Source organism: Aquarana catesbeiana, linkage group LG09, assembly GCF_042186555.1.
Source record: "Aquarana catesbeiana isolate 2022-GZ linkage group LG09, ASM4218655v1, whole genome shotgun sequence".
Classification (NCBI taxonomy): domain Eukaryota; kingdom Metazoa; phylum Chordata; class Amphibia; order Anura; family Ranidae; genus Aquarana; species Aquarana catesbeiana.
The window spans coordinates 70637984-70926341 of NC_133332.1; the positions used below are offsets into that span (position 1 = coordinate 70637984).

At 43.1% G+C, this 288358-nt stretch overlaps 2 protein-coding genes across 4 annotated transcripts; both read right to left on the minus strand.

The window, feature by feature from the left end:
* Positions 1-5306: 5306 nt before the first annotated feature.
* On the minus strand, positions 5307-52852 carry SUPT5H (SPT5 homolog, DSIF elongation factor subunit). Of its 2 annotated transcripts, XM_073598774.1 has the most exons (30): positions 52696-52852; positions 39450-39543; positions 37080-37254; positions 36843-36908; positions 33006-33017; positions 30752-30821; positions 30584-30652; positions 30432-30497; positions 30068-30098; positions 29907-29975; positions 28878-29129; positions 27161-27250; positions 26315-26385; positions 26127-26232; positions 23059-23152; positions 20287-20423; positions 18483-18638; positions 16894-17040; positions 15131-15277; positions 14887-15012; positions 14700-14781; positions 14504-14617; positions 10726-10828; positions 10020-10147; positions 9824-9929; positions 9533-9694; positions 7511-7679; positions 6847-7050; positions 6471-6566; positions 5307-5778 (listed from the first exon to the last, which is right to left on the minus strand). In XM_073598774.1, the coding sequence occupies exons 2-30, from the start codon at positions 39525-39527 to the stop codon at positions 5638-5640; spliced, it is 3267 nt and encodes a 1088-aa protein (XP_073454875.1). In that variant the 5' UTR covers positions 39528-39543; positions 52696-52852; the 3' UTR covers positions 5307-5637. The 2 variants fall into 2 exon arrangements, with proteins under 2 accessions (XP_073454875.1, XP_073454876.1); XM_073598775.1 differs by lacking the exon at positions 33006-33017.
* A 16129-nt stretch (positions 52853-68981) lies between these two features.
* Positions 68982-217040, minus strand: PLEKHG2 (pleckstrin homology and RhoGEF domain containing G2). 2 transcript variants are annotated; one of them, XM_073598776.1, is made up of 20 exons: positions 216729-217040; positions 178755-178833; positions 156548-156622; positions 154170-154606; positions 118135-118235; positions 113793-113859; positions 109794-109840; positions 108521-108671; positions 107884-108015; positions 106126-106308; positions 103094-103186; positions 101827-101913; positions 96863-96896; positions 90033-90122; positions 87684-87785; positions 86487-86525; positions 85422-85438; positions 80444-80734; positions 78216-79536; positions 68982-76373 (listed from the first exon to the last, which is right to left on the minus strand). In XM_073598776.1, exons 3-20 carry the CDS (start codon positions 156594-156596, stop codon positions 73906-73908), a joined length of 5709 nt encoding a protein of 1902 aa, XP_073454877.1. In that variant the 5' UTR covers positions 156597-156622; positions 178755-178833; positions 216729-217040; the 3' UTR covers positions 68982-73905. The 2 variants fall into 2 exon arrangements, with proteins under 2 accessions (XP_073454877.1, XP_073454878.1); XM_073598777.1 differs by lacking the exon at positions 178755-178833.
* Between the last annotated feature and the right edge of the window lie 71318 nt (positions 217041-288358).

Below are 288358 nucleotides of genomic sequence, written 5' to 3' on the forward strand. Positions count from 1 at the left end.
AAGGATTTCCCCTTCTGCAGGTTTTCGGGTATGAGCCACCAATTGAGGCTCTGACGCACCGCATGCGACAGGTGCATCGGAAAGTCTAATGCCTGAACCTTCTTGTTCCAGGTCGACAGAATACTGTGTTGCAGCATTCTTGAGTGAAACTGAGCATAGGGAACTGCTTCGAATGAAGACACCATCTTCCCTAGTAGCCTCATACAAAGGCGGACTGAGGGACCCTTCTTGGTCCTTACTGTCAGAATCAGCTCTCTCAAAGCAGTGATCTTTGCCTGGGGTAGAAATATTTTCTCCTGGCTTGTATGTATAATCAGACCTAAATATTCCAGTCTTCTTACTGGTTTTAGGAAAGACTTTTCTAAGTTGAGGATCCAACCCAGGTGTTCTAGATACCTGACCGTGGTCCTCAAGTTTCCATTCAAAGAGGCTACCGACCGGTCTATCAAGAGCAGGTCGTCTAGGTATGCTATGACAGCTATACCCTGAGCCCTTAATCTGGCCAGAGGAGGAGCCAAGATCTTTGTGAACACTCGAGGTGCAGTGGCTATCCCAAAGGGCAGAGCCATAAACTGGAAATGGCGCCCTCCTACCTCGAAGCGCAGAAACTTCTGATGAGCAGGAAAAATGGGCACATGCAGATATGCATCTCTGATGTCTATTGATGCCAGAAATTCTCCTCCCTGCAGGGTGGGAACTACTGTTCGAATTGATTCCATGCGGAAGGATTGAATCCTTAGGAATCGGTTCAGATCCCTTAAGTCCAAAATGGGCCTGACATCCCCATTTGGCTTTTGGACCGTAAAAAGGTTGGAATAGAAGCCCAATCCCTGGTCCTTTGCGGGAACTATCATAATGACCTCCTGCGACAAAAGTCGCTCTAACGCTAGAAGGAGCGACTGCTTCTTCTCTGGGTCTCTGGGAACATTTGATCTGAGGAACCGAGGAGAAGGGAATTCCTGAAACTCCAGCTTGTACCCTAAGGTTACCGTGGAGACTACCCATCTGTCCTGGAAGTCCTCCTGCCAGAGCTCTGAGAATTGTCGCAGTCTTCCCCCCACTCGAGTGAGCGGGGGCGCCCCCTCATGCAGAGGTCTTAGTGTTTTGCCTAGTAGGCTTCTTTCCCCAGGACTTCTTTTGTCCCTGGGGTTGACTCTTGTCTCTGGACCCCGATGGAGGCGGCCGTCGAGACTGCCTGGAGGCTGAAGCCCCCGGCGCTGGGGAAAGAGTCCGTTTGAAAGAGGGACGCTTACTCTTCTTCTTGACAGGTAAGAGAGTGCTTTTCCCACAAGAGATTCTCTTGATATAGTTATCCAAGTCCTCTCCAAACAACCTTGCACCACGAAATGGAAACCCAGCCAGTAGCTTCTTACATGGTGCTTCGGCTGACCAATTTTTCAACCATAGGATTCTACGTATATGCACCAACCCCAGTGAAAGACGGGAGGTTTGCACGATAGAATCTCTAATGGCGTCAACCACAAAGCATAAGGCCGCTGGAAGGTTAGCAAACCCCTGGGCCTGCTGTTCAGGTAATACTTTGATGACCTGCTTAACATGGTCTCTTAAGTATTGACAGACTCCAATCGCTGCTATTGCAGGTTGGGCCACTGATCCTGCTAAGGAGAAAACATCCTTCAATAGGGATTCCATCCTTTTATCTACAGGATCCCTGAGCATCTGAGCATTGTCTACAGGACAAGTCAGGCTATTATTTATTGAGGAAATGGCGGCATCAATAGCCGGAATTCCCCACATTTTAATAAACTTTTCTTCCATCGGATAAAGTGTTGAAAACTTTCTCGGCGGAAAAAAACGTTTGTCTGGGTGATCCCACTCAGAATAAATAAGCTTTTCAAGTAAAGTATGAACAGGAAAAGCATGTGCTGCTTGGAAAGGTTTCAGTGACCCCAAAGCAGAAGAGGATTCTTTAGCAGTTTCAGGTATGGGCAACTTAAATGTGGAGCGGACCAATCCAGTGAGGATCTGCACTAAGACTTTCTCCTCTTGGGAAGTCGCAGAGGGTCCCTCTCCACCTGAATCCTCCGAAGAGGAATCATCCATCCCATCCCGATCCTCTGAAAGGGATTCATCTCCTTTATCCCAGAGCTCCTCTGTCTGAGGGTCTTGGGGAACAGAGGAAAGCCTAGTGCGTTTTCTTCCACTGAGTGAAGACGTAATCACGGCCATTAATCTTTCCTCTAGACCACTAATGGTTGAGGAAAAAACCTCTTGTGTAATATATACAGGGGCTGAAGTGCCAGAAGCAGGTGTAGCCCCTGACCCCAATGGCTCTCCCTGGCTAGCCGTCCCTGGCCCATCTTTAGGGGGGAAGGATGCTGCCGACAGGGGGCCCTCAGAACCTGAACGAGATCCCCTAGTGTCTCTGGTTCCTGGGGTGCTTGAACCTCTTCTACCCATAGTGCAAAGCAACAAGGTGTGAGGTATACAAATGAACACTGTCCGCTGAGCGATGTAGTCTGGCTAAAAGCCTTGCTACCCAATGCTCAGTCTGGTGTTACTTCAGTAAATGCTGCCTAGGAGAATGCCTGTGTCCCACCTTACATGCGACCGTCAGCTCTGTGTCTCTCAGAAGGCTGAGTGCACCTGTACAGAGTGCCTCTAATAGCCTGCAGCTGGCCTGAGTGGGAGTCTAAACACTCTGTGCTGACATCCCGCCCCCTCCTCTACCGCCCCCCCCCCCCCCCCCTCGAGTTTTGAAAAAAACGAGCGCTTCCCACACTGCCGACTCTCCTGTCATGCTCTGGAGAAAAGGCTGGGGATGGGGGGGGGGGGGGAAGGAGGGAGACGGGTAACAAGATTTGCCTGAACGGCTATCTTCAGAGTTGGTGGCCATTAGGCCACAGAGCCCGGGTGGTATAACCACTTTCTAGACCCCTGTGGCCCCTCTCTAGCCTGGGGGGGTAACATTCAAACATGAGAAATCCCCCCATCCACCTTACCTGCTTGCAGCCTGCTTGATACGCTGGGACATACACAGCGATTACAACACCTGAGACAGACATTCAGCATGTGTAGGTTTGTGCTCTTAGCAGCCCCCGGTGGTCACAATAGGCATAGCATGCATTTACCTTAAAGGAGAAAAGCCACTAGAACTCAAAAATTCTGTGGAATCTCCTCTTACCTTATCCAGCCGCAGGGTGCTGTTTACACAGACCCAATCTTCACCTCTCACGGTGGGCTCCGTTTGAAAAAAACCGTCAGAGACTGGGGCCCCCATCAGTAGGGGGATCCAACAGTTCTGGGACCGTAAAGCACCTCGCCAGAAATTAGGAAGTTTAAAGCCATTTTCTGATCTGCGGGGTCCAGCTCTCTAAAAAGAGAAGCATTACGGGTAAAACCTCGTTTCGTCGGACACGAGGCCCGGGTACCATTCAATTCGGCCATGAAAAGACACTTTGAATGGATCCGGTTCGCCTGGCTTGCCCCAGTATAGGATCTTAGGATATTCCCTTTGGAGCTCAGCACAGGACATCTTTACACGTCCATCACCTAAGACACTGGCGTAAAAACTGAGGTATCCCTGCAAGGGGGAGGGATTATATAGGGGGTTGAACTTCCTGATAGGGTGTGCCAGTGTCCAATCACCAGTGATACCTATATAACCATCAGTAATTACTGTGGCTCTGTGTCCCGTGATGTTCGAGAAAGAAAGAGGAATTATATTTTAATTAATACAGTCTAGCCTAGGATTCATCTCCAGCCTGCAATTGGACAGTAAAGGAGCAGTAGCACACTGGTGAGTGCATCCCTGTGCTCCATCCCTCCTGTAAGCACGTTCTCAGTGTTAGACAGCACTGTGTCATTCTGATTGGCTTAGAGACTGAGTGGGAAAGGGTTAAAACTTCTAACCTTTCATTGTGCCAAATCTGGTTTTCCAGATTGAGATAGCATGTGATAGGACAGGAAGTGAGAGGAAGTTTCCCTTCAATACTCCACTCGCTGACCTGGAAGAAGCATGCAGCAAGTGAAGTCAGAACTCCTGGTCAGCATACTTGTTTCTAGGTCACGGACACAATGTTCTGAAGTCTGAAGGTCAGTATGGCAGCTTCTGTATTTCCTTACAGATTTCTTGTGAAAACCTCTGCAGTCCCCATTTTATCCTGTATGCAGCAACTTTCTGGGATCGCCCATGCACTGGGCTTAGGTGTCCGTTTATGAAGCAGTGAAAAAATTCACTGCTCCATTCTCCGGCATTCACAGAGGAGATTGTTCTCCTCTGGATACCAGTTTATGAAGCTGTAGATCGCTTCTCCTTTGGAGTGAAACAATCTACAAACGCTTTGAACAGTGGAGAATGGCCTGATACTGGAATCTCGTGAGACTTTACGAGATTACAGTATCAGAAATTCACTGAAACACAGAGATGTCCATTTATTAATTAAGCAGTGATAAATTATCACTGCTCAGTACACGGACATTCCCAGAGGAGACCGCTCCACCAAGTAATAAAATATTTGTCCCCCTACACCAGGGATGTGCAATTAGCGGACCTCCAGCTGTTGCAAAACTACAAGTCCCATCATGACTCTCTGACTCTGGGAGTCATACTTGTGGCTGTCAAAGTCTTGCTATGCCTCATGGGACTTGTAGTTCTGCAACAGCTGGAGGTCCGGTAATTACATATCCCTGCCCTACAATATTATATATATATTACACACATATACACACGGCTACTGTCTTGGGGGATCTGAAAGAGGACCTCTGAGCTGGTGAATAGGGGAGGGTAAATTCTGACACAGATTGCCAGTGAAGTGCTGAGATCACAGCTTCATAAACTGGTGGTTTCTGTGTCAGTTAATGGACTGTGATCAGCAGTGATCCTAGGGATCACCGTTTCCTAAACGGACACCATAATCCCATTAGTATCCCCACCTGGGAATTTTTCAGGTAACTTTATGATCATTGTTTAGGGTACAACACCCCACAAAGGCACCTTTTTTCCACCTTCAAGGGGACCAGGGTGTTTGCTGCAAACTTTCTCATCAGGACCAGCACTGCCCCTTTTAAAAAGATATACGAGTACAGGACAATTGGTGCAGATGACCCACAATTACCGTCACTTGCTCCACTTTACCTGTTCAAGGCACATAAACGGTAGGTGACGTTGATTAATAGGTGGTGTGCCTTGGACTTGTACAATGTTGCAAGTCTGGTTTTGCTATTCCTGACAGCTATGTTCTCCCTTGATTGTGAGTCAATGCAGATGCAAGTTCCATCTTCTGACATACCTTTTTTAATTCTGGTTACAATATTATGGGTTGAGAGAAGAGAGGAGAAATACACACCTTTCCCTCTGGTTTATTGACTGCACTATATAAATATTACACAGTGGATAACCCACCTGAGATTACACATCATGATCTGATATACGAGAAAACAGGTGATATGGAAAATAAAAGCACAAACTGAAAATGACATACATGAAATAGATCTGCTGTAAGTGGATGTGAAGAAAGTGCAGACAGCGATAAAATCGGTCTGTTGTAACTCTCGTCCTGGATAAAAAGTTTATTTTCAGGGGGTGCACAGAGTCAAGTCTAAACTCTGCTTTTGTGGAATCTGCTGAGGTGAAGGGAGGCTCATTCTGTCAGGACAGGAGTAATGTTTGAGGCCTCAAGACTCCAGCTTCCCCAGGAAGCGCAAATTCAGAATCTTGAGTTGGTCATCCAGGTCCATACGTACAATGCCATCATCATTGTCTATACTTAGAAGAATACCCATTGCCTCGCGGTCCTCCCCTAAAATGACTTTCACCTGTAAGGAAGAGGGAGGGAGAGAGACTTTGTGAGATCTATTCTGATATCCAACAGCAAAATATTAGACCAGATCTAATTCTCAATATGCAAGCAGCCTTAACAGAGGTAACTTTTTTCTGTATTCTGCACTCAGATTCTGCCCAGTTAGGGCTATTAAAAGTTTAAGTTGCACTAAAATCCAGGCTTCCAGCTCACTGGTCAATATAGATACTATTTAAGGGCAGATCCTTCATAAAACCCTGTGACAAGAAAATCCACTGCAAATATATTAAGAAAGGAAAAGTCAAGTGAGGCAAGGAGAATCCCCCTTATAATATGGTATAGTATAGTTCATACCTATAGTATGAAATAACATAGAAAAGTAAAATAAAGTGCTGAGAAGCCAGCAGAAAATATTTTGTTATATGAAAGGCAGCACCCCCCCGCCCCCCCCCCCCCCTTGAAATAGAGCATATTAATTGGCTTAGTCCCACATGATGCCAATACATCAAAATACAGCAAAATAACTGTGTTCCAAAATAATGCATTCTCTAAATAATGTTTAACGTCTAACACAGTTATTGTGTAGACCATGTGACTTGGTTTAGCATGGTGTCAGAAAATGTTTCCACTCTATAGCAGCTAGCCTTAACATGGCAATGGTAAACAACAATACAAGATGCTCTGATGTGGCGGAGGCACTGAACTTACCCGGCTGTTCTTGGTGGGTGTCACTGGCTCCAGGTGATCACCAGAAAGACTGATCACCTTCTCACTGTCTTGTAGCAGAACAGAGCAAAGTCCGCCCTGAAAACCAGAAGAAAAATCAAAAGATATTACACCAGAGACCCTTCATCCATGACTTCACACCCTATCCATAAACTGCTCACACAAAGCACTGCAATATATACTGCAAACATACTGAGCATCTACGGAGTCATCTATTGAAGAATAACAAAAAGTTTCTGTATGACAGACTAAACAAGTACCAAGACTGGGACCCCAGGAGATGTGCTGCAGCACATTCACATCATTTTTAACAGAAAGTCATAATTCTACTTGTATTCTTCTGCCACAGATAACTTACACTGACACTGCGAATGATCCCCGCCTGTCCCACGACTTGGTTGTCCTGGAATGTGTCTCTCACTTTGACTTGAATGTCTGTGGTGACCCAGTCGCTGGAGACCTGCTCTATAGAGGAGCCAGGTGTGTGGGGATTGTACCCACCAGGAGAAGGTGCACCTGGGGTCATAGGGCTATAACCCATAGGACTAGGGCTAGGACTTGCCTAAAAGACAAAAGAGGAAATACCCAATGTCACCTTTAAACAACACAATAAATAAACAAACAGATAAATAAAAAGTATGCAACATGGACTGGCTGCACTTCAAGATATGTATCCCTTTCAATATAAGGTATTTTAAACCTTTATCCAAATTTGAAACGACACACCCTTGTTGGTTATAATTCTTTTATTCAGTTAATTTTAAGGAACTTAAGGTAAAAAAAAATCTTTATGCACAGTTTAAGGTTTCTGTGAGCTGCACTGTGCATGTATGCCAATGACAGGCAGTTTAGGGGGATTTTCAACAATCCTGTCTGAATAACCAGCAGGATTGGAACAAGTGAGCAGGACTCACAAAGAATTGTGAAAAAAGAAGAGGAAAGGTTAGGAGCAATTCAAAGATTTCCAAGCAAATAGGTTATAGATAAAACAAAGCAGCAACGAATATAGTGTTACAACTTACTTGATAAGCCATGGGTGATGGGGTTGGATGGTAGCTTGCTGGGGAGTGAGTATTCTGGTAGCCCACAGGGCTCGGGGCCACTTGGTGGTAACTCTGTGGACTGGGACTAGGCTGGTATGACCCTTGTGGTGAGGGAGCAGCATAGGGAGAGAACTGGTCCGTATTGTACCTGTTATGGAAGATAGGAGAGCAGTGATTAGCGATGGGGAGATAACAGATAATTCTTAACTATTGTTCTTTTCCAGACTAATAAAAGACATTGTGGTAGAGGAGATTCGATGCTATTTAACGAATACTCGCAATACAGATCTATAAGTATAAATTTTGTCATCTGGTTTTACAGTCCAAAAAAGCAAAAAAAGCATGTCCAAATTTCAGAATGTGGTCAACAGTAACTCTAAAGTAACATAAATGTAAAGTTTACTATCATCTTTCACTGGTCTGGCATCACCAAACTGCTGAATGCAGAGTGGTCCCTGGGATTATTGCATAGCACTGATTCTGGAGCAGAGATCCTTAAATTAATGTTGGTCAGAGTGTGCCTGACAACACATTCCATGGTGATTCAATATAAATGCTGGGGTATGGTTCTATTCATTATAACAACATGAAGTAGTGACTTAAAGTGGAGTTCCACACAAAAGTGGAACTTCCGCCTTAAGGACTCTTAACCCCCTTACATGCCACATTTGGCATGTCATTTTTTTTGGGGGGGGGGGGGGGGGGGGGTTGGGAGTGGGGATGGGTACCTAGCTTTGACAGGTACCCAGCTCCCACTGCTGCTCGTGTTGCCTGGGTGACTCCTTCTATTCTCTTCCTGCAATCTTCTGGGACAGGTCACAGGTCCCAGAAGATTGCTCAGCCATTCAGGACACGCAGCGTGACTCGCGCATGCGCGCCCAGCTGTGAAGCTGCAAGCATTCACAGCCGGGTGCCCACACTAGTGATGCTGGTGCCAGGGAGAGGCGGGGGAGAGAACCGAGGCTGCGGGCGGCCGCATCGCTGGACTGTGGGACAGGCGAGTGTGTGTTTATTAACCGCTTCAGCCCCGGAAGGATTTGCCCCCTTAATGAGCAGGTCATTTTTTGCGATAAGGTACTGCGTCGCTTTATCAATTGCGCGGTCATGCGACGCTGTACCCAAACAAAATTTACGTGTCCCCCCCCCCCCCAATAGAGCTTTCTTTTGGTGATATTTGATCACCTCTGCGGTTTTTATTTTTTGCGCTATAAACAAAAAAAAGACTGTCAATTCATCAATTTAGGCCGATATATATTCTTCTACATATTTTTGGTAAAAAAAAATAATAAAAAAATAAATTTGGCGTATATTGGGTGGTTTGTACAAAAGTTATAGTGTCTACAAAATAGGGGATAGATTTATGGCGTTTTTCTTATTTTTTTTTCTTACTAGATTTTTCATCGGAACTGCTACATTGCAGCGGACAGATCGGACACTTGACACTTATACAGCGATCACGGCTATAACAAAATGTACTTATTACATTATTGTAATTATTGTGTAAATGTCACTGGCAGGGAAGGGTTAATACTAGGGGGTGATCAAGGGGTTAAATGTTTTTCCTCCTAGGTGTTTCTAACTGTGGGGTGGATGGGACCGATCACTGTTCCTAATCTTTAGGTGCAGACGATCTGTCTCTCCTCCCCTGACAGAATCGGGATTTGTGTGTTTACACAGATCTCCGTTCTGGCTCTCGCGATCGGGGGTGGCCGGCAGCATTGCAACTGCTGGGCACGTGCCTGCTAATGCTCTTAAAGGAGCCGACGTACCTGTACGCTGGTTCCCGCAGGTCTGTCAACCTGCCGCAGTAGATCGGGAAGTGGTTAAAAGTCAGCAGCTACACTTTTTGTAGCTGCTGACTTTTAATAAAACAGAAAAACGAGTGGAACTCTGCTTTAAAGAAGATGGAAAATGCCTAACAATACAGGACAAGTCCAGTTGAATGTGACCAACAACTAAATAGAAACCTTCAAAAGGCATGTCATACTGAGCTTTACTTACATGGCAGGAGTCCCAGGTGTCTGTGGGTGGTAAGGGGCATTGACCTGCGGAGAGGGCACATCTGGGTAACCTGGAGTCTGTGGGTTGGGGGTTCCACCATAGGCTTGTGGAGAAGGAGATGGTTCATCATCGTACCTATAATCATATTCTTCATCCGCCCCCCTGTTAGTGAGAAAGAAGTTAACAGTTTTGTGTTAAATGCTAGTAAAGAAGGAACAGCTTGGTTTGTCAACTCCCCTAAGAAGAATCATGGCAGAAAATTAAAATAAGATAATCTTATAGCAGAAATACCTAGAGGGTGTATTGGGGTTATTTGGGTCCCAGGCCCCACTCTGCGCAGGGGTTCGGCTGCCATCATGTACAGGAGTTTGGGATCCATAGTAAGGTGTTCGGCTTCCTGTACAAAGACAATAAGAGGTATCACAGACAGAACAAATACACAGGTATACAGCAAGGACAGAGACAAAACTGGATGGCATCAACTTACCATCGTGCACTGGAGTCTGTGAACCATACATAGGTGTTCTGGAGCCAGTACCATACATAGGAGTCTGAGAACCGTAAATTGGAGTCCTGGCATGAGTAGAAGTCATTCCTCCTGCGCGACGAGCGCCACTAAAAAGAAAAGAGTTCATGTAAATATAAATTATGCCATTTTCATTTTATGAACAAGTCTGTGCTCCCTTCCAACAGCAAATCAAGTATACAAAAAAATGAAAAGGGGAAAAAAAAAAAAAAAAAAAAAAAAAAAAAAAACACGACCCATACAGTGGGAAAGATATTAAATTTACATCAAGATTTCCAACTTTACAACCTTTGTGCCAACACAGTTAAGAATTAAAGATGCAATAATTCTTTACAGCATACAAGAAAACCATATGGGCTTGTGTCAATGACATGAGCGTCAGACACTACTGAGATTATTCAGAATTAATTGACAATCGCATATGACCTCCTTCTGACCTGCTTCAATTGGGTTTTGTATTCTCATAGACTTGTATGGAAAAGCAAAACACATTTAAAAAAAAAAGAAAAGCCTAAACACAGGACCTTACTGGTTCTGCAAACAAAATCTCAAAATCTGACTGCAAAAAAATCGAAATGGTCTCTCATAAAAACTTCATCCTGACTAGCAAAACACACACATTCTCACTCTGACGCTACCATAAAATATCACAAAATGTGTTACTCACACTGTTGTGAGACGCTGTCTGTCCACTGAGATGGTCTGACAAGTGGAATGCAGCTCAACTCGAGCAGTGGATTCTGTCGCATCCTTCACCACACCAATATAGCCTTGGAAAAGAAGAAAGTGAGGTCAGCAGTGCATGGGCAGTATACTCATGCAGGGTTTAGCACTGTAGTCTTCCAACACAGTGTTAAAGTTTTTTTATATCAAGTTCTAATCTATTAGTTATCATTATATGATTACAATAATACAGTACAAAACAAAATAGACAAAACATACATGGTTCAACTAGCAACCGCTAACAACCTTAATATCTGCTAGTTTTATAAATCATAGAGAGGTCTGGATAATGACATATCATGCCAGAGAGGGACCCATAGCTTGCACAGCCCCAAATAATGTGTACAATACAGACAATAGCCCAAGATGTAATTTGATCACTAGATAACTCCAACTGAGGTAGATGAGAGTGAAGGCAGGGGACTTACTAGGTTTCTAGACAGACAGAATAAAGAACACTTACATATCCCACAGGCAGGTCTATAAAAGAATATTTAGAGACCAGACCTGGGTCTCTGTGTCAGAGTTCCTCACCCCGGGAGATCAGACTTTATCAAATTTAGTAAGGCAGCCTCTAGCTATTTAAATAGCCTTGTAAAGCAGAAGGGCATTGTTTATCAAGGACTTCCATTTATCAAGAGTTGGGGTAACCGGTGATCATCACTGAAGCACAATTGCTTTCCTGGCATAGTATGTCACACGGTATTTGCGCAGCTTTTTTTTTTTTTTTGAACCACTTCCCACCCGCCCACCGTCATACGACATCCTGGGCTTTGAGCGGGTATATCTGAATGATGCCTGTAGTTACAGACATCATTCAGATATTGCCGGTTTCAGCCGGGAATCTCTACACCATAGGAACGATCGTAGTGCCCATTCCGCCGCTTGATCGTTCTTACGGGAGGCGAGAGGGGACGTCCCCCACCTCCGATGCTTGTTCCGACTCACCGTTACGATCGGTGAGGCGGAGAGCGGATCCGCCGGCGCCGGATGTAGATCATAGAGATTTCCGGCGGACCAGATGGTCGCTGGAGTCTCTATGATCATCGGAGGCCGGGCGCGATGTTATGACGTCACGCCCGGCCTCTCCATTCAAAAAAACAGCGCCGCTTCGGCTAGGAAGTGGTGATCGTTTTATTTATTTTTTTTTATTTCAGGCTTCCCAGCCTAGTGGTGAGATGTGGGGTCTTATTAACTCTTATTTCACTATTAAGAGGACCTGTCATGTCATATTCCTATTACAAGGGATGTTTACATTGCTTGTAATAGGAATAAAAGTGATCAATTTTTTTTTTTTTTCAAAAAAAGTGTCAAAATAAAAAAAAGAAAATATAACAAAAAAAAAAAAAAAATTTTTAAAGCGCCGCTATCCCCATGTGCTCGCACGCAGAAGCGAACGCATACGCAAGTCCCGCCCACATATGAAAACGGTGTTCAAACCATACATGTGAGGTATCGCTGCAAACATTGGAGCGAGAGCAATCATTTTGTCCCTAGACCTCCTCTGTAACTCAAAACATGTAACCAGTAAAAAAATTTCAAGTGTCGTCTATGGGGATTTTTAAGTACCGAACATTGGCGCCATTCCACGAGCGTGTGAATTTTGAAGCGTGACATGTTAGGTATCTATTTACTCGGCGTAACTTCATCTTTCACAATATGCAAAAACATTGGGCTAAATTTACCATTTTGTTGTTTTTTTTTTAAACACAAAACAGTTTTTTTCCCCCCAAAAAAAACGCGTTCGAAAAATTCCTGCGCAAATACTGTGCGAGATAAAAAGTTGCAACAACCGCCATTGTATTCTCTAGGGTCTTTGCTAAAAAAACATATATAATGTTTGGGGGTTCTATGTAATTTTCTAGCAAAAAAATGATGATTTTTACATGTAGGAGAGAAATTTCAGAATTGGCCTGGTAGGGAAGTGGTTAAAACACAATATTTATGCAATAAAATTCATTAAGTGTATTTTTTTTTCCATAAATATTGTGTTTTAACCACTTCCCTACCAGGCCAATTCTGACATTTCTCTCCTATATGTAAAACCTCTGCGGATCAGGACACCCGCGATCCGCGGAGCGCTCTGTGGCCTCGGCCATAGGAAAGGCCGCGGCTTCGGCCTAGCTCCGGAGCGGCGGCCATCTTGGTACACCCAGCGGCCGTTTACCACGTGATCACTCCGTCAAATGACTTGTAACAAAAACGCCGGTTCCTCTCTCCCCTCTGTGTACTGATCTGTACAGTGGAGGGGAGAGTTCGGATGGCAGCAGTGCCAATACTCTGCAATGCCCTGCCAATACTCTGCAATGCCCTGCCAATACTCTGCCAATATACCCGCAATACTCTGCCATACCCTGCTAATATATTATTACAGTGAGGGAGATTGTGGATATTACAGTGGGGGAGATTTTTTTTTTTGTTGATCCGAAAATGATCCGAACTGTGACTTCTGATCCGAGGAATGATCTGAACCGTGAGTTTTTTGATCCGTTGTACCCCTATTAGATACCCAACATGTCACGCTTTAAAATTGCGCATGCTCGTGGAATGGCGAAAAACTATAACACTTAAAAATCTCTATAGGCGACACTTTAATTTTTTTTTTTACAGGTTATCAGTTTAGAGTTAATAAGGAAGTCTAGAGCTAGAATTATTGCTCTTGCTATAACATTCACAACAATACCTCACATGTGGTACGAACACAGTTTACATATGCATGCGTGACCTGCGTATGTGTTCGCACGCGAGCATTGGGGGACAGGGGCGCTTTAAAAAAATTAAACTTTAAAAAAAAAAAAAAAAAAAATTTTCACTGTCCCTTTAATTTTTTTTTTTTTTTTTAATATTTATTACTTGTATTTCTATCTCAAGAAATGTAAATGTCCCTTGTGATAACAACAAAACATGACAGGTCATTACTTCACTTCTGGACTCTGAGATTATAGAGGCGATCAGAGACAATCTGGTCTCTCTCCACCTCGTTTCCCCGGTGAGAACGTCAAGCCTGAGAAACACTGGTGAGCAATGGGAGGCGACCCCTCAAGCTGCTTCTAAAAGTGATCCAGTGGCTAATCAGCTGCTCCGATCGCTTTTAGCAGAAACAGAATCGCCGGCTGAGAAAAACAATACCGGGGTTATAGCTGACAGCTGCATATATACGTATTGCAGTCTTGAAGTAGTTAAAAACAATATGGCTCCTCCCACACAGCCACTTCATTCATTCACAGGGATCTGAACGAACTACAAGTCCCATCTGCCATCGCAACAGACAGCTTGTAGTTCTAAATGAACACATCAGCATCCTCATTGACTCTTCCTGTACTTCAGTAACTGTCTGCCCGTATGGAGATATGTATTGAGTTATTGAGTGTCTGCAGGAGTCTGACATTGCACCCACGCTACACTGACAGCAGGTGCGACGCTTTGAAGGATGCAGTGTAAAAAAATAATAAATGCACATTTTTTTACCTGCAAAATAAAGTAAATTTTTTTTTTTAAAGTGAACTTAGCTTTTAAATAACAATAACTGTGTCTACACAGAGTATGTATGGTTTCACATTTTTTTTCTTTACTTTTCTCCAAGTTCTCTGGTTTCTTCCCATAATATAAAAACATATTGGAAAGTGAACAGGCTTCTATGTAAAACTGGCTTCAGAATGTGAAGGCGTACTTGTGTGACTGTATTAAGTGATGTTACCTTGTACATGTCAGTTTATACACACCTTTATAAGGACCTTGAGAAATTCTGATAGTCTGGCCAATCAAATCATTGTCCCTTCGGCCTCTTCCTCTGCCAGGAGCTCCTGCTCCAGCTCCTGCCGCACCACCTCTCTGTGCTGCATAAGGTGATCGACAATGAATGAGTATGTATGCGGGGCTTACGCCAGACTCAACTATTTTTTTTAAAGAGATACATACCATCTCCAGCAGGGTGAGCTGGGCTGCTGATTCTTGGGCTCATTGGAGCAAATCCAAAGGTGAGGTTTGTGACATCCCGAGGCTATGAAGCAATAAGACGTATAAATATAAAGTAAAAAAAAAACAAAAAAACCCCCAAAAAAACAAAACAAAAACACCATCAGTCTTACTCTGTCAAATGTTTTACCTTTGAACCTCCAGCAAGGACCAAATAACGTGTTCTGCACACAAACATCCCTCCATTCTCTACCAGCTTCTTACAGTGAAGAAAAGCATAATTCCGGAACAAGTGGCGAATTTCACCTTCACGACCCTACAGCAAGGAATGAGTGATCAATATGTGTACTGATAAATCAAAGAGAGAATATATTTAGCCACAGTCAGATAATAACACTTTTGAAGGAGAGAGAATACTACTAAAGAGTTCTCACCGAATGGGGACCATCGATGACCTTGACAATGTCCTTGCAATGAATATTGTTCTCTTCAGAGTCTAAAGCAACAGCAAAGCGATTGTCCTTCTTCCGGTTGACTGCCTGATGTCTAACTGTAATTACTTTACCATGCATGTTAAGGACCTATAATGTGATAAGCAGACAAGAAAAAATGCAAAATAAATAAAATGTTGTAGGCAACAGAGTGAAATTTGTAAACTAAAGCAAGGAGGTAAAACAAAAGAGCAGAGCTGTGGGGGAGTTAGGATGAGACCATGGTATGATGAAACCAGAATAGACATCAGGAAGTGCAGATAGTGGGGGGGGGGGGGGAACAGGGTGTAGGTTCAGATACCGGAGACTCTCAATCCTTATGCTTCTAGCATTAGTAAATAGATAGAAGAGTAGATTGTATTTACTGGTTTTAACATTTTTGCCTCTGGCATGATGGGTCCATGACATCACAATGGAGGCCACCAGATGTCCACGCCCCAAAGTAATATAAGAATTGTCAGACATAGAAGCAGACAGAATGGCAGAAGCCAGAGAATCGCCCCCCCAGCAGTTCGGTGGCGGAAGACATTGTGATTGACGTTGGGGCTACCAGGGGGAACTTTAGTCATTTTTAATAAAGGACTTGTCAAAAACAGTCTCATGTTTTTATTACATTACACATTAATGGGTAGGTGTAGGCTAATTCACATAGGGGTGGCCAAGATCTGGGGGCCCCCTTGTGAAGGGAAAGGAGGCGATAAGCCCCCTAAACCGCAGACCCCCACAACCAGAGCCCAGGGTTGTGGTGGAAGAGGCCTTTGCCCCATCAACACCCTCCCCCACCTATGTTGAGGGCGTGTAGCCTGGTACGATTCAGGAGGGGGGGGCTTGCTGGCTCCCTCCCTTTCCTGACCGGCCAGGCTGCATGCTCAGATAAGCATTTGGTATGGCTTATGGCTTTTGGGGGGGACCCCACATCTTTTTTTTATTTTAGTGTGGGGTTTCCCCTCAAAATCCATACCTTTCGGTCTGGTATGGGTCTTGGGGGGAGACCCCACGTGGGTTTTCCCCTCAAGATCCATACCAGACCCAGATGGCTGGCCTGGTATGGATTTGTGGGGAGGGAACCCCGTGACGGGGTTTTCTTTTTATTATAAATTTGGCGTGAGGTTTCATCCATACCGGAACCAAAGGAATTGTTTTGTTTGGTCAAGGAACAAGTTGCACTCATCTCCAATGTGAACCAGGCCTAATAAAGAGTATTTGGTGGGACCTCCCTGGTGGAGCATGCTCTAAGCAGCTCAATTCCCACCTGGTGCGCAATTCCCTCCACACTAGAACCAGAAGTCGGAAAGTGGCTTTATACAATTTGGATAAGGGTTATGTTATGAGATGATCTGTCACAAAAATTGTGCTTAGTGCAACTAGTATAAACCAATATATAAAATATTGGAACAAGAGAGATAGATTTAGGAGTAAATGATGAACAAATGCAGAGATGGGGGGAACAAGACACAAAATAACCAGTGGACTAGACATGTACCAAACACGTTATGCGGTTCAACTTTGAGAAAAATTCTCCTAAAGATACAACCCACATCACTTTGAGCATATGCTCACTCTAATTCTGTAATTTTAAGCCAAGCTTGAAGAAGAGATGGTGAATTATAGCTCTGAGAATACAGATCTGTTCCTTCCAATATTGCAGTTTCCCTTTTTTTTTTTACTCTGGTCTCTGAAGAGCTTATTCTGCTCTGAACACTTACCTGAAAAGTCTCTCTTTCCAGGCGTACAATGACTCCCACTGTCTGAGGGTCAAGTTGCACCAGCTCTCCCCATTCATGTTGTCCCCCAACATCCACACCAGAGGCCGTCTCTGAGCACAGCTGCAAATCTCGGGGGAGGACCTTCAGCTACATGGAGAAGAGAATGCAATCACAGATGTTACAGGAGGACTGAAAATAACGCAATAAAAGTACAGAACAGAAACTTAAACTTAATCAGCCATCTTATACATCTAAAAGAGAAGTATGGCCAAAACAAAAACGTTTTGGCCAAACATCTCTTGTGGGTCACAGGAGTGCACTTACTTTTGCTCTTGTGACCCAGAGTAAGCTGAGAGCAGGCTATTTGCCCAGGATCCACTTGCTCTGCTTCATAAACATTCTATTTCCCACTTCCCACATCTCTGCAAAGTCAAAATCACACAGCTGCCACACTATCCTGTAGTTGGAGCAGAATGGCACATGCACATCATATAATGAGAGACGTGTACTGCCACTATTGCACTCGAATTTCTGGCATGCAATGTTTACTCTTAAGGACTTGATGCACTGTGATGGCACCTACTGTACCCAAGGGGACTACAGGAGGTGTGGCCATGACTGCCTATGCACTGTGATTACAGAGCGATGCAGTGGGGAGCAGAGGGTGAACTGTAGTGGTGCAACGGATCAAAAAAAACTCACGGTTCGGATCGTTCCTCGGATCAGGAGTCACTTTTCGGATCAAAACAAAAATCTCCCCCACTGTAATATCCACAATCTCCCCCACTGTAATAATATATTAGCAGGGTATGGCAGAGTATGGCGGGGTATTGGCAGGGTATGGCAGAGTATTGGCAGGGTATGGCAGAATATTGGCAGGGTATGGCAGAATATTGGCAGGGTATGGCAGAGTATTGGCAGGGTATGGCAGAGTATTGGCCGGGAATTGCAGAGTATTGGCACTGCTGCCATCCGAACTCTCCCCTCCACTGTACAGATCAGTAGACAGAGGGGAGAGATGAACCGTTACAAGTGATCGCTCCGTCATTTGACGGAGCGATCACGTGGTAAACGGCTGCCGGGTGTACCAAGATGGCCGCCGCTCCGGAGCTAGGCCGAAGCCGCGGTCTTTCTTATGGCCGAGGCCACAGAGCGCTCCGCGGATCGCGGGTGTCCCGATCCACGGAGGTTGATCCGTACGGATCATGGATCAATGACGATCCGTTGCACCCCTAGTGAACTGCCCACTGAAAGATTCTATTTATTGAATCCGCTTTGCTGAAAGACTGTGGTATAGTGGAAACGTGTGCAGGCGAGGTTTCAGGTGTGACAGCTCCTAACTTCATACATTGCTTTTCAGATGGATTGCACTTTATCATGGAGAGATAACATGCCATGACAGGTTTATTTCAAACAGACACCGCATGGAGGTAGAGAACATTCTGTTATTTAACTGAAAAGCAATTATACTCTAGGCAACACAAAGTACAAACATAGTAAAACAGAACAGTGTACAGAATGACATCAAAAAGCATTAGGCCTTCTGCACAACCTATTGCCATAGACTGTCTTTACTGTGAAGAACTCACCTCATGCATTGTGAGGTCAGAGAACAAGATGACAAAATTTTCTTCGACTCGCACAACAAGCCCAGTGTCCCCTTCGTAACGTCCAGCAATGACCTTGACGTGGTCCCCCATGCGAAAATACTTCCTCAACTCATTGGCTGGGAACTCCAGCATGTCCTGTTATGGAGAAGAAACAAAAAGGAATATGAATCCCACATAATACTAAATACATTTCAATGAGAAAAGATAGAGCTAACAGCAACTGAAAAAAAAAATTGTACTGCAAAAACCACAAATTCAAATCTGTTCTGGAAACAAATACATTAAGCCTGGGTTCACACTATAGCGAACACAGACATCGCATGAGATTCGCACCCGCACGCGACGTATGTGTAATGCGAGTTCAGCCATACAGTTGTATGGCTGAACTCGCATTGGATTCACACTAAAAAGTGCATGGACTTTTTTTCCCCTCCACAATGGAATCCGATTGCATGGGCGTTGTCACCCATGCGATCGGATTCCTGTGCTAATCCACAGTTCGCACAGCGATCTGTGAACCGTTCTGGGAGTAACATTGTATTGACACCCGCAGCGCTTCGCAAAGGACAGTGTGAACTGCCTGCGGGAGATGTGGTAACCAGTGCTGCAATCTCGCTGGTTCCCGCATCACTACAGTGTGAACCTAGGCTAAAGAAGCAAGATATTTTAGAGTAACTGTTCAGTGAAGGAAGGTTGAAAACTGGCTTGTTTTTGAAGGTGCAACCAAAGGTTGTGACCCTCATCCTTACCTCACTATTTAGTGAATCTGTAACCCGGAATAGGCAAGTCAGAATATTTAGCCATACTTTCAGGTAAGGAATTTGCTAAATCGCTATTAGCACCCATACTGCTTCCTTTGGGCCTTCATTCAGTATTAAATGAAGCCTTACTGTTTATTAGTCAATGAATCTACTTGTCTTGAAGACCTTTTGCACATGGGCAGCTAATCCCATTATAGCCTCCCATAGACATGAATGGCTGTGTGGTGCTGTACTCAGGTATACTCCAGTGCCATCATAAACATGTGTATAGTGTACAGGCATGTGAAAAATTTAAAACTTTCTTTTTGCATACGCTATACTTGTGTTTACAATATCACTTGCATATGCCAGAGTACAACAGCATACAGCCAATCATGTCTTTGAGAGACTGTACTCTGGCTTCCCAGTTAGCAGAAAGATGTTGGCATTTGCACTGAACAAGCTCAGCAGCCTGTATGCAAAAGCCCTAAAAAGGTCAAAAAATGTTGACCCTTTTTTGGAAGTTTGCAACTTGCAATAACCCAATACACAGTACAGAACTGCTGAGACAATACTGTTTTTTACCTCTTTAGTTAAATTGGAACATGCTAGGAGTAACAAAGAAAGGCTCAACCAATCAGAGTATGATTGAGCTGCCAATGGCAATCCACCCAAATATCAGATGTCATAACTAGTACCTTACACACATGCATATAAGCAAAGCCAAAAGTCCAAGTAAAATACACAAAGCATTGAAGCAAGAGGGTAAAGACAAGTAGGGAAAACAGCATTTGAGAACTGAAAGTAGCAATGGCCGTCTCCATGTCTCTCTCATGAAAAGAGTCCTTTAAAGTAGAACTAAAGGTAAAACCTTTTTTTCCGCTTGGATAGAGTAAGGTAAGGGTTATAAAAAAAACGTTCTGCCTTTAGTTATACTTTAAGTTTTAGATAAGACACCTGAAAAAAAAAGCTGTGGCTAGAATCCCACCAATTCTGCTAAATAAACAGGTCACAATATTCTCTGAAAAAAAAGTCAAAGTTACCTTAAGATCCTCATGTTTGGGCAGGATGGTGATCTTGTTTCCGTCCACACTGAGAATTTTACCCTGCAGGTTGATCAACTCTCCCTCGCAGACCTCCACATTGTCGCCAGGCTGAAGGCTGTGCTCACGTTCCTTTCCTGCACACAACAAGCAGTATTACTTGAGGAACATAAAAAAAAAAACAAAAACAAAAAACACTGCATTAACAAAAAATGCATGCAGCTCTTTTCAAGCATCAATAAATGGCCGTTGCCCATTTGTGGAATGTTGTCAGTTTCTTAGCAAGTCTTTCGATTATCTATGTTGCGGACTCACTAGTCTCTTTAAATTGATTGTGCAGCTGATGTGTGGGGAACTGGTGGCTGAATTACAAGAAAGGAGGGAGAAAGGCGGATCAGAAAGAGGAAGAAAGAAGGATAACAAGTCAAAACTGATGGAGGAATAGTAAAGGAACCGAAAACTAAAACAGAAGAACAGTGCTCTCTTTGATATGAAAGATGTGTGCACTTGTGTCACAAATTAACCACTTCAGCCCCGGAAGGTTTTACCCCCTTCCTGACCAAAGCACTTTTTACAATTTGGCACTGTGTCGCTTTAACTGATAATTGCACGGTCATGCAATGCTGTACCCAAACAAAATTTACGTTCTTTTTTTCCTCACAAATAGAGCTTTCTTTTGGTGGTATTTGATCACCTCTGTGGTTTTTATGTTTTGAAACAAAAACAATAAAACAAAACAGGACAATTTGGGGGAAAAAAAATTTTTTTTACTTTTTGCTATAATATCCCAAAAATAGTTTTTAACCACTTGCCGCCTGCTGTATAGCAAAAAGACGGCGGCAAAGTGGTTTCCATATCCTGACCGGATGTCATATGACATCGCCAGGATATTAAGCTGCTGCGCACCCCCAGGGGCGCGCATCGCGGCGATCGCTGTTGCGGTGTGTCAGTTTGACACACCGCAACACCGATCTAGGTAAAGAGTCTCTGACGGAGACTCTTTACCACGTGATCAGCCGTATCCAATCACGGCTGATCACAATGTAAACAGGAAGAGCAGTTGATTGGCTTTTCCTCACTCACGTCTGTCAGACGCGAGTAGAGGAGAGCCGATCGGCTGCTCCTCTGACAGGGGGGGTCTGTGCTGATCGATTATCAGCGCATCCCCCCCCCCCCCCGAGGATGCCCACACTGGACCACCAGGGATGCCACCAGGACCACCAGGGATGCCAATCAGTGCCCACAATGGGCATCACTGATTGGCAACCGTGCCACCTATCAGTGCCCATCCGTGCCACCTATGTGTGCCCATCCGTGCTGCATATCAGTGCCACCTATCAGTGCCCCATATTAGTGCCCATCAGTGCCTGTCAGTGCAGCCCCATCAGTGAAGGAGAAAAACTTATTTACAAAGTTTTGTAACAGAAAAAAAACAAAACAAACAAAAAAAAAACAAAAAAAAAACCCTTTTTTCAAAATTTACGGTCTTTTTTTAAAAATTTGTTTAGCAGAAAATAAAAATCCCAGAGGTGATCAAATACCACCAAAAGAAAACTCTATTTGTGAGAACAAAATGATAAACATTTAGTCTGGGTACAGTGTAGCATTACCGCGCAATTGTCAGTCAAACTGCGACAGCGCTGAAAGCTGAAAATTGGTCTGGGCAGGAAGATGTATAAGTGCCCAGTATTGAAGTGGTTAAAAAACAAAATTCCTTCATCAGTTTAGGCCAATATATATATATTCTACATATTTTTGGTAAAAAAAAAAAAAAATTTGCAATAAGCGTATATTGATTGGTTTGCGCAAAAGTTATAGCGTCTACAAACTATGGGGAAGATTTATGGCATTTTTATTATTTTTACTACTAATGGCGGTGATCTGCGATTTTTAGCGGTACTGCGACATTGCGACAGACGATCTGACACTTGACACATTTTTGAGACCACTGACATTTATACAGCGATCAGTGCTATAAATATGCACTGATTACTGTGCAAATGTCACTGATAGAAGAGAGGTTAACACTAGGGGGCGGTCAAGGGGTTAAATGTGTGTTCCCTCAGTGTGTTCTAACTGTATGGGGATAGGACTGACTAGGGGAGGAGACATATCGTTCCTACTTACTGGAACAAACGATATGTCTCCTCTCCCAACAGGACAGGTATTTGTGTGTTTACACACACAAATCCCCGTGCTGGCTCTCGTGCATGCAATCGCGCGTGGCCGGCGGCGACCGCTGGCCACTCGCATCAGGTCCTCCACTGTGCAGCAGGGACGCACGCGCCCTCTGGCGGCTCTTTAAAGGAATCTCATACATACACACATAATAAATAAATAAATATATATGGGGTTTTGCGCAGGGGTGCCATTCTGCCCCCGTAAAAAGACGTTAGCTGGTCGGGGACCAGTTAAAAGTAAACAGATATATTTCTTATATACAGCTGATTCAATGTCCTCAACAATAATTCTTCCACGCCATGAATGGAGCATCTGATAGCCTGTGCAAAAGCAAAATGTAGGTAGAAGGAGCTTATATAAAAATTAAAGGCATACCACCACCCCTATAGATGTGTATGTGCCCTGTCAGTCAACTGCAACTCAGTCTAGGGAGTATGCATTAATCAAGAAAGCTTTCTATAATATAACTTTGCAAGTTACTTTTTAATGAAATAGAAGAAAGTAAAAAATTGCAGGATGACAAGTGCAGTTCTCAAAAGCAAAGCAAAGGGGGGAAAAAAATAGTCTGGCAGATATATAACCCTGTAGTACCTGCTGATTCAGTTACCACCTCCAGGTCAACCCCTTCTGGTTGATCTTCAAATTTCTCTAATTCAGAAAGAGTTGGTTTCACTCCATCTGTAATCTGCAGATGCAAGAAAGAGAGTGAACATTTAAGAATTTTGTGCAGAACATATAAAAATTAGTGTAGATCTCATTAGGAGGAGCTGCTTGACCTGCTTTGCAAAGAATGTAAAAGCAAAGCAGGTCAAAATGCAGTCTTGGAAAGGTCATCTGCACCACACAATTAAAGTAAACTGAAACCTGCAGACTAGCTGTTAAAGCATGCTGCAAACTCAATTCAGGAAGCAAACCCCATCTATAAGAGCTCTTAAAATAGTAACAAGATGTGGTTCAGGGACTTGGATGATGTAAATCCACCTGAAATTATTCATTGTGTGAGGTGCCTGAAATCAGGGCCAGATTTACCATAAGGCATACGCCTACTGTATATGTGGCTTTCTATATATACAACACTTTTCAGTACTCGTAAGAAATACAATCACCTTTTTTAAGTTTACACTCTCACAACAGACGAAATCCTAACGCAATATTCAACTTCAATCAGAATCTGTTGTACACAGTGCACAAGATGTTCTCAGTCTCTCGAGTGAAAGATTAAGCACATCCTGTGAGCACAGGGTGACAGTGGTGTGAGAGGGCAGTGTACTGAAGTAGAGATCTCTGCATCAGTGAGGACAACCTAACACAGGAGAGAGCCAAAGAGGAAAGGGACCCTCTGATCAAAGTATTTTGCTGTGTGTCAAACAGTGTTAATTTTTGTCGACTAAAATATTTTCGTCAACTAAAGTAACACTATTTTAGTTAATTGAAATACGACAATCAATTCAGATGACTAAAAATACGACTAAAACTAAACGGGCAAGACCGAATGGGGTTCCCCTCTGACCCCATGCCCTCGACGATGCATACTAGGCCTCCTCCCTACCTCTGAGGAGGACAAATACTTGAATACCTTTTTACAGGAATGCAAATTGCTAGAACCTGGATTAAGTCACCTAGTACCTTCAAACAGTGGATCGGGGCTATAACTGCCACCCTCCTCTATAAGAAGGTATTACCCTGTTTCCCCCGAAAATAAGACCTAGCATGATTGTCAGTGATGGCTGCAATATAAGCCCTACCCCCCAAATAAGCCCTACCCTGTTTCCCCGAAAATAAGCCCTAGCCAGAAAATAAGACCTACAAGGACTTTAGGCTTATTTGGGGGGTAGGGCTTATATTGCAGCCATCACCGACAATCACGCTATGCATAGGGGCCATCCAAATAAATACCATATAATCTGGGACAGATGGTTGGAAGAGGCCTCCACCTGTATTGATGTGGAATGAATCATTAAGGCCCCTTTCACACTGGGGCGGTAGGGGGTATCGGCGGTAAAACAGCGCTATATTTAGTGCTGTTTTACCGCGGTATTCGGCCACTAGCTGTGCGGTTTTAACCCCCCCGCTGGCGGCTGAAAAAGGGTTAAAACCCCTCGTATAGCGCGGCTATAGCCGCGGTATAGCTGCGCTGTCCCATTGATTTCAATGGGCAGGAGCGGTGAATACACCGCTCCAAAGAAGCGGCTGACAGGAGATTTTTTCTTCTCCTGCCAGCGCACCGCTTCAGTGTGAAAGCCCTCGGGCTTTCACACTGAACAAACAGCGGAGGCTGTTTAGGGGCGGTTTGCAAGCGCTATTTTTAGCGCAATAACGCCTGCAAACCGCCCCAGTGTGAAAGGGGTCTAATTGAATTTAATGACATCATATTACTATATTAGCATTATGGTACAATTCTCTATCTGTACTCCCCACATAAGCCCTCACCTGGGTATAGATGGCCCTGTTTAAGTGTAAAGGAAATTTTGGTGCTCTCCTCACATTTGTCGAATATGCAACGTTACATTCAACTCGATATTTCGGTGTTAAGCAGCCCACTAAAATATTAAATTCTGTATGATCATGTCAAGGTTCACATTCTTTTTACTTGTACTGTTTGTATAAATTTATATATTTATATATATATATAAATTATTTATTTATTTTTAACGCATATATACACACACACACACACACACTAAAACCTTGTTCTTTGATTAAAAAAAAAACAAAACTGCTAATTTAGTCAAAAGACTAAAATACAAACTAAAACTGCATTTTAGTTAAAAGACTATGACTAAAACTAAACTGAAATTTGACCTCAAAATTAAAATTGCACAACCACATAAGAATAAGGAGGAGGCATCTACTAAGCTGCTGAAAGAAAAAAAAGGCAATTTTTTTTTTTTTTTTAATAAAAATAACCAACATGCTATACTTATCTGCTCTGTGCAATGGTTTTACACAGAGCAGCCCCAATCCTCCTTTTCTGGGGTCCCCCCACAGAAAGCAGTTTTCCCTGGGGGCACCTATCATAGAATGCATAAGGTGAAGAACCTTAAAGCTTTAGAACCACTTTAATATTTAATGTTGGTATTATCAGATAAATATGCGAAATGGCATTACAGCCAATAGAGTTTGCAGTTTTTTGGGTTTTTGTATATTTTGAACCTGCACTTCTGAAATTCAGAAGCAATATTTTTGTCCGTTTATCAAACTTGGCTTTATTTATAAAGACGTTATATATCACAACAGCATATTCAAACCTTAATACCATAAATAACAACACGTTATTAGATTTTTACTCCAGGAGTATATAATAAGTTTGGCAATTCTAGAGAAATGCTTAAATAATGCATTACAATTTAACTAAACCCATTTGATTTTAGTCAACTAAAATGTACAGATTTTAGTAAAAAACAAACAATTCAGATGACTAAAATACCATTTTACTAAAAAGATTATGACTAAAACCAAATTGAAATTTGACATCAAAATTAACACTGGTGTCAAAAGTGGAATGGTTTACAGGCTCCAGTAATGGAAAGCCAACAGTGTCTACCACGGGGCAGCAGTTTTTGCAATAGATCTGACAAACTGGGGGGCAGCAGTTTTTGCAATAGATCTGACAAACTGGGTAATCAAGATGGCTTATCAAAGTTAAACAAATAACCTACCACAGCAGACATTGCAAAGCTCTTGAAGAGAAAACCTTTACGACTGTAACGATTTCCCTCAAAAATAAGGAAATCTCCATCTGAGGAAACATCTCCTCCCAGGGATCTGCCAAACAAGCAATCAAGTATTAATGCTATTACAGATTAACAGTGCATAATCTCCCATCATAAAAAGGTAAGAGTCTCACCTGATCTTCTCTGGATCGAACAGTCTCTGCGGAGGCCTTCGGAACCTCCTCTTCTTAGCAAACCAATCTTTCTGTAAAGCAGGATGAATCAGTGACAAAGTGCCAGCCCCTCTAAGCAAGCAATAGAAAGTCTAGAACCTCAATTAGCCTTTCATTGCTGCCTCCCTACAGGAAATACCCACACACTTATTTCTACAGCAGCGGGAGAGAAAGCAAAAACAAAACCCCAAGAAAGGTTCAAACTGTCCCAAAAAGGTGCTACACTGTACTAAATTGTTTGATGCAGACTCTCTCGAAGGATGAATATAAGCAATAAATGTTAACGAACCACAAATGTCCACCTAACACGAATATTTTTAGTCATGGGTGAACATTTGTGGTGTTACGCTCTGCTATTTTCTTGGATCTCACTGGGGCTTCAGCAGCAAGATCTCCCAGAGTTATAAGGGAGCAGAATGTGAAATCTCAATGCTTTTTCAGCTTTCTCCATGACATCTGCTTATACAAGCTGCACCCAGTGGATGAAGTAGAAAATTGATGCAGAGATTTCACAGCTAGGCTCTAGAAAAAAAAACTAGATGTAATAAAATAATTTCTGGGTAGGTTAAATATGAAGAGTTTAAATGTAAACCATTATTACTATGAATTCACAATATTGCAAGCAAGCACTCCCTAATATCACAGAATAGGCATTTTATTCCAAATGACTATTTTTTAGGCCATTATCAGTTATAATTAAATCCTATGCAGAGCCATGCCAAACATCTAGAAACAAATATTTCAAAATAAAATACCTATTAGCTAAGAAAAGAAAAGTATCCACTTATAACATGCAACATATCTTACCAGACTCATACGTGCTTTAATGCGGTCATAGTCAATCCGAGGAATCATTTTCAGAGAAATTGTATTCTGGCTGGGCTCTACGTAATCAACCTGTAAAAACAAGACACAAAGTCCAGTCCCTTAGGGCCATGTCAAATGGGCAACTCTGCGGTTGACAATACACCGCCAGTAGCATAGTCACCAAAGTGAGGTTTGCACTTCCTCTAAATAAATAGCTCCCTTACCGGCCATGAACATTGCCAAATCTGACTCACAAGTCAGTAAGCAGAAAGAGTAACATCTTACTAGTCCAACTAGTGTGGAAGCAACTCGGTAGCGAAAGGTAAGTGGTCGGCTAAAAGGAAAAGTTTACCTTTGAAATAAATAAATGCACTTTTTTTCAGGTTAAAAAAAAAAATGTGCATTTAGTATTTTTTTTTCTAAGGAGCCTGCAGAGCATTGCACCCGCTATCAGCAGATTGTGGGTGCAACCTCAGGCTCCTGCAAACTCCTGGCATAGCGGTCTGCTCATACCTCGTACGGGTAGGCAGTAGCGTGAGAGCAGGAAGATTAAAGGACTATGAGAGTGCTCTCCAGCAGCCTTGTAGCTCATTGAGAACTACAAGCCATCAGCCGCAATGGTTGATCATAATTGTAGGCATTAATTCACAGGAAACTGAATGAATGACTGAGTTGTGTGGGCGGGGTCAAGAGGGGTTGTGGAGAGGTTGCAGATGCTGCAACATTTTATATGTTTCACCCTAAAAATGGGTGGAACATAGAGCTGCACGATTAATCGTCAAGAATCGCGTTGCGATCTTGACAAAAGTGTTTCACGATTCTGTCTATGCAAAGAATTCTCTCTGCTCTTCTGAAGCCACAGCCCTCAAAAGAAAGGAATAAAAAAAAACGGGCAGTCTGCCAAGAATCACAACAATCTTTAGCAGTGGAACTTAAGTATAAACTTTGTAACAATTTGCCAATGAAATAGACTTATGTGTAAAAGAAGAAAGTTTAACCACTTAAACGCTAAACCTTTTTCTGACATTTGTTGGTTTCAAGTTAAAATCTTTTTTTTTGCTAGAAAATTACTTAGAACCCCCAAACATTATATAGATTTTTTTAGTAGAGACCCTAGAGAATAAAATGGTGGTTGTTGCAATATTTCATGTCACACTGTATTTGCGCAGCGGTCTTTCAAATGCAATTTTTTTGGGGGAAAAAATTGCTTTAATGAATTAATGAATGAATTTAATGAAAAAAAAAAAAAAACTAACCAGTAAAGTTAGCCCAAATCTTTTTTTGTATAATGTGAAAGATTTTAGGTTGCGAGAATCGTGAGAGAATCGTGATCTTTTTATTCTAAGCAAAAAAAAAAAAAAACGTGATTCTCATTTTGGCCAGAATCGTGCAGCTCTAGTGGAACATGTAATATGTTCCAAAGGTGACCTTAGCCATTAAGCAATCCTGTGACTTAAAAGTCTTAATCAGGAAAGGATCGCTTATGGGACATGGGTATAAAAAAGGTGTCCAAAAGCAGGCAATGTTTAGGCATGAAGATCAAAAAGGTGTATAACTCTTGAAGGCGTGGTAAGAGGGTGGAGTCATCCAAATGGAAGTTCCCCATTTCTGGAGAAATCCACCCACAAGGGAATATAATACTTTGCAGTGCTGACATAGACATTTCCACAAATGTTCAGACTTTGGGATAGACATTAGGACACATTTTTATATTCACCTGGGCAATGTCATCCTTGTAGATGCCTCTTTTTAGCCGGACCCAAGATTTGGGCTTAAGATTTGTAACCTCTTTCACCACTTTTAAGACATCAGTCATTTCCTTGATAGGCACCATCTGCTGGTTCCAGAAGCCCATGCGCAGGTTACCAACTCCTTCAATGGCTTGCTTGACATGAGTTTGCTTGAAGGCCTCAATGTAGATGTAGCCTTTGACATGTTCTGGGGCAACCACAGATTTGATCTGAAGAGGCTGTTAAACAAAAAAAGACAGCAAAGATGGAATGAGAACAGAATCTGGACAGTAAACAGAGATAGATGACATGAAAGCTTAAACCAATAGTACAGAACACTATCAGAAAAATACAAAAAAGTTTAAGGGATAATTCACACTGCCCCTCCGTGAAATCGCTGAGCAACTGGAGCGATTGACCGCTCTGGTCACTCTGCATTTCCGCTATGCTAGGGGACAGTGTGGTGCTTTGTTAATTTCATTGCACTGCTTTTTTTCTTGTTTTGTACTAACTATATTTGAAGTGTACAAAACATACACTTCATTGACTGCAATGTCGGGCGGCGCGATTTAGGCCGGTGCGCTGCGATAAAATGCAGCATGTTTGCGCTGCAGTGGAGTGCTAGGCTATGTTGCAGTGCGAATGGGACACAAAAGAAGACAATTGTTGCCTGTGTGTCCCTGCCGTAACAGACATTTACAATGTGGGGGGATAAATGGGTGGACACAGCACCGATTCCCAAAAGTAGTTCCTGTACTACTTTTGGCGACATCGGGGGGGCAATTTGTATAGACATCTGTGCAGGAACCCGCACAGATGTCTGTCAGATCGCCCCTGAAGTCGGACTGCATTGCCGGTTTAAAATCGTGTGTGTTCAGCTGAACTCTCACGATTTCTAACCCACAGTGTGAACCTAGGCTTAAAGGTGGAAAGCGAATACCAAGATAACAGGAGTTGGGATATAGGAGGCTGGAAAGATGATACAAACATGAATTGAAAAAGAGTCAACTGCTTACTGCATCTGTGAACTGGTATGCAATGTATTTCCTCATCAGGGCAATTGCTGTGGCACGCTCTTCTCCGATCTATAGTGACAAAAAAAAAAATTCTAATGAATAAAAGCACCTGGTCACTTCCTCTGCTCTTTCCTATCTGAACATTGTGATGTGACACTGACCTTACATTTCACTGTCCACAGATTCGGATCTCTACAAAAAGCAAACAAGTGTACGATTGTGAGAAAATACTTGACTATGGGTAAAATGTAAAAAAAAAAAAAAAGAAGATCACTAAAGCATTGAAGGGAGACATAAGAAAAAGGGACCCCGAGCAGATCTGATGTCTATCTTCGGCAAATCTGAGTTTTTGGGGTTTTTTGAACATATGGTTTGGCATTTCGATTTATTTTTTTAATTTGTGTGTTGCTGTGGATTGGGGTAATGTGTGGGAAAAAGTGCAAGTTACCACAACAAATATGTGAAGCCAGCCTAAGGCTCTGGTAGGTAAACTGCAAATCAGAAGTTTGCAGAAATGGTCCTTACTTGACTCCAGGAAGCAGTTGTTGCTGAGTGATGTCATCTGACAGCTCATCAGACCCTCCGTATATACTAAGATGACAAAAAAAAAAGTGTTAGACGTTCAGCAGAGGCAGAGACCTAATACGGCCAATAGAAAACAAAAGTATTGTACTTACTGCTCGCCGACAGATGACTTGGCGTATTTCTTCATGTAATATTCCCCCAGCTCCTCCTCTCTCTGGTCTCTGCGAAAATAAAAAAGTGATGTCTTATCTGCAGCAAAGAGGGTGAGGGACACCATCATTCAGCACTAAACCTCTAAGCTTACATCACAAACCACTTACCGCCACAAATTCTGCAGGCGCCTGGCCCCCGAGCGATCCTCATCGAGTACAACATTGTCGATATTTGATGCTATGGGAAAAACATAATGTCATATAACCCTACTGAAACTGATCTATTCTTTATCTGAGCATGCGTCTAGTAAGCTGACGGGGAGAGGTCAGACAGGCCTAGCTTAAATTTCTAATAAACCGTTTCATCTGGTCAGTACCAGATAAAAACGACATAAGAAACAATGCCAAGGACATATAAATTCAAATTTTTTTTCTTTTTATAGTTGTGGGTGGAGTATGGCATGGTTCAATATGCCACTGGTCTTTAGCAGTCTGCTTTCTGCTCAGTTTTAACTTGGCCACTGTGGAGAACTCACTATTGCAGTCTTTAAGACCTTTTTCTAGATTGTAAGCTCTAACGAGTAGGGCTCTCTGATTCTTCCTGTATTGAATTGTATTGTAACTGTACTGTCTGCCCTCATGTTGTAAAGCGCTGTGCAAACTGTTGGCGCTATATAAATCCTGTATAATAACAATAATGTCAAGCTTTACTACAAACAGAATGTTATCATTGGGTCACTTTTAAAGAGTTCCAAACCCAAGTACAAAAACGGTATATAATGTAGCCTATCAGTCCTTATTGTGGTGGCTGCATTAGCTTCCTTTTTAAACTTTTTTCACCTTGTGATCCTGCCATGAACACACTTCTTATCCTAGGGTGACTCTACTGTTTCTATGAAAAAGAAGTGTTGTCATCCTGATCCTAGAACAGAAGTGTTAGGACTACAGGACACATCCCATCTCCTCCATAACATAAGGTGGGGATTTGATAACATTGTTTTAAAGCTCAGTTCAGTGCACAGAAAGCTACAAGGACACTGAATTTCTCGTAGAGCAACAGGTGCTTTTTTGCATTTGCAAAAAGAGGACTTGAAAAAGAAAATAAAGCTGCCACCACAGAATGATTGGCAGGCTGCAAAACATTACATTTTTGTTCTTGTGTTTAAATACACTTTAAAGTAGTGAACACGTGCCCAGACTATGCACATTATAATAATTACTGTTCATATTCTGAATAATCATTAAAAGCACTTTAAAACAAGCCCTAATTCACATCAGTAGCCAGAGACATTGTGAAACTATTCATCTTCCAAGTTCATGAAAGAAGCAGTAAAATCGTAGTTAAGGTTTCCAAATACGTTCATATTGTGCCAGGGATTTTGCAGGCTGTTGGTTCTTTAATGTAAACACACTGCAGATGTTTCTAAGCAGACAAAAACTGACTTTAGAGTCTTTGTTGTTATCTCTGAGGATCTTATTAGAATGAATTATTTCACATTACAAGCAGCTAGGGGAGTCAACGATAGCTTGTTTTAATGGCTCTTATGGCTTATTAGGAATATCTAAATCGAAAATCCATAGTGTGGGCACACTTGTACTTTAACTACATAATGCAATACATGATTTGGTTCCCTCCTTCCTCTAAACCTTTATTTATCCAGCACAATTTGGGGCAATGAGGCACCTCATGAAGCAGGCTTCATAACTACATATAAAAAAGGGACTGCCCTATACCCTTCGGAGCTATTCTATTTCTTTTTCAGGAAAACAGTCTGTTGCCAAAGAGGAAGACTGTTCCCTTCACCTCTAACAGCAGATAACATGCTCATCTGCCAGAGTTATGTAGTAGAACATAGAAGATCATGTCTGGCAAGTGCATGGCAGTCCGGATCACAAAAGAAGAATACACAGAAGTGAACCCAAAAATTCAGTATTGGGGTTTTTTTTTAAACCTTTATATGGTCTGCAAAGTGTGTGATGCCAGAATTCTACCTTGCACTTTGAAGTTTTCAACAAAAAAAAAAATTGGCCAAATGATCACATTGTTTAGAATTTATTAAGCAAAAAAAAAAAAAAAAAAAAAACTAAACGCATAAAAACCCACTCTATGAGTCTTGTCTCTTAAGTCCTTCCCTTGTGATCTCAGATCAAAAAACTGATTACTGCTTGGTGCTTTTATATTATAGCAGGACTCTACAACTTAGCAGCTGTCCAAGTTCTCATTAAGAGAATCAATACTGTATATGCCGACCCAGGAAGGGCAGCTCACTTACGGCAGATGGCACATAATCCAGATTTTGAAAGGAATGAGCAACCATCTACACAACCTATATTAATAATCTATTGGTAAAAAGATAACTTCTTGAACCTAACAATTATATTTCACCTAAGACGGGTTGGTGCACATAGCATGATAACTTACCTTCTATCTCTTCTGTGTGTGCGATGGTGAAGCCAAGACACAATGGCGCAAAACATAGCGGCAAAAATCAACCACGAGGCGTAGATGAGGGACCGGAAATGGGGAAAGGGAGAAATTATAATATATGGCACAAAAAGCAGCATGAATCAAGGAGCCAGGTAGACTGCAGAGGGTGGATAAAATGGAACAAGTGGGTAAACAAAGGAGCGGTGCTGGGGTGTATGGGGGAATAGGAAAAATTAAGGGCTCACACTGATCTCTGTGATATGAAAGACAAGGGTATTGATAACATAAGGGAGACAGCCAATAGGATTGTTTGACAAAGTCCACTTATAATTTTTAAAGACTGTACTGAGGAAAGTAGACATACAGTATTAAGAATGCTGGTATTATAATGCATCCATAAGATACTATGGCTGAGCTTTGTGAGTTTCGGTAACTGCATTTCAACCTGCAGAGACCTATAAGCAGTAGAAAGAGTATCTACTACACAGATGTGTCCCAAAAAGACAGTAATGCCATCTAAACTAGAAATCCCATTTCAAGTGGACTTATCTTAAAGCAACATCCAACACCTCTGACAATCCTACTGTGTATTTTACACTCAATAATGAAAGACATTTGTGAAACACTTGCCTTTCCTGAAGAAATCAGTGCTCCAAGATCCTCTAGCAGTCAGTCACGTGAATAATGCCTTATGATTTCTACTAAAGGGAAGGATCAGTGCTGATGCACAGCCACTGACTGGCTAGCTCTGCCTGAACCTCGGTACCCTAAAGCATTTTGGCAGACCATGTGACTAATTCAGCAAAGATCACATGACCAGCCACTTGAGGGACCCTGCAACCGCAGTTTCTGCAGGAACGTTTGGCACTGCACAACAGCTTTTAACCATTTGCAGGTCAGTGGTACTCTAAATTTGATAATATTTTATTTTAAATTTTGCAATATGGTGAAGGATTAAAACATCAAGTTTTTATTGCTTTGTGTTCCCAGTTGGGACATTCCTCCTATAGTCTGACTTAGTAACCACGGTCACTAGGAATTAAAGTGAGAAATTCCATTGTTGACAGTTTCCAGCAGAACAGATAGAAAGAGGAAATCTCCCAAAAAGAGTCCATGTGTCCTGCTGGCAAATGGCAAAAATGTGAGATTTCATCTGACTTCACTGAGTCTTGAAGTGGAAACATGAACAAGAAAAACTTGATAGAGGTTCTAACCCTTCCTTACTTTACAAACAAAAAGTTGTGACTGGAGTAAGATTGTCAGGACAGTGAGTGGGGACTGCAATTTGAGGACAGGTAAGTTTGAAGGGGTTTGATGCTCAGCATCTTACAATGCCTGCAGATACAGGGAACACACAAAGGTCATTGCACAAAATTGCACAACACAGACCCATTTATTGCAGTTCATGTGTTAGGTCAGAGCTCTCTTTTTACACCATTACAATGAACCAAAACTAACTTGTTACAGGAGCAAAAAAACCAAAATAAAATGACACTTAATATACGTACATGTTTCCCAGACAGCGGTCAGTCGTGTATCACAGGGGCCGTCTAATTTTTCACCTGAGCCACTATCTTACACTGTGTCCCACCCATTCACATTGTTACAGCACTGCTTTATACACTGAATAATCATAATGAGCTTAGACCAGAATCTTGCTCACAAAATCATGTACCTTCCCGAATTCTGAAGATTCCTCATCTTTCCTGCATCTCCAATCCAAAACTGCCCTTAAAGAGAGCTGATAACCAAACGGCCCTAAAGGCTAAAGACTAAAGAAGAGAACAAAAACTTGTCTCCTCCTACTCACTCTTTACCAAAATGGATGGATTTTAACCCCACATATAATTTTTCCCCCCCATCTCTTTCCAGTGGCAAATAATAGACTATACAAATACTCCCATTAGGCCTCACTCACTGTACAGAAATCCTAATTTCTAGTGTGTACAATGCTGCTGAGAACCACCAGTGGTGCGTGTCAAACAAGTTGACAAAAAAAAAAAAAAAAAAAAAACAAACAACCGTGCAATCATATTAGCAATGCAATACCTTAAAAATTAAAAAAAAAAAACAAAAAAAAACAAAAAAAAAAATAAACACCCTCGACAGACTTCTATTAATGTGAAAAATTGCAGGCTGTGGTAGCGATGTGAAATGACTTGGGGACATGCACAGGAAACTATTCAAAAGGTGACCACCCACAACCCCACATTTTCCACTTGGAGCAATACTATATCTCTGCAAAAGACACATACAGTGTATGGTAGAGAGCTATGAACCATCACATGATGTAATAAACGGATAAACCATGAAAATATGATACAAACTGTGTATCCTATGTATGGCCTGCATCAGGTTTGAAAAGGAAATTCCTTTTCGCAAACAATAGTTATGAATAAATAAACAGGATATGAAATCAACACAACAACTAAAGCATCACACACAAGAAGAAAGATTCATTACCAGACACTAAAAGGAAAGCATGCAGCAGATTAAAGAGATAAACCAAGTCAATGTCTAGCATAACGGATGTCAAACAACTTCAATATTGCAATTCAAGAGCCCCACATACAAACTACAAAAGTGTGTCACAGATAAGGTGTACCTAATGTGTAGGCTCAGATATTTACATACAATATACAAGCCCAAACAGGCATCAGTAACTTCCAGTGCCGATAAGACAAGTACATGTCATCCAAACCTCACGATTAGATAATTACAAGAATAAACAAAACATAGAATTTAGGAGCCCATCAAACTTTTTGCTGACTTTTCCTGATCATGCCAATAAACATGCCTGCTACTATCAATATAGTCCTGGTGGACCTTAAAGGATATGTCCACCTTTGGGAACGTTACATGTTCCCACTGTTGCAACATCTCCCTGATGAGCTGCCTTTAGTGACAGCGAGTTAGGGATCTTCTGCCCGATCTCTCTGTCATAACTTTAAATGGCCATGGGGGCTCCAGCCACATCATTCATTCACAGAGTTCTGTGAATGGGGGAACTATAATTACCGACAGTCTTTGTAGTTCTCACTGAACTACCAGGGCATTGTTGATCGTTCTAGGTAGTGCATTGATGCTTCCTGTCAGTGTGTAACTGCCCACCCATATGAGGTACGGGCAGACAGCTTACACAGATGGAGCCAGCAAAGCAATGCAGACTTAGTAAAAAAAATAATAAAATGCACATTTTTTTATCTGCAAAAAGATATATGCATTTTATTTTGAACTTAAAACTTGAAGCCTGGATTCTGCATTGACTTGTCCACCTCTGCCTAGGACCAGGTAGTGAACAAAGCATCCAAAGTAAGAACTAGAGCATCATAAATCTGTCACCAGACAACACATCATTTAATGCCTTAAACTAGACATGGAGACACACCATAAGTGGACTATAAGACATACAGTAGTATAAAGAGTCTATGAAAGTACAAAGGTGCACAAATTCCAGGCTTTGTAGCCACTGAAGAGCATCCAGTTTTTAACACTAGACTGGACACAGAATGAGATTCTAAAAAACACATAGGTAACAGAACATGAGAGAGAAGCACACATACAGTAGCCGAGTATCAGAGTAGTTTTTTTTCTATACAAACAATATCCCCTCAGCCTTCCAGCACCTATCAGACCTAAGGCACCCAAAGTCTAAATAAAACACCACAACAAGATATGACCCAGACAAAAATTCCTTATTATATCAATAGTTTCTTGGTGTGCTCATGTGTCAAGTGTGGAAAACTATTTAAGTCTAAGGATACAAGAAGAACTTTGCAAACCAAAGAAAGCATGCAAGCCAGAAGGACCCAGATCAAACCATAAGACTACCTTTCTCCAGAATGTCTTCTGCTCCGTCCTCCCACTGATCTTCATCTTCATACTCATCGTCCACATCTGTGGGGAGACAAGACAGCGGATTAATGCTTGTGAGAAACAAACATTCCAGCACACCACAAAGAGGTAGAATGCCATTAAACATAAACAACATTATGGGGGAAAAAAAATAAAAACAAAAAAAAAAAAATATCAGTGTTTAGTCTGCAGATCGGGGTCAAAGGCTCTTACCGGCTTCATCTAAAATAAATCCTCCATGTCTGGGTTTTTTTCTAGGACGGTCATCATCATCCTCTTCTTCTTCTTCATCATATTCCTCCTCATCTTCCTCCTCCACCTCTTCATCCTCCTCCACCTCTTCAGCCTTCTCGCTGCCAGCAGCACTGGCCTTTTCCTCTTCTACTTCCTGTGATCCAACACAAATACCATGTACAGACTGCAGATTAAAGCAAACCAACCACACTTGGGCTTATAAGGGAATGGATTTACATTTTTTAAATCATTGTCCTTCTAGGCTAGGGAGGAGGCTAGGGGGGAAAGTATGCACAGCGCTTCACTTTTTTCATACTTTATGTTACAGCCTTATTCCAAAATGGATTAAATTCATTATTTTCTTCAAAATTCTACAAACAATACCCCATAATGACAATGTCAAATAAGTTTGTTTGAAATCTTTGCAAATTCATTAAAAATAAAAAACAAAGAAAAATCCCATGTACATCAGTATTCACAGCCTTTGCTCAATACTTTGTTGAAGTACCTTTGGCCCCAATTACAGCCTGAAGTCTTTTTGAGTATTATCCTACAAGCTTGCACCCTATTTTTGGGCAGTTTATCCCATTCTTCTTTGCAGGACCTCTCAAGCTCCACCAGGCTGGATGGGGAGCATCGGTGCACAGCCATTTTCAGATCTCTCCAGAGATGTTCAATCGGGTTCAAATCTGGGCTCTGGCTGGGCCACTCAAGAACATTCACAGAGTTGTCCCGTAGCCACTCCTTTGTTATCTTGTCTGTGTGGTTAGGGTCATTGTCCTGTCGGAAGATGAGCCTTCGCCACAGTCTGAGGTCCAGAGCGCTCTGGAGCAGGTTTTGATCAAGGATGTCTCTGTACATTGCTGCATTCATCTTTCCCTCGATCCCGATTAGTCTCCCAGTTCCTGCCACTGAAAAACATCCACACAGCATGATGCTGCCACCACCATGCTTCACTGTAGGGATGGTATTGGCCAGATGATGAGCGGTGCCTTGTTTCCTCCAAGACATGACGCTTGCTATTCAGGCCAAAGAGTTCAATCTGTATTTAATCAGACCAGAGAATTTTGTTTCTCGTGGTCTGAGAGTCCTTCAGGTGCCTTTTACCAAACTCCAGGCAAGATGTCATGTGCCTTTTACTGAGGAGTGGCTTCCCTCTGGTCACTCTACTGCAGAGACGGTTGTTCTTCTGGAAGGTTCTACTCTCTCCACAGAGAAACTCTGGAGCTCAGTCAGAGTGACCAACAGGTTCTTGGTCACCTCCCTGACTAAGGCCCCTCTCGCCTGATCGCTCAGTTTGGACAGGCGGCCCGCTCTAGAAAAAGTCCTGGTGGTTTGAAACTTCTATTTACGGATGATGGAGGCCACTGTGCTCTTTGGACTTTCAATGCTGCAGAAATGTTTCTGTACCCTTCCCCACATCTGTGCCTTGATACAATCCTTCCTTAGGAGGTTTCAGACAATTCCTTGGACTTCATGGCATGGTTTGTGCTCTGACATGCACTGTTAACAGCGGGACATTATATAGACAGGTGTGTGCCTTTTCAAATCAACTGAATTTACCACAGGTGGACTCCAATTAAGTTATATAAACATCTCAAGGGTGATCAGTGGAAACAGGATGCACCTGAGCTAAATTTTGAGTGTCATGGCAAAGGGTGGGAATATTTGTGTACATGTGATTTTTTTATAAATTTGAAAAGATTTCATACTTCTTTCACATTATTTCAAACTTCTTTCACATTATCATTATGGGGTATTGTTTGTAGAATTTTGAGTAATGAATTTATTCCATTTTGGAATAAGGCTGTAACATAACAAAATGTGGAAAAAGTGAAGTGCTGTGAATACTTTCCAGATGTACTGTATAGAAGAAAGGCAGATTACATCTTCTCACACTTTAATTTGCAATAATTAAAAAAAAAAAAGTCTCAAAACATGAACGGACAACTGGTTAGGCTAGGTTCAAACTGTAGCGTGTGGTGCAGGTGCAGGAACAGGAATGCAGACGATTTACACGCATTCCTGCACCCTCAATAGAGTGGACCTCTCCTAAGCCATCAGCTGTACAGAAAGTTACAAACACTAAACTTGGCCAGTCAGCAGCAGGAAGGCTGCCAGAAATAGCAGTGTATTTTCTTTATTACAAAGAGATAAGAGGTGCAGTATCTCGGTTGAGAGGAATGAAAAAATTAGCTGCAAAGAGGAAACTAATTGCACAACGCTACATGAAAAGTTGTGTGAATTTATGCTACCACTTTTAGAAGAATCCAATCAGAATAGAATAAACTAGAAATAAAAAAATTTAAATATACCAAATAATAAATGCAGTAAAAGACAACCACTCACCTCATTATCCTCTGCTTCAGCCTCACTGCTCCTCTCACTCTCCTCCTCAGAGAAATTGCTGTCTTCGCTGTCAGACATTTTCTTCCACTAAATACTGAAACAAGAACAAAACTGCATGAACATTATATGCAGGTAATCTACATGCAGATAAAATTTGGTTGTGAGCAGTACAAAAAATACTGGAAACTAAGAATGTTTTCTAAAAATAATTAAATTAACCTGGAAGGTTTTACCCCTTTCATAACCAGGGCATTTTTGCTATTCAGCACTGTACGACTTTAACTGGCAATTGCACGGTCATGCAACACTGTACACATTTCTTATATCTTTTTTTTCACACAAATAGAGATTTCTTTTGGTGGTATCTGATCACTACTGGGTTTTTATGTAAACAATAAATAAATACAGAAAAAAATTAAAATAAAAAAACCCCCCATCCAAAAACGATATTTTCTACTTTGTTATAAAACATCCAATAAAGTTAAATTGCTTCATAAACTTAGGAAAAAATGTGTTTGGCTACATGTATATAAACCATGGTGTATATATACTGGAATTTAGGCAATATGAGGCAATCAAGGGGTTCACCGTGTGCCCAGCAAGTTAACGTGTTGTGCTGCTTTTACAAAGAGATCTGGCTGCTTTGCAGGGAGAAGAAAACAGCCAAATCATTGCTCTGTGTAAAAACTCCTGTGTGTTTGTAAACACAGGACTCAGCTGCAACTGGACACAGCTGATCAGCAGGTCTCAGCCATATATCATTGGCTGACAGAATCATGCTGTGTCGACCACAGCGTGGGTCACAAAGGGGTATGCGCCCCAAACCTAGAAACCAGCCGGCAATGGTTAATTTACATTGCTGAGCCTGCAGCTGCCACACGTTCACTGTAAATCTATTTTAGTATTTATTTTCTTAAAAGATAACGAAACTCCAGAACAAAATGCAATACATTGCAGCTTACAGTTCTTAGATGTGGTAATGCTCTATTGGAGCCCTGATGTCCCTTTAATCACTTCAGCCCCGGAAGGTTTTACCCCTTTAATGACCAGGCCATTTTTTGCGATACGGCACTGCGTTACTTTAACTGACAATTGCGCGGCCGTGCGACGCTGTACCCAAATAAAATTGACGTCCTTTTTCCCCACAAATAGAGCTTTCTGTTGGTGGTATTTAATCACCTCTGCGGTTTTTATTTTTTGCACTAAAAAACAAAAAAGCAAGACAATTTTTTTTCAAAAAACACAATATTTTTTACTTTCTGCTATAATACATATCAAGTAAAATGAATGTCAAAAAATCTAAATTTCTTCATCAGTTTAGGCCAATATGTATTCTGCTACATATTTTTGGATTAAAAAAATCCCAATAAGCGCATATTGATTGGTTTGCGCAAAAGTTATAGCGTCTACAAAATTAGGGATATTTTTATGGAATTTTTTTTTTTTTTTTTACGAGTAATGGCAGTGATCAGCTATTTTTAGCGGGACTGCAACATTGTGGCGGACAGATTGGACAACTTGCTGACACTTCTGACACCTTTTGGGAACCAGTGACCATATTACAGTGATCAGTGCTAAAAATATACACTGACACTATAAATGACACTGGCAAAGAAGGGGTTAACATCAGGGGCCATCAAAGGGTTAACTGTGTTCCCTCAGTGTGTTTCTAACCGTGTGGGGGGAAGGGCTCACTACATGGACACTCTGATCCATGTTCCTGATTAGCAGGAACACTAGATCAGAGTGTCCATGCCTGGCAGCACGGCGGTCTGCATGTTTACATATACAGACACTTGCCTGTCCAGGGATCCCGCAATGTCGGCACCCAAAGCCGATCCATCAGCTCCGGGTGCAGGCGCCGGCATCTTCACTAAGGGAAACAGGAAGTGAAGCTTTGCGGCTTCACAGTCTGTTTCCTACTGTGCATGCAGTATTAGTTCCACTCAATATTTTACTGCTGTTCAGGGGCTCTGGGCTTCAGCAAAATGGCAGCCTCCAGCAAGAAGAAACAGGAGCAAAGCTGGAGGCAATTTACAGCACACACAAATATTGGTAGCATAATTATTAATGTGGAATCTATGTTTCTTGCTAAAGAACATTATTATTTATCAAGCTGTTGTGGGTAAAGTACCTTCTGCTCTTAGCCTCCTCCAAATCTCCATTTATTTTTTTTCACGGCTGTGATTGACTTCCCGGTATATAGGAATGTAGCCAACTGCTCTTGCTCGCTCCTGAGATGGACTATGGAATTTTTAGTTCATAGAGCAGTGCACATGACTAAAAAAAACATTCACCGTTCATTCCAAACAACAAGAGTAAGAGGGAAAAGGAGAGGTTTGGGAGCTCACAGAGGACATTACAAGGAGGCAGAAAAATACAGTAAGAAGCAATTTTCATAAAAAAAAAAAAAAAAAAAAAAAAAAAAGAGAGAATAAAGATATCGTTAAGGGCACTTTCACACTGGGGCAGGGGGGCATCGGCGGTAAACTCCCCGCTAGCGGCTGAAAAACGCGGATGCCGAAGCACTTTTGCAGTGCTGGCCATTGATTTCAATGGCAGGGGCGTTCTAGGAGTGGTGTATTCACGGCTCCCACAATGCCCCTGCTGCTTGCAGGACTTTTTTTCTCATCCTGCAAGCGCACCGCTCCAGTGTGAAAGAAGATGGGCTTTCACACTGGGGTGGCAGGGGAGGTGTTTATCAGGCGCCATTTTTAGCCCTTTAGTGCCCGAAAAACGCCTCAGTGTGAAAGTAGCCTTAGTCATCAGAATCATACTTTGTCCAAATAAAAAAAGTAGCCTTAGTGTCACTCTAATGTTAAAAAAGCCTGATTGACTTTCCATACCCCCTGTCTCCAGACACCTGTGTGGTCCCTTCTGGCTCTAATCCTTGCCATTCCGAGAACTGTTGTATACAAGAGACTAAAGCCAGGTACACACTGAACACAATGGGCTCAACAAGAAAAATAAACCCCTCAGATTCTCACATCCACACAAGAGATGTGGCTACAGGGATCTCTTCCCCTTTACTATTGTATTCTGAAAGGGGGACTCCCACCCCCACTTCAGAATACACTGATCAGCACTGCAGCCCTTGGCTCTAGCAGCTGATCGATTGCCGGTTTTCCAGCAGGACGGTTCAACATAAGCCAGTCTAATGATCAACTTCTGTGGAACAGAGAGATTGGATGGATCAAAATTCAGATGGTCCCTTTTAAATCAGCTAAATTTTAACCCGTATACCCAAATTTAGGGGAGAGGAATGAGGGGCCCCTGCCGCTGTCACTCAAATGGCTGTAAAGAGGGAGCAGGGGCATGGCTGAGTATTTCAATGGATGCATACAGCCCCAGCCAGGAGCACACAAGTGTGTCCTTAGCAGCCAGCATGCTAAGGTTGCACTCACATCTTCCTGTAGCGGGAACTTATGTTCCCAGTTTCTTGCACGTTTCTGTTCATTTGCGCATAAGGCAGCTTATTCACTTGAATGGGCTGTCCTACATGCAACAAACGCACCAAAGAAGCTCCAGAACCTTTCTGATCATGGTGCATTTTGTTGCATGTCTGCTACCTGAGCTTAGGGTGCCATTAGAAAATTAATGGTACTGCAACGCGCTCTTGCAGCACTTTTACTGTGCGCTTTATCACTCATTATGGAAACACCAGGTGTGAATTGAGTCTAGGGGAGACACCAGCAAAAAAAGGGCAGTTTGGGGACCGAGTTAAAATATAACTAAAGGCAAAACTTTTTTTTTTTACATTTTGGATAGAGTGGAGATGGATTGGGCTGTGCTCCCGTTAAGGAGATTCATTTTCTCCATTTGCCTTGTTTACTATTATCATTGAAAGTAAAAGAAAATTCCAAATGTTGGGTTGTCCCCAGAAAAGTAAGAAGAAAAAGCTTCCAATGGGGACACTAGTTCTGGTGACCTGGGGGCAGGGTGGATATAAATCAATGAAAAAAAAAAAATTAAAAAAAATCGGATTTTTATCAAATTTATTTTAACCACTTCCCACCCGGCCACTGCACAGAAACGGCTGGGTGGGAGCTTCCTCCTTCTGAAAGGACGTTCCCGAACGTCCCTCAGAAGGAGCGGGGGTGCACCCGTGCGATCCCGATGCGCACTTGTCCCCCAGACACGCCACATCTTGGAAAAGGCAGGAGGGCACTGTGATTTGCCCTACTGATCCACACGATGGCTGTGTCTAATCACAGCCATCGTGATATAAACAGCGGGGGAGGGGTTACATTTGACAGGGGATCGCGCAGCGGCGCAAATCGTGATCTTCCTGTGCCCCCCAGAGACAGGAGAGTTGTACATGAGAGGAGGGCTCTGTGATTGGCCCTCCTGATCACATGACGACCGTGTCCAATCACAGTCGTCATGTAATGTAAATAGAGAGCGGTTGTAACTGCCCTCATCTCTTCCTCTCCTCACACAGAGCCCGTCAGTGAGGAGAGGAAGAGAGATCTGTGCTGCAGCCGGGAGATCAGTGAGTTTTTTGCTGTTTGTCTGTTTACCCACTGATCACCCAGCTAGTGTCCCCAAAACAGTGAAAACACCTGTCATACAGCGGTCCCAGTGAACATTGGCCCGCCAACAGCTGGCACATTGGCCGCCCACACATCTGTCACATCTGCCATCATCAGGCACATCTGCCCGCCAACATGGCTAAAAGATTCTACAGCGCCGAGGAGGCTCTCCAGATACTCCAGAGTATGTTGGAAGAGAGTAGCAGGGAACTCTCTCCGTCAGACTCGGATAGCGACTATGAGCCAGTGGAAAGCAGTGGCTCCGAAAAGAAAACTGAGGATAGAATCCTAACAAGGAGAATCGGGAGATATGAGCAGGTGCAGACATCCACCAACAGTGCAGCAGTCCAGGATGATATGCAGGCATCCACCAGCAGCGCAGCACTCCAGGGCATCCACCAGCAGCGCAGCACTCCAGGGCATCCACCAGCAGCGCAGCACTCCAGGATGTTATGCTGGCATCCACCAGCAGCGCTGCACTCCAGGGCATCCACCAGCAGTGATGCAACCTTCCTAGAGCATAGGCCAGATGCTAGCAACGGAGCATCCCATTAACAATGAGGCAGGGCCCATACTAGCCTCCCAGATGTTCTACTGTATCCAATATGGCTGTCCGATACGTTAGTAGAACTTGTAATTCCCCTTTTTACAGCCCAGCCAGGCCCTTAGATACAGTCGGAAAATGTAACCCCAATTTATTATTTTCACTTATTTTTTACAGATGATCTCCTGAATTACATTGTGGAGCAATGTAATCTATACGCCAGCCAACATATAGCAAACAATCCAAATTCTTCATATGCCCGTCCTTTTGTTTGGAAACCCCTCACCGTTGAAGAATTTAAGATTTTCCTTGGCCTAACCCTCAACATGGGGCTGACAAAAAAAAAAAAAAAAAAAATTAACTCCATGCCTACTGGTCGACCCAACCTATCCAACACATGTCAGTCTATTCGTCACTGATGCCCAGAACCCGTTACGACATGATTATGAGGTTTTTACATTTTAACAACAATGCCTCCCTCAAAATCATCCCAATTATGATAAATTATTCAAAATTCAAACCCCTAATCAATTTTTCTGTGCCAGCTTTAAGCAGATGTTTACCCCTGATATAAATATTTGTGTAGATGAATCCCTAGTACACTTCACTGGAAGACTTGGAATAAAGCAATACCTCCCCAGTAAAGAGCCAGACGTGGGGTAAAATTTTATAAGGCGTGTGACAGGGCCACGGGTTACACATATGACTATCATTTAAGAGGGAAAAGACAGACAGCTATACCCCTCTGGATGCCCTGCCTACATGGGAACAAGTGGCAAAATTGTTTGGCAGCTGATCGAACCATTGCTTGGGTAAGGTTACCACCTATATGCAGACAATATCTACACGAGTCTCCCACTTTTCCGCCATTTGTACCAAAAGAAGACTGTGGCCTGTGGGATAGCACGGACCAACCGCAAAGGCTTCCCACAGAGATTGGTCACCAAGCAATTGAAACAGGGTGAAATGGACAGTATGTGAACTGAAGAGGTACTAGCGGTGAAGTGGAGATAAAAGAAGAGATGTCTACATCCTTTCCACAATGCATGATGACACCTTGGTGGAACTGCAGAGAAGAATAGGCCCCGTTCTGCAGCCAAAATGTGTGCATGAGTATAACCTATACATGGGGGGGGGGGGGGGGATATGAACGACTAGCTGATGCAGCCCTTGGCCATCAGGAGATCACTGTTTTGGTACAAAAAAGTCCCCATTTATTTGATGCAACTACCCTGTTCAATTTGTATATTATTTTTTCTAAGTGCACCCAAAGTTCCCTAACCTATCTAAAATTCCAACAAGACGTTATCATAGCCCTTCTCTATCCCCATGGCCAAGCCCCTCAACTAATTCACTCCGATACATTAGCCAGACTCCATGAAAGGCACTTTCCCGAAATCCTCCCTCTTACCCAAACAGGTCGCAAACCCCCCCAAAAAATGGTGTGTGTGTTCAAGTAGACGAATTCGCCGTGACATCCGATACTACTGTCCCCAATGTCCCTCCCAGCCAGGCCTCTATTGGAGAGTGCTATCGGAGCTATCATACTTCACTACACTATTAGTAAAGTGAAGATGATTTTTTTCCAGTTTCCACTATCTGCCATTTCTGTGAATGACCCGGACTGTTAACGACTATGCCTCTGCCAAATAGGTTTCTGTCTTCAATGTGAATTGACCTCAGCCTGTTAAATGACCATGCTTTTTGCCTGCCTCCTGAACTGATCATTTGCCCTGCCACTGTACAGCACAGGGGTCTCACATATGTGAGGGCCCCCTGAAAAGGTTTTCCGAGTGGAGAAAACGTTTTTCTCTGGGTTTTTAGTTTTCTCGAATTAGGGTCTGGAGACTCGGGGGGTTCATGATGATTTGGGTGGGAAGAAGCCTCTACCCCTGTCCTCAGGTCTTACCTGACCAAGGCCCAATGTTATAGTGCTGCCATCTGAACTGGCCATGCCTCTGCCTGCCACCTGAACTGGCCATGCCTCTGCCTGCCACCTGGACTGCCTGCTAAACCATGGACTGTACTGAATCATGTTCATACTTTTCCACATCTGCCTGGACAATTCCTGGACATTTCCTTTGGCTGTCTGGACAAAAGCTTTGACTGCTCTGGAACGGTCTTCCTGCCTGCTAACACCACAGGTGAGCCTTTTTTTTTTACCCTTTGCTCAGTAGAATGTATTTTGAGGTGTAATTCTTGGTGTGTACATGCTATGTGTTAGAAGCCTGAAGGTGCTACTGAAGGTGCTACTTGCATGTTGGGCCTATGTATGTGTCCAAGTAGTGGAAAAGTCTCACACATGGGGTATCGCCATACTCAGGACGAGTAGCAGAATGTATTTTGGGGTGTCATTTTGGCTATGTACATGCTATGTGTTAGAAAGATCTTCTAAATTGACAACTTTGTGAGAAAAGAAAATAGGTTTTCATTTTCTTTCCACATTTTCCAAAAACTTGTGGAAAGAAATAACATGTTCAAAAAACTCATTATGCCTCATAGAATATACATTGGGTTGTTTTCTTTCCAAAATGGGTTTATTTAGTGGGTAATTCCATTGTCCTGGTGCTCCAGGGCATTCAAAAATGTGATAGGTACTCAGGAAATGTGTAATTTATGCCTTTAGAACACCTGATGGTGCTACTTGGATGTTGGGCCTCTGTATGTGTCCAGACTGTGGAAAAGTCTCACACATGGGGTATTGCCATACTCAGGACGAATAGCAGAATGTATTTTAGGGTGTAACTGCAATTATGCCTGCACCGTGTGTGAGAAATAACTTGTAAATTTGACAATTTTGTGAAGAGAAAAAATTTATATATATATATATATATATATATATATATATATATATATATATATATATATATATATATATATATATATATATATATATACATACATACATATACACACACACACACACATATACACACACAGTGGGGACAGAAAGTATTCAGACCCCCTTAAATTTTTCACTCTGTTATATTGCAGCCATTTGCTAAAATAATTTAAGTTCATTTTTTTCCTCATTAATGTACACACAGCACCCCATATTGATAGAAAAACACAGAATTGTCGACATTTTTGCACATTTATTAAAAAGATGCAGCGATGCAGTCGGGAGATGAAAGCCTGCATAGAGTTTGCTAAAAAACACCTGAAGGACTCCAAGATGGTGAGAAATAGATTCTTTGGTCTGATTAGACCAAGATAGAACTTTTTGGCCTTAATTCTAAGTGGTATGTGTGGAGAAAACCAGGCACTGCTCATCACCTGTCCAATACAGTCCCAACAGTGAAGCATGGTGGTGGCAGCATCATGCTGTGGGGGCGATTTTCAGCTGCAGGGACAGGACGACTGGTTGCAATCGAGGGAAAGATGAATGCAGCCAAGTATAGGGATATCCTGGACGAAAACCTTCTCCAGAGTGCTCAGGACCTCAGACTGGGCCGAAGGTTTACCTTCCAAGACAATGACCCTAAACACACAGCTAAAATAATGAAGGAGTGGCTTCACAACAACTCCGTGACTGTTCTTGAATGGCCCAGCCAGAGCCCTGACTTAAACCCAATGGAGCATCTCTAGAGAGACCTAAAAATGGCTGTCCACCAACGTTTACCATCCAACCTGACAGAACTGGAGAGGATCTGGAAGGAGGAATGGCAGAGGATCCCCAAATCCAGGTGTGAACTTATTGCATCTTTCCCAAAAAGACTCATGGCTGTATTAGATGAAAAGGGTGCTTCTACTAAATACTGAGCAAAGGGTCTGAATACTTAGGACCATGTGATATTTCAGTTTTTCTTTTTTAATAAATCTGCAAAAATGTCAACAATTCTGTATTTTTCTGTTAATATGGGGTGCAGTGTGTACATTAATGAGGAAAAAATGAACTTAAATGATTTTAGCAAATGGCTGCAATATAACAAAGAGTGGAAAATTTAAGGGGACCGAATACTTTTCGTCCCCACTGTATATTTCTTAAGCATTGTGGGGAAAAAATTGCAACTTCAAAAAATTCACTATGCCTCTTACTAAATACCTCAGACTGTCTTCTTTCCAAAAAGGGGTCATTTGGGGGGTAGTTGTACTGTCCTGACATTTTAGGGCCTCAAGAAATGAGATAGGCCATCAGTGCATTAGGATTGATACATTTTCAATAATGCGTAGCATAGCTTGTAGACTTTATAACTTTCACATAAACCAATGATCATACACTTATCAGGATTTTTTTTTACCAAAGACATGTAGCAGAATACATTTTCAACAAAATTTGATTTCTTTGGTTTCTTTTAAAACAGAAAGTAGAATATTTTGTTTTTGTTTTTTTTTCAAATTATTCGCTCAATTTTTTCGCTTACATCACCAAAAATTTAAAATGACGTGGTGAATAAATACCACCAAAAGAAAGCTCTATTTGTGTGAGCAAAATGATAAAAATTTCATTTGGGTACAGTGTAGCATGACTGAATATTGGTCTGGGAAGGAAGGGGGTGAAAGTGGCCAGTATTGAGCTGGTTAATAAAATGCTTTTGAAGTAAAAATCTATCCAAAGATAGTTTTCTATTTAAGATACATTAATAATTTAGTTTATTCAGCATGAAATGGAGCTTAGTTATGTAGCATGAGGCTGTATATTCTGCTATATTTACATTTTTGGTAAACTTATTCAATGAATCCAAGCTCTGCAAGCAGAGATAACATGCACTGCATTGATGCATTCACACAATTTTACAGTAACCATGAGATAAACCAAAGTTCAGGAATATTCCTTTATCCCATTGTTTTGCAAATGTATGTAAACTAAAAACTTTATGATTGAATTGGCTCTGATATCGCTGTTTTACTAACCCGACAGCTTATTATTCTAAATAGAAAACCTTCATTTTGTTTGCAAATATTAAAGATTCTAACTTCCAGCAACAATAAGGCCTTACATTTAAAGAGCACCTGTCATTTCATATCCATCATGGCAGCACCTGTTAGCGGCATCCACTCACCTACTGCCGCTACGTCCCTCACCTTGTTGTGCCACTGCCACATCACCAGCCGTCCCATTAAAGTAAATAGGACTGTCGGTGAGTCAACAGCGAGTCAGAGGAGGAGGAGCCACTGCGGGACAGAGATGATAGTTACACTTTAAAAATCATGATTTAAATCAACTTGATTTAAATCAAATCCACCCTGCATGGGGGCCCCCAAGGAATTCCTCTTAGACCCCTTTCACACTGGGGCGGTTTGCAGGCGTTATTGCGGTAAAAATACCGCCTGCAAACCGCCCCAAAACAGCCTCCGCTGTTTGTTCAGTGTGAAAGCCCGAGGGCTTTCACACTGAAGCGTTGCACTGGCAGGAGAAAAAAAAATCTCCTGCAAGCCGCATCTTTGGAGCGGTGTATTCACCGCTCCTAAACCGCTCCTGCCCATTGAAATCAATGGGACAGCGCGGCTATACCGCGGCTATAGCCGCGCTATACGAGTGGTTTTAACCCTTTTTCGGCCGCCAGCGGGGGGGTTAAAACCGCACCGCTAGCGGCCGAATACCGCGGTAAAACATCGCTAAAAATAGCACTGTTTTACCGCCGACGCCCCCTACCGCCCCAGTGTGAAAGCAGCCTTAAGGATAAGTTCACCTTTTGTAACATGTTACAAATCCACTGGTCCCCGAACCTCCCCGATGTGACAGGTGGTCTTCTTCCCCCACTTTGTCATTCTCTGCAAATAACGTGACCACACGGTTCTCTGAACAGGAAACGACAAGGTCCGCCAGCCTTTGCAGTTGTCGGCTTGTATTTCTCAATGAACTACCACGGTGCTGTTGACCACTCTGGTAGTTCATTGTGTTATGTTTGTGTGTAACTGCTTGGCTGTACAATGAACAGCCAATGCACAGAGTCTGCAAGAGCCCTGCATTGCACCCATTTGCTGGTTGTGGGTGCAATACTTTCCACGCTACCAACAAAAAATAAATAAATGCACATTTTTATACCTGCAAATATCTGTGCATTTATTTCTTTTTAAAGGTGAACTTATGCTTTAAAGTAATATTAAAGTCTTTGTTATTTTTTTTTTGTTAAAAATAACAAACATGTTATACTTACCTTCTCTGTGTGCTGCTAAAACCTTCTGCCTTAAAACCCCTTTAACCGCCTGCCGACCAGTGCACAATGATATACGTCGGCACAATTGCACTGCTGCGTACCTGTACATCCCCTTTAAGACACGGCATTGTGGGCGCGCGCCTTCCGCGTACTCGGGGACCGTGCCAGCGGGTCCCGTGGACTCGATGTCCGTCGGTGTCCCACGATCATGTCACGGAGTGGCAGAACGGGGAGATGCCCATGTAAACAAGGCATTTCCCCGTTCTGCCTAGTGACATGACAGGGATCTCTTATTATACGCGATTTATATAGCGTCAACAGTTTACACAGCGCTTTACAATGTATAGGGGAGACAACACAATTACAGTACAGTTCAATACAAAAGGTACAGGAGGGCCCTGCTCGTAGAGCTTACATTCTAAAGGGAGGGGGGTGGGGGTACAAAAGGTAATCCTGTCATCGGGAACTGTGATCGCTGTCATGTCAGTGGTAGCCCACCCCCCCCCATCAATTAGAATCACTCCCTAGGACACACTTAACCCCTTGATCGCCCCCTAGTGTTTAACCCCTTCCCTGCCAGTGACATTTATACAGTAATCAGTGCATTTTTATAGCACTGATCGCTGTATAAATGACAATGGTGCCAAAATGGTGTCAAAAGTGTCCGATCTGTCCGCCATAATGTCGCAGTCACGATAAAAATTGCAGATCGCCACCATTACTAATAAATAAAAATAATAATAAAAATGCCATAAATCTATCCCCTATTTTATAGACGCTATAACTTTTGCGCAAACCAATCAATATACGTTTATTGCGATTTTTTTTTTACCAAAAATATGTAGAAAAATACATATCGGTCTAAACTGAGAAAAATGTGTTCTTTTATATACTTTTGGGGGATATTATAGCAAAAGGAAAAAAATATTGCTTTTTTTCAAAATTGTCGCTTTTTTTTTTGTTTATCGATCAAACAAAAAGCGCAGAGGTGATCAAATACCACCAAAAGAAAGCTCTATATGTGGGGGGAAAAAATGACGTCAATTTTGTTTTGGTGCAACGTCGCACGACCGCGCAATTGTCAGCTAAAGCGACGTAGTGCTGAATTGCAAAAAGTGCTCTGGTCAGGAAGGAGGTAAATCCTTCTGGGGGGGGGGGGGGCTGAAGTGGTTAATTTGCAGAAATTTCATCTCACTTCCTGTTTTGGCTCTGAGACAGGAAGTGAAAGGAAATCTCTCCAATGGGGCTCAGATGGCAAAAAATAAACAAGCAGGGGTTATAACCCTCCCTTACCCTATCCAAAATAAAGACAAAATGGCCTAAAGTTCTACTTTAAAACAGAACTTTATCTGAAAAGGGAAGGTCCACATACCCTCCTCTATCTCTCTCTGCTTGTAGAGGAGAAGTCCCCCCCCCCCCCCCCCCCAAACCTCCTAACACACATCAGACCTCGCAGGGCGCTGCGGGTCCATTCAGAGAGCGCATGCACAGCGGGAAAATGTGAAAATGTGAAAGTCACCGCCGACTTCCCATATCTACAATGGTGGGGCCACCACAGAGCCGGCCCGGGTGAGGACAGAGCGGGATCCCTGGGCAGGGAAGTGTCCTTTTACTCAGTCAGCAGCTGCAGGATTTGTACAGGATTTCTAGCTGCTGACTTTTAATTTTTTTTATTTATAACTGACTAGGACTCTGTAACTAAAAGTAATGAGACCTTCCTGAGGTAAAATCAGATGATATGAGGGGGGGAGGGGAGGCTCATCATGGAGAAGTATCAGCTTTATTATCACTTCCATTGGAAAGCACAGCTGCTCTCCTCATTACAATACAAAGACTGAACACCTCCACACATGGGGCCCCCGGAGCACACAGAGGCGGGGGATGAGGAGTCCTGCCTTGTCCCGGCTCAGTCATTGAGGAAGTTCGTAGAGGCCTGGGGCCCGGCCAGCACCCTCAGGTGGAGCCCCTCACTTCTCCCGGTATAGGTGTCAGTGGAAGGAGGAGGCCCGACATTCCCCGGCTGTACGGACAAAACGCACGGATAATAACCGTCTACACGGAACACTCACCGCCCGCACACCGGAGACGGACGCCACAGAAAGCCGCAGTCCCAAACGGAGAAGCGCCGTCCGCGCCGGAAGTGACGTGGACCACAGGCCTGAGCCTGGGACCCTTACGGAAACACGTCGCGCCGGAAATGGCGTCCTCTAGTCTGGGGAGCCCAGCAACTGGAACCAAATGAGTAGAGTAGAAGACGGTGTGTTTGTGTGAGCATTAGAGACATTCATAGAGGAGGAAGGGGGTGAGGGGCTGGACACACCGCCCATTGTTCTGTACAGGCAGACAGACCTACCACCGGCTTCGAGGGGGACACTAAATTTAATGAGCAGTATGGGGGGCGGGGAGCCTCGTATGGGGTCGTGGGGACTCATTGTATGGGGCCGGGAAACTCGTATGCGGCCGGGGGGGACTCGTATGGGGGGCCAGGAGACTCATTGTATTGGGGGGCCGGGAGACTCATTGTATGGGGCTGGGGGACCATAGTTGCCAACATTGTAAAAAAAAAATGTGGGACGCTTTTGTGGCTGTAGGCGGAGCTGTCCAATAATTAGGGGGCGGGGCATTCGTCAGCAGGCGTGGCCTGGCAAAAACAGACAAGTGCGGCGCGCGCCGCGCCAAAAAATGGGCGTGGTTTACGCGAAATTGTGGCCGTGGCTTAAATGGGCGTGGCTCTAGAGGGTGTGGTTAGAGTCTGAAATGAATGAGGGATGGAGAGGGGGAGAGAGAGGGAAATGACGGGACAGCAGGCCCAGATCCTACACAATAGAAATATGTGTATTCTAGAAAGTTTAACAATCAGCAGATAAAGATACTCCAAACACCTGGTGTTAATGCTTCAATCATCCCGGCACCATGGTTGTTATGGTGTCAGGATGATTGAAGCGCATTATTTCTATTATTACATTGTAATATAAAATGAAATCATTCAACTCACCATAATGCAGAATCAGTGGGATCCCTGAGCGTGTCACCAGCCACGTCGCCTGCCACCAGCCGTCCGTCCTTGCTTCAGATGTCCGAGCAGAGTCCGTCCTTGCATCAGGTGCCCCCAGCGGAGCCCCCCTCACACCAGGAGTCCCCGGCGGAGCCCCCCTCACATCAGAAGTCCCCGGCGGAGCCCCCCTCACACCAGGAGTCCCCGGCGGAGCCCCCCCTCACATCAGGAGTCCCCGGCAGAGCCCCCCCTCACATCAGGAGTCCCCGGCGGAGCCCCCCCTCACATCAGGAGTCCCCGGCGGAGCCCCCCCTCACATCAGGTGTCCCCGGCGGAGCTCCCCCTCACATCAGGTGTCCCCGGCGGAGCCCCCCTCACATCAGGTGTCCCCGGCGGAGCCCCCCTCACATTAGGTGTCCCCGGCGGAGCCCCCCTCACATCAGGTGTCCCCGGCGGAGCTCCCCCTCACATCAGGTGTCCCCGGCGGAGCTCCCCCTCACATCAGGTGTCCCCGGCGGAGCCCCCCTCACATCAGGTGTCCCCGGCGGAGCCCCCCTCACATCAGGTGTCCCCGGCGGAGCCCCCCTCACATCAGGAGTCCCCAAGGGAGCCCCCCTCACACCAGGAGTCCCCGGCAGAGCCCCCCCCTCACATCAGGTGTCCCCAAGGGAGCCCCCCTCACACCAGGAGTCCCCGGCAGAGCCCCCCCTCACATCAGGTGTCCCCAGTGCCCCCCCCTCACATCAGGTGTCCCCAGTGCCCCCCCTCACATCAGGTGTCCCCAGTGCCCCCCCCACTCACATCAGGTGTCCCCAGTGCCCCCCCACTCACATCAGGTGTCCCCAGTGCCCCCCCCACTCACATCAGGTGTCCCCAGTGCCCCCCCACTCACATCAGGTGTCCCCAGTGCCCCCCCACTCACATCAGGTGTCCCCAGTGCCCCCCCACTCACATCAGGTGTCCCCAGTGCCCCCCCCACTCACATCAGGTGTCCCCAGTGCCCCCCCCCACTCACATCAGGTGTCCCCAGTGCCCCCCCACTCACATCAGGTGTCCCCAGTGCCCCCCCCACTCACATCAGGTGTCCCCAGTGCCCCCCCCACTCACATCAGGTGTCCCCAGTGCCCCCCCCCACTCACATCAGGTGTCCCCAGTGCCCCCCCTCACTCACATCGTGTCCCACAGCGGTGCGCGCGCTCACCCCCCACCTAGAACCCCCGCCCCTTTCCATATCAGACTGGCGGGGGGTAGGCGGGCCGAGGCGGAGCGGGGCGAGGCGGAGCGGGGCGGGCGGAGCGGGGCAGGGGGTGGGCGGCGACGCAGAAGCTTCGTCTAGCCTCCCCCCAGCCGTCTTCTTGAACTTCAACAAAATGGCGGCCGGCGGAGACAATGTCTCCGCCGGCCGCCGACCTCTAGCGGCGGCGGCGGTTTCAAAAACCGGAACCGAATTTTTCGGGATATTTCCCGGGACACCACAAATCCGGGAATGAAGTCCAAGTCCCGGGAATGTCCCGGGAAATTCGGGACAGTTGGCAGCTATGGGGGACTCATTGTATGGAGCTGGGGGACTCATTGTATGGGGGGGCCGGGAGACTCATTGTATGGGGGGGCCGGGAGACCCATTGTATGGGGGGGGCCGGGAGACTCATTGTATGGGGGGGGCCGGGGGGACTCGTATTGGGGGGCCGGGAGACTCATTGTATTGGGGGGCCGGGGGGACTCATTGTATGGGGGGACTCGTATTGGGGGGACGGGGAGACTCGTATTGGGGGGACGGGGAGACTCGTATTGGGGGGGCCGGGGAGACTCGTATTGGGGGGCCAGCACCCTCAGGTGGAGCCGCTCACTTCTCCCAGTATAGTTGTCAGTGGGGGAGGAGGCCCGACATTCCCTGGCTGTACGGACACCCGCGATCGCTCCTGACAGAGACAGAATGGAGGTCTGTCAATGTAAACAGACAGATCTCCGTTCTGTCAGGGGAGGAGAGACAGACCTACTGCTCCTAAAGATTAGGAACAGCGATCGGTCTCCAAGCAGTCCCATGATCCCCACAGTTAGAACACACATGAGGGAACACATTTAACCCCTTGATCACCCCCTGGTATTAACCCCTTCCCTGCCAGTGACATTTATACAGTAATCAGTGGCTATTTTTAGCTCTGATTGCTGTATAAATGTCAATGGTCCCAAAAAGTGTCCGATCTGTCCGCTGCAATGTCGCAGTGTGCAAAAAATCGCTGATCGCCGCCATTACTAGTAAAGAAATAAATAATAAAAATGCCATAAATCTATCCCCTATTTTGTAGACGCTACAACTTTTGCGCAAACCAATCAATATACACTTGCGATTTTTTTTTTTTTATTGTTAACCAAAAATATGTAGAAGAATATATATCGGCCTAAACTGATGAAAAAATTTGTGGGTTTTTTTGGGATATTTATTATAGCAAAAAGTAAAAAATAGTTTTTTTTTTTCCAAAATTGTCACTCTTTTTTTTGTTTATAGCGAGGAAAAAAAAAACAAAACGCAGGGGTGATCAAATACCACCAAAAGAAATCTTTATTTGTGTTAATTTTGTGAGATAACGAGGGAGTGAATGAGGAGCTTGGTGGTTTCATTACATACAAAGGGGCGAATGTAATGCCGCGTACACACGGTCGGACTTTTCGTCTACAAAAGTCCAACGGACGCTGACGGACTAAAGCTGGCTGGTAATCCGATCGTGTGTGGGCTTCTCCGGACTTTCAACGGACTTTTTCAGCCTCAAATCCGACGGACTTTAGATTTGAAACATGCTTCAAATCTTTCCGACGGACTCGAGTCCGGTCGAAAAATCCGCTCGTCTGTATGCTAGTCTGACGGACAAAAACCCACGCTAGGGCAGCTATTGGCTACTGGCTATCAACTTCCTTATTTTAGTCCGGTGTACGTCATCACGTAAGAATTCGACGGACTTTTGTGTGATCGTGTGTAGGCAAGTCTGTTCATTAGAAAGTCCGCCGCAAGTCCGTCGAAAGTCTGTCGGACAGGCTGTCGGACTTTTGTAGCTGAAAAGTCCGACCGTGTGTACGCCCCATTAGAGTTGTTACGGAGGTGAAGGCTACAAGCTTTTGACAGCAATTGGATTTGGGGCTGAAAGGACAGGTCAGAGTCTAGGCTTACACCTAGTACCCTGGGGGAGGGGAGGAACTGATAGTTGCAACTGGCACAGAGGGTGCAAAAAACAAAAACCACATTGGTTTTAACCATTACTGAGTGCATTCAAAATGATAGTAGAACTAAAGGCAAATTTTTTTTTTTCATTTGGATAGAGATTTCCCTTCACTTCCTGCCCATAGCCAAAACAGGAAGAGAGGGAATCCCTGGTTGTCACCAGAATTTGTGTTCCCATTGGAAGGTTTTCCCTTCCTTTCCTGTTCTGGTGACAGCCCAACAATTGTGATTTTCTTTCAATTTCACTTTTGGTGATAATGGTCAACAGGACAAATAGAGAGAGTGAATCTCCTTAATAAGGGAGCAGACAGTAATAAAAACCTGACAGGCATTCTAACCCCTCTCCACTCTATCCAAAACGAAACCAAAAACATTTAGTTAAAGTTTTGGCTGCAAGGCCTAGCTAATGCACTTGCCCTGGCACTTTTTTATTTTTGTATATTTATTTTTCTCTCCGTGTATGCCATTCTGCCCTTATATATATATATATATATGTTTGTTTCTTTTTCATTCAGAATGGAAGGGTTTTTTCAGGCCTAGCTTGAAGTCTAAGGGGTGGATGTGTGGCCATTAGATTTCTTCTTCCCGTCTCTCTTCAGGCGAGCCCCCTGCCTAGTACTTATTGGTCAGATCTTCGGTTGATTGTGAGGGGAGCGGTCCACTTGGCCATTTGACTGGGTGGACCTGAGCGTGCTTACCCCTGGCAGGAGTCTTGTGCCCTGGGGGGCCAGGGAGAGTCCCTTTCTCTTTGAGAGGGGACCAAAGACACACCCTAAGTGCACTTTTTTTTTGTTAATTTCAGGTGTTAAGTTTTTTGTGCACCATGGGCTTGAAAAAAAAACTATATATATGTTATGCTAAAACCAACAGCCAGTACTCCATACTCCTACTACTTGACCTCTCTGCGGCCTTTGATACTGTTGACCACCCGCTCCTTCTCAATAAACTACATTCCCTTGGCCTCCGAGATTCTGCTCTATCCTGGTTCTCTGCCTATTTATCACAGCGCTCCTTCAATGTCACCTACAACTCTGTCTCCTCCTCTCTATTGCCCCTTTCTGTGGGGGTCCCCCAAGGCTCTGTTCTTGGACCCCTTCTCTTCTCTATCTACACCTCCTCCCTCGGCCACTTAATAACTGCCCACGGCTTCCAATACCACTTATACGCCGATGACACCCAAATCTATCTGTCTACTCCTCACCTCACTCCTTCAGTCTCCTCCCGCATTACTAACTTACTAACTGACATATCAGCATGGATGTCGCACCACTTCCTTAAATTAAATCTCTCTAAAACTGAGCTATTAATATTCCCCCCCGCCCGTGCCCCCCTCCATGACTTTTCCATCAAAATCAACAATGCAACCATCAATCCCTCCCCTCACACCAGGGTACTAGGTGTAATCCTAGACTCTGACTTGTCATTTCAGCCCCAAATCCAATCGTTGTCAAAAGTTTGTAGAATTCACCTCCGTAACATCTCTAAAATTCGCCCCTTTTTAACAAATGAAACCACCAAGCTCCTCATTCACTCCCTTGTTATCTCTCGCCTTGACTATTGTAACTCCCTTCTCATGGCTTACCTCTCCATAGGCTCCTCCCCTCTTCAGTCTATCATGAATGCTGCTGCCAGACTTATCCACCTTACCAACCGCTCAGTGTCTGCCAGCCCTCTCCTCCAATCCCTACACTGGCTCCCAATCACCCAGCGAATTAAATTCAAAATACTAACCATAACATACAAAGCCATTCACAACTCTGCCCCGAGCTACATCACCAATCTTGTCTCCAAATATCCAAATCGACCTCTCCGCTCCTCTCAAGACCTCCTGCTTTCAAGCTTTCTCATCTCCTCCTCCCATGCTCGTCTCCAGGATTTCTCCAGAGCCTCTCCCATCCTCTGGAGAGGCTACCTCCATCTATCCGGCTATCCCCTACTCTTGCTACCTTCAGGCGATCCCTGAAAACTCATCTCTTCAGGAAAGCCTATCACGTCTCCAACTAATCTCCTACCACTTCCACCAGCTCATTCCCCACAGTTACAACCTTTTGTACCACCTGCCCCACCCTATTAGATTGTAAGCTCTTCTGAGCAGGGCCCTCTTAATCCTATTGTATTGTATTGTATTATAACTGTATTGTCTCCCTTTTATATTGTAAAGCGCTGCGTAAACTGTTTGCGCTATATAAATCCTGAATAATAATAATATATATATATATATATATATATATATATATATATATATATATTTATAAAAGTATTGGGTTTATATGCACTGTATTATACACTAGTAGAATCCCAGCCCTGTTAAAGAAACCTAGCCATACTTATTACCTTTAGGTTTTGTTCACACCTATGCGAATTGGATGCGGGTTTCACCGCATCCAATTCGGATAGCAGGAGAATGTGACCAGCTCTCTATGAAGCCGGTTCACATATCTCTGGGGCGGCTGCGGAGTGCACTGCACAGAAACGCTGTGTGTCTTTGGCTCAGTTTCCGGGCCGAATTCAGGCAAAGATTCGGCCCTGATTCGGCCCTGGAACAGAGAACAGGGACGCACAGCGTTCCTGCGCGATCCGCCGGCAGTTTAGGTGTGAACCGAGCCTTAAGGTTGCCTGTGCCTTGAAATGCCACTGCTTTGCTGCTGCAAGAATTCAACCTGTTCATGGGTCAAATACAGTACCTGCTCCCCCTGCAACATGCAGTGGTACCTCCCACTGTCTTGTATATCTTGTAGCCATGTAGATCCAATGGGAGGAACCTCTGTGTGCAGCCGAAGGAGCGGTTATTCACACACATTAGTCTGGAGTACCTGCAGTGGCCAGGAAACAGATAAGTGGCTGAGACATGGAACATTGGAAGGGTAAGTATAGATGGGTTTCATTTGTAGGGGACCTAGGACCCTCTGGTGACACGGTCACTTCAAAGTACATCTAAAGCCAAACTTTTATTTTCATGTTGGATGAAGCTGGGAATGGATAACATCCCTGTCCCACTGTATTTATTTTTTGCCATCCGAGTGCCATTTGAGATATTTAACTTAAAGTGATTGAAACAATCACCCTGTAAAACAACCCACTCAGCAAAACAACCCACTCAGCTTAAAATAGAAATGAAAGACAAAACATTTTTGCATAAATATAAAAAAACAATATCAATACCTTTTTTTCATAAGTGATCACATTCCCTCTGTTCTCAGCTGCATAAGAGCTGGGGGGAGGAGAAGCAGCAGCACACTGAGCTTCCCAGTGAATGGTTGTGCAGCGGGGCCATGTCAGGACAAGTCTGATCATTGGAGGAGAGCAAACTGAGTTCCCAGCATAGCAAGAGAACTGACAATGGTATGTCCCCCTGCTTAGTGTGGTCAGTTTTTAATAGGAAAGCAGAGGGACTGGCAGGAACACCAGGGATTTCACACAAAGGAAGCAATACAAAGAGAACAGGATACTATCTCGTACAAGTACATGGTACAGCAGGCACATATCAGGAATATGACGTTTTGAGGTAAAAAATGCTTTAAAAGGTTAGTTTATTTTTTCAGAAAAAATGAAAGAGTGGAGTAACACTGTAATGTTCTAGCCCCCTGGTCCCCGCTGTATTTCCATGGGTGATGAGCTGTCAGTGCCCATGCAGCCAGTGCAGAAGTCTAGGGATTTGAATTCCCCGCTCTTCTCCCTCTTCTTTCTGCAGCACTTTCGGGACAGATCAGAGCAATGCACAGTACCAACCAATCATAATCACTCTAATTGTGCCAGAAGTGCTGCATAAAGGAGGGAGAAGTGCTGAATTTTCAAATCTCCAGAGTGCTGGACTGAGTGTACAGTGTTAATACACCTTTACATTTTTTCTGTAAAGGTGAATTAACATTTTAACTTCCTTTCCTGTAGGCACAACAGGAAGTGAGAGAAAATCTCTCCAAGGTGAGGGGACAAGGTATACCCATTACAAGGTTTCTTTTTTCTGGTGACAAAGTGTTTGGATTTTTCATCACCTTCAGTCCTAGTGATAATGGTCACCAGGACAAAAAGAGGGGCTGAATTTACCCAAAGGAGAAACAAACAGTGGTAAAATCATGACAGAGGTTCTAATGACTCATCCAAAAAAAATTGCCTTTATGCCCAGGTTCACACTGAGCTGCAGGAATGAAGCCGTGCGAGTTCAGATGAACTCACACAATTTCAGTCCCGCATGTCAGTCCCGATTTCGGCCGCGGTTTCAGAGACATCTGTACGGGCTTCTGCACAATGTAAATCGCAGCACGAAATCGCAAAAAGTAGTACAGAAACGACTTTTTGAAATCGGTGCAGCACCGCAGATGTGGCATCACACCGATTAGGACAGTTCTATTGACGGCAATTGCTGCCGATTTGACATGTCAAATCGCATGTCAAAATGCACCAGTGTGAACCAGGGCTTAGACATATGTAAATGTAAGTAGTTACTGACATGGAATGTGCTTGTCGCTATGTGTCCCAACACCCTTGGCATGGGTTAGTGACTCGCCAAGAATAAAATGTCGTCAGCTCCTATATTTTTCTCTTTTCAGTCAGTCAGATTATTTTTTCAGTGAGCTCTGATTAATTGTTGCACTAGCAAAAGCATTATTGTTCATTAAAAAAATCTTTAAAGGGGTCATGTGCTTTGTCCATGCAGGACAAAGCAATGGGTTCACTTTTTATTGGCGTCTTCTGCAGCAACCCATATCTTCCACTTGCTCTCCCAAAACTGTGTTCAGCCATCAGGACTGAGGAAAAATATACAAAACCTCAATGTGCGGGGAAGAATGTGTCTTTTTCCACTTCCTCCCATATGACAGCACTGGTGCTTGCCAATTGGCCATTTAGGTACCCAGCACTGCAACAAGGATTTTGGAGGAGAGGACTCAACCCCCCTGTAGGCTTCAATTTGAAGCTTATACAGGACTAATGGTGGCCATGCACAGTGGGGAAGATTTGCTAAAACTGGAGCACTCAGAATCTGGTGCAGCTGTGCATGGTAACAAATCAGCTTCTAACTTCAGCTTGTTCAATTAAAGGAGAAGTCCAGCCTGAGCTTTTTAGGCTGGGCTTCTCCTCTGAGTCACATGAGTGTAATTCGTTTTGCACTCCTGTGACCCGTTTTCAGCTGAGAGCGGACTGAAGTCTGTTCTCTGCTCACATCACTGCCATCAGTCGAGGCAGTACATCATCCGACTTCCCAAGTCTGGATCCACCAGCTGCTTTGATTGATGGCAGTCTCAGCGAGCCGCTGAGAAGTCCTCTCCTTCCCCCTCCACAGCTCTGCTCCAGTGAGCGTGGAGGAGCAGAGAGGAGAGACGCTGACTGACAGTCAGCAGCACTCTTTTCAGGGATCTGTGCAAACTGAGCCATCGGCGATGTTTGGTGGCTCGGTTCTCAGAGCAGAAATGGCAGGGGACAGCTGCAGCATCGGTCTGATGCTGCATCCACATAGGTAAGTATGAATCAAAAAAAAAAAACCCATACTTCTCTTTTAAGCTTTGACAATAAATCTTGGAAGCCGATTGGTTTCTGTGCAGAGCTGCACCAGATTTTGCACCGTCCAGTTTTATTAAATCTCCTCCAATGTGATAAAACTGAATGATTGATGTCCAATTCAACAATTGAATTAGAACATTGATTGAGCAAGACAAAAATGGCATGGCCAAGCGATGAGCGACAGTTGGTGAAGATTGATCAACCCAAGCCAATCAGTTGTGGTCGAAAAAAAAAATTGATTGTATAGGTCTAGGATCATTCAACTGCATTTTTCTCATTGTTGTGAATCACCTCAATCTTCATGTAAGGGTGTGAGAAAATGCTAACGATTGACCCTCTTAGATCAGTTTTCTTCTGCCACAACCGATTGACATGGTTCGCTGTTCCATGCAGATACTTGGTTGCATGGACCAACACTTGTTGGTCTCAAGACATCAATAACACCTAGTGCATTAATCATGTAGGACTTTGTGTACAGTACAATGTTGTAGGGAATGGCACCAGTGTCTTAACATCAGCACCACTCACTGCTGGAGATACCCGGTCATTACGGGACCAAACAAAAGACAGCTACAAAACTGTATATGGGGCGTGAAATGCACTGCCCAAAATCATTGGATCAGTATGATAGCCAATGAACTAATATTTCCTGAAAGAGATGTCAACAATATTAGCCTTCATAACAACAATTTGATAATTCAACTATAGGTGGAGTAATTTCAACGACTTTTGTTATGTCTCGGCTACTCCAACAGTGAGATTCAGATTCAGAATACTTTATTGATCCCAAAGGGAAATTATTGGCAAGATCTCCCTTCTTCAAGATTACCCCTCAGCCTCTGTGTCCAAATTATTTTGCAATGGAATTGTTAAAAAAAATTAAAAAAGAGGGGGATTTGCTAAGACTGTAGCAGCTGTACATGGTAACCAATCAACTTCTACTGTAGCTTTTATTTTCAATGCGTAACTGAACAAGTTGAAGCTAGAAGTTGATTGGTTACTATGCACAACAGCTCCAGATTTTGTCAGCACCAGTTTTAGTAAATTCCCCCTAAAATGTCGTCATGACAATCATCATTGCCCCCAGTACCAGCCTGGGAATATGTACTTCTCTGGACTTAAAAGTTAATGAGCTAAAAGTGTCTGAGGACTCCAGGGGAAAAAGTTTTACAGTTTATTTGCAGTATTCTTCACTGAAGAGTAAAGAGGTTCTTCGCCTTGTGAATTAAAAGTCAGCAGCTACTGTACAATATTGTAGCTGCTGACTTTTAATAAAAGGACACTTACCTGTCTGGGGATCCAGCACTGTCCCCACCCAGGCCGGTTCTTTGCAGGCATGTTAACTGTGGAAAGCCGACTGTGACTCTTTGCGGCTTCACAACTGGCTTACCACTAGGCATGCGCAAGCCATGTTGCACTTTGTGAATGGTCACGCATCCTCTTGGGACCTGTGAACATTGTGGGTGAGGGAGGGGAACTGCCAGTGGAATTGCCTAGGCGATCCGATTGAAAGTGGGAGCGGGTATCTGTCAAAACCAGGTACCCGCTGACCAACCCCCCCCCCCCCCCCCAAAAAAAAAAAAATGCCAAAAGAAGATGAGGAAGGGAGAGGAGGTCATAAAATGGAACTTTCCCTTTAGGGTGAAGTTCTGTTTAAGTTTCCGTTTACAGCTGGAGAATATGAAAAAAAATGTAGATTGAATGCTTGTGCTATATATACATACAGTGAGGGAAAAGGGCATTTGATCCCCTACTGATTTTGTATGTTTGCCCACTGGCAAAGAAATGATCAGTCTATAATTTTAAAGGTAGGTTTATTTTAACAGTGAGAGACAGAATAACAACAAAAATAACCATAAAAATGCATTTTAAAAAAGCTATAAATTGATTTGCATTTTAATGAGTGAAATAAGTATTTGATCCCCTATCAATCAGCAAGATTTCTGGCTCCCAGGTGTCTTCTGTACAGGTAAGGAGCTGAGATTAGGAGCACTCTGTTAAAGGGAGTGCTCCTAACCTCAGCTTGTTACCTGAATATAAGACACCTGTCCACAGAAGCAATCAGATTCCAATCTCTCCACCATGTCCAAGACCATAGAGCTGTCCAAGGATGTCAGACTAGATTGTAGACCTACACAAGGCTGGAATGGGCTACAAGACCATCACCAAGCAGCTTGGTGAGAGGATGACAACAGTTGGTGCGATTATTCGCAAATGGAAGAAACACAAAATAACTGTCAATCTCCCTAGGCCTTGGGCTCAATGCAAGATCTCACCTTGTGGAGTTTCAATGATCATGAAAACAGTGAGGAATCAGCCCAGAACTACACGGGAGAATCTTGTCAATGATCTCAAGGTAGCTGAGACTATAGTGATCAAGGAAACAATTGGTAACACACTATGATGATTCAGAGGAGAACTGAGTTAAAGTGTTGTGGTCAGAGCTCTTTGGAATCAACTCAACTCGCCGTGTTTGGAGGAGGAGGAATGCTGCCTATGACCTCAAGCACACCATCCCTATTATCAAACATGGCGGTGGAAACATTATGCTTTGGAGGTATTTTTCTGCTAAGGGGACAGGACAACTTCACTGCATCAAAGGGACGATGGAAGGGGCCATGTACCATCAAATCTTGGGTGAGAACCTCCTTCCCTCAGCCAGGGCATTGAAAATGGGTCGTGCATGGGTATTCCAGCATAACAATGAACCAAAACACAAGGCCAAGACAACAAAGGAGTGGCTCAAGAAGAAGCACATTAAGGTCCTGAAGTGGCCTAGCCAGTCCCCAGACCTTACTCCCATAGAAAATATGTGGAGGGAGCTGAAGATTCGAAATACCAAATGTCAGCCTCGAAACCTTAATGACTTGGTGAGGATCTGCAAAGAAGAGTGGGACAAAATCCCTCCTGAGATGTGTGCAAACCTGGTGGCCAACTACAAGAAACATCTGACCTCTGTGATTGCCAACAAGGGTTTTGCCACCAAATACTAAGTCAAGTTTTGCAAAGGGGTAACATACTTATTTCACTAATTAAAATGCAAATAAATGTATATCTTTTTTGAAATGCGTTTTTCTGGATATTTTTGTTTTTACTCTGTCTCTCACTGTTAAAATAAACCTACTGTTAAAATTATAGACTGATCATTTCTTTGTCAGTGTGTAAACGTACAAAATAAGCAGGGGATCAAATACTTTTTTCCCTCACTGTATATGCCTAATGTATACCTAAAGCCCAAACTTTTCTTTCCATTTTGAATTAAAAAAAAAAAAAAAACTATTGTCAGGAATTTTTTTATCATCTGTGTTGCACTTATCCCTTCTCTTCCTCTCCTATAGACACACCAGGAAATCTCTTCCAAATGTTGAACTAAAACACTAAATCCCTACAACACCACATCCCCCCCCCCCCCCCAGAAAATTGTATTCAACTTGTAGTCTTTATTGTAGGCGTGCAGGGAACTGCCATGTAGACCCAGCCAGTCAATCAGCGACTCCGTCACAGGAGTGATCCTCTCACCAGAAAACTGCCATGTGACCCCCTGCCAGGGCAAGCCTGGAGACCTGTTTGCATGAGTAAAGGTAAGTTTTTCAAAAACTTATATTTCATTTATACCTATACTGGTGTAGAAGCACAAATTCAGTTTTTGACTTTAGGCCCACTTAAAGAAAGATGGAAGGGCCCATTCACAATGCGTGGTCTGGTGCATTGCATTAACACACATACATTAGACTCCTTTCACACTGAGGCGCTTTGCAGGCGCTAAAGTGCTAAAAATAGCGCCTGCAAAGCGCCCCGAAAGAGCCGCTCAATGCACTCATGTGTGAATGTCCCGAGGGCTTTCACACTGAAGCGGTGCGCTTGCAGGGTGGTCAAAAAAGTCCTGCAAGCCGCATCTTTGGAGCGCTGTAGGAGCGGTGTATTTACCGCTCTTAAAGCGCCTCTTCCCGTTGAAAACAATGGTTCAGCGCTGCAAACCCGCCCGCAAAGCGCCGCTCTAGCGGCGCTTTGCGGGCGGTTTTATCCCTCTATCGACCGCTAGCGGGGGGTTAAAACTGCCCCGCTAGCGCCGCTAAAACGACGGTAAAGCGGCGCTATATTTAGTGCCGCTGTACCGCCAGCGCCCGCACGCCTCAGTGTAAAAGTAGCCTTAACACATGTTCTGCGCTGCGCTAAGGCAGTCCATAAATTATAATTTATTTGCAACACAGGTGTGTTGGGGTGCTGTTAGGAATAAATGGCACCACAACACACCAACACACATAACACACATTACTGTGTAATGGGTCCCACTGCAAACAATGTTTTGAAATAAATAGAAACCACATTCTAGTTTTTTTTTTTTTTTTTTATTGACAATACAAAAGATTACATAAAATTATTGTACAGGTATAGAAAATGAGCCACAGGTTATTAGGATTAATAATTGCTCAAATCTATATACACAACTGATTTACCTCCCAAGTTTATATTACACCGCCCAGTATAAATATCATGGGGTGCCAACGTGTTCTGTGACCTCAGTGCACCCTAAATGTAGATTCCGATAGCACAGTATATCTACACCACCCTTAGGAATGGGTGAGGGAATCGTGCTACGTACCATTCTGTGTTGAGTTTCTTTGTGATTTGTAAGATGAAAACAGACTACGGTAATATATGCCCAAATAAAAATGTAGGTTTTTACAGACAGATTGGGAAATCTATGACACTGACTGAAGAACAGTGGGAAAAATATGGAATACATTGTACTTGGGTAACTGTAGTGTATCTAGCCAATATTAAAACTGGCAGGGTTAAAGACAGGGTTATAGTAGTGTATTTTAACCTTTTGAGCAAAAACATACTTAGTCATAAATATGAACTTCATCAATGAACGTATATACTAAACTCTATTTTCTAGAGTATCTTTTTACCAACGGTGGATCAAATATCCTGTTAATTAAATGGCAGCTTTAAACAAAGGTCTTGTACATAGGAAAATAACATCATACCTGTGCTGAGAGATGAGCCATCAACAAGGGAAATGGGTTTGCTATGATAAGGGTTTGCTGCTTGATAAACTATCAGGCTTCATGCACACTGGCCTACATTTACCACGGCCGCGGGAAAACACAAAACGCAGCAAAATCGCACAGCGTGCTTTCCCTCGACCAGCAGTCAAAACGTTCCTATCCTGAACGTGATTCTTGTGCGTTCAGGAGAGGGAGGTTGAAGCTCACCTAAACACAGCAGCTCCTAAACTCTGCTAAAAGTGAAATGTGTGCATTGACACATAGGCTTTTATGGAGTTGAGTTTAGGAGCTTTGGCAAAAAAAAGCCAAAAGTTTAGGAGTTGCCAGTGTAGGCTGGTGTACATAAAGTCTAAGGGCTCATGTATACACAGACTATGTTGACCACCGGCCGTGGGAAAATGCAAAATGAGGCAAAATCGTGCCGCGTTTTGCGGCCAGCAGTCAAAACGTTTCTATCTCGAACGCAATTCCGCGTTCAGGAGAGGGTGGTTGAACCTCCCCTAACCGCAGCAGCTTCTAAACTCTTGTAAAAGCTTATGTGTACATGGACACATAGGCTTTTATGGAGTTAAGTTTGGGAGCTTTGGTAAAAAAAAATGCCAAAAGCTCCTTAAAGGGGTTGTAAAGGTAAAAGTTTTTTCACCTTAATGCATTCTATGCATTAAGGTGAAAAAACATCCGACAATACCGCCCCCCCCCAGTTTTACTTACCTGACCCCTGAAAAATGCCGCGCTCACTCCCGACATCCTCTTCGCTGCTCAGCCTGGCCGTTGATTGGCTAGAGTGGATGGATTGAAAGCAGCGCAGCCATTGGCTCGGGGGGCAGGGCCGAATGATACAGTGAGCGGCTATGGCCACCGGCTGTATCATGGGAGCGCACCCGCAAGCACTCAACACCATGCGAGGGAGCTCGCATGAAAGTGTAGAGTCCTTGCTGGGGGGAGCCGAGACAGCCGCCGAGGGACCCCAGAAGACCAGGTTCGGGGCCACTCTGTGCAAAACGAGCTGCACAGTGGAGGTAAGTATAACATGTTGTAGTGTACATGAGCCCTAACAGTAATGAGCTATAAGTTTCAGAAGTCCATCATCTTGCAAGATAGTAAAGAGAAAAACATCTTGCAAGATTGTGTTTTCTCCATCCAACACATCACCAACAAACTGAGAGTACTAAATGATGATAGGGCACCACCACTGTTTTCCAACAATAAGAGACAATATAAATATGTTGAAGAGGATATTGCTGTAACTCTTAGCAGTCAATCAGTTATCATCTACTGTTCTAGCTACAGCAAGCTGAACTCTGATTGGTAGCAATATGTAACTTTGCACATTATATATGGACTGCCTGCTTTTAGAAGCTTTTTTATGAAGGTATATTATTGTTATAACAGGAGGAAAGGTGGGACATTAATCTTTGAATTCACATTCTGCAACCAAATCACAGTATGGCTCACATACATAAATCCCACAAACATCTCCAATCTCCTGACTTTCAAACAGCTTTCTAATCTTCACCTCATTGAAAACACTTTTATTCACACAATCTTATTACAGCCATAGATGGAGACAACTATCAAAATGTTTCCAAGTTTTATGAAAAAATGGAAATGAAAAAAATCCTTTTAAACGTAGTATATGGCATCTGTGAAATGTTGAAAATTTAAAGATGTCTATAGGCATGACATTACCTTTATGTCTATGAACATTAGCAGAAGATCACAGGTGACCAGTTGACCGATCTCAACTGAATTAGCAGCTGGCTATATTGGATATTTTAAGCCATTCAGGACAGTTTTCCCCCTTAAATTAAGCTAGCTTGGAGGTGTATTGCAGCACTCCTCCCTTTTGGTGCCATGGCATAATCTTTCACTATATGGCCAGAAGTATAAGGTCAGCTGACCATCATAGCTATATGAGCTTGTTAGATATCACATTCCAATACCATGGGCATTAATATAGAGTTGCCCCATAACCCTTTGCATCTATAACAGCCTTCACTCTTCTGGGAAGATTCTCTGCAAGTTTTTGGAGTGCGTCTGTGGGAGTATGTGCCCATTCAACCATAGGAGCATTTGTAAGGTCAGGTATTAATGTTGAATGAGAAAATTGGGCTCACGATTGGCATTCCAATTCATCCCAGCGTTGTTCAGGAAGTTAGAGGCCAGGGCTCTGTGAAAGTAATTCAAGTTCCTCCATACCAAACTCATGAAATCATGTCTTCATGGAGCTAGCCTTGTGTACAGTGGCCTAGTTATGCTGGAACAGTAAAGGACCTTCCCCAAACTGTTGCTACAAGCCTGGAAGCGCAGAATTGTCTAAAGTATCTTTGTTGTAGAATTAATAGTATCCTTTACTGGAAATACTTGAACACATTCGTTTTGAATGGTGTATACATACTTTTAGCCCTATAACGTGCCTGTCCAATCAAATCTGATCATTTGTGTTTATGCACTATCCTATGAAGAAAATTGTAGAAAGTTGGATCATGCCTTTACATTTAAGGCTACCTTTATTCTGACCTCGACAGCTGCTTACATTTACTTTTGTTTTGGTCCCTCTGTTCTTGCTTGAATAGGGCGTACCAATACTGTAGGGGTGGTATCTGTCAACTTGCTCTTTAAGTGCTTGTAATAGAGAATATGGTCACAAAGTGTCCGAGTATGCCAGGAAAGTGTAGTCCCAACATGATCAAAAGCCACAGGCCTCCAAACTTTGTATGAGGTTTAAATTGTTTGTTTTAGTATTGATAATCAAAGTTTCTCCTTTAAAGGAGGGATCCTAAAATCCTGGATAAAATTACTGTGATGAACTATAACCATTATTAATTAAAAACATAGATTTTTTTTCATGTAGCCTTCCAAATGCAACCTGCCCCCCCACCAATACCCTTTACACCTCAACCCCCCTCTCATTAACCTCTGGGTAAGAAAAGCTGCTTAAAGCCCCTTTTACTTACCCAAACCTGTGGTCACATAAGGCACCAGGTGCTATGTGTTCTACATTCCTCACTGCAGAATGGAAAGGTTTTTCTTGGGGTGTTCATGTCACTGCCAGGGTGAGCTGGATACTTCCCATTGGCTGTCCAGTAATGGGGTTCTCTTAGGCTCCAGAAGACTGCAGCGGTGAAATGAAGTTATCTGGGGGGAACCAGTCAATGTAGGGCACACGCTGCAGCACTGGATCATTGGTCCCCACACCCAGAAGATGTACCAGGGAGGGACATGTTGCAGCAGATTCAGTTAAAGGATAAGTTCACCTTTCATAACATGTTACATGTTACACATTCAGGGTGTAACATATAATGTTATGAAAGGACTGGTCCCTGTTCCCTCCCGCTCCCCTGCTGTGACAGCTGGGGGGGGGGGTCTTCTCCCCCTGCTAGCTGTCAAAAAAAAAATGAGGACAAAGTCCCAACAGCCTTAGTGGATGTTGTGAATGCTGTGGTAGTTCATTGATTTTTTCTGTTAGTGTGTATCGGCTTGCTCATACGAGGTGCAAGTACACAGGTACACTTATGCCCCGTACACACGGTCGGATTTTCCGATGGAAAATGTCCGATCGGAGCGTGTTGTCGGAAATTCCGACCGTGTGTGGGCTCCATCGGACATTTTCCATCGGATTTTCCGACACACAAAGTTGGAGAGCAGGAGATAAAATTTTCCGACAACAAAATCCGTTTTCAGAAATTCCGATCGTGTGTACACAAATCCGACGGACAAAGTGCCACGCATGCTCAGAATAAATAAAGAGATGAAAGCTATTGGCCACTGCCCCGTTTATAGTCCCGACGTACGTGTTTTACGTCACCGCGTTTAGAACGATCGGATTTTCCGACAACTTTGTGTGACCGTGTGTATGCAAGACAAGTTTGAGCCAACATCCGTCGGAAAAAATCCTAGGATTTTGTTGTCGGAATGTCCGAACAAAGTCCGACCGTGTGTACGGGGCATTACAGATTTGCAGGTAATCTGCATGGCATCAACAATCTGCTGATCACTGGTGCAATGCTTTACAGGCTCCTGAAAAAAAAAATAGTAGATGCAAATTTTTTTACCTGCAAACAAATTGTGCATTTATTATTTTTTTGTCAAAAGGTGAACTTATCTTTTAAGTTAAAAGCGTGAATGAGTGGGAGGGGAGAGGGAAAAAGGAAGGACACAATATTTGCCTGGAGATGGGCTTTAAGTTTATTTACCCTCTGACTGGATTGTTGAAATGAGCAAGAAGTAGTATAAGAAAGAAGTAGTGCTCAAAGTACTCTAGCTCTTAGCAGCTAATTAGATTGCGCCTTTAACTAACCCAAAGTGAAGTAAAAATGGTATTGAGCTGCTTGCAGTTTGCATACCATCACTGCTCTTTCACCATCTTCTTTAATATAGGTTCTGTTATGTTCCTTAATAAGTGCTACATGCATTCAGTAAATATAAGATGGGTTTTTATTGATACTCATTAGAATTACTGCCAAAGTGCTTTCGAGTATTTGTCAAGCTTTTACTGATATTTGTTTCCCTGCTGGGGAGATTTACCCTGGTGACAGAAAGGGATGAGAAATTCAACATTTTACAGTTGTATTAAGAACAGTAGAGAAGAATTTATCTTCCAATGGGGACTCTTGTCTTAGTAACAACTGTCTAAGAGGGTTTACCTTATATCCTGTTGCATCCTCATAACAGGAACAGAAAAATAAAAGGAAATTTCCTTGACAGGACAAAAACAGCAATAAAATTGATTTTTTTTAACCTTTCCCTAGTCTAACCAAAACTAAAAAGAAAAGTTTTAACTATACATACACTTTAAACTCAGAAGTTTGCATTACGTCAAATAGGCACTAATAAAGTACACACATTTGTTTGCAAACATTTTTTTTCTTTTTTGCCAAAAGGAGGTACCAAGGATAACTTGCTATAAATTTGTGGCAGTTTTGAATTGTAAGTCTATTAACTTGCTGCACATTTTCACTGGGAAGTTATACACTTGCAGAGCACTTGAAGCACAAATTCTAGATGACACTTTTCCAATTTGTAGCAAATTTGTGTGGCAAATCTCTAGTAAGAGCAAAGTTACACTGGTGAGTCTACAGCAAGAGCTCTGCAAGTCTTCAGCATGCAAATTCAGCCACATTGACCCCTGTGGTGGGATGATTATTGCACAACATAAATTAACTAGAATTTGCAGCAGACTTGCAGAATGTTTGCAAAGAAAGTTGATCTGGAGTCATGCAATGCAGACTTGCTGCAATTGTGCAACAAATTGGTGAAGCTTGGCGAGTCTAGCAATAGCTTAGTAAGTCATTTTCAAACTTGCAGCACAATTGCTTGCTATCTGGGAACTAATAGTTTCCTTCATTTGGAAACAGTGTGATCAAAAATGTCACTCTCTGCTATGCCACTTTCATTCTGGTGTGATAAGTCCCAAACTTTACACATCTATCTGGGAATTTTACCAACATCTCTTCTATCCCAGAAGCTTGTAACTTGTCTTTAATGGCCATTTAAGCTTCATTCTAATGAGAAATATGGGAAACGGCTCTGACTGGCAAAAAGGACAACTGCCAGTCAGATAATGATCAGATAGAGGAGAGCTGTCACTAAGGAGGAGCCATTCGCTTCAATGAATCAGATCAATTATATCTTTAAAATACAAGTGGAAATTTTAGCAGTATTGGTGTAGTAGGCTAACCTCTAGGAGTTCTTTCCAAGGGTAAGTACAGGCACCTTGGGGTCACCAGAGGGGACTGTACTTCTGGTGGTATATTTCCATACTCAGGTTGGTACACGGTAGGGGTTTTGCCATTTAAAAGGAAGAGTTCAAAGGACAGACTACTTCTGATCCACAGTTTTAATAACAATCAAATAAGAGAGCCCTCAAACTCTAGTGATAACAGTGCACTAGAAGAAATCATGGCCAATTTGGAGAGGCTAGCGCCTTGATTTGTTGCTGAATCCTTCAGGGCAGGGTGTGCTTGACATTGGGGATTAATATAAGAGACAGGAAGAGAGTGGCAAAGGTTGTGATGGCAGTACACGACCAACTAAATTTCATCAAACACTGTTCTGCAAAAGTTGCCTATCATATCATTGTCCTGTATGGCAACACAAATGTGGTAAAGCCCAAGCCTATTTCATCATGGCCTCAATCTGAAGCATTAAGTCCTCAACTGAAGCGGACGGAGGTTTTTTGTATTGTATTTTTTTTTTTTTTTTTTTTTTTTTTTTTTTTTACAGTTGATCAAACTATGTTTTTTATTCAGTATATCTTACATTAAAAATACATTGACTGTTGTGTCTTTGGTGCAAATTGTTCATGGTAAGTGCAATATCAATGAACCTATAACTACTGAAATTTTGGCTAACAATCATGATGTTGGCCATATTGGCACATTGTCATTAAGTTCTACATAGAAAAAAGTGCACTTGGACATACTGCTCTGTCTTATCTTTGGCATATATTATTGTTCTGTTCTGAGAATTCATTTTTCAACTTTAAATTCTCAGTTTACAGCATAGTTTGGAAAGGTGGCATTGACATATGCATCTCGCCCGTATTTTGTCCTTCAATTCACAGATTTGTTTTATTTTCTAAGGTGCTTCCATTAATGTTGATCTTCCGTGAGGTGGGATATTCTGGTGCTTGCAACAAGGGGTGTGTAAGACTCACCTGAGCATTGCTGAAAGAGGCTATTCTACCACTACCACCAATCTGTATGTTAACAGTGGTGGAGTAACTTGCCTTTAAAGTGGTTTTGTCCTTTGTGTCAGCACAGTCCCATTTCTCCATGCTCTCACATGGTTTTACTGTTTCATTATGTTCTGTGGTTGTAGAATGTGAGGGTGCTAACATTAATGGAGATGCAATTTTGAAGAATAAATTTGGTGCTTCATCCAGAGACTGGCATTGTCTAAATGGAATTGGGGACCTCAGATCATACTTCTTTTCATGAGTGATCGATTTCTGCGTCTTGAAGGGTCCATACTTTGTGCGCAGCTCCCGAACATCAGGCCAGTGGATGCTGGTTAGCTCATGAGTACTAATCCCAGGGCTAAGTGGACCCCCTTCTAAAGCCGGACATGGGGGTGATTTGTTTGCGCACCAGAATTTGCTTTCTTCGCTTGGTGCAGTTGTTGGACTAAATGCACTTGGGCTGACAGGATGGTCTGCACCAGTGGGTACATTGTTTCCACAAGGTTTTCTAGTATGGAATGAGAATCCAGGTGACCATGGTCGAGCAGGGGGACTTGTGCAAGTTGGAGTAGAACTGGCTGAGGAAGAAGAAGACCTCTCCAGGCTACTAAATGAAAGCGGAGTGAATGCACAAGCTCTGCTGCCAGAGAAAGAGGGTATGCGGGAAGGCTTTGGACCCGTTGTATTTTGATTAGGGGGTGGAGAAAACATTCTAGAACGTAGTGTTAGTGGTGATTGGACCCGTGAATTTGGTTCAGAAGCTGTGGATGTTGGAGTATGTTTCATTGATGTAGGACAAGGGACTGCTATAAGGACAGCAGAACCTGGGTATATACAGGCCGGCCCATCTAATACTTTATTTCCGTGGATTGCCTTTTGAGTGGCGGAATGACGAAGAAATGGCTTGGGAGCACCTTCTTGTGTCATTTTGGAGTCACACTGATTCATGTCTCCCTCCTTCTTGCTATCCACCCATGCTTTGCTTGTGGTGCCTCTAGGTTTGGTATCACTAAAAGGGAGCCCAGAATATAATGAATTCCTATATGGTGATGGACTACGAACAGAACATTGAAACTTTGTAAGTGAAGGCTGTGTTTCTGTGTCTGCACTTCTAGCTTTTGTCATTGGACTTCTCTTGGTAAATGATGGTTGAGACTGTGGAACATTCTTGGACAAGGCAACTGCTCTTGATAATTTTCTTTGCAAAGTTGTTGGGGAGAAGAGGCCAGGATTTGACACAATTTTCTGCTGTTTTTTAACATGTGGCTGCAGCATCCCTTGGAATTCTTTGGCAGTTGAAGTATTACTTTTAAAGGATGAGGATCGAGTTGCCATACTTAATTTCTTTGTACTGTTTGCATTTTGTTGAGATGGAATAGAAATTGTAGAGTCAAGCTGAAGTCTTTGCATGACATCCATAACAGCTGGAGAGATACCTCTGCTTCTAGGAACCCCTGATTCAGATGGTTTGCTATCATATGTATCATGGGAGCCAACAAAATTGTCATCAGAGCTTGAATGGGAGCCGTTTTCCAGAACTTCTATGGGTGACTGGAATTTGGTAATTTCTTTTCTTATACAATGTGGCACAGTCACACATTTACTATTTATTGGCTCAGGTAAACTTGATTCTTGTAGCTTATCATGGGCAATGACTTCTGGTACATCAGGAAGATGTGTTATGTTTGAGACCTCAACATTCTTCTGGTACATATCACAGCTTTCTCCTAATATTCTCACTGTAGTGGGTTCCTTAGGAGATATCTCACAATTAATTGATGTTATTAATTCAAGTTCCCCCACTCCACCTAATTTCTGATCTTCGGTGGTATCACTTTCTGGTTCACCATGAATTGTCTTTTGGCCTTCTGACAACCTAAGTTTTTCTGATTCATTCATTTCTAAAATACTGGTTTCTTTGTGGTCTGTACATTCAACACAAGTTTCAGTGAATTTTTCAAGTTCTGAAGGACATGATTTCAATTCAGAAACTTCATTTTCTGTGGCATGCTCTAGCAGACAAACAGATGCTGGCACCAGTTCAGGAACAAAATCATCAATGACTAATGATCCCTCTATAGGTCTGAATGCATTAACAGAATGCTCTTCCATTTCCTTAGTTTCTTTAGGTAATGTTTCTTCTAGTTCAATGACCGCTAGATGTATATCTGGTGACTTTGAGAGCGGCACCTGTTCCTTTAATGGTAGCTGAACCATTAGAGACTCCATTTTGTTCAGATCTGAAGAATTCTCACGAACTGCAGGAAGGAAAAGGCCATTTTCTTGAATACAATTAATCTGAAGTAAAGTTTCTCGGATCGTTAGATGCCCATATATCTGAGGTTCTAGGTGACAAAAACAAAACAACATATTCAGATTGGTGAAATATTACAGCTGGGAAAAAGACCCTTGCGAAGAAGCTAAAATCAATTGCAATGTGTTCCCAAAGTGTATGTAAACTCATATTGATTTTGTTTTGGATAGAGTATGGAAATATTAAATCCCCTATCAGAATTTTATCCAGAATTTCAGAGTTGTCACTAGAACAGGAGGTGAGGGGAAATCTTCTAAGGTGGATACCTATTCCAGTGACAACTGTCTAAGAGGGAATATTTCCTGACATAGAGAGATTTCTTCTCTCTTTCTGTTTTGTTTCTTGGGCAGGAAGAACATGGAAAGTGCCCCCACATTTACAACATGTCACTTTCTAACCAAATGCTTGTGTATAAATTATCATCTTAGCGTCTCATTTTTGCTTGTATGATGGCACTCTGTGGTTTGGGCTTTTAACCTTTTTTAGCCAAAGGGAGATCCTGCCCCAGAAATCATGGCTGTTCCTCCAGTCTTCCCCACATATTTAGCTGGGCTTTATACCAAGCAGAGCTGTAAGCTGGCCTATGTTGTTTTTCCAGTATATTCCTATTGAGAATCAATTAGGGATCGCAAAAACACCACAGCTAAGCCCAATATGCCATAGCATTGGAAAGGGGAGTGTGTGAAGCCTTCCATTTATTATCCCATTAAAATTTAATGTCAAACTTCTAGTATTTTAGGAGCTGCAACTTGAGTGCTAGAATGTTGCAACACTGTTATATGCGGGTGCTGGTACTTTTTCAAGGTTAGTATTAGCATAATAGTTTCAGTGCAAGTAAATTTTTCATGGTTATATGTTATGAGGTAAGTTAGTCTAAGTGTCAAGGTTTTGACTAGTTTTGACTAGAATATTGCAACACTGTTATATGCAGGTGCTGATTCTTTCTGTTCATAAAGTTAGTATTGGCATGATAATTTAGGTGAAAATCCATTTTTAACAGTTACATATTAAGAGTAAAGTTAGTCTAATGCCGCGTACACACGATCGGAAATTCCGCCAGCAAAACTCCGATGAGAGCTTTTTGTCGGAAAATGCGACTGTGTGTATGCTCCATCGGTCTTTTGCTGGCGGAATTCCAGCCAGCAAAAAATTGAGAGCATGTTCTCTGTTTTTTGGTCGGGAAAAGTTCCTATACGAAAAAGCGATCGTCTGTACAAATTCCGATGCGCAAAATTCCTACGCATGCTCGGAAACAATTCAAAGCATGTTTGGAAGCATTGAACTTAATTTTCTCGGCTCGTTGTTGTGTTGTACGTCACTGCGTTCTTGTCGGTCAAAAGTTCAGAGAACTTTTGTGTGACCGTGTGTATGCAAGGCAAGCTTGAGCGGAATTCCGTCGGAAAAACCATCCAAGTTTTTTCTGACGTAAAATCCGCTCGTGTGTACGGGGCATAAGGGTCAAGGTTTTGGAAGTAAGAGTTAGGCTTAGGTAATTAATGTGAATAAAGTTAGGTGTTAGGGTTAGGTTAACTGTATGGGGATCATTTTCAGGGTTGAATACATCAAGTGGCAGCTGGGTGGGAGCTGTACCAAAAGTCAGGGAAAAGCATACGCCTGTAACATAGGAACATTTTTACATTATTAACATTATTTCAGTCTAAATCTTAGCATCACAAAGCAGTTATACCTGTAACCTTTTTGAAGGGGCATTAAGGTCCTGCTGTATGGAGCTGTTTCCTACACTCTGTCCTTTATATATTAACTTTGAATTGTGTATAATATTCACAAAGATAAAACTATGGTTTTAATTAGCTATACATAAGATTGTCTTTTCTCTATAGAAAATGTAACAAGAGCCCTATGCAGTTCTCACCTGTTTTGTGTCTTTCACCCGTTTGCTCTTCTACAACCTGAGGAAGGGTCTTCATGGTTGCCCTGTTCTGTGCTGTTGTTCTTTTGTTTTCTCCATTCTTCTTCTGCGTCTTCATCCTGCCAATTTTTTCACTGTACATTTTCGCAAGCAGCTGCACCTTATTAATTATTTTCTCTGAGTTCTCAATTAGGTATAAGTCATCTGTCTCATATAAGCTTATGCCCGGAGGGCAGCAAGTGGCTTTATTGGTGTCACTTGTGAAGCTGGCAAGTTCTGTTTTAATATGACCCTCCTGATTGCCTATATTTTCTTCAACATTATTTTTCTGCTTCTCTTTCCCGGTTTCCTTCTTTAAAGAAACCTCTTTTGGCAGTTGACCTGCATGCTCTAGATCAGACTCCTCGACGATAACCAATTCTCCGCCTTTTTCTATCAGCTGTTTCCTCTGAGACTTAGTTCTTTTCAAGACCTGTCCAGTATCTGGCATATTTGGTTTTTCCTTTTCTTTCCAAGCTTTACGTATTTCAGCACAGGACTTGTACTCCAATTCTTGCTCTGTGGAAAACATGTTTTTTTCTTGATCAGCTGTGGTTTCTTTAGCCGTAAGACATGGGGGCCTCCTATGACAACTTACTTGTCTGCCCTCTGGGATAAGGCCATTGGTCCTGCAGATGACCTTTTCTCGATCCTTCTTTACCTCCTGCTGCATTATATAATTAAATCTTAAGATTGAGTCTTTTACTACACCAGTGGGAATGTAGGAAATGCTGTCCTCTTTGCTGAGGTATGATGCCCCGGCATCTGCTGTTTCATAGTAGTTTTTGATCCTTTCAATCAGCAACCGGTCATCTGGGGTCAGAGTTGAGTCTCTCTTAGCTTTTGTGCCTTTTTTTTCTGGTGCTTGCTCATGGTTCTCTGTATCATTTTTGTCAGTCACCTCCCATTCTTCAACCTTCTCCTTGAGTACAGGAGATACACATGTTCCTTCTCCGGGACACTCAGAATCCTGTTCTTTTTTACAGGCATCCTTTTTACTGGTATTGTGGCCAGTCTCCTCTTTCTTTTGCTCTTCCAATATGTCATTTGATTCACTATTTTCTTTCCCCTGCAAGTCTTCGTCTGAAGAACCAATGCATGAGGGAACTTCAGGGACCTCTGGACATGGTTCTTGGTTCCCGAGCTCATCCACTGAGTCAGAGACTGGCAAGTCACCACTGGAAAAAACACGCTGAGTATCATCAAGGGAAGTAGAACCAGTCCTCTCAGTCTCACCAAGGCTCTCTACAGACTCCAGCTGACTGATTTCACAGACTGTAGACTCCTAGCAGAAAGTAGACAAAAATGTTGTCAAGATTTACAAAGCCTCTTTAATATAGAAGGTACCTTAATATTTACTAAACTATAAAAGCATTATACACATGGGCACCAAAAAGGGCATCTAGTACAGGACCTGATTACCAGCAGAAGGCTATCCCTACAAATTGTATTGAGCTAAACAACTGCTCTGCAAAGAATCTACTTGTTCAATTCCAGACAAATGTTATTTTTTTAGTTTGGGATAGAATGAGGATTGTGGGGGAAAAAGGAACAGAGGTAAATTAGGTTGCGTGTCATTTTTAAATTGCTGTCTGTGTTTCCATATATATATTCCCACTTCCTATTTGATGGGTGTCAGTCAGGGGAGTAGGGAGGAATTCCCCAACAGGGACATAATTGGCAAACAAAAAAAATTCTAGTAGTGTAAGAAAGGATTTTATTTCTGTCTGTGTCTGCATAGGGAAAAGTTTCCCTCACTTCCTCTCCATGTTATAGATTTCAGAACAGGTTGAAGAATCTCCCTTATACAGACAGCATTTCAAATCTGAATTTACAGTGTGATGCGTTTTCTTTAAAGGATCTCATACAATAGAGCACTGAATGAGAATATTGTGCAGAGAATTGTATAAAAAGGGTGGCATATACACTTTTCCTTATTATCCTTCGCTAAATCTTCACAGGTTGAGAGTTGTTTAAATACAATTAGATGGTTTATACATAAAGCAAAAAAAGTGTTGAAATCAGACTCTCTTCATATTCTAAGCCTGTTGTAGGAAAATTACACCTATAATTTGATTAGTTGCTATGAGGAGCAGATTCAGTTTTCCTTTTCTCCAGTTTGTATTTATTCAGCTAATGAGTAACTATACATGATATAACAATTAACAAAAAATTCTACTAAACAAATGTACCTCCTCCCTATCCTCTTTAGTTGCCTTTTCTGAGGCTGTAGATGTAGGCTCAATGCTTGTAGGATCAGCCCGGAGACCTCTCTGATTGAGTAGCTCCATTATCTCATCAGTGATGGAGAGGCTTCCAGATAGAGCATCGTCCGGCAAGCAAAAGGATGAGTCTTCCAAACTTTCCTCACAACCTTCACCTTCACCTGTATCTTCCAGGATACAGGACTCCAGAGTGCATATACTGTCAGCAGACTGCAGAGAGGTGGTGGATTGAAAAAGCTCTCCTTCGCTACCTGCATGCTGTAAAATAAAAGACAATCTCAATGGAGTTTCATATATAAACTGTAACTTTTATCCAATCCCTTCTGCAACCTTTGGTTAATTAAAGTGGTTGTAAACCATAGATATGAAACATGAACAAAGCATATCCCTCTATAGTGTGTACTTGTCTCAATTAAGAGCACTAAGAGCCCTTTCACACTAAAAGCCCGGGGACGTCGGCGGTAAATTGCCGCTAGTTTTAGTGGCACTTTACCGTCGTTTTAGAGGCGCTTTTCGTCTGCTAGCGGAGCGCTTTTAACCCCAGCTAGCGGCTGAATAAAGGGTTAAAAGCACCCGCAAAGCACCGTTTTGGCGGAGCTGCCCATTGATTTCAATGGGCAGGGGTGCTTTAGGAGCGGTGTATACACCGCTCCTAAAGTGCCTCAAAGAAGCTGCTTGCAGGACTTCTTTTGATGTCCTGCCAGCGCAGCGGCCCAGTGTGAAAGCACTCAGGCTTTCACACTGGGATTGCAGAAGAGGCATTTTTCAGGCACTTTACAGGCGCTATTTTTAGCACTAAAGCACCTAAAAAACGCCTCCAGTGTCTAAGGGGTCTTAGTGTCAATTCTATCTGCTTCTTTGTTCCTCTGCTATCAGCATGAATCACTTGTGACAAGTTTTCCTGACACCAAAAGAAAAAAGGTGACGGGGGAGGAACCTCTGTCAGATTGACAGCCTCAGGTCTGTTCCTGTGTGAAGGGGAGTGTGTCTCTTCCCTCCAATCAGCTATCAGAACTCTCCTCACTGAGCTCTGCGGAGTGTAGCTTCAGCTCTCCGTCCCCTTTTTTTTTAACCACTTCCCGCCCGGCCTATAGCAGAATGACGGTCGGACTGTGGTTCAGTTATCCTGACTGGGCGTCATATGACGTCCAGCATAATAACTGCCGGCGCATGCCCCCACATTGCGTTGATCGGTGGTGCAGCGTGTCAGTCTGATACACTGCTACACCGATCTAGGGTTGCCACCTTTTCGTCAAGCCAAACCCAAACACGCCAATTTTTTACATTTTTTTTGTAGTACATTAAATGCATTACCTCTGTACAAAGCAATGCACAGCATTTTTTTATGTAGTATACACTATACATATATGTTTGTGATTAAATAACATTTCTAATCATATAGAGTTAATTACAAGTGCCCCTCTTTACATCAGAGTCAACATAGTTCCGCTTCTACATCTGAATGCACAGGGTTTGTTCCCATTTACCCCTTAATCCTGCAGTTTTCCCTTACATCTGAATCCACAGAGTTTCCCTTTATATCTAAATCTGCAGGAGAGGAGTGCGGAGGGTATGATGGGGGCAGTACGTACAGGAGAGGAGTGTGATGGGTATGATGAGGGCAGTACGTACAGGAGAGGAGTGTGGTGGGTATGATGGGGGCAGTACGTACAGGAGAGGAGTGCGGTGGGTATGATGGGGGAGAGTACGTACAGGAGAGGAGTGCGGAGGGTATGATGGGGGCAGTACGTACAGGAGAGGAGTGTGGAGGGTATGATGTGGGCAGTATGTACAGGCAGGAGAGGAGTGTGGTGGGTATGATGGGGGCAAGTACGTACAGGAGAGGAGTGTGGTGGGTATGATGGGGGCAGTACATACAGGAGAGGAGTGCAGAGGGTATGATGGGGACAGTACGTACAGGAGAGGAGTGTGGTGGGTATGATGGGGGCAGTATGTGCAGGAGAGGAGTGTGGAGGGTATGATGGGGGCAGTATGTACAGGAGAGGACTGTGGTGGATATGATGGGGGCAGTATGTACAGGAGAGGAGTGTGGTGGGTATGATGGGGCAGTACGTACAGGAGAGGAGTGTAGTGGGTATGATGGGGGCAGTATGTACAGGGGAGGAGTGTGATGGGTATGATGGGGGCAGTATGTACAGGAGAGGAGTGTGGTGGGTATGATGGGGGCAGTATGTACAGGGGAGGAGTGTGATGGGTATGATGGGGGCAGTATGTACAGGAGAGGAGTGTGGTGGGTATGATGGGGGAAGTATGTACAGGGGAGGAGTGTGATGGGTATGATGGGGGCAGTATGTACAGGAGAGGAGTGTGGAGGGTAAGATGGGGGCAGTATGTACAGGAGAGGACTGTGGTGGGTATGATGGGGGCAGTATGTATAGGAGAGGAGTGTGGAGGGTATGATGGGGGCAGTATGTACAGGAGAGGAGTGTGGTGGGTATGATGGGGCAGTATGAACAGGAGAGGACTGTGGTGGGTATGATGGGGGCAGTATTTACAGGAGAGGAGTGTGGTGGGTATGATGGGGGCAGTATGTACAGAAGAGGAGTGTGGAGGGTATGATGGGGGCAGTACATACAGGAGAGGACTGTGGTGTGGGTATGATGGGGGCAGTATGTAGAGAAGAGGAGTGTGGAGGGGTTGACGGTGGCAGTATGGGGAAGGATTTCTTGCAGTGTCTATGGGGTGACCAGTGAGCGATGTTGGGAAGGAAAGTGACCATGGAATGATGTCCCTCAACTGGGGGGTAGGAAGCAGCTCTGAGTAATGTGTGTATGAAGTGGTCTGGGGGTGATACACCTGGGGGGAGTGGGGGGCTGAGAAGTGGTCAGATGGTGAAGTCTATAATCAAAAAAAGCTCATTCACTACTATATACAACAATACTGCTCAATGAAAACAATCTGGTATAAGAAGCACATATCTATATACTGTAAGCCAGCTCCTAGCACTCTGTATACCCAGATGATGTGACGTTAATGGATGACCATTCATGTAACCCTGTGTTATCCAAGCTCTGAGTCTGTACAATCAGAAGTTACACTTAACCACATACACACAAGGTTACATGAATGGTCATAAATGACTTCACAATATCTGGACTGAGCATTTGGGGATCTTTGTACAGACAAGTGTCCAGGCTTAGGAGGTATCTCTGTCAGCTGTGATAGGGCTGCAGACTCCCCCCCCCCCACACACACACTATCTCTTCCGATTCTCCTGTCGCCTTAACCCTTCACTGCATCAGTAAAACAAATCCTCCTGAAAGTTTACAGCTTTCCACCCATGGAGACATTTGTCACAAAAAACTCAGCTCACCTCTCCCTGCATGTAGTGTGAGCAGCAGCCAGCCCGACAGTAGTTACAGTGAACTCCGCCTCCCGATTCTCTCAGCACACGGCACTGGTGATTGGGGGGGGGTTTCAGTCAGAGATCAGAGAGACCCTGCAGGTGACTGAAGGGGGGGGGGAGAGACAGAATGGAGCTTCGGTTTCTCAACACACACCACAGGTGTATTTAGAAGAAATGCCTCTTCTGCTGTCTCCACAGGGGTAGGTGTTCCCCTGTCCCCCCCGCCTGAATGGTCTGTCCCTGGTCTGCGCTGAGTAATGTGCTCGAGTGTCAAGCAGTACAAAACCCGGGCACATGATTCAAGACCCGTACTGTGACAAGCAACCCTACACCGATCTCGGTAAAGAGCCTCTGACGGAGGCTCTTTACCACGTAATCAGCCGTGTCCAATCACGGATGATCATGATGTAAACAGGAAGAGCCTTTGTGCGACTATTACTCATTCGCATCTGACAGATACGAGTAGAGGAGAGCCAATCGGCTCTCATACCCCAAAAGGTATGCCACCCTGAACCACCAGGGAGATGGAAATCAGTGCCCATAAGCAATGCCTGCCAGTGCCATCAGTGATGCCTATCAGTGCCATGGATCAGTGCCACCCATAAGTACCCATCAGTGCAGCCTTTCAGTGCCCATCAGCGTCGCCTATCAGTGCCCATCAGTGCCACCCACGAGTGCCCATCAGTGCTGCATATCAGTGCCACCTCATCGGTGCCACCTTATCAGTGCCACCTATCAATGCCCATCAGTGCTGCATATCAGTGCCGCCTATCAGTGTCCATCGTCAGTGCCACCTCATCGGTGCCACCTTTTCAGTGCATGTCAGTGCCACCTATCAATGCCCATCAGTGCCACCCATCAGTGCTGCATATCAGTGCCACCCTTCAGTGACGCCTATCAGTGCCACCTCATCAGTGTCACCTATCGATGTCCATCAGTGCTGCATATCAGTGCCGCCTATCAGTGCCCATCGTCGGTGCTGTCTTATCAGTGCCCGTCAGTGTCGCCTTATCAGTGCCCATCAGTGAAGGAGAAAACGTACTTATTTACAAAAATTTTTAAAAGAAAAGAAAAAACTTTTTTTTTTCAAAATTTTCGGTATATTTTTATTTGCTTAGTAGAAAATAAAAATGGCAGAGGTGATTGAATACCACCAAAAGAAAGCTCTATTTGTGGGAACAAAGTGATAAAAATTTTGTTTGGGTACAGTGTTGTATGACCGCGCAATTGTCATTTAAAAATGAAAGCTGAAAATTGCCTTGGGCAGGAAGAGGGGTAAGTGGCTGGTATTGAAATGGTTAAACTCTCTATAGATGTTGAACTTTGAACAGCTGTAGAGATCACAACACTGCAGGTAGACAGATACAATTTATGTATGAGGATTTGTTTCTTCTATGTGCATCACCTGAGGTCATTCACTTCACTGTGTATATGTAAGGGTCTACAACCATAGTGGAACCTTTTGTAATCTGCTCCATAAACAATAAAAAAGTTTGGGGTATTGATATACTATAAGCGCCTTTTTTTTAGAATGTGTTGTCTGACATCCTTATTTCCATTATAAAAGAAAATACTAACCTTCATCTGTGACAAACCTAAAAGAAACAGATAAGCAGACTGTTAAAACTTGCAAACCAAGATGCCAAGCACTATAGCCAATTCATGAAAGTATTGTGCTGGTTGTTACATTCTAAAGAGAGATGAAATGGTGCCAGAGCTATATAAGCTAAAGAAATATTTATGTATATAAAATATATTTATACTAATCTTCCCAATACAGGCGGTCCCCAGGTTACAAACAAGATAGGGACTGTAGGTTTGTTCTTAAGTTGAATTTGTTTGTGAGTTGGAACAGGTACATTTTTTAAGTGTAGCTCCAGCCAAAAAATCTATTTTTAAGCTTTTTGGATAAAATAGGGAAGGATTATCACCCCTGTAACATTTGTTTTGCTGCCTGTGCCCCTGTTCAGAAGATTTCACCTCACTTTCTGTCCCAATGACAATTGGATTTGGAAAATTTGGGGTTTTTAGGGAAACATGGGCTGGTGATAAAGCCTCAGTGGAGACATCTTGTTCCCATGATAATGCTTACAGGAGTGAATTTCCCTTCCTAGGGGTAGATTTCCTCGCACTTCCTGTTGTATCCCTCTTTTTGGAAGTAGGAGTCGTTTGTAAGTCGGATGTTTGTAACTAGGGGACCGCCTGTAATTCCACTACTAACCTTCTGAGTAACCCTCAGTCACACCATACTTCCAAGTAACTGTACCACTAACCTTCAAAAACACCCTCACGCCAACCCTCCCAACACACAGTATCCCTCAAACTATCCAGCCCTAAAGCATTCTTAACTCTTTTAATAATGAGATGCATTCTTAACTCATTGTTTGTGTACTCAAATTTTCTGTGCCAAGATTCTCTGCCATCAACAGATACCAGTTCCAGGAACCCTGCAAAATTGTCTATTGTTCCGATATGTATAGATACCCGCTGGTGAATATTTAGAAAGTCCATTTACTGGTCAAATTTACTATATTTATAAGGCAGGAAATGTGCACTCAGTAAAGGTGACAGCTGGAAAATATCAGACAACTGTTGAAAGGGCAGTAGTTAACCTGTAGAGCTATGTGCCATCATACTACTTACCACTGTGTTCAAACTGAGCCTGGAGTTCTTTGGCCGGCTCTGCAAAAGGACAGGGCAATAAGTAAGGGCTAAATAAACGTGGCGGTGCTAAGTGCTAGTATTTTTATGACACCTGAAGAAGCTCCATGGAGCAGTGCAGTGCTGTGCAAATGTTTTAGACATTTGTGAAAAAATGTTGCATAGTGAGGATGCTTTCAAAAATAGTACAATAAATAGTTATTTATTTATCAATTAACAGCCTATAACGTGCACAAAGCAAAAAAACCTAAATCAAATTAATATTTACTGTGTCTTTTGCCTTTCAAACAGCATCAATTCTCCCAGGTACACTTACACGCAGTTAAACCCCATTCATACCCGAGTGTTTTTAGCTCTAAGATCCAAAACATTCCACATCCAAAATCCCATTTATTTCAATGGCGTTTGTTCACATATGAGCACTCAAGTGCCTGTAGCTTGATGACTGCGCAAATCAGGCATTTGCAAAAATTATTTTAGGCGTTTTTCAGGCATGTTTTAGCTTGTAAGAACTAGTCTCTACCCCTAGTGCTTTCCATTGGCTAAAACATAACACCTGAAGCTTGAATATACAGTTAAAATGCTTGAAATATGCTTCTAGAATGCTTGTATACATGTGCAAAAGTGTGCAAACAATGGTAAACATGGCTCTGCTCAGATGTCAGTGCAGCCTTGAGGATTTTGGATTAGACCAAACATGTGCTAATGATCAAGAAGATAACATGTAGGTTAAAATACAAATATTACATCAAACAGAATCAGCTGTGACCAAGGACCTATGCAAGGAAAAGCCATGCTCTACTAACAAGTTGGGGTCGCTGATGACAGTTTACTGTAAAAAAAAAAAAATCTATAATCTACACATATACACAATGTATATTACAAAGCCATCCAATGACACAGTGCACAGTAGAGAATATTTAGAACAGAAGTTTATAATATTAGTTTTTATCTGTGCTATACACCTGCAGTTCTGTATGTACAGCCAATGATGTGTAAAGGAATGATTTGCATGGCTCCATCCATTACCCTGAAAAAAAAGTTAACTCTATTTTTTTTTTTTAATTATATATGTGATGGGTTTTTGGGGGATGTGGTGGAAGGTTATAGGGTTTTATTTATATGTGGTATTCCCCTTAAATTATTATATCTATATATCCAGCAACCCACACTACTTACCAGACAATCTGCGGCCTCGTCTTGGTTGGGAGCTGCTGCCAAGACTCTGGAGAGTGAATGATTTCTTGATTTTTCCTGGGCTACACATGTATTGAGGAGATTCTGAAAAAAAAGAAACACACCAGTAGATGAACACAAACTAATAGTATGCTTTAGTCATCAGAATCATACTTTTTTCTCCAAATAAAAAAAAAGTAACCAATAATAATACCTTTAATGACTACCTGCGGTGTAAGTCATAGCAGGCACAATGCATCTTCTTCTAACTGATAACCAACATCATTATCTTACCAGATCTAGATTCATCTTTGGGGAAATTCGGCAAATGCCTATAGGCACTTTTTCTGCCACCTATTCCACTCCTGCAAGAGGATCCAACATTGTCGTGTTGAGATCCTCTTGTTCTCTATCATCACCTCTCAGTCCTGCTCATCATATTGATGATTCAATATAATCATCAAGAGACCCAAGTGGCACACCCCATTCCCCCTTTCTGAATGGGGTGCTTTGCCGTCTAGGATATGTGATGTGCATATCCCAAGAGGCAAAGGGAGAACAGACAACCCTAGTCTGCTAGCAGAAGAGATAGGGTAGTTAGGCTGAAAGTGTTTCCAGAGTGAGCGAGAGATTTGCTTCATTGAAATACTGGATAAAATAAATATATAAATTATTTTATTAGCACATGTTTTAAGGCAACCTCTTGGTACGTTGAAAATTCTGTATTTGTAGCTTAAAGCGGATGTAAACCCGAATCATGAAATTTGAGCTGGGCTCATATATCTGCAGTGTTTTCTTATCTCTCTTCAAAGCACTGTGTCCCATAGCTTTCTCCTGCTCAGTTCCTCTGTTATCAGCCTGCTAACTCCTAGAGTTAGTTCTCCTAGACAGCAGCCTGAAGTGTGTGTCGTGGGAGGTTTCTATAAATAGATTAGCACGCAGCTTGCCGGTGTTCTATCGAGAAGTGCCTGGGACGAACGGCGCATGCGCCATACGGTACAGCACAACAGCTGAGTTTACGATCAGCTGTTGTGTTGGAGAGACGGCGCCTGTGCACAATAGCCGATGGAAGGCGTGTTCATGTCGGTGAGGTGCGGATTAGTACAAGATGGGGGGCGGATTATTTAATGATGGGCAGTGCTGCAAAACACATATTTTTCTGCTATTCTTCCTGGATGCTAGCGGGGCGTGTTTAGTCAACTGAAGGGTGGATTTTTCTATCTGATTGGCAGCTGGCTCAACCTCTCAATGTGCCGGCGAGAGCCTGAGCTAGCCACTTCCGCCTCCTCTCCTGCTTGGCGCTTCAGTGAGCACTGGAGGAGCAGAGCAGAGAGCAGTGACTGACAGTCACTGCTCTCTGCTCAGATTGGACCAAGAACTGAGCGATCAGTGGTCGTGTGATCATTTTCAGTTCTCAGGGTTAGAGGTGGCCGAGCACAGCTGCACCATCACAGCAATGATGCAGCCAGCATGGAGATGAATGTGGATGTTTTTTTGTTTTTTTATAATCACATAAATGTTCTTTAACTTTAAAAATACAAATCTGTTGCGCTTGAACGATATAAACTCAAAGAAAGCAGCTGACACTATATTGCTGGATGCAATGATACAAAATATAAGAAGAGGTGTAGCGCTAAAAAATAAAACAAATAAATAAATGAACTTTTTATTTATTTGTTTTATTTTTTTAGCACTACACCTCTTCTTATATGTTCTTTATCTTCCACAAATCTGAGAAACTACTACACTAGTGGACCTGTGCATCATTTATGATCAATGCTACCTTATGATCTACATCCTTTAAGGCAGGTGAAATATCAGGGTATCTGAAGTCTACTCGATATGAATTAATAGTTGAAGTGACTTTCCTGGAAAATGACAAAAGGATGCAAGTGACATTGAACATTGCTATGAGACACAGTTTCTACCTCCTACTGCAGGGTGATGCAGATAGGAGACACAGATGCACGTTTATGTATACTGTATTTATTTATTTCAGGTACTTATATAGCGCCGTCAATTAATGCAGCGCTTTACATATACATTGTACATTCACATTAGTCCCTACCCTCAAGGAGCTTACAATCTAAGGTCCCTAACTCACATTCATACATACCAGGGACAATTTTGACAGGATCCAATTAACCTACCAGCATGTCTTTGGAGTGTGGGAGGAAACTGGAGTACCCGGAGGAAACCCACGCAGGCACAGGGAGAACATGCAAACTCCAGGCAGGTAGTGTCATTGTTGGGATTCGAACCAGTGACCCTTCTTACTGCTAGGCGAGAGTGCTACCCACTACACCACTGTGCCGCCCATACTGTATAACATTAGGCCTATATAATTCTTACCAGACTGTCTCCTGTTTCGGTGAAATGTCCAAAGGTCCTCCATCCAGGGGGATTTAGGGCTGTCTGAAGTAACTGGGACATCTGCACAATCTGTAACAAAGAAACTGAATGTTATCACTTTCTTTTGAGACCACCAGACTGTGAGTTATACACTTTACTTGCAAATACCTCAATACTCAAACAGACTAAACTGGAAACCTAATCGTATAAACCTTTTTCTGATTTGGATAGAGTGGAAAGAGGGGTTAGAACACCTATCAGGTTATTGTTGCTGTCTGTGTCCCCTTTAGGGAAAGATCACCCTTTCTATGTGTCCTGATGACTGTAATCACCTAGAGTGAAGGTTAAGGAAAATTCTAAATTTATCCATAATCACCAGAACAAGGATAGAGGGGAAATGATCCAATAGTGACACTATTTCTGATGACCCTGGTGACAACCAGGGATTTCCCTCAGTTTGCAAAGATTTCCTCTCACTTCCTATTGTGGTTATAAGTCAGGAAGTGAAGAGTAATCTCCCTTGTGGGACACAGATGGAAAAAAAAACTCATGGGTTATAACCCTCCCTAAAATCCCATACACACTATTAGATTTTCTGCAGATTTTTGTCTTCAGATTTACCAAAACCATGCAGTGCAAGGGCCTGCCCAATTGAATACAAATTGAAATTCCGAAGGTTTGACCTCATATTATATGGTTTTGGTAAATCTGAAGACAAAAATCTGCAGAAAATCTTATAGTGTGCTTTACACTATCCAAAATAAAAGAAAACATTTTGGCTTGAGTTCTACATTAAGAATTACACCGTGTAGTCTAAGATGTTTGCAATCACACTAAGGACAATCTCTTAATGACGGTCTTTTTTTATTAGAGGCCAGCAAAGTTTCTTAGAATGTTAGAAGGACGATGTTGTTTTTTTGATGACCTGATTTGGACCTACCATTACAATTCACAATTCATGTGAATCAAAAGGACTCATGTAAGCATTACTATATTCACATTAAATGGTTCCTCTTGGCACATTACCTTTTCTGACCTACAGTCCAGGTTTTACTTCAACAACACATGTATCTTTACTACCCGCAGCTGCAGCATGCTGTAAATGCACAAGGTAGTACTAACATATGGTGTCGGTCCCCCACACCACTTTTTAAATGAATGCAAACCACTCTAAGGCTGGACATACATTATACAATCCTCTTGTACAATTTTCCTTTAGATTTACCAAAACCATATAATATGAGGTTAAACCTAAACACTTTTCATTTGTATGCAATCAGGCAGGCCCTTGCACTACATAGTTGAATGTAAATCTAAAGGAAATTGAATAAGAAAATTGTATAATGTATGGCCAGCTTAAGGGCTTTATTTCTTTTTTGAGGATTATGCCATTAACCACCTCAATATAGGGCACTTACACCCCCTTCCTGCCCAGACCAATTTTCAGCTTTCAGCGCTCTCACACTTTGAATGACAATTACTCAGTCATGCAACACTGTATCCATATGAAATTTGCATCATTTTTTTCACACAAATAGAGATTTCTTTTGGTGGTATTTAATCACTAGTAGGTTTTTTATTTTTTGTGCTATAAATAAAAAAAAAAACGTACAGTTTATGAAAAAAATGCCTTTTTTCTTTGTTTCTGTCATAAAATTTTGCAAATGAGTAATTTTTCCTTCATAAATTTTGGCCAAAATTTATACTGCTACATAGCTTTGGTAAAGTCTACAAACTATGGTGCCAATCACTGAAAATTGATCACATCTGATCAGGCCTTCAGTACATCAGGTTATCTCATTTCTTGAGACACTAACAAGTCAGGAAAGTACAAATACCCCCAAATGACCCCTTTTTGGAAAGAAGACATTCCAATGTATTAAGTAAGTAGCATTGTGAGTTTTTTAAGTTGTATTTTTTTCCCACAATTCTTTGCAAAATGAAGATTTTTTTTTTAAATTGTCATATTATCAGGGTATTTCTCACACACAACATATGCATACAACAAATTACACCCTAAAATACATTCTGCTACTCTTCCTGAGTATGGCAATGCCACATACAAAGGCCCAACATTGAAGTAGCACCTTCAAGCGTTCTACGAGCATAAATGACACATCTCATTTCTCAACCAACTATTACACTTTTGAAGGCCCTGGAGCACCAGGACAATGGAATTGCCCATAAAATGACCCCATTTTGGAACGCAAACACCCCAACGTATAATGTATAAGGCATAATGAGTCTTTTGAACAGTTCATTTTTTTCCAGAAGTTTTTGGAAAATGTGGGGGAAAAAAAATGAAAACGCATTTTTTTTTACACAAAGTTGTCAATTTATAAGATATTTCTAACACATAGCACGTATATAGCAAAAATGACACCCCAAAATACATGCTGCTACTCTTCCCGAGTATGGCGATACCACATGTGTGAGACTTTTACACAGCCTGGCCACATACAGAGGCCCAACATTGAAGTAGTACCTTCAGGGATTCTAGGAGCATAAATTACACATCTCATTTCATTCCTACCTATCACACCTTTGAAGGTCCTTGAGCACCAAGACAGTGGATTTACCCACAAAATTACCCTATTTTGGAAAACAAACACCCCAACGTATATTCTATGAGGCATGGGCTGCAGATACCCTGTTTCCCCGAAAATAAGACCTAGCGTGATTGTCGGTGATGGCTGCAATATAAGCCCTATCCCGCAAATAAACCCTAGTTAAAGTCCTTGTAGGTCTTATTTTCAGGGTAGGGCTTATTTTCGGGGAAACAGGGTAGGGCTTATTTGGGGGGTAGAACTTATATTGCAGCCATCACCGACAATCACGCTAGGTCTTATTTTCGGGGAAACAGGGTAGGTACTCGGGTAACTTGATGAGCTGCAGAAAGGTACTCGGGTACTCTGATGGGCTGGTGACAGGTACTCGGGTACTCTGATGGCCTGGTGACAGGTACTCGGGTACTCTGATGGCCTGGTGACAGGTACTCTGATGGCCTGGTGACCGGTACTCGGGTACTCTGATGGGCTACAGATAGGTACTCGGGGACTCTGATGGGCTGCTGACTGGTATTTGGGTACTCTGAAGGGCGGTGACAGGTATTCAGGTACTCGGTACTCATATGAACTGTGACAGGTACTCAGATGGACTGTGACGGGTACTTGGGTACTCAGATGAACTGTGACAGGTACTCGGGTACTCAGATGTACTGTGACAGGTACTCGGGTACTCAGATGTACTGTGACAGGTACTCAGATGGACTGTGACAGGTACTCTGGTACTCATATGGACTGTGACAGGTACTCATATGGACTGTGACAGGTACTCTGGTACTCATATGGACTGTGACAGGTACTCGGGTACTCAGATGAACTGTGACAGGTACTCAGATGGACTGTGATAGGTACTCGGGTACTCAGATAAACTGTGACAGGTACTCGGATAATCAGATGGACTGTGACAGGTACTCGGGTACTCAGATGAACTGTGACAGGTACTTTGATGGGTGGTTACAGGTACTTTGATGGGTGGTGACAGGTCCTGTTTATTGGGGGGGGCAATCAGTGTGTGTTGGTGTACACTGTAAGCGGTAACAAGATGTTACCACAATCTCCTTCTCACACACGATTGGTGTGTGAGGAGGAGAACCCGGTAACATCTCGTTACCGCTTTGTATTTACATTTAATGATTGGCTGTGAAAGGATCACAGCCGATCATGTGGTAAACAGCCGTCGGCCAATGGCTGTTTACCAGCGTTGGTGACGAGCAGTGTTCCTGGGAACACGCCGCCACCGACGTGATCGCGTGCATGCGCTGTGCAAAGTGGGGCGGCACCATCTGTGATCGGCCGTGATTTTGTCACGGCCGATCACGTGGTAAACAGCCATGCCCAATGACTGTTCACCCCCCTCGGGGCGAGCGGTGTCTCCGTGACACGCCGCCACCGAAGGTACAGGGCTGCGCGCACACGATCGCGTGCATGCCCTGTTTAAATGAACAGATGTCATATGAAGCCCGCCCAGAACAAGAGCCGTGCCGCCTGGCCGTCATATGATGGCCGGCGGGCGGCAAGCGGTTAAAGTAGTTGGGCACTGGGTAACAGATGTTGGGCCCTTTGTGGAGAATCAATGGGAGGTAGCTCTGCAAGCGGTTAAAGTATGCTCGCCTAATGTGTCCCAAAACGTATGCGATTGTATATTGTACTACATGTTCACTACATCCCACTGGGACTCTTTAACCACTTGACCTCCAGGCCTTTTTCTGACACTTTTGTTTACATGTAAAAATTTGTATTTTTTGCTAGAAAATTAGTTAGAACCCCCAAACATTATATATACAGTAAAACCTTGGATTGTGAGCATAATTAGTTCCCGAAACATGCTTGTAAACTAAAGCACTCTTATATCAAAGCGAATTACCCCATAAGAAATAATGGAATCTCAGATGTTTCTAGAATGTAAACTCTTAACAGCAGGGCCCTCTGATCCCTCCTGTATTGAATTGTATTGTAACTGCATTGTCTGCCCCCATGTTGTAAGGCACTGCGCAAACTGTTGGCGCTATATAAATCCTGAATAATAATAATAATAATAATGATTTGTTCCACAACCATTTATTCATAAATCCTTCAGATTATAATCTATATAAAAACATTATAGCAATGTGATAGATTGTGTAACCATAAAATGTCCATCCACAAATGGCAGCCTCCACAAGGGTATTAGAAGCAAAATCCAGCAGGAACTACAGAGTATAAAAAAGAAGAGAGGCGCCTCTAAGTGTAGCAATATGGTTACATTTAATGAAGGTACAACATTTTACAACTCACATGGTTGATTATTAAAACAGGCACATCTAAGTATGCAGACATCTGGGGTAAAGCTGTTCACATAGACCATCCTCCGCATTGCCGGCTCTCACCGCTGTCAGTCTGCAATCGTGACCGGGAAGACTATCCTGCAGAAGAGCGATCTGAAAGCGAGGCTTGAGGCACTCGTGAAGTGCAGCGTGGAAGGGATGACATTGATGGCGGTGCAGAGGACGGTCTATGTGGACAGCTTTACCCCGGATGCCTGCATACTTAGACGTGCCTCTTTTAATAATAAACCATGTGAGTTGCTAAATGTTGTGCCTTCATTAAATGTAACCATATTGCTACACTTAGAGGCGCCTCTCTTCTCTTTTATATTCTGTTGTGACATGTGACATTATGCAACTTGTACATCAAGACAAAATGTATTTAAAAATTTTGCTTGTCCTGCAAAACGCTCTCAAACCAAGTTACTCTCAATCCAATGTTTTACTGTATATAAATAAATATATATATATATATATATATATATATATATATATATATATATATATATATATATATATTTTTTTTTTTTTTTTAAAGCAGAGGCCCTACAGCATGGGTGCTCAACCTGTGGCCCTCCAGTTGTTGTGGAACTACAAGTCCCATGAGGCATTACAAGGCTGACAGTTACAAGCATGACTCCCAAAGGCATGAAGGGGCTTGTAGTTCCGCAACAGCTGGAGGGCCACAGGTTGAGCACCCACTCCCTAGAGAATAAAATGGTGGGTTTTGGAATTTTTGATGTTACCTGGTATTTGCGTTGCAGTTTTTCAAACACATTTTTGGGGGGTGGGGGGAATACACTTCTTTTAATTCTAATGCAAAAAAACGAAATACATAACCCATTTTTTAGTAAAATATAAAAGATGATGGTATGCCGAGTAAATAGATACTAAACATGTCACGCTTTAAAATTGGTGAAAACGGTGAAATTTTTACTATCCATAGACGACACTTTGAAAGCCTTTACAGGTTACCACTTTAGATTTACACAGGAGGTCTGGTGCTAGAATTACTGCCCATTAACTGACGTTTGGGATGCGGGGCTGATGCTTGTGTTCACCTTTTCACTTGAGCATGGTGGGACAGGGGCACTTTAAAACAACCATTCCCGCTGCTTGTAAAAGCAATCCAGCGGCTTGTTAGCCGCTAGGATTGCTTTTACAAGAGAGCCAATGGCTGCTAGTAATTTTATCTGTAAAGAAAACGAATTTACACACACTATTGATATCCACAGAGAGCAACAGAGAAGAAACACTGCTGTAGAGTGATGCTTTTCAAACTCAAACATTATAGGATTATCCATGCCATATACTGGGAAGACCCAAAATTACCCTTTTTAATAATGTCAATGTTAAACACTACAAACCAGTTACACCAACTGTCAAGACCATCAGATTCACACACTGTATAGCAGAAACGTAAAAAAAAAAAAAAAAAAATCACACACTTTAGATTGCAATCTTCTAGATCTACAAACTAGACCGGAAAACTTTATAGTACACCACATGTTCTAGACTGGGAACTGACTATTTGTAAAGTCATACACAGAGTCACAAAATCATCATTAAGGATGTCCTTTCAACTATCGCAGACCTGTTCTTCAGAAAAAAGATCCCTCATTTTATATTTTTTTTTCAATTTGAAAAATACAAAACTTAAAGCGAACATTACAGAAATAATAATCAAATATACAATAAAGAAAAGGAAAAGAACACAAAACTAAATAAACTAAACTACTATTAATATCTACCCCAAAAAACACCAACCTTTAAATAAAGTAAAAAAAAGAAAAAGTAGACCTTTTTTCCAGTAAATTTTGCCTAAGCGGCCCAATGAGCAAAATTGAAAGTTTCTGCTTCAATGACATTTTGCAACTAAATCAATTTTGTGGAAATGTCTTTGCTTATCCCCATTCCTCAGTGACTGACATTCCCTGCTATTCTCCCATGAAATACAACTTACTTTGGAATGTGTTTTCCAGCAGGACTTGCTTAGCCTGAAAAAATAAGAAAATAATAATTATTATTATTATTATTATTATTATTATACAGGATTTATATAGCGCCAACAGTTTACGCAGCACTTTACAATATAAAAGGGAGACAATACAGTTATAATACAGATACAGGAGGATTAAGAGGGCCCTGCTCAGAAGAACTTACAATCTAATAGGATGGGGCAGGTGGTACAAATGGTTGTAACTGTGGGGAATGAGCTGATGGAAGTGGTAAAAGATTAGTTAGAGATATTATAGGCTTTCCTGAAGCGATGTGTTTTCAGGGATCGCCTGAAGGTAGCAAGAGTAGGAAATAGCCGGACAGGTGGAGGTAGCGAGTTCCAGAGGATGGGAGAGCCTCTGGAGAAATCCTGGAGACGAGCATGAGAGGAGGAGACGAGAGAGCTTGAGAGTAGGAGGTCTTGAGAATAAAAGGAAAGCTATATTGGTTTTGGATCAATCATTATTTATGTTTATAAATTTTGAGCTAATGTTTTATTTTTATTTTACTGTTAAAGTGTATGTAAACCCTAACCTTACATTTCTCTTACTTACTCCCTTTTGGTGTGTTAAATACACCATTGAAAGCATTTTGTTATTATTGTTAGATAAATGCAAAAATACCTGTTGATCCAACCAGAAATGCAGTGAGCTGATAACTTCCTGTGCTCTCTACCTCTGCTTCACTGTTATCAGTTACATTGTTACCATTTCTTTCCACAGACTACAGAACACCTCCTCTCTGTGTAATGAAGAAAAGGGAAGGGGGTGTTAGCAGGCTTGTCCTATGATCACAACACTGCTCCACCATAGATACCAAATGGTGAGTGAGCATTGGGACCTTGGTAAAGCATGTTACTTGCAGGATCACCAGGTGAAAATAAAGAAAAAGAGCCCTAAAAGAAAGAAAATGCAGCCACCACATCCATGAACTGGCAGGCTGCAATAAAATTATTTTTTATCTTTGATGTTAATGACAGGTTCTGCTTGCAGCTTCACAGATGCTGTATAGTAGTGTCAGCGCTCTTCTTAAGGTGCTGGAGCTGAAAGTTCCACCTACCATACAGTGCAGACATCGTGTCACGTGTCATGTAGCTGCTCCCTCCCTTCCCTTTCTCCATTTGCATAAAGCTTTGTATTCTGTTCACAAGGGGGAGGGGTGAGGAGGGACAGATAAATTACATGATCTCAAATTTTCCTTGCGATCACATGTTATACTTACCGGCTCTGTGTAATGGTTTTGCACAGAGCATCCCCAATCCTTCTCTTCTTGGGTCCCCCGCCGGCGCTCTGGGCTCCCCCCTCCCTGAGTGGCCCCATAGCAAGCCATTTGCTATGGAGGCACTCATGCGTGCTCGATCCCGAGCCCCACTCTGTGTGTCTATTGACACACAAACCGGGGCCAGTCCCGTATTAGGGGGGCTGCAGGGGAAGCTGCATACTGAAGGTTGCATGAAGGTAAAAAAAAACCTTCAGCCTTTGGAACCACTTTAACCACTTGCCGACCGCTTACCCCACATGTACTGCAGCAGTTCGGCTCTATTGCGCGAAATGGCATACCTGTGCATCATTTTTTGCGATAGGTACTGGGGGCGCGCGCGTGCTGCTGGAGCCGCAATCACGCACTGATTGGACACAGGGGATGGCAATAAGCTGGTCCAGCAGACCCAATGTATGCCGGCCACCCGTGATCGTTCCCGGGAAAGGCAGAACGGTGATCTGCCCATGTAAACAGGGACACCAATCTCTGTCTTCACCCAGTCAGAGCAACCCCCACACAGTCAGCAAGAACCCCCTAGGGACACACTTAACCCTTTGATCGCCCCTGATGTTAACCCCTCCCCTGCCAGTGTCATTAGTACAGTAACAGTGCATATTTTGTAGCACTGATCAGTGTAATAATGTCACTGGTCCCCAAAAAAGTGTCAAAAATGTCAGTTAGGTGTCCGATTTGTCCATTGCAATTCGCAGTCCTGCTAAAAATCACTGATCACCGCCATTACTAGTAAGAAAAAAAATTATAAATACAAATGCCATAAAAATATCCCATAGTTGTAGACACTATATCCTTTGCACAAACCAATCAATATAAGCTTATTGGGATTTTTTTTTTACCAAAAATATGTAGCTGAATACATATTGGCCTAAATTGATGATGAAATTTCAATTTTTTAATTGGATATGTATTATAGCAAAAAATAAAACGGGGTAAAACCTTCCGGGGCTGAAGTGGTTAGGTACAGAGTGCACCGAAGTGTGTGCTAGCCTAAAAAAGAAAATGAATGCAGCTACCACATTTAAGGATGGTAAGCTGCAATATATTGCATTTTGGGTTTTGGGTTTTGGGCTCCTGCTTCTGTCAATCAAAGTTAGTGAGCCAATGAGGAAGGGGGGGAGGGCAAGCCGTGGCTCCACATCTGAATGGACACACAGAGCAGAGGCTCATCTCGGGTGCCCCCATAGCAAGCTGCTTGCTGTGGGGGCAGGAGGGAGGGGCCAGGAGCGCTGGCAAGGGACCCAAGAAGAGGAGGATCTGGGGTGCTCTGTGCAAAACCACTGCACAGAGCATGTAAGTATAACATGTTTGTTATTTTTAAACAAAAAAACAAGACTTTAATATCACTTTAAGGATGCATACTGAAGCTGCAAAATCTTGTGTGGGCTTCTAGGCTTCAGATTACTAAAGGGTTAAAGTAATCTATAGAGTTAGCCATTGAATGGTACTTTTTTTTAACTTTTATTGATGTCTTACACAGCGGAACAATGTGTTGCTACATCATAACACACCAATAAACATTGACGGGTTGGTAGTTTTGCTCCCTCTGACCGGGAGGAACTGAGCAGTTTGTGGAACATCTTGCTGATTGCTTTGTATGCTCGCCTCAGTGAATTTTATTGTTTTCACATCAAAAACAGCTGGAAGACCTTCATTGATTTAGGTGTGCATTTAAGAGTTTTTTTTTAAATTCTTTTCCCAAGGTAACATTTGTCTGCAAACCCTTTCCACACCTGCAAAAAAAGCTTTTACAAGTCCCTGGGGTTGTGGGAATTGAACGTCTGCCGACACTCTCAGCGGATACCATATGTATCCTTCCAGGATCATTAAATGTGGGAAACTACACTTCTATGTAAAAAAAAAAATAAAAAGTCAGTATAATAAAAAAAATACTTAAGCAGGCCTATCTGGGTCTAACAAAGACCATGCTAATACACTCTTGCTATTATCATTTATGATTATGATTTAATGTGTATGTCTGGGCAAAATAAAAAATAAAATATCCAGTTCATCTCTGCAAGACATATACATTCCCCAGGTTTTTTTCCCCTTTGAAATGCTGTAGCTGTTGATCTGCTAGAAATGTATTGTGCTTCTTACTTCCTGTATGGTCTGACAACACAGTGCGTTTGCTGCAATTAAAGCGTTTCTTAACCCCCAAAAAAAGGATCCTGCTTCTTTGAAGCATGTTATATGACACAGTGCTTGTCTTGTGTCATTTGGCCCCCTGTAACGCCTAAAAAACCTGGCTGATCCTGCCAGTTTCTCCCCACCCTTCTGTAAACTGACCACGGTGTAAAATGGCTGCTGATCCCTGACACCGTGGTCAGTTTACGTGCCTCTGTCATCAGCAGCCTGCTATCTGCTCTCCTTTCTGCTCCTGTGTCCTCCTCCCCCCTGCCCTCTCTGTCTGTATGTGAGCCGCCCCTCCTCCTTCCTGCTGCTCTCATAACACTAACCTGTATACACCATCAGCACTGCCTCCTATTGCAGTGTCCCCCTCTGTAAATGATTTATAAATATAAATGCTGTAAATACCTAATTTTAAAAGCTGAGATTGCAATTACATGACCAGCCAGCTCTCTCCTCCTCTCCTCCAGATTGACATCAGCAGAGGAATCTCAGCCCCTCCTGCTGCATCTCTCAGAGGAGGAAAGGAAAGGAAAAAGCTGGCCAGTCATGTGATCGCAATCTCTGCAGTGAAATTAGGTATTTGCAGGATTTATTTTTATAAATCACACACAGAGGGGGATACTACAATAGGAGGCAGTGCTGATGGTGTATACAGGTTAGAGTGACTTAACAACCACTTTAAATCCCAAGTGGCTTTGTCAGCCCGGTCTGCTTAAAGAGGAACTGCAGTCTGCTCACATAATTTGTAATAAAAACATCTTTGCCATTCTGAAGCTTTCCTCCAACCACTTTGCATATTATTTTATATACACTTTGATTCTGTTCACTTCCTGGATTTACACAGACATACAGAGGCACACCTCCAGCTCTGCAGCTTTCATTGCCTCTCTTATGACTCATCCCCCTTCCCATCCTGGCAAACTCTCACGAGAGTGAGAGAGAGAGAGCTGTGCATGATGTCATAAGCCTAGGCTAATGACCAGACAAGAAACAGGAAGTGGGCTGTATAAGGTATTTACTTACTGGCAGAAAAAAAATGCTTTACTATCCAAAGTTAAAACAACAAGGGCAGAAGATTTAATAGATGGAAAGTTGAAAAAATTACTGAGGCTGGGTTTACACCATTGCGAATTGTATGCGCATTCTCCACATCGCATTCGCAATAGCAGGAGATTTTGACCGGCTCTCTATGGAGCCGGTTCACATATCTCTGCTGCGGTTCCGGTACGAATTTGCACAGGAGCCCTGTACGTCTTTTTTGGCCAAAAATTTGGGGTGACATCGAACCTGAAACGGTGGATGGACACACCGGACCCCTGCTGGGAGTCGCATGCGGCGATGGTGTGAACCCAGCCTGAAGGTCCACTTTAACTCTGCCTATTCTCCACTGTTCTTTGTATGTCTCTAATAAATTGGATTCTTATAGCTGTTTGAAGTTCAGCTTCAATAATCATTTCTTAGCTATAAAAAAGATTAACTTTTTTATGCAGAAAGCCCCTTTTGTCCTATGCAAAATGTTACCTTCTGAGGGATGGATGCTGGGTGGTTTTCTACAATAAGACGCTTTATATAATAGATCCAAAGTCTTTTCTCCTCCTGATTTCTAGCCTGAGGAAGAGAAAAGGAAAAACATAATGTAAAACAGCAAGGGGAGCTCTTACAACATCATGTAAAATTGTTAGTCTTTTGGCCTAATAAGGGATGGCAGAGAGGCTTTTCTCCTGGTTTAGATAGTATTTTTCAGCCAGATTTAACCAGACTTCTCATGCGAGTGGCTTCTTCAGTTCTAATCAGTGGCAGGAACATACCCTAGCATTTATTTCTCAGTCACCTACCAGCTAGACTACATTGGTTATCTTTTACTAAGGCCAATGAACCAATAATATTGTCAATATGAAATAGTTCTGTACTTCAGTGTGTTTTAGTGGTGGTCAATTTGGTTTCTATAGTCTATCTTGCCTTAAAGTAAAGCTAAAGATGAAAGGTTTTATGTTTATATTGGAGGGAGTAGGCAATGACTCTAAACCCTTGTTAGTTTTTTTTTGCCATCAGTGTCTCATTGGCAAGGTTTCCCTCCACTTGCTGTCCTGTACACAACAGGAAGGAAATATCTCCAAATTTAATGCAATCTCCTCTTAGATAGCTGTCAACAGGGCTGGACTGGGATAAAAATTTGGCCCTGGACTTCATCCAGACCGTCCCACTTTATTTGTGCAAACAAGCACAAAAACAGTATATAAACTATACGCAATTGTGCAAAAAAACATAAGTAGCATAACATAAGGAGTCCTCACTAACCTCTTTTACTATTTCACTTATTCTCCTCTGTATTTTTCTCATCTTTCTCACATCACTGTGTAAAGTTGAGGGCGAACCAAGAAAGCCATTACTTTGACAGGCTGTCACTGAAACCAGCCCACTGAGCCATCGGCCCACCGGGAAACTCCCTGTAGTCCCGATGGCCAGTACAGGCCTGGCTGTCAAAGGAAGTTCCCCTACTGGATGATTTTCCCCTCTATTCCTGATTTGGTGACTGTTCAAAATTTTTTAATTTTTCTCTCTTTCTGTCCTATTAACAGCAGTAATTAGGACAAACGGGAGAGGGTGGATCTCCTCAAAAAGTTCACAGACAGCAATTTAATAGGGGTTCTAACCCTTTCCCACTCTATCCAAAACCAAAAAAAATAAAATGTTGCCTTTAGACAATCTTAAACCTCATTGGTTGCAATGTCTTATCTCGAAAAGAATAAGAATCATGTGGTTCAATAAAATGTCAGTTATCACTGACCTGGATGATTTGCTGGTGCTTCGGGATGGTCAAGTCTGAGACTCGAAAGCTTAAACTATCCTTCAGATGCTCTGTCAGGGCCAGGCTGCAGCACTGGAGAAAAAAAAAAGATAAAAGGCAACTCATTTAATATAGAAATCATCAAGGTTTCTTTGACCACCATCACTGGAGAAAAATGTATTTGCATGTGCAAAATATATTTTTAAAGATTTTGTATTCACATTTTCCATATTTATGTAGGTTACCTTAGTCAGATTTAGAGATATGTGTCACTAATAAACCTTCACATATGTTTGAGCTCTTCTACTGCAGATAAACCTAGCCTATTAAAACTCTGCTATGTTGCAGATTTCTGGCTGCCGCAGTATCCTGAAACTTCCAGGTGTGTCGACTACGTGGTACCTGAAAGAAGGAACCACAGGGTACAGTGGGGGAGATTTGCAACAAAGTGTATCTATAATCCCTAGCAGTGAGTTTTAATGGGACTTCAGAACACCGCCAACGCTCCTCTACCCCATAACAGAAAGGGAAGGTATACACAAGAGAAAGGTACCAGCCTTTACTCTAGAATAAAGGAAAAGTAACATCTTGATCATTTGAAACCTCACCTGTACACCTCACCACTAACTTAATATGGTGTTTCTTCTTAATGCACTAGGTGAAGAAAGCGACAATAGTCAAGTGAAGCGGGAACCAGTAAAGAACACCATCTTTGGTCCACACCCTAGGCTCCATAGCAGCTGTAAAATCAATGGTAAGTAGTGGCATTTATATGGTTTGATTCATGTATGGGTTTATATATATATATATATATATATATATATATATATATATATATACCCTGTTTCCCCAAAAATAAGACCTAGCGTGATTGTCGGTGATGGTTGCAATATAAGCCCTACCCCCCAAATAAGCCTTACCCTGTTTCCCAAAAAATAAGCCCTACCCTGAAAATAAGACCTACAAGGACTTTAACTAGGGCTTATTTGGGGGGTAGGGCTTATATTGCAGCCATCACCGACAATCACGCTAGGTCTTATTTTCGGGGAAACAGGGTATATATATATATATATATATATATATATATATATATATATATAATTTTATTTTTATCACGGTTTTAATTTGCTGTTGTCGGCTAGAAATTAAACTATAAAAATGGGTGCAGTAGTTGATATGTTGCCATGAGCAATATAACTACTTTTCCATTTTTTCTGAAATTTTTAAATAGGAACAAAAACGCTTAAAATTGTTTTTCTATATTAGGGGTACACTATGATAACTAACACATAACACTATGTGCCTTTAAGGAGGGGTGGGCCCCCTCCAGACATACCTGCCCTCAATGCAGATAATAACGGGGTGCCTTTTCACGGCCTCTGCAGTTTACACATGTGTTTGCAAACATGTGCAAACTAAACCCCTGTTTTTAACATGAACTGTAATGCCCCGTACACATGGTAGGACATTGATCGGACATTCCGACAACAAAATCCTAGGATTTTTTCCGACGGATGTTGGCTCAAACTTGTCTTACTTGGCATACACACGGTCACACAAAGTTGTCGGAAAATCTGATCATTCTGAACACAGTGACGTAAAACACGTACGTCGGGACTATAAACGGGGCAGTAGCCAATAGCTTTCATCTCTTTATTTATTCTGAGCATGCATGGCACTTTGTGCGTCAGATTTGTGTACACACGATCGGAAATTCCGACAACGGATTTTGTTGTCGGAAAATTTTATATCCTGCTCTCAAACTTTGTGTGTCGGAAAATCCAATGGAAAATGTGTGATGGAGCCTACACACGGTCGGAATTTCTAACAACAAGGTCCTATCACACATTTTCCGTCGGAAAATCCGACCGTGTGTACGGGGCATTAGACTGGATAATTTGATTTGTTACAGGCTGGCTGGTACGTTGAGCTGGGAATTTTTCTTTGTTTTTGTTTGTACACTATGATAAACCTTTCTGGAGTTCTATTGGAAAAGTAATGGCAAACAATTTGGCATTTCACTAGGGCATCTGTTTATACAAGTCCATCCTTCAGTATAACTGCATAACTACAGATATAAGCAGCACAAGCAGCTGCTATGCGGACTGGAGCAAGAAGGGACCCCATCCATGTCTAAAAAAGGACTGTATAAAAAAAGTTTTACTCACTGCAGTCATCATCTTTCCCCTCTATGTGAAAGATCACTGCGGTTGCTGGCTCAGTTGTTGAGAAGTGCAGACTACCTTTTTGTGCATCAATCTAACACCAAAGCCAGCTTAGTATTGCACAGCTCTCTCTCTCACTCTTGTGAGAGTTTGCCTGGAAGAGAGGGGGGATGAGTCATAAAAGGGCCAATGAGAGCTGCAGAACTGGAAGTGTGCCTCTGTGTAAATCCAGTAAGTGAACAGGCAGCAGCTTCCGCTGCCCACAGTTACAATGGATGCAGCCAGACTTAGTGGAGGGAGATTTCTACAGCAGTATATATAAAAAAATATGTAAAGTGGTTGGAGGGAAGCTTCAGAATGGCAAAGATGTTTTTTATTACAAATTATGTGAACAGACTGCAGTTCCTCTTTATGGTGAGGCTCCTCTTTGGTTTCTACCACAGACTAAACATAGCATGGCTCAGGGGAAAGCTGAGGTTCTAAGTAGCTATCAACCTGCAGAGTGTGAGTGTGGGTTGATCCATGCCGAATGCCTAGACACAAGGTGTGTACCTGTTCATTTACAGGGGGATGGGGTTTAAAAAGTAGTCCACTTCTTAACACCAATGTTGAGGGGGGTTAATAGGGATGCATTATATGTCAGTTGCCCCATCCAAATTTTGTTGAGGTACCTTATGATATTTAGTTATACCACTACTTGAGAAAAAGGAGAGAGGATCAATTGGAAGTTACTGTTACCTTACACCAAAGTTATATAAAAAAGAAATGCAAATATTCTGATAATATTGCAAAACACTAGAAACAATAGCAAAGCAAAATAAAACTAAAAAAAAAAAAGTGTAATCTTCACAGGATTACATGACTTACAAAGATATGCATTTTATAGATGTAAAGGTCCATTCTTTTCTTGGTGATCAGCAACATTTTGCTAAACAAGAAAAAAGCTCGCTCTTTCTTGACTCGCTGAACTCGGAATGTCCCTTCCAGAACAAGTTCTCCAAACCCACTCAGGTCTGGACCCTGCCAGTTCACCAGCTTGCTTTGGATTTCCTGGAATGATCAGAGAGGATACTGTAAGGACATTGCACCAGAAAAGGAGGGAGGTAAGAGCTAAATTCATTCTTTAAAGCAAGTTTTTATGCCTTGAAGCAAGATCGTAGTGTTGTCGATAAAAGCAAAACTATATTGCAATCAATGACATTGCTGAGTAAACTATAGTGGACTAAGTAAACTAAAGTGAAAATCAGCAATTTTGGTATTTTCAGCTGTCCCATTGGCTTTCCTCTTTTTAAAGCTGAGAATTTAAAATGACGGGTCTGTGTACCCACTTTCTGGGTTATTTGCTGCTAGCTTTAATTCTGTACTTGTGAATTTTTAACAAAACTTGCAGCTTGTGATATATAAGCTAAATATAGCAGCACAACTTTAAAGTGAAAATCAAGCCATGTTTTTTATTTTTCTTAGTTTTGGATATGGCAGGAAAGGGTTAGTCTGGCCATATATGGAGCAGCATTTTCCATCCATGTATGCTCATTCCCATTCATGAGAAATTGATTTATCGGTTGACTTCTCATGAGCCAATCAGCTGCAATGCTGATCAGTGTATTCTGATGGCAGGGGAGTCCCGCTGTCAGAATACAATGACACAGTAGGGAAGCTTCCTGCAAGTGTGTGGAAGGGGGAATCGGTTCCATTTTTTTTTTTTTCGTTCAGACGGCTAGCAGAATGAAAAAAAAGAACTATGTATGGACAGCTTTAGACCCTCATTTTTTTTATTGCTGTTTGTGTCCCTATTGAAAAGATGTGCCCTTCATTTTCTATCCAGAGACTACTGCTGCAAGTATTGGAAGTAAGGGAAATCTCCCCAAAGGGGGCATAGACAGCAATTAAAACTCGAAGAGGCTCTCACTCTTCTTTACTTTGCTAAAAAGTGTTTGTACTGGTGTCTGCTTAGAGAGATTTAACTTTACTTTCTGTCCTTGAGACAAGGAAATCTCCCAAACCAGAATGCAAACAGCAATACAAAAAAAAAAATTAAAAAAATGATTGTTTTAAATGCTTTTTCTGAAGTAAACAAATATATTAGGCTGTCAGTCAATCTTCAGACTTTATTGCTACTGGTGATCACTGTTACAAAAAGGAAAGTGGGAGAAATCCAAAATTTTAGAGATGTCCCCGAACAAGAGCTAACAGGCAATTTTCCAGTGGGGACACCTGTTCCTGAGACAACCTTATAAAAAGGGAATTCCTCTCACTTTGGTTGATCTCTATCTTTCTGTTGCGTCTCTTGGACAGGAAGTGAAGGGAAATCTCTCCAATGATATACAGACAGCAAAAAATAAACTGGCAGGGGTTTTAAGCCTTCTTATCCAAAAAAAAAAAAAAGTTTGGCTATATGTACTCTTCAACGCATAAGAAGAAGGGGGACAGCATAGTTATTCTCAAATGAAGCAATCGTAAATGAAGTTAACCAGCACAAAATTAAAATTACAACAATTAGAGCTACCAGGCACATTAATATATAGAGTAAGTTGGTTTGTTAATAAACGTCTCTCATTCAAATGATGATCAACTTTGGTTCTGGAACTTTACCCATCATGCTTTGCATGGTGCAATTCTCAGTACCTGAAGTCTAACAGCATGTTCTTGCTTCCTCTTCATATCATTGATGTACCAGGCAACAGCAGTCATTGTGATAATGGCTTCCTCCACCACCTCGTAGCCAGGGGCATTTTTATCAAAGTGCTTAGCCAGCTCCTGTGACAAATTAGACTAGACATCAGAATAATTGGACAAAACAATACTAAAAAACACATGGCACCCAGCTGAAAATTTTTAGGGATATTGCCATGTGTTACACAGACTGACAAGTTTTATTCAGAGCTTTGATCTGAAATACTAAAAATGATGTGGACCCGATCACTAAATTATTGTATAAGTTTTAACTGGATAATGTGATTTCAAAATTAATTTTCAAAATTTATAAAATCTGAAGCTTTCATAAAAATAATTCCTGATAATTCTACCATGAAAGTCCTTGTTCATGAACTTCCTGTTAATGCTTTGTCCCTGTCTCCCAATTTGGTTCTTGCATTGTCACTCTGTTTTAGGGCTTCTGATGGAGACTACAAGTGGCCATTTCAACACAGATTATGCTTGCATGGTCACAGTTGTCACCACCAGGAAACCCGCCTTGAGGGTACGTCTGATGGCCAAGACTACACAACCCCTTAGGTAAATAGTGTACATGCCCCTGCCTCACCTGCAGGAGAAGATGGTATTTCATAATACGCTGTACAGGTTTCAGGAGATATGTCTCCAAGGGCAGGGAGTGCGATAACACCGCCTGCCGCTCTCTGAAAAACTGAACAAGTTCCTCATTCTTCATGCACTCCCGAAGGACGGAGACTGAGCTGGGGGGAGAAGAAAAGGTTAAGAAAAGGGAAAAGGAATAACACAGATAAAGAGACTGGCAAAGAGAATCTTAACTGAAAGTGAACCTGTCAAATCTTTATCTCAACTTTGAATTCTGCATGTCCGCCCCCCCCCCCCAGCATCACACAATGCTGAAAATATAGTTTGATTGGACAGATCATTTGTGGGAGGCTAACAGGAAACACCCAAAGTTAAAAGTCGGAGGAAGGATTTAGGAAACCCTGAAGCATATGCTTGGTCAGGGGAGCTGCCTAGGCACTCACATACTACGTTGTGGTTGTAGAATTTCTTGGATAGATAAAAAAGGAATGAATTACCATTCCTGGAGAAAATGCTGCTACAGTGCTGGTCATAGGATCAAACGCTTGGGCAGTTGGTCATGTGATCACTGCTAAAACATAAGTCCCTTTAGCATTGTTCGCGTGACAAAACACATACCTTTGTATAGCCTTGTCGGGAGCCCAGAAAAGCATTTTCTCCCCAAAAAAGTAATATTTTAACTTTTCTGTTTCTTTTTGTGCAGCACATAGTATTACCCAACATTGGAGCATAGCTATTAGATTCATTACACAACAGAGACCAATGTTTTCTAGTTATCTGCTGTCTTTAGGCTGGCTTTCCGCCTGGTTACCTCCTGCTGTTCTTCTTCCATCTTCATATGGTATACATCTATAAAGTCACTCCTGTTGATCTGAAACTAGCATGTGAGTGAGCTCACATCACGTTGCAGTATATGCTTTACTTTTTTGCTATATAGAAGCTGTCCAAGCTCTCTGATAGCAGGGGGAAATAGGTCTCCCAAGGGCCTTCTCCTTGAGGTGCTTGATCATGCTACTCAACCTCTACCAATATAAGCACACTGCAAACTGGGCATGAATTAAATAGAACCATTCTTTAATTTTACACTACAATCTTTCTTTAATTATGTCTCAATTACAGCCTCAATCTCACACTATTGGTTTCAGTTTTCCCCAAGGCTGGAGATCTTTTGGTTGTAACAGTCTGCTGACTGACTAAAGAGAAAAACATTTAAACACATCTTAGCAGACACTTCCCCTAGCACTGTAGAAAGTATTGTAGAAACAGAGAGAGACGGTTACCTGGGATAATTCATACAATACACTGTATAGATGTCAAACTCTTCACTCTGCAGAGGAAATGTGAAATCATCATTATACACGCACACACAATCTGGATTTTACATTAAGCCACACTACTTTCTTACAGGAAGCATAAATTAAAAGTGGATCGCAGCTTCTGGTACTTTACTATACAATGTAAAGATCCCACCTTCCAATGTGGTTTTGGAATTTGTCTTTAGGACCATCAGCAGCTGAGAGCGGATATTTAGGTACCACCAATCAGATAAAACAGCTCTATGTCAACAACCATGTCTTTCGCCATCAAGTCACAGAGGTGTCATCAGTAGCTGTCCAAATATGGTTTATAAAGGAATGCAAAAAACACTTTGCAATTACTGTCAGCAATGGATATGCTGATTACAAAAGTGGTGGTTGTTTTGTAACTATAGCATACAGGGATGAAACCCAATGCAGCTAAGAAGGAGGCAACTGTATTGATAGCCGGAACTTGTCTCTGACTCCAAGCGCTTTCCTGAAACAAGGGCTGGCAAGAAGAATTCACAAGAGGCTAACACGACTTCCACCACATTCCTCTTGCCAGAGCTTTCTCCTGCAAGTGCTCGGAGCCGGAGACAAGCGCCGGCGATAAATGCAGGCATCTCTTTGCTAGCTGTGTTGTTGGATGACCACGGAGGAAGGTCAGTGGGAGGGTGCCCTGTCTGACCATGTAGCTAGCCTTCCACAGTTTGTAAGAAGATGAGACAAGGTACTACATGTACTTTGTTCCCTGGGGGACATAGAACTGTAATAAAAAAAGGAATAAGACTTCTTCTATTAGAAAATTGTCACTACATTCCCGAGTTCTCACATCATCCATCAAAGAGCCAAGATTGTAGACCTGCACAAGGCTGGAATGGGCTACGAGACCCTCAGCAAGAAGCTTGGTGAGAAGTAGACAACTGTTGGAGCGATTATTCGCAAATGTAAGAAATACAAAATAACCATCATTTGCCCTCGGTCTGGAGCTCCATGAAAGATTTTGCCTCATGGTGTAAGGATGATCATGAGAAAAGTGAGGGATCACGGGAGGAGCTTGTGAATGATCTCAAGGCAGTTGGGACCACAGTCACCAAACCATTGGTAACACAATACGCCGCCATGGATTGAAAACCTGCAGCGCCCGCAAGATTCCCCCCCTCAAGAAGGCACATCATACAGGCCCATCTGAAGTTTGCCAATGAACGTATAAATGATACAGAGAGGGATTGGGAGAAAGTGCTGTGGTCAGATGAGTCCAAAATTGAGCTCTTTGGCATTAACTTGACTCCCCGTGTTTGGAGGAAGAAAAATGCTAGCTATGACTCTAGAACACCATCCCTACAGTCAAGCACGGAGGTGGAAACAATATGATTGGGGTTATTTCTATGCTAAAGGTACAGGACGACTTTGCCACATTCAGGGGCCAATGGACGGGGCCATGTATTGTAAAATCTTAGATGAGAACCTTCTTCTCTCAGCCAGAACACTGAAGATGGGTCTTCCAGAATGACAATGACCCAAAACATACTGCCAAGGCAACAGAGGGGTGGATCAAGAAGAAGCACATTAAGATCATTGAGTGGCTTAGCCAGTCTCCAGACCTTAATCCCATAGAAAATGTATGGAGGAAGCTGAAAGTTCCAGCCATTTCTGTGTTTATTAAAATTCAGCAGCTACAAAAAGTGTAGTTGCTCACTTTTAATAAACATGCACTCACCTGTCCCACGATCCATCGATGCAGCCACCCGAAGCCTCGGTTCTCTCCCCCCACCTCTCCTCGGCGCCGGCATCACTAGTGTGGGCACCCTGATGTGACAGCTTGCAGCTTCACAGCCGGGTGCGCACTGTACATGCACAAGTCGCGCTGCGCGTCCTGAATGACAGAGCAATCTTCTGGGACCTGTGACGTGTCCTAGAAGATTGCAGGGAGGGAGGGGGAGAGGAGAACTTCCGCTCGAGTCGCCTAGGCGGCTGGAGCGGAAGTGGGAGCTGGGTACCTGTCAAAACTAGGTACCCACTTCCCCCCCCTAAAAAATGACATGCCAAATGTGGCATATCAGTGGGATAGGATTCCTTAAAGCGGAAGTCCCACTTTTGGGTGGAACTCCGCTTTAAGGATTTAGAGAAGATCTGTAAAGAAGAGTGGATGAAAATCCCTCCTGAGATGTGTGCAAACCTGGTAACCAACTACAAGAAAAATCTTACCTCTGTGCTTGCCAACAAGGGCTTCTTCACCAAGTCCTAAGTCATGTTTTGCTTGGGGATGAAATACTTATTTTACTCACTGTACTGCAACTCAATTTATAACATTTGTATCATGTTTTTTCTGGGTTTTTGGTTAATATTCTGTCTCTATCATTTAAAATACATCTATGATAAAAGTAATAGACCCTTTATTTCTTTGTAAGTGGGAAAACTTACAAAATCTGCATGGGATCAAAGAATAATTTTCCCCACTGTACATATTTTCAGTGTGTTCAGGTCTGGTCACATGAACCGGCTTCCCTCTGTCAGTCAGCAGAGGTGGAAGGGGAGAGGAGGGAGCACCGACAATGAATGGGCCATAGGCACCTATGGGTGATGTCACCACCCCAGGCTATACCAGACCCTTGAGGAGTGTTTTCTCCTCTTTTCCCCTGCAGCCACTGCTGGCTGACACAGGGGATTACATGGTGGGACTGGAGTGGACTGAAAATAGGTAAATGTATACATTTTTTCTTACACGGGTTAGTCAGCATAGAGGGGGAAGAGAGCATTTTTAAGACTAGTTAGGCCTATCCTGGAATTTTACTTGCCAGTATGTTATATCCCTCAGGGATTCTTCTGGTGGATCTCTACATTTGAGTTCCTAGGTCTGCACATCTGCTGTTGTAGTAATAGTCTTCTTGGCTCTGAGGAAGAGGTTGAACGTCAAAACGCGTTAGCCTATTGGATCTTCACCTCCTGTTTTGCAGATTGTTGGACTATGGACTGAACAATAGGGTACCATGCAATGCATCTTGATGCTGTACCTTATGATCAGCTTTTACTCAATTGTAAATTTGTGAGTATAATACTTACCATTTTTTAATAATAAAATATGGTTTTAGGACAATGCACTAGGTCGGTGCATCATTTCTTTCTATTTCTTGTGGTTCCAGAGTATCAGACTTCTCCAGTCTTTAGAGGGCAGCAAGAAATGGCTTATCCTTTATAGAACCAAGAGGGAGATGTAGCACATCCTTCCCGAGCGAGCCCACTCAGGAGAAGTTGTGTTTGTGACTATAAGTCTATGAACCTTGCCTGGGCATGGTTCACATCCAAAGTTCAGCCTATTTATGTAGTGTGATTGATCCGTAATGTGCCCAGCACCACTTGGAAGAGGTGGTCTGTGGTATGGTTTAGTTCAGATACCCGTGCCTGAGTACAGAACACTCATAGATCACTGAGCACTAACAGAGCACAGAAGCAGGGATCACTGTGTTCAGGCTTGTAGAGATTGCGTAAGTGTGCTTGGTCTCAGTACAATGTGAGATCAGGCTAGTGGGAAAGTGAGGACAGTCATACTCAGGCATGGTACAAGGCAGTGTACACTTTTTTTGGTGGTTGCAGAAGTTCCATTTCACTTACTTACAGTACAGCTCATCTGTTAGCAACGTATGAGTCTACCTTGATATGTCTAGTGTGAGTACACCCTAGGAAGCAAAAGAACTGTCAACTGTGGAAGGGAGTTCTCGTTGTGTCAACCCACAAACCTGCAACTAAAACATGACTTTTGGATAGGCTGAACCTTTAACATTTAGCGTTGCATGTCATTTTACACATTGGTTGTTCATCAAGCCTTATTTAATCTGCAATCCTGAGAAATAATTACATATGGAATATTGCTCAGTCTACGGATTTTTTTTTTATAAGTCACAGGAGTGAATGCTTAGCTGCCTTCTTTCAAATATTTTGCTCTTGTGCAGAAATAAGTTTTTCCAGCAGGGGGAGCCTTACCCTCATAACAAAGCACTCGGCGATCATGTGTGCAGAAGTGCAGTTCTCCAGCTCCTCCAGCAGCTCACTGTAAAAGAATAGACTGTTAATATCATGGCTCTATGCTTTCTCCCATACCTTCGGATTGCTATTTCTTCTTTCCACTTCAAATCTCATATTTTTTATTGACAGTTGGAATTTGCTAGGTAAATGTTGACTCCTTATTTTTATCACTGATGAATTAACGATGTATAGTTCTGCCATTTATAAGTCACTTGCTGCTGTAGTATGGGCCCTTTAGTTTTTAGCTAGTAATAAAGATGTACAAATTTACCTATTTTCAAGTAATTCTGGTCCGGTTACCCGATTTCCCCTGTGTCAGCCAGTCGCAGCTGAAGTGGAGAATAGAGAGTGCATTGACAATGGCTAGTAAAGCCTGGAGCGTTGATGTTACCCATAGGCTTCAATGGCCCATCTGTTGTCAGCACTCCCTTCTCTCCCCTGAAGCCACCCTGGCTGACACAGGGGAGCTGGATCACTTGACCGAACTGGAGAGGCCTGAAAAGTATAAGGGAGAAATGGCGTTCCTTTGTTGTAATTATTTGCCTTTTGGACACCACTTTGTGGTATCTTTGATTGGGGAGGCTGCAGCTATACTTTTACCTAAGCACGGAATTTTGTGTTTAATACTGAAAAGTATAAGTGTTTTCATCTTTCCTACACAGGTTAATTAGCATAGGTGTTAGGAAGGGGGAGGGGACAGTTTTAAGGCTGGTTAGGGGTATAGCCGGAAGTCCACTTTAAAGTAGAACTTTTTATTTTTATTTTGAATAGAGTAGGGTAGGGTTATGACCCGTCAGGTTTGTTTTTGCCATCTGTGCCCTATTGGAGGATTTCCCTTCACTTCCTATCCCATAGCCAAAACAGGAAGTGAAGGGGAATCCCCCTAAAGTGAGGGAACCCCTGGTTGCTACAAGCATCCCCATTGGAAGATTTCCCCTTTATACTTGTTCTGGTGACAACCCAAAATTTGGAATTTTCTTTCACTTTCACACTCGGTTAATAACGATAAACAGGACACATAGAGAGGGTAAATCACCCTAAAAGGGACACAGACAACAACAAAAACCTGACAGATGTTCCAATCCCTCTCCACTCTATCCAAAATTAAAAAATGTTTTGCCTTTATTTATACTTTAAAAATAATCAGACACTTTGGTGATTCAGGTCATCCCCCGCACCCACTTATATTTTTCTTTGCCAAGGTCCCCAACGCTCTGTTTATCCATCAGAGTCTAGTACTTGAGTAAGCTCCCTGTCGGCCAATATCAGAGCTTACACAAGGTTATTGACCTTCTCCTCTCCCCCATGGAACATTGTAAAAGCCTGGTGATTGGCCTAAGCACTGTTTTCTAAGAGGATGGGCAGGAGGCCAATGTTTCCCTATAGACAGAAGTACCGGCCATTTCTGAAGGCTCCACTAGACCAGCGTAGCAGCAGGAGAGTACAGCAGGGATGAGTATTGGAGGGGGGGTGTGCTTTCAAGAGACCTTGTCACTTTGCAAAGTGACAGATCCTCTTTAAAAAGAAATAGAAATGTATTATCTTATTAATAGACAAATTGGGTTAAAAATGACATAATGTGTAGAAGCTTTGCAGAATTCAGTTCCATATTCAAAACACGTCCCAGTGACATTCCAGCGGCACAGCTACTGCGCTCCAGATTTTTCTATCATCATGGCTGACATCCTAGAGATACAGCTCTGCCTATACACATGAAAGGAGACAGCACATGTGCTATTCACATTGTGCATATGGTGTTCACATACTGGACTTTCCATCAATAATCATTTGGGTGACAAGAAAAGCTCAACGAAAAAACAATCTAGGAGTTTTACTATGTATGATCAAAGAGTATTTGATACATTGGAAGCATGCTGTGCATTCTGTTGTTTCAATACAAGCTGTGACATTTTCTTAACTTAAATGTATAAAAAAAAAATCTAAATCTAAAATAATTTTTGGTTTTGAGTAAAGAGTACAGGGTTTAGAACATTTATCAGGTTTTTACTGCTGTCTGTTTCTTGGCTGGGAGGATTTCCTATCTCTGTGACAGGACAAGTGGTGAGCGCAAATCTTGCACACACGGACAGCATTACATTTTTGGTACCTTGGCTATTCTAGCTAATCACCCCCGCACCTATCAGTGTGATGCATGTGTACTTTGGCATGCCCCATGTGCTTGTTCAAATGCACATACACACTGGCGGTAGTTTACACAACGTATGTGCTCCGAAAGTGGACCTAACATCAGATATACATTTTCTGTTAAGGGGTATCAAAGCCCAAAAATTGAATATATTGTGGCCTACCAGTCCTCAGATGTGGTGACTGCATCAATTTTTTTCCAGGTTAAAAACATTTTCATTAAGTACAGAAAATACTAGAGGTGCATAGAGATGATGTTTGAAGGCCAGCCTGGGATACAATTATGACCCCCCATAGATATAGTGTAGGAGTGAGCCACCAGGGACAGAAAGCATGTTATTCCCAGAATTACCAGGTAAAAGTAATAAGTTTTTGGGTTTAGATACATGTTAAATGTCTGCATGCTAAGGAGAGCACCATATTTGTTCAGGAATTATTCAGGTCCAGCATCTACTTCCTGGACTGAGATAGTGGCTAAGAGATGACAGTCATGTAAATCGTGGTGCCTGTGCAATTGTTGGCAATTTTTAAGAAATGTCTGACACAGATCAGCCCCATCACTGTGGAGAGGAGACAGTGGAAATGCTTCCAGCTGCCTGAAGCAGACTGATGATCATTTTTAAGAAATGTCTGATGATATCATCTCTCCTTATCCAAAATAACTAAAATGAACGTCAAGGAAAGCTTTTTTAATGAAAAAAGGTAGAGATATTGAATGGGGTGAACATGAAAGTGCACGCTGGTACAATGGCAAGGACAGTAGGGTAGTAAGTTGATGCTGTATATTGTGAAATATAATGGCTTCATGCATAGGTGTGCGCAGCCTCTTGCATTAGGGTGTGCACCCCAAAGCTCAAATACATATGCATGTGTATATGTACTGATGGTGTCAGTAGGGCAGTGGACAGTGTCAGTAGTTTTATTTATATTCTTTAAAAAAAAAATTTTTTTGTAACATTTTTTTTTTTTGGAATGAAATATCAGTGGTCTAAACGGGGGGGGGGGGGAATATGCACCACACAAGGCGATTAGGGTGTGCCCAGGCACACCTGGCACACCCTGTTGCTTCATGCATCGTAATGTTACTGAACAGTTCACTTTAACATGTACATGAATGTTTACTGTAAGCTTGCGGTGACCAGGTTTTTGCTAACTGCTACAGTCACAGCAAAGCTGCCAGAAGAAAAACTTACTCCAAGTGCTGCATAATAATAGTCAAATTCTTACTTCCTCATTACTATCAAGGCAGATTACTGTACTGTCTGCAAGCACTTTGCATCATTCAGAAAGAAATCGAAAAAAAGACATTAGGGCTGAGTTCACACCCATACTTTGTGGTAGGGCATGGTAAAATACGCATTTTGCAATGCATCTTCATAATGCATGGCACTCTGTGCGTTGAATTGCAGTGCCATCAATTTAAAATGGCCCACCAACACACAATGCCATATGTGCCACACAATGCCATATTGGCCAACAGACCCACATAGCACCATGCCAAAACACACCTATTTTTTTTTCTTTATTGTTGTTGCGCATCAGCATCCCATTCATAATGAATGGCCTGCCTTACCACTGCAAGCAAACAGCGCATTGTTTGGTGCTTTTTTTCACTCTACTAGTGATAAAGGCACCAAACACTCGTTATCAATAAGTGGTTAAGCAAATCACTTTTGTGTTTATCTACAAAAACATTAAAAAGGCTATAATGTTCCTATTAAATGTAAAAGCTTTTGGGCTTTTGCACACAGGCTGTTTAGCCCAGGTATGATGTACAGCTTCTCATTGACATGAATGGCTTTGTGCACCTGTACAGTATATAGTGGTGCTATCGTAAACATGAGTACAGTGAACAGGCATTTGCAGAAAGATGGAAAAATTTCTATTTTTTTGCATACGCTCATGTTTATGGTAGCAGTGACGTATAGACAAGTACAGCAGCACACAGCTATTCATGTCAATGAGAGGCTGTGTACGCTGCACCTGGGCTGTGTTGGCTGAGAAAAGAAAGCTACAATTACATTGAATGGACTGAACTGGCCTGTGTCCAAGGCCCCTTATAAGAAAATGTATACTTTAAGCTAACCAATAGGCATTATTTGACCAATATCTCACATGGATGGCTACTAAGAAAGAAAGAAACTTTTCATCTTACCTGTTAAATTCATAAATATCTTCAATGTTGCAGAATAAAGTGCTGACTTGCTCAGGTTTGAGGGGGAGCTGACCACAGTCTATAATGCAGCCCAAATAATCCTGTTGAGAAGAGACACAATTGTTAAACTGCATGCTAACACAATGTAGTTCAGATGATTTAATAATAATGACACTGAGAACTGCAGACCATAACAAAACAGAAATATCTAGCAATATACATTATATGGTAAATGTGTTTAGACACCCCTCCTTGTGATTGAGTTTTAGGTATTTCCAGCGAATAGTACTGTTAATGCTCCAGCATACAAAGACATCCTGTACAATTATGTGCTTCCAACTTTTTGGCAAGAGTTTTGGGAAGGACCTTTTCTGATCCAGTCTGACTGTAACCCTGCACAAAAATCCAGATCCAAAAAGACATGGTTTGATCGGTTTGGTGTGGAGGAACTCAAGTGGTCTGCACAAAGCCCTGACCTCAACCCTACTAAACATCTTGAGATTAACTAAAATGACAGGTATTTTCGTCCACCATACCTGACCCGACGAATGTTCTTTTGGCTGAATGGAAACTCATTCCCAGAGAGACACACCAGAATCTTGTGGAAAGCCTTCCCATAAAGAGAAGAGACTGACAGTTACAGAAGGAGAGGCATCTCCCATATAATGCCCATGGTTTTGGAACAAATTGTCCAAACAAGCTTATATAGGAGTGAGAGTCAAGTATCCACATTTTTAGCTATATCTTTTGTTAATTTTAGAGACCCAATAAAGAAAAGAACCATCTTTTACCTAAAGAACAGTTTTAGTCCTTCTTTGCGTGCCATTTTTCAGAAAAGCCTCCAGTTATTGGAGAGGTGAAGGAGATGAATTTTTTTTTTATGTATATCAAGGCAAAAAAAATAAAATAATGCAGCATCTTTGAATTACATGCACATTTCCTCATGTTTTGTCCCTTTAAAGACCCTTTAAAGAAAAATAATCTGCCAGAAATGCACCCAGCTACTAACTCCTGTTGTTGGCTGACAACACACATCATTTTGTTGTTAGGCCTTGCCAAGTTTTCCTATGCCAAACTACTCAGACCCACCCACTCTTCCATCTCCACAACAAAGGTCAATCATTCTGTAGTGCATTGATAAGGAGCGGTGGTGGGCTAATTACGCTCCTTGAGATAACACAGGAAGTAAGTACTGGACACAGAACAGCACTAAAATTCTGACATGACCAACAGGTAATTTTTGCGCTAATTAAACAGATATATAAAAACACTATAGTGGTGTATATACCAGACCAAAGGGGAGCAAACAAGAGAAACTCATTGTTAGGGTTTACAAAAGGCTAAAGCATGGGATCTAGTAACTGGATGTGCCATGGAATCACCATACTATCCATGAAGCAACATTATCATGGGAACATCATTATGTTTGCAATGCTTGCACTATATGGTGCACCTGGTCCGATTAAATATTGTATATATATATACATGGCCACATTATAAAACCTCATAATAACTTCCGGCTTTTAGTTGGATTACTTTCACTAAAAAGCTTAAAATAAACATAGCCAAGCATATGAATCTATGGAGTGCAGAGCAGCACTTTCCGAAGTCTTTAGCCTTAGGGCAGTAGGATCATTCCTGCACGTGTAACCACCTTCTGAAATGTCCAGCCTAAAGTAAATATACTAAAGTACAAAATAAATCACGAGAAAGGAATTTATTTCTGGTAAGTTTAAGTGGTGGTTTCAGTGTATTATCCTTTCCAGTCTGCCTTTTTTTTTTTTAGATACATATACTCACATAATGTTACACACAGATATAAGACAGTGGTTGGAATATATTGCATGGTCCAGTAGTCCAAGGGATGCAGCTCATGTGATCAGGATTCAACACGTACTGCTCCAGATCCAGACTGGAGGTTTGGGGATATTCTGGGCTAGAAAAACTACACCATTAGAAAAAAAGATCTTTATAGTCAAGGAGTTTTCATCCATCAGAACTGGCTATGTATCATTCTGTGTGAATGCGGCAAAATCTAATTTTCTCAGGCTATATTCTCTGCAGATCCCTTTATGGCTACTAAATGAAACTGGGGAGCATACTTACTTTTTATGATAGTCAGCGCCATCCAGTGATCATAATGGGATATTTTTTACGTTCACACATTCTCGATCTGCAGAGACTATAGCCTAAGAACATTCGATTTTTAGCCCATTCGCCAGAACAAAGGTTCAATTCTACTGTAAGCCAAAGAGTGAAAAACACTGCTAACAACCCTGAAGAGTCCCTTATTACAACCCATTATCATCCACTCAGAACTAAACCAGACTAACCTTTTCAGTTTTATTATTTGCCAGAGGCAGCTCCTTTACTCTTTCCAGTTTTCATAATAAGGTGATTATTTAGTAGAAAAGCACATAATGTGGTGATTTTTTTAAGCAGGAAAGCACAGGGGTCAATAGTCCCTGTATACAATGAACATAATAATACCAAGAAAGGCATTAACACTGTATACAGCAGTTAATCTGCATTAGGGTTCAGGGAAAAAAATGACCTCCGCACTAAAAAAACGACGCTGCCGGATGTCATTGCAAGGCGATTTCTGACAAGAGTCCCTCATTTTCCTGAACTTTACTCCAGTACCCTTTGTGGCACCTAACAATCATTTTATTAGACACAGATGTTTTTTTTTCTTTTGGTTTAGAGTCTCAGATGCTGTCTGGTGCACAGCTATTTTTATTAATGCACAGAATGAAGTAATTACAGGTTAACCCATAGCCAGTATGTAGTCATTTTAAGGGAATGTAGCATCTTTTCCATTTATATATGTAAAGGAGATCAGCTTGATGTAAAGACCGCCATACATGGCTTGAAAATCAAGCCATGGATGCCCCTGCTGGCACCACCCGGCTCCTTCGACAAAAGTCAATTGTTCAAATTTGTCGACCGAACAGCATCTGCATTCAATCTGATGCTAGCAAAGTCTGGGAATTCTAACAGCTGATAGAACCAGCAGGGGTGATTCATCCATCCGCTCAGTTTATCGTAGATGGAGGAATCAGTTAGAAGTGTATGACCAGCTTTAGTAATCTTATCAATGTTTGGTCATCTTAAAAAAATACTTTGTTGATGTGTAGTTTGTAAATATATATGCACAGGGAGCAGCTATATTTCCTCATCACATAGTCAGACTAAGGGCTCATGCACACTGCAGCTCAAAGAAGCTGCTCCTACAGGTTTTTGAGATTTTTTTTGAGCTCTCATTTTTCTGTCTGAAAACTCACCTCCATGTTAGCCAATGTGTCCATGCACACTATGGCTTTTTCAGGAGCATACAGGCATATGCTCTTACGGGCAGAAGGAACACCCCCCCACCGAAACTCGTGTTTTTGAGAGCAGCTTTCAAGCAGAAAAGACACCTAAGTACCCGAAAATGCATGAAAAAGTGCGAAAGAGCATGAAAAAGCTCAAGACACAAAAAATAGTAAAAATGAGCTGAGGGGAGAGTTTGTGAAAAAAAAATATTTTTGCTCAAAGAAACTTAAAGGAGCTCAAAGAAGCTCAATAAAATTGTGCAAATGAGCCCAAAAAAGTACAAGCTTCTTCAAGCTGATATAAAAGCTCAAATGCCTGTAAAAGCAGCTTTTGTTTGAGCTGCAGTGTGCATGAGCCCTCTGCTACATAATAGGGTTGAGTTACTAAAACTGGAGAGTGCAAAATTTGGTATAACTGTGCATGGTAACCAATCAACTTCTAACTTCAGCTTGAAAAAAAAACTGGAAGCTGATTGGTTTCTATGCAGAGATGCAGCAGATTTTGCTCTCTCCAGTTTTAGTAAATCAACCCCAATGTTTGTCCTTTACTGGTCCTTCCAGGAATGCAAGTCTATGAATTGACCGAATCACTGAAAACAATGCCCTCCCTGCATGGCTGATCTTATATGTAGTATGAGGCGAGTAGAGCTCCCGGTGATCATCCACTTCACGCAAATTGCTAACTGCCAAACCCCAGTATTTTTTGGAACAGCGTGCATTTCTCTTTAAGATAAAAGTGGTCTCCACAGCGGATTCACCGCAAAATCACTTTTATCAGCGGCGGGAATGGTGCCCACCCCTCTCCCACCACGCTCCGGTCATCTCCGCTGCTTACCGGACCCGCCAGTAGCGGCGCACGCGATCGCGTCCTCTCCCGTGGATGCCTGGCTGCCGACCGAGGGGAAGATGGCCTCTGCTCGGCTCCATGGCATGGGAGGGCGGAAGCGACGTCAAACTTAAAAGGAGACATTTTTATTTATTTATTATCGCATTTTAGTGTAAATATGAGATCTGAGGTCTTTTTGACCCCTGATCTCATATTTAAGAGGTCCTGTCATGCTTTTTTTCTATTACAAGGGATGTTTACATTCCTTGTAATAGGAATAAAAGTGACCCAAAATGTATTTAAAAAAAAAACTGTGTCAAAATAAAAAATTTAAAGTAAAATAAATAAGAAACTTTTTTTTTTTTTTTTTAAAGTGCCCCGTTCCGACGAGCTCGCGCGCAGAAGCAAATGCATACGTGAGTAGCACCCGCATATGAAAACGGTGTTCAAACCACACATGTGATGTATTGCTGCAATCGTTAGAGTGAGAGCAATAATTCTAGCCCTAGACCTCCTCTGTAACTCAAAACTGGTAACCTTTATTTTTTTAAGGGTAAAGGTTTGTCGCCATGAGCAGTCGCAATTTTGAAGCGTGACATGTTGGGTATCAATTTACTCGGCGTAACATTATCTTTTAGAATATGTCACAAAAATCGAGCTAACTTTACTGTTGTCTTATTTTTTAATTCAAAAAAGTGTATTTTTTCCAAAAAAAGTGCGCTAGTAAGACCGCTGCGCAAATACGGTGTGACAGAACATATTGCAACGACTGCCATTTTATTCTCTAGGGTGTTAGAAAAGAAATATATATAATGTTTGGGGGTTCTAAGTAATTTTCCAGCAAAAAAAAAATGATTTTAACTTGTAAACAACAATTGTAAAAAAGAGGCTAGGTCCTTAAGTGGTCATACGGGCACTGCTCACCAGTTATCTGGAACCAGCGATGTCAAGGCCTGCGGGTAAGACAAGAACTAGAACAATGAAAACAACATTTATAAAGCTCATTCAAGGGTAAGAAACATGGGGTGGTGGTTACTGTTTTCTTAACTAAGCTTTAGTGGCACTTCAAGTTCATCCTTGTTTTAAACCTTATTTTCTTCTAAAGCCACTTCAAAATACTTAATCTGATGATAACAGTGCATGAAAACATTCAGAAATTTTGGAAGGATCCATAAGGAGTTATCATTGCTTCTTCTAGACTGCTGGTAAGTATCTTTATGCTCTGTTGCAATACTTTACAGCATAGCGGCTCCATCGAGAACCCCCCCCCGAGATGTTTTGTGAGCCACTCGCTCTCCCTCTTGTGTAATTGAGGAATTGAACCCCTGTGGATTTACAGCGGAAAATCTGTTTACTAATAGGGTATTTCTCTCAAACCAGATGAGGGGTTAGATGTTGGGCCCTGGAACGACACATGAGGCCTCACTAACGTCAGGGAGGCTGAATACAATCAGTAAAGAGGAAGGGAGAGGAGACAGGGGAAAGACACACAGAGGAGACAGGAATATCCATAGAAAGAATGACTCTATAATAGTGTTCATTATGGCATTGACCATGTTTATGGGCCTACTGACTGAAGGAGTCATAAGTAGAAGGTTTTGCATTTATTAGATGACGTTTTCCAAAAAAATGTATACTAAGTACCTTCTGATGTGCATCACCCTATCCCAAATGCCATTATACAGTAAAACGTTGGTTTGAGAGTAACTTGGTTTGAGAGCATTTTGCAAGACAAGCTAAATTTTTAAATAAATGTTGACTTGATACACAAGCGATGTCTTGATATACAAGTGGCGTCACGTCACAACTGAGTATAAAAGAGAAGAGAGGTGCCTCTAAGTGTAGCAATATGGTTACATTTAATGAAGGTACAACATTTAGCGACATATTGCTACACTTAGAGGCGTCTCTCTTCTCTTTTATACTCTGGAGCTCCTGCTGGATTTTGCTTCTAATCCCCTTGTGAAGGCTGCCATTTGTTAATGGACATTTTATGGTTACACAACCTGGTCACATACTATAATCTTTTTATATGGACTATAAACTGAAGGACTTATGAATAAATGGTTGTGGAAGAATTATTTGAGTTTCCACTATTTCTTATGGGGAAATTCGCTTTGATATACAAGTGCTTTGGATTACAAGCATTTTTTCAGAACCAATTATGCTCGCAAATCAAGGTTTTACTCTTAATGTGTATTTGATATAGAGTGCAAGTGATAGTGTTGAAATCTTCAAAAATTTGGTGTGAAATTAGTTATGTGCAGGTCCATGTCCAGGTATATACATTTGCAGATAGGAGAAGGTTTACAAACTTCAGCAATAGTTAAACAGTCAAAAGTGTGCAGAAGCAATTTTCTAGGATGCAGTCAAACAATTGCAATGTTATAACTGTTGCCAGAAGAGCAATGAATAGGCTAGGTTCCGCCAACTCACTTGTCACAGGTACAGTGGGGACATCAACCTATTGATCAGTCTTTCAAAGCTGATTGGGAGGTCCACAGGAAGAGCACATGTGGTGCAACTACAGAATCCTATGCTACCCAATATTCTGGATCAGCAATGCTGATCTTCGCACAGAGAATATCAGCACAGGAGAGGAGAATACACAAACGGTTTATATTAGAGGCGGTTAATAATACAGACAGGGTTAGTGTTGGGGTTAAAAGGAAGGTTAGTATAAGTGTTACAGAGAGGGTTATTATGCCCATACACTAGTATAATTTCTTGAAAATTTTTCATTGTAAGAATGTTTGTGGGGTCAAATAAACGCTTGTTTTTGACCATAGTGATGAGAAAATTCAAAGCAGGATGGAAATTTGTTCTTTAACGAAAACATTTCTATCAGTGTATGTCATTTTCGTTCAGGGAATTAAATTCATTCCAAAATCGAGAAAATTGAGTACTGTCCGTGATACTTTTTTTATTTGCACTAACATACAATTTTTCAGGACAAGCTTTCGGGGTATGTCCCCTTCTTCAAGGTCCAAGCAGTACTGATTCACAAATTTTTAAGCAGAATGTTAAAGAAAAAGAAGAAAAAAAAACAACTACTACAACAAATCAAGTATTCCAAAATCGAAAAGTGACATTAAAGCCCCGGTGCTCCTGGCTCCCCCTATTCAGCCAGTGCCCTCAATAGAAAGGTTCTCTAACAAACCTCTGAGGGCTTCACAGAACAGCTGTATTTATACTGAGATTAAATTACACATAGGTGGACTCAATTTACCAATTACGTGACTTCTGAAGGCAATTAGTTCCACTAGATTTTAGTTAGGGGTATCAGAGTAAAGGGGGCTGAATACAAATGCACGCCACACTTTTCAGATGTTTATTTGTAAAAAAAAATTAAAATCATTTATCATTTTCCCTCCACTTCACAATTATGTGCCACTTTGTGTTGGTCTATCACATAAAATCCCAATAAAATACATTTACCTTTTTGGTTGTAACATAACAAAATGTGGAACATTTCAAGGGGTGTGAATACTTTTTCAAGGCACTGTATACCAGATTTTGCACTTTCCAGTTTTAGTAAAGTAACCCAAATGTTTAATAGCACCCCTCTGTGTATGCTGCAAAAGCCTTCAAGGAAGATCCATCTCAGAGTTGCCAGGTTGTTATTAAGCAGGAGAGGAAACTAAGGCTCCATGCACACTGGCTTAAAAAAACATTGCTTCTACAGGAGTTTTGTGTTCTTCCTGTAGAAGCAGCTCAATGTTATCCTATGTGTCCATACATATTCGGACATTACGAGGCATATTTTGAGTTTAAAGTGGAGTTCCACTCAAAAATGGAACTTCCGCTTTAAGGGAAGGTGACCCCCTGACATGCCACATTTGGCATGCAATTTTTTTTTTCCTTGGGGGGGGGGGTGGGGGGGTGGATACCTTCTTTTTAGAGGTTTCCAGCTCCCAGTTCCTCCCGGGGCACCGTGGCGCCGGAAGGGAGATCACCTCTCCCCCCTCCCTCTCGGCAATTATCTGGGACACGTCACAGGTCGCAGATGATTGCCCGGCCATTGAGGAAGTGCAGCACGGCTCGACATGTGCAGTGCGTGCCCAGCTGTGAGGCCACAAATGGGCGCCCACAGTGACAATGCCGGCGCCGCAGAGAGAAGGGGGAGATGAGCGGTTCTTCGTTCCTCCGCATCGCTGGACCCTGGGACAGGTAAGTGTCCGATTATTAAAAGTCAGCAGCTGCAGTATTTGTAGCTGTTGACTTTTAAATTTTTTTTTTCTTTAAACGGAACTCCGCTTTAACATTTAGAGGCAGAAAAAAAAATCTTCTGGTTCGCGTTTCTGATTGGAGCTCACTGGCAAAAAAAAAAAAACGTAAAACTCGTCTAAACTGTACAAAAAATGCTCTATATGAGCGTTTTTTTACTCCCAAGAGAACAGACATTTTTTAAGCCCCATGTGCATGGAGCCTAAGAAGTGGAAAGGTGCTGAATTGTAGTATGTTGAGTGTGATTGTGGTGTTGGCACAGATCACTCGATCAGACTATAAACATAAGAGATTCTCCAAATTTTAAAATGTTCTTCAGGCTATAGCTGAGCTAAATAAATATAAAAAAAATCAGCTAAAGCAAGGACAGATATAAATGCTATTATGTACTCTGTAATATCTCAGGGCTAATAACATATTACAGAAATAAAAAAAATAATAATAACAAAAACAACCATAACTACTACTAATAGAAAAAAAAATAGCCTTTGTAAATATTTCCATGTTTCCATCCATACCGAATTGCTCATTTCCTACTGTAAACTAAGAAAAGAAAATATTTTGCGTAAAAAGAACCCTTTTGGTCATGAAGCTGAAGCATGTGACATATGTGACTGACCCCATACATGAGATTGATGTGAGAGGGGAGAGAACGACCAAACATTGCCCAGCAGGACACACAAGCCATACACACTGCACACAGAGCAGCAGAGGGGCCATACAGACACTCCATACTGCATCTGAGTGTGGTCTGCTCTCACTCACACAGTGACCCCTGCCCAGTGGGAATGTGTCAGAGAGACGCTGGGTCTCAGCAATCTCTGGCATTCCAGAAATACTAACTGGCCACCAGTTTATCCTGTTTAAATAATGTCTCAGGCTGAACATTCATCACAATGCAGATGTGGAGCTATAAACCATGAGGCGCAGACAGCATCCATCTTGTGCGACTTCTAGGAAGCAAGCTTGGACAATGTGTTTGACTTTTTATTGTGTGTTTCACTCTTTAGTGGGAGTAACCAGGGCTAACTACATTGTGACAAATAACGGAACACAAAAAATTAAATAAAAAATGAAGGCATTCACAAAGCAAGCTTTCAGATAGTTGCATAGCTTAGTAGAGCATGCCTAATGCCCAACTCAAGCCTTTAAAAAATAAGAAATCCCCAGTCTAGCACTTTGTAAAAGAAAATAAAAAAATAATAGTTCTCTTTGCAATGTTATTATTATAATCATACAGGATTTATATAGCGCCAACAGTTTGTGCAGTGCTTTACGACATGAGGGCAGACAGCACAGGAGGAATTAGATATTCATTGGGGTTGATTTACTAAAGGTAAATAGACCAGTGGCAGCCTGGTCATAGGGGGCGCACGGGCACCGCCCCCTATCCATGTGTCCGGCCCCCTGATCTACATGCAGGGCGCCGGACACATGGATTCCAATCGAGTGCTTTTTTTTTTGAAGCACGTGATTAGAACCATAGGCTCTAATAGGCTTCAAAAAAGGGTGGGCTCGGGGCACAGAGCACTGCGCCCGAATCCCACCCAGTTCTGTGACAAGAGCCAATTAATATTCGCTCTTGTAACACTGGTTCTCCTCCCGGCCAATCAGTAAGCTTGTCCTGAGACCGGTCACCCAATTGGCCAAAAGGAGATTGGATTGGCCATAGGAGGAGTAGGGAGGAGACGCAGGGGAAGCGAGGAAGCAGCCGCCCACAGTGCGGAGAGAAGCTGTCCGCTACCCGGAGCGCTGCCCATGATATGGGGTACGTGTGAGGCCCCAACTACTGACCGACCTGGGGGGGCGCCGCCCGTGACCCCTGTGACCTGCCAGCCCAGGGGGGTGGGGGGGGGTGGTAGAGCGGTGAATGCCCTCCGTGACCCGACCGGGGGGGGGGGTGTCGGTGGGTGGATTGTTTGCCGCCCCCCCCCCAAAAGAACACCAGCTGCCACTGAAATAGACTTTCTGGAGCAACTACACAGTCTATTTGCCTTTCATAGATTAACCCTACACTGTCTCGAGTGCTGTCCCCTGAAGACTCCTTATTTTGCAATTTAGCAACAGTCTTCCTCTGGGCTGAATGACACTCAGTGCTATCCAATACACTCCCTGTGAACCCAGGGAGTCAAGAACCCACCCCCCGGGTACACCGGTAAGCTGCCCTGGATCACAGGAAAATGGTACAGAGGCAATAAAACCTACAATAAGCAGACAATTAACCTACAGCTGATCCAAAGAAAGGGAGACTATCCTTACAAAGAGTGCTCTAATTTTCTCTAAAAGGGGGAAAAATCCTTGCTGATCCCTAAATTAATAAACAATGAGCAACATTATTTATCTATAGAGACCCCCCCCCAAAAAAAAACAAAAAATATGGTAAAATGAATTTAATCCTTCCATACTCTATTAAAAAAACATAAAAATAGTCGTATGCCCTGTACACACGGGTGGACTTTTCGGCAACAAAGGTCCGACAGGCTTTATAACGGACTTCCAACAGACTTTCGAACGAACGGACTTGCCTACACACGATCACACCAAAGTCCGACTGATCCGTACGTGATGATGTATGACCGGACTAAAATAAGGAAGTTCATAGCCAGTAGCCAATAGTTTCCCTAGCGTCGGTTTTGGTCCGTCGGACTAGTATACAGACAAGCGGATTTTTCTATAGGAACTGGGTCCGGCGGAGTTCCAACGTAAAGATTTGAAACATGTTCCAAATCTAAAGTCCGTCAGATTTTCGACAGAAACAGTCCGCTGAAGGTCCGATGAAGCCCACACACGGTCAGATTGTCCGCCGGATTCGGTCCATCGGACCAGTCCAGTCAAAAAGTCTGCTCGTGTGTACAGGGCATAAGTCTTACTTTTTTATATTCCGTACTTTAAATATCTAAGATACACTGAACTGGAAACGAGATGAAGCCCCCCTAAAGCTGGTCATAGACTGAACAAACTTTGTCATGTTCCTAATAAACTGAAATGCAATCATTGAGTGGCCACATCAATACTGTAACACTCTGCCTGACATCTTTTGAAGGAGCCACGCAAAAAATTGTAAGCCATACAAATGCAGACACTATTTAGGAATTCTGGCAGCTGGCAGCATCGGCTGTCAAAATATGATGCAGGAGATTCGTCCATCCACAATGTTTATTGAGGGTGGAGGAATCTGTTAAATTTGCTCAACCTATGGGTGCCAGCTTAAAGTGTTGCTAAACCCAGGACCCTGCATTCCCTATATGCACATTCCTTATATTGTCAAAAGTATTGGGATGCCTGCCTTTACATGCATATGAACATTAAAGTGTTGCTAAATCCAGGCCCCTGCATTCACTATATCTGGTCTCCCACAGTACACAGAACTTGGAAATGAAAATATTTTAGTAAATATAAACTGCTAAATACATATTAGTGAATGGTTAAAGCTTATAGGAGGAGTTTTCATTCTGCTCTGACTGTCCTTTGAGGCTGCAGGACCCCTGACCCTCTGTCTGGACAGCACAGATTGGCCCTGTGCTGATCACATGCACTCTCCCCAGAAAAAAAAAACTCTCTAGCAATACACACCAAACTGAGCATGTGCAGAGTGCCCCCAAGGCTCTGTACTATCAGGAGATGGATCGGGGACTGTGGAAGAAGGGGAGGATCAGATAAGACAGGATCAAACAGCCTTTTTATACAATGCAGAGGATTAACCCCTTAGGTTCCACAGTGAGTATACCAAGCATGCTTTACTGCATATACACACTGATTTTACTGTTGTGGGTTTAGTAACACTTTAGGCTGGGTTCACAACGCAGCACGCTCCGGCTCACAGAGGAGTCCTGTGCGTATCCTTTCACCGTTTCAGGTCTGATTTCAGCCTGAATTTTGGGATGAATTCGACCCTTAAATGGACCAAAAGACCCACAGGGTTTCTGTGCAATTCACACCGGAGCCGCTGCGGAGATGTGTAGAGAGAACCGGTCACTATCTCCTGCTATGCAAATTGGCTGCGGGGAAACCCCCATCCAATTCGCAGTAGTGTGAACCCAGCCTTAAAAAAGAAATACAACTTTTTTTTTTTTACATTATTCAGTTGCTGAAGGGACAAAGTACATTTAGTACTTTTCCCATCTTTCTTGGTGTCCTATAACACTAGCTGCAATATTGAACCGGGTGTCCCACCCCTTTGGCGCACGGCTGTCTTGCTATCACAACTAGCAAGGGGTTGGCTGCTTTGATAAGCATGGTCCCTCTTTTTTAACAAAATCCCCCTTGTCCCTTATTTCTCCTCAAACATCCCTCTTTTAGTTCTGAGGCATACACCTCTATAAACTGTTTAACAAGCAAAACTGTTAATATTATCCTAACATTTTAATTAAAACCCTTTCAGTTATAACATTGCTTATTTTAAAATGCTAGGATAAAACTGCTTGCATTATATAAATCCTGTATAATAATAATATAAATAAAAAAAAATAAAAAATGTATGTTTATCTGATGGTTTTTGAGCATTTATTCACTATAGTCTTTGTGAGCAGGGGTGTGGCAAAGGTATGTCCTTTGTTTACCAATTCCTGCCCGGCCTATAGCAGAATGATGGCTGGGCGGTGGTTGCGTTATCCTGACTGGACGTCATATGACGTCCAGCAGGATAAGCCGCGATCAGTGGAGTGGTGTGCCACTCTGACACATCGCAACTCCGATCATGGTAAAGAGCCTATTACGTAGACTCTTTACCACGTGATCAGCTGTGACTGATCACAGCGTGTAACCAGGAAGTGCCAGTAAACGGCTTTCCTCGGTTCGCGCTGACAGGGAGAGCCGACTGGAGGCTCTCCTGTCAGAGGGGGGGGTCTGCGAGGATAATCAGCGCATCCCCCATCAGAGGTGCCCACAACAGCTGCAAATCAGTGCCCATAAAAATGCCAGTTAGTGCCCATCAGTAACGCCTATCAGTGCCCTAAACAGATGCCAATCAGTGCCCATCAGTAATGACTGTCAGTACCTCATCATCAGTGCCATCTATTAGTGTCACCTATCGGTGCCCATCAGTGCTGCATATCAGTGCCCATCAATTCTACATATTAGTGCCTCCTCATCAGTGCCTCCTCATCAGTGCCGCCTCATCAGTGCCTGTCAGTGCAGCCTCATCAATGCCCGTCAGGGAAGGAGATAACATAAAAGAAGAAAATCTTTTTTTTTCAAAAATATCAGTCTTTTTTTAGTTTGTTTAGCAAAAAATTAAAACCCCAGAGGTGATCAAATACCACCAAAAGAAAGCTCTATTTGTGGGAAGAAAATGATACAATTTTAATTTGGGTACAGTGTTGCATGACCGCGCAATTGTCATTCAAAGTGTGACAGTGCTGAAAGCTGAAAATTGTCCTGGGCAGGAAGGGGGGAAAGTGCCCGGTATTGAAGTGGTTAAAATGTATTCCTCTCTGTCATCTCAGAAAGTCGGGAGGTATGCCATAACCAAGAACTGTTGTTCGCTCACTGCATGTGAGTTAATAAGCCTAGCTAGAGACTGTTGTCTGCAGGATCCTCAGCAACTGTTACCAAATGGTATCCTTCTTACCCACATTAATCACACTCCCATGTGTCTCTTCACACAATGAACGATGCTGCTTCTTGGGTAAGGGATGAAGTACAATACCTTCCATAGCTCATGAGTGTTAGCATCACAACTGACATTGTTAAAGTCTAAAGGCCCATACACATGCTTTGATTTTCGGACGTCAATTGTGTTACCACGATTGATCGTCCTCAAATCTTACCGTTAGTACGGTGCTTTCGACAGCAGATTTCACTTTTTCATCAGACAAAAGCTGGATGTGCAGGCTATAAAATTTTTGTCGGATGTGAACTCAACGTCTGATTTTCGTTTCATTAATACGGTTTTCGTACAAATAAAATCGTAAGAGCAAGACTACGCATGCTCAGAAACAAAAGAATACATACTAAACTATTCAACACGTTTTGTCACTTCTGATGTTGTATTATGTCAAATGAAAATTCTCGTATTGTTATTAACCTTTTCACTTTCGAAATGAGACTAGCATTCCACAAAAATCGGACGTTCCGTCGTCTGAAAAACAAAGCGTGTGTATGAAGGCTTAACAATGAACATCTCTTTTTTTTTCCATTTTGGTCTGATAAATATACATTAAAGCATTTTGTAATATCTTTTATAAGCACTTGCACTTTTCAGAAATTCTAAACTGTCCTGTGCTCCCTTCCCATGTTATCTCAAAGAGTCCATTTATTTATTATTTATTTATTTATTTCAGGTATTTATATAGCGCCATCAGTTTACGCAGCGCTTTACATATACATTCTACATTCACATCAGTCCTTACCCTCAAGGAGCTTACAATCTAAGGTCCATAACTCACATTCATACATACTAGGGACAATTTAGACAGGATCCAATTAACTTACCAGCATGTCTTTGGAGTATGGGAGGAAACCCACACAGACACAGGAAGAACATGCAAACTCCAGGCAGGTAGTATCGTTGTTGGGATTCAAACCAGCGACCCTTTTTACTGCTAGGTGAAAGTTCTATCCACTACACTACTGTGCCGCCTATTTAGCCCTCCTAGTTCTTATTTTAGAACTAAAACTCATCAGTGCCTATGCTTTGGATATAAAAACAGTAGGAGTTGTTTGCGTAGTTTAGTAAAAGACGAACAACTAACATACAAATATGTGGTATCACTGTGATCATCAAGAGCAGGAGCATTTAATTTGGGTCGTTCTTTGGTGGATGGTTATGGTAATAGCGAGAAATATAAAGCTACATTTAAAAAGAAATACCGTATTTATTGGCGTATAACACGCACTTTTTTCCCCTGAAAATAGGGGGCAAATCACGGGTGCGTGTTATACGCCAACAGTGAACCTCGGAGGGGAAGGAGGGGGAAGAACGCCGCCGGAATTCAAGAGCCGCCATCTCCTGTTTACTCGGCTCTCACTCAGCTCCCACGTCACACACAGTCCCGCCTCCGCCACTGGCATTGGACCAGAGTTCTGTCTATCACAGGAGGTGGTCCAATGCCAATGGCGGAGGCGGGACTGTGTGTGTGAGAGTCAAGTAAACAGGAGATGACGGCTCAGTGATTTCCTGCACTGTCCAGGCTGCATCGATAGTGAGGCTGCAGATGAGCATTGAGGCTAAAAAAGGGGCATTGATCAGGCTGCATTGATGAGATGTGCTGCAGATGGATGGGCATTGATCAGGCTGAATTGATGAGATATGCTGCAGATGCTCGTTGGATTGTTACCACTGCTTCTCAATTTTTATGTGAGTACCTGTAATTTTACAATAAAGAGTGTTACTTTTAATCAAAACTGGATTACACTATTGGCTTCTCTTCTGCCGATTACCCCCTATGAATACAACCCCCCTGCATCACACCTGAGGGAACTCCCACCCAGGATCCAGGATAGAGAGGGACGCGCTGGAATCCATAGGCGGACGTCCTAAACAGCTCTCTTGTTACCTGCTTTTGCCCCATTACCTGAAGGTAAGGGGCTATTACCCACCAAAGTGGTCTAGAACACGAAGAAAACACTTGATGTGATTCACCCCAGCACTCTAACTGCAACGTGTGCATGCCAGGACGTTGCTGTCACAATCATACACAAGGACTGTTCCTGTGCATCATATGGATGCGTGTCCCAGCACTTTAATTGCAACGTGTGCATGCTAGCACGGTGCTGTCACATTTTATTTAAAGGACTTTTCTTCTTATGTTGTTTATGCAAAATAATATTTTTTCCTCATTTTAAAAAAACTTTTTACCTTCTTTCATTATTTGATGTCAGCATGCACAATATGCACCTTATATAGAAATAGTTAGCTACCACTCCTCCAATTTTGAGTTGCACCTAGCACCTTTTGTCTGCACTATATACTTTGCTGGTTCAACTATAGATGTACGTTTACTATGCACCTTATTCTTTTTTAAACTTAGAGCAAGTCACTGGTGCTTTGGCAGCCCCACCACCACGTTTTTGTATTGTAAATATGTGGATTTTATTTTAGGTGATTGAAGTGACATTTTATTTGAATATACTTATGCCATTCTCTATGCATTATTGAAGATATTGAACATTTACAATTTCTTTTAATCTTTGTCATACACAATATCCTTCACGTTTATGTTATTTCACCACTTTTTTACCTAGCGCATTTATTATCTTATGTTCACTTGTTTCTACACTTAGGATCAGCGCAACACCACCCACTCATATACATTTATCTAAAAAGGTTAGGTGTTAACCTATAGGTGTATGCGGCTTTTCCACCCTTAGCCTCTTCCATAACAGATAGCGCGGGAATAATTCCCCTTATTTATTATGCTGCAGATGGGCATTGATCAGGCTGAATTGATGAGATGTGCTGCAGTTGGGCATTGATCAGGCTGAATTGATGAGATGTGCTGCAGTTGGGCATTGATCAGGCTGCATTGATGAGATGTGCTGCAGATGGGCATTGATCAGGCTGCATTGATGAGATGTGCTGCAGATGGGCATTGATCAGGCTGCATTGATGAGATGTGCTGCAGATGGATGGGCATTGATCAGGCTGCATTGAGCGGAGATGAGGAGGCTGCAGATGGGCACTAAACAGGCTGCATTATGGGGGGGGACTGACCCTTATTTTAATTCAAATTTGTTTATTTAAAAAATTGTTTTTTTCTGAAACTTCCCTCTTAAAATTAGGGTGAGTGTCATACGCCGATAAATACGGTATTTCTATTTATTATTTTGGGACAGTTTTCCTTTGATAATAATAAAAAAATCAGAAGATATCCATTACCAGTTACCACCAAAAAAAGCCCAATTTGTCCTGAAAAAAATACCTGGATGTACAAAGTAGTCGTAGTGATATGTACGGTTTTACTAACACATGTCAAAGTTACAAAATTGTGCTTAAGCATTTAGATTTGTTTTACCCTTAGTTATAAAGAGATTAAAGTAGTTGTAAACCCTTACACACCACTTTTACCAATAATAAGGCTTACCTGTAGGTACCATGAATATCTCCTAAACTTGCACTATTTAGGCGATATTCACTGTATCAGCATGTGCTGACGTCAGCGGCACATGCGCACTGAAGAATCGGCTCGCTCATGCCGTTTCTACAGCTATTGTGCCGTTACCAGCAGTTCCTGCGCGCATGCGCGGGAGTGATGTCATCGTGGCTCCGGCCAATCACAGTGCTGGAGCCCGCAATACCCAGAACTAACCCCGGGAGACATGTCGCCGGCCACAGCGGTGTGCTGGGACCGCTGCAGGAGCTTCAATCTAAGGTATGTATTTCATAATGACCTAGTATGCAATGCATACCAGCTTATTATGCCTTTGTCTTGCAGGTTTTTTTTTTTTTCGTGGGTTTACAACCACTTTAAAAGGATAAAACATGAGGATATGTGCATATATTGCTGTTTGTGTCCCCACTGGTGCACTGGCTGACCAGTGCCTTTGGCACAGAAAGTAATGGGAAACCCAACATTTTCTAGCTGTCATAAGAATAAAGGGCAAGGAGAATTCTTCCAGCGTATAAACCTGTTAGGAATTTTTTTGTTTTTTTTGTTTTTTCGTACACTTTTAATGCCTTTTTACATTGTGGTATGTAGTTTTTCCTTTAAAGCGGAGGTCCGCCCACTGCTGCAAAAATTAAAAGCCAGCAGCTGCACATACTGCATTTGCTAACTTCTAATAATTGGACACTTACCTGTCCTGGAGTCCAGTGATGTCGGCACCGCAGCTGATGTTTCCATCAGCTGTCGGGTGCATGCCGCCTCCATTGCAAGTAAAGGAACCCAGCAGTGAAGCCTTATGGCTTCACGCTGGGAACCCTACAGTGCAGGCGTGAGACCCCACTCCTCCTGACAGCCAGGGAAGGTGGAGGGAGCCCGGGGCGTTGACATCAATACCCGCGGCTGAGGCTCCCGGAAGTGGGAACAGGATACCTGTGAAAGACAGGTATCCTGTCCCCCCCCGAAAGGTGGCACCAAGGGGGGGAGTTCCACTTTTGGGTGGAACTTCGCTTTAACATCAGATAGTTCTATAACCAAAAAGAACGATAACACCATCTGCTCATACTGCCCCATATGTTGGAGAATTCCATCTTTAAATCGTTACATCAGCAGATAGCTTGAGTGCTGAGTATCCCAGAATCCTCACTGGAGACCACAAAACCATCGCACCGCTTCCTCATAGAGAAATGACAGTTATGGAGAAAATGAGCGCACAGCTGCCTCTGAGCTAATAATAAAGCTCTATGGCATGGACAGCTGGACTTTCATCCATCATACGATGGCATGTTCCTAGCCTAACACTGGAATTGGCTCCCACGTGTCACGTTGAATTGTTGTTTTGATCTGTAGATTGTAAATTATACAGTGCATATAGCACAAGGCTTCCCTGCTGTGAAAAAAGATATTAGACTCTGTTAGAACTATTACTATACAGGCTCTAGCATGTGGTAAGAGGGCAGCAGAAGGGGGTGGTAGACCGTCTCATTTCCTTATCTCAGTACATAACCTTCTTATGCAAGAAATTCAGAAAAAAAAAGTTAAGCAACTGAGGAAAGCAGAGAGAAAGGACTCAAGAATAGCAGTTAAAGGGACAGTCCACCCAAAAATTATATTCTAGCTCATCGGTCTCCAAACTTTACAAGCAAGTGGGCAGTTTATTGTCCTCCAGACTCTAGGAGGGCCGAACTTTGGCCAGCGGGAGTGGAAATTTTTCTGGCATTAGTGGGAGTAAACATCTGGTATTAGGGGGAGGAATAGTGCCCCATCGTTGATATCATAGGGAGGAATAGTGCCCCATTAGTGGTGTCAGTGGGAGAAATGGTGCTCCATTGTCGGTGTCAAATGGCAGAATAGTGTCTCGTATCAGTGGGAGGGATAGTGCCCCAAGGGCCGAATAAAGACAAGCAAAGGACTGCATCAGGCCCTCGGACCACAGTTTGGAGACCACTGTTCTAGCTGAAAGGGGTCTTTTGGAGTAAAATGCACACTGCCTTTTCTTCTTCTCTTGGGATCACCAGCAGCATACCTCTACCATGGTCCCTGCCCTGACTCTGTCCATCTTGAAGTGTTCCTACTCTTCCTGATGCATACTTTATATTGTAAAAAAAAATTACTGCTGAAATCCAGGCAAACAGCTAAATATACAATTGAAATGCATATATGGGAGTTTTTTTTATCTGTCAGCTGGTTTGTATTTCTGTCTATCTAGTTCGGAGTATACACAACTCTTCCAGACAGTAAAGTCAAGTTGGTGACTTGACTCTTCTCTACTGCAGTTTAGTGATACAGCCTGGTCACCTCTCTGTCCATAGCCTGTGATTGGACAATGAAGAAGCAGCAGCAGACCAATAAGCTTATCTCTCTACTCTCCCTTTCTGTCATCATGCCTCTTGCCAGCTGTATGGGAGAAACTGATACCAAGTCAAATTCAGGTACTTAAAGTGGAAAGAGCGGACCATGGCAGCAGAGGGGAAGAGCGTGAGGGGGCAAACAAGTGGAGCTTCCCCTTTTGGGTGAAGCTCCGCTTTAAGCTTTGACAATAAAACCTGGAAGCTGATTGGTTACTATACAGAGCTGCACCAGATTCTATGTGCACCACCAGTCTTAGTAAATCCCTCCTCTGCATCCAGGGCTGATCATTCTCAGGTAATGCAAGCAGCTAGGAATATCTGTGGAAGCGGTCAGCCTCCCATTGCTTTCAGTGGGGCTGCCTCTTACAGCTAACCCCTGCTGGGTCTCCTGCATGTAAATTACTAATGGCCCCATTCGCAAGTGGGCATGCGGCCTAAAAGTGCACCACTAAATGTATTTGTGTCAGTCCAGTTCTGAGATTTACACAGCTCTGCTACACAGTCCTCCTTGGCATGGGAGGGGGCTTGATCTTTTCCTGCTGCTATTTCACTTACAGGTCTTGAACCCCACCCTGTGACTGGACAGTGAAAGGAGAAGCAGCACGCTGATGAGTTAATCTCTCTGTCACACTGCTCTCCCCCCACAATCGGCATGCTCCTGCAGCACAGCTGATTATCAAATTGTGCTGCTTCTCCCTCTCTTAGGCTGAGCTCCAGTAGATTACAAAAGGTTAATATCAAGTCAAATCATAGTATTTACACCTTTTGCATTAAAAATTACCTTTAATAATATGTTTATTTTTACATAGCCATATTAATGGGTGCCTTTAATATCTGACTGCAGTTTAGCTTTGGAATACAGGGATATATCAGATTTAGTAATAGTAAAAAGATAGGCAACTAATGTCCATCTTTGCCTTACATATAACTAGAAGTTAAAGTGTTACTAAACCCAGGAGCTTGCATTCAATATATCTGGTCTCCTACAGTACACAGAACATGGAAATACATACCTCCCAACTTTTTGAGATGGGAATGAGGGACACCTATTAGCAAATCTATGTCAGCATAGAACACACCCCCTACCACACCCCCTTAGAATTATAAAAAAAAAAAAGAAGAAGATTTAGTTAAACCCACAAGTGTGTTTTTTAACACTGCTACTCCTTTATACTGGCTATTGACATTTACAAATGCAGCAATTTAGAAATCGGATAAAAGATTTAGCACTGAGAAACACTTTTTGAAAGATAAAAAGTGCATTTTATATACAACTATATAGATCAGACCAAAATGAAGGACAAATGAGGAGGAAAGAGGAACAGAGGGACTTTGTTCCAAATCAGGGACAGTTGGGAGCTATGGAAATTGAATTGTTTTAATAAATATAAACTGTTAAATAACAGTTAAAGCAGTCGTGACTTCTATCAGTGTCTGGTTAAAGCTTTTAGGAGGAGTTTTCATACTGCACTGGCTGACCTATCAGGATGCAGGACCCCTGACTCTCTGTCTGGACAGTGCAGATTGGCCCTGTGCTGATCACATGCACTCTCCCAAGAAAAGAAAAAACCTCTCTAGCAATACACACAAAACTGAGCATGTGCAGCTTGCCTCCAGTAACTCTATCTTATCTGGACATGTTTTGGAGTCAGTGGAAGAATAGGAGGATCTGTGCATACAGGATCAAAAAACCTTTTTAAACAATGCAGAGGTTTAACCCCTTAGGTTCCACAGTGAGTATAACAAGCATGCTTTACTGCATATACATACTGATTTTACTGTTGTGGGTTTAGTAACACTTTAAGTAAATTGTACTTGTTTAGTTTGTGAAAAATAAAATTTATAGGTCATCTAAATCACATGCAGTATATCCAATACAAAATATCCTGTTTACAGGATATCCATATGAAGGAAAGATGTTTTTAACAATAGTCTATGAAAGATTATTTGAAACAGGAGAGTTTACAGAATATGTGCAATTATGAATAAAACAATCCCATATGTCCTCCTTGACCCTGGCCATCAAATGCATATATGAAAACACAGATCCCAGATCAGATATTAAAGACTTCTCACTGCTCCAGCCAAAACAAGGCTATAGAATATCTTTATTATTTTAGTAGTGGGCTGTTCAGTACTGGTGTCCTCACATCCCTGTGCCTAGCATCAGTGGGCAGCGCTGGTAGAAAGACAACATGCATGTGCTGATGTGGTCCTTCAGAAACTGCATTTTCCATCCCTGCTGACTCATTTAACTACTTGCAGAAACGGGCCTTTTCTGTCATTTTTGTTCACATGTAACAAAGTATTTTTTGCTAGAAAATGACTTTGAACCCCCAAACATTATATATATTTTTTAGGTAATTTTTATTAACAAGCAAGGCTGGGTATTCTGATGGGTAAAACATGGAACTTTTGAATTCAGCCATGACTGGAAGTGACGTCACCCTAAGGGAGGAGCCGGGTGACGTCACTTCCGATCACGGGCAAAACCAGAAGTTCCATGTTTTGATGTTATTGGAATATCCATCTTTGCTTGCTATTATTTGTAAATGTGATTTGCTACTTTGTTAAATAAATTATATACATATAAATACTACACTATGAGGATTTATCTTGTTACATAATGACACCACTTACTGTAGGAGAGTGCATAGTGAGAGGAATCACTCACATCCAAAAACTCTGTCAGATTCTTATGGTCTCAATGTGTGTCACTATTAATCAGAGGAGAAGATGGGACACAGTGACCCACAGAGAAAAATCCTTTACATCTTAAATGTTGTTAGACCTATATGGTCTAAGGCAGGGATCCTCAAACTACTGCCCGCCAGGGTGATTTACCCAGCCCGTGGGTTGCCCCTTCTATAACATCGCAGTCCTCCCCTCTGCTACCTTAATCACAAAAGACAAGAAACATGACAGGTCCAGATAAATGGTGGGACTTTTTGAGTTAAGAAGCGGATGATTGGTTACTAGGCAGCGGGGCAGGTTCCAGCAATCAATCACCTGCCTTTCACTTGAAAAGTCCCGCCCTTTGTTCGGACCTGTCATGCTTCGCATCTTGTGTGAATAAGGGAGCAGAAGGGAGGGGAAGTGCTGCAATCCCAGGGAGGGGTGGTGTAATATCGCTGGAGGGCTCTGTGATGGGGGGCTTTGTGATTGGAGGGATCTGTGATGGGGGCTTTGTGTTGGGGGAGTCTCTGATGGGGAAGATCTGTGATGGGGGGCTTTGTGATGGGGGATATGTTATGGGGGGATCTGTGATGGGGGGGCTTTGTGATTGGAGGGATCTGTGATGGGGGGTTTTGTGTTGGGGGAGTCTCTGATGGGGGGCTTTGTGATGGGGCTCTGTGATTGGGGGGATCTGTTATGGGGGCTTTGTGATGGGGGGAGTCTGTGATGGGGAGGCTTTGTGATGGGGGATATGTGATGGAGGGAATCTGTGATGGGGGGAGTCTGTGATGGGGGGGCTTTGTGATGGGGGATATGTGATGGAGGGAATCTGTGATGGGGGGAGTCTGTGATGGGGGGCTTTGTGATGGGGGATATGTTATGGGGGGCTTTGTGATGGGGGAATCTGGGATGGGGGGGCTTTGTGATTGGGGAGCTCTGTGATAGGGGATCTGTTATGGGGGGGATCTGTGATGGAGAGGAGTCTGAAGGGGGATCTGTGATAGAGAGGAGTCTGTGATGGGAGGCTCTGTATTGGAGAGGAGTCTGTGATAGGGGCCCTGTGATGGGGGTATTTGTGATAGAGAGGAGTCTGTGAGGGGGGACTCTGTGATGGAGAGGAGTCTGTAATGGGGGGGGGGGAGTCTGTGATAGAAGGGAGTCTGTTATTGGGGGGATCTGTTATGGAAGGGAATCTGTGATGGGGGGGGGGGGGTCTGTGATGAGGGGATTCTGTGAAATACTAATACATTTATGTTGATTAACTTGGTCTTTATTTTAAATATTGTATTGTTTTTTTCTGTTTTTTTGCACTACTAATGATTTCTTAAAAAAAAAAGGGGGGAAAAAAAGATATTGATAAAGTATTTTTATAGCTATACAAAATGTTTTGCCTTTCATTTCTATTTTAAACTGAATAGGTTGTTTTACAAGTACTTTGAAAGTACTTTCAAAGGTAACAAATATTATCTTATTTTGTTTTCACGTCAGACCCTTATAAATGTACTACTGTATATTAAATAAATAAAATACATTAGGTTAATCCCATTAGGCAAGCACATTTTTGGGGTCTTTAAAAGCATTCTATGAAGCAAGCATCTCCAGCTGTGTGACTGATTCCATGGAAGGCCATGGGTGATGATCTACAAACAAATCCTTCCACTGGGACCTCTGCATACCAACTCATGACATAATTCTGTATACTTCTGGTCTTATATAAATAAAAATACAAGAGCAATTTATCTATCTCTCCCATTTATCATGTCCTGTACATATACCATATTGTGTACACAATGATTTTATACAAGTTTCTATAAATTCTGTGTTCTACTTTTTTCTTTATATACTGTTCAAAAAAATAATGAAATCTGTTCTACAAATTCCTCCTTATTTTTTCCAACTGTATTTCTCAAATTCAGTATATAAATATGCAGGATATTAATGCAGTCTTAAAGAATATGTGAACCCAACATTTCAAATTCCTGATATGTGCTTGTTGTACCATGTATGTATGAAAAAGTATCCTGTTCTCTTTGTATTGCTTCCTTTGTGTGAAATCCCTGGTGTTCCTACTAGTCCCTCTTCTTTCCCTTTAAAAACTGGCCACACTAAGCATGAGAGCTCAGCGTGGTCAGTTTTCTAGCTGTGCTGAGAACGCAGCTTGCTGTCCTCCAATGATCAGACTTGGGTTGACACCCCCATTCACTGGGAAGTTCAGTGTGCTGCTAGAGGCTAGACTAGAGGTTATGTAATCCCTTTAGAAAAGGGGAAAATAAGGTATTTATAATGTTTTGTATATGTGTACACAAATGTTTTGCCTTTAATTTCTATTTTAAACTGAATGGGTTGTTTTACAAGGTGGAGGGTTTATATATACTTGAAAATATATTTTCTACTTCCAGTTTGAAAGACTAACCCATATACCCCCTTATACCCCCTTCCAGCAGACAATTGTTGGATTTTCCACGGACAAATGTTGGATTGCAGGCTTTAAAATTTTACACGGACAAATGTCTGTTGTCGGATTTTCCGAGCGTGTGTACACAAGTCCGTCAGACAAAAGTCCAAAGTACAAACACGCATGTTCGGAAGCAAGGACAAGCTGGAGGCGATCGGTCCTGTAAACTAGCGTTAGTAATGGAGAATTAACATTTGTGACACGGCAAATTATGAAATTTCGAAATGCAGCACACATTCTCTTCTTCTTTAATTAGATAATAATGAAGCTGCTTTGCTGGTGATACTGATGGAGTTATTGCAAACGAATTTTTAAAGGCTTTTTATTTCTAGTGATAATCAAGAATATTATTATTATGTTTTTTTTTTGGGCAAATTACCACAACACCATTATCCCGTAGTTTTTAAGATCAAAGATACAACTACAACCCCTGGCAAAAATTATGGAATCGCCAGTCCCGAGGATGTTCCTTCCATTGTTTATTGTTGTAGAAAAAAAGCAGATCACAGACATGGCCAAAAACTAAAGGCATTTCAAATGGCAACTTTCTGGCTTTAAGAAACACTAAAAGAAATCAAGAAAAAGAATTGTGGTGGCCAGTAACAGTTAGATTTATAGAACAAGCACAGGGAAAAAAATTATGGAATCACTCAATTCTGAGGAAAAAATTATGGAATCACCCTGTAAATTTTCATTACAAACACTAACACCCGCATCAGATTAAATCTGCATGTTAGTATGTAGGTAAAAAGGAGTGATCACACCTTGGAGAGCTGTTGCAACAAGTGGACTGACATGAAGCATGGCTCCAACACCAGAGATGTCAATTGAAAAAAAGGAGAGGATTATCAAACTCCTTAAAGACGGTAAATAATCACGCAGTGTTGCACAAGATGTTGCTTGTTCACAGTCGGCTGTGTCTAAAACATGGACCAAATACAAACAACATGGGAAGGTGGTTAAAAGCAAGCATACTGGTAGACCAAGGAAGACATCAAAGCGTCAAGACAGAAAACTTAAAGCAATATGCTTTGAAAACAGAAAATGTACAACAAAACAAATGAGGAACAAATGGGAGGACACTGGAGTCAACATCTGTGACCGAACTGTAAGAAACCGCCTAAAGGAAATGGGATTTACATACAGAGAAGCTAAAAGAAAGCCATCTCTAACACCTAAACACAAAAAAACAAGGTTACAATGGGCTAAGGAAAGGCAATCATGGACTGTGGATGATTGGATGAAAGTCATATTCAGTGATGAATCTCGAATCTGCATTGGGCAAGGTGATGATGCTGGAACTTTTGTTATGTGCCGTTCCAATGAGATTTATGCAGACGACTGTCTGAAGAAAACATGCAAATTTCCACAGTCAATTATGATATGGGGCTGCATGTCAGGTAAAGGCACTGGGGAGATGGCTGTCATTAAATCTTCAATAAATGCACAGGTTTACATTGAAATTTTGGACACTTTTCTTATCCCATCTATTGAAAGGATGTTTGGGGATGATGAAATAATTTATCAAGATGATAATGCATCTTGCCATAGAGCAAAAACTGTGAAAAAAATTCCTTGAAGAAAGACACATAAGGTCAATGTCATGGCCTGCAAACAGTCCGGATCTCAATCCAATTGAAAATCTGTGGTGGAAGTTAAAGAAAATGGTCCATGACAAGGCTCCAACCTGCAAAGATGATTTGGCAACAGCAATCAGAGAAGCCGGAGCCAGATTGATGAAGAGTACTGTTTATCACTCATGAAGTCAATGCCTCAGAGACTGCAAGCAGTTATAAAAGCCAGAGGTGGTGCAACAAAGTACTAGTGATGTGTTGGAGTGTTTTGTTTGTTTTTCAAGATTCCATATTTTTTTCCTCAGAGTTGAGTGATTCCATAATTTATTCCCTGTGCTTGTTCAATAAATCTAACTGTTACTGGCCACCACAATTATTTTTCTTGATTTCTTTTAGTGTTTCTTAAAGCCAGAAAGTTGCCATTTGAAATGCCTTTAGTTTTTGGCCATGTCTGTGATCTGCTTTTTTTCTTCAACAATAAACAACTGAAGGAACATCCTCAGGGACTGGTGATTCCATAATTTTTACCAGGGGTTGTATGTTTGTGCCCCTTGTCAATTTTACATTGTATTTTTTTTAATGTAACTGCCTACTCCCAAACTGTCATTTGAGGTAAAACACATAGCCAAGTATTATTCTACACAATTTTTTTTATTGTGAATTAAAAAAAGAAAACAAATAAAAATAGACATGCTATCTGCCAATAGAACTTAACCAAAAAGTGCATTCTATGCATCCAAAAATATAGAAAATATAACAAATCAAATCATTATTATTTAACCAAAAAATAAAATAAAAGCCTCATGCATGTGTCCTGCTTCTTAATATAGGGGGTCAACAATGCCAAGAGTTGATGAAAGCAGGGGTCCGTCATCCGGAGATAATTCCGAAAAACATCTGGATGATTCTCCTGGAGCTCCCGCAGCAAAGGCATATGACATAATTGGTCACGATTAATAAAGCAACCAATTTTTGGTCCATGAAATCCTCCTCCTCCGGTTCCTGGACTTGACTTTGGTCAAAGCAATAACTCTGCAACATGTCTGGTTGATGAATGGCCATTCAGAAATGAACTGAAGAGCACGAAATGAAAAATGCAAACCAAAAAGCGCTAAATGAAAAGCGTGAATCAACACTCACCAAACTTCTACTAACACGAAATTAGCAGAAGGAGCCTAAAGGGTGGCGCTAAAGAGCTAAAAAACCACATAGTACATCACTACGTTCGTGTTTGTTGGCCGACAATTCCTTGCCGTTTGTATGTAAGACAAAATCCAGGCATACACCTTCGGACAAAAGTCCGAGGTTTTGTCTGCGGAAAATCCGATCGCGTGTACGAGGCTTTAGATTTCAACCTGCTTGGAATCCCAGTCAGATGTTTCATTAGTGCCACCAACTCTAAGCTTCTACCTCTTTGAGCAGATTGGGCTTTCTTTAGCAAAGTTTTGGAAATCCACTGCTGTTCAATAGACTTCAGAGCTTGGGCTGCATCCTGTGTTGTAAAGCATTGACCATTTCATGGTGGGCTGTGTGCTTTTGATGAAAGTCAAGCAGCTCCTCGACAATGGTATCCTCAGAGCTGATTGGGAGGGGCGTTAATGCATCTGACTGTATTCCACTTTTTCATTCAGAAAGTAAAAATGGTAAAGGGTACCAGCCACCTACAATAAACCTGTGGTATCTTTAAATATTGTAAACTGTCCACTGAAATGCAATACAAATACATCTATGTGTCTGCACCCACATTGAGTTCTGAAAATATTCTAAAGATTTTTAAAAGTTCCACAATTTAGTGTGCTCTCTTTCAAAAATACCTCCCCATAGGCCAGTAACTTGGCATATCTAAGTTGGCAGTAGCTAGTGAAGCAAGAAGAGGCACTCTCTGGTCAGTCTTTACAAAATCAATCATCCAGATTTTGGGAACCTGGATCTCTCTGGCAATAAGAAGAAAAATAATTGTGGGGACAACCAAGTGTGCCTACTGTTTTTTATTCCAGTAAAGTACAGTGTGCAGTATACCTGTTGTACACTCTAGCAGCCAATTTAAAAAAAAAAAAAAAGGTTTGCTACCCTTGTATTTCATTAATGTTTCTGATTACAGGTTACTAGAAGCTTTCATACCATTATGAGGGCTCATTTATATATATATAATTATTATTATACAGGATTTATATATCGCCAACAGTTTGCGCAGTGCTTTACAACATGAGGGCAGACAGTACACTTACAATACAAATCAATACAGGGGGGATCAGAGGGCCCTACTCGTTATATATATATATATATATATATATATATATATATATATATATATATATATATATATTATTTATTTATTAGGGTGAAGAAAACCAGGGCTGAATTGGCTATGTTGTTTTTTTATATGCAGAGAAAAAGCTGAAATATTAGGGCTCATGTGGACCACCTTGCCTCCTCCCAGTTATTTTTCCTCTTCTTCACCCAATTTCCTACAATAACAGACCTTCCATCGTAACTTACTCTTAGGCCCCTTTCACACTGGGGAGGTGGGGGCGTCGGCGGTACAACAGCGCTATTTTTAGCGCTGCTGTACCGTCGTTCTTGCAGCGGTATTCGGCCGCTAGCGGTGCGGTTTTAACCCCCGCTGGTGGCCGAAAAGGGGTTAAAATCCCTCGTACAGCGCGGCTATAGCCGCGGCATTGCCGCGGTATAGCCGCGCTGTCCCATTGATTTCAGTGGGCAGGAGCGGTGAAGGAGCGGAGTGGATTGAATACACCGCTCCTTCACCGCTCCAAAAAAGCGGTTTGCAGGACTTTTTTCACCGTCCTGCCTGCGCACCGCTTCAGTGTGAAAGCCCTCCGGCTTTCACACTGAACAAACAGTGGAGGCTGTTTAGGGGCGGTTTGCAGGTGGTATTTTTAGCGCAATACCGCCTGCAAACCGCCCCAGTGTGAAAGGGGTCTTAGGGTCCTTTCACACTGGGGCGGTTTGCAGGCGCTATTGCGCTAATAATAGCGCCTGCAAACCGACCCGAAAGTGCCGCTGCTTTCATTCCAGTGTGAAAGCCCCGAGGGCCTTCATACTGGAGCGATGCGCTGGCAGGACGGTAAAAAAAGTCCTGCTAGCAGCATCTTCGGAGCGGTGAAGGAGCGGAGTGTATACCGCTCCTTCACCGCTCCTGCCCATTGAAATCAATGGGACGGCGCGGCTATACCGCCGGCAAAGCGCCTCAGCAGAGGCGCTTTGCGGTGGTTTTTAACCATTTCTCGCCCGCTAGCGGGGGGTAAAACCGCCCCGCTAGCGGCCGCATACCGACGGTAAAGCGCCACTTACAATAGCGGCGCTTTACCGCCGACGCCCGCCCCAGTGTGAAAGGGCTCTTATGCCCCGTACACACGGTCGGACTTTGTTGACAACAAAATCCTAGGATTTTTTCCGACGGATGTTGGCTCAAACTTGTCTTGCATACACACGGTCACACAAAGTTGTCGGAAAATCCGATCATTCTGAACGCAGTGACGTAAAACACGTATGTCGGGACTATAAACGGGGCGGTGGCCAATAGCTTTCATCTCCTTATTTATTCTGAGCATGCGTGGCACTTTGTCCGTCGGATTTGTGTACACACGATCGGAATTTCCAACAACGGATTTTGTTGTCGGAAAATTTTATATCCTGCTCTCAAACTTTGTGTGTCGGAAAATCCGATGGAAAATGTGTGATGGAGCCTACACACGGTCGGAATTTCCGACAACAAGGTCCTATCACACATTTTCCGTCGGAAAATCCGACCGTGTGTATGGGGCATTAGAGGTACAATGCCCTGAGCACTACTCTTGAACTCTTAGACATCGTTCACACTGGCAATGACCTCCACCTTAGTTCGTAGGATTTAATTTTGAATTGGCCCACCCTTTGCATCTATAACAGCTTCAACTCTTCTGGGAAGACTTTTCACAAAGAGTGTGTCTATGGGAATGTTTGACCATTGTTTCAGAAGCACATTTGTGCGGTCAGGCACTGATGTTGGACGAGAAGGCCTGTCTCGCAGTCTCCTCTCTTATTCAGCCCAAAGGTGTTCTATTGGGTTGAGGCCAGGACTCTGTGCAGGCCAGTCAAGTTCCTCCACCCCAAATTCGCTCATCCATGTCTTTATGGACCTTGCTTTGTGCACTGATACGCAGTCATGTTGGAACAGGAAGGGGCCATCCCCAAACTGTTCCCACAAAGTTGGGAGCATGAAATTGTCCAAAATGTCTTGGTATGCTGACACCAGGGCTGTGTTTTGGCCTAGGCCGACTAGGCCTAGGCCTAGGGCGGCACTTTGCGGGGGGCGGCAAAAAGGGCCGCCCCCCCCCGCATGAGAGAAAGCCCCCCCACCCGTCTTGCTGATTCCCGGCTCCCGCTGCCACCTCCCGCACACATGCAGCGCACGGCGGCCGGCTTTCTGTAGCGGTGCCGTGGTGTATGGGCGTGCTTGTCAGAGTAGGGGGGCGTGAGATACACGCCTCCACGCCCATACACCACGGCGCCGCTACAGAAAGCCGGCCGCCGTGCGCTGCATGTGTGCGGGAGGTGGCAGCGGGAGCCGGGAATCAGCAAGACGGGTGGGGGGGGCTTCCTCTCATGCGGGGGGGCGCCGTGTGTCAATCGCGCTCCCATAACCAACAGGTGACAGGTGGAGCCTTAAGCTCCGCCTACCCTCCCCTGCACTGCTTTGCTGCAGTGAATCTTCTCCTCGGCCCTGGGGCTGTGAGGTCAGGAGAGAGAGGAGCATGAGGGAAACCCCCAGGACAGCAGGTACAATGATTTTAAAAAGTATATCAGTGTTATGGGCACTGGCAGCATTTGATGGGCACAGTGGCAGAATTTGATGGGCACAGTGGCTGCATTTGATGGCGCGGTGGCTGCGTTTGATGGCGCGGTGGCTGCGTTTGATGGGCACAGTGGCTGCGTTTGAGGGCACAGTGGCTGCGTTTGAGGGCACAGTGGCTGCGTTTGATGGGCACAGTGGCTGCGTTTGATGGGCACAGTGGCTGCGTTTGATGGGCACAGTGGCTGCGTTTGAGGGCACAGTGGCTGCAATTGATGGGGCACAGTGGCTGCAATTGATGGGGCACAGTGGCTGCAATTGATGGGCACAGTGGCTGCAATTGATGGGCACAGTGGCTACGTTTGATGGGCACAGTGGCTGCAATTGATGGGCACAGTGGCTACGTTTGATGGGCACAGTGGCTACGTTTGATGGGCACAGTGGCTACGTTTGATGGGGCACAGTGGCTGCGTTTGATGGGCACAGTGGCTGCAATTGATGGGCACAGTGGCTGCGATTGATGGGCACAGTGGCTGCGATTGATGGGCACAGTGGCAGCATTTGATGGCGCGGTGGCTGCATTTGATGGGCGCGGTGGCTGCATTTGATGGGCACGGTGGCTGCATTTGATGGGCACGGTGGCTACGTTTGATGGCACAGTGGCTGCGTTTGATGGGGCACAGTGGCTGCGTTTGATGGGGCACAGTGGCTGCGTTTGATGGGGCACAGTGGCTGCGTTTGATGGGGCACAGTGGCTGCGTTTGATGGGGCACAGTGGCTGCAATTGATGGGCACAGTGGCTGCGTTTGATGGCACAGTGGCTACGTTTGATAGCACAGTGGCAGCATTTGATGGGCACAGTGGCTGCGTTTGATGGGTACAGTGGCTGCGTTTGATGGGCACAGTAGCTGCATTTGATAGCACAGTGGCAGCATTTGATGGGCACAGTGGCTGCGTTTGATAGCACAGTGGCAGCGTTTGATGGGTACAGTGGCTGCATTTGATGGGCACAGTGGCTGCATTTGATGGGCACAGTGAGACCCCCCCCCCCCGTGATAGCATTAAAACTCAGCAGCTAAAAATACTGTAGCTACTGACTTTTAATATTAGGACACTTACCTGTCCAGGGATTCAGCGATGTCGACACCTCAGCCGATTTTCGGATTGGCTCTCGTTTTTTGCCACTATCATTCATGGTAAGGGAAACCGACCGGTTCCCTACTGCACATGTGCGAAGCGCGTTGCACTTTCTGAATGGCCCAGTGGAGGAAGGAGGAGGGGGGGCAAACTTCAGAGGGGACAGCGCAGTTTTCCAGAAGTGGGGAAGGGTACCTGTCAGAAACAGGTACCCGTTCCCCCCTGAAAGGTGCCAAATGAGCCTAAAGAGGAAGGGGTGTGGTTTACAGATGATAGGGTGGGTCTTAAACAGGAAGGGGTGTGGCCTCGGCAGGATGGGGTGGGTCGTATTTAAATTAGGGGGGTGCATGCGTTTAGTCAGGCCTAGGGCAGCACAAAACCTAAATACACCACTGGCTGACACCCTAAGAGTTCCCTTCACTGGAACTAAGAGTCCAAGCTCAACCCCTGAAAAACAACCCCACACCATAATCCCCCCTCCACCAAGTGATTTGGAGGGGTGGCCCAATACTTTTGGCAATATAGTGTGGATGAGCGAGTTTGGGCTGGAGGAACTTGACTGGCCTGCACAGAGTCCTGACCTCAACCCCATAGAACACCTTTAGGATGAATTAGCGCAGAGAGTGCAAGCCAGGCCTTCTCCTCTAACATCACAAATGCAATTCTGGAAGAATGGTCAAACATTCCCATAGACACACTCCTAAACCTTTTGTCCAGGGGCAGATGGACACTCTGAAGGCACCTAAATGCATGTAAACACAAGTAGATTGAAAGGCAGAAGAACTTTATCTGTGAAGCATAAAGTCTGTCTTTACTTCCCAGATAATTTCTTAAATCATCCAAAAACCATGAGGCTTGTGTGAATGCAGCCTTATACAGCGTACACATGGGCGGACTTTTCGACCGGACTGGCCCGACGGTCTATCCGACGGACTTCCGACGGACTTTCCCAACGAATGGACTTGCCTACACACGATTACACCAAAGTCCGACGGATTAGTATGTGATGACATACGACTGGACTAAAATAAGGAAGTTCATAGCCAGTAGCCAATAGCTGCCCTAGCGTCGGTTTTTGTCCGTCGGACTAGCATACAGAGGAGCTGACTTTTCGACCGGACTCAAGCCCGTCGGAAAGATTTGAAACATGTTTCAAATCTAAAGTCTGTCAGATTTTTGACCGAAAAAGTCCGCTGCAGGTCCGATGAAGCCCACACGCGTTTGGATTGTCCGCTGGATTTGGTCCGTCGGACCAGTCTGGTCAAAAAGTCCGCCCGTGTGTACGCGGCATTACAGTCTGTTTAAATGTCTGGTTATAAATCAGAAAGGTGATGTGTGGGGCCTGAAATAGTCAACACAATTGAAATGGCCTATATTACAATAAGAATTTTAATAGGTATAAGTACCATCATCCCAGAATATCATAATCAAAGAAAGTAAGAGGGTAGAGTGGTAGCTGCAGTTGCTGCTACTGTCAGCTAGCGTCTCGACCCCCAAAAGGAGGAAGAAGTGGGACTATTACGGTACCCAAAATCAGTATACAATAATGGGTATGGAACCAAGAAATAGAATTTATTTATAAAAAATCACTTTTAATAGAAAAAATATTGATAAAAATGCAATTACACTTACAATTGTGATCATAAACAACAACACTACATATAAACATAAAAGAGGAGATACCACATAGTCTAAGCCAGTGGATTCCGCACAATTTTAGATGAAAAGTGTATGTAAAGCTTTAATTTTCGACCGGTTTCGCGGTTAGCACCGCTTCTTCAGGAGAACCATATCTACAATATGACATAAAGTAGCTTTAACATATACAAGTATATATATATATATATATATAGAGTATTGCAGCAAAATTATTTACAAAATATCAAAACACTCCATACAAATAAGGTAAAAATAAGGACAAGCTCACCCACTCAGGCGATTTCTGTGGGCATGCAGTACCCCATATAAATCCCCCCGCGGCGGATACAGGGGATGACAGACAGCCTCTGATGGATAAATATTTAATTAACTGATTCTGAACATCACCATACTGTGATATCATAAGAAGGTGTGCCATTCCCATGCAAATACGATAAACCCGAGGTGGTGGTATAGGAAAGAACATTGTAAGGGGGAACCAGTGGGGGAAGGGAAGGGGGAAAGAGAAACAGGAAGGGGAATAAAGGATTAGGGGGGACCGGAATGGAGGGGAATACGGGAAATAATGAGGACAGGTAGGGAGGGAGGGGGGAGGGGAAGGAATGGGGAGGGAGGAAGGGGAAGGGGGGGGGGGAGGGGGGAGAGGAAAGGTTCCCCCTTACAATGTTCTTCCCTATACCACCACCTCGGGTTTATCGTATTTACATGGGAATGGCACACCTTCTTATGATATCACAGTATGGTGATGTTCATAATCAGTTAATTAAATATTTATCCATCAGAGGCTGTCTGTCATCCCCTGTGTCCGCCGCGGGGGGATTTATATGGGGTCCTGCATGCCCACAGAAATCGCCTGAGTGGGTGAGCTTGTCCTTATTTTTACCTTATTTGTATGGAGTGTTTTGATATTTTGTAAATGATTTTGCTGCAATACTCTATATATATATATATATATATATATATATATATATATATATATATATATACTTGTATATGTTAAAGCTACTTTATGTCATATTGTAGATATGGTTCTCCTGAAGAAGCGGTGCTAACCGCGAAACCGGTCGAGAATTAAAGCTTTACATACACTTTTCATCTAAAATTGTGCGGAATCCACTGGCTTAGACTATGTGGTATCTCCTCTTTTATGTTTATATGTAGTGTTGTTGTTTATGATCACAATTGTAAGTGTAATTGCATTTTTATCAATATTTTTTCTATTAAAAGTGATTTTTTATAAATAAATTCTATTTCTTGGTTCCATACCCATTATTGTATACTGATTTTGAGTACCGTAATAGTCCCACTTCTTCCTCCTTTTGGGGGTCGAGATGCTAGCTGACAGTAGCAGCAACTGCAGCTACCGCTCTACCCTGAAATAGTCAAGTGCAATACATACTGTAGACAACATGAAAATCTTACTAGGCATTTTCAGGATGCAGCAGGCATCAATATGGCTTCACTGAAAGGGTCTAACTACTCATTTTGGGAGGGGCTCGTCTTAGGAAAGTCTGATTGTAAGAACGAAGGCTTTGCAGAACAGGTTCCCTACTGCATCCGATCTGGTCAAAGTTTTGACTTCACTAGCTTTACTTATATATTACTTTTTATAAAAAATGAGTTGCCATGGTAATTACATTGATTTTCCAGTCCTATCACAGTTCACAGGCTCCTAGTAAATACAGGCTACAGTCCAATGAAGTTCACAAGCAACCTTGATTAGGTGTAGGCGAAACATCAATAGCAATCTATAGACATCAGAGTGTGAGGTTGTATTGCAGCACTGTTCTCACAATAAAAAACATAACTCAACTATCAAGCTTTGTCTGGATACCGATTAAATAAAAGTAACAAAAACATGGACTTTGCCGAACATATGTCCACCATCTGCTTTGGATGAAGAAACACAACTCATCGGGACGTTAGCACACAAACTGTTATACATACAAATACTTCAGCCACAATAAATCCAAAGTGTCATACCTCTACAATGCTTTTGAGGTCTCTGACATAAGCCTGCTCTGTTTCCAGGATCTCCAGCACCACTCTGTCCAGATGGGAAAGCTTGGCCTTTGGATCCTTGGCTTTTCGTAGAATTGGAGACCATGTACTGCCCAGGAAGGCTCTTTCATTGGGCAGTCCCTTGTGTTCACACTCCAGCTGGGCCACCGGGGTAAGATCAAGGCTAATGTCACTGCCATTCTGCTGGGGATATGGGGGGCTGCAGTACTGTGAAGAGCCAAGAGTCCCGCTGCTTCCAAAGGAACTATGGCTGTCTTGCAAGGAGGCAGATGAGGTGGAGGAACTGAGGCTAACCGGACGATCGCTGTCCGAACAAACGGTATTCACGGAGGTACAGCTGCCAGACATCCCGGCTACTATTCCGTTCAGAGAACTAACAGATGAAGGCCTGGGGGCAGCTAGGAGAGAGATGGATACGTTACAAGACTAAAGTTCAGGGTTATGGACAGTGATGGTTTGCTAACATTGATATTGGCTAAATAACTAGGGTCGAGTTACAGTTACCTACACCCCAAGCCCTCTGTGGTTATGCATTTCTACAAACCTAATACAAGTGGTCCCCTAGTTACAAACATCCGACTTACAAATGGAGGAAGACAACAGGAAGTGAGAGGAAATCTACCCCTAGGAAGGAAAATTCACTACTGTAAGAGTTATTATGGGAAAAAGGTGTCTCCACTGATGCCAATCAGTGGAGACATCACCAAGGCTTGACTATCACCAAGAGTTGTTTCCACAACAATCCAAAATTTTCAAAATCCAATTGTCATTGGGACAGAAAGTGAGGTGAAATCTTCTGATCAGGGGGACAGACAGCAAAACAACCGTTACAGGGGTGTTAACCCTTCCCTATGCTATCCAAAAAGCGTAAAAATGTTTTTTTTTTGGCCGGAGCTACACTTAAAAAATGTACCTGTTCCGACTTACAAACAGATTCAACTTAAGAACAAACCTACAGACCCTATCTTGTTTGTAACCCTGGGACCGCCTGTATATAATAAATAAATTGAGCACTAAAGGAGTTGTTGCCTATACAGACCAGACCATATATGTGTTAATTTTTCCATAACATTAATTTTTTCAAAGGGAAAAGGGGTTGACCCCTGTTGCCGCACATCTGAAAGATAGTTACATAGTTACATAGTTAGGTTGAAAAAAGACACAAGTCCATCCAGTTCAACCTTAAAAACAATAAATAAATAAAATAAAAAAGATCGTACAATCCAATATACCCAATTTTATACCCACAGTTGATCCAAAGGAAGGCAAAAAACCCCAGCAGAGCATGCTCCAATTTGCTGCAGCAGGGGAAAAAATTCCTTCCTGATCCCCGAAGAGGCAATCGGATTTTCCCTGGATCAACTTATATAAATATAAATATCAGTACCCAGTTATAGTTACATAGGATCCTAAGAAGGTAAGTGGAGTGGCAACCTCAGCCTGGACTCCGACCAGGCCACGCCCCAACATGTTTCGTTCCGCCCCCTGGAGCTCCAGGGGCGGAGCAAAACACGTTGAGGGCATGGCCTGGTCAGATTCCAGGCTGAAGTTGCCACTCCACTCACCTACCTAGAATCATTCAAATGTGCAGCAACAGGGGTCCCCCCTTTTCCCTCTGAGCTCCATCCCCTGTCGGCACTCTTATCAGCAGATGTGGAGGCACCCACTTATACATCCCCCGTTCATGGAGCCTGAGTGGCACACACTTGTCACATTAATTTTCTCAAGTAATAATGAATCAATCTGTCAATGTCTGTCAAACACAAGGCATCTCATTCTTCTGAAATGCCTGAACCATTTCGCCTAGTAATTGGCTGCCCATGTTAAAGTGAGAGTAAACTTCCATTGGTGATTTTTACCTCTAGGTAAGCTTATAATAAGGCTTACCTAGAGGTACAATAAATATCTCCTAAACGTGCACCGTTTAGGAGATACTTGTGAAGCCTCCAGTGACGTGAACGGCATACCGATGCCGTTCCTTCATAGCCCTGAGCCGTTCCTTCAGAGCCCTGTCCAGTGAACAGCAGCTCCCATGTGCAATGAAAGGCTTGTCCAATCAAAGGACCGGAGCCCGCCAACCCGGAAAGGAAGACGTGAAGATGGAAGCCCTGTCGGTGACAGCGTGCCGCTGGAGGGCTTCGTTTTAAGGTAAGTTTCACACAATGTGCCAGTATGTGATGCACACTAGCACATTATAACTTTGCCTTGCAGGTTTTAAAACAAAAAACAGTGGTTTACTACCGCTTTTAGGGCCAGACAGGTATCCATTTACCCCTCATTAAAGCAAAGTGAGGCGTAAATGATCAGAGCAGATCAGAGGCAAATCACATAAAACTTACCTTGTTCACCTGGTCGCTCTCTGCTTCCTTTCAGGGCTCCTTCCGGCATGTTGATATGATGGGGGTCTCCCCGTCCTGCAGGGTAAAGAAAATGCAACAGTTCAAAAAACAAATAAAAGATCTGGTAAACTGTATTATACAGAAATAAAAGATAAATTTACCCATAGCAGCATTTTTAGTGAAATATATTGTGTTTTCAGTGAGCACATATTTTGAGATGTTATTAAAGCTGAAAGTATATCAAAAGTCATTTTTTTCATTTTGGATAAAGTAGAGAATAATTACAAAACTTGTCAGCTTATTATTTATGTGTTTATTTTGCTTTCTGTGTCCCTTTGGGAAGAATTCTCTTTACTTCCCATCCTGCAGACACTAAAGGAAGTGAGAGGCAATCTCTCCAAAGTGAAGGAAATGCTCAATTTTCCCAATGCTCACACCATATTTGTGCAGTTTTGTCCCATGGGGGGCAGTGGACAGAGAGAGGGCCCAGGAGTGCCGGGGGGGACCCGAGAAGAGGAGATTTGTGGCCGTTTTTTCATTGCACAGAGCAGGTAAGTATAGTTATGTTTGTTATATTTAAAAAAAAATACCTTTACAATCTCTTTCATGTGCATTGTAGTACCGGATTTAAGTGGGAGTAAACTCCCATGGACAATTTTTTATTTGTTTATATATTAATTTTTTTTTATCCTCATGCATTCCCATTAATTAATTTTTATTTAGTCTTGTATGTACCCTAGATTTCCTTATAACCTGAAAAGGCAAGTTGAAGGCATGTTTGCTCAGCCCTGCATAATAGATTAGATATAGACCTCCAAGGGGGAGACTCCACACTCAGCTGGAATCAGTAAGGAGAGTAAACAATATATATCCCAGGGATCTATTCAGATAGTGATCAATGCAGGCCTCAGATGCTTGAATTCTGTTTTCACTATATGGATATGGAGGACAGATTGCTCTGTGAACTGCCTGCGGTATGTACTGCTATCCCAACATTATTATTACTGGTTTATATTCAGCCAATCTGCAATTAAATAAAACCCATCGTCCCCCATAAAACCACCCTGGTGAATCAGGAGAAACCAAACTGTAAGTCAATGTCATTTCTTATTACTACTAATAATAAAAGGAGTAAAAATTACTCTTGTGGCATCCAGATGATTGCCGACTGGAGGAGGCCAGGAGTGCAGGTGTCACCGTCAGCCTAAACGCTCATTAGAAAACCTTTGTATTATTCTGGCATCCAAATACAGTAAAACCTTGGTTTGAGAGTAACTTGGTTTGAGAGCATTTTGCAAGACAAGCAAAATGTTTTAATAAATTTTGCCTTGATATACAAGCAATGTCTTGATATAAGAGTAGCGTCATGTCACAACTGAGTATAAAAAAGAAGAGAGGATCCTCTAAGTGTAGCAATATGGTTACATTTAATGAAGGTACAACATTTAGCAACTTATTGCTACACTCAGAGGTGCCTTTCTTCTCTTTTAGGCCTCATTCACACGAGGCGGACTCCCGTTTCCACGGAGCCCGCCTCGGTCCGCCGGCTCAGCGGGAGATCTCTCTGTTGATCTCTGCTGAGCCGGCCGATGACAGGTCCCTCTCTGCTCACTGAGCAGGGAGGGGCTTGTCAGGCGCCGCTCCCGCCTATGGAGGGATCGGATGAAAACGGACAGCATGTCCGTTTTCATCAGATCTCACCCGATCCAATCCGCCAGCGACGGATCTGGACGTAGGGCCATCCGTCTGACTTTTGCGGATCAGACCGGGTCAGATGTCAGGAGGGGACATGTCTCCGCTGACATCCGTCGCTCCATAGGCTAACATGGAGCGCCCGTTCAGGTCCGCCGTCAAAACTGACAGGCGGACCTGAACGGTCCGATCGTGTGAAAGGGGCCTTATACCCTGTAAAAAAAATGCTTTGATATACAAGTGCTTTGGATTACAAGCATGTTTCTGGAACGAATTATGCTCGCAAACCAAGGTTTTACTGTAGGAGATGGGACCTTGAAAAGGGAACTGTCTGTTTGAAACAGGATTATGGTGTTCTGTGGACAATGTCAAATTTTCTTTCGCTTTTTAAAAGCACATCACCATTGATTGATGAGGAAATGTAGAAGTTTTGTTACCTTATATTTACAATAGACAATTTACAAAGTGACAGGTCTTCTTTGCTGTATAGAGCATAAGGTACACATACTTATCGTCCACTGTTTTCCCAAATGTTCTGATGGCTGTTAGCACACCTGAAATTCCAGTGTAGGTTTCAACTTGCTGAAAAAAGTTAAAACTTACACAACAGCTGTGTGTATTTTCTGTGTCTCTACATGACCACACTCCAGCCTAAGATTGGGTGCCCAGGCATCAAGGGTTCATATTGTGGAGAAGTTGGGCAGTGACTTGGGAACTCCCATACCTGGAAGTGTTGGGTACTTTCCTGCCTGGCTGATGATGCATTAGAGTGGAGAGGGTGTGATTAGAAAAACACAATTGATCCAATTTAGGCTCGGTTTCCACTATTGCGGCCCCAAAGTCATGTGATTTACAGTGAGACTTTGCAATGGGATTTTTGATGCAATGTCATGTGACTGGTGAGAGCCATGGGAGAACAAGTTGCACCGAAGTCGCAACAAAGTAGTACAAAAACCTTTTTTGGAGTCGCTGCGACTTGAGTCACACTAATTAGAACGGGGACCATTGAAATACATGTATTTTGACTTGTTATGCGACTTCACATGTGTCAAGTCACACAACAACTAGCAGTAGTGGAAACAGAGCCTTACACAACAAGATGAACTTGTCAGTTTGCTCAAGAGACCCTGTCACCGACTCTCCCGCTGCCATTGGCTGCAGTCATTAATGAAGTGGCTCTAGGTTCACACATATGCAGAATGGAAAACGCAGCGATCCCTGGGTGTTTCCCACACCACAGTGCAATCCGCTGCAGGTGTCAATACATATTTAAGGGAACCCCAAATGTATGGCAAATGCAGTGTGGTTTGTCTGCACTTGATCACATGGTGCAAAACAACCATGCGATCTGGTTGCGGTGCGGCTCCAAAAAAGGTGCTTGCACTTCTTTGGTGCGATTTGAGCCCATTCAAAATGAATGGGCTCAAATCGCACCACAGTAAATCGTATATGAATTGCACAGGAATGCGATGTGGTTTCTGTGTGAATTAAATGCGGGTTACAGTATAGTGTGTACCGTGGCTTATCCAACAAGGTTGTTGATTTATCAATCAACTTCTGTTCAACTGCAGTGGCCACACATGGATCGAATTTCGGACAGTCCCTGCTGAATCAAATGAATTGCAGCCCACCTATGGCCATCATTCATTGGCCATTGGGCTGCCTATTGGACAGACCTAATAAGCAACCCAGTGACCAATATTGAACTTAAAGCGGAGGTTTGCTGAAAAAAGCTACTACTGCAGCTACTGACTTTTAATATATGGACACTTACCTGTCCAGGGAGTCCGCGGTGTCGGCAGCCGAAGCCGATCCGTCCTTTGGCTCTCGGCTGCTGCCGCCGCCATCCTCGGTGAGGGAATAAGGAAGTGAAGCCGTGCGGCTTCACTTCCTGGCTCCCTACTGCGCATGCGTGAGCCGCGCTGTACATCCTCACAGGTCCCTGCTGTATTCTGTGTCTCACGGGGTAGGCGGCGGAAGTGGCGTAGGTCACTGCAATCACCGCAGTGATCTATGCCAGGAAGTGGGAGCAAATACCTGTATTAGACAGGTATCTGCTCCCTCCTCCCCCCTGAAAGGTTCCAAATGTGACACCGGAGGGGGGAGGATTCCAAAAAGTGGAAGTTCCATTTTTGGGTGGAACTCCACTTTAAAGAGCACTCACCACAGCCTGACAATACTGATGCTGATTGTGTGGCAGTGGCTTTGTGTTGCCAGCCTGCAGCAGGAAATGGTGTTATTGACATGCTCTACAGGTAAGGCCCCTTTCACATGGGCTTGTCTTCTTGCTCAGCCGGGGATTGATCCGCTGATCTCTGCTGAGCAGGAGGATGACAGGACCGTCTCCACTCACTGTCCTGAGACGGACCTGTCAGAGTCCAGCGATGGGGAGATTGGATGAAAACGGACCGCCCGTCCATTTTCATCCGATCCTCAAGATGGATGGAAAATATTGTTACCATCCATCTGGATTTCCATCTGGATTTCACAGACAGGATCAGATGGGATAGCAGCAGGTGTCAGCAGACATGTCACTGCTGACATCCGCTGTTCCATAGAAGTGAATGGAGCGTCCGATCAGGTCTGCCTAAAAAACTGACAGGTGGACCTGATCGGAAAGCCTGTGTGAAAGGGGCCTAAGTCTTTGCAATAAATTCACAAAAAATGATTTGCCTAAAAGAACTGTATACAGCAAGACATGAAGAAAAACATACTGATAACGGATTTTGAGTTTACATATACTTTAAAGTGGTAAACCCTTACAGACCACTTTGACCTACAGATAAGTCTAGATTAAGGCTTACCTGTAGGTCCAAGAAATATCTCCTAAACCTACACGGTTTAGGAGATATTTGCAAAAAAGAGAGGCACCGCTGTCTACGGTGCATGCGCCATAGACAGCGGCGCACAGGCGCACTGAGAATGCCGCTGCTAACGGCGATATGCCTTTAGTGACGTCATTGCGGCTCCGGCAAATCACAGCGCCGGAGCCACAATACCCGGAAAGAAGATGGACGCTCCGTAGCAGAGGGGACATCGGTGACATCGCAGGCTTCTGTGTCATAGTAGCCCATTATGCTTTACCGGGAAACAAAGAGGAAGTAAACCCATCAGGGTTTACTTCCTCTTTAATTTTATGATGTGTGCATACTATTTGTTATATGTCTAAGTCTTATTGTAATAAAGTCCACAATTCAATGCATTATAATTATCCTTCTTGAAAATAAATAGACCATTATACAATCAGATACTTCCTTTTTTGACACTACACAATGTTTTATTTTATTTCGCTTACCCCTAAATTAAAATAGCACACAACATATTTTACAGGACATATTTTATTTTTGCATGCCAAAAAAATACCACTGTTCCTGGGAAGCAGTTCAATGGAAAATAACCATTCTCCATGTGGCTATGTTGGGATAGTTTTAGATGTGGCAAAGGATGCTTGTCCTAGACTATGTGAGTAAACTTCATAGACATTAATCCCAATTAATCCCACCAAAAGTCATTCACACTGGGCTTTTGAACACAAGCTACGGATGTTGTGGTCACCGGTCAAGATGCGATCAGGTTTTCAAAAATCTGCACAGCATTTGGCTTCAAGTGTTTGAAAACCTTAAGAATTAACTTTTTTTTTTCCTCCCTTTTAATCTTTTTAATAGCACAATTGAAAATGTTTTGCAGTATCTGTTTAATAAGTGCACAAAATACATGTTAAATTCTTCTCATTTTGTGAGTGGTCAACTTTCTCTGCCTGTGCTGACTGTTATCAGTTACATTATTCCCAGCTATTTCTGTGCACTACAGAACGCCTTCCCCATGTTAAAGAAATGAGAAGAAGGATTTTGTATACTGAACATACACATACTTTCAGTCATCAGAACTGTACACTTAAAGCGGGGTTCCACCCAAATTTTGAACAATATCTGTATGTATTCTCTTCCTTGCCTTGATGCTGACATGCCGTTTAAAAAATTTTAAATCGCCGTAATTACCTTTTATTTTTCTATTCTTCTTTGCACTTCCTGGTTCTCCTCCCGTGGGAGTAGGCGTGTTTCTAGCCTCTCCCAGACTCCTGGGAGCTAGTCTCAGGCTTCCCAGGATGCCACTGAGCATGTGCGGGAATGAGCAGTGAATGCTGGGAGCACAGCATTCACCACATCCAGGAAATAAATGCTTGTGGGCTTCAAATGCCCACAATGAAGATGGAAATCGCCTGCAGTGAATAATATAAGTTATTCTTTCCGACGAAATCTGACACAGGCGGACATATTACACACAATATGTGAGTATGTAATGCTGAGAAGAAAAGTTTGTGAATGAACTCAAAAAAAAAAAAACGATAGATAGGTGGACCCCCGCTTTAAGCTGGCCATTGATGGGTCGGTTTTTTCATTTTAACCAGGTTGAACAAGAAAAAAACTGGCCTGTTTCCCCCATCCACCTCGGGTTTCTTCCGCTGTGTCATTAAAGTCTGACAGTTGGGAAACTTCCCCACCCTCAAAATAAACAGAGGTGCTGATCGTAAAGAAATTTTTCAGCAGGGTGGTTGTACAGAATTCAATTGAAAAATCAGTTCCTGCTGAACCAGCCAACTTTTGATCCATCTATGAGCAGCTTTATAAATTATTAATCTTGAAGTTGTTCATTTTGCTCACATCAACCATTTTTCTTTTTTTAGGATTAACCTGATTGGTTGCTACAGGCATGCATTCTGTCTATATATACATATTTTCAATAAAACAGTAGTGGATATAAATGTACGGAAAATTGTGTAGAGAGACAAGCCTCTTGAGATTCTGCCTGCTTTTGATTCCATCTTGGAACCCTCTTCCATTTTAATTGCTTCCTTTACATGTGATTCTGATCTAATGTGATTTTGTTCTAAGAACCATGTCTGTCTTCAAGTTCATTCTGGTTGACATATGAAGTGTTTCCGTTCAGAATCCATGAATTGGATTACAGCAGTCCTAATTTCACATATTGTACTATTCATGACTGACTCAGCCATGCCAGAGACTTGTATGGACCAGTGGTGCTCGACTCCGGTCTTCAAAACTTCCTCCCCAGCAGTGAACGTCTTTCAGTTTGGATTCGTTTTTATTAAAAACGTATAAGACAAATAAGGCCAGTTTTTTTTTCTATGTTAAACATGGGCTTCACAAAAACTTTGGGAGTGAATGGCCTAGAAAAGACTAATACACAAATTTTGACTCTGATCTCACACCTATAGGCACCAGATGCCACCCCAACTGGTCTCTGGGAAATAGCAATCAGACCTGTTGAAGTACCTTGCCTGACCACTATTATTCTCTCTATAAATGGGTTATCTCAAGCTATTCAACAGAAGAAGAAATAAAAAAGGGGGATACTTGTGGTATAAAAGGAAAAAAACCCATAAACATCAATATACAATAAAAGTTTTATTCTACATATCCAGTTTTCCAATTTTTCCATAGGACATTTAGTAAAGAAAAAAGTACATCCAAAAGATACACAGTGGGGAAAATAATTATTTGCTCCCCTGCAGATTTTGTATGTTTTCCCACTTACAAAGAAATGAAGGGTCTATCATTTTTATCATAGGTGACAATGACCCAAACCATACCACCAATGCAACAAAGGAGTGGCTCAAGAAGAAGCACATTAAAGAGGGAGCAAACTCAGCTTTTTATTTTCTTCTTTTTTCTTACCTGCAAAGTAAAGGCATTATGTGCTAGTATGCATCGCATACTGGCCGAGACCATCCAAGTGCCTGCTACAGTGTGTTTGGGCAGCTATAGAGGCGGTGCCTGAGCGTGTAATGTCATGGTGCAAGGGAGCCAAGCAGAGCGGCCAGAGCCTCATGTGTGGCTCTGCAGGAAAGGAGCAGGGCAGGTCAGGAGTGCTGTGGGACTGTCAGTGCTGTTTAGACTGGAGTGGACTGAAGGGACCACCTAGCTTGGAGAGAGACTGTCACTGTGACTCAGGAGAGGACATGTCATGCTAGGGAGAAGTCAGCATCATCTGTGCTGCTGCACACTTCTGTCATTGTCACTGTGAGAGTCAACTTCATGTGTGTATGTGTGCCTTCCTATTCTAATTTCTTACCCTCCTGTCCCTAAGCTACTTACTTACTATATCGAAAATAAAATAAGAAATATGTTTTTTGCCCTAATATCTACCTTAAATCACATTGCTAATTGCATACTGTACTTGTTTGTAGCCTAAATTCTAAAATTTGCACTTAAAACTGTAATTTAGTAAGTTTTGGGAATGCCAGTAAAAACGTGGCTGTGCCAGGAAATTTGGGGTGTTGTGTCAGTAAATTTCAATCTGGTAGGTTGGCAACACTGGGTCAAACCTAAACACTTTAAATTTGTAGGCAATCAGGAATGCCCTTGCACTACATTGTTGAAGGTAAATCTAAAGGAAATTGAATAAGAAGATTGTATAATGCATGGCAAGCTTTAGAGAGCCTGTGATGTTATCTTCTTTCTCCCACAATGCAGTGCTGGGGCTTGAGCAGCCAATGATCAGACTCAAGTGTATCACATGGGGGCATGGATATTATTCAATTCCGAATCCTAAGCTTCAATCAGATCAACTTGGAGCTTACAAAGGGGTTCTATATATAATGAGATTAAAAAGCGTACCTTTCCCCTCTCCAACCACTTTCTGCTATCTCACCCCACCATCTCCCACAACTAAAAAAGTGCTTTTGTAATCAACTTTTTTTGGAAACTTTCCCTTCACTTCCTATGTGCTTTTCTAGGTGAGAATGACATGTTGCTACCCACAGCCTCCCGGGATGCCCACGGTCACATCCCAAGAGGGCATGGGGTATTCTACTGCACCATCAGAAGGTCGCGAGCAATTCTACTTCATGCACTGTTACACATCATCAGGGGGTTGATTGTCTATTACTGGTACTTAAAGCCAGCCCCCTGATGATACACCACAGTGTGTCATCAGGGGATTGGCTGGAAGGACCAAGAAGAGACAGCCAGTCTCCTGATGATTTTTTTTTTTTTTACTGAAAAGCCAGTGGCGTGCAAAACACACCTCAAAAACTTCCACCCGGTGCCAAAAAAAAGTGCCCACACATAGAGAGTGAAACACAAAAACGTGCAACGGGTGTACAGAGTCCTCCACTAGGGAAGGACCTTACCCTGATCCCCCGGGGCGTTAGGCTCCAGACAGGGACTGAGGTACTCAGACAAAGGGTCCATCCGGCCGAAACCAGGCGGACCCCCACAACTGGAAGGACTGCCGAAGCAGACCAACCCAAGTACAGTGGGGCTCTCCCGAAGAGAGACCCCTCAAAGGAGAGGGCGAACCAAGCCAAAAGGCCTATGTCCACCCCCTCCCAAGACTTTCAGAGTAGGCCCGAGGACCCACACCCTACTCGCCACACAGTGACAAAACGTGTATACAAAGACAACCAAAAAAAAGACAAAAAGGTGACAAACAGGGGTAAAAGAAAGAGTGGGGAAGATAGTGAGATGGGAGAGTGAAAGTGGCCATTGTGCTATACAATGGCCGGCCCTCCGGCCAGGCATAAAAATTTCCCCTGGTCCTGGCCAAAAGGCCCGGCCCAAGAGGCAGGTGCGAAAAACATGTGTTGTGGTGAAGTGACCATGGTGCCATAAAATCAAGTGCTTTCACACCGTGACTATACGGCACCCCTGAACTGCCACTTCAGGGGCACATTCACCACTGGCTTTTCGAAAAAGCCCTGACCACGCAGCCCAGACCACAGCAGACCCCACCACCCCCGCCAGTCTCCTGATGATGTCATGCATGAAGATGGCGGCACAGGTCCTGGTATGCAGTAGCAGCGCAGCTGATCCCTACAGAACACAGCTGGATCGCTGGCTGTGTGATTATGTATTGTGGATTACCTGGAAAAAAGAGGAGCAATAGGGGTGGAGTGAGGTTCCTCTGTTTTACCCCACATTTGAAAACATGTGGTCACTTGAAAAACTGAGCAAATAAGATTTGAAAGAAGAGCAGTTGGCAGTGAATTGGCAACCAGGGGATTGTGGGAAGTGTCCAGATATCAAAGTACCATGCAGAGTCTTATCAGTGTTAGAGCTTTTCCAGCCAGCGAACAGTTAATCTTCCCTGGGAAAGCAGGAAAGCAGAGTGCACTCAACCATGGTTCAGTTAGAGAGCTAATTTGTGTCTCTTTTCCCCCAACATCTGGTCATTATGGAAGCCTATAGGCAGATTTTTTTTGAGCTCATGTGTCTTCTGTAAACAGTCAACTAATCTCCCTCTTCCTCACATCCTGCTTCTGTGATGAAGGCCTTTGCTGATCTCTGCTCTCCTTCTGACACCCTGGGGGAGATTTACTAAAGTTGGTGTGCACAGAATCTGGTACAGCTGTGCATAGTAACCAATCAGCTTCTAGGTCTTATGTGCCAATTAAAAAAAAAAATTAGCACATAAGACATGCCACTCCAGATCAGTGACCCCCTACAGCAGACTGAGTACTTAAAGTACTATGATCTGGGCCAGTTGCTACATAAAGAACCTTCCAAAGTGATGTAGTAGAAGCTGACAGGTTATAGTTTACTCCAACATGGTCCCAGGCTTATGGGGTGGGTGGCATGACTTTACTAATGACCATAGGTGTGCACAGCCTATTACTCTAGGGTGTGCACCCCAGAGCTCAAACACACATGCATGTGTGTATATTATCAGTAGGGCAGAGGACAGTGTCAGTAGTTTTTTATTTTTATTATTTTTACTATTTTTTTTCACCATTTTTTTTATTAGCGCTGTTGGGGGGCTTTCACAAAATATCAGGGGTCTAAACAGACCCCTGATGTCTCACTTTTGAGACAGAGAAAGGGACTGAGGACAGAGAATCCTCAGTCCCTCTCTCCGCAGCCTCAGTTACACTGGACAATGATTGAATGGGAAGTGCTCTGTGCTGAGTGACTTCCTGTACTTCACAAACTGAAGCATAGTAAACACAGCACCTGGCTGGAGAGTAGAGGATGGAAGCTGGCAGTGCTGTGGGGGTTGGCACAAGGAGGCTGGGCAGTAGAGGGAATCAGTGCTGTATGCAGCCAAGGCACACCCTGTGCGCAAGCCTATGCTAATAGCCAGGTGAAAGGGTTAATTTTCCATGCTATAGCTGGTACAAGTTCTCCAAAGATATACTGCTATTTGATAGCCATATCTTCCAAATTTCTGAGATTAGGAACGGAAAACCTTTTAGCACAAATTGGAGTAGAATACAAAATGCAGTTTTTAGGCGATTATTTCATTTATTAACCTCCTCCCACCCGTGTTATAGCCGAATGACGGCGACAGCGCAGGCCTTAATTGTCGGGAGGCCATCAATAGATGTCCTCCCATGCATGAACTGTCTACATGCTCCCTGCGGGGCGTGTATGGCGCGCTCTGTGATCACTGAATCAATGAGACCGATGCCGGCTCCTTACCATGTGATCAGCTGTCAGCCAATGACAGCTGATCACATAATGTAAACAGAAAATCGGTAATCAGCTTTTTTGTTTCCCCTCTAGCTGATAGCGTGAGTGGAAAAAAAAAGCCGACAGAGGGATATCGGTACTGAACAGGGAGAGGAACAGGGAGAGGCATTGCTGCTATGCAGTGCCCTCCAGTGCCACCTGCCAGTGCCACCTACAGGTGCATATCAGTGCTGGCTACCAGTGCCACCTACCAGTGCCCACCAGTGCCACCTATCAATGCCTACCAGTGCCACCTATCAATGCCCATCAGTGCTGCCAACCAGTGCCCATCAGTGCCTCATCATTAGTGTCACTTATCAGTGCTGCCTACCAGTGCCCATCAGTGCCACCCATCAGTGCCCTTCAGTGACGCTTATCAGTGCCACCTATCAGTGCCGCCTCATCAGTGCCCACCAGTGCAGCCTATCAGTGCCCATCAGTGCTGCCTCATCAGCACACATCGATGTAGGAGAAAAATGACCTGCTTTCAAAATTTTATAACGAACTATGAAACTGTTTATTTATTTTTTTTTTTTTAGTTCCTGGTCTTTTTTTTAGCAAAAAAGAAAAAACCCAGCAATGTTTAAATACCAACAAAAGAAAGCTCTATTTGTGTAGCATGACCACGCAATTGTCATTCAAAATGTGACAGTGCTGAAAGCTGAGAATTGGCCTGGGCAGGAGGGGGGTTTAAGTGCCCGGTAATGGAAGTGGTTAGGGGAAAAAAGCTGTCCAAACCTGCCTGACCCTATGTGAAAATGTATTTGCCCCCTTCTTAATGTTTTTATTTTGTTGCATGCTTGTCACACTTAAATGACTCAGATCACAATAAGTGGTTACTGTATTTATTGGCGTATAACACTCACTTTTTTACCATAAAAATCGGGTGCAAATAGCATGTGCGTGTTATACGCCAATACTTCAATTTTAGCTGCCTCAGAGGGGACAGGGAGCGGGGTGGGATGAGCGCCGTCAGATTACATTCAGTGAGAATCTCCTGTTTACTTGGCGGCCTCTGTAATAGGAAGCCCCGTCTCCTGGGCCGCCATTGGACCACTGTTCTGTTCGATCAGGCTGCACTGTGGCAATGGTGAGGCTGCTGCATTAAAGGCAATGGTGAGGCTGCTGCATTGATGGCAATGGTGAGGCTGCTGCATTGATGACAATGGTGAGGCTGCTGCATTGATGACAATGGTGAGGCTGCTGCATTGATGGCAATGGTGGAGCTATCCGAACCTACTCGGCTAGGTTCGGATAGCTCCGCTCGGGACTACGAGTGGAGCCGAAAATGAATGAGAGCCGCCGGAAAGAGCCGAGGACCGGCTCTGTGTATTTCGGCGCCGGCGGCGCCATTTTCAAATCGCGGTCGGCGATTTTGAAGCCCAATATGGCAGGGACAGGGGATCGACGGCTGCAATGGGGCAAGGCTGCACTGGGGAAGGCTGCACTGGGGAAGGCTGCACTGACAAGGCTGCACTGGGGAAGGCTGCACTGACATGGCTGCACTGACATGGCTGCACTGACAAGGCTGCACTGACAAGGCTGCACTGACAAGGCTGCACTGACATGGCTGCACTGGGGCAAGGCTGCACTGAGAAGGCTGCAATGATGGGCATTTAAATGTAAGTTTTTTTCCCTTCAACTTCCCTCCTAAAAGTTTTTTTTCCTTAAAATTCCCTCCTAAATTGGGGTGCGTGTTATACGCTGGCGCGTGTTATACGCCGATAAATACGGTACTTTCCTAGGGGAGCATTCCCAACAATGCTGTAGTCCCATCACTGCATTCACAGATCTTTCTGGTCATGAGGAACGTGACATCCAACTGACACAACAGGGACCCCAAACTACCTACTCAGAGTTCCCTCTCTCCTTCATCCCTTATCTGTTTCATCCATTTAAATTCTCTGCAAAAACAGAAAAATACCTGTTGATCTGTGAGAAACAAACAGCTCTGGGGTCTGCACAGGGCTGAGCACCCATGTGAATGAGCCCTAACAATAAGCTTATATGCTCCCTCCTTGTGGGTCATTTCAGAAATGTAGAGTTGTTCTGTGTCCAGTGCTCTCTTCCTGTGTTATCTCAAGGAAAGTATTCATCCATCCCAGTCCATTTTGGGTCTGCAGAATGATTAGTCCTTATTTTGTGGAGATCTGAGAGTTGTTGGGCCTAAGTAGTTTAGCAAAAGAAAACTGGGCAGGGCTGACACCACTCAGTCCACAATAGGTATTAGAAGGTGCGTGGATTTCTGGGAGATCAACAGGTATTTTTCTCTACTTGTAGCTCCTGTAAAGGGATGAAACATGGAGAAATGTTCATGTACCGAGTGGACCTATGCTTTTAGGGACAAATGCCTGGAACGCAGAAGACCTGAATGCATGGGGCCCTAAATGTGAGTACTACTTGGTACAGCGTTCAGCCCCTTCCAGCCTCAGTCTGTCATAGGATTTGACAGGCTGCAGACAGCTGGGCTGGCCGCTGCACCTGTCCCTCCCAGGCACACAAAAATGCCGGGAGGAACACAAAGCTATTAAGTCAAAGAAGTAATCCTATGTGCTTTGCAACACAGGACAAAATATATTGTAGCACCTATCTCTGCTTTGAGCATAGGTCTGTGCGCATGCTTATAGCCGCCTCCAGCGCAAAACCATGTACAGCCGCACCTTCTCATTGATGCCTATGGGCAGTTATAACCCGAGTAAGGTTTTGCGGAGGTTCTGGATGCTGTATGGCCCTTTACAGCCATGTGCATGAGCCCATAGCATCTGTTTAAATTACAGCTACATTTTTTGTTTGGAAATACATAGCATTTATGACATGAAACTATTTTTTTCTGGAGGTTGTTTGCAGGAATAAATCTTTCAGTGATGCACATAATGCTCAGAGAAGGTAAATAAGAACACAGCAATGCACAGGTTTAATTGTCAGGACATACTGATCCCCGGGAGATTTGGATTTCATGCTAACCTAATTCAGAGTAGACAGAACAATGTAATATAACTACTGAGTGGTTGATATACGTTACTTACACGTTGCTCTTTGTCTATGGCAAGTTGCACACAGACGTAATAATTTACTGATCCTGTAAAATACTAATAATTTACAGGATCTTGTTGACAGAAAGATCCTGAGTAAAATGTTCTGCAAAGAACTTGTATAAATGCGCATTAATGCGCTATATAAGAAATGTCAGATGGCGGAGCAGGCAGACGGCGGGAGCCTTTGACGAGGCCGGGGCTTTTTTTTTCTTTTCTTTTTTTCAGGTCCATCGGTTCGGAAGATGGCCTGATTGACGATAGATCTACACCAAAGGACATTGTTCTTTATTTTTTAATAAAGGAATTGTAAAAAACCTGTGTAGTGTCTTTATTCACTTTTTGGGTGAGGGGGGAGATCTGGGGACCCCCTAAGCCCCCCGCCCGCAAACCCTACAATCACAGCCCAGGGTTGTGGGAAAGAGGCCCTTGTCCCCATCAACATGGTGCCCCAAAGCAACCCCCCCATGTTGAGGGCATGTGGCCTGGTATAGTTTGTGGGGGGCACGCGCTCGTCCCCCTCCTTTCCTGGCCTGCCGGGCTGCATGCTTGGATAAGGGTCTGTTATGGACTGGTAACTGTATTTTTGTTTTTCATTTTGGCCTGAGGTTCCCCTTAAAACCCATAGCAGACCTAAAGGGTCTGGTATGGATTGGCAGAACCCCATGCTGTTTTTTTTTCCTGAATTTTCTATTTCCGGCATTCTTTTGTTTACATTTCAGCTCTCGGCGGGGAAGCCCGCTGACAGCTAATGAGTCATCGGTTTTTAAGAGTGCGGCATCCGGCTTACCGGCCTGCTCCTTAACAACCAGCTATTCCTCACACAGGTTTCAGTTGATCATTTTTCGGTCGATCCAAATTCGAATCGTTAGATATTAAACAAAACTAAACAAATTCTGAAACTAATTAACAAAATTAGTAACCTTAATGAATCTATCTGAAACAAAACACATTTTTCCATTGTGCACATGTCTGGTGTTGCAATATACGTGCCTGTAGGTGCTTAAATATGCGTATGCGCTTAAATTACTGCACTCAAATGTAACTTTCTATTTTTGTTTTACTGCTCTGTACTTTGTGCCTCTGCAGAGCAGTGGCGGCCGCTCCATAAGGGGCGCCCCCCTTCCCCCATCCATGCTCCAGGCCACTGATCTACATACAGGGCGCCAGACACATGGATTCCAATGGCGGGGGTGTGCTTTTTTGAAGCATGTGATTAGAGCCAGAGGCTCTAATAGGCTTCAAACAGGGTGGGCTCGGGGCGCAGAGCACTGTGCCCTGATCCCACTCAGTTGTGTGGCACTAGCGAATGAATATTCGCTATTCTTCCTCATTCTCCTCGCGGACAATCAGGAAGCCCTTATTGGGCAGAGAGTCTTAGGACTTCTCCATGCCTCCATAATGTTAGGCAGCTTCTTGGGTGACCGCCGTCGTCGTCCCCGTGTCCCGTGGGGGGGGGTGTGATCGCTGCCACCGCCCGACTGCTGGGTGTTGGGTGCCCCACCGCCTGTCTCCCGTGGCGGGGGGGGGGGGGAGTGTTGGGTGTGCCGGCCCCCAAAATAGTGAGCACCAGCCGCCACTGCTGCAGAGATCTGGGTTTTTCTAGTGCAGAAAAACGCACGTGTTCACACAAGTATGAAGGAGCCCTAAAAGGAGATCAGTACACTGATGAGCTCATGTCTCTGTCACTCTGTTCTCTCCACTTATACCTTACACTACAGCACACCTAAGAGGCTTCTTGTGCTGCTTCTCTCTTCCCTTCCCTGAGCTCTGCTGTACATTAGACTGCAAGTCAGGTACAAGTAATGATGTATTAATGATTACGGAGCTGCATTGATTTGTGATTTTAATGCTCAGAGTTCAGCTTTAAGCTGTCCACATTTTTAAGTATCGCTAAACTCTTCTAAAAGATTAGAAATAAAGTCCTGTGTACCAGAGCACAAGTGCAGAAGGAAAGTGCATACATACCAGAAGGAAGATGCAAAGCTCTCTAACATTTCCAGTACAATGAGCTCTTTGTCAAGGGGAGATAATAAAGAAATCGCTAATTGTGAAGGGAGTGATCTAAACAAGGATGGGCCTGGTCACCCCTGACCAGGTCTGGTTGGAAGAATTAGGGTCAGTAATGTGGTTTACACTTGTTCATGTGGGACATTACACTAGAACTTTGCAACATTCCATTGGAATTTTGTGGTGAACAACGTTTTATATTATGAAATCTTTAGCTGCTCTATTATAACGTTTCCTACTGTTTAATGGAAAACAGAGTGAAAAATAAAACCTGAAAAAATAAAGTTGCCCATGATGACCAATTATATTTCATTTTTTTTCTGCAGAATAAAATAAAGTATCTGACCATTTATCATGGGTGACTTTTTTCAAATTTTTTTCTTTTTTTAGCTCTCAAATAATCTATTTTTTACAATGAACATATCTAAAGGTGGCCACACACCTAGCAATTTGTGATCAATTTAGATAAAAGCAATCACAGACACGGTTTCCTACTATCAAATAATATATTGATTTATGCAACGTACAAGGTGTTGTTCTTCATTTTGTGAGCAACTGAAAATATAGATAGAAAATACGATCTTTCAGTTACAATTGTAAACAATTTATTAAAAATGGTGTAATCCCCAAACGTGCAGATATTTGATCAGCTTGAAGCAATCAACAAAATTCTGCCACACCGATCGCCTTGGCAGAGTCAAAATCTATGAAGTGTCTACTAAGTTGTTCTCATGGAGTTTTTAATCACACTGAATGATCAATTATATGATCATATATCAATTATATGACCATATCGCTATATGTGTGTGGTCATTGTAATTGGCACCAATGGCGGTAACAAGCTAACTACAAAGAAGACTAGTAACCGAAAAATTCTAGGTTGTAAGTTAAAGAATTATTAAAGTCTTGTTTTTTTTTTCTAAAATACCTTGCAGGCGTGCTTCCGAGCCCGGCTCTGTGTGTCTATTCACACACGGAGCCGCGGCTTGGCCAAACCCCTCCATCACCTGGTTGGCTCACTAGCTGTGATTGACAGCAGCTGCCAAAAGCCAACCAGGAGTGCGAGCCCCCGGAGAGCCAAGGCACTCGTGAACATCGCTGGATCGAGAGGGGGCTCAGGTAAGTATTGGAGGGGTGGAGCTGAGGAGGCTGCTGCACACAGAAGGTTTTTAAAGTATGCCTTTACAACCACTTTAGACCTGTCCGTTCTGTTCCGCATTAAGGAAGATTTTAGATGAACTTTTTAAACGATTTACTGGACTTTTACTCTGATGTTGCGTTCTCACAAATGATCTCATGCCGCTAATGAATTGTGTTATTATTAGTTAATGAATTTATTATCCACTACCCATTCTTATATTTTACATTCCACATCATTTTGAACCATAATTTGCACATATATATATATATTTATTAATTCTTATATAATTGGTTGTATATTAATTGAAATTTCATAGCACTGCACTTTAGAGGGTGTGGTTACCCCTTCTTATATTTAAATCACTTGTATTCTATTTCCAGCAGAGGCTGGAACACTTAATTGGACCGCACTTGACATTTTGGCACCTAGTTATGCACATTATATAACACCTTAATCAGCGGTTATTGGGTACGGGATGAAGGTTAAACTGTACATCTATTTGTAAATTATACCTATCCCATTAACATTCACCGATCCCCATGTGGGATACATATTTAATTTCTCCACATTTTTATGTTTTTTCCTCAATATGATTTATAGACACTAAAACTATAACCGTTAGACAATTATTTATGCCAATTATTCCCTCATGCACAGCGCCACTCCCTATATATATATATTGTTTAGATCTACTCTCTGAGGGTACAAGTGGGTACCCTCTGCCTACATAGGGGGGCTGCAGTTGCAAGCATATCCTGTAGCGCGGATCTTCTGCCTATAATATCTGTTCCGCATTATGTTAACGCATATTAATGTGCTTTGCCTTGATGCAGCCTACTCACATTAATAGGCTACCAACACACTAAAACAGACAAGAATTAGACATGTACCATATTTTTTGACATTAGGGTTCCATTAAAAATAAATGGCAAATTATGAGCTAACACACAGATAAGGTGCACTGTGTGTTGCGGTAAAGAATGTTTTCCACGATGCAGCACACCATGTTTTCCACGATGCAGCACACCAGAGAAGTGTGAATGGGAGAAGTAAGAATAAACCTGTGTCTCTAGCTCTGTACACCAGCCATACACTAGTGGTAGTCAGATTTATACAGAGGGCATATAATGTTCAGAGTATGTTATACAGAAAACAGTCAGACTGGACCACGGGCATGCTACTAGACATGTGCAGAACGGAAAAATTTGTTTTGTTTCGTTTCGGATAGATTTGTTATGTTACTAATTTTGTTTTGTTATGGATTTCGTTTAGTTTGGGTTTCGGAAGTAGTTTAGTTTTGTTTTCGTAAAATTTTGTTTGTTTTTTGTTAAAATTTGTTTAATTCATGTGTTCTAATGAATTCCAACTTTTCAGAACCATTAGAAATTGGATCGGTCGAAAAACAATTGAATGATCCGAAAAAACAGGTGATTGTTAAGCAGCAGTCTGGAAAGCCGCCCTCCCACGTCCTTAACTACCACGAGTCATCGGCAAGAATATCGGCATTTCCCTGCAATAGAAAAATGTTAAAAAATACGGCATAGGGCCCCCCCAGTCCATACCAGGCCCTTTGGGTCTGGTATGGATTTTAAGGGGAACCCCACATAAATTTTTTTTTAAAACCGGCATTGGGTCCCCCTCAAAATACCAGACCCTTATCTGGGCATGCAGCCCAGCAGATCAGGAAAGGGGAGGGGACAAGCACGTGCCCCCCCTACTCCTAAACTATACCAGGCCACATGCCCTCAACATGGGGGGGTGGATGCTTTGGGGCCGGGGGGGCTCTGCGCCCCCCATCCCAAAGCACCTTGTTCCCGTGTTGATGGGGACAAGGGCCTCTTCCAAACAACCCTGGGCTGTAGTTGTTGGGGTCTGCGGGTGGGAGGCTTATTGTAATCTGGAAGCCCCCTTTAACAGATTGCCCCCTATGTGAATGGGTATAGGGTACACATTCACCAAAAAAGGGCCAAAAAGCAAAAACCATAAGAAACTGTTTGTGTCAAGTATATCCATCGTCAATCACGACGGCTGCTGGACCAGAAAATAGAAAGAAATTAAAACGCCCCGCCTTCTGGGAGGCTACCAGCCATCTGCCCGCTCTGTGCTTTGACAGTTCTTATATAAGTAAGGGGCGGGGCCACCTGGCTATGTCCCCAGAAGGTATCGCCCCCTTGGAATGCGTTAGAAAACGAATAAACGAAATTTAACGGTTTTCAACTAAATTCGTTACTATTCGTTATTATTTCATTCAGATCCGAATCTCCGAATAATCCCACATTCTTCCGAATTTGTATTGAGACCAAAACGAATTGCACATGTCTACATGCTACAAGGGTAGCTATAGACTGGGGCATGCTGCAGGAGGCTGTCAGTGACTGGGGACACATTACAAGAGACTTGCAGAGCTCAATGCCACTACAGTCCTTTTAAATGTACTGGCACCACAACAGAGATTTCTCTGAGCAAGATTATGAAATATAAAAAAAAAATACACAAAAAGAGAAAAAAAGAATGGCCATCACAGACATTGGGGGGGGGGGCGGTGGAGTTATTCAATTCTGCCCATTTGTAGGGTTAAAAAAAGCTATTATTACACAAAAGGCATATTAAGCCAGGCACTGCCAAGGGGGCATGCACCAATACTAAAATAGTTTATAGTTTAAAAAAATTTAAAGAAACAGTGTCTCTCCTTTTACAAAATTGTCAGTACACACGGAACAATATGGCTGCTGTGAACCCCACCCTTTTAAAGAAAGAAGGTTGGCTTATCCATTTCTTCAAGTTATTGCTTTCTGGTGCAAAACCTGTGTACTTTTTGGCCAAAAGTTCAACTTTTGAGCTTCACAAATCCCGGAGTGGCAGCAAACCTGAACCTCATCTGCAGAAAGCTGTTTATTGATTTTTTTTCCCCTCACTGTTTCCGAAGGAAGCACCTATGCAGGAAGAACATTAACTACTCTCTGATGGGACCCATGGGTCTCAATAAAAGCCATAGGGCCACAAGTTGAGCACCAGGGCCATATGCCTTAAAATCTCTTTACAGAATCTTCTTTAGATCTACCAAAAATAATGTTGGTAGATCTAACAACAAAGATGTTTTAGTTAGTACCCATGTTCCTTTGGAGAAATTTCCCCTAACTTCATGTTCTATGTCCACCATTAGCTACAAAAAAGACATCAGCAAATCAGTAAAAACTCTAAAAAAGTGTTTTTTAGCTATCCACATACTATTTACAATTTAAAGAAAATGTACCTGAAGTTTGAGTATACCTCCACCTTTAAACAGCACAAAATACTTTTCTGTTTTTCCAGATGAGCTTTGTTACTGCTGTAATCCAAATTTCGGCAAGGTGAAGAGCAGCTCTACAGAAGTACTTCTCACTCCATCTAAATGTCAGCTAACAAATCTGAGTGTCAAAAGACATCTCCTACATCTGCCTGTGTTAGGCAGATGTACCATGAAGGGTAAGTGCACTTTCAGACAATATACACTTGACTAATCCTGCCTGTTTAGATGCTGTGACCTGAACATAGAGGTGATTGGGTAAAACAGAGAACATCCAAGAGAAGGCCATTCCAGTGCCCTGGTGAGCTGTGAGAACAATGCTTGCTACCCTTAACATTTGGTGCTACTGTATAGTGTGAATAAGCCCTAGGGGGTATATTTAAACTTCACCTAATGGAAATGTAAGCAAGGACCTTAGGGGGTGACTGAACAGAAACAGATAACATAATAGGTTAGGTTTATTACGTCCTTTAGTGTAGTAAGGAGTAGAGGAAAACAGTTGTAGAATTGCAGCCATAATTTTAGCCAATAAGCAAAGTTGTGGCAGGTGTGAAAATCAAAGAACTTTATAAATAAAAAGTGAAACTAACAACCAATCAGATGACTACTCAATTAGGTTATTATTTATTATTTAATTAAAGGTATTTAATTAATTTAATTAAAATTATTATTTAATTCACGTTATTAATTATTATAATAAAGTTATGAAAAAAACTAAGTTTATTATGCCTTGCAGTAAGGTGTTTTAATATGTACAACACATTGTAATGCCCAGCACTTTGTGAGGTGCCATTTACTTAGAATGGCACCCCAATGCCCAAGTTAAGTAGATGCCATTGGATGGTATGTATATTGTGGTGCATGAGTTAAAAAAAAGCTACAGGTCCAGTTTTTTGTCTGTTGCTGTGCATTGGTAGCCCATTAATAATGAATGGACGCCTTAAAGTAACGTAGATTAGCACATAAAATACTCCATGTTAATGAGTGTGGTAATGCAATGGAATGTGCACATGTGAAGGGGCCCTATACAGGACTAATATCAGCAATCTCCAGGAGCAGATGGCACTCTAGTGATCAGTATCACAGCAGCAGCAATACCAGAGAAAATAGTGTATATACTATATAACAGGCCCCTGAGAGTAATCATCCTGCTCCCAAGGCACAGCCATCAGGTCTGGCACAGCTTTGTTTATCTACAAAGCCATGTCAAACAACGCCAGGGTCTTATAGCCAGGCACTGGTAAGTACCATTCTAACTGCTTTGGGGTCAGTTGGGTTTACCATATGTTCGTTAGGACTTTGGGAATTTAGGGCGAGGGCGAGCATAATGTAAATGCACTATTCATTTTCTGACCTGAGCCCTAAATTGGTAGCTGAAATCCGATTGGTTGCTATGAATAAATAGGCCAACTCTCTTTAAAAAAACTTTGCACATGAAAACCAAAGTTTTTGGTGAATGTGTAGTTCATGCAATCGTTGATTAAGTGGGAAAAAAGGGAGTTAAACGTTTGTGCTGAAATCCAAGGGCTTGTGGTAGGTGAAGGAGCTTTACAGAAACCAGGCATTAAGAACTCACCAGAGATGGCCAGCTATCTTCATCCCATTGTGAGAAGATGTAAACGTTGATGTGGAGCAAGACCCTAGTAGCTCAGAGGCTGGAAAAATATGAAAATATTAGATAGGCGAGGACAAGAAATGATTAGTGTTTGAAACCTTTTAATATGAGGTAACAATAAAAAAAATCAATGGGGGGGGGGGGGGAGGGTTGTTGTGTAACACTAGTGGTGCCGAGGAATCATACCGCAGAATAAAATAAAAAAAAAAAAAAAAATTTGAGTTCCAGGACAAGGACCATTTTAAAACATCATGCTGCCCTAGGCACGCCTTTCTTAATGGCCCTTCCATTGAAGCACATATATGGGGGTTGCATTACCAATAATCTGAATGTGTGTTTGTCCAGTTTTTTGCTTTACGCAGCACAGCCCAGGCATTGCAGGATATCTGTGTTTTTTTTTAGGCTGCAGTTATAGCAGACTTTCACTTTCCCAGATCTAATTTAGCTCCCTCCCACAATATAAAATGACTTTTTTCTTTTGTTTGATTAATTAAAAAAAAAAAAAATTGTGTCCTCTTCCATGGCCATTCTTGCTTAGGTGACAGTGACATGTCCCAGTTCCCACAGCCTCCTGGGATATTCTCATACAAAAATCACAGGAGGTTGCAGGAGCTGGGACTTACATTGGCTGGTGGTTGGACCCAGCCATGTGTCACTGGGGGTCAGCTGCAGAACCCCTGGAAAAGATAGCCAGCCCCGATGACCTTAGAGAAGAAAATGGCGGTGAGGGAACCAGGTTGTGGCAGCAGATGAGCAGGTCACAGCAGGATTCGCTGGCCAGGGCAGTAAGTTTTCTCATGAGAACAAAGCATTATGGGTAAGTGGAAGAAGAAAAAAAAATCAGGAAGGGGGTTTGAAGTCCCTCTTTAAGTAACAGGCAGGCCATAGATGGTGCAAAATTCTTTCCTGCAATCACGGGTTGCAGGAAAAAAATTTGCATGATCCCCCCATCAACACAGACAGCGGACATCCCTCCTGCTGAGCAATTGTCTTCTCCCAACCCCATCCGGGAGAAGACAGTGATTATCACTAGTGGCTATAGCAGTCGCTTGTGATAATCGCAAGCCAATCCGGCAGGCTGGTTGTACCCAAGTTGATCGATCAATCACATTCAGCCTGCCCACTAATGGTTCAGCAGCAACGGAATGAGATTCGAACTGTGTATAGCCGGCCTTACAGGTTTTGTCTCTCCCCAGCCTGTGACTGGACAATGAAAGAACAAGCAGTAGCAAACTGATGAGCTCATCTCTTCTCCCTTCTTCTCTTATCAAGTTCTTTGTTAGCATATGAGTACTGTGGCTGAGTACTGTTTCTCCCTTATCTAGTTTGAGATCTGCTGTACAGGGGATTCCAAGAGGGTGATACCAGGTCAGATCAAGTAGGCAGTGTATTGCTGTCTCCCAGGGGCACGCTGGATTATTTGTATCCTGAAAATGCAGCAATGGGATTGTATTGAGCCTTCAGCATTGCTGATACTAAATCCAGGATCTAAGTGGTGCATCCGATGTTGGCCCTCCTGCCTCTAATGGCTGCTCCCATAATTAGGAATATTGTTTACATGCCCCTGCTGCGATATTTAGCTATATCTAATATACTTTCTTACTGCTGATTGAACTTTCTCATTCTACCGTGACTTGCATGATTTTGCATTCCAATTTAAGATAGAGAGACATATTCCCTTCTCTGTCTCATCTGTGAACCTTGGGCGTGTCCTGAGGAAGCCTAACGGCGAAACGCGTAGACATACAAGGGCTCACTGCACAATAATCATAGATGCTATATGTTACAATTGTCATTGTTTTTTAGATATTTGTATTTTTTCAATAAATTTATATTTTTTATACTGCTATATCTTCTCCACTGTTTTTTAGCCTAAAAAGTCCGCCTCCCTGGTAATACTCAGTACTACCTTATTTTGTATTCTCAGGTCAGATAAAGGTACTAACACTGCTTATATTTGAAAAAAATAAATTCAGGTTGTAATACTGAGCAGCATTAATCTGTGTAATCTATACATCTGCCTGGAGTTCATCTTTAATACTATTCTCAACTGTACAAAGTACCCAACGAGAGAAGGGAGAGCTGGTTTCATTATTTCTGAACTATAACAAAATTATCTGACAGCCTCAATATCCCCTGCACCCCCTTCTCTCTGAAAATATCTTGGTGAATTTAGCCACAAATGTCCAAATGTAGACAGAGAAAAGGAAACAAAAATGGGAAAGGTTGCATTTTGTAATATTTAAGGCTTTGTGCTGTCCTACATTGTTGACCTAAACCTGTGAGTGTCATTATGTTAAATACAGCCCTGCGCATTACCAACATTAAAGCGGAGTTCCGACTAAAAAAAAAAACAATTCAAGTCAGCAGCTACAAATACTGCAGCTGCTGACTTTTAATAATTGGACACTTACCTGGCCCAGGGTCCAGCGATGCGGGGGAACGCAGCCCTGCTTGTCTTCCCCTCCTCTCTGTGGTGCAGGCATTGTCACTGTGGGCGCCCAGCTGTGGCTTCACAGCCAGGCACTCACTGCGCATGCTGTGGCTGGCTGGGCAATCATCTGTAACCAGTGACGTGACCCAGATGATTTCCGACAGGGAGGTGGGAGAGGTGAACTTACTTCCGGCGCCGCAGTGCCCCGGGAGGAAGTGGGAGCTGGATGCCTATAAAAAGAGGGTTTCCGCCCCCTCCCTCCCAAAAAAATGAAATGCCGTATGTGGCATGTCAGGGGGTCACCTTCCCTTAAAGCCGAAGTTCAATTTTTGGGTGGAAAAATTTCCGCTAAGAGTAAAGTCAGAAATAATACAAATAACAGACCAACCCCACCATTCTTGCTTAGGCTAGACTGACGTGTCCATGCTCCTGCATCCTCCTGGGATATACTTGTCACAAATCACAGGAGACTGTAGGAGCTGGGACTCACAGCAGCTGGTGGGCAGATCCAATACAAAGGTTCCCAGTCCTAACTCAAAAACAGAGGAGGTCTAGGAACCTTTGGCCTGGGAGGTAAACCTAACCAACTGGACCTTTCATGGTAGGCACAGATTTAGGTGGGCTAAAGAAAGTGGGCCATGCATTTTGTGCCATGATGTCTGATTGGTTGATGGGCCTGGTGAAAGGACATGGTTTATTGTGACACACCTTTTTATATCTTTTACCATCTTCATTTGAGGCCCATGGCAATAAGTCACATGACATCTCAGAGCTGCAAAGGAAATCACTGTTGGAAGACTTCCCTCTGGCAAATCCTGTGATCCCAGGTCTGACTGGGTGAAGGTACTTATATTGCTCAGCGTGTGTCATTAACTGCAGGTGTTGTTCTGATTGATACCTGAATATGGAAGTATCTCTGCTCATGGTCATCACTCCAGCATATCTTAGCTTTGATTTGGGAGGGAAATGCCCTCTAGCCCGGTCCTCTTCTGCTTACTCTTCTTTTGGAAAAATATCAGTTTTTGAACTACCAAAGTTATGCATGTGAGAAAACAGCCACAACTATGATGATGAACCATCATGGCTGTTTTCAATGTTTCTTTCCCATAAGGCCTGGTTCACAATGATGCGATTTCAGATGCGACTTGTCATGCGATTCAGTGCAACCCAATGGGTATACCATTTCTTCCAATAGTGCTTGTTCACATCAATGCAGCACAACTGTGATGTGGTTTGGGAAAGGGTCCTGTGCTTTGGTGTGATTTATAGTGCAATTTGGCTCCATAGAATATGCAAACCATATCCAAAATGCACCCAAAGTCGCACTACATAATCAAACTGCAAATCGTGTCAAAATCGCATTGCAGGAGTGTGAACCGAGCCTTATTCACAGCTATTTTCAATGCAGAGTTTGTGCTGGAGTTTTATAGGTTCATTAGCTGCGATTGCCCACCTGAACCAAAAGTAGAAAGTTTTCTTCTGCTTGCTATGCACATTCTCTGCCTGTCCTTCAACAAATGCATGTCCTTGGAAGACGCAGACAGACTAGACAAGATATGTTTTTTGGGAAGATAAAAGTGACGGCAGCTGTGACTGTTATTCTGCTACAAAAAAAAACAACTTGCCTGTTCATTTATTAAAGAACAAACTGCTGTTTTGTGACATTTAGAATTGAAGGCGCTTGTAAACAGTAATGTTGGTTCACATAAAATTTAATTAATGACATTAAAAATTAATATTTGTGGAGGGTTTGACAGAACTTAAGAATATTTACATTACTGGGCACATTTCTTCAATTAGTATTCCTTTACAGAGAAAAACCTTGATAATTAATTTTGAACAAAAATAGTATTGTGGAAGGGAAAGCTGTATAATATTCTAGCAGTGACAGGGCTTTTAGGCCGGGTTCACACTATTGCAAATTGGATGCGGGATTCCAGCATCCAATTCGCAGTAGCAGGAGATTGTGACCAGCTCTCTATGGGGTCAGTTCACTTATCTCCGATGTGGTTCAGCTGCAAATTTGCACAGGAGCCCTGTGCATCTTTTGATCCGTTTCAGGTCCAAATTAAGCCCAAATTTTGGTCTGAAATCGGACCTGAAACTGTGAACCAGGACGCACAGCACCCCTGCTGTGAGCTGCATCAGGATGCAGTGTGAACCGAGCCTAAAGAAGGTACAAAGCCTATTTTTCACCACCCAGCTCACCAAAGTCAATTTAAAAATTGATTGATCCAGGTGGAAAATTGCCAGCTGAACATTGACATCCTTTTAGATACACTCACTGTTTGGGTATTCAGACAGCTGCGAACAATAGCTGGTAGTGGGAGCAGCGGCGGCCGTCCATATGGGGTGCAGGGGCACCACCCCCTAATTCATGTGCCCTGCCTCTAATCTACATGCAGGACGCCGGACGCATGCCAATGGGGTTTTTCTTTAGAAGCACGTAATGGAAGCTGGAGGCTCTAATTGGCTTCAAAAAAGGGTGGGCTTGGGGCGCAGTACCCAGTTGTGTGACAATACCGAAATAATATTCGCTGTTGTCATCCTGGTTCTCCTCCCGGCCAATCCTCAGGAAGCGGGTCCTGAGACCCGATTGGCCGAGAGGAGAAACTATCCCATTGGCCGCCGAGGAGGGAGGAGACGCTGGGGAAGCCGCGCAAGGAGGAGACGCAGGGTGAACCTGCTGTCTGGAGGAAGCCCGCAAACCTAGATGGGGTAGGTGTGGGTAGGGTTGCCACCTCATCCCTTTAAACCCAAACACATATGAATTACACAGGTTGTGTGGTTGATTAAGGTGGTAATTAAACTAACTTGGTGTCTTATCTGAATTAAATTAGCCTCAGAACTTGTGTAATTCATATGTGTTCGGGTTTAAAGGGATGAGGTGGCAACCCTAAGTGTGGGAGACCCGACCGCCCGCCGGGCGCTCCCCCTCCCAAAATATACCACTAGACGCCACTGCAGTTGGGGATTCCTCCATGCATGTTGTTTAGCCATGTATAGCTAGCCTGAAGCCTAGTACACACTATCAGTTGTTTGGATTGAATGAAAAAACTGACCGCTCCAGTCGGAGCCACTGTACTAATGATCTCACATTAGTACAGCGATCTCCCCCGCTAAGCTGTTGTGTTCTTACATAGGGGACGGCCCCCACCACAACACTCCAGTCAGCGCCCTCAGCCATTGGCCGTACATTCGGCTCGTGTGTACTAGGCTTTAGTTTGCTAAAACATTCTATTTCATAAACAATTGTGAAGATTTTTTTTTTCTTTTAAAAATACTATTTTCACATTTTTATTTTTTTTTATTCTTATTGCATCTCACTGCTGCTGATGCTCTGCCCCTGAACACCTTGGAACCTTTAGTTCGCCATACACTATGCAAATTTCATCCAGTTCCTGATGAACCAACTGAAATTTGATCTGTGGATGGCCCTGTAACCACCCTTCTCCCAACACCATGAAGGAACTAGAGGGCAAATTGCCAATCAGATGCAGCTACTATTCCGGTATTCCAAAAGCGTCTGGCACCAGCTGCCAAAGAACCATAGCCATACAATGCAGATTCATCCATCTGCATTGTATAGCATAGATGGAGGGACCGGCTAGATTTTTTTTCATTCGGCCTACAGGCTGAATGAAAAAAATGTAATTGTGCATGTCCAGCTTTACTTACGTAAAGGGTGTTCCCAGCTGTTTCCACCACCTCTCTCTAGATAAATGAACCCACAGTAAAATTGCATTGAGAATCTAACAGGGAAAATATGACCTCTTTGTAATGGGCACATCAGGAAAGAAGATCATGGTACTCAAGGTCAGAGATCTGACAACCAGAGACCTTAAAGAGGAGCTCCAGGCTCTCCCCCAAAAATTCAAAGTCAGCAGCTACAAATACTCTAGCTGCTGACTTTTAATATTAGGGCTCTTACCTGTCCAGGGCTCTTACCTGTCCAATCCTTGAATTGACTATCGGGTGCTGGCTCCGTCATCTTGACTAAGGGAAACCGGCAGAGAAGCTTTGCGGCTTCAAAGCCAGTTTCCTACTGTGCATGTGTGAAGTGCGCTGTTCTTTGTGAATGGGCCGCAGTCTTCTGGGACCTGTGAAGTGTCATAGAAGACAGGATGGGGGGCTAAATTCCAGCTCAGTTCGCTGTGGCGAACTGAGGCGGAAGTGGGAGTGGGTACCTGTTACAACCATGTACCCGCTCCCCCCCCAAAGGTGGCAAATGTAGCAGCGGAGGAGGGGAGGAGGCAGACAAGCGGAGCTTCTCTTTTGGGTGGAGCTCTGCTTTAAGAGACAATTTGAAATCATTAGTTGATTTAAAGCTGAACTCCAGGCAGATTTAAACCCAACAAATTAAAGCAGTCTTTTCTCTCATAAACCCTTCTGTTAGCGTTTGTGTACAGTGAGCCGCATATGTGTAGATAAGCATACATTTACAATGTGACTCCCGTGTACATGCACAGGAGAGATTGTCATCGCAGCATAGCCATCCAAGTGGTAAAAACCTGGAAGGAAGTCCCAGGAGAAGATGGCAGTGTCCAAACCAGGTAAGTCTGCCATAATGTGCTACTATGCTGTGCATAGTAGCACATTATGGCTAAAAGCTCCTGGGCCTATTTTTTTGTTCTTGTTGAGGTAGAATTCCACTTTATTTCAGATATGTATTCATCATTAGAAAATGAATCGTTATTTTTCTTTCTTTTCTTAAATTACAAGCAGTGTAAGCGCCTAAATTTGGCTTGGCATCAGCCTCTTGCAATCCCCTTTAAAGCAGAGCTTAGACTGGGAAGAGAAGAAGCAGCACAAAGGGGACAATCAGTTGTGCTGCAGTGTTCGCACTTGTTAACAAGAAACATGCTGATAAGAGGCAGCAGAGGGACAGAGAGATGAGCTCATCAGTCTGCTGCTTATCCTTCTGCCGCCCACTTAGGCTTGGTTCACCTAAACCGGCCGCGGATCGCAAAGCAAATCTGTCCGTCCCTGTTCTCCGTTTCAGGGATGAATCATGGCAGAATCTTTGCCTGAATTCGTCCCTGAAACAGAGCCAGAGACGCACAGCGTTTCTGTGCAGTGCGCTCTGCAGCGGATATATGTGAACCGGCTCCATAGGGAGCCAGTCACATTTTCCTGCTATGCGAATTAGATGCGGGGAAACCCACATCTAATTCGCATAGGTGTGAACCCGGCCTCAAAGTCTGGCGGAAGGATAAGACCTGTAATGCCGCATACACACGACCGTTCTTTCCATTGGAATGAGCTCTGACGTTTTTTTCGGCGGAGTTCCGACAGAGTTCCGCTGAAACGGACTTGCCTACACACGATCACACCAAAATCAGATCGTTTAGAACGTGATGATGTACGACGGAACTAGAAAAAGGAAGTTCAATAGCCAGTAGCCAATAGCTGCCCTTGTGTCGTTTTTGGTCCGTTGGAATAGCATACAGACGAGCGGTTTTCCTGATAGGAACTGATTCCGTCGGAAAGATTTAAAACATGTTCTATTTCTAGGTCCGTCAGAATTTTTGAAAGAAAAAGTCAGATGAAGCCCACACACAATCGGAATGTCCGACGGAATGATTCCGTCGGACCTTTTCTGCCGGAAAGTCCGGTCGTGTGTACGCAACATAAGAATTACTTAACTGTAGCAAACAACAATCAGGTCTCCTGCCCTGCCAGACTGGGCTGTGTTGTGTGGCTATGTAAATATCAGGACTGGCTAGATCGAAATACATATCAGTTGGCAAGTAAATTAGCTCCCATCTATTTTGTTTAGCTGTTTGCCTGGAATCAGCTTTAGATCTCCCTCATTTACCATAAACAGGTAAATCAGCTTTGGGCAAATTGAAATTTGGCCAGCTTGTAATGTTCTACCCCGTTCTTATATTTTCTTGCAGTGGTCTGACCAGTGGCATGTTTCAGATGTTGTACCCCAGCCAAATTGCACGCTGGCTAGCTTCCATAGTTAATGAGACATAAAAAACCATGTACAAGCCAAGCTACTCCCGGATTCTGGATTATGAAGTGACCTTCCTTCCTGACATAGATATTAACACACCTTCAGCCATAAAGCAGTAGCCTGGTGCCAAGAAAGTCCAGCTTCCCAGGATTCATTAATATAATATAAAACAATTATATGCCATTTCCTTACAGAGTGGAGCTGGTGTGAAACACTCACACCCATGGCTGTCCATAGAGATAACACTGCCCCAGATTCGATTAAACAATGGACCCTAAATACAAAAACTGGACTACGGGACACTGTCTTTGTTGACCTGGCAACCAATCCAAAACCCAAAATGAAATTACAGATCATTGCATTTTAGTGCAGGTTTTTTAGAGCTGATAGCTTAACACGTTGTAAAAAACCTAAACTGTATTGTCAAAAGTATTAGGACACCTGCCTTTACATGCACATGAACCACTGCAATACAGGGCACTTACACCCCCTTCCTGCCATTTTTCAGCTTTCAGCACGGTCACACTTTGAATGACAATTGCACGGTCATGCTACACTGGAACCATGTGAAATTTTTACCATTTTATTCACACAAGTAGAGCTTTCTTTTGGTGGTATTTAATCACTCCTGGGTTTTTTATTTAAAAAAAAAAAAAAAAAGACCAAAAATTTGGAAAAAAGAAAAAGTTTTTCTTAGTTTCTGTCAGTAAATTTTGTAAATAAGTAATTTTTCTGCTTCACTGATGGCTGCTGATGAGGTGGCACTTATGGGCACTAATGATTCAGCATTTGTGGGCACTGATTAGGTGGCACTGATGAGGAGGCACGAATATGCCACACTTATGGGCACTGATAGGCGACACTGATATGTGGCACTGATGAGCACTGGTGGGCACTGGGCACAGATAGGCGGCACTGATGGGCACAGATAGGCGGCACTGGTGGGCACAGATATGGGGCACAAATAGGCGGCACTGATGGGCATTGATGGGTGACATTGATGGGCAGCAGTGATGGGCATTGATGAGCAGCACTGATAGCCAGCACTGACTGGCATCACTGATGGCCATTGATTGCTGGCACTTGTGGGCACTGATTGCTGGCACTTATGAGCACAGATTGGTGCCAATTGTGGGCACTGGTTGGCACTGATTGCTGGCAGTGACATTACTGGCACTTAATTGTAATCAGGGCACTGATGATCGGTGCCCTGATTACATCCCTAGATGTCCTCTGTGAGGAGATGCCGCTGATCGGCTCTCCTCTCCTCTCACTCTGTCAGTGTGAGGCGAGAAGCGCCATTTACATGTGACTGGCTGTGATTGGACACAGCCGATCAAATGGTTAAAGAGCCGCGGCTCTTTACACAGATTGGGGTTGCGTCGTGTCCTAGCAACACGGCGCGAGAGCGGCCGTTCTGGAGGGCTGTCATATGGCGTCCACCCAGAACCAGAGCCACGCCGCCCAGCCATCATTTGACGGCCGGTGGGTGGGCAGGAAGAGGTTAATGGCATCCCAGTCTTAGCCCATAGGGTTCAATATTGAGTTGGCCCACCCTTTGCTGCTATAACAGCTTCAACTCTTCTGGGAAGGCTGTCCACAAGGTTTAGGAGTGTGTCTATGGGAATGTTTGACCATTCTTCCAGAAGCACATTTGTGAGGTCAGGCAGTGATGTTTGACAAGAAGGCCTGGCTCGCAGTGTCTGCTTGAGTTTATCCAAAAGGTGTCCTATTGGGTTGCGGTCGGGACTCTGTGCAGGCCAGTCAAGTTCCTCCACCACAAACTCGTCTTTATGGACCTTGCTTTGTGCACTGGTCCAAATCATCTGGCGGAAGGGGGATTATGGTGTGGGGTTGTTTTTCAGGGGTTGGGCTTGGCCCCTTGGTTCCAGTGAAGAGAACTCTTAAGGCGTCAGCATACCAAGACATTTTGGACAATTTCATGCTCCCAACTTTGTGGAAACAGTTTGGGGATGGCCTCTTCCTGTTCCAACATAACTGCGCACCAGTGCACAAAGCAAGGTCCATAAAGACATGGATGAGTGAGTTTGGGGTGGAGGAACCTGACTGGCCTGCACAGAGTCCTGACCTCAACCCAATAGAACACCTTTGGGATGAATTAGAGCGAAGACTGCGAGCCAGGCCTTCTCGTCCAACATCAGTGTCTGACCTCTCAAATGTGCTTCTGGAAGAATGGTCAAACATTCCCATGGACAAAACAAACATCCATCGCATTCAAGGATCTAAGGATCTCTAAGGTAAGCGGAATTGTTTTTTTTTGTTTTTTTTCACAATTTTGTTCTTGGATTTAACTACACTTGTATGTTATTCAGCTGTGTATTTCGCTGTTTCTTTGGAATATGCATTTACAGCAAATAGAACAATGAAGAATAATTGGTGAATATAACTGTGCACTGTACACTTAATCCTCACAAAAACCCTTCGTTAAAGACAAACAGATAAAAATAAACCACAAACGGGTTGTAAGTTTATACAAATGGATATAATAAAATCATACTTGGAAAAAGCATAAACGGGTTAATAACAATAACAAGATGTGTTTTCGCCAAAACATGTAAAAAGGAGGAGCCTTCCAGGGAACATGTGACACGGTGCGTTTCACGCACACACAGTACATTGTGTACATGCTGCGGTGTGCATTACACACACACTCTAACATCTTGCTCTCTGACCCTTCCAAATATGGAAACAATCAGTTTCCAAATAATCTGACATGTTTCCAAAAATACTTTTGGATCAGATATCGTAAAAACGCTTTCTGCTAAACGTGAGCTAGTGCGAGAGGCCTCAATGCTCCCACAAAAAAAAAAAAGTGTTCTCTCACACTCAGAATGTTCTACCATACATACATTTTATATTTTCACATGCATAGTGTGCCTGATCCTACTGCAGATAGACAGCCGAGAAAGAAAGGAAACATAGAGACTGAGATAGATAGAGTGAGAGTGTAGAAAAGAATAGGATGAGAACAATGGGAAAGAAATAGATGCCTAACAGAGACACGGAGGGAAAGACTGACCCCACAACAGACAGAGCGATAGATAGATAGATAGATAGATAGATAGATAGATAGATAGATAGATAGATAGATAGATAGATAGATAGATATAACCAGACACAGAGAGAGCGAGACTAATATAGATAGATACACTATATTATCAAAAGCATTGGGATGCCTGCCTTTACACGCACATGAACTTTAATGGCATCACAGTCTTAGTCCGTCAGACACTGATGTGGATGAGAAGGCCTGGCTCGCAGTCTCTGCTCCAATTCATCCCAAAGGTGTTCTATTGGGTTGAGGTCAGGACTCTGTGCAGGCCAGTCAAGTTCCCCCACCCCAAACTCGCTCATCCATGTCTTTATGGATCTTGCTTTGGGGTGGAGGAACTTGACTGGCCTGATGCAATGCTTCCGAGCATGCGTCGAATTGTTTCCAAGCATGCGTAGGAATTTTGCGCGTCAGACGATCGCATTTTTGGATAGGAACTTTTCCCAACCGAAAAAATTGAGAACATGCTCCCAATCTTTTGCTGGCTGGAATACGGCCAGCAAAAGCCTGATGGAGAATACACACGGTCGCATTTTCCAAAGAAAAACTCTCATCGGTCTTTTGCGGGCCGAAATTCCGATTGTGTGTACGTGGCATTAGAGTGAGAGAGAAAGAGATGACCAACAGAGAGAAAGATAGAAGAGAAAGAAAGAAAAAGAAAGAAAGAGAGAGAGAAAAAAAAAAAAAGAAACCGTGATAGGATAAAGTAGGAGTGTGAGACATAGATAGATTCAGAGACAACAAGACAGAAAAGCTAGATACATAGATCATTGAAAACTTTCATTTCACATAAATTCTCTCATTTTGAATGACATGTTGGCTTTTTTTAACCTTTTGGGGATTCCAGTAGATCAACATCCCCATAAATATTTCCATTTTCGTGGATCACCACATCTATCACAAAGCTAGATGAAGGCATCACACTATACTATAATATCATCATACTATAATTTAGAATATAATTCAGAATAAATAACTGGGGAGAGTGCCACATTTATTACATACTTGTGGGAGGGGCAGAGACACAAATTCCAAAATATCATCCCCAGTGTTTCCAAAAGCTATAATCAGTTGAAAGATAATTAAACCTGGGTAATTCCCTGGGAATTACAGGCCAGTTAGCCTAACATCAATAGTATGTAAACTCTTGGAGGGGATGATATTATTATACAAGATTTTAGTAATGAAAACGGTATCAGTAGCATTAATCAGATTGGTTTGGCAAGAACGATTCTTCATGAATCCATGCTATTAACCTTCTATGAGGAGGTGAGCTGCCATCTAGATAAAGGAAGGCCCGTAGACGTGGTGTATCTGGATTTTGCAAAAGCATTTGACACAGTTCCCCATAAACGTTTACTGTACAAAATAAGGTCCATTGGCATGGACCATAGGGTGAGTACATGGATTGAAAACTGGCTACAAGGGCGAGTTCAGAGGGTGGTGATAAATGGGGAGTACTCAGAATGGTCAGGGGTGGGTAGTGGGGTCCCCCAGGGTTCTGTGCTGGGACCAATCCTGTTTAATTTGTTCATAAACGACCTGGAGGATGGGGTAAACAGTCCAAAGCTAATAAAGGGTCTGGAGGATATTATTTATGAGGAAAGGTTGCGAGCACTGATCTTATTCTCTCTGGAGACGCTTGAGAGGGGATATGATTTCAGTTTACAAATACCGTACTGGTGACCCCACAATAGGGATAAAACAGAAGGGAGTTTAACAAGACTCGTGACCACTCATTAAAATTAGAAGAAAAGAGGATTAACCTTAAACTACGTAGAGGGTTCTTTACTGTAAGAGCGGCAAGGATGTGGAATTCCCTTCCACAGGCGGTGGTCTCAGCGGGGAGCATCGATAGTTTCAAGAAACTATTAGATAAGCACCTGAACGACCACAACATACAGGGATATACAATGTAATACTGACATATAATCACACACATAGGTTGGACTTGATGGACTTTTTCGACCCCACCTACTATGTAACTATGTAAACCATTATTGACTAGTTTTTGATGGAGTAGGCATTTAAACGTTATTGAAAGCATTCAGTAACATTAACTAAAACATAACACTAAAAAATGTCCATTTGACTTTACTTAAGAAAGTCCAAATCGGACTTAAAAGAACTTCCTGTAGCATTTGCACAGGGTAACCTCTCAGTACACTCTGACCTCTTCTTCTAATAATAAGGCTTCGGGTCAACTGAAATGAAAACTGCAAGCCAATCTAGCAGGGAATGAGCAAGCCAATTATGTAAAGGATTTCTGAGAAGTTCTCCAGTTATTATCATTGCCTTGTGATGTGCTTTATCATGTTACCGATTCCTTTAATGATTAAAATAAGTCTAGTAATTAGAGGAAACAATTACAGAGGGCTCCTAAACATCCTCCCACACTCGCTGTGAATGGCGATAAACAGCTCCGACAAGATGTTTCACACACCACTTTGTGGATCATTTCCAATTCTGCACAAATACATCAGAACATGAGACTCCATGACCCATGCTATGCAATCCTCTAAAACATGTTTGGAGTGGACTTCATTCATATATACGGGCAGAAGTCACATGATCACACTCCTAGTATGAAAAGTATTTTTAAGGAATAGCAGAGCAACCAATCAGCTTACAGATGCCATCTAGTGTAGGTTCAAATGTACACAACAGCCAATCCAGCTAATTTTGCATTTTAACTTTTTGGAGGTACAGCCAACTGGCTGAATGGCCATTGTTATCTTCTGCGGTTGACTGTGTTGTTAGCCATTGCATCTGATGGCTGCAGAATATGAACTTGTGAAATGCAAGCAAAGCTTTCCCAGAGTCTGGGACCACTCCCTTTTTGTCCACTGCAGCCTTGCCTGTACACAATAGAGCTTGAGCAAGAGGTTGTACAACTCAGAATCATTTAAAGTGGTTGAAAAGCCTCAAGGTCATTCTCTGCATGAAGGTAAAAAAACATTCTCTATGCAGCAGCCCCCCCAAAAACTACCTGAGTCGGATCCCGATCCAGCGATGTGCGCAAGGGTCTCAACTCTCCCGGGTCACTCCCTTCTCATTGGCTGTGACAGCAGCAGTAGCCATTGGCTCCCACTACTGCCAATCACAGCCAGTGAGCCAATGAGGAGAGGGAGGGGCTGAGCTGCACTCTGTGCGTGAATGGACACACAAAGCATGGGCTCGAGAGCGAACTTCTTTGGGTGCCCCCTTAGCAAGCTGCTTGCTATTGGGGCACTCACCAGCAGGGGACCCAAGAAGAGGAGGATCTGGGCTGCTCTGTGCAAAACCACTGCACAGAGCAGGTAAGTATAACATGTTTATTATTTTTAAACAAAAAAAAAACTGCCTTTAATATCCCTTTAGAGAGAAGTGCTAGTCTGTATCACAATTTGGTTGCAATCAGTTTGTTTTAAACTCAATGGTAAATTAAAATAGGCCAAGGTCAAAATAAACCCTGATTGTGGGTCCCTCTGCCCTCAATTTGCTTTGAGGCTTCAAGAACATTTTCAGCAAGTACAGAAAACACCTTGCCAGAAATGTATTGTCCTTGTCACTTTCTGTAAAGTTGATGAAGAGTGGAAGACATGTTTAAAAAGTCCAGCCTGGGTGATAACTATGACTCGCTCCAAAGATACAGTTTATACCTTTTCCCCTTTTTTTTATAAGTGATCACATTCCTTCTGTTCTCAGCTGCATAAGAGCTGGGGGAGAAGAAGCAACAGCACACTGAGCTTTTCAGTAAATGGCTTTGCAGCGGAGGCATGTCAGGACAACTCTGATTATTGGAGGAGAGCACACTGAGTTCCCAGCATAGCTAGAAAACTGACCACAGTGTGCCCTCCTGCTTAGTGTGGTCAGTTGTTAATAGGAAAGCAAGGGGGCTAGCAGGAACACCAGGGATTTCACATAAAGGAAGCAATACAAAGGAAACAGGATACTTTCTCATACAAGTACATGGTACAGCAGGCATATATCAGGAATATGAAGTGTTGGGGTAACAAATGCTTTAAATAATGTAGCTATCACATCTATGCGGCAATATATACATTTTTTAGGTTTAGATACATTTTAATTATATATTTACTTGAGTGCAACCATGTTTGCTGATAGGCAACCTCTGATTCCTGCTAGTAGTAGTAGACATTGGTTGGACCGAATTGATCCTTAAAGTTCCTGCTAGCCAGAGACCATGTGATTGACACCGATACTGAGGAAGTGTGTTTGCTGCCTTTGTATGTTTGGCGAGCAATAAGTGTTTCTTTCTCAAAATGATAATGTGATTTGGTAATGATGATATGTGATATTGATGTACATACAGCATGGATAGGCCCACTTTATTATCCACTATATTAACTGTAATTTTAGCATAAAAGAAACTTTAAATGCCATTTGGCAGTATTTTTCTATGGGATTACAGGACAGGAAGTCATTATATAGACCAATGCCAAATGTGCCTGGAGTAATCCAAAAAGTGTTTCCCATAATTAGGGGATTAAAGGGTGATTTCATGTATGAAAAGTGTTCTAAAGATAAACGTATCTTCCAAACGTCACAAAATATAGGCATGACCTAACTAAATATGGCCTATTAATGTTTTATATATGGTGGCAAGACCTCAAAATACCTAAATTCTGGATTAGAAATTACAATCTGTTCAATAGCTCCAGCCAACCTACCCACACTGCCTGAAACTGCCTTGTTTAATAAATTTGACAGGGAAGTCTTTAAACATTCTAAATGACTATGGTCCTATATATTACTGGCTTGCAGATTAACAAGAGGAAAAAACTGGAAAGAGCCTATCAACTTCATAAAACAGAAATGTAATTGGTTAATGACAAACTCACATGCTTGCTTCCCAATGCACAAAATACATTCGATAAAAGTGGGATCTGTGGATACACTATCCCTCAATGGATTTACGAGGTCTGGGGGAATCAACTCCTTTATTTATGGTTACTATTTCTCTCTATATACTTATGCGCTTTTCTCTCCTTTCCTATTCAATCTGGTCTACCCCTTCCTTGCTTCAGAGAGAAATATCTGTCCTTCTTCCTTTTCTTCTATTGCCTTGTTAGGAGGTCAGAATGGCCTGTACATTATAAGTGACGCCTGACTTTACACGCACATGAACTTTAATGGCATCCCGTCCTTAGTCTGTGGGGATCATTAATGACTTGACCCATCCTTTGCAGCTATAACAGCTTCAAGTCTTCTGGGAAGGATGTCCACAAGGTTCAGGAGTGTCTATGAGAAGGTTTGACCATTCTTCCAGAAGCGCATTTGTGTGGTCAGGCACTGATGTTGGACAAGAAGGCCTGGCTCACAGTCTCCGCTCTAATTTATCCCAAAGGTGTTCTATCGGGTTGACGTCAGGACTCTGTGCAGGCCAGTTAATTCCTCCACCACGAACTCGCTCATCCATGTCTTTATGGACCTTGCTTTGTGCACTGGTCCAAATCATTTGGTGGAGGGGGGATTATGGTGTGGGGTTGTTTTTCAGGGGTTGGGCTTGGCCCATTATTTCCAGTGAAGGGAACTCTTAAGATGTGAGCATACCAAGACATTTTGGTCAATTTCATGCTCCCAACTTTGTGGGAACAGTTTGGGGATGGCCCCTTCTTGTTCCAACATGACTGAGCACCAGTGCACAAAGCAAGGTCCATAAAGACATCGATGAGTGAGTTTGGGGTGGAGGAACTTGACTGGCCTGCGCAGAATCCTGACCTCAACCCGATAGAACACCTTTGGGATGAATTAGAGTGGAGACTGCGAGCCAGGCCTTCACATTCAACATCAGTGCCCGACCTCACAAATGCGCTTTTGGAAGAGTGGTCAAACATTCCCATAGACACACACCTAAACATTGTAGACAGCCTTCCTAGAAGAGCAGAAGAGTTGAAGCTCTTATAGCTGCAAAGGTTGGGCCAACTCAATATTGAACCCTATGGACTAAGACTGAGGTGCCATTAAAGTTCATGTGTTTGTAAAGGCAGGCATATTACTTTTGGCAATATAGTGTATATCTTGATTAGAGAACTGACTTTGACCTGTGATCACTATATACTGAATTGAGTTGGCAACACGTGTCCTTGGAACTGTGAAGAAGCATTCCCAGAAAAAAAACGACGACACATTGGAGGTTATTTACAAAAGGCAAATCCACTTTGCACTGCAAGTGCACTTCGAAGTGCAGTCGCTTTAAATCTGAGGGGTAGATCTGAAATGAGGGGAAGCTCTGCTGATTTTATCATCCAATCATGTGCAAGCTAAAATGCTGTTTTTTATTATCCTTGCATGTCCCCCTCGGATCTACAGTGACTGCACTACCAAGTGCACTTGTAGTGCAAAGTAGATTTGCCTTTTGTAAATAACCCCCATTGAGTCCACTGTCCATTCCAAAGATTTTCAATTCTCTCAAAAAAGAAAATAAACAGAATGGATAATATATAGCCAATTGTGGGGCAGGAAAGTATGAGGCAACTAAAGCTGGGTACTGCTGGGTACACACTGGGCGAAAATTCCTGCTTCCTGGGGGGGGCGATATGAATGGCTGCATTTAGTTGGTTGGTGTGGCACAGCCCATGCAACAAGATTTAGTCTTATGCTGTGTACACACGGCTGGACTTTACGACCAAAGTTGTCCGACGGAACGAATCCGTCGGACAATCCGACCATGTGTGGGCTTGATCGGACCTGCAGCGGACCTTTTCTGTCGAAAATGTGACGGACTTTAGATTTGGAACATGTTTGAAATCTTTCCGACGGACTCGAGTCAGGTCGAAAAATCCGCTCGTCTGTATGCTAGTCCGACGGACGAAAACCGACGCTAGGGCAGCCATTGGCTACTGGCTATGAACTTCCCTATTCTAGTCCGGTTGTACGTCATCACGTACGAATCCATCGGACTTTGGTGTGATCGTGTGTAGGCAAATCCGTTCGTTAGAAAGTCTGTCGTAACTCCGTCGAAAGTCTGTCAGAAAGACCTTCGGACCTTTGATGCCGAAAAGTCTGCCCGTTTGTACAGGGCATTAGACTACACTTAAAGGTTTGTTTAAAGGGTAAACTGCAACCACCAGTAAGAATTTTGCTTTAACTAGACAAGTCATCCTAAGCTTCCAAAACCTGGTTTCTGATTTAATGGTTGCTGTTGTTTAGGCATAGCAATGTTCCTTGATTAAATAAAACCAAATGTTATTCATTCCACTTATGCAATTCATTGAAATATTTTGTTGTGCAGAAGGAAACCATTGGAATTCAGAGCTACTGAATGTATTGTCAGGCAAGCGGAAGCTTTGTTTTGCATATGAAAACAATGCATTTCACTAGGAGCCGTGTCACTTTCTATAAACCATTTAGACAAAGAAGAGAGCTTCAAAGGAAACGGGCTACATTGCCCACAGTAACCAATCAGATGCCAGCTGTCTTTTTCAAATGCATGCAAGAAAATCAAACAATCTATTTGGTAGCACAGCCTAACTCTTCCTTACAGGTATTCTTTAAACTTTAAAAAGAACTAAAAAATAAATAAATAAAAAGTAAGCTATTAAAGTCACAAATTAATTCTTATGTTATGTCGATTTGTAGGGCTAATAAGCTATTGTCAAACAAAAGGCACGGTAAGCTGGGCACTGCCATGTGTCAATGCCAAAATAAAAAAAAATAAAAACAATATCTCACCCTATACAGAACTGTCAGCTCTCCCTATCAGCTTCAATACACACTGACTATATGGCTGATTTGAGACCCCCCATTTATAAAAAGAGGTCCAGGTTACCTATTTCTGCAAAATATTGACTCTTGTGACTCGGCTGACCAGGAAAAAGGCAATTTCGGGCAAAATTAGCCGTTCATAATTAGCCGAAAACCTATTTTAGCAGCGAGCCCGGACCTCCCTAATTCCTAATTCTGAGCGATCAAAATTGCATTGGAAATCAATAGAACTATTGAAATGTCCATTGAAACAAAAACTGTGAAACTAAATGAGCTACTTATACGCTGCTATGCAGATAGTGATGTATCATGCAATAGAGAAGAACTGCTGGAATCACTATTAATAGTAAACTCAAACCACTTAAAATTGTATAAGAAAAAATGGTGCGCTGTTCAAAAAAAGTGATAAAACCTTTGCCATTTGCAAAAGACTAGTAGACACCATAATATACTGTACGTGCAATATATACATAAATCCCATATATTGTTTCATAGAATAATGTGTATAATGCCACAATACATATATAATAGAAAAACTTTTTTTTTTTTTAATGTCCAACTGAAAAATTCTACTCAAAGGAAAGTCAACTTCAATGACAAAGTTAAAAAGATAAAATGGGAAACGTGGTGATCATCCATAGAAGGACAGCTGTGTATCAAAACGCCATCACCAGACACCTTTGGGTCCAATGCCTGCTCCCCTTACTCTATGACCCATTGCAGGTCATGCTGCACCTTTAAGTGAAGCGAAGTAAGGTGAGCAGGCATTGCAACCAGAGGTGTTTGATGGCGTTTCGATACACAGCTGTCCTTCTATGGATGATCACCACATTTCACATTTTATCTTTTTAACTTTGTCATTGAAGTGGCATTTTATTGTTTGAAATTTTACAGTTGGACATTTAAAAAAAAAAAAGTTTTTCTATTGTATATGTATTTACAGTATCTCACAAAACTCAGTACACCCTTCACATTTATGTAAATATTTTATTATATCTTTTCATGTAACAACACTGAAGAAATGACACTTTGCTACAATGTAAAGTAGTGAGTGTACAGCTTGTATAACAGTGTAAATTTGCTGTCCCCTCAAAATAACTCTACACACAGCCATTAAGGTGTAAACCGCTGGCAACAAAAGTGAGTACACCCCTAAGTGAAAATGTCCAAATTGGGCCCAAAGTCAATATTTTGTGTGACCACCATTATTTTCCAGCACTGCCTTAACCCTCTTGGGCATGGAGTTCACCAGAGCTTCACGGGTTGCCACTGGAGTCATCTTCCACTCCTCCATGATGACATCACGGAGCTGGTGGATGTTAGAGACCTTGCGCTCCTCCACCTTCCGTTTGAGGATGCCCCACAGATGCTCAATAGGGTTTAGGTCTGGAGACATGCTTGGCCAGTCCATCACCTTTACCCTCAGTTTCTTTAGCTAGACATTAGTCATCTTGGAAGTGTGTTTGGGGTCGTTATCATGTTGGAATACTGCCCTGTGGCCCAGTCTCCGAAGGGAGGGGATCATGCTCGGCTTCAGTATGTCACAGTACATGTTGGCATTCATGGTTCCCTCAATGAACTGTAGCTCCCCAGTGCCGGCAGCACTCATGCAGCCCCACACCATGACACTCCCACCTCCATCTTGACTTTAGGCAAGACACACTTGTCTTTGTACTCCTCACCTGGTTGCTGCCACACATGCTTGACACCATCTGAACCAAAAAAGTTTATCTTGGTCTCATCAGACCACAAGACATGGTTCCAGTAATCCATGTCCTTAGTCTGCTTGTCTTCAGCAAACTGTTTGTGGGCTTTCTTGTGCATCATCTTTAGAAGAGGCTTCCTTCTGGGACGACAGCCATGCAGACCAATTTGATGCAGCGTGTGGCATATGGCAGGCTGACCCTCCACCCCTTCAACCTCTGCAGCAATGCTGGCAGCACTCATATGTCTATTTCCCAAAGACAACCTCTGGATATGACGCTGAGCACGTGCACTCAACTTCTTTGGTCGACCATGGCGAGGCCTGTTCTGAGTAAAACCTGTCCTGTTAAACCGCTGTATAGTCTCTTGGCCACTGTGCTGCAGCTCAGTTTTAGGGTCTTGGCAATCATCTTATAGCCTAGGCCATCTTTATGTAGTGCAACAATTCTTTTTTTCAGATCCTCAGAGAGTTCTTTGCCATAAGGTGCCATGTTGAACTTCCAGTGACCAGTATGAGAGAGTGAGAGCGATAACATCAAATTTAACACACCTGCTCCCCATTCACACCTGAGACCTTGTAAGGCTAATGAGTCACATGACACCGGGGGAGGGAAAATGGTTAATAGGGCCCAATTTTGACATTTTCACTGAGGGGTGTACTCACTTTTGTTGCCAGCGGTTTAGACATTAATGGCTGTGTGTTGAGTTATTTCGAGGGGACAGCAAATTTGCACTGTTATACAAGCTGTACACTCACTACTTTACATTGTAGCAAAGTGTCATTTCTTCAGTGTTGTCACATGAAAAGATAGAATAACATATTTACAAAAATGTGAGGGGTGTACTCACTTTTGTGAGATACTGTATATACAGGTATATATTGTATATGTATTGTACCATTATACACATTATTCTATGAAACAATATCTAAACATCTAAATTGTATACATTGCACGTATATGGTATCTACTAGTCTTTTGCAAGTGGCAAAGGTTTTATCACTTTTTTGAACAGTACACCATTTTTCCTTATATAATTCCATTGAAACATGCTTTCCATATCAAGTTTGATCAATGAAGTTGGTTACCTAAAGTGGGGAAACAACCGAAACTTTGGGTCACTGATTGCTGTGACGGAAAGCTGACAAAAAGCTGAAATTGTGTGTATAGCCAGGATCTCTTTATTCCCCTACATAATTAAAATGGCATATGCACAAAATACACATGAGACTGTGACAGATCATATGAAATTATGCCTCCAGGAAATGAGGATGCATATCGTGTTTTGATCAGTTCATTAGGATAGCAATAGAGAGTTACAAAATTATTCCTACAGTGGGAAGCAGCCCGGAAATTCCAGCTTTTGGGTGATGTCTTTTTTTGTTCCGAGGATTGCTTCACCAAAAATGTACATGATTGTTCTAAGATGTATGATCAACTTGATATGGCATGTTTCTCAACATACATCTATACTCAGTGTTATGTAAGCTGGAAGAATGGAAATGGTATTCATAGGTGTAGATAACTTTAGCTAAGTCCTAGAGCTCCCATAGAGCCATGAAGCCCATCTCATTCATGTCTTGTGCTTTTTTAATTTATGCTGGCCATACACTATACGAAAAATTGGCCGAAAAATCGTTCGTATAGACACTTCGTTCGTTTTTCGGCAAGTTAATGGGCACAAATCGATAATCGTTTGTGACGTTTTTGTGGAGAAAAAACGAACGGGAAGTTTGGAAAATTTCTGCCGAACGTACAATAAATTGCAAGGTTAATGTGTTTCCCGTCCGAACTGTCTGCACTAGGTATATGTAAAAAAACGAACAAAAAATTATTTATTCATGTCCACTGAACAATTTATCGGTCATTATATGATGGCACGATCGTTTGCAATCACGGTCGAACGTTCGTTTTTCGAAAATGGGTTCGGCCGATTTTCTGTATAGTGTATGGCCAGCATAAGACTAAGGTTGCCCCTCACAGTAAGGCACTCATGAAAAATCATGGCAAAAAATATGGAACCAATGGATAACTAACTATTTAGGAGGAAATGTTAATGATTCTATATGGACACTTTACCTTTCTGAAGCTCTTGGATCAAAGTTTCATCCCACATGCGGAGATTCAACCTGTTCCACCTCACGATTTCCCGTCCTACCAGTGGCGGACCATCCATACGGGCCCCTAATCCATGCGTCCAGCCCCTAATCTACATTCAGGGTGCCGGATGCATAGATTCCATTGGGAATTTTTTTTCTTAGAAGCATGTGATTAGAGCCAGAGGCTCTGATTGGCTTGAAAAAGGGGTGGGCTCGGGGAGCAGAGCACTGCGCCTGAGCCCACCCAGTTGTGTGACAATAGCAGATTAATATTCGCTATTGTCTTCCTGATTCCCTTCCCGGCCAATCAGGAACCTGGTCCTGAGACCCGATTGGCCGGGAGGAGAAGCGATCGTATTGGCCGCTGTACCAAGGGAAGGAGGAGGGAAGCCGCCAAGGAGGAAGCCGCCATGAAGCCCAAGACGCAGGGTGAAGCAGCCAAGAAGAAGGAGATGCAGAAAGGAGCCGAAGCTGCCTGCGACCTAGATGGCGTAAGTGCGGGGCTGACTGATCGACCGGGGGGGTAGGGATGTAAGTGCGGGGCCGGCCAACCGACCACCGGGGGGGGTTGGGGTGGCGGAAGGATGTCTTGTTTGCTGCCCCCCAAATATGCAGCACCAGCCGCCGCTGCGTCCTACCCTATCCTTTTGCTTCCCTTGCTTCTTCTCTCTTTATTTTCGACTCTATTCCCCTTTCACTTACTTTTTGGTCTTGCAGTCAGTGCCCTTAAAGTGGAACTACACTGCATCGGCGCACCACAAACCAAAAACATTATTTAATTCATTTTTAATACTCAAAACAAACTTACCCAATGCTTTATTTTGCTGAGAAAGCACTTTGAAAAACACTGGTCAGGAAAGCAGGTGGGGACGAGGGCCCCCTCCCTTCCCTGAGCCGTACCAGGCGGCATGCCCTCAACATGGGGGGTGGGTGCTTTGGGGCAGGGGGGCGCAAAGTGACCCCGCCCATTTATGACGTCACAACCCGGGGCATGATGGGACTCTGATGTCATAAGGGGGCGGGGTCACTGGGTGACATCACCCGGTGACAACGTTCCTTGCCTATATAAATAGTTGTGCACCGTGCACACGGCATTACAGCGGGAGAGAGCATTGTGTCAACATCATAAGAAGAGAAGAGGGAAAAAGACGACGGAGAAAACTGGGCCAACGCTAGCAAAAGAGCGGGCAAAAGAGCAGAGGATAGCGGAGGAGCCCGGCAGAAGACACCGGAGAGTGGGAGAAGAACTGGAGAGCACCAAGAAGAGACTGGACAGCACGGAGAAGTCGGAAGAGACCCCCGAAAACGAAAGAAGACGGAGCTGCCTAATAAATTACTTTAAAAGCCTGTGTAGTGTGTTTTTCTTATTGACACTTTTTTCCCCCCAGGTGAATGGGTAGGGGTACGATGTACCCCATACTCATTCACATAGGGTGGGGGCCGGGATCTGGGGGCCCCCTTATTAAAGGGGGCTCCCAGATTCTGATAAGGGGGCTCCAGATCCCGCCCACAGACCCCGGCATTCAACGGCCAGGGTTGTCGGGAAGGGGCCCTTGTCCTCATCAACATGAGGGCAAGGTGCTTTGGGGTGGGGGGGCCTGCAGGGCGCCCCCTGCCCCACAGCACCCACCCCCCATGTTGAGGGCATGCGGCCTGGTACGGCTCGGGGGGGGGGGGCGCTCGCTCGTCCCCACCCCCTTTCCTGACCGGCCAGGCTGGTGCTCGGAAAAGGGTCTGGTATGGATTTGGGGGGGACCCCACACTGCATTTTAGGGCCCGGTATGCTCATGAAGGGGGAACCCATGCCGGTTTTTTTCTTAAAAAAAAAAAAATTAGCGTGGAGTTCCCCTTTATGCACAAGTCGCATGCTAAAGTCGGATCAGTTAATACGGAATCCGACTTTGATTTGACTTCAGAAAAAAAGTAGTGCAGGAACTACTTTGAAGTCGGCACGACTTAAAGTCGTGCCAATATAAATGGTAGTCATTCAAAATCAGAGAATGGAGAATGACTTGTCATGCGATTTTGCAGTCCAAAATCGTGGGACAAGTCGTATAAGTGTGAAAGGGGGCTTATACTGTTTACCCAATAAACATTTATTGAAACAGAAAAATCATAACAAGTGGAGGAGGGGTCAGAGTGCTTTCATCCTAGCTGAAGTCTGCATTTGCATAACAGAGCAACCTATGTTCCAGGACTGGATTTTGTGGTTTTAGACCTTTGAAGGGCTTCATGCATCTAGTGATTACATACACTATATTGTCAAGTATTGGGACACCTGCCTTTAAACACATGAACTTTAATGGCATCCTAATCTTAGTCCGTAGGGCTCAATATTCAGTTGGCCCACCCTTTGCAGCTATAACAGCTCAACTCTTCTGTGAAGGCTGTCCACAAGGTTTAGGAGTGTGTCTATGGGAATGTTTGATGCATTTGTGAGGTCAGGCATAGATGTTGGACGAGAAGGCCTGGCTCGCAGTCTTCGCAATTCATCCCAAAGGTGTTCTATCGGGTTAAGGTCAGGACTCTGTGCAGGCCAGTCAAGTTCCTCCACCCCAAACTCCCTCATCCATGTCTTTATGGACCTTGCTTTGTGCACTGGTCCAAATCATTTGGTGGGGGAGGGATTATGGTGTGGGGTTGTTTTTCAGGGGTTGGGGTTGGCCCTTTAATTCCAGTGAAGGGAACTCTTAAGGTTTCAGCATACCAAGACATTTTGGACAATTTCATGCTCCAAACTTTGTGGGAACAGTTTGGGGATGGCCCCTTCCTCCTGAACGACCACAACATACAGGGATATACAATGTAATACTGACATATAATCACACACATAGGTTGGACTTGATGGACTTCTGTCTTTTTTCAACCTTACCTACTGTGTAACTATGTTCCAACATGACTTGCACAAACAAGGTCCATAAAGACATGGATGAGGGAGTTTGGGTTGGAGGAACTTGACTGGCCTGCACAGAGTCCTGACCTCAACGCGATAGAACCCTTTTGCAAGACAGGCCTTCTCGTCTAACATCAGTGCCTTACCTCACAAATGTGCTTCTGGAAGAATGGTCAAACATTCTCATAGACACACTCCTAAACCTTGTGGATTCCCAGAAGTGTTGAAGCTGTTATATCTACAAAGGGTGGGCCAACTCAATATTGAACCCTACGGACTATGACTAGGATGCCATTAAATTTCGTGTTTGTGTGAAGGCGGGTGTCCCAATACTTTTGACAATATAGTGTACTTTCAGGTGGGTACACGTTCACTTTAAAGTGGTTCTAAAGGCTGAAGGTTTTTTACCTTCATGCCTAGATTTTACCTTCATGCATTCTATGCACGAAGGTAAGAAACCTTCAGTGTGCAGCTCCCCCCTCAGACCCCCATAAAACGATCTCGATCCAGCAATGTGCACGAAAGCATGCACTAGTGCCCCCATAGCAAGCCACTTGCTATGGGAGCACTCGGCAGGGGGAGGGGCCCAGAGTGCCAGCGGGGGACCCAAGAAGAGGAGGATTGGGGCTTCTCTGTGCAAAACCATTGCACAGGGCTGGTAAGAATCACATGTTTGTTCTTTAAAAAACAAAATTGCCTTTACACTCACTTTAAGACTGCTATATTTTGTCAATATTCGACCATGGAAGAACAGGAAAAAAATGCATAGCTGCTGATAGAAAAAAGAACATGAGTAGTTTGTAATGCTGTAAGTCGGTGGGAAAAGCTGTGGGATAATGGACTGTGCAGGAAGAGTTATTGACAGCAGGAAGACAGAGGTTATAGTGCCACTTCACAGGTCATTGGTGAGATCTGACCTTGAGCCTAAAGACATATTTATACAAGAAAATCAGTCGTCTCATTTAGAACTATCTGTATTGCATATAGCAGTCAACAATGTTCAGTCTTCCATTCTTCCTTTGCAGTTTGGAGAACGGAAGAATTTTATTCATTACTAAGATCAACAGTTTTCTTTCTCCTGAGACATGGGACCTCAGATTCTCTTGGATTTAGTCTCCCAGTTATTAGGAAAATTTAATCTTGCAGTCTGCTTTGCTGGAGGGACCACCCACCGCAGACTTCTGACCTTGGTGAACTGGTAAAAGGGTACTTTGGACTCCTTACCAGTCCATTTCTCTATGGAACATGGGTCATCCTTAAGAATTCCAAATAAGGATGTCTATTTTACAATGACACAGTGTACTCATACGGCCAAAAAAAGATTTTGGCTTTAGATGCACTTTAACACTGAACTACCTCTAACATTTAACTCTTAAACATGAAATGGAACTTCAACCCTCAAGCCTGACCCTTATGCCGCGTACACACAAGCGGAATTTCCAATAGAAAGAGTCCGATGGGAGCTTTCAATTGTATATTCCGACCGTGTGTATGCCCCATGGGACTTTTTCCACCGAAAATTCAGACGGACTTAGATAGAGAACATGTTCTATATTTTTCCGATGGAACAAATTACTATCGGAAAAAACGCTTGACTGTATGCTGTTCCGACGCACCAAAAACGACGCATGCTCTGTAGCAAGTACGAGACAGAAGCTATTGGCTACTGGCTATTGAACTTCCTTTTTCTAGTCCCGTCGTATGTGTTGTACGTCACCGCGTTCTGGACGGTCGGAATTTGGTGTGACCGTGTGTATGCAAGACAGCTTGAGCGGAATTCCGTCGGAACTCCGTCAGAAAAACCTTCAGAGTTTATTCCGACGGCAAAACCGATCGTGTGTACAGGGCATTAGGGCTCGTTCACACCATATGTGCATGAAAACTGATGGTAAACTGCGCAGGTTTAACTTGCAGAGACATGAGTTCACATCAGTTTTTGATGCGCTTTTCAGTGAGTTTTTATAAACATTGACATCAGTTTTCATGGGCGTCAGTTATGTGCCCTGTTCAAACCAATGCTGATTTCGTGTCAGTTTTTTCTGTGCAGAAAAAATCTGTACATTGTAGTATGAACAGGGCACATAGAGAACCATTGGTTTCTTTGAGCCCCTGCAAAACGCGTGCAGAAAAACTGATGCACCATGGTGTGAGCGACGCCTAACTATAACCCTTAACCATCTTCAGAGATGTAATCCTTTAGCATCGAAAGTGGAACTAAACCCGTTAATTTAACTTTTTCCCAAAGCAGTTAAATTCAAGGCAGGTCATGAATGATAACTGTAATGCCCCGTACACACGGTCGGATTTTCCGACGGAAAATGTGTGATAGGACCTTGTTGTCGGAAATTCTGACCGTGTGTAGGCTCCATCACACATTTTCCATCGGATTTTCCGGCACACAAAGTTTGAGAGCAGGCTATAAAATTTTCCGACAACAAAATCCGTTGTCGGAAATTCCGATCGTGTGTACACAAATCCGACAGACAAAGTGCCACGCATGCTCAGAATAAATAAAGAGATGAAAGCTATTGGCCACTGCCCCGTTTATAGTCCCGACGTGTTTTACGTCACCGCGTTTAGAACGATCAGATTTTCCGACAACTTTGTGTGACCGTGTGTATGCAAGACAAGTTTGAGCCAACATCCGTTGGAAAAAATCCTAGGATTTTGTTGTCGGAATGTCCGAACAAAGTCCGACCGTGTGTACAGGGCATAACATTATTGTTTGCTCCCACCCACACTGTCAAGCATTAAAATGCCTGGTGTCATAGCTGATCACATGTGCAGCACCATGGCAACTGATCATCAAACAGAGGCTAAGATGGCAGCTTCCTGTACAGTAAAGTATAGGAGGGTTTAGTTCCACTTTAACCCTAGCTGTAAAACTTGACCTTAATTTTACACCTTAGTACTCATTCTCACCAGCTCGCCCGCGTTATGCACCGTATAACATGAGCACGCTAGTGCGTGGTGTGGAGGGTGGTGCAGTGTGTGGCCACAATGCATTGCACTATTTTCTTTCTTTTTTTTTTTTTATTGATATCTAACAAAATGATGTTTCATACATCTCTATGCACCACAATGCAATGTGACGCACTGCTGTGAACTGACAGGTGGTACAGTGTGCTGTGTAAAAATGTATTTTTAAGCAGTTCATACCACTGCACTTGTATGCTGTGAACAGGACACAAAAAAAACAAAACTGTTGTTTTCTATGTGCCCTTGTATTGAACCTGCTCAGAAGGCGTGGTGTGAACAAGTCCTTATTCTTAAAGTGATTGTAAAGTCTCATTTTTCCTATAAAAATAGCAAACACGTTATACTTACCTGATCTGTTGCAGTGGATTTGCACAGAGTAGCCCAGATTCTCCTCTTCTCGGGTCCCTCTTCTGTGACCCTGGCCCCTTATCCCGTTGAGTGCCCCCACAGCAAGCAGCTTGCTATGGGGGCACCCGAGCCGAGTCACAGCTCCCTGTGTCCATTCAGACACGGAGCCCTGACCTGGCCTGCCCCCTCGATCCCCTGATTGGCTAGCTGACTTTGATTGACAGCAGCAGCACCTCTGCTGTGTCTCAGCCAATCGGGAGGGAGAATCTCGGACGGCTGAGACACTCATGGACAGAGAGGGACCTGAGGTAAGTGTTAGGGGTCTGAGGGGGGCTGCTGCACACAGAAGGCTTAAGATAAAAAAACCTTCTGCCTTTGCAACCACTTTAACCCTTGACCCTAATCTAGCCCCTAACCCTTTAAATGCCATATTCACCCTATTGGCCCTGAAAGTATTGGTGCCAAGTTTTTCCAGTCCAACACTGTATATATTAGTGCTAAAACCATCACTACACTAGTGAAAACATAGAAATAAAAGACGTAAAGTAATAGATTCCTATCAGGAGAAGGTGTTTTGTCTACATTTATAATAAAATTAGAGATCCCATTGGACTAAAATATAGTACTAATGGTTTTACACTTCCCACAATGCTCTTACAAATAGTATCAAATGTGTAGTCTTTTTATTTTTGAATAGAGTAAGGAATGGATAAAATAACCTATGAATGTGTCCTATTAGGAAGCTGTTCAGTCACTTCCTGTCCTGAAGAAACAACAGGAAGTAAGAGGAAATCTTTTCAAAGTAAGAGAAATCTGTCACTGGAATACATTTTTTCTATTGAAAGATTTTACCCTCTATGACTACATTTTCCTTTCAGTTCTGATAAAAATGGTCATCAAGACAACAGAGATAGTGAATCTGCCCAGCAGGATTACAGACAACAATAAAAACCCAACATGGGTTATACCCCTTCCACAGTATCTAAAATTGAAAAAAAAACAGCTTTAAATACACTTTAAACTAAAATGACACACTTAAATTATTTTTATAATCCAAGGGTCACATGTGATCCTCTGGTACTTGCTGTGGGACCTTATGTAGCCCCAAGTAGTAGGGAGTTGGAGCATTGATTTGAAAACAGGCTGTAATGATAGACCTCTCTAACAAAAGAAACGTGGAGGTGAGGAGCTGGACTCAGATCTTTAACCTATAAAACAAAGAATCATTGGTTAAGCCTAATGGCTTGACTTCACCACCTCAGCACAAAGCGGGGGCCCTCAAGAAATAGGGGGGTCAACTAAATTGAGAAATCCAAGTAAAAACGACAAGTGAAACAATCGTCTCAAGAGTCCAAAATCCTTTGTTGTTTTTATTGCATATAACAACAGGAAGACAAAGGACAGCGAGGGCCAAAAATCTGTCTTTATCAAGGCAACAAAACGTACATAAAAGTAATAAAAAGAACATTGACAATAAAAACTAAACCAAGAGCAACAGTTTTCTGACAGTCTTCTGTAGTAATACATGTACTGAATATTATATGCAGTCCTTTGTTGCTTTCAGGGGCCACACCTGAGGCCTCCTATACCTCATAAGTGGATAACAATGGTTTTAGTGGGTAAAGTGATACTAAACATGAGTGTTATATTAGTGTTTCTTTGTGTGCCTTGCCATCACTTGAATCATAAACTAAATGCACTGACGTAACCATAATGAAGGTGGTGTGTTCCAAGCGTTCCTGCTTTACCATTAGGGTCCTCGGCAGAGAATTTAGGATTATGGCCCCAGTGACACATAACGCCGAATGTACTAATTGCTCAGTGTTTTAACCATTTTGCAGTCTTCGTTTACAATCTTCACGCCTGAAGCACCAAATTTCACAATTCTCCTGACACTATCTGCCGGAAAACCAGTCATTATGGAGGTGTTAGACAGAGGGAGAGGGGGGTGAGTCTATTCCAAACAGCAGGGGTCTCACTCATCAGCTTCCTAGCCTTTTCATATGGGGGAAAGGGAGGGGGGGTCAAAATTGAAAACAAAATTCTCATAGCAAATTCCCTTTAAAGCAGTCCTTCCAGGCAGAACTATACACGCTAAATTTAAAGAGTTGCTAAATATAAATTACACCAGGAATGTCAAATGGGGTGATTCTTAAAGGGGACCTAAAGCCTGATTTAAACAGAAGGTATTGTGTATATTTTGTGAACCCATATTTTGAGCTGATATGTCATTGTTTGCCCTAGAGCATTATATCATATTTTAACAAGCTTGCTCTTATTATTGTTAATTAAAGTGTTTTGCAAAGCCATATTTTTCAGTTTTTGACTGGAGTGCGAAAAGGTAAGAACTCCTATTAATTTTTTTTTCTGTTTCCGTCTCACCAGGGAAGATTCACCATTTTTTTTACCCTTGTAACCATTGACACTAAAAATCTGAAAGTTGTGTTGTCACCAGAACAGGAAAAGAGAGGAAACCTCCCCATAGGGTACACATGTTCCAGTGACACCTGTCCAAGAGAGGGTGTCCCATTGGGCCTGTTCACACTTGACTAAAGGGGATCACCGCTCCAGGTGGAAATGTGGATATAGAACTCTCCGCGGAAACTGGAACACCAGGTGCCGGCTAAGCATATAGCAACATGAGGCAAAAAGGAAGTACTGACGCGTTTCACACTTAAGCACTGTTAAGTGTGAAACGCGTCAGCTCGTTTGTCCCATTTTTTGCTGTGGCTTGTATCTGTTGGACCTTTTACAAATAAAGGCTATATTCCAGAGTGCGGCTGTCCAGAACTTCCTTTTTGCCTCATTTTGCTTAACAAACGCTCCTATAGCGTTAGTATGGGTGTTAGACTTGCACTAATGATCTTTAGTATGGGCGTTAGACTGGTGTTTTACAAGCCTTTTTTACAAAAGTTTAAAATGCTTCCCAAATGCCCTATGGGCAGTTTTAAAGCATTTGATGAGCGTTTAGGCGTGTTAAAACTGCTCCACAAATGCCTATTCCATTACCGTTAATAAGCTAATCTTAACGCACTGCAACTGCCTGCCATAGCGTTCGCGAAGTGTTACCATAGACTTGAATGGGGGGCGTTTGAAAGGCTGCAAACGCCTCTTGACTCGACATGAGGCTTCAATTTTGAAGCGACGCTAACGATTCAAGTTTTAATAGTGTGAACAACACTTTGTGCTGTCCATTGTATCATTTGCATAGGTATTTGAGGGGCATTTTTAATGCCTCTCAAATGGCTGCTTTTAATGCCAGTGTGAACTCAGCCTTAAAGCGGTGTTCCGCCCCCAAAAAAAAATTAAAAGCCAGCAGCTACACATACTGCAGCTGCTGGCTTTTAACAATAGGACACGTCCCTGTCCTGGAGTCCTGCGATGTCGGCACCACAGCTGATGTTTCCATCAGCCGTCGGAAGCTGCAGCCGCCATTGCGGGTAAGGGAAGCCGGCAGTGAACCCTTAGTGTAGCCCCGAAAGGTGCCAATTGTGGCACCGGAGGGGGAGAGGAGACAAATGAGCAGAAATTCCACTTTTGGGTGGAACGCCGCTTTAAGCTAGCCATAAATGGATCGACAATTGGCCGGTTCAGCAGGGACTAAACTCATTTTGATCCAACTGACCATTCCCATTCCAGAGTAGTCAATCTGATGATCGACTTCTCTAGAACCAGCTTGTTGGAAGTTTTTCATTCGATCAGCCCTTTTATGCTATAGTAAAAGTGATTGTAAACCTACTTTAAAAAAAAAATAAAAATAAATATGTTATAACTCCCTGCCCTGTGCAAAGGTTTTGCACAGAACAGCCCAGATCCTCCACTTCTGGGGTCTCCACTGGCACTCTTGGCTTCACCTCTTCGACGAGTGTTCCCATAGTTCCTATGGGGCACTCATGCGGGTTCGATCCTGAGCAGCGCTGCCTGCGTCTATAGCCACAGACAGCATGACTCGCCCGGCCCTCGTGACAGGATTTGATTGACAAAAGCAGGAGCCAATGGCTTCCATCGCTATTAATCTGCCCCGTGAGGAGGGAGAGAGCGGAGAGAGTCGCTGTTCTCAGGCACAACGCTGGATGGAGACTGGGCTCTGGTAAGTATAAAGGAGTAATGAGGACATCCCCGGTCCTAGAGGACAGCATAGCCGGAAACATCATCCATTATGGAGTGGATCATCACTCATAATTAGGCTGGCCACTATACTTATGCGCAAGAGTGCTTGTCTTTTTGCTGTTTACCAAATATAAAGGTTTTCCCTAGGAGCAGCCATATTGCTTATTACAAAGCAAGGCTCTGCCTCCTTTGTGGCAATGTTGTCCAGCGGTTGCAATTTACTGTTTCTTCTTGAAAGTCTATGGGTTTCTAATGCACAGAAAAGAATGCAATCTCTATGTGACTGATATTGACAGCGCTATATAAGTACCTGAAATAAATAATATAAAATATAAAGTCATTATGTAAGGGAGATACTACAATAATAATATATGTGTGCTCACTGAAAATAGAGCAGCATGCTTTCCCTTTAAGGACTGGTCCTAGTTGAGGACCAATGTGAGCAAACCTCCTGTAGTAGTGGAATGAAGGTTGTAGGCGAACAAAGAAGAAAGCAATTTACACGGGTCTGTTCATCTTTATCTGTCATCAGACTTCTATGTGTATAGGAAATAGTACAAGCACTGAAATATGCATCGGTTACTATAGGCGTCCCATAAGTCATCTGTTCCAGGCAGAACTGACTATCATAATGCTCCTGGCCTCAAAAATACAAGCAAATGTTTCCTAAACTAGCACATATACAGCAACCCCCCCCCCCTCCCCCAACCGGTACTCTGCCTGTGATTTAGGGAAATAAATTACTGGTAAAAGAAAAAGAATTTGTTTTCTTTTTTAATTAAAAAATAACATTAATATTCAAGCATAAATTGCGGGGTCTTAACCACATGTGATGGGACCTCATAGCAAAACCATAAAGAGGCCCCTTCTCTGTTATCCATCTCCAAGGCAGTTCCTCTATTAATATAGAATACTAATTGCTTTCATAACAATCCTATAGAGGTTCCTAACCATATACACAGTCGTTTAATCCAATCTATTTGCCAAAGATCATTGAAACCTCCATAAATCGCTGTGTAGACAGACAGTTCTGGGCCCCATAGCACTTGCAAGTTCTACTATATAGTTACACCCTGGAGTAGTAATCATTTAATGCTTCAGTTTACTGTGCTGAGATTACTAAAAGACGATTATGATAGGTTCTGTGTTTTACTGCTATTTTCCTCTTGTTAATGCTGTTTGCATTATATTATGATACAACTTTGTCACTAACTTATTGAATTGTCCAGTGCAAAGAGCAATTATTATGCAGATGCCTACAGTAACCAATAAAGCCTAGTACACACTAGTATTTTTTTTTTTAGTTCAACCCAGCAGGGCTGAATGAAAAAAAAACCTGACAGCTTTACAGCGATCTCCCCTGCTGTGCTATTGCACCCGCCAGAACACTCCAGTCAGAGCACAGGAGCTGATCAGCAGACCTTTTCTGGCCATGTACATAAGCCGGCCGAACAGACTGGCTGCAGTACACACGGGCCAAATGTTGGCCGTTTTTTATTGAAGCAGCCAATGCCGTCCGACATTTGGCCCCTGTGTACTAAGCTTAAAGTGAATGTAAAGCTTAGATTTTTTAATTGTTTTGCACAGTGTGGCCCCGATCCTCGACTTCTGGGGTCCCTCGGCGGCTCTCGCGGCTCCTCCCCGCATCGTATAACCCTCTAGAAGAAGCACTCTCCCAGGGGGTTACTTTGCGGGCGCACTCCAGAGTCCAGCATTCGGGATCCATAGACTCCGAATGTAGGACTAGGCCCCGCCCCCCGGTGCCCGCATCATTGGATTTAAATGACAGCAGCGGGAGCCAATGGCTGCGCTGCTATCAATCTATCCAATCAAGAGCCGGGACCCCACGTCTCTGCCAAAGGAAATACGGGGCTCAGGTAAGTAATGGGGGGGAGGGGGTCACTGCCAGGTGTTTTTTCACCTTAATGCATAGGATGCATTAAGGTGAAAAAACACGAGAGTTTACAACCCCTTTAATAGCAGTCTTCATTTCACATCTACAGCTGCTTCATGGTTACAGGTTACTGTGCATCACTTCTTACTGCACTGAGTTATTAAAGCTGAACTCGCAGAATCTTAGTGTGTTTTGTATATTTCTTCCAGTTCCGTGCAATAATCCAGTTTGAAATGTTATCTCTGTATAGGAGCTTCCTATAATAAGGCCGTTCACTGCTGCTCTCTCTCCTTGTACAGGTTGACAGGTCTTGTATCCGCCCCCTCCCATAGTTTTCTGCAGGCAGCCTGTAGTGGGTGGAGTCGTTGGGTCCCTCTTACAGCTCTGCTGTCTGCACAGGCTATGTACAGAATAGGGACGATGTCACCACTAATTTTAAAATGTTTGCAAAGGCATTTGGTGCACACAAAGTGGATTTATCTATATATAGAATAGATTTAGATTACAGTTTTTGGGCACAGAGTTCAGCTTTAAGAATGCCCATAAGTTGCAAAATTAAAATGGAAATCAAAGAGAAAAAAAAAAAAAAAACAATAAAAAATTTCTACAAAAAATGTGTATACTTATTCTAAACAATGAGACACTCTGAGCACCAGACTAGGTTTCCTGTATTATACAATGGCTCACTAGGACCTGTCAATTACAGCTACACTTGTTCTAATGGAAAATTCACACCCACAGTGAAGGTTACATAGTGTTTCATCAAAATTACATAATATTGAACAATCTACTACAGAACTAAGTTGCCTGTTTTGTATATATAGCTGCAATTGAACTGTAACTAAAAAAGCCAAGAAAGAGAGTTGCGATGGCTATGAGTTACTTGAGCAACAAGTCTTCTGACTCCTCCTAGTAACCCTTTCTCATCCTGTTTTGATGCTGGATATAAAGTGATCCAAACCAATGAGCTGACGCAAATAAAATATGCATAAGAACAATTTTAATTTGCAACGCTGCCTTGGACCTCCATTGTTCTTATCTCCAATATTATAATAATACAAACTTTATGGGTGAGGTCCGAAGTCCAGCTTCCTAGGTCTGATGGATGTGTTGGCCATGGCAATGCCCAATGCTAGTAGTCAGTACTTATTTTTTTTCTCCAATACTAGCCTCCCTGAATTAAAGATCTCTGATGAGATCTGAGTATATTGATGAAAGAAGTATGCCACCAGGAAGCCCAGTAATTGCAGTACTCTATTAAATGCTTGAGACCGATGTGAAGACCAATATGCAGAATGCTGGTTTGGACCATGTTCTGAAAATGCTATATATAGAACTATATGCAGAACTTTTTCAAAATTGGACTTATAAAAGGAGGAGAAGCATTTTCTCAGCTGGGCCTTGTGACTTTTAATCACTCCTCTGCCAATGAAGCACTTGTTCTCCATGGTAAATGAGCAAGCCAAGATTTATTGCATTTTTGTCAGTCCTTGGTTACACCTAAAATAGTTTCTGGTGCCCTCTAGTCACCCCTAACATAAAAGCGCTCTGCAAGATTCATCCACTGACCTTCACTAAATACTAAGAGGGTACCTTTGCGGTTACATTAGTTGCCTTAAAGCAAAGTTTTTTTGGGGGGGGGATCAATTCACTCCAGGGCTATTATAGACATGCAGTGTTTCCACGCTTGTTTCGATAGGTTTCCCCACACAGTTCAAAATTTCAGCTTTTGTTAATATTCGTCTTAAGCCAGCCATACATGGATGGTCCATATATGAGCAGACTGGTTGGTCACAAGTCAACCTATCAATTGATTTGTGTACAACCAGCCTGTCAGGTTTTTGCCGAATTATAAGTGCCGCTGGCCATAGCTGGCAACACTGATCATTGTAGTCTGACTACAGGGTCGTTTCCCCGCAGTCAGAATACACTAGCTCAGCGGGAAGGATTCCCCCACCCACACATCGAATATGTTAGATGGGGGAATCAGATAATTTTTTTTTTAGAGTTGAACAAAAAAAAAAATGAATCAAGTATGGCCAGTTTTAGTGGGTACATCTATGTGACTGTGTTGGAAAAAATAGAATGTAAGCTTATTCTGAAGCAAGGGCTGATGTGACTAGTCCTGTCTAAATCTCGGGATATGTCTGATGCATAAATTAGTAGAATAAATGAATACAATGTGGTAAAAAAAAAAGCAGTTATCTCTCTGGCAATTGTCCATGCTGTGCCAAAGAGCCACTAATCTCAACAGTGCTCAGACTGAGGTGGGCACATTGCAAAACGCTTGTGAGTACAACTCTTTAAGAGGAGATCTCCAGCCAGGTAGACATGATGTCCATCTTCTCAGCATGAACAGAGCTGACTCAGTGAAAATGATCTGGCCTCTGATTCATCAGTGTAGTCTTGTAGACTATCTGGGTTTGTCTAGGGAGCAGTAAAATTCCTGATACAACACAATGGGGGATGCATGCAGAGGAGAAGAACATAGAACTTTTTCTTTCTACAAAAAGGATGGCTATAGACCATAATGTCAATGCAGGTATAGACAGAAAAACAGAAAATTGTCTGAAACTTTAGTATCCCTATTTCTTTTATTACAAAAAATTGCAGTCAGAAATCTAGTTGGATCTAAACTTCGACCAGTTTCGATGTCTTTGTGATAACTTTAGCCCCCCTCACCAGCTCAGCCCCACATTGTCGTTGTTCTACAAAATTTTGCGGACTTACCTGACCCTTCCAACGCACCGTGCCCCAGTAAGTGGCTGTCAGGTCATAGAGATGCCATCTGGTGCCCCAAAAATCACATCCTTATCCACATGGATGGATGAAGAAGAGATAGGTTCCCTTTGTAAGCGTGAGTAGTGACACTTTATCCTGGCAATGGCTCCTGCATCTGAGTTTAAGGACAAAGTCAGACTCATTGACAGGGTGCCCGTCTGCCCCAGGCCACCAGGGAATGGAGTGGTCTACAGAGAGAGAAAGAAGCAGGACAATCCAGAGGAAATAAGGGGCCAGGGCTGTGTGATCGGCCAGGGAGGGGAGGGAGAGGGAGAGAGAATGAGAGCATGGGGGGGGGGGGGAGGGAGGCACTGTTAAGAGGGGGGAGACTGGGCTGGAGCAGTAACAAAACTCTCAAAAGTTTCCTGCTTCTCTTAACCTCTCCACTGCCAGATCATACTCCGCCAAACATCACTATCAGCAGTATTCACCGTTTACCTATTTACTTTGCCGCAAGCCATCGGAAAAAGCAATGCTTCATACTGTACAATACCGGTACCGAATGTACTATAAATATATATGTACAGTATATATATATATATGTGTGTGTGTGTGTGTGTGTGTGTGTATATATTTATATATATATATATATATATATATATATATATATATATATATATATATATGGGGAAAGCAAACGAATTGCCAAAGGTTCTCCGGGAAAAGGTAGTTGAACTGTATAAAACAGGAACGGGATATAAAAAGATATCCAATGAATTAAGAATGCCAATCAGCAATGTTCAAACTCTAATCAAGAAGTGGAAAATGAGGGTTTCTGTTAAAACCAAACCACGGTCAGGTAGACCAACAAAAATTTCAGCCACAACTGCCAGGAAATTTGTTCAGGATGCAAAGAAAAACCCACAAATAACTTCAGGTGAAATACAGGACTCTCTGAAAACATGTGGTGTGGTTGTTTCAAGATGCACAATAAGAAGGCACTTGAAGAAAGATGGGCTGCATGGTCGAGTCGCCAGAAGAAAAACATTACTACATAAACGCTACAAAGTATCCCGCTTACAATACACCAAACAGCACAGAGACAAGCCTCAAACCTTCTGGCACAAAGTCATATGGAGTGAGTGACTAAAATTGAGCTTTTTGGCCACAACCATAAAAGCTTAATTTGGAGAGGAGTCATCAAGGCCTGTGATGAAAGGTACACCATTCCTACTGTGAAACATGGAGGTGGATCGCTGATGTTTTAGGGATGTGTGAGCTACAAAGGCACAGGAAATTTGGTCAAAATTGTTGGCTAGATGAATGCATTATGTTATCAAAAAATACTGGAGGAACATTTCAACTCATCAGCCAGGAAGCTGCACCTGGGACGTATTTGGACATTCCAACATGACAATGATCCAAAACACAAGGCCAAGTCGACCTGTCATTGGCTACGGCAGAATAAAGTGAAGGTTCTGGAGTGGCCATCTCAGTCTGCTGACCTCAATATCATTGAGCCACTCTGGGGAGATCTCAGACGTGCCGTTCATGCAAGACAGCCCAAGAATTTACAGGAACTGGAGGATTTTTGCCAAGAGGAATGGGCAACTTTACCATCTGAGAAGATAAAGAGCCTCATCCACAAATACCACAAAAGACTTCAAGCTGTCATTGATGTTAAAGGGGGCAATAAACGGTATTAAGAACTGGGGTATGTAAACTTTTGATCAGGGTCATTTGGGTAGTTTCTGTTGCTATTATGATTTAAAAAGAGTAAACACAGTTGATTGATAATACATGGCTTCAGCCAAACACTAACCATGAGTGAAAGAAAAGTTGTGTTATCATTCATATTCTATGAAAAATGGCCAAGAAATCATAAATTCTGCCAGCACAACTGTATATCTATATATATACACACATATATACACACACACACACACATACACCCATTTTATATATATATATATATATATATATATATATATATACGCACACACACTCACCAGCCACTTTATTAGGTTCAATTGTATCACAAATGACTAATCAACCAATCACATTACAGCAACTCAGTGCATTTAGACGTGGTGAAGACGACTTTTTGGAGTTCAAACTAAGGATCAGAATGGAGAAAAAAGGGGATTTAAGTGACTTTGAACATGGCATGGTTGTTGGTGCCACACGGCTGTTCTGAGTATTTCAAAAACTGCTGATCTACTGGGATTTTCACGCACAACCATCTCTAGGGTTTACAGAATGGTCCGAAAAAGAGAAAATATCCAATGAGCGGCAGTTGTGTAGAGGAAAATGCCTTGTTGGTGTCAGAGGAGAATGGGCAAACTGGTTGGAGATGATAGAAAGGCAACAGTAACTCAAATAACCACTCGTTACAACCAAGGTATGCAGAATACCATCTCTGAATGCATAACACATCAAACCTTGAAGCAGATGGGCTACAGCAGCAGAAGACCACACCGGGTGCCACTCCTGTCAGCTAAGAACAGTAAGCTGAGGCTACAATTTGCACAGGCTCACCAAAATTGGACAATAAAAGATTGGAAAAATGTTACCTGGTCTGATGAGTCTTGATTTCAGCTGCAACATTCAGATGGTAGGGTCGGAATTTGGCATAAACAACATGAAAGCATGGATCCATCCTGCCTTGTATCAATGGTTCAGGCTGGTTGTTTGTGCCCCTTAGTACCAACTGAGCATAGTTTAAACACCACGGCCTACCTGAGTATTGTTGCTGACCATGTCCATCCCTTTATGACTATAGTGTACCCATCTTCTGATGGCTACTGCACCATGTCACAAAGCTCAAATCATCTCACCATTGGTTTCTTGAAAATGACAATGAGGTCACTGTACTCCAACGGCCTTCACAGTCACCAGATCTCAATAGCGCACCTTTGGGACGTGGTGGAATGGAAGATTCGCGTCATGGAGGTGTAGCCGACAAATCTGCAGTAACTGCGTGATGCTATCATGTCAATATGGACCAAAATCGCTGAGGAATGTTTCCAACACCTTGTCAGGGATCGGCAAGGTGTCCACGTGCTGTCCTTGCAGTGTCTGCAGCCGCCACAGACTTTTTTTTTTATAATAACTTGTGTAGCACCCTGGGGTTCAGTCAGGGAGCTCCTCACAAATTTACTTGCCAAGAGTAGTCATCTATTATAATTTTAATATTATTGATTTCTCCCTAAGTTTGGCCTTGTTGTACATTTCTCTTCTACCACTAGGTGGCTGGTGTACTTGGTGGTACTAGATATGAGAAGGGAAACCCAAGGCCAGGTTATGTGTATAAATGGGGCATCTCCGCCAATGGGCAGGGTTTTTCTTGAATCCCTTGGCCTGCTGGGAGAACCTATATATTCGGGTGAGGTCAGGTGATTGGTGTTCTGTGCCACCTGGACGGCTGTCTGGGTGGAGGTGTGGCGTACGCCCCGGGCTGCTAGGACGGAGATTGGGCCTATCCTGGGGGCATCTGGCTGCCAGGCTGTGTGAGGGCCTATCCAGAAGTAAGAGGGCAGCGTAGGGTTGGGACTGCGACTTGCAGTTCAACCGAAAGTGACGGTTCTGTTGACCGGAGAAACTGTAAGTGGTCGGAGGTAGAAGGGAAGCTGTCGCCACAAAGGGACCAACCACCTTCACCAGGGACCACAGTGCGTAACTGAAGAAAGTACTGGAACCATATTCTCACAGAAGGGGCTCGGTGGAGAATCGGGAAACTTCAGGCAGTGATCAAGTCAGGGACCCGACCCGCAGAGGAGACGCTTGCAGGGCAGCCTTGTGAGTCAAGCCAGGGACCTCACTGGTTAGCAGGGGTGAAGCTTGAGAAGTATCTGGAGTGCCAAGCTAGGGACCCAGCAGGGAAGCGTGGGTGATGCTTGAGAGAGATACCACCGCAAACCTTGGAGGAGCTCAAGGGATTCAGAGTCAGTGAATCAGAGGGTCTAATGAGAGACCGGGAGCTCAAGTGTTGAAGAAATACAAGAGGCAGTTGTAGTGGAGCTAAAAGAACTGTTACGTTTGAGTTAGGAACTGTTAAAGGACTGTTGCCATAGGAGAGAGCATTCCTGCATGTGCAGAAGTTGTGCCTTGCTGGGGCCTTTTCCCTGCACTGCTGTCCTCCTATTGAAGTCTCGGAGTCTGCCAATTGAATCTATAACTACTTAAGGGTGTCCTGGCCCTAACCCTCTTTCCCCAAAAATACAAAAATGGCTGTCAAAATAAATAAAACCTCTTTTACATCCAATAAGTGTCTGGCGCCCAATGACTTTCACCATCTTTGCACCCACTATCCCTCACAACCCACTACATATTAAAGGATTTCAGCTATCTTTGGCCTTGGAGGTCCTCATTAGACTGGACAAGGCCGGAGACCCTGCTACATTTGGCGAGGGGCTAAGCCGTTGTCCTTGCAGCAGTCGCCCATAGCCACCGGCTTCAACTGCATCGAGATTTTGTCTGGCTCCGTGGGAAGGTGGCAAGTAACATTTATCCTTCTTATAGACTGTGTTGTCGTATGTACTATCAATGTGGGAAAGAACCACCAAGTCTCATTGCTCGGGGGAGAGGACCAGCCTGTTTTTTTTACACTTCCCGCCAGCGATGTGAGGGTTCATACAGATTCCAAAATAGACTTCATTACAGTTTTGGCATGCCGCAGCATGACGGAGGCGGGCGCCACGGTTCCCAAAGAACTTTCGCACCAATCTGTTGGCAGGGGGAGGAGTTCCCGCTCTGCAGAGGAGGATAAGGAAGTGCTGCCACGTGTGTTTGATTGTGGGTTAGTGAAGGAAATGGCGCAGTTTTTGAGTGAGATGGCAGAGTGGGGAAAATACGCTCCGGCGTCTGCTTTGGCCTGAGTGACGGAAAAACCCGTCCTGACGGATACCGGAGTGCGGTTACGCACCAAATGGCCAGCTTGCCTTGTATACGGATGGGGGCTGCGAGTCCCTAGGATTGATTTGTGGAAAGTGCTCTTGCCTGATCACGCAGCTGAGGCCTTGGATCGTTTGTGGACGTTGTGGGGAGAATTTGTTCGAGGTTGTCACTCCAACCCTACCCCCATGGGTCCTACAAGGGGATTTGGACAAGAATGTTGCTCTCCCTTCAGAAAGTGATGCCCCAAAACCGTCGGTTGTCACCCCAGTGGTGCCGGAAGCTGTTATGCCTGTCTCAGCGACTACCCCAAGACCCAAAGCACCGATCGTTACTAATGGCCGAGGTCGGGCCCAACTACTCGCACTGATGTCTGAGCCACCCGAGAGAAAAATACCAGGGCCAGTGAGACATTAGAGAGGTGTGCATGTGGGGGAAGTGATACCAGTGGCCGTGAGAGGGAATGTCGTGGGGGCGCCAGTCAAGGCGAAAGCCAAGCGCAACTACATGCCGGTCGAAGAGTGCTCAACCATCTCAGATTCAAACATTCTGTATGATGGTCTGTCAAAGCTCTTTTCAGACACCTTGTCTTACTACCCAATTTTTTGGCCTAATGTGGAAGATGATGTTACGCCGCGAGAATCGTGATCTTTATTCTAAGCAAAAAAAATGTGATTCTCATTTTAGCCAGAATCATGCAGCTCTAGTATGTATATATTGGTAACTACCCATCCATTCAGAAATGTTAGTCATTTATATATGTTACTCTTCTGTAGAGCTGAATAGAGAACATCAAACCATTAACACCACTGTGTGCACCAAAGGAGCTTATAATCTAATATGCCAACACAAACATTTGCACGCACAAGCACAGTGAGTCCAACCTGGGGGTAGGCCAAATAATACTACAATACATCTTGGATATATTCCATGCAGTGTCCTTGGTGGACATTGAGCTCACAATCCTAGCACAGCAACATTACTAATTACTAAACTACTGTACTATTCGTGAACAAAAGTAAGGGCCCATTCACATCTGTGCATTGTGAAACGAGGTATGCATTTGTTGAAATCGCATACCGCATTTTTAATGCATGGCATTAAAATGAAATACAACGCATACTGCATTTTTCATGCATTTTATATACATTTCCCTCCCTGGTGACCTGGTAAAAATGGACATAACGCACTTAAAACACATGTGGTGTTGCTGGAAACATGTGTTTTAGTGCAGCAAAAGCACAAAGATGTGAACAGGCCCTAAGGTCCACAATGTATGTCATAACCTGCAATGCCTCCTTAGAACCTTTGAACAAACTCACTATTCACTGGTACGTATTATTGTTTACAAGCACCCCTCAAAACACTTTCTATAATGTAAAATCTGCCAGTTCAGTAATACACTACATAGTAGCAGAGTTTGGAGTGTGCGTGTGGGGAAGGTTATTTCTGATCACATGTGCTGGTGGAGAGTCTCATCCATGAATTCATAAATAGTACAATTGTATAGTAGGATTTTAAATACCCCTCCAGTAAGCACATATCACATAACTCAAATAAAAAATATATAAATCTTTATTTTATCCAGTAAAAACATCTTCAATAAAAACATATGTTTCCTATGTGCATTTATACATTAATACCCTCAATAGTCATCTACCAAATATATAGAGACATTGTGGTTTAGTTGAGATAGGAAAACATTGGGGTTGACACGTTTCGCAGGATTACCGCTTCTTCAGGACCTCCTATCTCTTAAATAAACATGAAGGAATAAATCAACTCTTTCTGTAAGCTGTAGGTCCGCACCATATCTTATCCACTTGTACAAATCATCAAAAATAGTATAGTAGGAAGAGCTCATGTGAACCTGGTCTCCCCGACCCGTGGGAGAGTGACCAACTTTAGAATGGATTCTGAGGGCTGAAAATTGTCACCTAGGCATCAGGTATTATGACATATCACTTCCAATGGTCAATGGACAATGTATTGGTGAGAGGGAGCTGTTGCATGTATAAGTGAAAAGACCAACAGGGTAAAGGATGTTGTGTGTACAAAGCCGAGCAAACAAACTGAGCTGGCAGCGTGGTGTCCAAGCCTCATTAATACAGTACATAGTGGTACCTACCTAGAAAAAACATACTGGTAGGTTTCCATCCAAATTGGCCATAGAGCGTACGAGTGTGACTGTGGTAAGGACATTAGATTATATGCTTAGTGGGGCAGGAACTAATTTGAATGGTCACTTTGAAAGTACTACATTTGCTGCATCATATACAGTATCTCACAAAAGTGAGTACACCCCTCACATTTTTGAAAATATTTTCTTATATCTTTTCATGTGACAACACTGAAGAAATGACACTTTGCTACAATGTAAAGTAGTGAGTGTACAGCTTGTATAACAGTGTAAATTTGCTGTCCCCTCAAAATAACTCAACACACAGCCATTAATGTCTAAACCGCTGGCAACAAAAGTGAGTACAACTCTAAGTGAAAATGTCCAAATTGGACCCAATGTGACTTGTTAGTGTTATAAGGTCTTAGGAGTGAATAGGGAGCAGGTGTGTTAAATTTGGTGTTATCGCTCTCACTCTCTCAAACTGGTCACTGGGAGTTCAACATGGCACCCCATGGCAAAGAACTCCCTGAGGATCTGAAAAGAAGAATTGCTGCCCTACATAAAGATGGCCTAGGCTATAAGAAGATTGCCAAGACCCTGAAACTGAGCTGCAGCACGGTGGCCAAGACCATACAGCGGTTTAACAGGACAGGTTCCACTCAGAACAGGCCCTGCCATGGTCGACCAAAGAAGTTGAGTGCACGTGCTCAGCGTCATTTCTAGAGTTTGTCTTTGGGAAATAAACTTATGAATGCTGCCAGCATTGCTGCAGAGGTTGAAGGGGTGGGGGGTCAGCCTGTCAGTGCTCAGACCATATGCCGCACACTGCATCAAATTGGTCTGCATGGCTGTCGTCCCAGAAGGAAGCCTCTTTTAAAGATGATGCACAAGCCTACAAACAGTTTGCTGAAGACAAGCAGACTAAGGACATGGATTACTGGAACCATGTCCTGTGGTCTGATGAGACCAAGTTAAACTTATTTGGTTCAGATGGTGCCAAGCGTGTGTGGTGCCAACCAGGTGAGGAGTACAAAGACAATTGTGTCTTGCCTACAGTCAAGCATGGCGGTGGGAGTGTCATAGTCTGGGGCTGCATGAGTGCTGCCAACACTGGGGAGCTACAGTTCATTGAGGGAACCATGAATGCCAACATGTACCGTGACATACTGAAGCAGAGCATGATCCCCTCCCTTCGGAGACTGGGCCGCAGGGCAGTATTCTAACATGATAACGACCCCAAACCCACCTCCAAGACGACCACTGCCTTGCTAAAGAAGCTGAGAGTAAAGGTGATGACTGGCCAAGCATGTCTCCAGACCTAAACCCTATTGAGCATCTGTGGGGCATCCTCGGAAGGTGGAGGAGCGCAAGCTCCAGGAGGTCATCATGGAGGAGTGGAAGAGGACTCCAGTGGCAACCTGTGAAGCTCTGGTGAACTCCATGCCCAAGAGGGTTAAGGCAGTGCTGAAAAACAATGGTGGTCACACAAAATATTGCCACTTTGCGCCCAATTTGGACATTTTCACTTAGGGGTGTACTCACTTTTGTTGCCAGCAGTTTAGACATTAACTGGTTCCCAATCGACTCACATGTATATACTGCGGCAGAATGGCACCACTGGGTGAAATCCCATATGGGTATGTCTTCCCCTCTAAAAACCGCCAGCGTGCCGCGCTGCATGGCGGGAGACCCAATACGCATGGCCGGCAGGCGCGATCGTGTGCTCGAGATCCAGCGCGGGGATTTGTGTGTGTAAACACACAAATCCCTGTTCTAGTAGAGAGGAGACATATCGTTTGTTCCTACTAAGTAGGAACAATGATATATGTCTACTCCCCCAGTCAGTCCTATCCCCATACAGTTAGAACACATCTAGGGAACACACATTTAACCCCTTGATTGCCCCCTAGTGTTAACCCTTCCCTACCAATGACATTTACACAGTAATCAGTGCATATTTATAGCACTGATCGCTTTATAGATGTCAACGGTCCCAAAAATGTGTCAAAAGTGTCTGATCTGTCTGTCGCAGTACCGATAAAAATTGCAGATCACCGCCATTACTAGTAAAAGAAAAAAATAAAAATGCTATAAAAATTCCATAAATCTTTGCCATAGTTTGTAGACGCTATAACCTTTGCGCAAACCAATCAATATACGCTTATTGCGATTTTTTTTACCAAAAATATGTAGAAGAATACATATTGGCCTAAACTGATGAAGAATTTTTTTTTTTTTTTAAATGGGGGGGGGGGGGGATATTTATTATAGCAAAAAATATTGTTTTTTTTTTCAAAATTGACGCTCTTTTTCTGTTTATAGCGCAAAAAATAAAAATAAAAACTGCAGAGATGATCAAATACCACCAAAAGAAAGCTCTATTTGTAGGAAAAAAAAGGTTGCAAATTTTGTTTGGGTACAGCATTGCATGACCGTGCAATTGTCAGTTAAAGCAACGCAGTGCTAAATTGTAAATAGTGCTCTGGTGAGGAAGGGGGTAAAATCTTCTGGGGCTGAAGTGGTTAATGGCTATGTGTTGTGCAAGCTGTACACTCACTACTTTACATTGTAGCAAAGTGTCATTTCCTCAGTGTTGTCACATGAAAAGATATCATAAAATATTTACAAAAATGTGAGGGGTGTACTCACTTTTGTGAGATACTGTAAGTGAATATAATAATAAACATACAATTCTGTGAAAAAGTATTTGCCCCCTTTCTGATTTTTTATTTTTTTGCATATTTGTCACGCTTTAACACTTTTGGCTAATACACAGCCAGGGCCTTTTCTCCAGGGACTTCAGATGTCTGGTCAAACCATATACAGCTGTAGACCGTTAATCCTGAAGGTGGTCAGAGGCACGGCTTGCAGACCCACACGTGATGTAAGAGGTAATGTCAGCCTAGAAAAAAAGCAGGGAAAGTCGCCATAGGTAAGGAGCGATGTGCTGACGTCACCGCGTTGTTCACGTCTTGATTGGATGGGCGTTTGTATTGTTGCCGGCCTCGTTTTTTATTTGAATTTTTTAAACATTTTGGAAGCTCTACTGCTTTTTATCAATAAACAACCATCTGGTTTTAACCGTTTGGTACTACAATAATACTGCCTCCCTTTTGACTAGCTTACCACCACTGCCCCTATGGTTAAAATAAGTGAAATCTATTCTAAAGCTGCCACTTTATAGGTCAAACTACTGTATATAGTGTTTTTAAAGAAAGTGCAAAACAAATATGACAAAATGAAAAAACACAGTGGCGCTAAAATACAGAAATAAAATATATAGCTAAACTTTCCTTTAATGAGATACTGTGAAATAATATATATATATATAAATGTTCAAACTCAATATGTGACCACCAAGTGACAAGTGATAAAAACATATATCAAACATAAAACATATCAAATAAACTGCTAATGTAAAAAAGTCCTTAAATGGTGATTTCTTCTTAAACTTCCACCACACCCGAGTGTTCGGTGATCCCACCCCCTACAGAAATCCACTCACCGACTTCTAGTGCCCACACTCTCGTGTAAGGCTCAAAAGCTTTTTGACCGCACCAAAAGGGTCACAACGGCAATCAAAATAAAACAGAATCGTGTGCAAGGATCGTTCCACATGTGAAATAAAAACAACCATCTGGTTTTACCTATGGTGACTTTCCCTGCTTTTTTTCTGGGCTGACATTACCTCTTACATCACGTGTGGGTCTGCAAGCCGTGCCTCTGACCACCTTCAGGATTAACGGTCTGCAACGTTATATGGTTTGACCAGACATCTGAAGTCCCTAGAGAAAAGGCCCTGGCTGGGTATTAGCCACAAGTGTTAAAGCTTGTGCAACTGGTTAGCATGCACTCTTTGTGGTGGTGGATTCATTTTGTCCATCCTTAAAGTCACAGGATTTTCACCAACCTTTTCTGTTTGTTCATTATTATTAGAGGAATTTCCAAGGTTTCATTGTCCACTGGAGGACTTTATACATGTCTGATGATTCACTTATTAGGACTTATTATTGTTTTTATTTGTTTTATTTATTCATATTTGTTTGCATTTACATTTGGTTAGTGTGTCACTTTGAGAGCGCAGCTCCCTTTTTCATTTATTTTTGTTTGTGTGTATTCCACTTTGAGTTGCAGCTGGGTCTTTTTTTTTGGGGGGGGGGGGGGGTTGTATACAGCACAGCACAGACTTTTTTCTTACAGTTTTTAAATTAAATTTTCATTTATTAAGGCAAAAAAGATGTCCAAACCTGCCTGGCTTTATGTGAAAAAGTAATTGCCCCCTAAACCTAATAACTGGTTGTGTCACCCTTGGCGGCAACAACTGCAATCAAGTGTTTGCGATAAAAAACTGGCAATGAGTCTTTCACATTGCTGTGGAGGAATTTTGGCCCACTCTTCTTTGCAGAATTGTTTGCCACATTGCAGGGTTTTCCAGCATGAACGGCCTGTGTAAGGTCATAATACAGCATCTCAATTGGATTCAAGTCTGGGCTTTGACTAGGCCACTCCAACACCTAAAGTTTGCTTTATTTAAACCATTTGGAGGTGGACTTGCTGTTGTGTTTCGGATCATTGTCCTGCTGCTGAACTTGAGTGCACTTGAGCTCACAAACTGATGGCCGGACATTCTCCTTTTGGATTTTCTGGTAGAGCTCAGAATTCATGGATCCATCAATTCAGGGCCGTCTTTAATATTGATTGGACCCTGGGCAAATATTTTCTTGGGGCACCAATGCAATTTCGCTCTCTACCTGCTGTGAGACATACAATAAATACCAGCTAGACTCAAAATCAGTTTACTGAATCAGATCAGACAGCAATTGCGATTGGTTGCCAGAGGTTACAGCATGTGATTACTGCTTACTGACACGTTGTTAGAGGTTACAGCATATCATTACAACTTACTGACTGGTTGCTAGAGGTTTCAGCACCCATTATGGCTCACTGATTAGTTGCTAGAGGTTACAGCACATGATTTCTGCTTGTTGATTGGTTGCTAGAGGTTACTGCACATCATTACTGCTCATTGATTGGTTGCTAGAGGTTACAGCACATCATCTCCTCACTGCCTGCACACCATGGACTGGGGAGGTGAGCGAACCCATCAATAGACAGAAAACTCCTAGGGATTCTAGAACTTCTGAGATCAGTGGCAGTGCTGGGTGCAGATGAGGGTGTGATCAATGGCAAAGCTGATTTTTTTGGGCGGGTTTACACTGACCACTAATGTAATAGAAGCATTAACAGTAACCACCAATGTAAGGAGGGATTTACACGGACCACCAATGTAAGGGGGACATTCACACTGGCCACTAGTGTGAATGAAAGGATTCTACACCAAGCACCAATGTAATGAGAAGATTTACAGTGACCACCAGTGCACCTGAGACATTTAGCCTGCATTCAAATTTGCATGTGTCAGGAATGCATGCAAAATCGCTTTCCTGACACCACAGATATGTGCTGCCCTTCAGCAGATACACAGCAGTGCCATTCATTGTTGCCCAGCAGTGCCATTAATTGAGATTTGGAAAAATGGTTTGGGACTTTCTTCTGCATTTCTAGCACATAGAGCAGCCCATTGAAATGAATAGGCTACCCTACACGTGGCCTACATCTTTATCCACCCTGCATCCTAAAACCCCTGCTAACCTCTGCACCCCAAACCTCCCCCATCCTCTCCACTCCAACCCTCCACCCCTTTAACTCTACCTGCCTCCTCTGCTTATCTTACCAGTACACCCCAAACCGTAATTCCTTCTCTGCTTACCTCTGCACACCCCACACTACCCTCCCCCCACAATTTGCTTATATTTGCAGAACAGGCTGATGTTGACCACAGTTGCAGGCTTTTAAGCATGCCCCTTTACCTCCCCAGTGGGCAGCATTCAGTATAGGTGATGGTGGATATGACCTCAGGGGACATGATATACATATGAATGCCACCTTTTATTTACATATCAATGCTACCGGCCACAGCTATTTACATAGAATGTATGTAATGTAATTGAATGCCGCCACGATTTACATATCAATGCAGGTTAGTTACATGTAAACACAGTCTGCAGGTGAGTTGTCTGTACACAATAGGGCAGAGCTGGGCAGCATTAGTAGCAGCACTTAACATATATTGGGACACAGCACAGGACTAAAACTTCAAGGGACAAGGGAATTTAAAACAGGATAGTTGGCAAGGATGAGGCAGCTGCTTTGGGCCCCACAACAATGACAGGGCCCAGGGCAGCTGACCCTTTTGCCCTGCCTTAAAGATGGCCCTGCATCAATTATGGTAAGTCGTCCAGGTTCTGAAGGTGCAAAGCAGCCCCAGACCATCACGCTACCACCACCATACCATGGATGACTGTTGGTATGATGTTCTTGTTATGAAATGCTGTATTAGTTTAATGCCAGATGTAACGGGACGCACACCTTCCAAAAAGTAAAATTGTTGTCTCATCAGTCCACAGAATATTTTCCTAAAAGTCTTTGGGGTAATCAAGATGTTTTTTGGTAAATGTGAGAAGAGCCTTTGGGTTTGATTTACTAAAGGGAAAAAGACTGTGCACTTTCCAAAGTGCAGTTGCACTCTGCAAGTGCACTTGCTCCAGAGCTTAGTAAATGAGTAGAAGCTCTGCTGATGTCCGCCATCCAATCATGTTCAAGCAAAAATTCAGTTTTTTTTATGTTCCTTGCATGTGATTGGGTACTCTTTGCAAGGTGAAGGCTTACCTCATTTTCTAAGCTCTATCGCAACTGCACTTTGCAAAGTGCACAGTCTTTTTGCCTTTAGTAAATCAACCCCTTTTTGTTCCTTCTGGTCAGCAGTGGCTTTGGCCTTGGAACTCTCCCATGGATGCCATTTTTGCCCAGTCCCTTTCTTATTGTTGAATTGTGAACACTGATCTTACCTGAGGCAAGTGAGGCCTGCAGTTCTTTAGATGTTGTTCTGGGATCTTTTATAACCTCCTGGATGAGTTGTCGCCATGCTCTTGGAGTAATTTTTGTATGCCGGCCACTCCTGGGAAGGTTCACCACTGTTCCAAGTTATCTCCATTTGTGGATAATGGCTCTCCCTGTGGTTCACTAGAGTACCAAAGCCTTAGAAATGGGTTTGAAAACCTCCCTAGACCGATACATGTACATTACTTTGTTTCTAACCAGTTGTTGAATTTTTTTTAGATTGTGTCATGAGGTGTGGCTTTTTGTGATCTGTTAGCGTGCTTCACTGCTTCTATTTACATGATTTCTTGATTCAACAGGTCTGGCAGTAATCAGTCCTGGGTGTAGCAAGTGAAATTTAACTCAGCTTTCCAAAAAATTGTGGTTAATCACAGTTCATTCATGATTCAGCATGGGAGGGGGAAATGACTTTTCTTTATCGTACATCATGGGACACAGAGCCTTAAGTAATTACTTAATGGGTTATGGGCCACCTTCAGGTGTTGACACTGGTATACCCAATACAGGAAGTTAACTCCCCTAAATACCGTATTTATCGGCGTATAACACGCACTTTTTCCCCCTTAAAATCAGGAAAATCGTGGGTGCGTGTTATACGCTAATTGTGAGCTGAGCGATCGCCGCCGAGATACAAATAGCCGAGTGTACTCGGCTCTTCTCGGCTCCGCTCACAGTCACGCCCAGTCCCGCCATTGTAATGCCTTAAAGTCTCCTCTAAAAGGAGTTACAATACACATACCCTTTCAGTCTGTGCTACAAACAGCGTGTGTCCTAGCAGCTGCAGGGGGTTCTTTAGCCTCTCCCCCCAATCGGGGAAACTGAGTGGCTGGTACAGGTACTTTAAAGGTACAATAAACATCCTGTAAGCAGTGGGCAGTGTGACATTTCTCAGAAAACAGCACACTTATAATAGCCTCAGACTGCTAAGAACCCCCCTCATCCCCCCCCCGCCACCCGCCTGCTCCCACCCCCCCCAACATCAAGGGGTGCGGGGCCGCTTTCTTAAAAGGAAACATTTACTCGCCTTTGTTTTTTATAGACAGAGCCTTTTCTCATACAACGCCACATGGCGGCTGCAGCCCTCTCCATGGTCTGTCTCAGACCTGTAGCGTGCCGTGCGTGCGTGAGCTGTGTCTCACCTTGAAAGAGGAGGAGGGCAGGTCGAAAAAAGGAGGCGTGGCTAAAGAGGACGGGGCCGTGTGCGGACTCAGCGTCTTGTGAAGCACACGGCAAACAGGTAATCAGGTTTACACCTGAGAAGGGGGGGGTGATAAAAGCTGATGATGGTATCACTATATGTGTCTACAGAGCAACTGAAGTAGAGCTGCCACAGGACACAGGAGCACTGGAGTATGTGAGAGGTGTACACAGGCATTTTCAGTACAGGAAAAGACAGTGTTGTTTAGCATCAGTTTAATCTGTGCCGCCATTGTTTTTTTCTTACTATTGCAGTAAATAGTACTTTCTTAGAGTGCCTCTGTTTTTGTGCTTTGCACTATGGCTTCCAAGGTTACTACTAAGGCACCAAAAGTTCTGGGAACTCCAGTCATGCCTCGACACTGGCATCCTCTCCGGAGATACCTGACATGGCAAGCCAGGGTGAGTCTTTGGAACCGATTGGTGGTGCAACTGCTTTTCACACTTCAGCTCCTGTATACGTGACTGAAGAGGCATTTTCCTCTGCCCTGCAAGGCTTAAAAGGAAGATTAGTGGCTTTAATCGCATCCTCCATTTAGGGGGATAGAAAGCGTGCTACATCCCTCTCTCCCACTTCAAACCCTTTACCAAGGGAACAGTGCAGACAGGATGAAGTATTACCCTCAGACGATCGAGAGGAAGAGCAAACCAATTACTCCTCTTCGGAGGAAACAGTTGATGATTCAGTTTCACAATCTGAGGTACAAATCCTTACGGAGATGGTTTGCTCCACTTTCATGCTACCCCTAACAGAGTCAGCTGAAAGTCCGGTTTCTTCCTTGGGTTCTTTGAAACCTTCACAACCTTTGCATGCATTTCCTGTCCACGCATTACTAGAGAAGCCTATTTATGCTGAATGGGATCATCCGGGTAAGCATTTTCTGACTCCAAAGAAATTCTCAGTTCTCTATCCCATGTAGGAAAAATTCACCAAAAGATGGAAAGTTCCAGCAGTTGACGCTGCGATTTCCAGTGTAAATAAGCGTTTGACTTGTCCAGTAGACAATGTGCAAATGCTTAAAGATCCAACAGATAAAAAGTTGGAATTCCTGTTAAAATCCTCTTTTTCCTTGGCAGGGACTGTTACTCAACCTGCAGTCGCCGCAATAGGCATCTGTCAGTCCTTAAAGGACCAGTTTACAGATGCTCTTAAAGAGGTCCCTGGACAACAGGCCTGTGAGTTGGCCGAACTACCAAAGGCGTTATGTTTTGCTATAGACGCTATGAAAGATGCTATTCACCTGGCGTCCCGCCTTGCGCTTGTGCTAATACACATGCATAGAACCCTTTGGTTAAAGAATTGGACAGCCGAAGCACCTTGTAAAAAGCTTCTGACTAGTTTCCCTTTTCATGGGGAGCGACTATTTGGCGATGATTTGGATAAATACATCCAGACAATTTCTAGTGGAAAGAGTACTCTTTTGCCAGTCAAAGGAAAGTATAAACGTCCTTCATTTAAACAGACTTTTTCTCCTGCGCCAGGGGCATCCACCTCTAGGCAGTGGCGAAGGCCTCCGCCGTCAGACTCTAGAGGAAAACCTCAGGGTCAGACTCAGGCACAAAAGAAGACCTGGGGCCGCAAATCTGCAAAGCAGAACACTAAAGCCTCATCATGAAGAGGCGTCCCCCTCACCAGAGTGAGGGGAAGACTTCTGAAATACTCAGAAGTCTGGCAAAGGGAAATTCAGGACAGATGGGTTCTCTCCACGGTGTCTCTAGGATACAAACTAGAATTCCGGGAGTTTCCACTGTCTCGTTTTCTGAGATCAAACGTTCACAAGGATCCAGGGAAAAGGCTATCCCTGTTTCAAGCACTAGACCGGTTATTGGCTCAGAGGGTGATCATACAGATTCCCACACAAGAGCAAGGTTCGGGGTTTTATTCAAACCTGTTTACGGTACCAAAGCCAAATGGGGATGTCATACCCATTCTAGATCTAAGGAATCTAAATCAGTTCCTGAAGATCCGCTACTTTCGCATGTAGTCAATCAAGTCAGTAGTTTTCATCCTACAAGGAGGAGAACTTCTGGCGTCCATCGACATCAGAGATGCATATCTGCATGTCCCTATATTCCCTGCTCACCAGAGGTTTCTGTGGTTCAAAGTAGAACAACAGCAGTTTAGTTTGTAGCCTTGCCCTTCGGGCTAGCTTCAGCACCCCGGGTGTTCACAAAAGTACTGGTCCCACCTCTAGCCAGGCTAAGGGCACAGGGCATAACAGTCTTGGCATACCTAGACGATCTATTGTTAATAGACCTGTCAATGGCTCGCTTGGAGCAAAGTGTACGCATTACCAGTTACCTGAAAAGTCTGGGTTGGATTCTCAACCTAGAGAAGTCTTCCTTAAAACCACTATGAAAGCGGGAGTATTTGGGCCTAATCATAGACACAACCCAAAAAAGGATGTTCTTGCCTCCAGTAAAGATCAGTTCCATACGAGAGCTGGTGTGGATGGTCAGGTCAAAAAGAAATCCCTCAATTCGCCTTTGCATGAGGTTGTTAGGAAAGATGGTAGCTTCATTTGAAGCAGTTCCCTATGCACAGTTCCATTTGAGACTGTTGCAAAACAGTATCCTCTCAGCTTGGAACAAAACGACCCAAGCTTTGGACTTGCCAATGCGGCTGTCCCCAAGGGTGTCCCAAAGCCTCAGTTGGTGGTTACTAACCCAGAATCTGCTGAAAGGAAAATCCTTCAGACCAATTATCTGGAAAGTAGTAACAACATATGCCAGCCTCTCAGGCTGGGGAGCAGTCCTAGAGAAAACGACTGTCCAGGGACAGTGGTCAAGATCCGAAAGAACCCTGCCCATCAACATTCTAGAGATTCGGGCAGTGTGTCTGGCTTTGAGAACCTGGACCTCCAGGTTAAACAATTGTCCTGTCAGGATCCAATCCGACAATGCCACGGCTGTGGCCTATATCAATCACCAAGGGGGCACCAAGAGTCTCTCAGCTCAGAGAGAGGTGAACCATATTCTAACTTGGGCAGAAAAGAATGTCCTGTGCCTATCAGCAGTTTTCATCCCGGGAGTAGAGAATTGGCAGGCGGACTACTTAAGTCGCCAGCAGTTATTCCCAGGGGAATGGTCTCTTCACCCCAACATCTTTCGGGCTGTTTGCCAAAGATGGGGGACTCCGGACGTAGATCTTCTAGCGTCCAGATTCAATATGAAGTTAGTCAACTTTGTGTCCAGGACAAGGGATCCATTCGCATGCGGAACATATGCGTTGGTGACCCCGTGGGATCAGTTCTCACTGATCCATGCATTCCCCCCTATTTAGTTGCTGCCACGACTTCTTTGCAGGATCAAACTGGAAAGAAAGCTGGTAATTCTGGTAGCACCAGCATGGCCCAGAAGGTCATGGTATGCAGAAATCGTAAAGATGGCAGTGGAGGGTCCATGGTCCCTCCCACTATGGCCAGACCTGCTGTCACAGGGGTCGATATTCCATCCTACTTTAAGAATGCTAAATTTAACGGCCTGGCTATTGAGACCCACATTCTGAAGAAATGTGGGCTTTCCAGGTCAGTTATCTCAACTTTGATTAATGCAAGGAAGCCAGCTTCCAGAACTCTATATTATAGAGTTTGGAAGGCTTATGTTTTCTGGTGTGAATCAAAGGGTTGGCACACTCAGAAATATATCATAGGCAGAATTCTTGCCTTTCTACAATTAGGCGTAGAGATGAAGTTGGCCTTGAGTCTCAGCCTTATCAATTTTATTTCAAAGACCGCTTGCTATGCATTCTTTAGTCCGGGGTTTTATGCAAGGGGTGATGTGGATTAATCCGCCGGTTAAAACACCCTTGAGCCCTTGGGACTTGAATTTAGTTTTGTCAGTGTTACCAAAACAGCCATTTGAACCGATACAGCATATTCCCTTAGTCCTTCTGACAAGGAAGCTGGTATTTTTGGTTGCTATATCCTCAGCAAGGAGGGTTTCGGAATTGGCTGCTCTTTCTTGTAAAGACCCTTATTTGATTATTCATGAGAACAGAGTGGTGTTACACCCTTGTCCAGGCTTTTTGCCAAAAATAGTTTCAGGTTTTCACCTGAACCAAGATATTGTCCTGCCATCGTTTTTTCCAAAACCATGTTCCAGGGAAGAAAAGTCACTACATTGTCTTGATGTGGTGAGAGCAGTGAAAATCTATTTAAAGGCAACTGCTCATATTTGTAAGACTGATGTTTTATTTATTCTGCCAAAAGGTCCTAAGAAAGGACAGGCAGTGTCGAAATCCAGTGTCGCTAAGTGGATTCGGCAAGTTATAATTCAAACTTATGATTTAAAGGGTAAGATTCCCCCTTTTCATGTCAAGGCGCACTCTACCAGAGTGGTTAGTGCTTCTTGGGCAGTGCGTCACCAGGCCTCCATGGCTCAGATCTTTAAGGCCGCAACCTGGTCTTCAGTGCATACATTCACAAAATTTTACTAAGTGGATGTAAGGAGGTATGAGGATATCGCCTTCGGGCGCAGTCTGGGGGTGCGCTACGGGTTGTGTCTCCCTCCCCTCAAGTAGCATTGCTATGGGACGTCCCATTAAGTAATTACTTAAGGCTCTGTGTCCCATGATGTATGATAAAGAAAATAGGCTTACCTGTAAAAATCCTTTTCTTGGAGTACATCATGGGACACAGAGGTCCCTCCCCTCTTTTTATGGGTTTTAAGTATATTGCTTGGCTACAAAAACTGAGGTACTCCTGGAAGGAGGAGGGGTTATATAGGGGAGTCAACTTCCTGTATTGGGTATACCAGTGTCAACACCTCAAGGTGGCCCATAACCCATTAAGTAATTACTTAAGGCTCTGTGTCCCATGATGTACTCCAAGAAAAGGATTTTACAGGTAAGCTGTTATAAAAATCCTATTTTCTTTATCCTATTTTTCACATAGGGCCAGGCAGGTTTGAACAGCTTTTTTTTCCCTTAATAAATGAAATAATTAAAAAAACTTCTTCTTGGATTTACTCCGGTTATCTTTGTGTAATATTAAATTGTGTTTGAAGATCTCAATCATTTGTGGCAGCACAGTGGTTTGTGGCAGCACAGTGGTGTAGTGGGTAGCACACTCACACAGTAAAAAGGGTCACTGGTTCAAAACCCAACCACGATACTACCTGCCTGGAGTTTGCATGTTCTCCCTGTGCCTGTGTAGGTTTCCTCTGGGTACTCCAGTTTCCTCCCACACTCCAAAGACATGCTGGTAGGTTAATTGGCTTCTGTCCAAAATATATTGGCCCTAGTATACAAATGTGAGTTGGGGACCTTGGATTGTGGGCTCCTTGAGGGTAGGGCCCAATGTGAGTGTCCAATGTATGCGTGGAGCACTGCATAAATTTACAGCACTATATGGGTACCTTAAATAATAATAATAATAGATGAGCATCTTAATGAGACACAATGTATAGGGATAGGGACAATTGTAAACAATAATAATGACCTGGGCTCACAGCAAGTGGATGCTGAATTCGGGGGGTAGTGAGTTTTCAGGAAACAGTACTGATCCACTAACTTTATCACATTTTTAGAAATGTGGAATTCTGCTTTAATAAAGGACTCAAATATCATCTATACTGGTGTTGCTAAAACTACTTTCCTGCATGTTTCAACTCATTAAACAGCTATCAGAAGTGGATACCAGACAACTACAGGTTTCTGCACATATTTCTAGCTAGCTGTTCGTGCACCCTTGAAAAATACAAACTCCAAAGTGCTCTGTTGTGGAAAACTTGACAGAAATCCAAGCTCCAACCTGCCCCCATGCCTCACACAACTGAAAATGTGCTAGTGATGAGATCTCAAGAAGACAAGATTTTTATCATAAAGTGCTCTAAAGATCATGGAGGGCACAAATAACTATGCTATTTGGTCAAAATTTTGGACATCTGACCTTCAAACCTAAATGAACTTGTTGGACGCCCCATTTCAGAAACCATAGGCATTAATGTGGAGTATCATCCCCACTCTATTTGTGCCTATAACCGCCTTTACTCTTTTGGGAAGAATTTCCAAGCTTTTAAGAATTTGTATCCAGCCAAGAGCATTTGTGAGGTTAGGTACTGATGTTGTGCAAGAAGACCTAAAGGGTTTACTGTAGGGTTTGCAGAGCAAAGCAACATGTTCACTTAAAGTGGTTCTAAAGGCAGAAGATTTTTTTTTATCTTAATGCATTCTATGCATTAAGATAAAAAAACCTTCTGTGTGCAGCAGCCCCTCTCAGCCTCCCTAATACTTACCTGAGCCCCATCTCGATCTATCATTGTTGCACAAGCGACTTGGTTGTCTGGGACTCTCACTCCTGATTGGCGCCATTGGCCTCAGCTGCTTGCTATGGGGGCACTCAGCAGAAGGAAGGGGCCAGGAGTGCCGGCGAGGGTCCCAAGAAGAGGAGGATCAGGGCTGCTCTGTGCAAAACCACTGCACAGAGAATGGGATTGTTGTGATTACTCGTGGATTAATTGTATCCAGGACCGATCATCCACAGGTAATAGCTGCATGACCGATTACACGTGAAGGGCTGTGACTAGCTGAGGAAGCTGCTAGCCTCCGATTGCTTTGAGTAGGGCTTCCTGCCCATAGCTATTTGCAGGAGACCCCGCTGACTCCCTTGGGTAATCACAGTCCACCCCATTCGCAAGTATGAATGGGGCCTAAGTTGGTCTAGTTGGAGTTTACACAGGGCTAAAATTGGCCATACACTTTATGAAATTCACTCAGTGGGTGGCCGCTCCTGATGATGTCTGCATGACGAAACGTGTACGGCAGAGCTTACAGCGTCACTACGTCACTTCCTGTTTGGAGTTTCTGGTCTGTGGAATGCAAGGCATCCCAGACAAACCAGTATCACCTTGTAAAACAACCCATTCAGTTTACAATAGAGATGAAAGGCACAACATTTGTGTATAGATATAAAAACATTATAAGTACCCTTTTCCCCTTTTTTATAAGTGAACAGATTTCCTCTGTTCTCAGCTGCATAAGAGCTGGGGGAGGAGACGCAGCAGCACACTGAGCTTCCCAGTAAAGGGCTGTGCAGGTGGGGGGGGGGGGTGTTGAGCAGGTCTGATGATTGGAGGAGAGCAGGCTGAGTTCCTAGCATAGCTAGAGGACTCACCACACTGTGTTCTACTGCCTAGCGTGGTCAATTTTTAATAGGAATGAAGAGGGACTGACAGAAACACCAGGGATTCCACACAAAGGAAGCAATACAAAAAAAGCAGGATACATAGAAGTACATGGTACAGCAGGCACATATCAGGAATATGAACTGTTGGGTTTACATACTTTTTACGTACTGCATAGTGGTTGGAAGGGAAAGAAGGGCATTCCATCTTTTACTGCCCACAGTCACTGCACTTTCTAGCACTCTTTTAACTTGTTTCCATCCACGCTATAGCCGAATGACGGCTACAACGCAGATGTACATTGCCATCAATAGACGTTCTCCCCTTTGCACACTGTGATCACCGAGTTAATGACATCCCGGCCCCTTACAATGTGATCAGCTGTCAGCCAATGACAACTGATCACATGATGTAAACAGAAGATCGGTAATCGTTTTTAAAAAAAAGATGATCACTGGCTGCTGTGCAAGGAACGTCAGTCCTGAAAAGGAAGAGGCACAGCCACCTCATCTGTGCCAACCAGTACTGCCTGCCAGTGCCACCTGCCAGTGCCCACCAGTGTAAATCAGTCAACTATTAATGCCCAGGAGTGTCACCTATCAGTGCCCACCAGTGGTGCCCATCAGTGCCACCTAGCAGTGCCGCCTATCAGTTTCACCTAAAAGTGCCCATCACTGCCACCCATCAGTACCCATCACTGCCACCTATCAGTGCCCATTAGTGCCCTTCAGTGCCACCCATCAGTGCTCTTCAGTGCTGCCCATCAGTGCCACCCCTCAGTGCCTTTCAGTGCCACCCCTCAGTGCCGCCTATCAGTGCGCACCAGTGCAGCCTTATCAGTGCCTATCAATGCAGCCTATCGGTGCCCATCAGTGCAGCCTCATCAGTGTACATCGATGAAGGAGAAAAATTACCTGTTTGCAAAATTTTATAACAAAATATAAAATGGTTTTGAATTTTTTTTTCAAAATTTTCGGTATTTTTCATTTTTTTAACAAAAATACCACCAAAAGAAAGCTCTATTTGTGGGGAAAAAATGATAAAAATTTAATTTGGGTACAGTGTAGCATGATCGCGCAATTGTCATTCAAAGTGTGACAGCGCTGAAAGCTGAAAATTGGTTTGGGAAGGAGGGGGGTTTAAGTGCCCAGTAAGCAAGTGGTTAATAAGGATTATTAGTAAATCTTCACTGGAACATGAATGTACAATATGCTCCTGCAGATAATTCACTGTACTTATTAATATTAAGTGATTTTATCCTTTGTTAATTATCTATTTAAATTAAAAATATGAAATCCAGTGATGAATTGAACAATTTACAGAGTAAACATATGTATGTTGTACAGTTAGCTTCTATTTAAAAATAGATACGCACATTTCCAGGGAGGAAATATTTGCGAGCCATCACTGTCACTGGAGGTCAGGAAAAGTAGGACTCTAGTGACAGTCCATCCTGCTCTAGTTACGTCCACCATCATTGTCTGACGCTTCTTGGATTCTAAGTTCCCATGAGCCTTGCCCTGTCACCTTATAATTCAATGTATCTTCCTGTGATGGTATCTATAGTTATTCCTCCCTAACTATACAATTCATATTTCTATTGATCTGAATCATTAAAGTGATATTAAAGCTTTGGAATTTTTTACATTAAAATAAGAAACATATTATACTTACCTGCTCTGTGCAGTGATTTTGCACAGAGCAGCCCCTATCCTTCTCTTTTTGGGTCCTCGTTGGCACTCCTGGCCCCTCCATCCTGCCAAGTGCCCCAAGAGCAAGCAGCTTGCTCTAGGGGCACCCAGGCAGGCTCACTCCTGAGCCGCTGCTCTGCGTGTCCATTCACACACAAAGCTGCGTCTCGGTCCACGTCCCTCTCTCTCCTCATTGGCTCACTGGCTGTGATTGACAGCAGCTGGAGCCAATGAGGAGGGAGAGTCCCTCAAGAGCCGAGGTTCTGGTGCACAGTGCTGGAGGAAGATCGGGCTCAGGTAAGTATTAGGGCGGGCTGCTGCACAGAGAAGATTTTTTACCTTCATGCATAGAATGCATGAAGGTAAAAAACCTTGAGCCTTTACAACCACTTTAATTATAATATATATCAGTGTGTGTGTGTATAATTATGTTGGAATCATTGTTAGGCATCATACACACGGACGTTTTTACAGCTACGTTTTTGAGGTTTTTTTTGCAGCTTAAAAACACCACTCCATGTTATTCTTGTTAAAGGGGTCTTCCAGATTCTGATAAGGCTCCGCCCGCAGACCCCGACAACCAACGGCAAGGGTTGTCGGGAAGAGGCCCTTGTCCTCAGGGTGCTTTGGGGTGGGGGGGCGCAGAGCCCCCCCTGCCCCAAAGCACCCCCCCCCATTTTTTTGGCGTGGGGGTTCCCCTTAAGATCCATACCAGAACGAAGGGTCTGGTATTGTCTTGGGGGGGGAACCTTAAGCAAAAAAATCTTTTGCATTTTGGCGGGGTTCCCCTTCAAGATTCTCAGCATACAAGTCGCACCGCAAGTCGAATCCTCTTGATCCGACTTCTGGTGCAACTTCTATTCAACTCAATGGGCTCCCATAGGGAACTGTTGATTTTGAAAAAGGCCAGAGAAACGCGGCTGAAAGCTAGCGGCTAAAAGCTAGCGGCTAAACGCGCATTGACGCCAATGTAGAACGTGGATAAAATCGCCTTTTTAACACAGGTTTTTTCCTGGCGTTAGTACTAGCTTTACATCTCGTTTTTTAAAATGTCCATGTGTATGAGGCCTAACAGTAATTTAGGCACTCAACTGATTTTTGGCAGGAGTACCAGTTTTTTTTTGGCACTAATTGAACATATGTAACAATACACTATTAATGACATATTTAGGAAGCTGCAGGAAGCAAATAAGAGAAGTTCATTGTTAGCGGTAACATAAACTTAAAAGCAGTTTCAGAGGGATAATCAACAGAAAGAGGGAGATCCTGTTTCTGCTTTATAGAGCTTTAGTTAGATCTCATTTAGAATAGAGGGGTTGATTTACTAAAGGCAAATAGACTGTGCACTTTGGAAGTTCAGTTGCTCCAAAGCTTAAAGTGATTCTAAAGTCTTGTTTTTTTTTTCAATAAAAATAACAAACGTCATACTTACCTCCTCTGTGCAGTGGATTTGAACAGAGCAGCGCAGATCCTCCTCTTCTCGGGTCCCTCTTCTGTGCTGCTGGCCCTCCCTCCTGTTGAGTGCCCCCACAGCAAGCAGCTTGCTATGGGGACACTGGAGCCGAGTCACAGCTCCCTGTGTCCATTCAGACATGGAGCTGCGACCCAGCCCTGCCCCTTTCTCTACTGATTGGCTGACTGGCTTTGATTGACAGCAGCGGGAGCCAATGGCGCCGCTGCTGTGTCTCAGCAAATCAGGAGGGAGAGTCTCCAAGACACTTGTGGATATCGCTGGAGACAGATGGGGCTCAGGTAAGTATTAGGGGCTGCTTGGGTGGCTTCTGCATGCAGAAGGATTTTTATCTTAATGCATCGAATGCATTAAGATAAAAAACCTTCTGACTTTACAACTCCTTTAACAAATTAGGGAAAGCTAAGCTTCCATCATCCAATCATGTGCAAGCAAAAATTCATTTTTTTTTAATTTTCCTTGCACATGATTGGGTCTTCGTTGTAAAGTGAAGCTTTACCTCATTTACTAATCTCTGGAGAGTGCAAGGGTAGGGTAACAAAAATGGCGAAAAGTCAATGGGTTCAAACATCAGGAGAGACTTCAGGAACTTAAAGCGATTGTAAACACTCACCTTATAAAACAACCCATTCAGTTTAAAATAGATATGAAAGGCACAACATTTGTGTATGGATATAAAAACATTATAAATACCTTTTTTTCCCCCTTTTGTTAAGTGCTCACATTCCCTCTGTTCTTAGCTGCATAAGAGCTAGGGGGAGGAGAAGCTGCAGTACACTGTGCTTCCCAGTGAATGGCTATGCAGGGGGTTGGGGGCATGTCAGGACAAGTCTGATCATTGGAGGAGAGCACACTCAAACTAGCAGGAGAAAAGTTCAAAGCTGAATTAGAAAGTTTTACTTTGAAAAAGAGTAGTCAATGCTTGGAATAGACTTCCAGCAGAGGTAGTGACAAACATTGATCTATAGTCAGACAAAAAAGTAAAAAACTAAAAACATATAACTCGAAAAAATAATGGGGAAGACTCAATGGACCACTTGGTCCTTTTTCTTCCATCACTTTTCTATGAGAGGTCAGCAATGGTAGCCTTCATTTTTTTTCTCATGATTTCCTTTAATAAAAAAAGGGCAAACTTGTAAACATGTGAACATCATATAAAATTGGCTGTAGCACCCCCTTACCCTTAGCAGATGTGAAGGATCCCCAGGCAGCTCGGTGGGTTAGCATTTCAACTCTCAGGTCTCCTTGGCTTGGTGTGAGGCAAACAGGTAACTGGGCACCAGTCACTTTAGAACATTTAAAGGGTTTATTTAGTTTAATGAATTCCAGGTGAGAGGGTTGGGGCATACCTAAAACAGGCAAAAAATATATCATAGGTCTTCTAGTAACAGTCAATACTTGTTGTGAGACTTTTCTGGATATAACCTGCAGCAAAGCAGCATAAAATTCCCAGGGCCCAGGCTCAGGTCCATCTTTCAGCAAAGACCCTTCCCAGGCAGTGGGCCTGGGAGGCAAAGACTGCCAGTACAACCTACTCTCCTGGCAGCAGACCAGGAGGCAAGGAGCCTTCTCAGTGGTCACCCCAAATATTTATATCTTTCCCCAGCATGCACCACTGGCAATACACCTCCTAGTGATTTTCCAATAAGAAATAAATATTCAAACCAACACAGAGGCTATAAAAAAGCTTAGGCTGACTACAACCTAAGTGCAACACTAGGTTTTGAATAGATACACTCCAGCTTAACCACCCTGGCGGTATGATTATTTTGGATTTTAGGTGCTGAAATCACTACAATTATTTTGCATGGAAATTTGGCGTTTTATATTGTAGGCCTGTAATTCTTAACAATAACACACTTATTATATCTGTCCACCAAGAGTCTAGTAGATATCCCGGGTATGATGAAGTTTGAAACACAAAAACATAAATTATAATATAATAAATAAATATAAATAATTAAAAAAATAATAATATAATAATAGTAAAATAAATTTCCCCACAATTCACTATCGCTCAATTCTGCAAGTGTTCTAATTTACTATCGCTGTTTTCTAGCTGGTCTAAAGCCACTTTTGACGTAAAGGGACACTTTTTGGTTGCTATGGACAATCTCAAGTTTCCAGGCAGAAAGAACAGTATATATGATATAAAACTATATAAAACTGCATGCAGAGCATTGGACAAAGCACTGGGGACAAAAGGGATGTGAAATAATTTCATATAGTACTGTAATCTGTAAGATTACAGTACTGTATGTGTTATGATTTTTACTTTTTTTTTTAATTTGCCGCCAGGCTCCGCCCCCGTGCGTCGCGGCGCTCGCAGGGAACGGAGCCTGGCACAGAGAGGCTTCGGAGGAGACAGAGCCCGCAGACACCGCGGGGGGACATCGCAGGATCCTGGGGACAAGGTAAGTAACACCGCACTAGGATCCTGCAATGTAAGCCGAGTGTGGCTCGGGGTTAACGATAATGGTGCTGAAATTTAACCCCGAGCCACACTCAGGAATACCGTCAGGGAGGTTAACCCCTTCATGCTGCCTCCTGGGCTTTAATCCATGGAGGTGGAGGGGCTTCCCAATCTTGTGTTTGCTGTGCTTGGCTCTTACATCGATCACATGATCAGGAGCCTGTCCCGCTGTCAGTGCACCCAACCTCAGACTGCTACTGCTTATATGCATTGCATGCTTGGGAAGAGCTTAAAGCATTTGTTACCCCAACATTCCCTATTCCTGATATGTGCCTGCTGTACCATGTACTTGTATGAAGAAGTATCCTGATCTTTTTGTATTGCTTCCTTTGTTCCTGGTGTTCCTGTCAGTCCCTCTACTTTCCTATTAAAAACTCATTACACTAGGCAGGAAAGCACCGCGTGGTCAGTTCTCTAGCTATGCTGGGAATTCAGTGTACTCTCCTCCAATGATCAGACACGCCTCCCCTGCACAGCCATTCGCTGAGAAGATCCACTACTGCTGTTTCTCCTTCCCCAGCTCTTATGCAGCTAAGAACAGAGGGAATGTGATCACTTATAAAAACTGGAAAAAAGGGTATTTATAGATTTTTATTTTTTTATAGCTATACAAAATGTTTTGCCCTATTAGTTCTATTTTAAACTTAAAGGGTTGTTATACAAGGTGATTGTTTAGTAAACACTAAAGTAAACACTGCAGTAAGTGAAAAGGTCTGTTTTCTGAAAATACATAATATTTTCTCTTTAAAATTTCCTAAGTAGGCTAGAAGGGACAAAAGTATTATAAAAAATCATCATAAACAGTTAGGTCCTCTATTCACTTATACAACATACATTACGCAGCCATTGCACTGCAATGGAAGGAAACATTGGCTTGGACATTTTCTTTAGAGTGGACCTTGCACTAAAATTGCAAGGTTCACTTATTTACAAAAAATGTATACAGCAATGTGTAACATTTTAATTTATACTTACTTTTCCCCTGGCTACCATTTGCAGGGTCTACTGGAAGAGGACGTTACATGTCCCAGATCTCATAGGAACATACTCCTTGCACTGTTTAAGTGTGATGTCAACCCCTGCAGTATGGACACCAGAGTAAAGGTAAGTATAGTAACTTTTTATAGATTTTTTTATCATTCTTTGCACTATTTTGTGGTCCCAACCAACTACAAGAAACGTCTTACCTCTGTGCTTGCCAACAAGGATGTTTTGCTTGGGGATCAAATACATATTTTCCTCACTGAACTGCAATTCAATTTATACCATTTGTATCATGAGTTTTTTTCTGGATGTTTGGATGATATTCTGTCTCTATCATTTAAAATACACCTATGATAAAATTTATAGACCCTTCATTTCTTTGTAAGTGGGCAAACTTACAAAATCTGCAGGGGATCAAATTATGATTTTCCCCACTGTAGGTGTGAGGCCAAGGACATTATATGGTACTCGGTCTAATGCAGTAACTGTGTCCTGCAGTGGTGTGGAGGTCGGCAGGAGTAATCATTTAGCTCAGCAGGGGCTACAGGAAATGGACACTCCCGGAACTGTTGGTTTTGGAAAAGACAACACTCATAGATTACCCTATGGCAGAGCGACAGCAGGAGAGGTAAGTGTTCCTATGCTTCTTTGCAGGTACAGTATCTGACAAAAGTGAGTACACCCCTCAAATTTTTGTAAATATTTTATATCTTTTCATGTGACAACACTGAAGAAATGACACTTTGCTACAATGTAAAGTAATGAATGTCCAGCTTGTATAACAGTGTAAATTTGCTGTCCCCTCAAAATAACTCAACACACAGCCATTAATGTCTAAACCCACTGCCAACAAAAGTGAGTACACCCCTAAGTGAAAATGTCCACTCAGAACAGGCCTCACCATGGTCAACCAAAGAAGTTGAGTGCACGTGCTCAGCGTCATATCCAGAGGTTGTCTTTGGGAAATAGACGTATGAATGCTGCCCGCATTGCTGCAGAGGTTGAAGGGGTGGGGGGTCAGCCTGTCAGTGCTCAGACCATACACCGCACACTGCATCAAATTGGTCTGCATGGCTGGTGTCCCAGAAGGAAGACTCTTCTAAAGATGATGCACAAGAAAGCCTGCAAACAGTTTGCTGAAGACAAGCAGACTAAGGACATGGATTACTGGAACCATGTCCTGTGGTCTGATGAGTCCAAGATAAATGTATTTGGTTCAGATGGTGTCAAGCATGTGTAACAGCAATCAGGTGCGGAATACAAAGACAAGTGTGTACAGTCAAGCATGGTGGTCGGAGTGTAATGGTCCGGGGCTGCATGAGTGCTGCTGACACTGGGGAGCTACAGTTCATTGAGGGAACCATGAATGCCAACATGTACTGTGACATACTGAAGCAGAGCATGATCCCCTCCCTTCGGAGACTGGGCCGCAGGGCAGTATTCCAACATGATAACGACCCCAAACACACCTCCAAGACGGCCACTGCCTTGCTAAAGAAGCTGAGGGTAAAGGTGATGGACTGGCCAAGCTTGTCTCCAGACCTAAACCCTATTGAGCATCTGTGGGGCATCCTCAAACAGAAGGTGGAGGAGCGCAAGATCTCTAACATCCACCAGCTCCGTGATGTCGTCATGGAGGAGTGGAAGAGGACTCCAGTGGCAACCTGTGAAGCTCTGGTGAACTCCATGCCCAAGAGGGTTAAGGAAGTGTTAGAAAATAATGGTGGCCACACAAAATATTGACACTTTGGGCCCAATTTGGACATTTTTTACTTAGGGGTGTACTCACTTTTGTTGCCAGCGGTTTAGACATAAATGGCTGTGTGGTGAGTTATTTTGAAGGGACAGCAAATTTACACTGTTATACAAGCTGTACACTCACTACTTTACATTGTATCATTTCTTCAGTGTTGTCACATGAAAAGATATAATAAAATATTTACAAAAATGTGAGGGGTGTACTCACTTTTGTGAGATACTGTATGTCATTTTTTAAATAAACTGACAGTGTCACTTAAATGATTACAACTTTGCTGGATTACTTATGTAAGATTTATATGTTCACTTATTTAAGCTTTGCTTACTTGTGTGAGCCTGACACTGGCTGGATTGCGAGGTATTATAGCTGATGCCTCTGCTTGACCATACACACTTTACATTCAGAAAGAGTTCAGCCAGTGCTAATGCAGCAACTATCAAAGATCAGTTGACATTCAACCCTCAGCAATGGTAGCTCCCATGTTTCTATCTTGACAGCTTCCATTTAGGGTAAATATCCTGTTTAATTAGACCGGAGATCTTTCTTAAATCACCAGAGAAGATGTTAGCTCCACTTTGAAATATCAGTACTTTGACGTATCTCCTATTACAAGAAATTTGTGTTGCCCAAAGCAAGTTGTGTGTAACCTAAGCCTGGCAAGTGTGTCTTTTCCTCCTCTTTCATTAGTGTTGGAGAAGTTTGCATTTATCTGCAGTGTTGTCCTGCCTTCTGCGTCTTTCCTGTTGACTTGCACGCTCTCTCATTGACGGTGGCTATGTAAACTATCCATTGTCTGACTTGCTGCCCTCACTATACCACTGTTGGAGATCCTTTGCTTGATTTTGTAAGGGAGTCACTTCAAAAAATAATAATTTTCAGACAAGTCAAGCTTTAAAGAGTTTAGATTTAATTATATTGTAATTTGTTTTATAGTTTATTTGTTTTTATGTTGTGAACTTTGTTTTAATTAAACTATTATGCTTTTGAATAGTCAGATTGTTAGCTTCCAGGAATCAACTATGTTCAGGCGTTATATCCAAGCAATAGATTTGTCTCATGCACCTCTCATCCATGTTCTGCTACTCTGTTCATATTAAAGAGATTGTTAAGATAATAAATTAAAAAAAAAAACCTCTCTGTATTTACCCGCTCTGCGCAATGGAATTGCACAGAGCGCCCGCGAACCTCCTCTTCTCAGGTCCCCTGCCGGCGCTCTTGGCTCCTCCTCTCTGTCCAGTGCCCCCATGGGAAGCAGCTTGTGCGTCCTTCCTCTCAAGCCCCGTTGCTGCATCCATTTACACAGACAGCGGACCTGGCCACCCTGCTCCCTCATCAGTGGCTTTGATTGACAGCACTGGGAGCCAATGGCCAGCCAGTGAGACCCGGAAGTGAGGGGAGAGAAGAGCTGCAGATGAGCACGGTGCTGGATCGAATGAGGGCTCAGGTAAGTAAAAGGGGGGGGGGGGGATTCTAATGCCTAAAGTAATGCATTAAGGTAAAAAATGTTTAGGCTGTAGAACCACTTTAAAATATGACTTTGCTCTTTTATTCAGTGTTTTTTCAAGTTACCATGCTGCTCATGCTTTGATGGTGTACCATTGGACATACTGTAAACCTGAAATGTTTACAGTTGGAACTCTCATTTTCATGTTATGCGACTTAATTTTATAAATAAAGGAAATACAAAAATAAACTTATTAGACTCTCTATCAGGTTATGGGGAGATTTCCCTTAACTTCCTATAACCAGAGAAACAAAAGGTAGGTACAGTAAGTGAAAATGTCCCCAAATGATGTCACCAGAACAAGTGCCCTCATTGGAAGATATCATCTCTATCCCAGTTCCAGTGACAGCCGTAAAATCTTGAATTCACCTCCACTTTCTCTTCTGGTGAACACATCCATCCCAGAAAGGTCTTTTCAAGAAAGGTGCCAAATGTGGCAGCGGAGGGGGGAGGCCAACAAGTGGAGCTTCCCTTTTGGGTGGAGCTCCGTTTTAAAGAAATTCTTGAGAGCTGTTTTACCATTCAAATCATGTGTATTTCTGTTCAAACAGTCCTGAGATTTTTGCAGCTCTGCTCCAAAACACAGCGCTGTCTAGCAGGGGAGGGGTCTGATCTTCTCTGCTACAGTTTCATTTTCACAGGTGCCCTCCCCGCCTCCACTCTGTGACTGGACAGTGAACAGAGGAGCAGCACACTGATGAGTTCATCTCACTTTTAGGCTGGATTCACACCTATGCAGTTTTAGTGCTTTTTGCATTTTGCAGATTTGCACTACAGTCCATCTTACATGGTTTCCTATGGAACACGTTCTGTAGTGCAAATCTGCAAAATGCAAAAAGCACTAAAACTGCATAGGTGTGAATCCAGCCTTAGGCCTGTTTCACACCTATGCATTTTTAGTGCATTTTGAGTTTTGCAGAAACACACTACAGTCCATTTAACATGATTTCCTATCGGTCACGTTCACATCTATGCATTTTATGGAAAGGACCAGGGACCAGCAGGTTGTGTTTTTGGTTTCATAGTCTTCAATAAATCAAAAACGTGTATTGAAAAACGCAAAGTGCACCTGGAATATGCATCAACTGCAACCTGCATATGTGTGAACCAGGCCTTAGGCTCAATTCACATCTATGCATGTTGCTTTTGAGCGCTTCTGCAGTGTTTTTTGTGGTGCTTGCTGCGTTTTTGAACAGCGTTTTACATCGTTTTTGCGGCGTTTTGCATTTTTTTTTTACAGTTTTTTTTTATACTGTATACAGTGTAAAAAAAATGCCCAAAATGCATAAAAAACGCAGCAAAAACGATGTGAGAAACACTGTAAAAACGCTGTACTTGCGTTTTTGATGCCGGTCCATTGAATTCTATTACATGCAAAACACTGCATTTTGCATGAAAAAAAGTCCCTGACCCTTTCCAAAAACGCAGAGGCACAAAAATGCATTGATGTGAACATGTTCCATAGGAACCCAAGTTAAAAAAAATCCCATGAATTTCTGCAAAATGCAAAATGCATCAAAAAACGCGTTAGTGTGAATGGAGCCTTACTCTGCTCTCGCTTCCTATGAGCATGTTCCTTGCACTGCAGCACACCTGATTTTCTCCTTGTGCTTTCTCTCCTCTCCCTTTTTGAGCTCTGTTGTACATATTGTTCAGTAGCCTGCAAGAGGCTGATACCAGGTCAAATTGAGGTACTTCCACTTAATAAATAAATGCAATGATTACAGAGCTTCATTCATTTATGCCTTTTATATCTGCCTGAAGTTCAGTTTTAATATGGAAAGTTCCCAGCAATATATTGTGTTGCACATTTATTAAATAAAACACTTCTTAGAAGTTTCTGTAATTTTTCCACTCTTCACTATAATTGCTCCAGGTCTTGAGCTGCAGACCGCCAAGTCTGCCAGTGACACAAGTTGTGTTTGAAGTTGGAGCTGGGACGGCACAGCTGTTTGTCTTGTCAGCAGAATCGGATTCATGTTCTCTCAGATGTCGTCAATTTGGAGTCTTGAGAAAAAAAAACCTGCAAAAGAAACATATCCACATTCTGCCCTAATTTAAACTTGACATGAAGGATGGGTAGAACAGGCCATGGCAAACATGTTATTTACAATGAATCCCACTAAGGCAATGCAGAATTTGCAGCCAATAAAATTTCCTGTCTGGGATGCCAGACTCGGGCCTGTAAATAGACTTTGGAGCAGTCAGCAAGTATAGGCTGGAGAATAAGCAGAACCGATAATACTAATTTAGTCCAAAGTCTGACAGAAACACTGAAATGGGAATTAGCTAGCACAATAATGGTTTGTATTCCTAATATGGGACAGATTTTACATCTCCCAAAGCACAACCAACTCTTTGAGCTTTAGTCCTGATTTTCATTGGCCAGAAAGGATGTTGGGAGACTTGTTAGATTAGGCTTGTACTCTTACTAGCCTATCCTCTGACCTACCTATACGTACCTTACCCATGCCTCCCCCAGGAGCCAAACCCCATATAGACTATGTGTGTTCAGGCCTGCTAATTGGCTGCTCTGAACTGCAAAACATCTATATGCTCAGAGGAGGTCAAATGCTACCCTTTTTTGGAAGCACAGGGTATTTGTATCAGTTCTGATTGAGTATCAAAGTGATGGTACTCATGGCTCCTCCAGGAGTCAAACCCCATATAGACTATGGGGGAGATTTACTAAATCTGGAGCACTCAGAATCTTGTACAGCTGTGCATGGTAACCAATCAGCTTCTAACTTCAGCTTGTTCAATTAAACTTTGACAAAGAAAAAATCGAAGCTGATTGGCTCCCATGTATAGGTGCACCAGATTTTGCACTTTCCAGTTTTGGTAAATCAACCCCTATGTGTGTTCAGGCTTGCTAATTGGCTGTTCTGAACTGCCAAAGATCTACATGCTCCGATGAGGTCACATGCTCCCCGTTTGGAAGCATTGGGTATTTGTGTTGGTTCTGATTGAATAACAAAGAGATAGTGGAGCGGTGGGAAGGGTGAATATCACTGGGTTGGGGAGTGGAGTATGAAAGATGGATTTTCTCTAACTTATGACCCTACTCTGGTTTATATCAAATAATAAATATAGTGTTAAGCAGGTGCTAAAATAAAAACAGGTTTCGCAGAAATACCCATCTCCTCCGGTGCTGTCCTCTGCATACTCTCTGCTTCATGATCTATGCTGCTGCTTTTTCAGGTTGAATCATGCCCAGCGGCATCATTCACTCACTTGTGATCAGTTATGACACCAGCCACTTGATGGTTTGACAGTTTGGTTAAGGACACAAGCAAATGTGTCAGTTTACAAAACCGGCATTTCAGGAATGTAACTGTCTTTTGAAACTGTTAAATCGATGGGTTTAGTTCAGCTTTATGATTTACTGCTGTTCAGGGGCTCTGGGCTTCAGCAAAATGACAACCTCCAGCAAGAAGAAACAGGAGTAGCGCTGGAGGCAATTTACAGCAAACACTAATTTTAGTAGCATAGTTATTAAATGTGGAATGTATGTTCTTTGCTAAAGAGCATTACTTTTTATCAAGATGGTATGAATAAAGTTCCACTTTAAGTGAACATGTATTCCATTTCATTTTTTTAAACTTAAGTCTTGCCAAAGTGAGCACAACAAGATGCTTGCTTCCATTTTCATGATTTTTCTTGATTTCATGGCTATTCTCCACCTACTGCCATTTCCCTTCTCCATTAAGACTGCCTCAGCGGCCAGCCATGGCATTCTCATTGGACAAGGAGATGACAGTTGGTGGAACAGTTATAAAGTAAGAAAAGTCTGCACCGAGTAAGTGAAATGAATCAGACGTTGACACAGAAGAAAGTTTCCTGGTTAATAAATGTAATAGCGAGCATCTTGTGTCTGCACTGAGGTACGACTCATCATTTAAAAAAATGTAAAATAGAATAAAGGTTCACATTACAGCTGTGTTATAATTATTCTTTCCATTTCCCAAGCATATAAGCGTAGCAGTAACCTCATAATACCATCTATTAGATATTTCAAATGCGTCATCTTTACCCAAAATTTGCAGTCAAAGCATACTTTTGTATAAGCATGGGTAAAATACAGATTCACTTTAAACTTTATGTAAGGATATTTTTTGTTACTTTTGGATAGAGTAGGAAAGGGTTAGAACACATAGCCGAGAACAATGAGGAAAAAATGTGAAAAAACTATATACTCTGTTTCCCCGAAAATAAGACCTAGCGTGATTTTCAGTGATGGCTGCAATATAAGCCCTACCCCCCAAATAAGCCTTACCCTGAAAATAAGACCTACAAGGACTTTTACTAGGGCTTATTTGGTGGGTAAGGCTTATATTGCAGCCATCACTGACAATCACGCTTATTTTCGGGGAAACAGGGTAGTAGGTGGTGGTCTGCTTACATGCCAGTACTACCTCTGACATAGCAGGTATGTCGACAGCAGCAAAAGGGTTAGGCCAAACTTGTGCCCAGAATATGTAAATGAAGGTCTTTACAGTACATATTCCGAATAAGCAGCAAACGCACTTAATAAAGCTGTCATTACCCTCTGTGACTATAGGCATTGTGGAGAAATGTATCTCCAAGATCATAGAGGCACCAGAACCATAGCTTTTTTCCTATTATATTCCACCGAAACAGAATCTTTGCAGCCTGTTTGTGCTTTTTTCATAACTTCATTGCATTTATACTGGCTTTTTAAATCAAGGTTATTATAATAAAAAGATGCGTGAAAGGTTTAGTGTAGAACTACTGCTACTTTTGGTATAGAGGCCTACACATCTGTCCAAAATGAGGGAGACCTGAGAAAGAAAGGCAAACAGAGAGATTTGGTTCGAAAAAAGGGAAAGTCCCTCCCAATGAGGAAGGTACAGTATGAAGTTGATTTATTAAAGCTGGAGAGTGCAAAATCTGGTGTAGCTCTGCATAGAAACCAATCAGCTTCAGTTTTTATTTGTCAAAGCCTAATGCCCCGTACACACGGTCGGATTTTCCGATGGAAAATGTCTGATCGGAGCGTGTGTGGGCTCCATCAAACATTTTCCATCGGATTTTCCGACACACAAAGTTGGAGAGCAGGAGATAAAATATTCCGACAACAAAATCCGTTGTCGGAAATTCCGATCATGTGTACACAAATCCGACGGACAAAGTGCCACGCATGCTCAGAATAAATAAAGAGATGAAAGCTATTGGCCACTGCCCTGTTTATAGTCCCGACGTACGTGTTTTACGTCACCGCATTCAGAACGATCGGATTTTCCGACAACTTTGTGTGACCGTGTGTATGCAAGACAAGTTTGAGCCAACATCCGTCGGAAAAAATCCTAGGATTTTGTTGTCGGAATGTCCGAACAAAGTCCGACCGTGTGTACGCCCTATAAGACTTGGTTCACACTTCTGTGTGTGGCCGCTGGTGTGGGATCTGCATCGATTCCTGCACCTGCAACCACCCACAGTGGAAACTCACTGCCCTGCGAAAACACGTGGGGAAGCCCCACGCATGTAAAATCACAGTGCGTGAGCAGGAACTGCAGGGAAATCGCATGGTCAAAAAGACCATGTGATTTCCTTGCGTCCACGTTTTCGAAAAGAAAACCTTTTTTTTCCGCAGAAACGCAGGCACGGCAGCCCATTCATTTGAAGGTGTGAATCTAGCCTAATTGAAGAAGTTGAAGTAAGGCCTGGTTCACACTGGTGCGACATGGGATCCGACTTGTGAGAGCACGAGTCCCATGACAAATTCAATGTTTCCCTATGAGAGCCGCCTTAACTGCTTGCCAACCACCATGCGAACATTTACATCAGCAGAATGGCACGGACAGGCAAATGGGCGTACAGGTACATCCCTTTAAATTTGCCGGCGTGTGGTCGACCCTGCCGCGAGCTCCGTGAGTGTGATCGCGGGTCCTGGTCCTGTGGACTCGATGTCCGCGGGGACACCCACGATCGTCTCACGGAGAGGAAGAATGGGGAGATGATGATGTAAACAAGCATTTCCCCATTCTGCCTAGTGACACTGACACTGATCACTGCTCCCTGTGATCGGGAGCGGTGATCAGTGTCGTGTCACACGTAGCCCCTCCCCCCCACAGTTAGAATCACTCCCTAGGACACACTTAACCCCTGCAGCGCCCCCTAGTGATTAACCCCTTCACTGCCAGTCACATTTACATAGTAATCAATGCATTTTTAATCGCACTGATCGCTGAATAAATGTGAATGGTCCCAAAATAGCGCCAAAAGTGTCCGATGTGTCCACCGTAATGTCGCAGTCACGATAAAAATCGCAGATCGCCAACATTAGTAATAAAAAAAAATTATTAATAAAAATGCCATAAAACTATCACCTATTTTTGTAGACGCTACAACATTTGCGCAAACCAATCAATTTTTTTTTTACCAAAAATATGTATAAGAATAAGTATCAGCTTAAACTGCGGAAAAAAATGTTTTTTTCTATATTTTTTGGGGATATTTATTATAACAAAAAGTAAAAAATATTGCGTTTTTTTCAAAATTGTCGCTCTATTTTTGTTTATAGCGCAAAAAATAAAAAACGCAGAGGTGATCAAATACCACCAAAAGTAAGCTATTTGTAGGGAAAAAAAGACGTCAATTTTTTTTGGGAGCCACGTCGCACGACCGCGCAATTGTCAGTTAAAGCGACGCAGTGCCGAATCGCAAAAAACGCTCTGGTCTTTGGCCAGCCAAATGGTCCGGGGCTGAAGTGGTTAACTGACCCGTCACAAGTCGCTCCAACTTTAGAAAAGGTTCCTGCACTACTTTGGTCCAGCTTTGATGCGATTCAAAGTGACCGTATGATCGTTCGTACACAGCTTTCGAGAGCTGATCACGACAGTTCATCTGAAATTATCCAAAGGGACAAACACCAAAATGTTTCTTGTATGATACCAGAGTGTACACTTTTAGTTTAATCAGTACGGTTTTCATCCGAAAATACAATACAAATACAACACAATACATTACATCACAAATTTTTTTTCTGTTGTATGACAATTTTCATAACTTTAGTAACCTCCTTATTTTGGAGACTAGCATGCAAAGAAAAAAAAAACGGATGATCATTTGTCTGATAATCTCATCTATTATCTATATAAATAGTGTATGTTTTTTTTTTTTTTTACAGTTTTCGGCTTACCCTAGGTCTAATATAAGTGAATATTTCACCCTTTCATTGGGTCTCAGTTATGTCTGAGCAGAGGCGTAGCTTGAAACTTGTGGGCCCCCGATGCAGAAGTTGACCTGGGCCCCCCCAATACCACCTGCCGCTTCCACTGTGCATGCATATACACCCACCGCACTCCAAGATACTCAAAGTGGCTTAAGAGTTTTGAGTCCCCAGAGTTCCTCCTTACATCAGAGGACAGGGATCACCGCTGGAGAATCAGAGGACAGGGATCACTCCTGGCAGGTCACTTTGCAGAGCTCCTTTCCCACCCCAGCACTTTATACAGCTCCCTCCCCCACACTAGACAATGCTGAAATCACATTCCTTTACACACAGTCTGTCAGCCATGATCTTCACAGGGTGTACCTGGCTTTTATGTTGCCGTTCTGACCTCTGAAATTCTCTGGTCGGAACGACAGTGTAGTTGCAGTAGGCAGATACATCCTGTGCAGATCGTGGCTAACTGGCTGTGTTGTAAAGGAATGTGATTTCAGCCCTGCGGAGGAGGAGCAGTATAGAGTGCTGTAATGGGAAAGGAGCTCAGCAGCCAGGCATAGCATCCAGGACGGAGGGGGTGGTCAGGGGGCTTTGGGGGGGGGGGTGCAACTTAGATCTGGGGGGGGCAAAGCCATTTGACACAAAATCTGGAGCCTGCAGCCCCTCAGGGGCCCCTCGGGAGGTGTTAGGGGATTTGTTTTAGCAATTTCTGAAGGTTTCTCTGTCAGTGTTGGGAGATGTGGGGGAGAAGGTCACCTCCCGGAGGTGTGTGTCTGTTCCCCAGTTGTCAGGGAAGTGGGGTAAGTAGACATCCCCGGGTTGGGGGGACAGAGAATCCCAGCTGGTGACTAGGAGACACTGAGCGGTATCTTACATCACCAGTGACAGCGGTCTCATCGTGGCTACAGGACGGCACTCTCCTCCTCTTGCCTTGCTGAGCTCAGTTACCATTCCATTTGTCAGCACACAGCACAGACACTTCCCCATCCTGGGCTCTTCTCACCTCGTGCTCCTCTCCATTCAGGCAATGGATTACAGCTACTCCCCAGCCAATGAGAACAAAGGGGCGTGGACGGTGGAAGGCAAAGTAGAAGCCCAGTACTGGAGCATGGCTAGGGCAGATCGGAGCTGGACTTTGTGAAGGATATGATAATATGACAGGGAGGCTGCACGGGCCCCTTAGAGCTGGGTGCGATTGTGACCCCTGAGAACCCTTATGCTACGCCCATGTGTCTGAGGGTAGAAGTGACTCAGATCTACTAATTAAATACTCTTTTCCTATTTCCCCCACTGATCTAGGAAGGAAAAAAATACAATGTGAATAATGCCGTGTACACACGACCGGACTTTTCGACCGGACTGGTCCGACAGAACAAAGCTGTCGGACAATCCGACCGTGTGTGGGCTTCATCGGACCCTCAGCGGACTTTTTCTGTCGAAAATCAGACGGACTTTAGATTTGGAACATGTTTCAAATCTTTCCGACGGACTCAAGTCCGGTCAACAAATCCGTTCGTCTGTATGCTAGTCCGACGGACAAAAAAGGACGCAAGGGCAGCTATTGGCTACTGGCTATCAACTTCCTTATTCTAGTCCCTTCCTACGTCATCACGTTCAAACCAAAGGGCTTTCGAACGCACTTTAGTCCGTTCGTGTGTGGGCAAGTCGTTTGAAAGTCCGTCGTAACTCCGTTGAATGTCCGTCGGAAAGACCGTCGGACCATCGATGCTGAAAAGTCTGCTCGTGTGTACGCGGCATAACAATTGAGGTTCAGTCTTAGATGAGGCTACACGCTGCTGTCAGCTGGTTAATGTCAGGTACAGCTGAGAGAAGAATTTATGCCTGATAGTAAATCCTGTGACTGTCTTTGGTTTATGTCAGAATCAGTATGACTCTCCTTTCCCGCAGCCACTGAATCCGTGATTCAAACTATTGTGTATGTGACCATTTCCTCCTACATCTTACATATGGCTTCTTTCTTCTTGGGAGCTGCCTTTTGGTTTATTCTACTTAAAAGCTAATAATGTCTAGAATAAAAACAAACACATTACTGTCATTTTTCCATGCACTACCGCAGTTTCCACAAATATTTCCCTGCTGCTTGTCAGAAATATCATTTACATTATATACAATATATGTGAACATGGATGATATATTTCATATGCCTAATGTATACAGTGTTGGCTTTGTCAGCGATGGGAGTTAAAGCGGTGTTAAACCCAAAACAGAAATCTTACATATTGCAACTTACCAGTCCTTAGATGTGGTGGCTGCTTTTATTTCCTTTTTTAGTATTTTTTAACTCACTTATTGGCTAGTAACACACTTCCTGTCGGGTGTGTACAGTGCCTTGAAAAAGTTTTCATACCCCCTTGAAATTTTCCACATTTTGTCATGTTACAACCAATAAAGTAAATGTATTTTATTGGAATTTTATGTGATAGACCAACACAAAGTGGCACATAATTGTGAATAAGAAGGAAAATGATAAATGGTTTTCAACATGTTTTACAAATAAATATGTGAGAAGTGTGGCATGCATTTGTATTCAGCCCCCTGAATACTTTGTAGAACCACCTTTCTCTGCAAATACAGCTGCAAGTCTTTTTGGGGATGTCTGTACCAGCTTTGCACATCTAGAGAGTGAAATTTTCGCCCATTCTTCTTTGAAAAATAGCTCAAGCTCTGTCAGATTGTATGGAGAGCGTCTGTGAACAGCAATTTTCTTGCCACAGATTCTCAATTGGATTTAGGTCTGCATTTGGACTGGGCCATTCTAACACATGAATATGCTTTGATCTAAACCATTCCATTGTAGCTCTGGCTGTATTATTAGGGTCGTTGTCGTGCTGGAAGGTGAACCTCCGCCCCATCTCAAGTCCGTTGCAGACTCTTACATAGTTACATAGTTAGTCGGGTTGAAAAAAAGACACAAGTCCATCTAGTTCAACCAAAGAAATAAATAAAATACAATCCCATGTACACAATCCTTCACCCACAATTGATCCAGAGGAAAGTGAAAAACCCCAGCAAAGCATGCTCCAATTTGCTACAGCAGGGGAAAAAATTCCTCCCTTATCCCCCAAGAGGCAATCGGAGTTTCCCTGGATCAACTTTAAATATAAATGTTAGTACCCACTTATATTATGTAGATTTAGGAAAGAATCCAGGCCTTTTTTAAAGCAATCTACTGAGCTGGCCAGAACCACCTCTGGAGGGAGTCTATTCCACATTTTCACAGCTCTTACTGTGAAGAAACCTTTCCACATTTGGAGATGAAATCTTTTTTCCTCTAGACGTAAAGAGTGCCCCCTTGTCCTCTGTGATGACCTTAAAATGAATAACTCAACACCAAGTTCACTGTATGAACCAATTATGTATTTGTACATGTTGATCATATCCCCCCTTAACCTCCCTGGCGGTTTTCCTGAGTGTGGCTCGGGGTTAAAATTCAGGACCATTAGCGGTAACCCCGAGCCACACTCGGGATTACATTGCAGGATCCTGGTGTGGCTTTACTTACCTTGGCCCCGGGATCCTGCGGTGTCCCCCGCTGTGTCTGCGGGCTCTGTCTCCTCCGAAGCCTCTCCGTGCCAGGCTCCATTCCCTGCGAGCGGCGCGACGCACGGGGGTGGAGCCTGGCGGCAAATTCAAAAAAATTGTAAAAACATAACACATACAGTACTGTAATCTTACAGATTACAGTACTGTATGAAATTATTTCACATCCCTTTTGTCCCCAATGCTTTGTCCAGTGCCCTGCATGCAGTTTTATATGATATATACTGTTCTTTCTGCCTGGAAACTGGAGATTGTCCATAGCAACCAAAAAGTGTCCCTTTATGTCAAAAGTGGCTTTAGATCAGCTAGAAAACAGCGATAGTAAATTAGAACACTTGCAGAATTGAGCGATAGTGAATCGTGGGGAAATTTATTTTATTATTTTTATTTATTTATTTTTTTAATTATTTATTTTTATTTATTATATTATAATTTATGTATTTTGTGTTTCAAACTTTATCATACCCGGGATATCTACTAGACTCTTGTTTGGACAGATTTAAGTGTGTTATTGTTAAGAATTACAGACCTACAATATAAAACGGCAAATTTCCATGCAAAATAATTGTACCGCTTTCAGCACCTAAAATCTGAAATAATCATACCGCCAGGGAGGTTAACCACTTGCCCGCCCACCATCAAATGTGGCTCTCATTCTGGGTGGACGTCATATAACGGCACCCAGAACGGCCGCTCTTGCGCGCCCCCAGGGCCGTGCCGTGTTTCTAGGACACGGCGTGACCCCGATCTCTGTAAAGAGCCACGGCTCTTTAACCATGTGATCAGCTGTGTCCAATCACAGCCGGTCACATGTAAACACGGAGATGCCGGTAATCGGCGCTCCTCGCCTCACACTGACAGAGTGTGAGGAGAGGAGAGCCGATCAGCGGCATCTCCTCACAGATGACATCTAGGCATGTAATCAGGCCACTGATAATCCATGCCCTGATTACAATAAAGCGCCCACAGTGCCAGAAGTGAGTGTCCAACAGTGCCAGCAGTGTGCCTACCAGTGCCAGCAGTGAGTGCCCACCAGTGCCAGCAAACAGTGCCCACAAGTGCCAGCAATCAGTACCTATTAGTGATGCCAGTCAGTGCTGGCTATCACTGCTGCCCATCATTTCCCATCAGTGCCACCTATCTGTGCCCATCAGTGCCACCCACCAGTGCCACCCATCAGTGCCCATCAGTGCCACATATCGGTGCCACCTATCAGAGCCCATAAGTGCTGCATATTTGTGCCTCCTCATCAGTGCCACCTAATCAGTGCCCATAAGTGCCGCCTCATCAGTGCCACCTCATCAGTGCAGCCTATCAGTGAAGGAGAAAAATTACTTTTTTACAAAATTTACTGACAGAAACTAAAAAAAAATTTTTTTTTTTCAACATTTACTTTCTTTTTTTTTTTTTTTAGTAAGAGATAAAAAAAACAAGAAGTGATCAAATACCACCAAAAGAAAGCTCTATTTGTGTGAAGAAAATGATAAAAGTTTCACATGGTTACAGTCTAGCATGACCGCGCAATTGTCATTCAAAGTATGTCAGCCCTGAAAGCTGAATAATAGCCTGGACAGGAAGGAGGTGTAAGTGCCCTGTATTGAAGTAGTTAATCTTCTCTTCTCAAGAGAGAATAAATTCAGTTCCTCTAATCTTTCATCATAGCTGAGCTCCTCCATGCCTCTTATCAGTTTGGTTGCTCTTCTCTGCACTTTCTCCAGTTCCCCGATATCCTTTTTGAGAACTGGTGCCCAAAACTGAACTGCATATTCCAGATGAGGTCTTACTAATGATTTGTACAGGGGCAAAATTATCTCTCTCTCTCTGGAGTCCATACCTCTATTAATACAAGAAAGGACTTTCCTCGCTTTGGAAACCGCAGCTTGGCATTGCATTCTATTATTGAGCTTATGATCTACCGAAACCCCCAGATCCTTCTCCACTATGGATTCCCCCAGTTGTAGTTCCCCTAGTATGAATGATGCATGCATATTCTTAGCCCCCAAGTGCATAACTTTACATTAATCAATATTAAACCTTATTTGCCACTTAGTTGTCCATTTAGGCAGTGCAGTAGGGTCAACTTGTAAATTGGAGACATCCTGTAAAGATGTTATTCTACTGCATAGCTTGGTGTCATCTGCAAAGACAAAAATGGTACTTTTAATCCCAGACCCTATATCATTTATGAAGAAGTTAAAAAGTAAGGTTCCCAACACTGAACCTTGGGGTACACCACTGATAACCTTAGACCATTCAGGATAAGAATCATTAACTCTAACAGGTTTTCCTCTAAGATTGCCCTGTATTTGGCTCAATCCATCTTCCCGTCAATTCTGACCAGCTTCCCTGTCCCTGCTAAAGAAAAGCATATCCACAACCATTTTTCACGGTGGGGATGGTGTGTTCAGGGTGATGTGCAGTGTTAGTTTTCTTTCTTTCTTACAACAATGGCTTTCTTCTTGCCACTCTTCCATAAAGGCCAGATCTGTGGAGTGCATGACTAATAATTTTTTGTGAACAGATTCTCCCACCTGAGCTGTGGATCTCTGCAGCTCCTCCAGAGTTACCATGGGCCTCATGGCCATGTCTTGGTAGGTTTGCAGTTGTGCCATACTCTTTCCATTTTTGGATGATGGATTGAACAGTGCTCCGTGAGATGTTCAAAGCTTGGGATATTTTTTTATAACCTAACCCTACTTTATACAAAAACATATTTGGGGGGCACACCCTACAATGCGTTTAAATTCAAGATGGTGCTGCTATAAGACCTACAACAGTACAAAATATTTTACAGCGCACACATACAAGAACGACATTTCCTGCAAGGCTAGTTAAAAACACCTGAACATATTCAAAAAATACGGGGGTTTGGTCACACTATATGGTCATTTAGTGCTAAGCCCACTTACTGCGACAAAGTACCCCGAATTAGTGGGTCCTACTCTAGTAATAGAATGGAAGATCCTTTGTCTCAACCATGGGAGCTGAACTCCTCTATGTGGGAGAACTGAAGGGGATACATCCTATGCACTGGTGGCCACTAAATAAGAGGTAATGAGGAGGGGGAGGGGTACTCCAGCCCAAAAAACCTGGTCAAGGTCTATTACAATATACAAAAGCATATTTGGGGGGCACACCATACAATGCATTTAAATCCAAGATGGTGCTGCTATAAGACCTACAAACAGTACAAAATATTTTACAGCGCAAACATTCAGGAATGACATTTCCTGCAAGGCTGGTTAAAAAAAGGCCTTGCAGGAAATGTCATTCTTGTATGTGTGCGCTGTAAAATTTTTTGTATTGTTTGTAGGTCTTATAGCAGCATAGGGATGAGCTTCGTGTTCGAGTCGAACCCATGTTCGACTCGAACATCGGCTGTTCGATCGTTCGCCGAATTGCGAACGTTATGGGCCGTTCGCGCTAAATTCGTGTGGCGCGTCACGGCCCATAATTCACTGCGGCATCGCAGTGCATTGCTGGCTGATGATTGGCCAAGCATGCACTATGACCCGCATGCTTGGCCAATCACAGCGCCGTCAGTAGAGAGAGCTGTAATTGGCCAAAGCCAGGGTGGCTTTGGCCAATTATGGCTCAGGGGATTTAGTACACACCCCACACTATATAAGGCCGCCTGCACGGCAGCCCTGTGTAGTGTGTGTTCCGGTGTGCTGAGAGATAGAGAGAGAGAGAGACAGTGTCATTTGATTTGAGTTAGATAGATTAGGCAGAACAGTCAGTCAGTTAGCTGCACTTACAGTGTATTGTGTATATATATGCATCCCAGGTGTTGCATATATATATATACACTGTATTCAGTTTAGCTAGATCCGTTCCTGTTATCTTCTATCTAGACTATTTACATTTAATGCAGTGCGTCCTGCTCACAGTGTTCAGCTAGATCCGTTCCTGCTATTTACATTTAGTGCAGTGCGTCCTGCTCACAGTGTTCAGCTAGATCCGTTCCTGTTATCTTCTAGACTATTTACATTTAGTGCAGTGCGTCCTGCTCACAGTGTTCAGCTAGATCCGTTCCTGCAATTTACATTTAGTGCAGTGCGTCCTGCTCACAGTGTTCAGCTAGATCCGTTCCTGCTATTTACATTTAGTGCAGTGCGTCCTGCTCACAGTGTTCAGCTAGATCCGTTCCTGCTATTTACATTTAGTGCAGTGCGTCCTGCTCACAGTGTTCAGCTAGATCCGTTCCTGTTATCTTCTAGACTATTTACATTTAGTGCAGTGCGTCCTGCTCACAGTGTTCAGCTAGATCCGTTCCTGTTATCTTCTAGACTATTTACATTTAGTGCAGTGCGTCCTGCTCACAGTGTTCAGCTAGATCCGTTCCTGCTATTTACATTTAGTGCAGTGCGTCCTGCTCACAGTGTTCAGCTAGATCCGTTCCTGTTAAATTCCTACTGACCGGCAGGCTTGTCTGGTTACAGTATATAAAGCTACCTGAAGAAAATTACAGGTGTTCTATTTGATCCTATTAGTACCACGGTCAGGCAGCTAGACTATTTACATTTAGTACAGTGCGTCCTGCTCACAGTGTTCAGCTAGATCCGTTCCTGTTATCTTCCTACTGACAGGCAGGCTTGTCTGGTTACAGTATATAAAGCTACTTGAAGAAAATTACAGGTGTTCTATCCCAGCTTAGTGCAGCTACAGGCCATTAGTATGTCTGGAAGGCCAAGAAGGAGAGGCAGACAGTCACAAGCCAATAAGAGAGGGCAAGCAGGCTCTGTGTCTAGTGCTGGTCGTGGAGACGGTGCATCCTCATCAGCACGTGGCCATGGGACACGCTTGGCCTTTTTTTCGGCAGCTGGCCATGTTGAGCCGCAACATGCGGAAGACTTGGTCGAGTGGATGACCAAGCCGTCCTCATCCTCCTCATCCTCTCTCACCCATGCCCAGGGTGCTTTGTCTGGCAAAGCAGCGGCCTCTTCCCTCAGCTCAATGTCATCAGTGACTCCTTCCCTAGCTCCACCATGTCCTCATGAGGATTCCCTCGAACTGTTTGACCACAGTGTTGGGTACATGCTCCAGGAGGATGCCCAGCGTTTGGAAGGCTCTGATGACGATACTGAGCTCGATGAAGGCAGTAACATGAGCGCGGACAGAGGGGGTGCCCAAGAAGGACAGCAATCTGGCAGTCATGCTCCCCCTGCTGCAGCATACTGCCAGGTTTGCTCCAGTGATGAGGAGGGAGGGGATGATGAGGTCACTGACTCAACGTGGGTGCCTGATAGGAGAGAGGAGGAGGAGGAGGAGGAGGAGGAGGAGGAGGAGGAGGCGGCAGCACATCACCAACGAGGCAGGATGCCCTCCAGGGGCCAGCCTAAGGGCAGCACATTGACTGCATCACACCCCAAAGCTCCACATGTGCAGGGCGCTGCAGTCTCTGCGCGTTATTCAAAAAGTTCTTTGGTGTGGGCCTTTTTTGAGACGAGTGCATCAGATCGCACCGCTGCTATTTGCAACATATGTCTCAAGCGTATCTCGCGTGGCCAAAATATCTCCCGCTTGGGTACCACATGCTTGACCAGACATATGTTGACCTGCCATGCAGTTCGTTGGCAAGCGTATCTAAAAGACCCACACCAAAGAACAAAGAGGATCTCTCCTTGCTCCTCATCAGCTGAGATTTCCAACCCCACTAGACCTTCAGTCCTCTCTGAGACCTGCAGTGAGAGGAATGAAGGTGTAGAATTAGGTGTGTCACAGCCAAGTACTTGTGGGCAATCTGCTTTTGGTACACCGACGTCAGATTGTACCAGGCAAATTTCCCTGCCCCAGCTGCTGCACCGCCGAAAGAAGTTTGCTCCCAGCCATCCACATGCCCAGCGGTTGAATGCTAGCTTGGCAAAATTGCTAGCACTTCAACTGCTGCCTTTTCAGTTGGTAGACTCTGCCCCCTTCCGTGAGTTTGTGGAATGTGCGGTTCCTCAGTGGCAGGTACCCAAATGCCACTTTTTCTCACGGAAGGCGATTCCGGCTCTCTACCGGCATGTGGAAGGCAATGTCCATGCCTCGCTGGACAGGGCGGTCAGCGGTAAGGTGCATATTACCGCTGACTCATGGTCCAGCAGGCATGGACAGGGACGTTACCTAAGTTTCACGGCGCATTGGGTGACTCTGCTGGCAGCTGGGAAGGATGCAGGACAAGGTGCAGTAGTGTTGGAGGTTGTTCCGCCACCACGCCTCCAAAATGCTGATTGTGACACACCTCTCTCCTCCACCCCCTCCTCTTCTTCTTCCTCCATGGCCTCTTCCTCGGAACCAGCGGTGCTCCGTAGGCGTTCAAGGGGCTACGCAAGTACGCAGGCCAAAAGATGCCATGCGGTGCTTGAGCTGGTGTGCTTGGGGGACAGGAGCCACACTGGGGCAGAGGTTCTGTCAGCTCTGCAGGGGCAGGTTCAGAGGTGGTTGACGCCACGCCAACTTAAGGCAGGAATGGTGGTTTGCGACAATGGCACCAACCTCCTCTCTGCCCTCCGACAGGGACAAATGACCCATGTGCCCTGTTTGGCTCACGTCCTTAACTTGGTGGTGCAGCGGTTCTTGGGCAGGTACCCGGGCTTACAGGATGTCCTGAGGCAGGCCAGGAAAGTCTGTGTGCATTTCCGCCGGTCATATAATGCCAGTGCTCGGCTGACGGACCTCCAAAAGGAGTTTAACCTGCCCAAGAACCGCCTAATCTGTGACATGCCCACCAGGTGGAACTCAACGTTGGCCATGCTGCAGCGGCTGCACACGCAGCAGAGGGCCATCAATGAGTACCTGTGCGACTATGGCACCAGGACAGGGTCAGGGGAGCTTGGTTTTTTTTCCCCACGCCAGTGGGCCATGATCAGGGATGCATGCACTGTCCTGTCACCATTCGAGGAGGCCACGAGGATGGTGAGCAGTGACAGTGCATGCATCAGTGACACTGTCCCCCTTGTCCACCTGTTGGAGCACACGCTGCGTGGAATAATGGACAGGGCACTTGAGGTAGAACAGAGGCAGGAAGAGGAGGACTTCCTTAGCTCTCAAGGCCCCCTTTATCCAGACAGTGTTCCTGCGTGCCCGCCGATCACACAGGAAGAGGACGAGGAGGAAGAGGAGGAGGAGGAAGATTGTGTCAGTATGGAGGTGGAGCCTGGCACTCAGCATCAGCAGCAGTCTTTAAGGGATCAGTCCCAAGAAACACATGGACTTGTACGTGGCTGGGAGGAGGTGGCTGCGGACCATGTCGTTCTTAGTGACCCAGAGGACTCCGGACCGAATGCCTCAGCAAACCTACGCTGCATGGCCTCCCTGATCCTGCAAAGCCTGCGTAAGGATCCTCGTATTCGTGGTATCAAGGAGAAGGACCAATACTGGCTGGCAACCCTCCTTGATCCACGTTACAAGGGTAAGGTTGCGGACCTTATCTTGCCATCGCAGAGGGAGCAGAGGATGAAACATCTTCGGGAGGCCTTGCAGAAAGGTCTGTGCAACGCGTTCCCAGAGACTGGGAGGTTACAAACTCCTGTTTCTGGACAACGTGTTGCTGAGGCTTCGGTCAGTCAAAGAAGGAGCGGTGGAGAAGGTGGCCGTCTGACCGATGCGTTCAGACAATTTTTTGGTCCGCAGCCCCAAGGTATGATCGGTTCCAGCAACCATCGCCAGCGTCTGTTTTACATGGTGCAGGAATACCTAGGGGCAAGATCAGACTTGGACACCTTTCCCACCGAAAATCCTCTGGGTTACTGGGTCTTGAGGATGGATCACTGGCCAGAGCTTGCACAGTATGCAATTGAGCTACTGGCCTGTCCTGCATCCAGCGTTCTTTCGGAACGCACATTCAGTGCTGCTGGAGGCGTGGTAACCGATCACAGGGTGCGTCTGTCCACCGACTCGGTCGATCGGCTGACCTTCATAAAAATGAATGAGTCTTGGATCACCACCAGCTACCAAGCACCTGATGCTGATGTAACCGAATAATTTTTTTTGAAATCTCAGATCCCTTCAAAGACTGCCTATGCTGATGCTGAGTGACTATCCCTGAGTAATTATCCTCTTCCTCCTCAATCATCACGCTGATAGCTTGTAAGAACATTTTTGGTTCTGGGCGCCACCACCAGTGCCTAAGGCACAATTTTTCAGCCCCTGTTTAACAGGGGCGTGTAATTACAATTTTTGATGTAATACTTTGCAGCAGGGCTCGTTCCTGCATTCCAACTAGAGTGTCTGTGAGGGGTTGCAGTGTTGTGGCACCAGCACCAGTGCCTAGGGCCCAATTTTTCTTCCCCTGTCTAACAGGGGCGTGTAATTACAATTTTTGATGCAATACTTTGCAGCAGGGCTCGTTCCTGCGTTCCAACTAGAGTGTCTGTGAGGGGTTGCAGTGTTGTGGCACCAGCACCAGTGCCTAAGGCCCAATTTTTCTGCCCCTGTCTAACAGGGGCGTGTAATTACAATTTTTGATGCAATACTTTGCAGCAGGGCTCGTTCCTGCGTTCCAACTAGAGTGTCTGTGAGGGGTTGCAGTGTTGTGGCACCAGCACCAGTGCCTAAGGCCCAATTTTTCTGCCCCTGTCTAACAGGGGCGTGTAATTACAATTTTTGAAGCAATAATTTGCAGCAGGGCTCGTTCCTGCGTTCCAACTAGAGTGTCTGTGAGGGGTTGCAGTGTTGTGGCACCAGCACCAGTGCCTAAGGCCTAATTTTTCAGCTCCTGTTCAACAGGGGCATGTAATTACAATTCTTGATCTAATATTTCACAGCAGGGCCCTGTGAGGGCTTACAGTGTTGTGGCCACAGCAACACCTAAGGCCCAAATTTCTGCTGAGTATATAGGGCAGGACCCTACTTTCAAACATCTAACTTACAAACGACTCCTACTTGCAAACGGAAGGAGACAACAGGAAGTGAGATGAAATCTACCCCTAGGAAGGGAAATTCTCTCCTGTAAGAGTTAATATGGGAAAACAATTTCTCCTTTCCACTGATGCTTTCCAATCCTTGTTCCACAAAAAAAACCCAAATTTTCAAAAAACATTTTTCATTGGGACAAAAAAGTGAGGTGAAATCTTCTGAAGAGGAGGAAAGACAGCAAAACAAATGTCACAGGGGTGATAACCCTTCCCTATGTTTTCCAAAAAGCTTAGAAAAGATTTTTTGGCTGGAGCTAAACACGTTAAAAATGTTCAAAATTACAAACAGATTCTACTTAACAACAAACCTACAGTCCCTGTCTTGTTTGCACCGCCTGTATACTGCTGTTCAGAGTATATAGGGCCTGGTGGCCCCACACCTTTCCTTATTTTAATTTGGGTGCGGGGTTCCCCTTAATATCCATACAAGACCCAAAGGGCCTGGTAATGGACTGGGGGGTACCCATGCCGTTTGTCTCACTGATTTTCATCCATATTGCCATGACCCGACATGACATTAAACCCGCAAGCAGTTTTAAATGAGATTTTTTCCTTTAAAAATGACATTTGGTGCAGGGACTGTTCTAAACATGGGAAACACGCGTCACTTTACAGGCATACTATAGACACCCCCCAGGTACGATATTTAAAGGAATATTTCACTTTTTTTTTTTTACTTTAAGCATCATTAAAATCACTGCTCCCGAAAAAACGGCCGTTTTTAAAAGTTTTTTTTGCATTGATACATGTCCCCTGGGGTAGGACCCGGGTCCCCAAACCCTTTTTAGGACAATACCATGCAAATTAGCCTTTAAAATGAGCACTTTTGATTTCGAACGTTCGAGTCCCATAGACGTCAATGGGGTTCTAACGTTCGTGCGAACTTTCGGTCCGTTCGCGGGTTCTGGTGCGAACCGAACCGGGGGGTGTTCGGCTCATCCCTATAGCAGCACCATCTTGGACTTAAACGCATTGTAGGGTGTGCCCCCTGCAATAAGGCGCAGATGGCAGAGAAAATAATCTGGCAGGAGTTATATCTAGGGATGCACCGATACCATTTTTTTTACAACGAGTATGAGTACCGATACTTTTTTTTTAGTACTCGCCGATACCAATTACCGATACCTACCACAACTGTTTTGTTTTTACTTCAGCTGCCAGCAATGGTGCAAAGCACTGAAAAGTTATTTATAAATGAAATAAATAGATTTTTTTTAAATTTTGCGCTTTTTCAATGTGAAATGTGTAAATATATGTTAATATATTTGTGTAAAAGTTTTAATTGTTTATCGTTTATAAAATAGACGTGAACAAAAAAAAGCAGGAAAATAATTAAATGGAAGATAATAGGGAGTTAATTAAGGCTGATTAGAATAAATTAAGGGTTAATAAGGGGTTAAACAGAGGAACATTTGTTCATCCCTTTGATCTACAGAAACAGAAAGATTCAAAAAGTAACAATGTTTCTTTTTATTTTAGTGTTTCAGTGGCTGAGCAATGTTGTTAATACACATTGTTGGCTGCTTTTTTTTTTTTTTTACAGCTCCAATTACTGGACTTCTTTAACACTTCAGCTGTCAACAGGGGAGACCCACTGACAGCTCAAAGAACCAAGCCTGAAAGTATCGGTTTCAGGTATCGGTGCATTTGCAGCAGTACCGATACTCATGCAAATACTCAGTATCGGCACTGATACCGATACTAGTATCAGTGCAATCCTAGTTATAACCCTCCCTTACTCTATCCAAAATGAGAAAAAAAATGTTTTGCCTTTATTTCTACTGTCAATATTCTGGTTCCCAGGCAGGCGGCTTCTACACCCCAGAGGATCTCCACAGTCTCTTCGGCTTGTAGTGTAATGTAACAAAAATTAAAATTGAAGTGCCAAACCATTGCTAAGAGATCCACATACAACTTTATTCCAGTAAAAGTCACGGGGAAGATCCAAAAAGTATCCAATACGTTTTGCAGGTCCAAACCCCCTCACTTCATCAGGGCTTGACTGACAACAATGTGAGAAGACTAAAAGTGAGCTGGACCTTTAATATTCTTTTTTTTCAGTGTGATTGCAAGCACAGGCCTTGTCAGCAAATTGTATATCTTGGCAAGATAGCGCAGATGCACAGAACTAAGCTGGGCTAACAAGGCTGCATATGTACTGCATATGTTTTGTTTTGTCCAGACATACACTTTAAAAAGGAATGCTGGTGACTCTAGTATTAGGAAGAGTTGTCGTAATTGCAGGATAAAGGGAATAATAGAAGAACTGTGATGCAGCTGAAGTGGAACCAGGACACAGTTGCTAGACAAGAGACCTGTAAGCTACAGCAGGGAGAGGTTCCTAGTTATTTATTATGACAATAGTAACAGGATCCAATCCTCTGCACTGTGTCTCCTGGCCGGGATCCCCACTTTGTGGTAATCACACATGCATTCTGTGGGGAGAGAGACAGGGGTCCCGTTGCTCTGAGCTCAGGGCCTTGGAATGTCAGAGACTACAAACGAGATTCTCCTGAAATAAAACACGTGTTATCCCCAATTGTCAGGAGAAAGAACAAGATCAAAACTCTGTCTATTTATAACAGCCGCCCAACCTCTTCTATGGAAGCCATACTCTTTATTTTTTTTTTTTTTAGGGTGCTCTAAAATAGAGAACCGATTTATTTTGGAGTAGCCTAATTATAACTGACCCCATCTTTACTAGAAGGCTCCAGTTAAGCGTGAATATGTTTAGTTTCTTAGCCGACCATAATTATAAAACAAGCTGCTTGAAGATACAGGAGTGGACCAAAATCAGCCTGACTCTTACAAATACTGGGATGCAAGCTGAAGTCACACGAGCAACTCTGCAACTAGCGACAAAACGCCAGCATCAGGATCGCTAAGGCAAGTGTGTCTTTTCTTATGGAATTGCTCCGTTGCTAGCTTATGTAGTGAGACGTCATTCCCATCACTAGTGATCAAGATTCTGCTGCGATCACAGCTAACGAGAAAGTAATTTTATAGGGGTAAATGGAAGGCACTCTGCTGATGGCAATGGCAAAGTGATTTATTTTACACCCCCCCCCCCCCCAATTTCTTGTGTGATGTCATTCTAAATCTGGCCAAACATGTTAGAGTCTAAATCTTTAATTGTACATGACCATGTATGTTTGTAATATAACAATGTCCTATGATCGTTGGCTCCATCTGGTGGCCATAATGCAGCATTTTTCCTGAGGTACCTCAATAAATAAAATGCTGCATTATGGCCACTAGATGGAGCTGACGATCATAGGAGATCATTATATTACAAACAATATGGCAAACATTTGTGGTTTTCATGCAAATGCTTAAGACATCTGCACAACAAGTATTTTATACATAGATCCCTTAAAGTGTATTACCACTTCAGCAGAAAAATTTGAGAAAAAAGCACTATTTGTTTGTTATGCATTCCTGTTTACACAGCATACTTAAAAGGAAAAAAACAATTTAAAAAAAATCAAGAACAGATCAGAAACAAAGTTATGTACACGTATCATTCTAGGAAGGGTTTCAACGCCATTTCTAAGGCTTTGGAACTCCAGTGAACCACGGGGAGAGCCATTATCCACAAATGGAGATAACTTGGAACAGTGGTGAACCTTCCCAGGAGTGGCCGGCCTACAAAAATTACTCCAAAAGCATGATGATGACTCATCCAGGAGGTCATAAAAGAACCCAGAACAACATCTAAAGAGCTGCAGGCCTCACTTGCCCCAGGTAAGATCAGTCTTCATGATCCAACAATAAGAAAGAGACTAGGCAAAAATGGCATCCATGGGAGAGTTCCAAGGCCAAAGCCACTGCTGACCATAAAGAACACAAAAGCTCATCTCACATTTACCAAAAAACATCTTGATTATCCCAAGACTTTTAGGCAAATATTCTGTGGACTGATGAGACAAAAATTTAACTTTTTGGAGGGTGTGCGTCCCGTTACATCTGGCATAAAACTAATACAGCATTTCATAACAAGAACATCATACCAACAGTCAGACATGGTGGTGGTAGCGTGATGGTCAGCTTCAGGACCTGGACGACTTACCATAATTGACGGAACCATGAATTCTGAGCTCTACCAGAAAATCCTAAAAGAGAATTTCCGGCCATCAGTTCTCAGTTCTTGACTTAAAGCTCAAGTGCACTTGGGTTATGCAGCAGGACAATGATCCGAAAAACAACAGCAAGTCCACCTCCAAATGGTTCAAACAAAGCAAAATTTAGGTTTTGCAGTGGCCTAGTCAAAGCCTGGACTTAAATCCAATTGAGATGCTGTATCATGACCTTACACAGGCCGTTCATGCCGGAAAACCCTCCAATGTGACTAAATTAAAACAATTCTGCAAAGAAGAGTGGGCCAAAATTGCTCCACAGCAATGTGAAAGACTCATTGCCAGTTATCGCAAACACTTGATTGCAATTGTTGCCGCCAAGGGTGGCACAACCAGTTATTAGGTTTAGGGGGCAATTACTTTTTCACATAAAGCTAGGCAGGTTTGGGCAGCTTTATTGCCTTAATAAATTAAACCATCATTTAAAAACTGCATTTTGTATTTACTTGGGTTATCTTTGTGTAATAATAACATTTTTTGATGATCTGAGTCATTTAGGTGTGACAAATATGCAAAAAAAAAATCAGAAAGGGGGCAAATACTTTTTCACATAACTGTAGATGTTATCGCAATCTAACTGCATTACATACCTTATTTTATATCTAGTGATATCACCAGTGGGTCTCTGTGCTTCTCTATGCAATGCAGATAGCTCAAAGCTGGTAGGGGGGCCAGGAGGGTAGTGTACAAAGCTAAAAACATCCCAATTCACTGCCCCAGTACTCCACTCCAGAACTCCCAGCCTGACTGGAAGCAGTGGGCTGACTCTTAGGAGGGGTTATGCACATATCCAAAATGCCTTGATGGGTGGATGTCAGTATGAATGCGTGGGTTTTAAGGCCCCTTTCACACGAAAGGGAACTCCGCTTCCACGGAGTCCGCCTCGGTCCACCGGCTCAGCGGGAGATCTCTCCGTTGATCTCTCAGTTGATCTCCGCTGAGCCGGCGGATGACAGGTCCCTCTCTGCTCACTGAGCGGGGAGGGGCTTGTCAAGAGCCGCTGGTTACTATGGAGAGATCGGACGAAAATGGACAGCATGTCCGTTTTCATCAGATCTCACCCGATCTGCCAGCGACGGATCCGAACGTAGAGTCATCTGTCTGCTTTTAGCGGATCGGACTGGGTTGGATGTCAGCGGACATGTCTCCGCTGACATCCGTCGCTCCATAGGCCAACATGGAGCGCCCGTTCAGGTCCGCCGTAAAAACTAAACGGTCCGATCGTGTGAAAGGGGCCTTATAGGCAGCACCCTAGGTAACACCCACATGTAATGCTGCTCCTTCATGATTGAAAAATCGGAATTCCAATGAATGAAAGGGGTGGGCCGGGAACAGTCAGACCGGTGAAGTAAGGAGTAGATGATGCTGGATTTCCTCCAGCCAGGAAATGAGGCAGGTTCTACCTGACTTGGTGCAGCTTCTAATGCACACTATGAAAATCTCACAGTGTGCAATAAAGTAGGCAATTTCTGCAAAAAATAAATAAAATAAATTATGTGCCAAAAATTGTGTGTGTCTGTGTATGGGGGGAGGGGGGACAGATAGACGACTTCCCCTGTAGCGTCACATATGGCGACCCATCACATTTCGCTACCCGCTGGAGTGCGCATGCGCGATGCCGCCATATGTGTTCCAACACTTTTACGACAAAACTCCACCCCTAAGTCCAGGTTCAAGCCCCACCATCCAAGTGGACATAGAGTTAGATTATAATTATGCTGAGTGAAGCGAGGCCGTGCCCGAAGCGTGGCGAGCGTAGCGAGCAGGCGAGGGGTGTGGAGTCTTGTCAAAAAAGTGTTGGAACGCATATGGCAGCGTCGCTCATGCGCACTCCAGCGGGTAGCGAAATGTGATGGGTCGCCATAAGTAACCCTACACCCTTTTTGGGTGAAGATCCACTTTAACACCTTCCTGCCTGGCCTATAGCAGAATGACGGCCGGGCAGGGGCTTTATTTTTCATCCTTCAGAATGGGCTGCTTATGCGCTCCTCCCTCAGACACACTGCATCACTGATCTCAGTAAAGAGCCTATGACGTTGGCTTTTTACCATGTGATCAGCTGTGTCCAATCACAGCTGATCACAGTGTAAATGGAAAATGACAGCTTGTGAGGAGAGGAGAGCCAATAATCATCTTTTCCTCACAGGGGAGATCGTCCTTATCAGTATGCCTGTCAGTGCCCTACAGTGATGCCCATCAGTGCTTCTCACCAGTGTCCACCAGTGATGCCAATCAGTGGCCATCAGTAATGCCAATCAATGCCCATCAGTTGCTCCTTATTAGTGCCGCCTATCAGTTCTGTCTATCAATGCCCACCAGTGCCGCCTATTAGTTCAGTGAAGGAGAAAAATTATTTTTTTACAAAATAACAGAATTACAGAAACTATGAAAATTTTTTTTTTTTTTTACATTTTCGGGTTTTTTTTCGTTTGTTTAGCAAAAAATAAAAAACCCAGTAGTGATTACCAGTAGTCAATACCACCAAAAGAAAGCTCTATCTGTCTCAAAAAAATGATAAAAATTTCGTCTGGGTACAGCGTTGCATGGCCGCGCAATTGTCATTCAAAGTGCGACAGTGCTGAAAGCTGAAAATTGGCCTGGGCAGGAAGGAGGTGAAAGTGTCCTGTATTGAAATGTAAACTGTAAGAACTGATGGGTAGAAGTTGGCACTGGAGTTATACAGCCACCATTGGGACAGAGACCAATCCACCCAGAATGGCCTACATACTGGCTTCTTGTCACCAGACTGAGGATATGGAGCAGAAGATCTTTGGCTCCTGCGCAGGGTGCCTGGGTCTAGGGCAGTGGCGGCCACTCTATACGGGACACAGGGGCACCGCCCCCCTAATCCGTGTGTCCGGCTCCTAATCTGCATGCAGGGCACCGGACGCATGGATTCCAGTTGGGTTTCTTTTTTTTTTTTTGGAAGCAGGTGATTAGAGCCAGAGGCTCTAATTGGCTTCAAAAAAGGGTGGGCCAACCCAGTTGCATGACGATAGCGATTTAATAGTCACTAATGTCTTCCTGCTTCTCCTCCCAGCCAAACAGGAAGCAGGAGGAGCGCGATTGGCCGGGAGGAGAAGCGATCATATTGGCCGGGGGCGGGGAGGATGTACGAGAGATCTGGAAGGGAAGATGGCCGCCATCATCGAGCATCAGAGCGATCTCTCTGCATCACCACCCACCGGGGGGGGGGTCGGGTGGTCTGATTGCCGCTGTAGCCACTGGTCTATGGGTGCCCTTGATACCAATTAGCCATTTCCATTGTCATTTACACACACATATGGACTCTTTCACACCAGCACATTGTAGTAATGCAGCATGCACATGTTGCTGTGCCATTCATTTTCAGTGGCACCCCAATGAACCTCTGCAATGCATTGCAAAAATATTAAATTTAAATTTAATTTTGGATAGGTTGCCAAAGGCTGCTTTTACACTGCTTTGTTGAAAAAAATTTAAGGGAAAGATTTTTTGTGTGTTTTTCTTGTGTTTTAGCAAGGTAAAAACGCGTCAGTGTGAAAGCAGCTAGACGCATCATGCCTAAACATACAAATATGCATGAGTTGTAGTGCATTGTGACCAGGATATCTCTTCTGGGTACATAAGCGTACAATGAATTTAAAAAAAAAATTACATTTACTGGTTGTGATGAAAAATATCACAATGCAGAATCTGACTGTACTGCAATCACACAGGCAATGTAAAAAACATCTGTTCTCAAGGGGTATGTCCCAATAAAGAAAATTAGAAAAAAATATACCACAGCATATTTAACCGCAGAGATGAAATAATATGAAATACTACCATCACTAATGGAACGAATCCCATAAACACAGCCAAAGTATACAGACTGCTGATTGAGTAACTTATTTATCAAAGCGTCTGTAACTGAACTGTCTGTGTTACCCCCAAAGAAAGGCCAGATTTCTCATTAGAAACATGTGGACACTATGTCTATGGCCCCAAAAGGGTTCTGGGCCCCAAAATAAGGAAAATGATGTAAATGACCTCCTTTACCAGTTCACTCCAGCTTGTGCTGCTTAAAGGGTTAGTTCACCTGTACCAAAAAGCTGTCCATGGAGGTAGGGGGTGCCTGTAAAAAAAACTGTGCAGCTTTGATTAAAGTTGAATAATGCTCTTCCTATAGGTGTAGGCCATTTACGTACCTCCCAAAGCCTGGCTGAAAAACTCCTAGAGATGGTATCTGACAATCCTGCCTTATTGGCTAGGACATTGTAAAGACAATCCTAGCTGTTACTGCTACCTCTCACCCACACAAGAGTGAGCTCTAAAATCTCTGCATATGCGCAGTTCACTATTTCTTCCATTGCACCTTTGCTAAGCTAAGAGCTGCTGCGAAGGGCATCATAAGGGGAGAGGAGGTGAATGAATCAGATCAGGGACTAGCGTGTGTATATTTAAGCTTGAGCTATTGAGCTCTGTAATCATGAGGTTTTTCACAAAAGGAGAGACTAGAAAAGGTGTGAAAGGAAGTCTAAAGCTCCACCTGCTGGCTAAAATTGGGAATACAAAATAAAATATGCAATTCTTATTCTTTATTTTCAGTCCTGCTCATAGAAAAATGTATACAAAATCACTACACATTAGTGACAATTATTATCTCATGTTCAGTTATCTTGACAGTGATTTATAACATTTGTAAATATAAGCAATAAAGGCTTTACTTTGTCTAAGATATTAGAAAGATATTAGTTAGAAAGATATTTCTAACTAACTCCCCTTTCTGACAGATGTTTTGGAGGGTTTGCTCTTCCAAATACATCTTTCATGCTGGGCATAAATCAAAAAGCTGCTTGTCATTTTCTTCTATGTGCAACTGTATGATTTTATGCCCTCTGGCACTACATTACTCCGTACAGTCACCCTTAGGCATGAATGTGCGCTATTAGTGTAAAGTAGCACCTGCGCACAGACATAATAGGCTCCATTTACAGAAGTAGATCGCATGCGGTATTTAGATGTTTTTTTCCCAAATACCACATGCAATCCTGAAAATGTCAGTTCTCTATTACTTTATGCGGTATTTACCACATAAAGCAAAACGTTTGTTAAATACTGCATAAAACGTGAGTGAAAATCAATTTACAAAAAGAAAGAAAAAAAAGACATACGTTAAATAAGTAGTGGTTTCCGGCATGCAATGTTTAAGGAACCGACAGCCTCCGGCATCCTTAACAACCAGTATCTGTCATGGTTGTTAAGGAGTGGGCAGCCGCCACGTCCTTAACAGCCGATGAGTCATCAGCTGTCAGTGGGGTTCTCTGCTGACAGCTGAATGTAAAAAAAAGAATTGCAGACAATGAAATAACAAGAACAAAAAACAGCGCCATTAAAAAATGGCGTGAGGTCCCCCCTAAAATCTATACCAGACCCTTATCCGAGTATGCAGCCTGGCAGGTCAGGATAGGGAGGGGACGAGGGAGCCCCCCCTCCTGAACCATACTAGACTACATGCCCTAAACATTGGGGGTACTTTTGGGGCATGGGGGCTCTGCCCTCTAAAGCAAAGGAAGAGGCCCATGTCCCCATCAACAATGTAGCACCAATATTTAAAAAGGGCCCAAAATACATCCCTGGGAATTACAGACCAGTTAGCCTAACATCAATAGTATGTAAACTCTTGATGGGGATGATAAGGGACTATATACAAGATTTTAGTAATGAGAACGGTATCTTTAGCAGTAATCAGCATGAATTCATGAAGAATCGTTCTTGTCATCTAGATAAAGGAAGGCCCGTAGACGTGGTGTATCTGGATTTTGCAAAAGCATTTGACACAGTTCCCCATAAACGTTTACTGTACAAAATAGGGTCTGTTGACATGGACCATAGGGTGAGTACATGGATTGAAAACTGGCTACAAGGGTGAGTTTAGAGGGTGGTGATAAATGGGGAGTACTCGGAATGGAACAGTTCAATCTCTGTATTTGCGAATGATACTAAGCTAAGCAGGGCAATAACTTCTCCACAGGATATGGAAACCTTGCAAAAAGATCTGAACAAATTAATGGGGTGGACAACTACATGGCAAATGAGGTTTAATGTAGAAAAATGTAAAATAATGCATTTGGGTGGCAAAAATATGAATGCAATCTATACACTGGGGGGAGAACCTCTGGGGGAATCTAGGTTGGAAAAGGACCTCTGGGTCCTAGTAGATGATAGTCTCAGCAATGGCATGCAATGCCAAGCTGCTGCTAACAAAGCAAACAGAATATTGGCATGCATTAAAAGGGGGATTAACTCCAGAGATAAAACTATAATTCTCCCGCACCTAGAGTATGCTGTCCAGTTCTGGGCACCAGGAAGGATGTACTGGAAATGGAGCGAGTACAAAGAAGGGCAACAAAGCTAATAAAGGGTCTGGAGGATATTAGTTATGAGGAAAGGTTGCAAGCACTGAACTTATTCTCTCTGGAGAAGAGACGCTTGAGAGGGGATATGATTTAAATTTACAAATACCGTACTGGTGACCCCACAATAGGGATAAAACTTTTTCGTGGAAGGGAGTTTAACAAGACTCGTGGCCACTCATTAAAATTAGAAGAAAAGAGGTTTAACCTTAAACTACGTAGAGGGTTCTTTACTGTAAGAGTGGCAAGGATGTGGAATTCCCTTCCACAGGCGGTGGTCCCAGCGGGGAGCATTGATAGTTTCAAGAAACTATTAGATAAGCACCTGAACGACCGCAACATACAGGGATATACAAGGTAATACTGACCTATAAGCACACACATAGGTTGGACTTGATGGACTTGTGTCTTTTTTCGACCTCAACGACTATGTAACTATGTAACTATGTAATAAGGTGCTCGGGGGGGCAGAGCCCCCCCCTGCCCCTAAGTACCCCCCCATGTGGCCTGGTATGGTTCATGAGAGGGGGGCCGCTCGCTCGTCCCCTCCCTTTCCTGACCTGCCAGGCTGCATGCTCAGATAAGGGCCTGGTATGGATTGGGAGGGACACCACAATTTTTTTTTGTTCTTATTATTTCATTGTCTGCAATTCCTTTTTTTTTTACATTCAGCTGTCATTGGATGTTAAGGACGCGGCGCGGACGCTGACAGTTACTGGTTGTTAAGGATGTTGGCAGCTGGATGCTCCTTAACAACCAGCTATTGACATCCTGTGGTAAGGATGCTAGCTATCTGGTAGCCCCTGAAGCATGGATTTTCATTATTTTTAAATCTTATCTAGGTTGCAGGGAGGAGATTGAGAATCATCTTTTTGCAATAACTGTGAGACTGCATGGTTGGGGAGGAGAAAGCATGGAGCACGGGTGGGGGATCTCATCACAGAATTCCCCAAAAGATCTCCAAAGCTAATGGATGATATAACTCCATCAATCTACAGTTACACTGAGTTGAGAGTCCATTTAAATCATCATCTAAATATTAGGGATCCTTCTGACTTTTTTTTTTTCTGTTTTCCCAGCAGGATGAAAACAGCTGATCGGCTGAGCTGTCACTGCTTAAAAGAGCTGAGCATTAGATGATGTAGTGACATCTTGTTTGGCTGACTGACATCTCTGCTAAAGTTCCCAGGATCAGGAGAGCCGGAGGAGTTGTACATTTGGCAAGGAGAATTGGGGACAGAAGAAGTGGGTAAGAGAAGGAGAGAAATCTCCCAGACCATCAGGGAAAAATAATTCAGCTGGCCATACACAGACTAAACATTTACAAGTAATGCAACCAATCTGAGCCTTGTGTTTGACAACTAGGCCATGTAGGGGTTCAAGAAAATCCCAAAACACAAATCTCACTTTTGGGTTGGCCCTGATTCATATTAACTTTTCCCACCTGACATCACTAATTTGTATTTATTTTTATGCATTTTTTATACTTTTAATGTTCTAATTTTTCTTTCCTCAAAGGGCTGTCCCTATCCTTGCCACACACAGGCAAGACCTAACATGCTTACAAGTGATCATATTTATGAACTACTGGGTATCAAGGATGTACCACTGGCTGGAGGTGACCCAATATGCACTTAACCATTTTGCCTCTCATAACTGTTCACCCTCTATTAGCCAGAGCAATTTTCACCTTCCTGCTAAGGACCTGTTTATTCGGCAATAACTTTGTCATTACTAAAGATAAGAATTTAATACATCCCGGTATATTGTTTTTTTTAAGGATAAACAACGCTTTCTTTTCATGATATGGTCTTGCAACAATAATTTTTGTTTTTTGGCAATCGCAATAAAATGCAACAAAACTAAAAACAAAACTCCCCTTTTTTTTTGAGCAGTGTTAGTTAAAAAATAAATAGTGTTACTGCACATACAATTGTATATGTTTTGCTCTATAATTTGTCCTGTTTAAAATGGCACTAAAATTATTATTTCTAGCTCAAAGTATTGCAAAGTTATTTACAAATTAACTAAGTTAATTTGTAACTTTAAATTAAGTTAAAGGTTTTTTTTTTAATTTTGTTTTTTTTTTAAACAGGAAATGTGTAAATATATGTTAAATGGGTAAAAACATTAACAAATAAAACAAAAACAAAAAATGTTTAAATAATAATAGTTAATAAAATAGAAACAAACAAAACTAAATCTGCAGGAAAATAATAGTTGAAGAGAGAATGAGACTAAGGAGTTAATTAAGTAAAAAGAAAGACAGTTTTTTTAAACAAAAAAAGAAAAAAGAAAAAGAAAAAAAAACTGTCTTTCTTTTTACTTGTTAAGTTGTTTTAACTGACATCATCTGCAGATCTAAGTTTTATCACTTTGATCTGCAGGTGAAGGAACAGAAACATACAAATGTAACAATATGTTACAGTGTATAAAAAAAAAATAAGTGTAAAAGACTTTAAAACACTCTAGTAGCGCTCCTCCCATAACATTCACATTACATAAAACCACCCGGTGGTGACTTGTGAACAAATCAAGTTCATTAATCAAATAAGTGAAAGTGTCTCTTCAAGAGTAACATCCATAAAATGGTAAACTGGAATCTTGATGTTCAGTAAATCCAATCATTAAAGATACAACAAGTAAATACCGCTCCCCTTTGACACCACACTCAAAGGAAAGCAATGTGAAAATAGCGGTTGATCTAAAACTCATTCAAGATTTCATCCAGGGGCTGGTAATCCACCATGGCAGGATATACCTCAAGCACTGTACCTGTGTCCAGGCTGTACAGTGCCACCGTATGAAACTACCTCTCAGTGTACATGATACCAGGGCGGAGCCTCGGTAACCCAGCACACAATGGGCATCTTCAGACAAAGCCATCAGGGATGCGTGTGATTGGCCCCAAATTTCTTCTGCAGCAGGACAACGACCCCCAACATACAGCCAATGTCACAAGGAACTATGTTAATGCATAAAAAAAGAACAAGGAGTCCTGGAAGTGAAGGTTTGGCCCCCACAGAGCCCTGATCTCAACATCATCGAGTCTGTCTGAGATTACATAAAGAGACATAAGGATTTGAGGCAGTCTAGATCCACAGAAGATCTGTGGTTAGTTCTCCAAGATGTTTGGAACAACCTACCTGCCGAGTTCTCTTCAAGAACTGTGTGCAAGTGTACCTAGAAGAATTTATGCTGTTTTGTAGGCAAAAGGTGGTCACACCAAATATTGATTTGATTTTCTCTTCTGTTCATTTACTGTTCATTTACTTGATTTATTTACTCATTTTGTTAATTGATAAAAATAAACTTTTAACCCTTCTTTTTCTGAAAGCTTTCCTAATTTACAGCATTTTTTCACATCTGCCTAAAACTTTTGCACAGTGCAATATATATATATTGATATTTATTTATTTATTGTATTGCTTGCTTTTATGTCACACTGACATATGCTCTCCTAAAGAAAACTATAAGCTTTTGTGCTGATGTACATAGCCCAGGCATATTCCACTGCTGTCACCATTTACAGGGGACATTTCATGAAAATGGAAGGTCCGCTATATTAAGCCCCCCAAGGACAGATTGCCTGCAAAGGCAATTTAAAATGAAAGCTGTTGTTAAAAGGAAAAAAAAAAAAAACTATGTTAGCCTCAGCTTCCAACGCTTCTCAGAGGCATGAGTGACATCACTGTGCCTTGCACTGCCCCCTGCAAGAATGCAGGGGTGTATTCTCTATATCGCCTTTGAAGGCCATTAATAATAAATACAACGAAAAATAAACGTTAACGCCCAGCTCCAGGAGACTTAAAAATGATTCCTTGGAGTGAGGCTGCATTGGCACCGTGAGGGTTAAATACTAATTTAGGCTGACCATAGACGGCTCAAACCGTGTATGGGCAGGCTAAATGTACCAAGTTGATCGATCGAACAACTTGGTTACAACCAGCCTGCCAGATTTACTTACAATTATTGCTAGCAGCTGCTATAGCCGCTAGCAATAATCACTGTGTTTTCCCCACCTCCCCGTTGGGAGAATGACAATGTCTCGGCAAGATGGATTTCCCTGTCAGCACTGTCTGTGTTGATGGCGGAATTGTGCGAATTCCTTTCCTGCAACCATGCACCGAAATTGGCACCGTCTATGGCCTGCCTTAGTTTAGGGGACAGTTAAAGCACTTTTATTTACCTGCTCCTCTGCTTCTCCAGCAGACGGCACCCCTCCATGCTCTGGCGGTGGACTGCCCCTTGTTATCCTCATGTCAAATTCAGAGCTATGGACTCTGTATCAGTCTTGATGACTTCAGAAGACCTTAGGCAGGCCATAGACGGTGTGAATTTCTTTTCTGCAAAGAAATTTGCACGATTCCCCCATCAACACTGTTGGAGGAATCCCTCCTACCGAGCAATTGTCTTCTCCCTGCGGTGGGGTTGAGCGGGGAAAAGCTGTCCCTGCTGGGAGAAGACAGTGATTATCGCTAGCGGCTATAGCAGCCATTAGCGATAATTGTAAGAAAATCGATCGATCAACTTGGTACATTCAGCCTGCTCATTAATGGACAAATCTCGGCCGGTTTCTGCTGAACCAGATGAGATTCGAAACTGTGTATGGCCGGCCTTAGTCTTTTTGAGTGCAGGGGGGACAATTGACTGCAGGGACTACTTTAGCAGCACAAAGAAACCTGTAGGAGAGAGGATCAGGTAACTAAAGCCTGGTACACACTATGAGTTTTTTTTTTTCGTTTAACCCAGCGTCAGCTCCGATCGAAGCTGCTGTACTAATGATCCAATGTTAGGACATCGATCTCCCCTTCTGAGCTGTTGTGTTGTGACAGGGGGATGGCCCTCCTGCCAGAACACTCTGATGAGCGCTCTCAGCCATTGGCAAATCCTTCAAAAATGCTTATCAAAACACCAATGCCAGTGTATACTAATGCTAGGTACAAAAGGATAGTCAGTACAAGATGGAAGTTAACAATCCAAGGGCCAAGGGATAATCAAAGTTGCCTGAACTACGAGGGGCCCCTGTATATTATTTGCACCTGGGTCCTGTGACTTTAGGAATGCATCTGTCTTTTTACATTATCTTCAGGTCTGAGCCTGGGGAGAGGTGACATAATCACATTTGCAGTCTGTTGACATCATTGCATTCCATTAATGACTCAGCTATAGACTTCCATTCATGCGTCTAATGCCTATGCACAGATATGGGCCCATCAGAAGCCTTTATGAACACATAAATAATGAGATACTTTTATAGACAAAGAAGATGACACCATAGCCCCCATATAGAATGGGAGAAACTGCCTATAAACATGGACATTTTGGACTCTTCCCCTTTAACCTTAATACTGGGAACAAGATATTAGTCAGAGCAATAGATTGCAAAAGTCTGCACTCAATGAGGAAAAATGATTACCGAAAATTTAATATTCCGGGCAGAGCATTGGATTGTGGGAAACTCTGAAAACCAAGGCAAGAGTATTGCATTGTGGGAAATATACTCTTTATTTGGGGCAAATTGTGCCTTCGCCCTCTCTAGACAGTTTTTCCAATAATAAACCTGTCTCATGTATTTTTATCCTTTTTTCTAATCTCAGATCCCAAATACAAACAAACTATGTTTTACTCATGGTTAAAATATTCAAGCCGTTGGAAAATTCCCACAGACAGAAAGAAATAACGGTTGCTACAAAACCAGTAGCTATGCGTGGCTTGGTTATTCCATTACACAAGATAATTCATTTTTAAGAACTCCACTCTAAAGTCAAGTTATAGCTTCTCAAGGAATAGTTATTGAAGTAAATAAATGCATCAACGTCACCTACCGTTCTAATTGCAGCCAATGAGCTGTCACCCTAGAAAATGTTATGTTTATTCCCAGTAGATTACACTAATTGACAACATGGCTAATGCACAGCAAAGCACCGAATGCTTCCATTACATCACAGGAGCTGAGTTTTTTTCCCTATTATAGACCTACTCAGTCCTGGCAGGGAAGGAGGAGTGGCCATACACCACAAATATTCAACCAGCCCCAAACGGTTTTTGATAGAGGCAAGAGGAAATCTTAAAATGTAAATAACAAGTAAGATTCTTTAAAAAAATGTTGGTTGTGCAGTTTGAGATATAAATAATTGAACACAAATTTTTGTGTTAATTTCAGCTTGAGCTAATGAGCTCTATATACAACAGAAAGTGTAAAATCTCCCCCTGCTGGCTGGATATAAAAATACATACTGTTTATATGCAATATTTCATAGTTATCTGACTATGTTGTTTTTGTCATAAACCTAAAAAAGAAAGTATGTACAAAATCATTATTTATCCCCTGTATTGAAGAAGTTTCATGACTAACACAGACCCTGTGTTAAACTGTACTGTTTTACCTGGTATGGCACCATTTTTTTTTTATACATACATAACAGATTTGGAGCATGTACTTGCCTGCCTGGGTATTAAAAGTACTACTGGCCCCCAGTGGCAGCAATTGCACTCTGTCCCAGTGCCAAAAGGTGCAGATTCAATTCTACTGCAGACACTGTCGGGGCGATTGATCTCCTGCCCAACCGTGCCTACCTAGCTCTGATGCTGATGTCCAGCAGAGCACCAAATGCTAGAGGTACAGGGCACGGGGCTTCTCCTAATTCAAGTAGGTAACCTCTGAACATCAATGTTATACTTAACTGAACTGCAATTGACCACTGTTGTAAGGGAGCACATTACCACTGACCATTAATGTAAAAGAGTACTTCACCGCTAACACCAATGTATGGGGGAGGGGGGGGGGGTGTCACTAAACCATTGACAAATGTAAGGGGCATTTAACCACTGGCCACCGGTGCACACTGACACTTTACCATTGACCGCCAATGTAAGTAGGTATTTTACCACTGACCACCAATTTAAAGGGGCACTTTACCACTGATGCTTATATAGGGGCATTTTACCACTGACCACCAATGTAGGGGAGCACTGCACCTTTGATCTCAAATGTAAGGGGGGGCTCTCACCATTGACCACCAAAATAAAAAGGAACTGTCCTCAATGTTATAGGGAGTGTCGCCACTTTTCCACCAATTTAAGAGGGCATTTTACTACTGAATAATAATGTAATACGTTGTCACTTCACTGCTGACCACCAATGTAGTAGTGCACTTCACCACTGAGCAACAATGTGGGGGTGCACTACATCACTGCCCTGCAAAGTAAGGGGGCACTACACTGACCACCAAGGGAAGGGGCACTTTTCTACTGACAACAATGTAAAAGGACACTACACTGATTACTGACTAAGGGCCCTTTCACATGGGCCATCCGATCAATTTTTCAGGTGGACCTGTTCAGAAGGTTCATCATGCATTCCTATCCACCAGCGGGTGTAAGCAGACGTGTCCATTTACACCCATCTACCTCTGGGACCAATCAGGCCAACTAACGAAGATGGAGGAAGACTGCAAACTCTTCTGTTTGGGCAGAGGCAGCCAGGTGTAAATGAACAGCGGAGTCTGTTTGCTCTCAGCTTCCCACAGAGCAGAGTGGTGTCTGTCCACGTCCACTCTGTATAAATACACCCTGCTCTGGTCTGATCAGCAGGGGATCAGCGGACAGATCTCCTCTTGATTGGAACAAAAGGCGCTCATATGAAAGGGCCCTCATGAGCATCATATGCTGCAAACATTTATACTTCTTTCAGTAAGCTTCAATCAGCCTTTTTGAAGCCTTTAAAGTCTATGTGAACAAGGCTTCAATGCTTCCAATCTTTTACAAATGTACAGGCCAGGCTGTTCATTGGCTAGTGCACCACCCACTGTGTAGTCAATGTGGTTAAAGTTGGTGGTGTCCCATTGCATTGGTGGTCAGTAGAAATGTTCCCTGTTAGGAAGCCGAAATACAAAATTGACCTACATACTTGAAACTTTCTTAATGCAGAAGTTCTCAAAAATCTACATCTGACCACTAGGACAACATTAGGAAATATCCAGTATACTTTTTTAGGCCCCTACATTCATCTTTATATTGTCCAGGGTAATTAACTCTCCCACCACTTCCCAAAAATCACATAATTTATGCAGCAACTGAAAATATCAGTTGTTGTCTTATTACAAAATCATAGATAAATCTTTTCCCAAAGCAACACTCATCGTCTTATAAAAGACCCAAGATCACCCATATCCCACTTCCTCCCATGAGTGTGCAATATTTCTCTCCTCAAGGCAATGTGATGTCATATCGCACTCCTCCATAGGACCACACAGCCCTCCTTGAAAAGAAACCCCACTTCCTCCACATGGTCCACTCTGCTGCCATAACTACAGGCCCGTGCCCCTCCCCAGGACCACACAGTCCTCTCCCTTCCTTTTATAGTCAGGCTCTCAGGCTGCTGCAGATCAGGATTACTCACTCTAGACCTTAATGTCATGGGAATCCTCAGTCAGACAAGACCTTCATCCCCCTCCTCCACTGCCAGAAATACAACTGCTTCTAATTAAACTAATCCTGCTGCTGCTACAAAGTCTCAGTATCAAGAGCAGAGTTTATCTTGGTGGTTAACACACACTCCAGTCTATCAGAGATTTCCTAAACGAAGCACACTGGACACAGAAGATTATATGTAGAGCAGGCTATGTGCTCCCATTCATGTGTGAAATGTCATAGAAACTCGATGAGTTTGTGAGATAGGCCTGAGAATTGCCGTCAGTACACTGGCACAAATACATGCACATAAGCAGACAGCATGCTGGCACTCCTGACTTGCAGCACTGTGTTCCTGGAATCAGTTCTGAGTATGGGACATACTGTATATCTATACGTACTGGACTCCTTTTCTGCCATTGTGCTATATGTTGGGTGTCCAGTGCACCTATGTGCCGTTAAGGAGGGGTGGGTTCCCTCCAGGCTCACCAGTACAATTCAGTTGGTTAGCAGGCTGGTCGGTAAGTTGAGCTTGGCATTTCTTTGGTTTTGTTTTTGCGTGCGTTGCCCTTCCATGTGCTCCTTGCTGCATAGGCCATTTAGAGGGCAGTGGCCATTTGTTTATACTAGGTTCACTCCCAGTTCAAAAACAACTGACCAAACCAACATCCGACTACCAATAGACATGACACTGCTCAACAGGCTCTATCATTACAAATGATCTTTTGAACAAAAACAAAAAAAAGCCTACACTGTTCCAGGTGCTCTCTCACTGGATGAAATTTTAATTTCCAAAAAATCTAAAATGTCTGGGTACAGATCGAAGAGTAATGACCGCACGTGTAAGGGGGATGGGTAGGTAGGGCGCTAGTGTGGTCATCA

Bases quoted from the DNA above. Each gene is read 5' to 3' on its own strand.
- SUPT5H (XM_073598774.1), bottom strand. From the start codon at position 39,527: ATGTCTGACAGCGAAGACAGCAATTTCTCTGAGGAGGAGAGTGAGAGG. The intron at 14,618-14,699 runs GTATGTATCTCT...CACCTTATGCAG, and splicing joins AGCTCACCCTGCTGGAGATG to CACAGAGAGGTGGTGCGGCA. The intron at 5,779-6,470 runs GTAAGTTCAGTG...TCTTCCTTACAG, and splicing joins CACCCACCAAGAACAGCCGG to GTGAAAGTCATTTTAGGGGA.
- PLEKHG2 (XM_073598777.1), bottom strand. From the start codon at position 156,596: ATGCCGGAAGGAGCCCTGAAAGGAAGCAGAGAGCGACCAGGTGAACAA. The intron at 118,236-154,169 runs GTATGACACTTT...TCTTCTCAACAG, and splicing joins ACCTCAAAAGCATTGTAGAG to GATTATTTGGGCTGCATTAT. The intron at 113,860-118,134 runs GTAAGATGAAAA...ATTCTTTTACAG, and splicing joins GATATTTATGAATTTAACAG to TGAGCTGCTGGAGGAGCTGG.